This window comes from Tiliqua scincoides, chromosome 8 (assembly GCF_035046505.1).
Source record: "Tiliqua scincoides isolate rTilSci1 chromosome 8, rTilSci1.hap2, whole genome shotgun sequence".
NCBI classification, from domain to species: Eukaryota; Metazoa; Chordata; class Lepidosauria; order Squamata; family Scincidae; genus Tiliqua; species Tiliqua scincoides.
Genome location: NC_089828.1, coordinates 31,365,185 through 31,637,527, shown reverse-complemented (window position 1 = coordinate 31,637,527; position 272,343 = coordinate 31,365,185). Strand labels below are relative to the sequence as shown.

General features: G+C 45.8%; 8 protein-coding genes, 1 long non-coding RNA gene and 1 pseudogene across 14 annotated transcripts; 3 read left to right on the top strand and 7 right to left on the bottom strand.

The window, feature by feature from the left end:
* Positions 1-7,797: 7,797 nt before the first annotated feature.
* Positions 7,798-51,193, bottom strand: CRTC1 (CREB regulated transcription coactivator 1). 3 transcript variants are annotated; one of them, XM_066635631.1, is made up of 14 exons: positions 51,049-51,193; positions 23,605-23,721; positions 23,160-23,297; positions 22,183-22,244; positions 20,523-20,617; positions 19,973-20,058; positions 19,662-19,705; positions 18,237-18,457; positions 17,070-17,206; positions 16,150-16,401; positions 14,480-14,581; positions 10,335-10,421; positions 9,343-9,523; positions 7,798-8,372 (listed from the first exon to the last, which is right to left on the bottom strand). In XM_066635631.1, exons 1-14 carry the CDS (start codon positions 51,175-51,177, stop codon positions 8,161-8,163), a joined length of 1,863 nt encoding a protein of 620 aa, XP_066491728.1. In that variant the 5' UTR covers positions 51,178-51,193; the 3' UTR covers positions 7,798-8,160. The 3 variants fall into 3 exon arrangements, with proteins under 3 accessions (XP_066491728.1, XP_066491729.1, XP_066491730.1); XM_066635632.1 differs by having other exon boundaries at positions 17,109-17,206; XM_066635633.1 differs by lacking the exon at positions 14,480-14,581.
* A 4,683-nt stretch (positions 51,194-55,876) lies between these two features.
* KLHL26 (kelch like family member 26) lies at positions 55,877-70,193 on the bottom strand. 2 transcript variants are annotated; one of them, XM_066635930.1, is made up of 3 exons: positions 70,115-70,193; positions 63,331-63,513; positions 55,877-59,333 (listed from the first exon to the last, which is right to left on the bottom strand). In XM_066635930.1, exons 1-3 carry the CDS (start codon positions 70,174-70,176, stop codon positions 57,752-57,754), a joined length of 1,827 nt encoding a protein of 608 aa, XP_066492027.1. In that variant the 5' UTR covers positions 70,177-70,193; the 3' UTR covers positions 55,877-57,751. The 2 variants fall into 2 exon arrangements, with proteins under 2 accessions (XP_066492027.1, XP_066492028.1); XM_066635931.1 differs by lacking the exon at positions 63,331-63,513 and having other exon boundaries at positions 70,115-70,190.
* A 12,935-nt stretch (positions 70,194-83,128) lies between these two features.
* TMEM59L (transmembrane protein 59 like) lies at positions 83,129-101,968 on the bottom strand. 2 transcript variants are annotated; one of them, XM_066636013.1, is made up of 8 exons: positions 101,791-101,968; positions 97,015-97,120; positions 94,814-94,908; positions 91,590-91,736; positions 90,703-90,811; positions 89,228-89,345; positions 87,320-87,518; positions 83,129-86,387 (listed from the first exon to the last, which is right to left on the bottom strand). In XM_066636013.1, exons 1-8 carry the CDS (start codon positions 101,965-101,967, stop codon positions 86,226-86,228), a joined length of 1,113 nt encoding a protein of 370 aa, XP_066492110.1. In that variant the 5' UTR covers position 101,968; the 3' UTR covers positions 83,129-86,225. The 2 variants fall into 2 exon arrangements, with proteins under 2 accessions (XP_066492110.1, XP_066492111.1); XM_066636014.1 differs by having other exon boundaries at positions 87,320-87,437.
* On the top strand, positions 91,018-91,136 carry LOC136659712 (5S ribosomal RNA; annotated as a pseudogene).
* Positions 101,969-102,135: 167 nt separating the features above from the next.
* Positions 102,136-104,227, top strand: LOC136659254 (uncharacterized). The gene is made up of 3 exons (XR_010794834.1): positions 102,136-102,280; positions 103,346-103,504; positions 103,778-104,227. It is a non-coding gene; the product is annotated as an uncharacterized lncRNA (long non-coding RNA).
* Positions 104,228-121,988: 17,761 nt separating this feature from the next.
* Positions 121,989-155,412, top strand: CRLF1 (cytokine receptor like factor 1). 2 transcript variants are annotated; one of them, XM_066636002.1, is made up of 8 exons: positions 121,989-122,286; positions 140,126-140,407; positions 143,406-143,535; positions 144,292-144,461; positions 147,542-147,699; positions 148,363-148,531; positions 153,183-153,367; positions 154,820-155,412. In XM_066636002.1, the coding sequence occupies exons 1-8, from the start codon at positions 122,226-122,228 to the stop codon at positions 154,841-154,843; spliced, it is 1,179 nt and encodes a 392-aa protein (XP_066492099.1). In that variant the 5' UTR covers positions 121,989-122,225; the 3' UTR covers positions 154,844-155,412. The 2 variants fall into 2 exon arrangements, with proteins under 2 accessions (XP_066492099.1, XP_066492100.1); XM_066636003.1 differs by having other exon boundaries at positions 153,183-153,371.
* Positions 155,413-156,335: 923 nt separating this feature from the next.
* Positions 156,336-173,675, bottom strand: REX1BD (required for excision 1-B domain containing). Its single transcript, XM_066636334.1, has 5 exons — positions 173,577-173,675; positions 164,445-164,527; positions 159,884-160,088; positions 158,240-158,328; positions 156,336-156,755 (listed from the first exon to the last, which is right to left on the bottom strand). Exons 1-5 carry the CDS (start codon positions 173,577-173,579, stop codon positions 156,683-156,685), a joined length of 453 nt encoding a protein of 150 aa, XP_066492431.1. The 5' UTR covers positions 173,580-173,675; the 3' UTR covers positions 156,336-156,682.
* Positions 173,676-176,999: 3,324 nt separating this feature from the next.
* Positions 177,000-181,539, bottom strand: UBA52 (ubiquitin A-52 residue ribosomal protein fusion product 1). Its single transcript, XM_066635719.1, has 5 exons — positions 181,448-181,539; positions 179,842-179,963; positions 179,238-179,324; positions 178,276-178,378; positions 177,000-177,181 (listed from the first exon to the last, which is right to left on the bottom strand). The coding sequence occupies exons 2-5, from the start codon at positions 179,942-179,944 to the stop codon at positions 177,088-177,090; spliced, it is 387 nt and encodes a 128-aa protein (XP_066491816.1). The 5' UTR covers positions 179,945-179,963; positions 181,448-181,539; the 3' UTR covers positions 177,000-177,087.
* Positions 181,540-190,214: 8,675 nt separating this feature from the next.
* ARID3A (AT-rich interaction domain 3A) lies at positions 190,215-247,450 on the bottom strand. The gene is made up of 9 exons (XM_066635282.1): positions 247,323-247,450; positions 238,706-239,648; positions 236,364-236,688; positions 206,421-206,493; positions 199,548-199,731; positions 196,763-197,010; positions 195,969-196,280; positions 194,617-194,706; positions 190,215-193,666 (listed from the first exon to the last, which is right to left on the bottom strand). The coding sequence occupies exons 2-9, from the start codon at positions 239,074-239,076 to the stop codon at positions 193,473-193,475; spliced, it is 1,797 nt and encodes a 598-aa protein (XP_066491379.1). The 5' UTR covers positions 239,077-239,648; positions 247,323-247,450; the 3' UTR covers positions 190,215-193,472.
* An 8,829-nt stretch (positions 247,451-256,279) lies between these two features.
* On the bottom strand, positions 256,280-260,032 carry KISS1R (KISS1 receptor). The gene is made up of 5 exons (XM_066635541.1): positions 259,786-260,032; positions 258,003-258,127; positions 257,586-257,721; positions 257,045-257,283; positions 256,280-256,639 (listed from the first exon to the last, which is right to left on the bottom strand). Exons 1-5 carry the CDS (start codon positions 260,030-260,032, stop codon positions 256,280-256,282), a joined length of 1,107 nt encoding a protein of 368 aa, XP_066491638.1.
* Positions 260,033-272,343: the final 12,311 nt, after the last annotated feature.

The window sequence follows — 272,343 nt, the reverse complement described above, 5'->3', positions numbered from 1 at the left end:
CTGATTTATGTATGCTTTTACCCAGCTTACCAAACCATAAAAATCCCCCCCCCCAAAATCAATGCAAATTATAAGGTGTTCCACTACAATACAGCTTCTACATTTGCTGTTGGGGGGCGGGAACTACACTATTGTTTTATATCTATATGGAAGGGAAAAAGCAGTGGTTATACCCACTCCCCCCCAAAAAAATGGGGTGGGAGAGGCGGCAGACCTGGCACCCTATGATTCAAGGATCTACAAGCAGGTGGCAGTCATTACTTCTGTGCCCCCTTGTCTTTTAGTGATCACAGGATTGTCATTCTTGTGCTGGAGACTGTGTGTCAGAGTTGGGATACCAAAGGCCATGGCCAAACAAGAGGCCCTACGAGCCTCCTCCTTTACTTTAATAAATGGCGCATACACAACCTCTTAACTACACCGCTTGCGCTTTTTCACACACTGTTGCTGTGTGCATGTTGGGGGGGAGGTCCGCTGACACTGCAGCACCCTCCATTGCCTGGAAACCATAACAGAAGAAATCTGCAGCATGTCCTGTCCTGGAACTTGACTGTGGTGCAGTTAAAGGCCTGTGACATTTTCCAGGGTTCATTCATGCATCCCAGATTGAGTCAAGCAGAGGCAATATTCTGTGGATGCATCATTTCCCCGACCCCAAAACTGGCCTTCTATTTTGACATAATTTTAGCTGGACATCTAAAGGGCGTAACAAAAGAGCAGAATGCTGACATCTGGCTATTATACAGAGACAGAACTGGGGAATTTTGGAGGGAGGGGAGAGGAGAAGGAGGAAACAGGCAAGACAAACGCATTAATTACTTAACAATTGGCATACGTTCATCCTACAAGGCTCTATTTGCTCATGGGATGGGGAAAATGGCGCAGCATCTATACAGTCTCTGCTCAGCACGCATGCGAGATACCAACAGCTACAATACATTCCGTTTTCTTAAAGAAACGCAATAGCAAGCAGTTGCCTCTGAAGAGCCAATATACATCCACCACCCCCTTTCTTGAATAAGAAAAATTGGCCAAGCCGACATTAATTTTATATATTTATATATAAGGCAAATATACACCACAGTTAAAACACAACCCCCCTTTCTCCAAAGACGTAAAAGAAAATAAATAAACACAAGAAAAAACACAAACAGATTGGTAAGTTCCTTAATGTAGTGTTGGTTTATTGGCCCTCCCCCCCTTCCATATCTTGCAATATAGAAATTCCACATAAATAATCTTGGGTGGATTTTCTCCTTTCTTAAAAAGTAAAATAGTTCAGATAATACACTGACCACTGTCACCATGGTGCCTGTGTGTAGGGAGCTGAAATGCAGTCGTGCCCACCACATAATACACAAATTTAAAAAACGAAACAAAAAAAAAAACTTTTAACAATAATACAATTTGTTTCCTTTTCCTGCTTTTTTTTGTTTTTTTTTTAAAAAAGAAACACATAAACCTGCTCTTTCACAATGTTGTCACAGTGACAAGGGAAGTTTTATTCTTCCTTTTAAAATCACAAAGCACAGGCTTGAGGAGTTTTCTGGGAGTGGATACGTAGCCTCTTTTTTGACCGTGCTCCAAGGGGAGTTTCATAACCTTAGGACAAAGCTGGTCTTCAGATCCAAAGCAACAGTGTCTTCCTGATTTTCTACCATCGGGAAACTGTGTATCCCGTCTCCCACAGAGGAACTGCCGTGCTTTGCCAATTATTCCAGAGCAGGCACTCAATCCCACTTCACTGCAGCCCCGTGAATAAAGCATGCACTCCCCTGCAGCTGCACACTGTGGGGAAAAATTGAATACCGCACACAAGCTATCTTTCAAGAAAGCTTGTCCTCCACTGTTATCTTCTCAGGGAGAAATCCCACTTCTGAGAGGAGTTTGGGATTTCCACTAAAACTGCTGCCTTGAGGAATAATGGGGAAAGGAAAAAGAAAGAGCAATCTAGCAGGCTACAAGGCAGTCATTAAAATGTAAGTTAAAAAGAAAAAAAATATTGCCTGGGCATACGCCTGCACTTCCAGGTGCTGAGAAGTTTACCACCCCGAAAGAAAGAAAGAAAGAAAAAAAGAGAGAGGTTGATCTCTTGGAAGGCTGCTTTTTAAAAGAAAAATTTGTTTTAAAAAAAGAGAAAGGTTCTGCCTGTGCAAAAAGTTACTTCTGAGGAGCCAAACGAGAGCTAGCAAAACAGTTGCTAACATGCAGAAAGCTGTAACAGACACGGTTGACATGGCCTGTGTTTCCCTGCGCATGCAGCATTCAGAGATGACCTCAGGAGGGGGAGTGAAGATTGTCACACTCCCTCCACCCTATAAGAACCACCCCACTGGATCAGACCCATGTGGGTCCATCTATCCTGGAACCTAATTTACAACAGTGGCCCAAACAGTTGCCCCAGAAAACCCACATGCAGGGCAAAAAGGCCACAGTCCTCCCAGCTCCGGGATGCAGAGGCAGGCTGCCCCTGGACAAAGGCTCCATCTAGCAATCATTCTTCCTAAAGGAGGCAGGAAGGCTGAGCAGCATTATATACACAAAAGAACTTCTCCCTCTCCTTCCTCACCCACCCACTTTAGATTTAAAACTTCTTGTAAAATCACAGTTTGGCTTAATACCCCCCCCCCAAAAGTCATTTTCTAGGTCATTCACTCTGGCTTGGGATATTAGTTTTTGGTTTGAAACTGGTCAGCTGTTCTGAAGTTTAACTGAACCGCCCCCTTGTTGCCTACTGCACTGCACCCCACCCACCCACCCCCAGATGGTTAGGAAAGTTAAAGGAGCAATATTAAAACACTGTTGGCACCCAATGTGGCCGCCATATGCATTTACCACTGGACCTGTCATTCCCTAATGAGTTCAAACATTTAGAAGAGCTGGGGCTTCCTGAAAGTCAGAAATATGGCAAGGAGGGGAATGGAGGGAGGGAGATGAGAGAAGGAGATTTGGCCATGAAAGTCAGAGTACTTCACCTTACTGCTTGCAAAGTTTGGAAATGGAGAGGGAGGGGTGCTCACTCATGATATGGGACCTCCCATTTTCAGTCCAACAACAGACATCTTGACAAATAAAGATCTGAATGCCCAGTATTACCGCTTCCATGACCACTTCCCAGAAGTGATTCTTTAGTAACAGGATAGCCTGATCCTGGAATGGGAGGTTGTTTGATGACCCACTAAGTTTGCTCTAAAACTTTTAAAGATCTCTGCTTACAGGATGGCTGTGGGGCACTGCTAAGGTAACACAAGACATCCACATTGCAACTTACACTAGTGTGTCAAGGAACTGTGGAATGAAAGTTGGGGGCAAGTAAGGATGCCAATAATTTGAATGGCTCAGTCCATGCAGTGTTCCTTCAACTGAGGAATGACACCAAAACTGGCATCTATATGAAGCCAGATGCAACCCAATGGCTCTTCAGATCACCTGATTCCTGCTGGGTTGAAAGATGATGTACCCACTTCCAGCCTGCTGCAGCAACACTGACACAGGCCTGCAAGGATCTGTACTTGCAAGTTAGGCGATTAGGCTCTGTTACCACAGCTCCCACTCTGACAATGCAATCCTATGCATGCCTACCTTGTAAGTTTTATTATGTTCAGTGGGGCTTACTCCCAGGAAAATCTGCATAATACTGCAGCCTGTAACACACACACACACACACACACCCCAGTGCCCTCTCATTTCTCACACTGTTATAGGACTGAGTGGCATTGTGATGATTTCCACACAACCAACATAACCTAAGAAGGGGCCCCTGCATGGAGCAATGGCATCAACCCTCCTTTTTTCTATGGCCATCAAACAGATCCAACCTATAAAGACTTGACATACCCCATCTGGCTGGAGTCTGAAACAGGTTCAGTACATGCTGGAGATGTAACTTTCTTCAAAGCGCAATCCTTGCAACAACTCTGCAAGGCAGGCTGTGTGTATTCCATTCTTAAAAGACCTATCCAAACTGGACAACTTTGCACAAAACCTCTTATCCTGCATTTACTTTGACGGATACCCAGGGGGTGGTGGAAGGAGGCAAAAAAATTCAGCACACCTAGAAGATGTGCTTTTTCACCTAGAAGCTCCGCAGGACATTGTGTCACTGCTCCAACCACTGGAATCTTCTCCAGCTGCCTCTCTGGTTTCTAAGACTTTCAGAAGACATCATTAGCAAGATCTTTGCATGCATAGGGGTCAGAAACTTACTTTAAAAATTTGAAAGGTGCAAGGTTAATTATGTGTCTAATTCTACACTGAACTTCTTCCACCCTTCTGCTGAATTGCAAAGCAGTCACAGAGCCCGAGCTAAGCAGCCTACACTCTCTCCAGGGCATATACTATGTTACCAAACTCCATTACAGCCAGGAGGTACTGAGTCTGAGGGAGAAGATGCATGCATTTGTTATCATGCTCAGCATATTGGGATGAAATCTCAACTTTAAAAAGTTCAAGTATTACAACACATGATTGTCCACTCTAACCTTATTTTCTGACTAATTTCCCCTTCCCCAAACACACTCGCATTTCTAAAAAGGAGATTTCTCAAAATCTAATTTTCTTTTTCTTTCCTAGCCTTAACGTAAGAAAAAAAATGTCCACTTCCATCAATAACCACCTGTATAGAAAAATAATGGGCGGGATCCAACCAATCATAGGCAGTTGGGGGTTTTCAAGCCCCTTTCCCAGATCATCTCCTGCCAAAAGGTCATTTTAGAAAGGTGGGGGACTTTCTTAGATGTACACCTTTAGAAAGAGAAATCTGGAGAGGCCTGGTGCATTGCACCCAAGCACGCTGACCTGGCCTTTATTAAAAAGACAGGGGGTGGGGAAGAGAAGAGAAAGACCCCATATGATTAAAAAGAGAGATGGGAAATAAGGTGCATAAGAAGAACAAGCTATTACAGTGGTTCCAAAATTACTGCCTGGATTCTCAAAACATTTTGTTAAACGCAACAATGCTGCCCCCTGCTGTAGAGAGAGAGAGAAAGAGAGAGAGTGTGTGTGTGTGCGAGAGGAAGGGAGGGAGAGAGGAAAAAGGGGAGAGAGTCAGAACTTCTCCCTGATCTAAAATTGCTCTGGGTACTATAATCCCACCATTTTTAAGTCCCATCCCTGAAAAAAAAGCCAGAAGTTTAAAAAAAAATGATCCAAATCAAGTGCTTCTTGAATTTCCACTTACCCCAAACAAATTGCATTTAGGTACAGTTTTGTTTTGTGTATCTACATATATTTTAAAATTAAGGCCATTTTGTAAAACGACTACTTACAAGTTATCAGTACATGAGCTCTCCTATGTACAGGTGTAGATGCCTTTGTAAGTGAAGAAAAGGAGTCACCATTAGCAAGATATTGCCACAAAATCATGTTTAGAATCATGAATCCTTCATCAAATAGGACACTGCCTCTTTAAGTTTTGGCTCAAACAATAGCAGATCAAAAACTGATTTTTTTTTAACGTGTAGAATTTGAGGGGACAAGAAAATGGATAGATGGGGATCAGAAAAAATTTAACAGTGCTGTTGAAAGTCATAAAAGCTGCCCTCTGCCCAGCTTGTACCTTTGGTCAGTACACAAAGCATTCATGTTTGTATTGAGAGTGTTCCTCTTATAAACTGAGGAAAGCCATCACAAGCTTGAAATAAACAGACCCATCAGGAATCCTCAGAGAAGGATCAGGATAAAATACTGACAGGAATTATCAAAATGGAGAGGGGATTTTTTTAGGAATTGAAGGAAGGAGACATTGCATCAAAGCATCACACAGAAAACCTACAAGAGTACACTTTTCAAAAAAAATTCCAGCTCTTTTTTTTTTAGTGCAAACACACAACAAGAACAAAAACACAAACCAATGGCACAAACAAAATCTGAGAGAACATGCATACTGAACAAAATTTCCCTTGTGACAAAAATGCTTTCTGGGAAAGAAAAATCCAGCTGTAACTCAGAGCTGGCAGCACCTGGGTGTATATGAGAGGGGTGGCAGTATTTGAGCCTGAGATCTAACAGACACTGTCCCTGCTAACTGGGCTAAGAGGCACCTTTATGTGGTGGTTCTCTTATATTTAGCGGGGGGGGGGAGCAACTATCGCTATTCACTCCAGCACAGGGTCTTTTCTAGAGGTCATTTGCAGGTGTCTTTTTTGCGTATTTTTTAGATTGTGAACCCTCAGTCAGGGTTTTAACATTTTAACATTTCTTTTGCCATGTAAACCACTTGGTGACTTTATTTTGGTTGAAAGGTGGCACAGAAATATTGTATTATAGGAAGATGACAGGGACTCAATCCAGATACTACCACACTGCCTCTGGCCAAACAGGTGAACTGTATGGAGACCAAGGAAGCCTCTTTGTATCACAAAGAGAACAGGGCAAACCTTCTCTAAAGGTTTATTAAATTAATTCCGTTCCAGGGTCCAAAAACCCAAGAAGTTTTAGGCCCCCAAACAAGCTGGGAATCAGCATCTGACAAACCAGCTACATCACAGTGAACTGCTAATGGAGATACATTTTAAAAGCAGTGCATGTGGTAAGGAGTGAGTCCTGTCTTAAGAATGTTAAATGAACACTTTTCACCAGGAGCACAACCCACAGGAGTTGTCTGGATTCCAGCTATGATCTAAGGAACCACACACACCCCTGGGGTACTCTGTACAACAATGAAGGCGTAAGTGTGGCAAACTGAAAGATTAAGCAGGACTGCTTATACTTGGCTCAGAATCTCCCTTCCTTTGCACCAGACATGTTGTGAGCAAATATTACCAATTGCTTTCTGGACTCAGGGAAAGAGGGAACAACAGTTAGGAAAACTTCAGCTGGAGGGGGGACAATTGCTTCCATACTTCAAGCCCCAATCCCTGCAGTAGGTGGAGTGGAATCTCCTTAAAGATTGTTGCCATTCAGCAGGTTGCCAGAACAGCCACCTGTCCTGTTTATTGGGTCGGTTCGGCCCACCACCCCTACATCCAAGGCTAACTGGATCTCACTTGTTTTCCCACTAGCTGGATACTTCATGCACATAAAAGACTTCATACAGGACAAGAATGACATCTTCCGTGCAAAAAAGGCTTGCATTTATAAAAATAACAGTTAGAAAGAACACAACACCCCACGAAGCTCAACTTGCATGAAACTGCCACTCTCATTCCTTCAGGTGACAAAATTATAAACTGGCAGGTTCCAGTCAGAAACATTTGCTCCTTCTCTTCCCCTGCCAGCTAACCTCTCCTTGAAAACAACCAAGGATTCCCCTCCACATGCACAGTTGCTTTTTTCAGAGGAATTGTGTAGCTTGCACAACTAAATCCTCAGTTATAAATTTCTTCTGTTAAGGGCACAGAATTGAAGAACAGGCAGTGGTGAGCATAAACGAAATGGACATGGGTAGAGGGCAAGGATATTGAGCCACTGGCCCCCCAACACACACATGCAAATCCCTCAAGGAGATAAGGCAGAGAGCCACACCTAAAAACACTCCACTTTCTCCTGCATTGTTGACTGAACTCACTTCCCTTTTCTGTAGGAAGGCAGGAATATCTACAAGGTAGCTTAAGAATTCATATGGAGGGGTTCATGTTAATCAACCTCTCCCCTATTCTTCCCAAAAGCCTATTGTTTCATGCTGAGGAAGCTGTTTCTGCCGCAGAAACCAAAGTATTCCATAGTTTATACATAGAAACTTAAAAAGAAAAGAAACTGAAATCTGTTTACCTTCTGACGACTCTGCCCTGCCCCAGGAAAGAAAGATCAACCTGCTCTCTCCCCTTGCCCACCCGCCCCCCACAAAAAAATAGTGCAAAGATGAAGAACCAAAAAATGCTGGAACTTTGGTGACAAGCGGAGGGAGGTAAGGAAGGGAGCAGGAAGGAGACAGGTCTTGCAAAATGTTCTCTCTCTCTTTCTGTCTCACAATGGCAAGGTGTGCACGCAGGGTTAGAAAAAGTGCCATGGGGAGATAGGGTGGGACGGCCATTCAGCAAGTGTAGAACAAGCATTGCTAATTGGACATGATGGAGCTGAGGCTCTTGGTAGCGCCCAATCTGATGCGACGGACCCAAGGCGGGGCGATCTTGTTCTCCCTCCAGATGCCAGAATGGCACAGACGTCCCAGGATTTGTGGTCTGCTCTCTCTCTCTCTGCAGCACCACCTCCTGTCCCCATCTACAGCCGATCCATCCGAAATGTGTCCTCTGTGGCAGGATCGGCCAGGACCATGTCAGGGTCGTTGAGCATGTGTAGCCCATCCAAGGTCAAGGGGTCGATTTTGAGTTCATCCAGAGGGAACTGGGAATCTGAATCGAAGCTGACATCCCCTACACCGGCCAAAGAGCTGGTCAGGTCCTTCGACAGGCTGGGGGGCGATTCCCCGGTCACTGGAAGGAGAACGGGGGAGAAAGTCAAAGCTTTGGTGAGGCTCATCTTACTTCTCTTTAAACCCAAAACCATTCATATCTGACTTGGCAAAAGCTAGTAAGTAAAAGCCACTATGCTGGAACAAGACCAACAGATAACAGAGCCCAGGAATCCGTCTTTCAATAGCTGCCAACCAATCAGAAAACTTTGGATACAAGTGGTGACAACAGCCATCTCTGATTAAGTCCTGGTGTCTGGGAGCCAGCCAGAGTCAAGATGCAGAGCCAAAGTTGATGATCCTTCAACTTACTAATTCTAAATATAGCCATGCCCTACTCTTCCACTCACTGAATGCTCAAAGTGGCTTACAGCAACACTATAATATATTAACACCATACATAGTAAAACAATTCAAGTTGGTCAGGCCAAAATACAGCCTGTCTTGCAAGACAGTTGCAGACCAGACTCAAACACTGGCAAAGAGTCCCACATACTGCCTATATGCATTCTGGAAAAAATGACTCCCGTATTTGTCTTTCAATCTTCAGCACAACCAGCCTGGGCCTGGTAGTTTATCTTAAACCATTTCTCCTCTGCAAATCTGTTTTTGGCCTGTATTCAAGAACGTAAAGCCCTACTGGATCAAAGCAAAGGTCCATTTTCTCCAGCATCCTGCTTCCCACAAGGGTCAACCGTATGTGTCTCCTGGAGTCGACGATTGGGGCAGGGAGGCAAAAGGGCAACCCCGCTTGCCCCCCAGCACCTAGTATACTGCCTTCAACAGAACTCTCCTCCTCCTCAGTGCATGTCTTATTCCCTTTTAAAGGTCATCTACTTACCATTTCTTGTGGCAGTTTTCTTCTTCCATCACCTTGCAATGTCAATATGCTCAATGGTTAAGAAAAAAGCCTCTGCCACTTGTCAAGGGTCTAATGGGAAGATGGCCCCTTTCCCACCTCCAAAAATAATCACATACTGTGATAAGCCCACCTGTTAGGATGATGTTGGGGATGTTCCCGTGACTGGCGTAGCTGAGTTGTTGGGAATCCTGCAGGCTTCCGTGGCTACCGGTGAGTCCCATCATGGCCGCCTGGGAGTAGTTGAGGGTGGAGCAAGGACTGTACAGGCTGTTTGAGCTGATGGCATTCTCAATCATGTTGAACTGCTCCAGCTGAAAGAAGGAGATGTCACTGGGGCTTCCCATCAGCTCAACCATCTCCACTCCCACCATCACTGGGCACAAGGTATATAATCCACATAAGGATCAGAGAAACGCAGGAAGCTGATTTCTGCAGACCATTGGTCCATCTAGTCTCTGTCTGACATCTGTAGATGTTGCTGGACACCTTTCTCAGACCTACTTGGAGATCATGCCAGGGTCTGAACCTGGGACTTCCTGCTTTGCTGGACTGCACAAGGGTGGTGCAGCAGACCTCCACAGGATACTGATCCTGTTCTGGGTGCCCAGACCCAGCAATTCATGCAGGGAGACAGAAGAGGCAACTTCCTCTTGAAGAAAGCAATTCTGCTGTGCCTTTGCCTTGGATGCAACTGAATCCTGCAATCCAACTTGACATAACAGAATTACTTGCTCCCAAGCAGAGACTGAACAAAAGGAGGCAAGGCTAGACAACAACCTGTGCAGGAGATGCAAAGAGCAACTTCCTCTGAAGACAGGTAGCTTCTCTGATAACCCAATCATATCCAATGCAGAAATGTTATAATTACCAGCAGCGACCAATTAAGAGAAAGAAGGCTAGAGCAGCAACTCTCACATAGCCACAGGGGGCAACTTCCTCTGCAGGCTTTTGGCTCAAATGTTTCATTAATTCTTCAAAGCACACCAGCAGCTCTTATGGGGCAAGGTGTGTGTGCATTTAGGGAATACCAGAATTACTTTGATGGGGGGGTGAAGAGGCCAAAATCCAGAATTTGGAAGTCATTTAGAAGAATTTGGTGGGGAAAACGCAGTATTTGCTCACCTGGTGGGATAAAGCGTTTGCTTGTCTGGTAGTCATCTGCTGATCATAACAAGAATCACCAAAGACACTTCCCAGAATGGACGTTTGCTGCAAGTAGAGAGACAGAACAACAAGCCTCAGCATGAAGGAAGCCCATGGTCTTCTTGGCCTTTGAGCAGCCCAACTGCAGTTCTGGCTTTATTCAAACAGATGGCTGACTATTTGACTATTCACGGAAAATGCTGGAAATTCCATTGACGAGAAGTTGCTGATTATGTTGAATGTAAGTGAGGTTACTAAATAAGGGGAGGGTTAGAGGAGGGGAAAAAGAAAGAATTGTAACTTTGCAGATTCTCTTCAGATGAAACTGACACCACCACTATAGCCAAAGTGTGAATTTAGAGAAAAGGAATCTGGATTGAATGCTCCTTTAGGAAAGAGAACTGGTTGATCATTCCTCTCCTTAGGAAAATGATTATGAGAATTTTTTTTGTTTAAAAGCAGTTTAAGAACATTCTGCAAGAAATAAAATACATCCTAAATATGCGATGAATTGTTTCTCGTGCTAAATTATGAGGAAGCATATAAAAAATACAGACCTCCCCAATTTACATACAACAGGCAGCGCAATCCTAACTTACGCTGGAACGGGGAGCCCAGTAGGCCTGCCTGCATCCAACATGAGTTTGGGGCTGTAAGCAACTCAGCCTGAGTCAAGGGAATTCATTCCCCTTACCCTAGGGAGAGCCGTTACAGTCCTTATGTGTTTACTTGGATCTGCCCCACCTAAAGAGATGGTGCAGCTGTCACGAGCTACCCAAGAATGGGGTCAGGATCCGGCACAATTGCTGGGTCCTGGCCCCAACCCCCCACAGGCCTGCCTGCCACCTGCCTTCCCCCCACCCTGGAATGCCTCCTTCCTGCCCTCCCCATGCCCCCCCCCCCGACTCCCGATCTAGTTGAAGATATGAAGGCATGGGAAAAAAACAGGAAAACAGTGCAGAATTATAAGTACACAGACACTCTCTCCTGTCCTCCCTCAAGAGTGCAAATGTTTCCCCTGGAAGAAGTCACTGAGGAAAAAATGGGAAAGAATGAAACACTTTCTTTTGAAACAATGAGTGAAAATTTTTAAAGCAGTGTGCCTGTTTTGAAACTATATTTATTATACTTTCATTCCATTCTTACAAAGGATTCCCAGTAGCCCCTTGTCCAAAGGGACAACTCAAGTCTGCACCTGCTCAGCTTCAGCAATGCTGCAGCCTCAGAAATGCTCAGTGAACTGGGCCACTGTTTCAAAATAATATTGTTATAGTCAATTTATGCTGCTGTTAAGCTTTTAGATCTGAGATTGGAAGGTAATAATTAAGATTTGTGATGATGGTGCTGTGACTGCATTTATTGAATTACTAAGCCAGCCATGCTTTCAGGATTTAGAACAGCTTCAGAGACTTGGTCCAGATTTTGGTGGTCTGCCAAGCACACTGATCTTGCAATATGGTGGGGAGGCCTGAATATCCTGATTTATTGCTACTCCTTAATTACAATACAGAACCCTTTAGTGTTGGTGCTATAGTTCCAATCGGCAACACTGCCTATATATTTAGTTATTTCAACAAAATGAAGCTGTCTGCACCTTTTCAGTGTAATAAACATATTTCCCCCAATCCCTCTCCTCCAATGGGATGTCACGACCAACAAGATAGAATCCCAGGCTGGTCCTTGAGTTGCTTTAAATCCTAAAACACCTGAAAGACAACCTCCTGTCCCATTCATGAAGGACACCTGCACAATTCCACCTATGTAACTTATGAAGCTGTTTTATACCAAGGCAGACTATGGATCCATCTAGTTCAGTACTGTCTACTGTGCAATGCTCCACTATCTTTGCCAGGGAGATATTAATTTCCCAGCCCTGCTACCTGAGAGCCATTTAACTCGACATTGAATCAGAGACCATCTACGTGCATTGTATGTCCACACTGATCTCATAAAAAAGAATTTGCTTTACAGAGGCCCACCTAGTTCAGTACTGTCCACCCAGCAGAACTCCGGAGTCCCAGGCAGAGAGGAGCTTTTCCTATCATCTACCTGATCCTTTTCGTAAAGATGCCAGGGGCTGAAGCTGGGGCCTTCTGCAAAGCCTGGGCTCACAGGTCCTCCCCAAGGGTGTATAGAGAGGGACACTTGGTTTACTGCAGACTCCTCAGTGTCCAAGCCCAAGCATACTTTGGAAGTACTCTAAAGGAACTACCTATTCTAGGGCTGGACTTTGGGTTAAAGTTAAAACTAAATATAGGTGATTAAAATATGCATTTTTAAATACCCTACATGTCTTCCAGCAGACAATTCTTTGGTGGGGAGGAGGGGGGGAAAGAACATACCCAACATTGTGAAAATTCTATAATTTCTTCCAGGTTTATGTCTTCTGGAGTGCAAAAAACACAGGGAGATGGTGACTGAGGAATAAGAATGTTCCCAAACTGGGAGAGGGACGTGGAGCACACCATCAAAATTAAGTATTCTTAATTCAGATTTCCACCACGATAACTGAATATTCCTTCAGGGAAGCCTATCCATAATTACCCATCATCTCATTAAAGAACCCCCACAATGAGCATCTAAGGAACCTCCAAGAACATGGACAGAAAACCCCTGGCCTCAGTTGCTGCAAAGTTGCTGATTATAAATCTCCTTCTGCTTCACAGCTGTTATAAAATGTTCTGCTTTCTAACTGCTGTTATGCTAGGCCACATGATCAGTACTCCAAACCAATGCTGTAGAATTTTGCAAATATATAAAGATGTTCCTCCTGGGAATTCAAAAATGCACTGCCTAATAACTTCTCCAGCAGTGAACTGCTACGAAGATATTAACTGGGAAGTTTTCACTGTTTCAGCACTTCAGGATCCAAGACTGGTCCCTCTGCTGGCTTTGCTATAAGCAGCTTCTTGCAGAATTACAGGAAGACTTGCATCGTCAACAGTTTGCCATCTTTCATTAATAAAAATAAAACTTGGCTGAACAGTGTTGTATGCAAGCCAAGAGAAGCTCTCCAGTGCCCAAAGTGATGCTCTGTTATGGGAAGGAATTGGAGCCAGTAGGTAAAACAGCCCATCACTTTAAAATAAGGATAGAGCATGGATGGTCTGTGGGTTGATTCTGGACCAACAGTTAAACTGGCCTCTGGCAAATACACACCTGTTTTAAAGTGGTAAAAGATTTGCTCACACTTTCAGTTTATGGTGACCACCTGTGAGGGAGTTTGTTTTGAAGCAAAAAAGAGACTCCTGATCCCTAAACAACTGTCTTGAGTAAGCTCCCTTTGGCCTGCCCTCCTCAAATACTGAAGCTGCCTTAGAAAAAACCAGCCACACCTTGAAACAATAAGGAATTTTGAGTTCCATTAAAAAACTATTGGTTCTGTTAGCCATAAGTTCCAAAAGCTATAAGTTCCATTAAAATTTGGTTCCTGCTCCCCTTTTCCCTCCCCCACTTACGATGCTTAAATATACAGTTAGAGACATTTTTAAAAAAATGAAGCCTCAGGATTTCAACCTAGACAACTGGTTCTCAATTATTGTCTATCCAGAATAACGGGAGCTCTCTAGAGGTCTTTCCCAGATCTGCTCTGTGAGATCCTTTTAACTAGATTCCAGGGAATGAACCTGGGGCCTTCCCCATGCAAAGCAGAAGCTCCAACACTGAGTAGAACATTCCCAGCAGTTGGTACAAAACACCCCAGTAATAGTAAATTACCTGTAGTTTATGAGTTCCAAAAGTATACATCCCCTAATGCAGCCCCAGGATATCAGATCCTGCAGCTTCATAAAGAGCTAGTCCACACGGGAGAAGACTGAACAGAACTACGTTTTCTTCTAGCTAAGGACAACTGAGAAATTAATAGAAGTATACAACTGGTGTATGTGTGCATTCACAAGAAACATGTGCCATAGAGAGACTTAGGTCCTCTCCAGAATAGCCTAGTTATTTCTATGTACTTCACCATTTTGTTCATATACATGATAAGCACACACAAAAAACAAACCAACCAGGGAGCCGAAGACATAAAAAGCAAATGATGGAAAATTAAGAGGAAAAAGAAATGAAACACAAAAAACAAGAAGCACAGAAGCCAAATGGCTTAGAAGTGTACAGTCCCTTACTTGAGGGGAGCTGCCAGGAGAAAAAGCTTGATTGGAGACAGGAGAGGTGGGAGACTGGTTGGCCGGGGAGCCGGCATTGCTGCGGTACTGCTGGAGTGAACCCTATAGAAGTACACAGAGTTAGAGGCCATGGAGCAGAATAAGGAGAAGGAGAGAAGTTTCAGGTGTCTTCCATGTGAGATGACGGGGGTGAGGAGAAAGTTCAGGGGTAAGGAGGAGGGGGAGAAAAAAGTCATTGACAAACCCAGCATGTTAGCTAGTACCGTTAACAATGCCCAGAGAGGTTGTGAACAAAAAGGGAAGGTGTACCAGCCCCCTGATAATTTTGGTTCCCCCTTCTCCAACTCTACATTAACCTTTTCAAGAGCAGTTTCAAGAACTGTACACATTATTCCACACAGTCACACCAGGAATCTGTACAAAGGAATGAGAGTTTTGACCTCAGAACAGGATTCTTTAAGTAAGAACCATCTCCTCCTTCATGAGCATGATTGGGTAGCACACTAAGATGGACATCAGAGGTCCTGCTCCATGTCCCCCACCATCTGAGGAATGGTAGATGGACACAAGGCTTTTCAAGTTGCAGTATCAAGGCCCAGAGGAGGTCTGCCCTACTTATTATTGCCAATATTTTTACCCTCTACTCTCTGTAAAAAGCATCAAGGCAGCTTCCTAATCAAATGACCCATAAAATAAAGACTTGCTTTGGGCAGTGAAAATGACTTTATTTCCACTGACTTTTGGCTCTTTGTGCTGAAACACTTTTAAGCACTGCGCTGTGCTAGACTGTCTGTTATATCTAGGGGCCTTGTTTTTTTTAAGCAGAAAACATGAGATAAAAATAATTGAAAATATGCAATTTTGTAATAAGTCTGCCCACTATTTTTAATCTTTTTTCTAGATGCCCTTTTCATTGCTCTTGCACACTGGGATGGCAGAGCAGCACCATTTTAATACAAAAGGAGGAGAAAGTAAGGCAAAGGAAGGTCTCTGGTTTAGATTCAAACACCCTGTTGCTTTCATACCTTCTCAGCCCATTGCATGAATCACTGCACACTTCTGTCCCTTAGGAACCAAAAGCCTTCTTCATGGAACTCATGCAGCCGGTAAGCAAAGCAGTTATCAACTCAGACATGTCTGCGGTGTTCCTAGTTTCTTGGATCTACATCTTGATTTGCTAAATCTGTGCCTGAATGAGATCTCCTTCCCCTCCCCTCTCTCACTGCCACTGTTTTGCCATCCCATGCTTTCTGCTCCCTGAACAGAAGGCAGGAAGAGATCTACTCCTGAGAGGATTGAGTAGCCTACTGCTTTCATGCTTTTTCTTCTTACTTTTTTCAAAAGACGGCTGAAAAGGCTTGTTTTATTCTGTTATACTATGTGGTTTTGCCTTCAAGAGAACTATGTTCTCCAATGCCCAACTGAGGAAGGCCATGTCCATTAAAACTGGTTTCAAGGAAGTTTCTATTTGAAACACCAATACATCCCAAGTTTTTAAGAGGAAGCTGCCTAGATTGGGTGGTGGCTAGATGCGGTATAACTGCTAGGATCCCAGTTGCTTTCTTTCTTCCTGCTCCTATAAATATGCAGGAGGTCTCTGGGGAATCTACAGGAACCCACCTCCACACCAGGAAGTTCTCTCTCCAGGGTTCCTTGCCTGTCAGGCTTACCGAACTGATGTCTATTCCCATCGAAGTCTGAGTCTGGATGCCTGGAGGAGACTGGGGAATTGTGGAAGGGATGGTGACTGAGAGCGGGGGGAGCTGCACTCCTCGCTGCAAGCCAGTGGTCTGCATCAGAGAGGCATTTGGTGGTAGAGCACTTGCCACTTGGGTCTGCTGTTGCTGCTGTGCGCTTGTTTGGGTGAAGAATGGGTAGGGCGGGAGCTGCTGTTCCATGGAAAGGGCATCCATCGCCACAGCCTAGAGAGGAAGGAAGGAAAAGGACACTGGAATTGTTTTGCTGACTCAGAATCAAGTTCAGCCAGTACCTTGGTATACCCTGAATCTTCAATTTGGACAATCTGTCCACAAGCAGTTTCCTGGCACTGGGAACAGACTAATCTTATCAGTACCCAACCAAAAGAATTTAAGGTGCTGGATTAGCCCAGAGGTCCATTTAGCCCTGCATTCTGTTTCAAAACATTAGCCAACAAGATGTCTCCAGAAAGCACAAAAACAGAGAGTGAAGGTAAAAGCCCAATTTACCCACCCACCCATTTGTCATCACCAATTTGTATTCAGTGACAAACTGCCTCTGCACATGGAGGTTCCATACAGCTCTCACAGCTGACAAACACCGAAGAATGCCAGCTACTGCCTTGTTGGATTACACCAAGGATCATCTTTTGCCTCAACATGTGGTTACGGTCACTACGTACAAATTCATGGAGGAAGAAGAGAGGTCTGTCAATGGTTACTGTCACAGTGACTACATAGATCCTTCAATGTCCAGAGGCAGTCTGCCCCAGTTGCTGGAGGTCAAATGACAGGGAAGGTCTGAGATCCTCATGCTGTCCTCATGGGCTCCCCAGACGTAACTGGTTGACCACTGCAGGAAACAGTGCTTATGTTCATTAACACCTTCATACCTGAGTTATTGGTGACAGAGGTGAGAGAGAGGGAGTAACCTGTTGGGACGGGGGTCTTCTGGAGTCTGTGTTCAATGAAAGGGGGCTGACAGCTGGCTGCCGGTGCTGCTGGGAAGAGGTCTGCGTCGTCGTCATTCCTGTCACCAAAGGAGAAAGACAAGATAGAAGTTTTCTACCAATCATCTGCACACTGGAAGTAATTCTGACACAGCTGATTTGGATCGTGTTTAACACTCACAGGCTCACTACACCTTAGAGTCTGTATGTTTCAATATTTAGAAGACCGAAAATTATACTATGGAGGGCAGGTTTTGCTCCCATGGAACGCTGATAATCTAAAACTTGACATTAAAATATTTCACGTTCCTTGTCTTTATGGTAGCAAAGGTTAGGGGGGCATAACTTACTTTTCCCCACTGTGCCAAGTACCCCTTGTAATCACCACTGCAATCCTTTGTCACCATAAGGCAGTGATTTTCAACCACTGTGCTGTGGCACATTGGTGTGCCTCAAATGGTCCACAGGTGTGCCATGGGATTTGGGGGGGGAGTAATTTATTAGGAGGGCTATTCGGGGTTATGAGCCCTGCACCAGCAGCACAGTGTGCCTTGTCAATTGTTAAAAAACAGATGGTGTGCCCTGACAATTTTAGTGCCACGTCAGTGTGCTGTGAGATTAAAAAGGTCAAAAATCACTGCCATAAGGGATAAGAATTTGAAATGTTTTACTGGGAAGCTGAGATATGACTGATATATGCACATTTATATTCAGTTGTGTATCTAATGTTTGCATGTTTTCACTATCTCTTTCATGCATGGGAAGGGGTATTAAATGGAAAAGGGGGTCATTTCAACTGGAGATCTACTAGTAGATGCGACATTTACAGTCTGACATTTGTGGTTTCTTGGCCTTGAAAATGGCGAAGTTGAGTGGAGGGCAGACAGACTGCCATGGGAGGCCTCAAGCTTTCTGCTCAACACTCCTGCCCTACATAACCGGCAGTTTATTTTCAAAGATGGAGGTGTCTTAAACCACTCTCCATCTAAAACAGTTGGAAAAAGCAAGTTTACAAACACAGGTAAGAGAGGAAGTGATGCAACAGCAGCAGCTTCCAAGAACAGGAAATTATATCAAAGCATCCTTCCTGGAACACCTGATTGGCCTTACCCTGATTGGCTGTGCTGATGCCCATGTGTGTCAGGTTGGCTGCAAGGTTCCCAGTGCTGTTAGAGCTGCTCAGGGATGGGAAGGTGGACTCTTCTGGGTCTAGCGGTGTGGGGAGGGGAGAAGGGAAGTGAATATTTGTCAGGTCTGGCAGGGAGCCGCCCGTATTATGAGTGGCAGGGATAAGCGTGGTAGTGTTTTCCTGGTCAGCTGACGGAAAGATGCTGCATTTGACAAACAAAACAAACAAAAGAAAACTGAACATTTTGGGCACACATATAATCCAAAACACCATGATTTGGCAGAAGTTCTTGTAACCAAACATTTCTATGTTTTGTATATGGAACTTGCAACGTGCTAATTATACATCTCACTAATTTCACCAAGGGTTGGGCAGGACCTCCTCTTTAATAGGCAGAGTTCTCTCAAAAAGAATGTTTCTTTGAAAAAAAAATAATCTGATAAACTACATACCTCCAACAGAGGCACAAGGGAAAATGCAGGCATCATCAGGCAAATCCTATTCTAGAGCTATGCAGTCTTCCACCTCCCAGCATTCCAGGGTACCATGCCTTCCTCAGGAGAAGCAATGATCTTAACTATAGTTTGTCAATTCAGATATCTTCCCAAACCATAGTTAACACAAGCTATAGTTTCCAAACCTGCTTCAGATCATAGTTTCAAACACTAAGGGTGCAATCCCGACCCGGGATTGCCATAAGGCACGTTTGCGCCTCCTCAAGAGGAAGCTGGGCCAGTGCTCCAAGAAGCACCAGCCTGCAGAGGCTGACATAAGCCTCTGTGCCGGCTTCCTCTCGGATGCTTGCATCAGTCCTGCCAAGCTAACACAAGCAGAAAAGGTAGGCGGGGGAGGGGGTGTTCCTGGGCTTGGGGAGGGCAGGCGGTCGGTGACCCCAGGGGTGGGCAGCGGAGCTGGGATCTGGCAGTTATGCCGCTTCAAGCCGCTCTCATCTCCTCAGACTTGTGCCACCTCAAGAGGGGCCAGCAGCCCTTACCTGGAGGAAACATTTCCCCTTACCTCTGGTTGAGCTGCTTATGGCCACTATCCTGCGCTGGATACAACACAAGCCTCCTGGACTTGTGCTATATCCTTAACCATGGTTCCTTAACCATGACTTCTTTAACCATGGTTTGGAATGATGTCTGATCTAAGTAATGAGAAGGTGGTCTCTCCTCTCCACTATTCTTGATCCCCTGATAAAGAGTACACCAGACGGACATTCTGCAGAATTTGGTGCATCCATTTAAATGATCTGCACTTTGCTGAACTTTCATGTTACTCATATTTGTTATACAAATTGCCTCAGCAACACAACATTTCCTGACAGAGGATCACGTCTTTGTTTTTAGATAACTGGAGCCTCCTGTTTATGCAGAAACAAAATGTGTTCTGCCCTTTGGACATACTTGATTCCTGGAACTTCACAAGACTTCGGCCTCGAGGATCCTGCCTGAAAGAGAAGAACAAGACTGAGTCAGGCACAGAACTGCAAAAGCAAGACTGTCAAGCCATCGTCACAAGAGGCTGGTGAAGCTGCTGACTACACCGCCATCTGGAGGGACACTGCCTTCAAGGGTTGTGAGTGTATAAGTTAAAAAAAACATGTAACCACTGCACACACTGCCTACCCAAGAAATCCCAACTTTCACTGGCAGTGAAAACCAGCTGAGAATGTGCGCCTCAACACCTGAAGCCTGAGTAGAATTAGTGCTGGTACCTTCTTAGTGTCCCAACCTTGCTTCGAAAGGTTTTTGTCTGTATCTGATGAGCCTTCCTCCATGCCAGGGACAGTCAATAGTAAGACTAGAAGAAGCAGAGGTGATATATCAATACAATATGTTCTGAACCAACAAGCAATGGAGGAGCTGCTTCCTTGGGCTGGACACTTTAACCGAGACCTCCAGCTCATCTGCAGCTAGACTCGCAAATACACTTCCACGTAAATACTGTATCCTTAAATTGTTATTTAAATGGAAAGTTGCTTTGGGAGCCAGGGAAGAAAGCAGTATATAATAAAAACAGCTTCTTTACATGGAGGTTCCATTTAGCACAACAGCTAATAATGATAAATGGTTCCTTCCCTACACCTCCATGGATCTGTCTAATGTCTTTTAACAAATGCTTTTAAAAAACCATTTTTGTTTTGCTTTCAGATGGTGACGTTTCACAGCCATTGCTTCAAGTCCTGAGTTCACCAGAGAAGCACTTCCTTTTTTAAATTCCTGTACTGTTACTGAAATTTGTTTTAAATATTTTTTAAACTTCACCTCTTTTTTGTTGCATATCTTGTGACCCTCCTGAGAAAGGCTCTGGCTGAGCAGGGTTCATCGTACTCTGGTGTAGGGCAGAATCTGAATTGGTCCTGGTAAGGAAGCAGAAGGAAGAGTTATGCTTTGATCAAGATGGAAAATGCACTTAAAACATGATTCCTCAACTTTTAATCAAGAGCAAAATTCAACCCTCCCTTTTTGAGGCCTTTTACTTCTTCAAAGCATACCTTGCCTTTCTGCTGAAACAGGCATTTAAAGGGCTGTAATGCTCCTATTTTGATTAAACAAGGCTAAATTATTAGCAGCAGGCAACACAATCATGCATGTGTATCTGTCTGATGCATTCCCACCCCTACCCTCACCCCCTGGACTTAACCACAGTTGCCTGTTCTATCAAGAGTACAGTTAACCATTTTTAGAGGTAGGCAGCCTCCTTGCTCAATGCAGGATTTGAAATTCCAGTTAAGAATGTAAGAGCAGCCCAGCTGGATCAGGCCAAAGGTTCAACTAGTCAGGGATGCCGTTTCCTGTTGTGGTCAAGAATGAAGGGAATTGTCTTCCCCTATTGATCCCCAGGAACCAGAGGTACACTGCCTCTATACATTGAGGACGCAATCCTAACCCCTTATGTCAGTGCTTTCCAGCACTGACATAAGGGCAATGCAGCTCTGTGTTAAGGGGACAAACATTCCCTTACTTTGAGGAGGCCTCCATGAGTGCCACCCAACTGCAACACGCAGCACATGTCCCATTGGCACCACTATGCCAGTGCTGGAAAGCACTGACATAAGGGGTTAGGATTGCACCCTGAAGCTCCAACTAGTGTTCATGATTAAGATGGGTCAATAGACTCATCTAAAAGCACAAGGAACTGCAGTGCTGCATTAGGCCAAAGGCCCACTAGTCCAGCATCCTCCTTCCCAGGATTAAACTCAATTTGTTTAAGAAACAACAAACTATTGTTTGAATTATATGTTATATATATAATATGAATTATATATTCCACCAGAAACTTTTTTAAAGCATTGTAGTATTATACCAAGACAACAATCTGTTGAAGCAGGATTAAGGACACACATTTCCTTTCCATCTTTGCTTCCTCTCTGTCCTCCATTATCTCTCCTGGGTCAACTTATAGATAGCAAGTCCCCCAGGGAGGAGTTATAGCTCAGTAGTAGATATTTGCTTTACATGCAGAAGGTCCCAATTACTGGCAGCATCTCCAAGTAGGACTGAGAAAGATCCTTGCCTGAAACCCTGGAAACCAGCTGCCAGTTGGTGTAGACCAGTGCTTTTCAACCAGTGTGCTGGGGTGAATGGTCTGCAGATGTGCTATGGGAGTTTGGGGGAGGGTCAGTAAGGTCATTGAGGAATGTGAGCCCCCCACCAGCAGTGCAGTGCATCTATTGTTAAAAAACTGATGTTGTGCCTTGACAATTTTAGCACCCTGTCAGTGTGCCACAAGATGAAAAAGGATGAAAATTGCTGGTATCGAGACAATACTAGCTCGTCTTTCTCAATGGACTGACTCAGTATAAGGTCTTTTTTTTGCAATCTAGTCTTCCTTTGAGACAGAAAACCATCCCTTTGTATTTTCTTGCCCCATGCATATTGATATAATTTTACAAATCCCATACAAAAATTGGCAGACACAGACCTTCTCCAGCTTGTATCTGAAGGAGGGGACAGATACACGGTACCATACGGACAGCTGTCCACGTTAGTCACACAGTCAAGGGAGAAGAACATTACAGAGTCTCCTGGAGATGTTCAGCAAGAAATAATGCTTCTCTCTTCTAAAGCATTTCTCATGTGCAGCAGTTACCAAACTGCACAAGAAACAGACATGGACCCAGCTGGGCCAGATTCAACCCAAGTACGCAGTTTTAAAGCAGCATGGAAAACCATCTATACCAGTGTTTCTCAAACTGTGGGTTGGGACCTACTAGGAGGGTCACGAGCCCATTTCAGGTGGGACCCCATTAATTTCAATATTTTATTTCTAATATATTAGACTTGATGCTACCATCGTATGTGACTGCATTTGAGGAAACGATACAGACCTGTACTTTTAACAAGATACTATTCCTTTAGCAATGACAGTAAATGGGACGTACTACTGGGGAAGTATGGGTAGGATTGCAGCCTAGGATAGTTAAAAATTTTCCTGCTTGATGATGTCCCTTCCGGACATCACTTCTGGTGGGTCCTGACAGATTCTCATTCTAAAAAGTGGGTCCCAGTGCTAAATGTCTGTACTACTTCAAGACCTGACCCAACTCTCCTAGACATTTAATGGGGGGGGGGAGGGAGAAGCATTACTAAACAGAAGAGGCAGTGCTTAAATGGGCACCCCTCCTTCTGCAATGCTCAGTCTTCTTCTTCTTGCTTTAGATTTGACCTTCACACCTCACCCTGCTTGGAAATTATCCAAATACTGGAAGTGCCCTTGTCCCTCCTGGGACAACCACTTATGCACCTCCAAATTGCCAACCTTGGCCCTATAATAAATCAAAATAAACAAACTGTATCCACCAAATCTGGTCATCCCAACCACCTTCCACACAAATTAGGATCTAGGTACATCCAGCCTCCTCCTTCATTCTCTTGTCATAATACCAAGACAAAGGATATTTGCCGGCCATGCTTATCTACAGAGAGTGGGCGCCGGTGCGGTGAACCAAGGCGATTCCGGTCACGGCACACTCTATCCACTAGCCCATGGTGCCGAGTTGTCCTACTAGTATCCAATCCTGATGACTGAAATGGAGTCTGAAATGAAACACAGGAGGGCATCAATGTGTGGGAGGGTGAAGGCAATGACACCGCATATATTATTTCCGTAAGGGGATGGGGCAGAAATCAGTGGTGCCTCCCATGCAGAACGCCCCAGGTTCAGTCTCAGACATCTCTAGGAAGGGCAAGGAAAGACCCATCTTTCTGTACCCCTGTAACCATGGAGCTTACACTGGAATTTACATTGCTTCCAGTCAGTGTAAACAATATTAAGTGAGATGGGTTAGGGTTACTGGTCTGACTCACAGTTTCTTCCTCTGTTCTCAAGGTAGAGGAACCTTACCTGGAAAGGCAGGTCCATGGCACCGCTCCCAATCTGATTGACATTTGGTAGGGAACCTCCATAGTACTGACCACGGCTCTGCCCCAGCTGCAGATACTGAGTTTTCTGCAGCTGCAACTAGAAAACAAAAGGAGAGACACACTTAGATAATGTGAACAGTGTAGAGTCCATGTGAAAAGGAACTAGGAAGCTCAGAAGACAGGTGGGCACGTTCATAAAGAAGCCTTGTAGAGAAGAGCATCCATCCCAAAAGCATCCAAGTGTCCAGAAGGCAGGTCCCTAGCTTAGGAAAAGGGGAGGGTGGACTACCAGCACTAACTGGACTACTCTGCAGATTCAGCAGCATTGCTCTGGAATCTCTTTGAGAAAATACATATATCTCTGCATGTCTCCAGTTTTAATCCAGAAAACACATACAGCACCCAAAGCCTAAAAAGGTTTAGGGAAACTCTGCTCTGCTTCATAAGTGACAACCAGCTGGTGTCAAGCAAGAGCTCAATGTCTAGATGCTGGGTCCTTGGAAGAGAAACAGCTGCAGTTGCTAAACAGCTGCAGTGTATATACAACAACATTCTCTGCATGAATCTCCCTGCCCAGACAGACTGCCACATGGGAAGAAAGCCACATTGAGTTTGTGAAGTTCTGAAGAAGAGTGGGATGGAGGAAGTCAGCTCTCTTTCAAATTATTCCAATATGGGCTTTTAATTTAATGTTTGTTTTTACAAAGTGCAAACCAATTATTTCTCAAACTACTGAACCACCACCACAGCACCTGGGGTTTCAAAGGTAACTATCTAATTAGTCCTTAATCCAAGATTAAAGTCTGACAGGTTACCCCCTGACCATGCTGCCAGAAGTCTGTATATTTGGGGGGGGGGGGTACTGCTAAGTGTTTTTATTTATTAACATATTTACACATTGCTTTTCCAAGCTTCAAAGCTGGGTAGCTGGAACAGGACAGGGATTCTGTTGATGCTCCTGCAATACTGCTGCCCAATAACCTCCCTCTCTAAGCTAGTCAGAGTAGTCTAAAGGTGCTGTTGGAATTCCCCAGGAACCTGGTGCTTGGGGACTTCAATGTACATGTCAAAGCCCCAACAATGGTGCAACTCAGGATTTCACAGCCACCATGCCAGTCATGGGTCTGTTCCACGTAATATCACATGTCATGCATTAGGCTGGGCATACTCAGGCAGGTTACTGGTGATCTGTTAATGTCATCAGACATCACTACCAGGTAGGGTTTGGGATCATCATAATTGGGAACCTATTATGAAAGTCTTTTCCCAGAGAATGATATATTCCTGATAACTTTGGGGAATTTTTTCTTTCACTTCTGCCAGCAAATTTAAGGCTGTGGAAGAACTCTGGAATGAGGAGATGACCAAGGATCTTGACACAATCAACGTGGAACACTCTCCGCCCCTCCGTGAAGCCAAATCAGTTCCCTAGGTTGCTAAGGGCAATGAAGCAGCAGGGCACATGACAAGAGCAACATTGGCAGAAATTCTGGCAAGGAATCTGACCAAGCTCCAGCTAGATTACATTTTAGGAACTACTCCATGGAGATAGTGGCAGTGAAGGAAGTTTACTTCTCTGCCACCACTGCATCCACAGTGTCAGTCAGCAGAGATTTTCATGTCTTGAAGCTAATTACATCTGGGCCTCTGCAATGACAAGCTGGATTCCTCCGCAATCCACTGTGACCAATTTGCAACACACTTTGTGGATAAAATCACTGGCATGCACCAAGACTTAGATGCCAGTTTCCTTGTTTCTGTCAATGCCACTGCAGCTGCCTGTCCTGCAATTATGGATTTTTTTCAGCCGGAGGATGCAGACAGGATTCTTGGAAGTGTGCAGTCATTCACACAACCATTGCCCATCCTGATTTATAAATGCTGCTAGAGCTAGCCAAGTGGGTAGGGAGGGTAATTCACTCTTCTTTAGCTGAGGAAAGTGCTCTAACCTGCCTGAAATTGGCAATAATCCTGTTCCTTCTGTAGAAGCCCTTCCTAAACCTTATCGTGGTGGATAACTACCAGTCAGTCTCCAGCTTGGGTAAGGTGCTCAAATATGCAGTGTTGACTCCAGGGATTTCCAGACAATAGACCCCTTTCAATCTGACTTTAAGTCAGGGTTTGAGACAGAAACAGCCTTGACAGCTTGGTGGATGACCTATGCTGGGAACTAAATAGGAGGAATGTGTCCCTGTTGGTATGGCTGGGCTTTGTAGGAGCTTCCAATAGCACAGAGGGTGGCATGCTTCTGAATTGTCTTGCAAGGGCTGCACTGTTTTACAGTGGCTCTGGTCCCTCTCTAAAGAGAACATTCTAAAAGGTGATGCTAGGTGACTCTGACACCTCGGTCACTGGTCTACGGTGTCCCTCAGAGTGCTATTCTGTTTCCCATGCTACAAATTTTACATGAAACTAATGGGACACAGGATCCAAAGTTGTTTTACTAATATGCAGATGACACTCAGGTCTATTTCTCATTTCCATCCTGAGTCAAAGAGGCTGTGGAAGTTCTGACTCAATGCATGGAGTTAGTGATGGGCTGGATGAGGATTAACAAGCTGCTGGAACTGAATCTGGTTAAGACAGAAGCATTATTAAATGAGAAAACATACAGCCTCAGAATTGGATTGTGAACTTGCGTTGGATGGAGTTCATTAGGTTTGCAATTTGTGGGTTCCCTTAAACCTGAATCTGAACCTGGATACCCAGGTGGTGGCTGTGACCCACAGCACCTTTAGCCAGTTAGACACAGCTAGCACCACAGCCTGTCTTGAATCAGTTTGATCTGCCTAAGATTACCCATGCATGTAATAATGGGGCTGCCTAAAAGATCACCCCAAAACTACAATAAAAAAAGATTGAATGTAGCCACTAAGCTGCTGACTAGACCTAGGGGTCATTACCATCTTCACTAGCTGCCAGTGTTCCTGGGCACAATTCAGAGTGCTGGCAATGACCTTAAAAGCCCTCAATGGTTTGGGATCTACTGAAAGGGCAATCTCTCCCTATGTGAACCCATTTGCCCCATGAGGTTTTTGAGGGAGGTCTCACTGCAGGTGCCATCATCTTTGCAGATACAGTTAGCAGTGACTTGTAACAGGGCCTTCTCTGTTGTGGCACCCACCTAACCTGACCTAAGTTAGAACTGCCTCTTTGTGCTGGCAGTTCAAAGAGGGATTAAAACTTTTTTGCTTGATCAATGCTTTGATTTTTTTTTAACACTCTGGGGGCTTTTATAATCATTATCATGCTGCTCTGTTTTTGATGTGTTTACCAGTTTTGCTATTTGCATTTGGATGGATGTTTTATTTGTTTTTAATTTAATGTTGCAAGCCACTTTACGTTGGACTGAGAAAGGCAGGGTAGAAATGTTTTAAAATAATTAAATAAGCAGTGAACAAAAAAAAAGAACACATAAAAACCATAGTTCAAGCCACAATATAATTGAAAGGAATAAAATTGCCCAGGAAAAATAAGTTATTCTTCCAACTTGATGAAAACAAAGAATTCTTGTAGGGTTTTTTGGATTTACAAAAAGGACATTCCAACTTCCATTTACAAATTTACCTATTCTCATAACTTTTTAATAGTTGCTCCCCAGTCTCCTGACCATTCCCCTTCTCCTCACCTCCTTGAAACCCAAAAAAGATTTGCAAGACCAGATCCTCAAACTCCTACTTTTGTGTAAGGACTTGCAACAAAACAGTGTTACAAAGTAATCTTAAGCAGGCAGTTGAGCCAATATAAATAGCAGATACATTAAGAAATTCAACAATTATACACAGGCTTAGAAATGTTCTGAGTGCTTTTAAGTTATTAATACTGCTTGGTTAAAAAAAGACAGCAGACAAGAACAGAAATCAATATACCCCGGCAGAGCCAGGATGAACAGATCCAGGACCAAGGCATTTTATCAATCAGCAGACATTGAGCTCTGCCAACATGACTCCTATACCAAATGAGGTAACTGCGGTGTGCTTTCCATCCCAAAGCAAACAGAAAGCTCCAGGCTTTCCATTGATTTACACTGCATGTCAGTCTTGCTAGGCTAAGATGTCAAAGAGGCCTTGTGGGTGGACAAGATTCAGAGCCCTGGTGGATCAGACTAAAGGTCCATTTAGTTCAGTATTCCATGTAAAGTAGCAAACAGCCTAACGTACTGTACATGGAAAACTCACCAGAGGGGCATGGGAGCCACTTCCTATTGCTGGGTTCTGACATTTGGTACTCGTAGATAAAATGCCTTTAAACAAGGACGCTCAGAGTGCCATGCACATTCTGTCTTTGGAAGATAATGGCGAACAAACACAGGGCCTTCTTCGTTGTAGTGCACAGATTGTGGAATGGTCTCTCAACAGGGAAGTAGATTTGGTTCCTTTGTTGCTGACTTTTAGGCAGTCACTTAAAACGGTTTCGTTTCTGTAGGCATTTAAAATAAAGTGCTAGATGCATTTTCTACCATACAGGTGCTTTTAAAACAGTCAATTCAATGGCTTTGAAATGCTTTATTGTTTTTATACATTTGTAAACAACTTTAAATTCAAATCAAAGTAGAAAAATGGGAACAAGTAATAAAAATTTGAATGTGCAGCAATTATAGGATAAGCTGGAAGACTGGACAGTAGTAGCTTAACATAGTCATCCCACTATAGTATTTTTACTTTTAAACTGTAAGCCTGAGGTCTTTGTGTGTAGAGCACTTGTAGTTTCAGGATCATAATAGTTTTGAATTTATCTATTTTTAAAAAAGACAGAACAAACATTAACATAAGTATTGTCTTTCCCCCTGTACAACCTCTTGGGCAATTTCTAAAGAAAAATAAAGATCTTTAGCACTTATATGGCACTAAGAATATTTGAACCACTTCACTATGGGCCCAATCCAATCCAACTTTCCAACACTGATGCCAATGGGGCGTGTGCTGCATCCTGCAGTGGTGAGGCAGTCATGGAGGCCTCCTCAAGGTAAGGGAATGTGTGTTCCCTTACTTTGTGGTTGCATTGCAGTGGCATCAGTGCTGGAAAGTTGGATAGGATTGGGCCCTATGTTACCTTTACCACAATCCTGTAAGGTAGGCCCAGTATTAGGCCCATACTGCAGGCAAGTGAGAATTGAGGCTGAGACACAGTGGCTCACATGAGGCCACACTGGTGAGTTTATGGCAGAGGTGACACCTGAGCAGGGCCATCCTGTTCAGTCTCTCAGTCCACATGGCTGCTATATAACCCTGCAAGGCAGGCCAATCCTTGTATACTCATAATGGAGATGGAATGACTGGGAGATAACTTGCTTAGGTCACATAGTGAGTTCATGATTGAGATGAGATTTGGAGGACCTCCTGATTCATAGCTCAGTTGTAGCCAGGACGCTACACAGTTAAAGGCAACAAATTATCCATTAAATAAAATACACATACCTGTTCCTATGCAAAAGTAACCAAAATATAGGCAAAACAAAAGAAAGCAGAGATGCCCACTGCTGAGCAAGACAAAAATAGCTTTTCTGTTCCCATTTTTATTTTTAGCCACAGAATGAATATGCAGTTATGTAACTGGGAATGGTTTTCATAAATCAAAAAGCAAACAGTAGAATGTTTACACTCCTCATAGCGTAGTGGCTGCTTGGCCAGTAAAACAACAGCATGTGCAGGTGGGGGGGTACAGGGGAGAGAGGACACCGTGCACACCCTCTGTCAATGACTGATGGGCAACACTTGCAAAACAAATAAGATCATTCAGGGACTGGGGAGTCCTGTATCAGGCCCGTGTGGAGCAGGAACATACTTCAACTATAAGTGGGACTGTCATACTGCCAAACCAAGAGATCAGAGTACCTGGAGGGGGGAGAAGAGGTCCCATTTCCTTCCCTTCAAAAAAAGTGTCCTAATCATGGCTTTTTAAAAAAAAAATAAAGTACTCCTTTCCCAGCCCAACAACAGTGCTGCTTGTTTCTTATTAAAACATGTTAATGTCATAACAAGTCATACTAGCAGGAGATCTGGTTGGCTACTCTCCAAGGTCTCAGGCAGAGAGAGGTCCTTTCCCAGCCCTGCTAACTAAGATACATTTAACTGGAGCTATCTAGACTTGAACCTGGGACTTACTGCACGCAAAGTAGATGCTCTATCACTGTACTATACTTCAGTAGGAAGGTCGCACGAGATGTGTGCACACAATCTTGCACAAAAATGTACCATCAGCCAACCCAAGTCTATGTGCAGCTCCTTCTGGATGCAAGAGCCTGGCATCTAAATCACCAACAATCAAGGGTCAGAAGAGACTGCCATACACACGTCAAGTTATTGCAGACTATTATACCTTGATTTGGATTTTTACTGTAAGCCACTGCGGGAACCAGTGTTGAGAGAGTGGGATATAAATACTGTATAATAAACAAAACAACTGTGAAGCTCTAAGGTCTGATTGGCACAGGAAGGTCTGGAAGGGGAGCGGGGAGACTATTCTTTCCAAGACTCTGCACAAGGACAGAGGAACATTGAGAAGTACTACTTAGCCAACCAAGAAATGCTCTTGAGAGAACCACATGAAGGGAAAAAACCCATCTACTTGTGTATACTTTGGTCTAGCCGAGGAAAAGCCAGCAATACTTTGTAGAAAGAGGAACCCTTTATACTCTCATGGGTAATTAACTTTTATGTCTGTTTGGGGAAAATGTACACTAAACACACCAAATAAGCAACATGCAGACCAATTACGACTGCCTGCTTAATTCTGTGGGTTTGTCCAAGAACAAAAACAGCTTCTTCAAAGTGCCAACCCTGCAACCAAAAGACACTGCTAGCTCTTGTTCAAGCAAAGTGACCCACCAAGACATCTGAAAGGACCATGATGACTAATAGCTTGATATTTCCATGAATTTGTCTAATTTTTTCTTTTAAAGCCATCTAACTTGTGACAGCACATCCCCAAAATTAACTGGGTGAAGTGCTCTCTTTTTCCTGTCTTCAATTTACTGCCCATCACTTTCATCGGGTGACCCCAAATTCCAGCATTATGACAAAAGGAGAAAAACCTTCTATCTGCTTTCTTTAAAGCTCCTGTAGTTTGGGAATGTTTATAGAAATAGACAACCATGCAACAGACTGCAGCAGTGCCTGTCTGCCAGCTGTAATGATCAATCTGGTCACAGACAGACGTTCCTGGACTTCAGGTAACAGAACACATACTTATCCAATTCAGTTTTGCTTTCTGTATTAACACATAAAATCCCACTAAACCCAATTAAAAGTAATGGGATAGAAAAGGGAGAGAGGAATGTTTTAAAACCCAGTGGTAGAAAACACTCCTCTAAGAACTCTGAGGAGGCCTCTTGCTCTGACCAAGCTGTCCTCTCCTGAGCAAAGCAACGCGGCAGGTTAAAAATGGCCATTTTAATGGAATGTATTAATAGCAGCTCTAGAATACGGAGCATGCTTTCCCTAGCTCAGCATGGTCCAACATGCAGCCCCCCAAAAGCCCTGCCACAGGACTTCCACCGCCTCTTCCCATTTTAGTGGCTTTTCAGTCTCCCTGTTGCACTTCTAGAAGCTGGAACAGTGCAACATGGAGATAGAAAAGCCCCACCACAGCTACTGCCGCTTCCCCCTCCTTCCAACTGACCCTGTCAAGTGACTTTGGTGGTTCAGAACCCAGAAGACTTGGCAGTGATGTCATCACGTCACTGCCAGTTACTTCCACATCTGTGCACACCAGGATTGTGCATAGCCCCCCCCCCCCCCCCCGCTGCCACAAGTTGGACCGCCCTGCCCTAGCAAGACATGAATGCTTGTGCTTTCCTATCATGGAGCGCTTGCAAGGCTGCAAGAGAGTGGAAAAGGGATAGTGATCTTAGGTCCTCAGTTCAAAAACCACAGTTCAACAACCAAAGGATGACACATTCTTTTAATGCTGTGGTCATGGAGCCATTTGTCAAGAAGAAACGAAACATCTACAAGGCAAATAGTTGCACTGATGAATTTAGTCAAGGAGGAAGCAGTCAGTGTGCTCAGAGAAAGTTGACCTGCACCTTGTCACTTTCTGGACTGTGTTCCAAACTCAGAATGTCAGCTCACAGGGACTTCACCTCCAGGTTTACATTACCCTCACCCCCACTGCCACTTTCAGGTATCAATGTAGGCCATAACTTAATTGAACACAGTCTGCAATGATGTAAGTTCTAACCGTGATCTTATTTGCATACAGTTAAAGTACATTTTGTTCTTCCCTGTTACAGACAATTACTTCTCTAAACGCACACACCTCTTTGGTGGAGATTCACCTGCCTTAAGAGTTTCATTTTCATCACCCACACGTCAAATGCTGCTTTCAATCCATCTGTGCCTCCACTCAAAAGAACTTTGGTTTTGTGCTACTGTTTTAAAATGATCTGGTAAAAAGCCAAGGTATACACTACGCAGCCTGTCTGGGACTGTAATGGCTTCAAAATTGCAGATGCAGAGATGTAAGTTAGAATACTACCCTCTTAGAAACAAATACCACAATCTCTTCATATGTAGAAAACTAACACATCACGGAAACTGAACCTACAAGCTAATAGCTGCATCCCTAAATACAAAAGTTACTAATACAATTGATTAGGACAGTTGCTCCCTTTTTCTAAGCCAAAAAATGAACAAGAAGAATCAGAAGGCACTGGCCCTCTGTGGACATTCCCTACTGAGTGAAAAATGGACAAGGAATCTATGCACCAGACAACTGAGAAGGAGGTGCAGCAAGACAGATGGATAAAAGAGTCAATGGAGGAACGTTTGGGTATTATATTTACAAAGGTTGCTTACAGTCAAATACCTTCTCACTTCAAAAGCATGAATACACGCACAAAGCATATAATACATACAGGCAAACAGATACCCCTCCCCTTTAATTTTATCTTGATTTTTTTTGGGGGGGGGGGAATGCGTAATGAAGTTCATGTTTTTAAAATCCACAAAGAAAAAATCCTCTCAAGACTATATAGGGGTTATAGCTAAATATTTAAAATAGTTGTGTCCTATCTCTCCTTGCACTCAAGGCAGCTTATGCCAATGATTAAAAGAATCCATTGATTTTTTTTTTTTTTTTGCAGTAATGGATTGTTTTAGGCACTGGTATAAGCTGCCTAGAACACATAGACAGGCAGGATATATAACCAGTTTCAATAAGATAAAAATGCATTTTGTATATAGAACACTGGATTGTAGAAAGGCCTAAGCCTTCCTATATCAGCACTGGGGCTAAGCTAGGAAGTTTATTTCCCTCTCCAATAAGGTCAAAAGTCCATACTTGAATGCTTAACCAGGGTTTTAGGCAGTTTGTTGCTAACTGGCAGGTCAGGACAGTGGATTGCATCATCAGGTGGACTGCGCCATCAGCACTGGCATTCTTTTCCTGCCTAAATATTTACATTTTTTTTCTTAAAAAGAAAAGATAGGGAGAGGCAAAGAGGAGGTGAAGGTAAAGAGGAACAGGGCAACAGCGTTTTAAAAAGAAGGCACATGAACATAAGAACAGCCCCACCGGATCAGGCCATAGGCCCATCTATTCCAGCTTCCTGTATCTCACAGCGGCCCACCAAATGCCCCAGGGAGCACACCAGATAACAAGAGACCTCATCCTGGTGCCCTCCCTTGCATCTGGCATTCTGACATAGCCCATTTCTAAAATCAGGAGGTTGCACATACACATCATGGCTTGTAACCCATAATGGATTTTTCCTCCAGAAACTTGTCCAATCCCCTTTTAAAGGCGTCCAGGCCAGATGCTGTCACCACATCCTGCAGCAAGGAGTTCCACAGACAGACCACACGCTGAGTAAAGAAATATTTTCTTCTGTCTGTCCTAACCCTCCCAACACTCAATTTTAGTGGATGTCCCCTGGTTCTAGTGTTATGTGAGAGTGTAAAGAGCATCTCTCTATCCACTTTATCCTTCCCATAAATAATTTTGTATGTCTCAGTCATGTCCCCGGGAGTCTCTTTTCTAGGCTGAAGAGGCCCAAATGCCGTAGCCTTTCCTCAAAAGGAAGGTGCCCCAGCCCAGTAATCATCTTAGTCGCTCTCTTTTGCACCTTTTCCATTTCCACTCTGTCCTTTTTGAGATGCGGCAACCAGAACTGGACACAATACTCCAGGTGTGGCCTTACCATCGATTTGTACAACAGTATTATAATATTAGCTGTTTTGTTCTCAATACCTTTTCTAATGATCCCAAGCATAGAATTGGCCTTCTTTACTGCCGCCGCACATTGGGTCAACACTTTCATCAACCTGTCCACCACCACCCCAAGATCTCTCTCCTGATCTGCCACAGACAGCTCAGAACCCATTAGCCTATATGTGTTGATTTTTTGCCCCATGTGCATGACTTTACACTTACTTACACTGAAACGCATCTGCTATTTTGCTGCCCATTCTGCCAGTTTGGAGAGATCCTACTGGAGCTCCTCACAATCACGTCTGGTCTTCACCACTCGGAAAAGTTTGGTGTCATCTGCAAACTTTGCCACCTCACTGCTCACCCCTGTCTCCAGGTCATTTATGAAGAGGTTGAAAAGCACCTGTCCCATGACAGATCCTTGGGGTACACCGCTTTTCACCTCTCTCCATTGTGAAAATTGCCCACTGACACCCACTCTCTGGTTCCTGGACTTCAACCAGGTCTCAATCCAGGAGAGGACCTGCTCTCTAATTTCCTGACTGCTGAGTTTTTTCAGTAGCCTTTGGTGAGGGACTGTGTCAAGTGCCTTCTGAAAGTCCAGATATATAATGTCCACGGGTTCTCCTGCATTCACATGCCTGTTGACCTTTTCAAATAATTCTAAAAGGTTTGTGAGACGAGACTTACCCTTATAGAAGCCATGCTGATTCTCCCTCAGCAAGGTTTGTTTGTCTATGTGTTTTGAGATCCTATCTTTGATGAGGCATTCCACCATCTTACCGGGTATAGATGTTAAGCTGACCGGCCTATAGTTTCCTGGGTCTCCCCTCTTTCCCTTTTTAAAGATTGGTATGACATTTGCTATCCTTCAATCCTCTGGCACCATGGCCGTTTTGAGGGACAAGTTCCATATTTTAGTCAAGAGATCTGCAACTTCATTCTTTAATTCCTTAATAACTCTTGGGCGGATGCCATCCGGGCCTGGTGACTTATTGATCTTTAATTTATCAATGAGGTCTGAAACATCTTCTCTTTCAATCTCCATCTGACCTAATTCCTTGGTCAGGAGGGGCCGTTCGGGCAGCGGTATTTCCCCGAGGTCTTCTGCCATGAAGACAGATGCAAAGAACTCATTTAATTTCTCTGCCATCTCTAAGTCTCCTTTTATCTCCCCTTTCCCTCCCTCACCATCCAAAGGGCCAACCACTTCTCTGGCGGGTTTCCTGCTTCTAACATATTTGAAGCAGCTTTTATTATTCCCCTTAATGCTGGCCATGCGATCCTCATAGTCTCACTTAGCCTCCCATATCACCTTCTTACATTTCTTCTGCCACAGTTCATCTTCCTTTTTTTTTTCTTCATTAGGGCAAGACTTCCATTTACGGAAGGAAGCTTCCTTGCCCTTTACAGTCTCTCTAACTTGGCTGGTTAGCCACGCGGGCACCCTCCTGGACTTAATGGAGCCCTTCTTCCTTTGCGGTATACACTTCCGCTGGGCCTCTATTACTGCTGTTTTAAGCAGCCTCCATGCACTCTGGAGAGATTGGACTCTTTTAACCTTCCCTTTCAACCTCCTTCTAACCAGCCTCCTCATTTGAGGGAAGTCCGCTCGTTGGAAGTCAAGGGTTTTTGTGAGAGATTTGCCCGCTATTCTTCCCCCGACGTGCATGTCAAAACAGATCACAGCATGATCACTGTTCCCCAATGGCTCCATAACATTGACATCTCTAACTAGGTCCTGAGTACCGCAAAATATTACATCCAGAGTCACCTCTCCTCTGATGCGCTCCATGACTAGCTGCTCTAAGGCACAGTCATTTAACATGTCAAGGAATCCGGTCTCCTTTCTGTGACCAGAACACAAATTGCCCCAGTCAATATGAGGATAATTGAAGTCCCCCATGATTACAACCCTGTCCCTCCTTGTCACTTCCCTGATCTGTTTCCTCATTTCAAGGTCCGGTTTCTGGTCTGGAGGACGATAGTATGCCCCCAGTATTACATCATTCCTCAGGCCTGGTAATTTAACCCACAGAGATTCTACTGTGGTCAAAGGTGGAGTCGGACCCACCTTCAATCTCTACTTTGCTGCATTCTATCCCTTCCTTCATGTAAACGGCCACCCCGCCTCCAGCACGCCCCTCCCTGTCCCTCCTGTAGAGTTTATAGCCCGGGATTGCGGTATCCCACTGATTTTCCGCATTCCGCCAGGTTTCCATTATGCCCACTATGTCAACATTTTCCCTTATCACCCGACATTCCAGTTCTCCCATCTTTGCTCAGAGACTTTGGGCATTTACATAAAAGCATTTGTACATGGAATGCCCCAGGACAGGCTGCTTATTAGCTCCTTTGTCCCTGCATCCTCTCACTGTGCCAAACCATCTATCACATCCCATCATGCTACCATTCCCAATTTCTTCTCCTACTCTGCCTTTACCTTGTTGTTCTCTAACCTCCCCATCCTCATCCCATAGGGATGAGGAGTCCCGAACCGGATGCCCCAAGGCTCCTGCCGGCCTTCACCCAGGGATCAGTTTAAAAGCTGCTCTGCCACCTTTTTAATATTATGCGCCAGCAGTCTGGTTCCATTCTGGTTCAAGTGAAGCCCGTCCCTCTTGTACAGGTCTTGCTTGTCCCAAAACTTTCCCCAGTGCCTAACAAATCTAAACCCCTCCTCCCTACACCACCGTCTCATCCACGCATTAAGACCCCTGATCTCCACCTGCCTAGCTGGCCCTGCATGTGGAACAGGTAGCGCTTCTGAGAACGCTACCTTTGAGGTCCTGGCTTTCAGCTTCCTACCCAATAGCCTATATTTGGCTTCCAGGACCTCCCGGCTACACTTGCCCACGTCGTTGGTGCCGACATGCACCACAACTGCTACCTCCTCCCCAGCACTGTCTACCAGCCTGTCTAGACAAGAAGTGATGTCCGCAACCTTCGCACCAGGCAGGCAAGTCACCATGCAGTCCTCACATCCGTCACAAACCCCCCATTTCAAATAATCGAATCCCCCACTACAAGAAGCCCCTGACCCCCCTCCCGCTGAGGAGTATGCTGTGCGTTTGGATATGTGCCCATCCCCTGGAGAAGGGGTCCCCCCAGGGGATTGTTTCCCTCCTCTCCAGGATGACGTCTTCCAGCCCCGAGACTTCCCAAAGGCAGCTGAGGAGCTGCACGCCTGAGGTTGGGACGAAGCCTGATCGTCCCTGGAAGTCTCCCCACGGTCCTTCTCTGCCTGCCTCTGCTTCTTCATGCTTGAAGGTTGAGGTCAAAGGTGGATATTGACTCAGGAAACAGAAGAGCACTCTACCTAGATTCATTCTCCCATCACCACCACCACCACCACCACTCAGGTGGTTGGTGCTATCATTGTAAGCCATCTGTTCAGCACTGCAACCAGCATAGAAGTAGTGGCTTGCCTGCAGATGTGCAACTTGAAACAAAGCAGCCATATCATTCAGTGTTTAGGGCATATGAGTTGCATGAAAAAGGTCCATAGTTCAATCCCTAGCAGCATCTTCATGTGGGTCTGGAAACATCCCCCTATCTGAAACCCAGGAGAGCTGCTGCCTGTCAGTGCAGACAAAAGCATATTTTTTTATTTGGTTTTTCTGCCATAGATTTTGTTCTTAATTGATATATGCAGTGTTTCTCAAATTTTGAAGGAGCTTTACCCCCTTAGTAAGTCTTTGTGGGGGAGGGGCCAGGGCAGTGATGCGATCCCCAGGATCACGTCACTAAGGGGGGTGCTTTCACTTTATGTAGGTAGGGCTGCAGCAGGCTGCCGGAGGTGCCAGGAGCTCTGTGCAGCCCTCAGCAGCACTCCCTGAGGCTTGGAACATTCACTAAAAACGGGCATAAGGCACTTCCTCCAAAACAGAAGTGCTTTGCACCTGCTGTTACTGACGATTCCAAGCCTCAGGGTGCGCTGCAGAGGGCTGCGCAGGACTCCCCGCACCTCCTGCAGCCTACTGCAACCATACCTACATAAAGCAAGTGAAAGCACCCCCCCTTCACACACCCCCAATAGGGAAACGGTCCTGGGGATCACTTCCCTGTCTCTCCCCTTTCCTCGCCCCTTAAAGGGACAGGGGAACCTTCACACAAACTGTGGGTCATGACCCACCAGTTTGAGAACCACTGGATTGATGTATAGCTTTTGTTTTAACTTTCTCTGGTTCATGCTTGATGCCTTAAGGGCTCCTGTCATCTAAAGGTTCTTAATATGTTTTTCATTATTTATGCCGCTGGATTTCTTGTATGTGCTGCTATTTTTGTACAGTTTTAAATTACTGTATCTTACAGTTGTTGTAAGGTGTTTTGGGTGCTCCATTATGGGGGGAATGGCAGGATAAAAATCTTTTTTTAAAAAAATAAGCTAGATCAGTGGTTCCCAAACCTTTTAGCACTGGGACCCATTTTTTAGAATGACAATCTGTCTGGACCCACCAGATGTGATTTCATAAACCTGAAAGTGAAATCATAGCTGGAAGTTACATCATCAAGCAGGAAAATTTTAACACCCCATATGACCAAACCAAATCAATTTCAGTAAGGACCCAAACTTATCCAACTTTCCAGCACCGGTGTAGCCGCAATGCAGCCCTGAGGTAAGGGAAAAAATATTCCCATACCTTGAGGAGGCCTCTGTGACTACCTCCCTACCGCAGGATGCAGTGCACACCCCATTGACACAACTACACCAGCACTGGAATATTGGATAGGATTGGACCCTGAGGCTGCAATCCTATCCACACTTTCCTTGGAGAAAGTCCTATTGAACACAATGGAACTTACTTCTGAGTAGATATGCATAGGCTTGTGCTCTTAGTAAGTTAAATGTTTACAATAAGTTTAAAAATTTATTTTAAGAAGAACCACCCTCCTAACCCTTCCAAGCAGTAGCTGACCTGTTTAAGGTTGCAATCCTATTCACACTTACCCGAGAGCAAGCCATATTGACTACCATTGTTAAAAGCATACACATGGTAACGTGTTAAAAGTTCAGATGTGTAACATTTCCCCAAATACAGTCACATACCATGGTAGCATCAAGTCTATTAAAAATAAAATATATATTGAAATGAACAGGGATCCACCTTAAAAAGGCTTGCAACCCACCTAATGGTCCCGACCCACAATCTGAGAAACACTGAGCTAGATGAACCAACAATCTGACTCACTATAAGGCAATTTCATACAAACCCAGTGTTTTGGATCTATATCCAAACCTTAATCTACTGGAACACTCCAGCTCTCATGTGTCTTCTGCAAGTTTTGATGTAATTCCTGAAGCAATAAACATGATGAAAAACAAATGAGGCAATGTTTAAGTTCTGCCACAGGTAAGCTGACACAGACACAGAAGGTTGGAAATGGAAATCCACTGGACCCCTCCCCAGTGCTAAGAAGAAAGATCAGAAGATACCCTTAAGCTTTCCTGCCTTAATTAACAATCCTGTTAACACTGAGTAAGATGAATTCCAGGCATTATCATGCCTGCATCGACCATGCCTGTAACTACGGCAACCAAAACATTTCTAAAAAACCATTTTGTGGCACCTTAAAAGACCAACTGACATCATGCAGAAGCTTCTGTATACTAGAACTTGTTCCATCATATGCCGAGTTCAAGAAAACTTCTATCACAACAAATTCATTTTCTTTAAAGTAGCCATAAGACTCAAGGTTATTTCTGCTGCCACACACACAACTTCCCCTCTGGAAATTTGTACAAACAGCGGTACATAATGGCACAGGACATTTCCATCACTGCATTGCCTGCGTTCAAGCAGCTCTCGCCTCTGACCACAGGTGTTTGAATTGTCTTATTTTACATTTTATTTGGAGAGGATGAGGCAGATTCCAGAAGAGGGAGCTCAAATACCTCTCTCTGGTCGAGAACCCTCCAAGAACCTACAGTCTAAAAACTGGGCCAGCCAGAATGAGAATCCTAGGAAGCATCTCCAACTGGAGTCAAACACTGGTTTGTTTTTGATTTTTACACAAAAGATCCATTTTGAATCTGAATGTGCAACCATTGCTCTCCACCCACTCGCTTTCCTGACCTCAGCTGCTTTTTGGGATCTATTCAAGGCACCAAACCTTATGCATTTGGCCTCTACCAACACAACAATAACTAGTGGTGAAGGGAAAACATTAAAAGGCCCTGGTTTAATCCCAGTTTAGTCACAAACTTTCTAGATGAACTTAGGCAAGCTACGCCTAGCCTCAGTTTCCCCTCTCAAACCTGTAATTTAAGGATAAAAATACTGGCCCTATCAACAGTAATTCTCACCTGGATAATTTTGTAGTTCAATTGTTTCATTTCTCATGTCAGTACTGATCTATCAGTACAGTGTCACATACCAAATCTTTTAGGAGTGGTCCAATCACTATGTTTATCTGGTAAATGACATATTTTCCACTTGCACTACAAATTCACCATTTGTTTTGTTATGCACACCAGTGTTTTGCATTTTCAATTTGTAAAATCAAAAACATTTCAACTACAAAGGCCCATAGGATAAGCAGCATCTCTGCCTAAAGCTGAGAAAGATCCCTGCCTGAAACCCTAGAGAGCTGCTGCCAGTCACTGCAACATAGAAAATACTGAGCCAGAGAGACCAATAGTCTGAAGTTACTATAAGGCAACTTCATACATTCATGCATATTCAACGGAAAATGCAACATTAGCTTTCCTTTGACAAGAAAAAGTTGGTTTGAAATCTGTGGAGGAGAGGGGACACTCACCTAGCACAGCTGGGATTGGAATTGAAAAGCTGATCTCTAGTGTAGAGGCCTGGGGTCATCCCCCCCTTCCCACTTTGCTAAAATTCTCACATATGGATAAACATACTATGACAAGAATGTCTGAGGAAGAGGGAAAGCTGAATGGAGAGGGGAGAAGCACAAGAGAAACTACAAAATGATGAGCAATCATCTCTTGTGAGGCAGGTCTGCTTGTAAAGCAAAAGCAAGGCAAGCAGGAAATGGGCAAGGAGGGAGAGGGAGTTCAGTGCCTCTCCCTCATCAGGGAGAGACCCATGAGTTAAAGGGAAGAATGCAAGCAAACCTCTTCCATCTGGATGAGGCAAAAGGCTTGTCCCCAGCCCCTTCCTTGCATTTTGTCTCTAGCCTAGCTGCAAAATGTATGGGAAAAGGACACAAACCCTCTTAAAAGCAGCCAACCCTTCCTTCTGACAAAAGGCCACTCCCCTACAGTTTAAAGTAAACATTGCCATTCCCTTATTGTGACAAGCTGGACTCCCACTCAATACATGCACAGAAGCAAACCCCCCCCCCTCCTCAGTGCAGCATGGTCTCCATCAGCCATCTACCTCCCACATTCTCTGCTCTGTAATACAGCAGAATGTCAGAAGACTCCCTTTCGGCCTCTCCCCCACCCCGCCCCCTCATTTGCTGACACTGCTTGGGGGGGGGGGGGAACCTGAAATAAGCATTCTAGTTTTTAATTCTTCACATTTAAAAAAAGATGAGAGAACAGAAAAAGATGATATAATGTACCAACAGCACAAGACTACACCAAACATTTGGGGAGGGAGAGAGAGCAAGAGAGAAAAATCAGAACAAAATGAGTGTTCCACATCAAAGTGGGGGCGTGCATGCCGGTGAGCCGTAGCACAGTAGTGGTTCACAGCCTCTGCTGTAACCAAGAACAAACGCCAGAGTGCTTAAATGATGGTAAACAGTGCCAAGGGGGGGAAAAAACCAGAGAGACTATTGCTAATAAGGCAAAAAGCTTGGGGAACAAATTTTGTTTCGCCTCCACAGAAGTGAATAATATCTTTTCAGAATCAAGAGCCAAGCATCTGGTTGCCAAGCAAGAAAAAAAACGGGAATGGGGAGAGCAAACATACCAGTACAGCAAGATGAACATTAATTCCTCTACTTTCACACACAACTAAGCAGAAGGGCCCTTCAAGGAAGTCGCAGCAAAATGGCTACATATATGTTAAAGATGTGCGTGACTTTCTGGAAAGACCTTGTGTGATACAACTATGCATGACCAAAGGATGTAGAAAGCGCTGTCCCAATACTGATACCATGGAAACATGAAAGTCAACTAGCTTGCATTATTTTGTTTGGAATAAAAAATTTACTGGAAGATAAATACCCATATTTCTACTGCCCAAATGGAAGTGCAGGACTCTTTTTGGAAGCTATTAGTGGCCAGAGGTGAGGGACACTTCATTTGCTACTCAGGTCCTATGCGAAAAGCAGCCTGAATATAGAATCTCATGCAGGGCAATTGAATTTAAATGAATCTGGAAGTAATATCACCTTTCCACTTCTAGAGATAAGTGCCTGAGCTGACACAAGTTAAAATACAAATAATAAAAACAACCTACAGAACAGCAAATCAGGGTAACAAATCAGGAAGCAGTGCAAGTAAACATAGGATCCAAACTGCACCATCTATACACATGGCACTTTACAGAGTGAAAAAACTGATAGGTACCTGTCCTTAGTGTGAAAGGTGGCAATCAAACCAATCACTTGCTGAAAAAGTAGAGTCTTTGGTCAACTGCAGAACAGTGGAAAATAGGCCATGTGAATCTTCTGTACACATTCTGGTTGTCACAGCAGAACAGGCCCTCTCGCACATTCCCACCAACAGTCCCTCAAAAGATGGCAAGACACATGACCAGATGATCTTAGCAAACAAATATTGGGGGGGGGGGGGGTTTGGAACCATAAACCTGAGCCATTCAGGGCTCTGAAGATACCCAGCACTTTGAATTGTGCTGAAACAGTGCAGCAAGAGCACCAAAAAAAACTGGCAGCTGGATTTTTTCTTCCCCACACTGACATCAGCAAGTTATCACTGGCCATACCATCTCAGGCCACCTAGGTTGCATGAACATACTGTGAAAGACATACCTGCATGGTTTATACAAGGGTGGTATATAAATATCATAACAAACAAACAAACTGGAGCCAAAATAACATAGTGGCTTAGAGCCCAATCCTATCCAATTTTCCAAGGCCAGTGCAGCTGCGACAATGGGGCGTGCGCTGCATCCTTTGGTGGGAAGACACAGAGGCCTCCTCAAGGTAAGGGAACACTTGTTCCTTTACATCCGGACTGCAGTGCAGCTGCACCGGTGCTGGAAAATTGGATAGGATTGGGCCCTTAGAGACTGAACTACAAATCAGAAAGTCCCTTGCTTAAATTTCATTTCTGCCACAAATTCACTATATGGCATTAGGTAAGCTACATTATTTCAGCTTCAATTCCATCTTGAACATGCAAATAATGGTACTAACCTTCCATCTGATATCCTTGTGTAAGATATGATGCACATGAAGTGCTACACAGTAATACTGAATTGAAACAAAAGCAGGGGGAAAGTAGCATATCCCAAGTATTACCATACTTTGCAATATACACATTACTTTTCATTTTATGCATCTTCTTGAAGCTAACCATACAAATGCTCCTGCTCCCCTCCAGGCACACACAGTCAGGGTAGACAATCACAAACCCCTACCCAGGTTATGCCTCAACTAGTGACATGCAAGTACACACAACTGCAGCTGGATCAAAATGGAAGTCTTGTTGTGAAGCACTGGTGGGCAATGAGGGCACAGTATGTCAGAATGCCCAGGAGCCTGGGTAACTGATACATTGCTACTACCTCATCCTAGAGCAAGAGCAACTGTAGGGCTTTGTTTGCCTTCAGTGATGTCATCACATGGCCAAGTGGTGCTGTGATGTCACTGTGCTCATGTTATTGCAGACTAGCTAGGAAAATGAGTCCTAAAACAGCACTTGAGCAGAAGCAGCAGATATGGGCTGCAAAGAGGTAACATGAAACCATTGAAAATCTGTTAAGGGTTTTGTACCCCTCAAAAGCCTACTTCCCCATGCTGAAAATCTTAATTCCAAAGATTTGGCATAGTACTACACTGAACACTCTTAAGGTGATATTATTGCCAATTATGATAATCCCATAAGAGGTTCCAGTTATTATCTTTGCCTCCTATGCAGATGAGTTTTCAGTGCAGAAATTTCATATCATGTTAAACTACCCTGTGTTTCCATCACAGGGCAACTCACACTTTGGTGTCCATTTTGGCTTTGATACACTTTTCAAAAGACATCTCAATAACTGATTGCCTCTAAATCGCTATCAGCTCCAAAACCTGTAAGACTGGGTGGATGGAAAAAGAAAGAGCATCTTTTTTGGCATTCAACTGATTGGTAAAGAAACCCATTGCTTCAGTAACTCAAAAGGTAGAGCTAATTTAACCTTACTTTGGTTATTATTCAAAGAGCACAATTTATGTGCATAGTACTTTACCAAATATGAGACAACAGGTTCTTGTTCTGAAGAGTTTACAGTTAAAAGCTGACATGCACAGACAACAGAGGAAGGGGGATGAACAAAAGGCAGATGCAAACTGGGCTAAGTACTTGGTACCAATTTCAGGAGTTTTAAAACACTATTAGGAGTTTACATACCAGTCATCACTAGCCATCCTGGACTGCAAACTGGTTTTTTGGCAAACAGATATGCCAATACTCCCTGCATCAGCCCTGCATATGTTTGCAAAACTCCCTAGCCTGCAAGAATTCATAGTAGTCTACTTGTCCATGTATACTGTGGTGGTATTTTGCAGCATACCCACACCTAAAGAAAAGGGTAAAAGAACCACTTCTCCCACTTACAAAGTTTATTTGGCTTGTCACTTGCAGGCGATACCAACTCATCACAGGTAAACAGATAAAGAGCTATTTGTAGGGCTGCCCTCAGTTCAAACAGACTGCTAAAATGTGCCAAGTACTCTAAATGGAAAGTAAGTTGCAAACATAGTATGTAATGCTTTCAGATGTATAAAGACAAAGACATCAGTTCCAAAAAGTGATCCTTTAACTCAGTGGTTTCCAAAATCACTCAGCCCACAACACCCTGATAGATATCTAGACCCAGAAGTGCCAAAGGCATGACAACAGACTGACGTGATTATGTCAGTGATGCTTACATCCGGGTCACAGCAAAAAAGCCTCAAAAATAGTGATAAACGGTCCAAGGAGGCTCCAAAGAGTTTCTACAGCTCTGCAGAGAGCTAGCCTGCCTCTCTGAATCTTCACACGGCACTCCAACACATTGCGTCACATTCACACTGCCAAGCAGCTCAACCAGTATGGGGCCCACAAAACCCCCGGAAATGCATCGCGACACCCCATATGGGAATCTCTGCGCTAACTGGAAGGCTCAAAGAATAAGCTCTGAATCTCTAAATGAGAAATCGGCAGCTTGCAGTCCAGAAGGTACCATCTTCCAGTTGTCAGCATAGACAGTGTCAGCTCCTGTGGCAATAGTCCTGGACAGTGAGCCTTTTCTTTCCAAACATCTGCCTGCCAACCTTCAGTTTACCAAATCTTCGAGAACAGGTTTTTTTTTTAAATTTACAAATAATGGTAAAAAGCCACATTAAATGTCCCTGCTAACAGGGCAGAGAGGCACCTTTTAAAGTGGTATCCTCTTACACTTAGCAGGGGGAGAACAACTTTCCCTCTTCAACCCAGCATGGCTTACAAGCAACAGCCACTGCATCTCCTCTGGTGTTCTTTCCCCCCCCCCCCCCTGAAAGATTATGAGCCTTTTGGAGACAGGGAACCATTTATTGATTTAATTTACTGTTTAAACTACTTTGTGAACTACTGTTGTTGAACAGAGGTATATATTCTTAATATTAAATACAAAAGTAAAACTCAGAATAACTCAACAAAAGCAGCAGAAATAGAAGAGAGCAATAAAACCAGTTTTCAAAAAATCAATTACAAGCAACTTCAGCCGTGTCCTAATAAATAAAAAGGTATTTGCCTGGCACCAAAAAGGTACCAGATGACCCTTCCTGCTTAGCATATTCCACAAACAGGGCACCATTATTAAAGAGGCCCTTCTCTCAGGTTAACACCCACCTCACTTCCAGAAACAGGGGAACGTGAAGGAGGGCTTCTGCTGAATATCATAGTACTCGAGCAAGTTCATGTGGAAAAGAAGTGGTCCTTGTGGCTGGAGAATGGCTTGGCAGCAGCATCTCTGGAATAACTGATTTCTGATTAGGATGCCTAAGCTCTGGAGAAAAACTGGTAACTAGAAAACTGCATCTGAAATAGATTTCCCGGGGTGCAAGAGAATAGCAAACCAAAAGAGAAGGGGTAGCCCACTTCTGGGATAGGACATACTCTACTGTGTATGTCATACACAAACACTATGTCAGTAAACAACTGAGTCCCACCGAAACATCATAACTCTACCAAGCATAATAACTCTACCAAGAATTCATCAATTAAAATCAAAACAAAATGTAGTATTTGTTTCTAATCTGATTTATCACAGATTTATCACAGACAGCAGCAAATATTGACACTCCTGACACAAGAGAAAACTCTCCCCCCAAATACAAATTTAAAAGTATGCTCAATTGTTCCTTGCTCCTTACAATATCAAGGCACTACATTTTGAAAACAGTTCAGATATGTTCATACACACATATGCAAGCAAGACCACAGGCAAAAGAGAAACACACACAAGCACACTCTCAAAGCTTCAGTAAAACCCAAACAAAGAAAACCATAGTTTTTAAACATGTGTGCGATAGTGCCCTGTTGAGGACCAAGTCACAGGCATAGTAGCTGCCATAATCATGCTGTAATTTGTAGTTATGTGTTTTGGCGAAACCCACAAGAGACTAGGAGGAGGTGCTCTCTTGTGCCCTGGATGCCAATTAAGGTGCAACAGGGGTAATATTATCTGTGCTGCGCTTGTCACAGCCACTACAATCATGCATCTGAATTTACCCAATGTATAGGAACAGTAACCAAGGTGTGCCCAGGAGCAAGAGACCCTTGCCACACAACAGTCCTACCAGAATGAAAGGATTTTATTCAACTTAGTTGGCAGGGGGTTGTCAGTGCAACAGAGCAGACTACAAACTCACAGATGCAAAGACTATATTTCTATGTATTTGCATGACGCTTAAAACAGCAGGGCATATGGAAATGAGATACATTTTCCTGTCATTCACCTGTGTTTTCCCTTGGAATGATCACCTTTAACTTTGTTCAATATATGCCCCTTGATCCCAGTACCTGTTCAGCCTTCAGAATTCACAGATCCATTCTCCTGCATAATAAAAGTGCCTGAACCTGAAAGCAACCAGGAAGAAAAGAGAGCCTATGCTGGTGCCAAGAGCTCCTTCTCTATAGCCCACCATCATTTCCTGCTGGATTCTACTGGGGACAAGGGATATCTCTCAGTCTGAATCCACCTGGTGAAACTTAGATAGGGATATGACATTTTTTCACAGTGGTGCAAAGTGGTGTCTGTTGGACTAAAAACAGTGGACTAAAAACCACACCTTGATTGCAGAACTTGACCAATGAAAAGGGATGTATAGAGAATATGTTAAATCAGTATTTCTCAATGATTGTTCCCCACTATACCACTTCGCATTGTCCACCTTTGGGAAGTACCACCAGAAGTAACTGGCAATAATGTCATCGCCAGTTACTTTCAGATTGGGAGGCCAGATGTGACATGCCAGACACCAGTAAAAGGCTCATGGCAGACAGGAAGACTATTCTGAGCACATGAAAAGCACATGCTAGAGCTCTGCCCACCAAACCAAGCCTCCTACCTCTGCCTGTAGCATTGTATTGCTGGTCTCATTGCCAGGTGGTGGGAGTTTGGGGTCCCATGAGTACCACCAGACAGTGCTACCGAGTGCTACCACCTCGAGTGCTACTGGTTGAGAAAATGCGTTAATCAAATGATTAACACAGCCCTGAGAGAAGCAACACATACCCCAGTTTACAGGATTATGTATAATAATGAAGCCCAACTACTGTCCTCCTCTTCTTGCCTCAACACCCAATACCACCCTTGATGCCTTATTCAGACAACTAACAGAATTGTCCCTATGGAAAAGGTCACACTCACAACATACCACCACAAAACCAAAGCCCACACATCTGCTCTACCAAACAAATGGTCCTGTGCTTGACAAAAAAAAGAAAAATGTAAAAATTCCATTCCTTGCTCCCAACATAAAAGATTCAGGAATCTTACTCCTCAAGGAAGGATGGGATGGCTCTCACAGAGACCTCGCAGATGGCCCTCCACAGAGGGAGAGTCCTCTATGTAGATTCATGTAGACAACTTTATTTCCAACAAGAAAAAAAGACTGCGACCTCAAGGAAAGGGGATCAACTGAGCTCTCCTTGCCAGTAAGGAGATTGCTTTATGAAAGCAAGGGGCTGACATTTGCATCTGCCTTACTTACATAATGTTAGCCATCTTCCTGCAAGTTGGGGGACACCAGCTCCCACCTTCCACCACCCCAATACATAGTTTTGCCACTCATAGGTAATGCACTTTTTGTTTGTGGGTCAAGAAAGTAAAATGGGATTGTAGATATCTTTTACATAGCAAAGGTTTCTATCCCAAAGATTACTTTACTCTCATCAAAGAAGCTGGCTCTGTGGAGTGGAAACAGATACAAACCTGTTTTCTAATAACTATGCACCAATGCAGCAGATTCATCTCCCCCACACCAAGAGGCAACAGTTAATGCTTTTTCTCAAAAAGACACACAAACAAAATGCAACTACTCTCCTCAAAGGAGAAGTTGTTTATACCTCTTTGGACAAAAAGGGGGCTATTAACAATATACTGTCCAAAGAAGCCAATTTCTTATCCCTCGCTGAGATAATTACTACTAATTGTAAAGTGCTAAGTCAGGTGTCATCAATAAGTTATGAAGTAGCCACAAAGTAACCCCCAAACCATCAGTTCAAACAGCCTCTTCCCCTACAATCTGATCCATACAAAGCTTGTGCTTATTAACTGTTTATAGAACCACTAAAAGGCTGTGTAACTACTCCCCTTCGGGCTTTGCAATTTGAAACTCACAAAAATGCATACCTGCGGGCATTGGGGATAAAATTCATTTCCCTTAAAATCCCCCCTGAGATATGAGCAAGCGCCCCCTCAAATATAAGAACCAACAGTAATAACTGCTCCATACTTTCTTAAACTCACATGATCCCCTCCCTTCTGGTCATATACAGTAACCTACACTCCATCACTACAGAAGAAGGATGATGCTTGCTATAAACAGATCCAGGCAATAAATTAATCCCAATCCCAACTTGCTTGTATGCTTTATAATAATTGGTCATAATAATACGCATACAACAGAAGGCCAACAATCCACTCAGCATCCTCCTCCTCCCCAGCTGTACACACATTAGCTACATCCTCCCCTTCACAATACATATGCAAACAGGAATAAAAGAACAATTTACTACTTCCTCCCCACACAAACAAAATGGGGGAGGGGCATGTTGCCCCCCCACAAGCAAGTGAGAATTAATGATACAGATAAAACAGAGATGGGTAATTAACCTCAGCCTTTCTCACAATTCCCCAACCTTCATGTCCATGAGATGTTAGTGCTACCTCACAATAATCACACACGTATGTATACGGGAAGATTTGTTCACTTCTCTTCCATCAATATATGTCTAAGTGTGCAGGGCAGGGAGGAGAAGACAGTCATTAACCTCAGCCTCTCTCGAAATTCCTCCTGAATTCCACTCCAAACATTCACATATAGGAGAATGTATTAATTTCCCCTCTCCATGAATAAACTGGGGTAGATTTATTAATGAACCCCACCTCTTCCTCTCAACTGCCCTTTCCACATACAAATAAAAGGAGTGGGGTCCTAAACTTCCCATTCCCTCAAAATTCTGGTGTGGGCTGTTAATTATCCACACCCACACACATAATGGGGTATTAAAATTCCCCTCCCTTTACCATAAGATTTATTAATTTCTACCTTCCAAGCCATAAACTGGGGGTGGGGGCAACTAATTCCTCCCACTTTCACAAACACAGATGGGGGGGCTAACAGCATCTTTACACCTCTCCATATACAGAAGGGAAGATTTGTTTATTCCCCTTGCCTTCCATATATACTGTACTGAGAATAAGAATGAGTCTTCTCCACAATCATGAGGGTCACTAACCCCTTCTCTACTCATTTCTCTTCCCCCCCCCCATTGTATTCATTTCTCACTCAAGCCATAAATTGGGGAGGAGATTATTTACACTTCCCTGGCATGCACATATTCAAGGTAAATGACAATGATTTTCTCCACCCAAACCAAACATCACCACCCCATAGGTGGTGTCCCCATAGGGGCACCCCCCATAGGGAAGGGACTTGACAATGCTCCCTGCACAACATTCTCATTATATGGGAATTCTCTCCTCATATTCCATCACTAATATGCATGTGAAATTTATTAATGCCTTTCCCCATTTGTTCCCTTTCAGAGGAGGGTTCTCATCCCTCTCACTCACCAGCTGAAAAGGAAAAAGGAAAGGGACATGTCAAACATGCTCCCTCCTCCCAAATAATTAAAGTTCCCACAAATGATGGGGGGATAAACTCCCTTTCTGAACAAAACAAAAAGGGGCTGGTCTATCCACACCCCCTTATCTGAGGGAGCCAGCCCCTCAGCCAGTCTATCCACACCCCCTTATCTGCTTTCCCCAATTTTGTTTCTTTCTCAAATCCCAGCAAGTGGGGAGGGGGGGTCATCTCACATTTCTGCCCACTTCTCTCAACCTCAATTAATCAATAGCTTGTATGGAACCTTTATTGGCAAAACCAATTAATCAATTCCCACCACTGAGAGGGAATGGGGGGAGGGAGGGGGCTATTTTTCATTTCCCTTGTTGAGGGGAGAGGGGCTGACAATGATAATTCCACAATTCTGCCCCTCCCCCTTTACTTCCCACCCCCTTTCCCATTCCCTTTGGGGGAGGGGGAGGTGGTGTCAGGCAGGCAGGCAGTCCACCCCCTCCCCTTACTCAAATGGGAGGACTTCTTCATTTTCCCTTCTTCCCCCCCAAGTTGTGGGGGGGAGTCAGCCAGCCCCCCAGCATCCTCCCCCTTTTATTTTCTCCTCTATCCAACTAAAGAAACCCCCCTAGACATGGGGGGGTTGTTGCCCCCCTCCTCTCCCTGAGATGGGGGGTTGTCAGTGGGTCCCCCACCCCACTCAGGTCACCCTCCACACCCCCTTCTGCCTCTCCCCCTCGCCCCACCTTGAAACCCCCCACACTCTGGGAGGGCTGTTTTCCCTGCCCCCTCCCCACCCCCCCCAGGAGGCGGTGGGGGAGCCAGCCCCTTAGACTCCCTGCCAGCCCCTCACCCGGTGGGCGCGCGTGAGGCTGAGGTCCTTCATGACCTCCTCGAAGGCTGCCGTCTCCTCGGCCTGCTTCTGGTTGTGCAGCGCGATCTTCTCGCTGAATTTCCGCGGGTTGTTCGACGAGGCCGCCATCTTCGCCCGTCCGCATCCCTCCTCCCCCTCCCCCCGCCCGCCGCGGAGCAACACCACCACCCCCCCTCCCACCGGGCTCCAGGCACAGCCGCCGCGACTGCGCACGCGCCGACAGATGGACAGAGGCGGGGGCAGGCGCAGAGGCTGCCAATACACAGGCGCCGAGAAGCGCGAGAGGGCGGGGACGCAGACTGAGAGGGGCAGGGAGAGGCTCTGCCGCGCCTGCGCGGGTGAGGGGGCGGTGGCGGCGGAGCCGACGAGGCCTTACTGCGCAGGCGTGAAATCAGGCAGACTAGTGGAGAAGGCGAGATGGGAGGGGGAGGAGCGTACTGCGCATGCGTCAGAGAAGGGCGACTGCGCAGGCTGAGAAAAGGGCAGGCTGATGGAGGAAAGGGAGGTGGGAGTGCGCGCCAGCAGTGCCCTCGTGCGCACGCGCGGTCTAAGCCTACCTGGAGCAAGAGATCCCCAAGGGCTGCTTTTGATCTTCCTGTTACCTGCCTCAAGCCCGAGGCTGTTCGAAAATTGGGTAGCTGCTCACTTGCCTGCAAAGAGCTCAGCTCCCCCAGTGTGCAAGGAAGGAGCCCAGCGAAGTAGGTAGGCTCAGGGCCCAGTCCTGTCCAGTTTTCCAGGGCCAGTGTAGCTGTGCCAGTGGGGCGTGCACTGCATCTTGTGGTGGAGAGGCAGTCACAGAGGTCCTCCAAGCATGGGAACATTTGTGCCCTTGCCTTGGGGCTGCACCCATGCTGGAAAGCTGGACAGGATTGGGCCCTCAGTGAGTTGTGGTTCCCCCTCTTCTCAAGAAGAGCCCTGCTGGATCAGGCCCAAGGCCCATCTAGTCCAGCTCCCTGTGCCTCACAGTGGCCCAGCAGATGCTTCTGGGAGCACACAAGGCAACCAGGTACCTGCATCCTGTTGCCATTCCCATGCACCTGGCATTCAGATATCACCTGCTTCTCAAACCAGGAGGTTTCACATACCCATCATGGTTTGTAACCTGTGATGGGCTTTTCCTCCATTAATCTGTCAAGTCCCCTTTTAAAGACATCTAGGCCAAGTGCTATCACTACACTCTGTGGCAAGGAGTTCCACAGATTAATTACTGCTGGATAATATTTTCTTTATGCATGGATTTGAAACGCTCATTAAACGTAACTTGCAACATGGATTTACTCCTTTACTGTACAGGTTGAGCCTCATTATTTGTGTGGGTTCCAAGCACTCATGTGGATGGCGAAAAACAAACTATAGCAAATCAATTTAAAAAACAGTATCTTTGCTCCGGTGATTTAAAAACAGCCTTGCTGACCTTTGTAATGTAAGATAAGTCATTAAGAAGACAATCCATCAATCAGTCCTCCTCCAAGAGCTTACAAAGAGCTGAGAGCTGACACTCGGGCCCTCCCTTCACCAATGCAAAGGAATCACCATTCTTTCACATGCTCAGGGGGAAGGGAGGGGTCAACTGGGGAGAGAAGGATTGTCAGCCAGCTGCCCTCTCTCTCTCTCTCTCTCTCTCTCTCTCTCTCTCTCTCTCTCATATTAAGGAAGCTATTGTTAAAGGACTGTTCAGTTTTTTAAACTGATTTTTAAAGGAGTGCATTCTTCCCCTTCTCCAGGGATCAGCACATTCCTTCTCATTTGCAGGGGCCATTCATGTTGAGTCAAATCCATGTATAAAAAATCCGTGTATAAATAGGCTGGACCTGTAGTTCCACATCTATTCAGGAGGTGAATCTATTTACTACAATAACTAAATGGAGCCTCTGTGGGCAGGAGCAGTCTCTGAATAACCAGCTAATGGGAGTACTGTTGCATTGTCACACTTATGGACTTTCCAGAGATATCTGGATAGCTACTATGGGAAACGATGCTGGATTCAATCGAGTTTTGGTACAGCAAAATCTAACACTCCTCCTGTTGGCAACCTTCAGTCTCGAAAGACTATGGTATCACGCTCTGGATGGTTGTTCTGGAACAGCGTCTAGTGTGGCTGCAAAGGCCGATTCCGGAGTGACAATCCCTTCCACACCGGGAGCAAATGCAGTCTGTCCCTGGTCTGTCTCCCTGGCTATGGGCCTTCCTTCTTTGCCTCTTTGCCTCAGACTGTTGGCCAAGTGTCTCTTCCAACTGGGAAAGGCCATGCTGCACAGCCTGCCTCCAAGCGGGCCGCTCAGAGGCCAGGGTTTCCCACTTGTTGAGGTTTACTCCTAAGGCCTTCAGATCCCTCTTGCAGATGTCCTTGTATCACAGCTGTGGTCTACCTGTAGGGCGCTTTCCTTGCACGAGTTCTCCATAGAGGAGATCCTTTGGGATCCGGCCATCATCCATTCTCACAACATGACCGAGCCAACGCAGGCGTCTCTCCTCCTCCTAACACTCCTATAAACATAATTTATAAACATGGTTTGTGCATGGTTACTAGGCATAGTCGCTACTTGGAACCTCCATATGAACAATCTATCTTTTAATACCAGATGTTGGCAACTACATGACAAACAGCATGTTGCCTTCATGTTCCCCAGAGGCATCTAGTTAACCTCTTCTTTTCAATTCTTCTTTTATTGGTGAATTCACAGCTCATAGCTTTATCTCTACTATTGATCATAGCTATTTGGAGCTTCTGTGTGGAAGAACAGTCTACCGAGAGATACTAGATTCTGTGGACAAGCGTCATGGCTTCTGGAAAATCTGTATGCCAACTGGCAGGGGGGCTTCCCCATCCCAGATACCTGGAACCAAATAATGATAGGGATTGAACCTGGGACCTTTGGTGTGCAAAGCATGATTATTCTGCCACTGATCTATAGGCCCACCTATAAGCATCTATGAAGCTCCCTTGGGCACACCATTAGTATATCTGGCCCAAGCAGCTCTCCAGGAGCCTTTCCAAGCTTCATTAGCTGAGATTCATTTAAATGGAGTTGTTGGGACCTTCTCCATGCAAAGAAGGTGCCCTACCATTTAACTATGAACCCTCCCCAGACTTGCCCACAGGTCTATCTGTCTGCCCTGATGTAGGCTGCTACCCCACAGCCCAGTCTCTCTCCACCCATCAACTCAGGCTTCCTCCCCTTCTGAGGTTTCACTGCCACACCTCTCCCCTGCTGGGTCCATGATGCATGATAGCCTTCACTCCTCCCACTTTGCAGGCCTATACAACAAAATTAGACACGCTGCCTTCCATCCTACCGCCCATTTAAAACAAAGCTAACCACATTCTGCTTCTGGTGTGCGGTGGTGGCAGCAGAGGAGGAGGTGGTACAGTGCTGGTTTTTGGATGTGCCATTAAATCCAATAGAGAGCATCCGTGCTCACTGCATCCTTCTGAATTCTGTCTCTGTACATGGAGTTTCCACTTATACACTATGGCTAACTGCACCTGCCAGCATTTGCCCTCTACAAAGTACCATCTGGATAATCTTCCAGAGTGAAATGTTCCCATTCTTTGGTGGAGTGTTAATATACACCCTGCCCTTTGATTGTTGGCCTCATAACTGTTCAGTGCTCTCAGGCTTACACTTCAAATTTCCTTTCAAAAAGACTAGGACCAGAAGCTGGAATATCAGGGCTGGGGTGATGATTGTCACCATCTTCTTACCCCTTGCCTCATACTTTCTGCTGCTTGCAGCCACTAATGAAGGAGAGAAAGCAACCAGCCAACAATTAAACCTGCAACCCATCAAGTCCTGCCTCCACTAGGTGCTCTTGGCAGTTATTTCCAAGGAAAGTTATTTACATGGGCAGTTGGCCACATCATTAATTATCAAGAGCCTTGATCTATTTTGGTGGTGTGAAGGCAAAGGCCATAGGTGGGGTTGATCATCCTTGGTGCATGTGTGCGACCTGCAAGTAATGTTTCAAGGGGAAAAAGAAGCAAAGCCTCTACTGGTAATCAGGAGGCAAATTCCACCTCGTTACAGGGCAAAAGTGGTAGGTCTAAAGAGGTGGATAGTGTTGTAGACCTAGCTATTCATCTGTAACCAGTTTCTGGGGTAGGTACACCTTAATGTTGCTACCAAGATAAACATTCCATTAAGAGAGACCATGTAATCATCTCTCAGCCAACTTGGAGCTCTCCTTATTCCTCTTAACTCACAAAAAGGGTATCAGGAATGTAAGCCTGAAGTGGGGGCTTGGCTGAGGTTGACAAAGCTGCAAAGGGCTTTATGCCTGCAAATAATGTTCTTCTTGGTGCACACTCTTATGAGCATAGCTTCTTCTAGGTAAAATAACATGCTCTGTATCAAGGCTCTATCCCAGAGATCAAGTACATAACAAGGGCATAATTAAATGATTAGGAGCTTCTTCTAGAATCTAGGTAATTGTGTACCATCCAGAAATTTGCTTTCCTGAATGTTGAAAGTTTTTTTTGCAACTTTTGTATTAATAGATTAAATATTTCCATTATTCAGAAGTTCAATAAACCCTCTCTCATGTCAAATGAAGCATCTCAGTGAGATTCTTTCTCCTTCCTTTGCCTTTCCATAGATCATCATCCCACTTCTACTTTATCTATGTAATAACATGCTGGCAGGGTGCCAGAGTGTACAGACAAAACAGTCCAACAGAAACAATGTCCATCATAAAGATTCTCCATTATCTCAATAATTTTTTCTGTGTGAATATGCAGAAACGTATCTAAATAATTGGAACATCAACAAATCAAAATGTATTTGGAAAAGTCTGTTTAATTTCACATCTTGAAAAATGCTCCATAGGTTCATGCTCTGATACAGAAAACAAAACCTCATCAGCAATATGCAAACAGCTAAACACGTCTCCCCTCCTGCTTGGAAATGTTGCAGTTCAGTAGTTTTCTATGTTAGCAGAATGTGCCTATTCCATTTTTTAGACCGTGGCTTGGGCCTATCTAACTGGTAGCTGCACACAAAAGGGAAGTGCACAACATTCACATGCAGAGGAGCTGTAAACATCCCATTCCCTGAGCTACAGTAATTGCTCTCTCGTGTGTGCTCTCTCTCTCTCTCTGCCCTGGGTTAACAAGAAGCTTCTCCAAAATGAATTGGTTCCCAAGCATCTCTTTTTGTCCCATCTATTTCAGGCCACCACTGTTGCAGGATAATTGGGGGCAAGACAAGCAAGGTGAGAAATGATTTGTACACCTTGAAAATGTCTTAAAAGAGATGCTGAGAGAAATAGCACAGTCACACCAAGTGGCTTGATACTGCGATCTGGTTAAGACAATGCAGGGTTATACGACCTTTTGGTCTAGCAGGGCAGCAGTTGCTGGACACGTAGTGGATACAGACTCCGCATCAAAGCGGCCACCTAACCAGTATGCTATTGTACTATTAACTCAATTTCAGTTGCTTCACCAGCGTATACTGACATATGCATGTAAGGCAGGATGACAGCAGATCCACCCCCCCTATTGTAATCCTAGTCAGTAAATACAAATGCCATTGTGTGCATATAGCTCCATGGGTCTGTATTTGTTATATCTAGTGGCAAAGACAATCTTGCCCCATCTTTGCTTGTCTGGATTTGCAAATGTATGGATTTTGCCTCCCCCTGGCCTAAGCAGGACAATAGTTCTCTGAAGTGGTTCTCTGTATTCACTCACCATGTCCAGTAAAATCCTGCAATGCAAAAAGCCTTCAAGTTGTCAGAAGAGAGAGTTGCCTGGGGCACACAAGAGGGTGGCAGAGGCCCAGGTTGGCCACTGCTGCTCCTTCACTAGAAGCATGACAAAAGACTTCCTTTTCCAGCCGCAGTGTCTGCCTGGATCGTTTTCTCTCTGGCTTATTTTTTGGTGTGTTCCCCCTACCTGGCACAACTCTTGGTCCTCAGCCTTAAAAAGGAGTCCCATGTGCCCTTCCCTGTGCCCCCTTCAAAAGATCACTGCTGTCAAAACATGTTTCATAAGTTATGGAAATGACACTCATTTCTGCGCAAGTAGGGTAAACGTTTTGTGGTCCAGTTTTAGGGACAAGAATCTGAGCAAGGAGTGATTATCTGGAAGGAAAGGGGGAAGAAACGGAGTTAAGCAGCAGCTTTCTATACATTTGGATGGGCAGAAGTTGCTGACAGAATCTCCAATTTCCCTCACAGTATGCATATGGTTGTTGTGTGCAAATGTGCTTTTCAAAAAAATAAAAGTGCACACACATCTGAGAGATCACACAGTTTTCATCTCCTTGGAACTGTCTCCCTACCACACCTGCCCTCTCTTATTGCTTATGAGAAGGTTAAGACGTTCTTGGTTTTGTATTTAATTGTTCAGATGTAACAACCCACACACAATGCGTTGGGGTGCATTAAAACCCTTCACAGTTTATAGACAAAATACATCTGCAAGACAGGACATTCTTAGGACAAGAGAAACAATGAGGACAGCACCACCCATCCATTCGCCTGAGAAATCCTAGGCCGGCCTCCTCATAGAAGCACTCTCTGATTGCACAATGGATGGGAAACACTGCGGGAAGGCAACAATGATAGGCAGGGATTGCCTGCCATGGACGTAACATTTTATTTGTTACAAAACAAGGAAATGAGGTGCAAACATCCCAACAACATGCAATGTTTCAAAACACCAGGCAACTGTTGATGGTCACCTCTGGGCTGTGGTCTGCGGTAGAATCACCGGTGCACAAGCAATGCCAGCAAAAGATTCTGGAAAATGCAAGTCCCTCTCCCACTCGTCCGTTTCTGTGTTGTATACCTGTACAATGCTGGTGACGTTATTCAGGTGCCAATTATAACCACCAACAATGTAAATCTTCTTCTCTAACAAGCAACAACCAGCCTCTGACTGTCCTGCCCGCATGGGGCTGACTGTTGTCCATTGGTTGGTCTCGGGCATGTAATATTCCACTGCCAAGACATCAAAGCAACGGTCAACATGGTCCATGCGGCCTCCAAGGGCATAAATCCGATTATTGGCGCTGATCATTGCATGCAGGACCCGGGGTTCATTCATAGAGGCTTTAAATTCCCACTGGTCCCCGGCAGGATCATAGCAATGCAATGCTTTCTTGTCTTCCACAGATATCCCATACCCACCCGATATATACAGTTTACCCCCGAGAGTGGCCCCAGCATGACCCCACGTCCTGCGTTTGAGGGAGCAAACATAGCTCCATTCATTGGTTTTGGGACAGTACTTCTCCACAGATGCCAAGCTGCCAGAGCGGTTCCGTCCCCCCGTAGCATAGACCATGCCATACAGGACGTTCAGCTGAAACTGGATCCTGCTCTCTTGCATGGCCTGGATGCGCAGCCACTGATTCAAGTGCGGGTCATAACGATAGCAAATATCCACTGCCCCCTCACCGCTGCGGTACTGCAGGTGCTGGCCCCCCACCACATAGACAAAGTTGTCCAACACAGCTACACAGGTATGGCTGCTCCCCACCTCCATTTCCGTCAGTTCCTTAAACTGGCGAGTGCTGCTGTCTGGTAGGTAATAGACCTTACCACTCACAGTCCTATCATTGTCTGTGTATGGGGTGCCACCAAATGTGATGAGGGAAAGGATGTCTGAACGAATGGCAGTGCGGGGTGACTGCATCTCATGCTGCCGGAAAGGCAAGATCTGATAATTGAAGGCTTCCAGGAGGTACTGCCTGCACAGGACATCCTCCACCATGATGTCCAAGGTCTGGACACTGTCCACCAGCTCAGAGGATTTCATGAGAGGGAAGCGGATGTGGCAGAGCACCTGACTAGCATTGCTGCGGCGTGATTGGTCGTATTGGAGCCAACGGATGGCAGCACGGAAGAGGTCGATCTCACTGCAGCTCTTGAGTTTGTTGCTCTGGAGGAAGAAGACGAGGCGCTCCAAGGGCAGGTGGAGGAAGTCTTCTTCCTCGGAAATCTGGAGGAAGTGCCGGAAGGTGAAAGCATCCACTGACTCCTTCAAGGAGGCCAGGCTGAAAGTGGTGGCCATCTGCCCAATGTTGAGGCAGGTCTCGACACTCATGGCAGACTTCAAGAACTCCTCACAGAGCTCCACTACCGGCACCATTTGCAAGAAGACAGCTGCTCCCAGCACATCTTGGATGCAGTCAAGGTCAAGGGTCACTTCAGCACTGTAAGCAAACTCTATGATGTGCTTCAGCCCTTTGGCAGAGACACCTTTCAGTTCAATGACATCCTGGTTGGCTTCTCTCATCCCACCAGTGAACATTGCCCTGAAGATGAAAGTGTGCAAAAGAAAATAGATGAGATTTACCATTATTAGCCAAGGACTTGTACCGTTTTCCCTATAGTGATCAACTAATTAAACAAGTTTTCACTGGCTAGTTATCTGCCTTTTGTCCAGCCTACCAACACAGACTTCAATGCAAATATTATGGGGAAAAAATACAAAATAATGTTTATTTTTAAATGGTAAATTTCTACAATAATATATTATTGAAACCAGAGGACTACTCCTTAAGTGAGGGCACAATCCTAACCTGGTCTACTCAGAAGTAAGTCCTATTTTGTTCAATGGGGCTTACTCTCAGGAAAGTGCAGCCTGAGTGTTTATTTCAGCTCTCAGAGTGGGCCTCTAACCAGCACTGAACACTACCCAAGACTATCAGTTTGATGCTCTCAGCCTTCTATCCACCTCCACTGTGCTTGGTTCATAGTCCTGACACCTCACTGTTATTGTAGACTCCCAACTTGCAACAGCATACTTGCTGCTTCTGCTGTGTCTTCAAACCTACCTATTGAGGGTAACTTCTAGAGCCCTACCCCATCACTGAGAGGCAGTAACTCCTTGCAACCTTGAACAGGAGGGGTATTTGGCAAAGAGTGCAGACAAGCAAGGCACAGTGTCCAAACACTGTATCTCAGGGAACCTGATGCAGTCACTTTGATAAGCAGTACTAGGCCAAGTTAGTGCCTGGATGGGAAATGGCCTGGGAACTGCATGAACACAGGTTGGGTTCTTTTATTTAGTGTCACCACCACTGGCCCATCTAGCTCAGTTCTGTTTACTCTGACTGTCTCTCTAAGAGCTCTCTAGGATTTCAGGCAGAGAAGGGTCTTTCCCACTCTTACCTAGAGATATAGGAATTGAACCTGGGACTTTCTGCATGTAAAACCTCTATCAATGAACTGAGACCTTCCCCATCCACTGTCTTGAGTACCATAAAAGACAAATGTAATCAATGACAAGAGATAGCAAGAGTGAGGCAAGCACAGATTAGCCAGAATCAACAGGATGATTCAGACCCATGCAAAAAAATTTGCCAAAAGGAATGTAAATGAGGGGGAAAAATAGGCTGTCATCTTTAATTAGGAGGGGGTTATATCTCAAACAGTTGAGCATCTGTTCTGCATGAAGAAGATCCCAGGTTCAATCTCCAGTTAAAAGAGATCACGGCTAGGAAAAATTCCCTCTTTGCCCAAGATCCTAGCAAGATGTTTGAGTAGACAACACTGAGGTAGATGAACCAAGATCTGGTGTGATATAAGATAGCTTCATAGATTAAAATACTATAAAGAGAGCAGAGTCACCAAAAACAAACTAACAAAACCAGTGAGGCCTGAGAGAAGAGAGGAGCAGTCATTCTTCCCCACCCCCACCCCCAGCTCTGCCCTGATCTAGATCTTTGTATGCTGGGAGATCCAGATGTTGAACTTCACTCCTTGTAGCCCAGTGACCAGCTAAGCTTCTAAATGGGTATTGTTCATGGAGACAGCAAATGGAAGCATTATCCACTTAAGCATTTAAGCTGTTTCATGGGTGGCAGGGAAGAAACCTGCTTCATATCAATGAGCAAGAGATGAAAGTCAGAAAGATGGGCAAGTCATCTCAGTTTAAAACTGCATTCTGAAATCCAGCTTAAAGAGATAGCTTCAAAGCAGTTTTTCAAATGCCTTTCCCTACCACTCTCAATCTATCAAAACCAGAGCATGTCCAAAAGGAAGATTATGCTTCTCACTGTTCCTCAGGATGGCCTGCCTCAACACTGCAGAAGTTATAAAAGAAACCCTCACAGCAGCCCAAGTAGGGTGTATAGATCCAAACAAAGCCATTAGCATCTGGTGGAGAATCATCTGCCTCTGTTAATGTTTGCCTGTTCGGGAGAGCAATAACCTTTGGGGCTTGATGTTACTAAGGAAACAAACACTAACTGAAAAAACACACACACACAACACAAATCTTAGAACTAAGGCACAAAATGAGGGGGGCGTCAACAGCTGCAAGGAGGTGGAGGAAAGGTTTAAGGTTTTATCCCTGCTGAGCTCAAGGCACCCAAGGTGTGAGGTGGGGATGCAGGAAACCACCTTGGGACCCTTCTGATGTTTCCAAGCCCCCAGCACCTTTGGTCATGTGGCCAGAACCTGACTAGTCAGGATTATCTGCTCTGGGATGTTTCACAGCCCACCTGAATTCACCACACATGAGGGCAGTGTAGGGGGGAAAGATACTGGCAAAGTTCTTTGGGGGGGCAAGAATTTAAAAAGTGGTAGAGCAGACACAAGAGCCCTATTGGATCAAAACAAAGGCTTATTTAACCCAGTGTCCATTTCTCACTACAGCCAACTGGATGCCTCAGGGGGAAGCCCATGAGCAAGGGCAACTAGGCCCCTGCTACTTGCTTCCCAGCAACTGGTATCCAGAGGTAGATCGCCTCTGGACATGGAAGTTCCACTATCATGGCCAATAGCTACTGACAGACCCCTCTTTCTTTCCTTCCATGAGTTTGTCTAATCCAGGGGTGTCCAAACATTTTGGCAGGAGGGCCACATCATCTCTCTGACACTGTGTTAGGGGCCGGGGGAAAAAGAATTAATTTACATTTAAAATTTGAATAAATTTACATAAATGAATTCATTAGAGATGGAATATGAATGAATGAAGGTCTTGCAATAGCTTAAGGCCTATAAAAGGTCTTGCACAAAGCAAGGCTGGCCTTTCCTTCGCTGCCACTGCTGCATTACAGATGTGAAACAGCAAGTACTTGAGGGAACCCTCGTCCCACAGCTCAGGTGAGAGGTCGAACAGTTGTCCTCATGCTGAAAGCAGTTGCGTCAGGCCGGAGACTTGTCTCTGGAGGGCCAGAGGCTCATTGGAGATTGGGGGCTCCCCGCAGGCCAGATTGGGAGCCCCCAAGGGCCACAAGTGGCCCCCGGGCTGGGGTTTGGGCACCCCTGGTCTAATCCACTTGTAAAAGCCATCTAAGCCAGTGGCCATTGGTGCATCATGTGGCAATGAGTTCTGTTAGTTTCATTCCACATTGTGTAGAAAGCATCATTTGGTATGTCCTGAATCTACAGAACATCAGTTTCATTGAAAACCCCCAAATTCTAGTATTACAGGAGAAAAACGTCTCCCTGTCCACTTTCTCAACACCACTAACCTTAAATTTTGGGGCTGATTTGAGCAAATCAGTAAGCAGATGCATGAAGGAAAGGAAGCGCAAGAGCTTTACAATGGTTTCAGCAGTATCATCCAGTGGGATAGGAGCTTGCTACAACAGAGAAGCTACAGTACTAACCCCACTCCTTGAGCTATAGCAGTTTCCCTAGTCACCAAAGGCTGCTTGCTCTCCGAAAAGCATCTTAGCTGGTTCTGTACTTTCCATCCCTTTAAATCATTTTTAGTCTCAACTGAGTTGAGGAGCTCAAGAAGTCATTAGACACTGCCAAATCAACTTCCTACTAACCCTGACAGCTCTCCCAGGTCCTGCATTACAGTACCCTAGTCTGACTGGCTTCTTGTGGCTGCATCCCACCTGTGCCAGTTTCACCAGACTTTGCATAATATCCCAGTGGGTTTTCAGACCACTTGGAACACAACAGGTGTCTGGCGTTGCTGCAGTATTTGAACTTCTAACTGATTGTAAGCTAGTTGGTACAATTTATACATTTATAACCAGCTCCTCAATGCAAAACATTTCCAGGGCAGCCGATGACAACATTCAAAATACCACTACCACATTACAACAGTTGGAACAACTGATTGTCAGTAAGAAAGAGGAGCTTCATGGTTTCTAAATTACAAATGGTTTTCTTCCTAATTGTCTGGAAAAGATCCCTCCACAGTGTTAATGATCAGCAGCTATTTACAAGTCTGTCTATATGTTTAGCAAAAGCTAATGAGGAATAATTGGCTAGTGTTTCTCTCCCACGCTGAGGAGTGGGGAGAAAGAAATTCACTGGAATTGGCTTCCCAACTCTAATCCTCACCTGAAATAGTCACTGCAGGCAGCCAGGACGACTTTGTGGACCTGAAACACTTCATTGTTGATGGTCAGAATGACGTCGAGCAATTGAGCCTGAGCCCGGAGAGAAGCTAGGCCATGCAGGAGAGTGGCACTATGGCCTGGAGCAGAGAAAGTGCATTTCAAGGTGCTGTTCTTGCCTGCCATGCTGGAACGAGAAAGACAGGAGGGAATCCTTGAATGGCTGATCAGCAATCAGCTGCCCGGGATTGGGAACAGCAAGCAGGTTTTGCTCCCACTTAAGCCTGCATACCAAGCAGGAGAGAAAGGCATATTGCTTTCCCACTGCTGCTATCCTGCAACTGGTATTTAGAAGCACACTGCCACTGAAAAATGGAGGTTATGCAGAGCCGTCATGAGTAGTAGCCATGATCTCCTCCGTGAATTTGTCCATGTCCCTTTCAAAGCCATCACCATATCTTACAGCAATTAATTCTACACCTCAATTTTGCCCTGAGCGAAGTACTTCCTTTTCCCTATAGTGAACAAATGAATTGGGACCACTTGTTCCCATACAAGTCTGCCTTCTTTCTGAGTGCCCCTGCCTTTGGAGATTAAATAGGTGGTGAGCAGAGACAGGACTTTGTCAGTGGTATCATTTCTCCCTTCTCTCTCATGTAATAGGGAATACCTCTTTTAAAATGAGGCATTCCCCATTCTCTCGCATGCATTTTAAGTTGAAGCAATACCCCTTCTGTCTCATATAGGAGGCACTACTCTTCTAAGATGGCACTTGTCACCTGCAATGGATGTATACAAAAACTGATCAAATCTGCTGCCTGATTAACTGGGGGCACTTTGTATTTAAATAAAATAATGTCTCTAATCTAATTGGTTAAATGTTGCAGCTCAACGTTTTTTACATTCTGTATTTCTAAATTAGAGACACCCCTCCAGGAGAAAACAAACAGGGAAGGAAATTATAGAGATGGGAGAATGGGGAGGGGGAGTTGCAATGAAATCTTACATTCAGATGACTGTGTTGCGTCTGTGTGTGGGGGTGGTAAATGGACACGAACCGAGTCAACTGCAGCATATGACAGAACAGTACAGGAGTGTCCTAATGTTTTTTTCTGGTTTTCCAATGCCATGCTTTGTGTTATTGTGTTGGGGGGAAAAAGCAGAGAGGAGAGGCATCTGCTGCTTGGCAGAGCCTCTGAAAGGCATAAAAGAAAGGCCTTGAAATGGTTCTTTGCCAATCCTGCACACACTGAATACAGAGATCTGCCTGTACTAGGTTTGCCCCAAGCTGTAGCAGTGAAAAAGCAGGTCAGGGAAGCAGTAATTCTGACTTTGGTACCCCAAAGCACCTTCCAATCAATTCAGAATTCACCTGCTCAACCAGAAAACACTGGCACTGAGTACTTGAGCTAGAAGATTTCCCTTCCCCCTTTATTCCCCAAACAAATCTTCTCTTTTAAACTGTTGCTTAAAGCTACTCCCCCCTGCCCCCACTTTTATCATGACTCCCTACCAAGTTTCCACACAAAAGCAAGCAAGGTTCCATTTGGTTTTACAGTCCAGCTTATCCTGCACGGTTGGGTCCCCAGAATCTCACCTATCAAGTTGGCCAGAGCGCCAGGCGTGGTGCCACTGGCCAAATGAAAGCAAGGTGCAGTACTGACCACTGTAAATGTTCTCCATGTGCTCCCTTCCTCTCCTTGGCTTAGGCTGAAATTGCTATTATGACAGCATTGGTGTGAGATAGCCCTGGTCACAAAAAAGGGTATTGCTGAGTTGGGAAAGCTCAACTGGCAAGATCAAGGCCTGGAATACAGAGGTGAACAGAACCCACAACAGTGGAAGGAGTAAAGAGTGGAAACTAATATTCTGGAGTTCTACCACACTCTAACGTTCAGCACTCTTCACATACATTGTTGTTGTTGTAATCCTTACAACAACTCTAACATAGATGGTATTATTAGCCATATGTTGCAGACAGGGAAGACAGGTTCAGAGAGAGTGGCTTGCCTAACAGCACTCTAGTTCATGGCAGAAGTGACATTTGAAGGGGGGGGGGCTTCCTGAATCTTAGCCATTATACTACAAATAAATCACATTTTAAGCATTCTGCATACACTACCTTTTCCAACAGCCATGTAAGGTAGGTCCAAATTATTATTACTTTGCAGCTGGGGAAAACAGGTTCAGAAAGCACAACTTGCCTAAGGCCATGTATTGAGTTCATGGCTGAGACAACATATGAACAAGGAACATTCTGATTCACAGCTCCGTCAGGTAGCCATGACACAACACTCACTTCTAAACTGCTATTTCATAAATTTGACACATGCATCCCTGGCCTTCCATGAGAATCCACACCTACTTTGACACGTAAAACAGTTGTGCTTTCAACATGGCCTGTCAGCCTAGCTTTACAAGTAAGCCCACCAAAAAAAATCACCAGTCCATAAACATGATTAATCCCTCACAGACTGAAAAGCAAGAGAATACTTTTGTAAAGCAACTCTGTCCAATTGGCCAGAGAGCAATTTTACTAAGTGTAGACAAGTGGCTATTTACAAGCTTGCATAAATCAATGTAATGGTCCTCTCAGAGCTTCCTCCTTTCCTATCAAATGCCTCTTTTGGGCATCTGGACTCAGGCAAGACTCTGATGGCAAAAACAAGAGAACTTACAGTACTTATACAAATCTATAGTGTAGCCACATTTGAAAGAATAAAGACAGTTCTAGTCACTCTGATCCCTAGTCACAAAAAGTCACAACCCTAGTCACAAAAAGGATATTGCTGAGTTTGAAAAGCTTCTCAGCATCACCAAGTGAAACTGATGAGCAGGAGATCCAGGAAGGACACAAGAAAGTACTTTTCACACAAGACAGAATTCATTTCTGAAACTCACTGCCACATGATGTGGTAACAACCACTAACTTAAATGGATTTAATAGAAGAGTAGATGAATTTATATGAGGAAAGGTCTCTAATAGTGATGACAGCTACAAAGATGACAGTCTAAACAAGCTTGGAGTTTAGAAGCAGAGTACTCCAGTACAGCAGAGAAGGACTGCTGCCTTCCAACAGTACTGGATTGGTCATTGTAGGAAGCAGGATGCTGGATTAAGATGATCCTTTGCTCTGTTCCAAAAGAGCTCTTATGCTCTTAAGCAGGAACCTTAAACTTTTTTTCACGCATAGCAATTATAATATAAAGAGAGAATATTAAGCGTACTCGAAAGGTTATGCTATTCTCTTTTAACACCAGTAATGTAATGCTTTCAGTTTCATGCCTACATGGAAGGTTTATTCACTGGTTCGTAAAACAGCAATCAGATACTTTTTTAAAAGTCAAAAACAATAGATTGGATGGCGAAGATGCTGGATCTTGTGGAGATGCCAAAGTTGACATCTTTAATTAGAGAAAACAAAATAGATTCATTTTTGACTGAGTGGAAGCCATTTGTGATTTTCCTGCAAAGCTTAGATTGTAATGAATTATATACCTGTGGGTTTGGAGACTGAATAGAAGAGATAGATATAAAAGAGATCTAATATTAAGTTTAATCTTTATTGTATCAAATATTATAAAGAGAGATATTATGTATGTTTGTAAGCCTGTAGTAGAGATAAGTGGAAGTCTTTTAAAATTTTGTGTTAGTTCCACATTGTAATGAAAATAATAAATAAGTTCTTAACAAAAAAATCAAAAACAATATATAGCGTCAGTCTCTTTTGGATAAATGAGAGGTAGCTATGATTACTGTTAATATTTTGAAGCTTTAAACTTTGCCATCACATGCCCAGGGAAAACAAGACCCTGACAACCTCATTTGGGTGAAAAAGCACAAACAAGAGATTCTAAAAACTCAGAAGGGACTGCAAAGGTGCTCTAGTCCAGGGGCAGGATGACTTTAGTCTTGCATGATCAACTCCGTGGGCGTTTGTTTTTTCCTAGGATCCTACAAAGCTGAATTGCCAAACTCAAGGTCTCTTAACAGTTAAGGTATACCTAATCTGTGCTCAGCAATCCTTGAGATTGCACTCTTGTGTTTAAGGACAAAAGAACAGCCCTGCAAGATCAGACCCTAAAGGTATATCTAGTCAGACAATTGCCTCTGGAAAGTTCACTCTTAGGACAAGAAGGTGATGGCCACCATTTACTGTTCATATAATCCATGGATCCAGACTACCTTAGTACATGGAAGTTCCATTTAGCTCTCATGGATAACAGGTGCTAATGGATCCAAGATCAAAACTAGTACCCTGTTGGATCCAACAAAATGTGCACCTATTTATTTATATATTCACATATAAAAGCACTTTTCAAAGAAAGAAGTCTGGTCACTGCCTCAACAGGCTTACGAACTAGATCTCAAAAGAAGGGAGATGACAGAGAAAGAGAAGAAAAATGGGGGTGGGGTAGAGAGGGGAACAATCTGCTAGCCCAGCATCCTTTGCAAGATCGTTAGCAAGCAATCAGTGGTCCACTGGTTTGGCCATCAGTATGACACTACCATTACTTTTGGATTTCCACCCCCACACCTATCCACATGGATCCTGTCATTTTTGCCTGTAATAATTAAGAATCCAGTTCAATGCACCAATCAATTGTCCAACATGGGGGGAGGGAAAGGAGGTGGGTGGGATTTCTTAGTCATCAGTTGAAAATCAATTAAAACACACTTAATCACATGCCTTCCTTTCCAAAGCAATGACCAGAGTTATTGTATCCAACAGAAACACCATTTTTGTCTCCAAACAAACAAGTAGATTCTTGTCATAGGAAAGGGGATTTCTCTATTTCTGACTTTAAAGTCTAATAGTTTCAGGGAGAAGGGACAGATAAGGAGTACAATACTCCAACATACAGGAAGTGAAAGGCAAGCTTAGTCAAGAGACACTAACAGTTATCTGAAAGTGGTGTCAGGACCAGGAAGGTGCCAAGAAATCAGGAAGGTGTAATGGAAGAGGAAAGAGAAGTATGTACATTAAGATGGGGGAACAAGCAAAAAAGTGGACAATAGGATAGGCAGGGGAACAGGCAGGATAGGTAGGGAAGCTGTGGACCCACATAAAGAAAAGTGGGAATGGGGCAACTAGGAGCTGAACACAATTAGGAATTGTGTTCCTTAGGAGAAAAGGAATGCAAATCAGGAGGAGCATCAGGAGGACTTTGGGTGGGAGGGGGCAATAAGTAGCCAACAGTGGGGTCTGTCAACAGCTATTAGTCACAATGGCTAAATGAAATGGGGCTATGTGCCCCAAATGGCTTACAGCACAATCCTATGCATGTCTCCTCAGAACTAAGTCCCACTTTGTTCAATGGGGCTTACTAGCAGGAAAGTGCATATAAGATTTCCACCTTAGAGAGGTATCTTACCAGCAGGTTAGCTACTGAAGCTTTTTAAAAGATGCCTGAAGTCATCACCTCAAGCCTGGAATGGTACTGAACCTTGATATAAGAGGGAGAAGTTTGAATCATATCCTGACGTAGGTTACTATCTCATAACGCCAGCACAGTTCAAGGAACTAAGGCTACAATCCTACACCACTTACACAGGAACATGTCCCATTGAACTGAATGGGATTTCCAAGTAAGCACTGCATAGGAATGGGGGAAACCCAGGAAACAACAGAGGTAGGTATAGCTATTTCTCTTACGTTCTTTGTAACCCACCCTGCTTCTTTGGCTCATAACGGATACAAATATCTTAATTCTTTTTCTTTTGTACGGGATGAAAAATAGACCCCATCTCAACTCAGCATCATAAATGTGCAAGTATTGGGGAATGAAACATAATTATCCAGTTACACGTGAGACAAATGGGGTACAAGGGAGGCAGTAAAGGGAAATATTTGACACATGGGAACAAGATAGGGAGCAAAGAACCGTGGAGGCACCCTCCTAAGTTATGCTATGTGGAAGCGGGGAAATGGGGGAACAACTCTTGGGAATATGGAGGAAGGCAGTTGGGGGATGATACATACTAGGAATAGACTGGGGGGAAAGAAGGAGCCAAGGAGGGCAAGTATGGGATATACAGGTGAGACTAGATGAGGATGCAAACCCCAGTTCTGTGGGATGATTATAGGGGATCAATTAACCAGAAGTAAAAAAAAGGACCAGACAGGTGCTATGGGAAACAATTACTTACGGAAGGGGACACAAGGGGGGACACACACCTGAGGATCAGATTTTGGGTAAGCAAGATGCAAGTGGGGGGAAGCAACTAGATCAAGTATGGGAAAGACTGTAAATGGGGGTGGGAGAGACTTCCTGGGAACAAATGAGTGACATGTGAGGAAGGGGGCAATAGCAGGGAAGAACTCAGGCACGCCCAGGGCAGATGGGGAGGGGGAAAGAGAGACAAGGAGAACATCTGTGGGGGGGGAGGATTACATTAGGGCAAAGAGAGGTCCTCTATCCAAGGGGGGGCAATTACATGGAGAGGGGGGGCAACTGGAAGAGGAGGGAGAGAGCCTGCAATGAGGGGGGTCGGTTATGAGGGGAGGGTCCTCTTGGGGCAGGAAGGAGAACCACCATGGAAGACAACTATGTGGAGAGAAAGCCCCCCTGGGGGCTTTCTGGGGGGCAGCCAGATCTGGGGGGGAGCCATGTAATGGGGGGCAGCTCTGCAGAGGGGGGACGCTCCTTGGGACAAACAAGTGCCATGGGGGTCGCATCCCCAGGGACAGGCGGGGTGGGCGGCAGGAGTCACTGGAGAGGGGAGGGGAGTGTGGGGCGGAGTTGCGAGAGCCCCCCGCAGAAAAGGGGGCCTCTCCCTCCCTCACCTGGAGCCGCTGCTGGGCGTGGGCGGCCGCTCGGAGGCTTCGGCCCCGCCGGACTCCGCCATCTTTCCCCCCCGCCTAGCCGGCCTCCTCCTCCTCCTCCCGCTTCGGCAGGCAGGCCAGGCTGGCTTCCTCCCTCCCTCCTTCGCGCCTTCCCAGGCCGCGGCCGCCGAAGCGGGCTGAGGGCGGGACGCTACGAAAGGACTGAGGAGGAGGCCTCAGCAGTCCTCCCCGCCCCCTCCTTGGTCCCACAACACGCACCCCTCTGCCCCATAGGTGGGAGAGACCCGCTAATGGAGGTCCCGCCCTCTGCAGGAGCGTTATAGTATCCCTCAGGGGTTGGGGGGCAGAAGCTGGCCTCAGAGGGTTTGGGGGAGTGGGTGCCCCCCATAGAAAGCCCAGCAGGGGATGTAGTTGAGAAGCTTCTAATCTCCTCCCCACATACATAGGGATGAATTGGGGGGCACATGTCCCAAAGAGAGTGTTTGGGGGGGGGGAGGCTTGCTTCTTCCCTCATTGGGGGGATAGTGGTTTTGTTGGAGAAAATGATGCAGGAGATGGATCGAGTGGGTCCCCAGCATGTACTTAGTCAGTGGAACTGCTTGCCACAGGATGTGGTGTCAGAGACAGTGGATTGGGGGGGTGTTCTTTACCCTCTCACACAACACCAGAACCAGGGGACATCCACTAAAATTGAGTGTTGGGAGAGTTAGAAGAAAATATTTCTTTACCCAGCTTGTAATTAGACTGTGGAACTCCTTGCCACAGGATGTGGTGTCGGAGATAGTGGCTAGGGGGGTGTTCTTTTCCCCCTCACACAACACCAAAACCAGGGGACATCCTTTAAAATTGAGTGTCAGGAAAGTTAGAACAGAAAACACTTCTTACCCAGCATAGTCTGTGGAACTTGTTGCCACAGGATGTGATGATAGCATCTGGCCTCAGTGCCTAAAAGGAGATTGGGCGAGTATCTAGAAGAAAAGTCCATCACAAGTTACAAGCCTGTGCAACCTGCTTTAGAAATAAGCTACCTCAGAAGGCCAGGTGCAAGGGATCAGCAACAGGATATACGTATCTTGTTGTTTTGAGTGCTTCAGGAAGCATCTGGTGGACCATTGCGAGATCCAGTAGGGAACTTCTTATGAGATCTCTGCCTCCAAAGCATGAATTCACACATGAATTGAGTGAATTCACCCCTCAGAAAAGGAGAACATAAGAACAGCCCCACTGGATCAGGCCATAGGCCCATCTAGTCCAGCTTCCTGTATCTCACAGCGGCCCACCAAATGCCCCAGGGAGCACACCAGATAACAAGAGACCTCATCCTGGTGCCCTCCCCTACATCTGGCATTCTGACTTAACCCATTTCTAAAATCAGGAGGTTTGTTGAGAAGATCAGGAGAAGTTTGGAGAGTGGCTACATTACAAGACAAACACTTTGGGAATTTCCTCCCGATACACAAACAAAAGGATGGATTGGAGGATCACTCTTGTCCTCCCAAGAGAGGGAAGCATTTACAGTGAACCCTCAGTTTAACACACCTTGATTTAACTTCAGAAACATTTTCTACTTCATTAAAAACTAGTCATATATGTTTTTGCACATGTGCACCTCCATTAACTTAAATACATCTAGATTTAACAGATGTTCAGCATAATGGACAATACTTTCCTTATTAGTCCACTAAATTGCAAGGACATGGAGTCAGAGCCTCACCTGACCTAACAAGGAAAGAAAAGGTGTTTTGCCTTTCCAGCCTTTCTTCTCCAGCAGTCAGTGAACAGAGTAGTGCACACCCATAGGAGGGAGCTATTAGCTGATTGCTTGCAATCGTGGCTGGCTTCAAGTGGAAATAAAGACAGGGCATCTGCATCAGCAACAGTTGGGGAGGCAGCAGGCAGAACTGCCTTAGCAGGTCAGATGGCAATCATGGATGGCTCCAATTAAAAAAAAAAAAAGGCTGGGTGCCTGCATCAGCAACCTCTGGGGAGGCAGCAGGCAGAGCTGCTTCAGGTCTGTTAGTAAGAAAACTATGAAAACAGTAGGGACCCTGTGTGAATGGACCTGGCTCTTCAAAGAAGCAGGGGAGGGTGTTGCTGAGCTCTACCTAATGGGTGAAAAACAGGTGAGTTTTAAAAAGTTTATTACCAGAGGGGGAGTGAGCTTCAACAAAAGTAAGATCCACCACAAGAGACTGAGTTTAAGGGGTGTGCGCATGTGAGTGTGCCTCCCTGAGCCTGGACCTCACCTCATGTCACTGCTAAGTCGAAGGTTTACCAAATCTGCGGATTCTGTCCCTATTGGGAAGTTCAGGATATACAGAGATTTCTCCCACACATATTCAATAGCCTGAATTGGGGGTCACAGTTGGATCACACACATTCACACAAAGAGCCAAATTTGGAGAGAGTGGCTTCAATGGGAGACTCCAGAACATAGGGATTTGTTCTTTCTACAATACATGGTCTCCCTCCTCAGAAAATTTGGGGAGCCTGGTCCTGTTGAAAGGTCCAGATAATATGGGTCCTTATCCCCCAAATACATGCACTTGGCTCCACAGAGAGGACCAAAGTTTGGGAAGACTGCTTCCTTTGGGAAATCAGATCTGGGTTCTTATGCTTAGATTGATCTTTTAGCACTTATTAGCCATGCTAATGGCTTATAGGTGCTCCCATAAGAAAGTCATGAGGCCATGGACCTATAGTTTTATTGCTATGTTGCTTATTCTTGCACATCTTTATTTATTAGCTGCCTTGTGAATTTTGTTCTCAAAGACAGGATATAAATCATCATCAAGGTTACAAAAATTGAGCCTCTGCATCGCAAGGCAGTCTACATCTGAGTCACAGTTAGCTAAGGCTAAGGGGAAGATAATCACTTTGATGTTTCCTGGATGTATCTGATTTGCCAGTGTGGAAAGTGCTGAACAGGATGGATCGAGCAAAGCAGTTCTTTAAGTTCTTAGATAGACACTTAATATAGACCAATTAGCTATAATAGCTAAATACACCATACTTAGCAGTAGCTTAACTCTGGATGCTGAATGCTGGGGACAAACAACAGGAAGGAGCATTGCCTTCATGCCTAGTTTGTGGGTTTCCCAAAGGTATTTGGTTGTCTGCAGTTGAAAACAGGATGCTAGTCCTTAGGACTGATACAGTAGGGTAATGTCTTATGTTCTTAGTCATACAAAACCTCCATATTCAGTGGTGGTCTACCAGATGCTGGAGATGAACAACAGGGGGGAGCTGTTTCCTTCCTGCCCTGCTCGAGCATCCCTGAGGCATCTGGTTGGCTATTCCTGTAGACAAGACAGTGGTATGGATGGGCTTTTAACTTGATCCAGCAGACACTTATTGTGTTCCATCACAATTATGGGTATTTTGATATTACTGTTAATAGTAATAGTAATAATAATGCAGTATGTGTGACTCTGCTGACAGAGAGCCACAAAACTGCTCCTTTTGCAAAACACTCTTGTTTTGTTGAATCCTGCCCTGTGTGGGTTTGTGGTCTGATTATTACACAAACCAGCATCACACTCCTAATCATATTCCTCCCACAGATGGCAAGCGCTGATGAAGCATGCTGTGTGCCAAGGATGCCACAACAGGCTTGGGGACACAGAAGGCGGCATTCCAAGGCAATATTTCTCTTGTTTCCAATATTCCTGTTGCTGGGGCAGGGGATGAGGGGGACAACAGGAGGGGCCTCTTGGCTTCCTGATCTATTTGTGTGGCTTTTGCTTTCTGGAAGCATCTGTTTGGCCATTGTTGGAAAGAGGATGAACCCGTATTAGTCTGACTTTAGTAGGGTTCTCTTTCCAGTCTTCTGTTTAGAAGAATGGTTGCTCTCCTGCCCTGCTTGTGAGCTTCCAAATAGAATCTGGTTTGTTGGACAAAAGATGGTAGATGAAATGGACTACCTAACCCAGCAGGTGTGTTCCTCTGAAGAAGATGCTGCAAATTGTATTGATTGTTCCTTTGTGCTTTCTTTTGTCTGTCCTAAATCTTTTGCTCCTCATTTTCCACTATGCAATGACCTCTAATTATAAGGGAAAAACTTCTCTCTTTTTGTACTGCACCACATATCATTCTATGCTCTTTCAACCCCCCCCCTTTTTTATTACAAAGTCAAACCAAAAAGCCCAAATGCTTAGTCTTTCCCTGTAGAGTTGATATACCAGCCCCCTTCTCCGATCATAGTTTCCCTTTTCTATACCTGATCTTTAAGGTCTGCTTTGGGCATTCTTCTCCAGGTTCCCATCTTCACAGATTAGGCGAGTTTCAGCTAAAACAGGCTCTTTTTGAGAGGTAGCCATTTTCAGAGGTAGCATCCCATGTAAGGAACACCCTCCCCAGATTTTGTTGTTTTCATACAGATATGTCTGGCAACAACAAAATATTATCCTTTAGACATCAGGTTAAGACCTTTTTATTCCGCAGGGCTCTTAATGGGTAATCTGCAGCTGTCATTTTGATTTGCTTTCTAATCTGATTTTTAGACCCTAACCAGCTGTCACTTTTGTGTCTTGTTGACTTTATGTGTATATAATTATTGATTGGGTGGGACGGATTTTTATGGTAAAACCTGAAAGAGTAGTATCAGAATATTCTATAAAATAAAAGATGATAATATTTAATCCGTAAACCTTCTGGCAGGGCCTATTTGTGAGCATGGATTTTAAATGTTTTTGGGCACTTCAGAAATTAATTCACCTACTCAGTTAATAATAAGTGATACCGTATTTCACGCCTATTTTTTTTTACTGTTTTTCTAGATAACATTGGATGGGTTCTAAGATGATGATAGAATGTGTGCACTCTTTGTTTTCCTGGACATATTCTGAGAGGGGGTAAGAAGTTTGGCCTCTCATAGAATTGCCTATAACTCCTTTTTATGGCCTCTGCTTTTAGAAAATATCTTTGCCAACCACCCTTCCACCTCACCTCAATGGGCTACTCTGAAACCACAGCAGCCTCCAAACCAGAGTTTTTCCAAGCACAAGAAATTCACACACACTCACAAAATCAACTCCAAATTTCTGCAATTCATTGTCTCCTTCACGCATATGGAGACTTCAGAAATGTTGGCAGGCCCAACTTTTAGTTTTCCAGAGAGTTTGTTGCTTTGCATTCTATGATATATACACACACTGCTGCTTACATTCTGCCACTGTCTTTTGTTCAGACCTCCTTTGGATCTTTCCATGGCCTGCCACCATCTCCTGCCAAACTGGTGTTCCAATTTACTCTCCAAAACTACAGCATCCACAAAAATGAGTAGAAGCTGTGTATGCCACTTTTCACCCCAACCCTCCAGCTGCCATTGTCCATTTTTACTCTCTTCCCTTAATCTCCCATAATCCTTTTATGTCTGTGTTTGTGTGCTTATGAGAGAGAGTGTGAGAGAGAACAAGAGCGTATATCCACAAATGAGAAAACAGATGAGGATGAACTACACCAATTATGAATTGTGTTGTCTTGTGCAGCATTCGATGTATGGATTTGGGTCTTTTACTAGCCCTGTTTGATATATGGAGACGAGCTAGGCTGCTTCCTATACACACTTTCCTAGGCATAAATCCCATTGAATTCAATGAAATGTACTTCTGAACATTTGCGCTGAGATTGCATTGTATGTTTAGGGCTGACATCACACGTACAGGCCAGGCTTACATGACTGGTAAAAGGAGGACTACCTGAGGTTTGGGTTAGCAGCACAAGATAACTAGGGGGTTGCATGGCTTTCCAAGTTAAAGGATGTCTTATCCAAGCTCCCCTGCACCTTATCCCTAAATCCTGGAACCAACAGTGGTTTGGTTTTTAGATTGGAATATCCACTCTTCTTCTACTACAAAATAGTTAGGATGCTCCTGGGAGTCTCATCAGCCAAGCTTCTTTTCAGATTTTGGAGTTCAGAATCACTTGGTTTTGTTTCCAAAGAGAAATCAATGCATTTAGGAATTAACAGTAAACGTCTGATACAAAATAGCACAGTGGCATGCAGCGCAATCCTAATCCCTGAGTAAGGCCAGCACAAGTCACTTGTGCCAACCCGGGGGTGTTGCAAACATACCATAAGGCATGTTTATGCGGACTTAGTTGTTGGGGTGTCTGACTCCCTATCCTGGATCTGCACCCAGTGGGGTAAGTTTGCGTCAGCCGAGCTTGGCTGACACAGGGGTCTGGGGGAGCGTGGGGGGAGCGGGAAGGAGGCATTTTGGGGTGGGGGAGGGTGGACGGCAGGTGATCCTGGAGGCGTGCGGGTGGGGAATGGGAGATGGGGCCAGAATCTGGCGGTTATGCCAGATCCTGACCCCATTCCTGTCTGATGCGGAGCAGCCTCTGGCTGCCCTGGGTCTACTCAAATTTGTGCCACTTCCTGAACTGGTGCAGATCTGAGTAGACCCACTGAGGCCAGTGCTGCAGCAATTCTGGCCCCAAACCTTCCTCAGGTCGCACCAATTTTGGCCCCAAACTTGAGCTGGGTGCAACGCAGCCCTGCTGGCCTGTCTACTCCAGCATAACTTAGGACTGTGCCCTAAGACACAGAGCGGTGAAACGGACTTTCTCGGTTTGCATCTTGCCTCGGCCGTGAACACCCTAGGTGGCCTTATGCAAGCCACTCTCTCTTAGCCTCAGCCACGACACGAGGAGAATAATACATACCCCACAGTGTTGTTGTAAGGAGAACATCACGTTAATAAATGTAACATGTGTCAGAAAGCACTATACAAATAACTATAATTAAACTGCTGTAATTATAATTAAACCTAAGTAGACAGAACTGAACTAAACACCCATTCTTCCCCGGTTTGGCCTTGCCTCCATTTTGGTCCTCATCCTCTGTTTACCCTGTGGTGAATTTTTAGATTAGACTCCTCAGGGCAGGAACTCCCTTCTCTTGTAAACTATATAGTCTTTCCCCTGTTCACCCCATGACTACAAGTCCCATTTCCCACTGTTGTCTCTCATGTTTTGAATTACAGATAGTAAACACCTCCATGTAGGGATCTGTCCTCAGGGGTTGGCCAGGTTGGATGCTCAGGGGTTGACCAGGTTCAGCTCACTGGGGGTGCACCTGGCTGGGATGACCTCTGAACTCTCAGTACTGGTGGTAGAAGTAGCAACGATTGCACAACAAGGGAGCAGGCCAGGGGGCACCATGGGTGCAAAGCTTTTCCCAGGGCTTCCAACAACCTGGAGTTGGCACCTCTTATACTCAAGTAAGGATATCTTTTTTTCTCTGCTTACCCTTGCCTCTACTTCCATTCCCTGTTGTATCAGAATATAGAATGTAATCTCTTTGGGACAGGGATCTGTCTTCTTATACTCTGTAAACAGTCCTACATTGAAAGTGCTATAGCAACCATTAATAATAACCGTATGGATTATTATTAGCATTATAGCCATGCACTCCGGTATTCTCAGCATCGAGTGCAATCTCCAGGTTCTGCATTCATGTTATGTGTCAAAACAGTGAGTTGGAGACACTGTACTCATAACATGCAGTTCTACCCAGAGCGAGAGTAAAAACAAGGGAATCACGTGAATTCCCATCTGACAGCAAACAAACAATGGGGGGGGGAGCGAGATCTGCATCAGTTGTTTTGTTTTGTTCTCCTCCATCACCGCTTACATTTGGCTAACATTTGCGTGTCTCCAGCTCACTCTGCCGCAGCTAACAGTCCCCACCTACTGGTGCAGAATTTCTCCCGGGCCTGCTTTCCAGTGCAGTGCAGAAAACCCACCCACATGCCCCGATACACACACAATTTTGCATCTGATGGGCTACATCCCAGATGCTGCAGCGGACAGAGGGGGTGGGCAGGAGAAAGTGAAACACATACACACGCATGGCAACAGCAACAAGTGAAAAGCAGTCCTCTTCGTAGCCGAGATCTGTCAAGGATATGATTCCACTGCAGAGCCATTTGCTGGTTTGGCTCTTTCTCAGTTGTAGCCACACATTGAGTAACATGCATACTCACACGCAAAATTGAAAACCCATGGGCAAGGTTATGTTATTCTTTTTAATTCTGTGGTTGATTATTTATGACGGTTTGTTTTCTTTTAGGTGCCAAAAAATAATATTATTTATCTTTTAGGTGCCAAAAAAAATGTTATTTAATTATTATTGAAAACTCTATGGGGGGAAATATGCTCTGTCCCTATTTTCTGTCTCCGGTTGCCAATAAATCACTGTCCTATTCTCATACTTTTTTTTTGTACATTAGGAGAAGGGCAGGGGGAGCCATAGATCAGTGGTAGAGTGTATGTTTTGCACACACAAGGCCCCAGCTTCTTTGGCCAGGCAGCATTTGTAGGTAGGGGTGGAAAAAGATTCCCCCCACCCCCCAGTCTAAAACCCTGAAAAGTTCCTGCCAGTCAGAGCAGGCAATACTGAGCTAGTAATGGAACAACAGTCTGACTCAAAAGACAGCAGCTTCCTATGTTCATTCTAATTTTCCCTATTGTTATTCACCCTGTGTTCATACCCTCTGACTGTCCCAAGTCACCTGGAACTGTCCCTCTTGCCTTGTTAAAATGTTGCACCAGGCAGCGGTGTTTGTTGTACTTCAGGATTCAGCCCCATCTCTGGGTTTCTCTCACAGTGCGAGGAATGGGGGCATCTTGGTTCTAGCGCATGTGCACAGATGTGAAGGCCTTGCACAGCATGACATTTTGCACTCCACCACTGTCCAGGTCTCATTTGAATTGTTGATACAGGTTGATTATCCATTATCCAGACTGCTTGAGGCGGGAAGGCGTCTGGATTTTGCATTTGTCTGGATTTCAGAATAATTGCATAAATATGAGAAATGCTTCCTTTTGTTCTTTTTACTGTTACCCATATGGGTGTCTGCTGGCCAAAAGAGTATACATTTTTCAACAGTGTATAGGTACACACCAAAGAGGAGAGAATAGAACTTGCAGCCTGTACCTGCACTGTACATAGAATGAGCACAAGTGTTCACACTACAGAAAGTTTAAAAAAAAGTCTTGAACAAAAATGTCTGGATTTTGGAATAGTCCAGATTTCAGATGTCTGGATAAGGGATGATTTATTTGTACCACCCAGTGTTTGGGTTCCTTGAGTGTGCTGGCAACATATAGAACAGCTGCCCCTCTTTGCTTTCAGTTTTGCCGAAGAATGTGGCATCCAGCCAAGGTGTTGATGGGGAGTTCTTGGCAGTGTGCAAGGGGCTGATCCTTGGAATGGGGGGGGGGCTGTAACAAACCTGACCCCTTGTTTTGTCTGAAAAAATGATGGGGGGCAAGGGTGGCTTCAGCTTTTGGGACAAAAAAAGTCACACAGGAGCATTCCTGTGGTACTCTTCCCGCATACTTTGGACGTGGGTGCACATTGCCAGTGGACCCCCCTGCCCATGTTCCCCAAGAACTAGGAGCAAATGGATGCCAATTCTCCTTCATGTGATTCCATAGCTCCAGCAGTGGCAGAGACAGAGAGGTTCCACCCATCCTCTGCCCAGGTCCCAGTTTTCCTGGCTGGGCACTGTCAATGGTGCCAACAGCCTGGAAGGCTAACTGGGCAGTGGTTGGTTACAGTCCTCCTTTACCTCTGTCACTGTCCAGAGTTATGACCTATTCCTCACTTCCTCCTCATGAGCCCCCCCCCCCACAGGACAGCTCACTGATGAGGCCCACTGAGGCCTACCACCTCTCCCAATTTGCCCAACTGCCACCACATCCTCTTCTTGCTTGGTCCAGCAAGCAAATGGAGGATAGGGTGGCATGGCTTACTTCCTCCTCTGGAGAGACTGCCCCAAATTGCAGTGGCACTGCTCCAGGGGGAAGGAAGAGTTGCTGCTGTGCAGTTTCCAATGACTCTCCCAGGAAAGGCATTGGCAAGAAGATCACTGCCTCCCTGTCTCCTCTGTCGCACAATGCTTCTTCAAAACATGAATGGAGGCTCTTGAGAACGTAGAGGAACCTCTTCTGCTCTGAGGATATGCTCCACCTGGGCAGTTTTGAAGAAGCATAGGCAGAGAAGGCTAGGAGGAAGTGGGGAAGGGCTCAGTTCCTGCAGGGGGAAGATGACCCATTGATGCAGTTGTTCCCCTACAGTCACCCAGGGAGTGTCTCCATGAGCCCCAATTGAAGAGCATGAAAAGATTCACCTTGTAAATCCCATTGTACAAATTCACCTTGTAAATCCCATGGAGGCCTGGTTAACATGTTTTAATTAGACTGCAGTTGTCGTCCCGCATTCTCTTCATTTTCTCCCTATTCCCCTCCTCTACCCATTCCTCTGCACATGTACCCCTTTATGTGCGCCACCCAGGATTATGCTGTTTTACATAATGTAACAGGTCCCTGCTCCAAGGAGCTTATAAATACAACATTCACTCCACAGGGAGGCAGTGGAGGGAAAACAGGGAGATGGGGGCACAGGGTGAGCAGACAAAGAGTATACAATTAAATAGAAGAGGACAGGTTCCTGCTCTTAGCTTCTTAAAGATATAATAAATATAATTAAATCACATATAGCCAGACTCTTTACTTTGACCCATCAGGCCCCAACCCGTTCCACTAGGCTCCACCCTCTAGCCCAGTGATTTTTAATTTTTTTCATCTCGCGGCACACTGACAAGGCACTAAAATGGTCAAGGCACACCATCAGCTTTTTGACAGTTGACAAGGCACACTTTGCTGTCATTGGGGGCTCACATCCCCTAGTGGTCCTATTGATAAATGACCCTCTCCCAAATTCCCATGGCACACCTGGGGACCATTCGTGGCACAACAGTGTGCCACGGCACAGTGGTTGAAAATGGCTGCTCTAGCCTATGAAACACTACCCCTTGTATCCCAAGTTCCGCCTCCTGAGCCATAGCAGACCTCACAGCCTGTATGCTGAATTGTCAAGTGTTGGGTTTAGAGCAGGGGTGTCCAAACTTTTTGGCAGGAGGGCCACATCATCTCTCACACTGGGTCGAGGTCTGGGGGAAAAAAGAATTAATTTACATTTCAAATTTGAACAAACTTACGTAAATGAATATCTTAGAGATGGAACTTCTATGAATGAATGAAGATCTTGCAATAGTTCAAGGCCTATAAAAGGCCTTGCACAAAGCAAGGCCGGCCTTTCTATTGCTGTTGCTGCTGCATCACAGATGTGAAACAGCAAGCAGTGGAGGAAGCCCTCTTCCCACAGCTCACGCGAGAGGTTGAACAGTTGCCTTCACGCTGAGAGCAGTTGTGTCGTGCCAGCATGGGCTCCAGCAAGTCTCCAGAGGGCCAGAGGCTTATTGGAGACTGGGGGCTCCCCACAGGCCAGATTGGGAGTCCCCGAGGGCCACAAGTGGCCCCCAGGCCAGGGTTTGGGCACCCCTGGTTTAGAGCAAGGTGACCTGCATTCAAATCCTGTCACCCACAAACCTTACTTGGTAAACTTGGGCCAGGTGCTATTTCTCAGCTTTAACCTACCTTGCAGGATTGTTGTGAGGATAAAACAGTGACTGGGGAGATATATATGCTGCCCTGAACTTCTTTAGGGTATGAGATAAAGTGCTGTTTTGCCTGGCTGGGTTTTTGTCTTTTCTTTTTTAAAGCAAATCCTTCTCTTCCCTATGAAACATTCCTTTTTGTCTTCTCTTTTGGAGCTTGAGTCAGAGGCAAAGCATCCATGCCGTAGGATGTTGCATTCCTCATTCTCAATGCATTTTTCTATCACTTTGCCCAGAGCTTCCGCTTCCAGCTGCAAGATTCCTTTCTAGGCCTTGGGCCTGAAGTGATGTTGTCCTGGGCTGACCTCCTTCCAAATCTGGCCAGACGAAAGCATCCAGAATGCAATTTGCTGCCTTAAGCTGCCGTTCCAAGCTGGCCAATTTGGGGGGAGTGGCAGAAGGCAAAATAGTAGCTTTCTCCAGAACCCAGAACACTTTTTGTGACCCCCAGAGAAGACTTTGAAGGGAATCATGAAGGGATGTATAACTGGCATTTAACTTTTGCGATGGGTAGCAAGAAGACTGGGATCTATGCACAATGAGATGGTAGAATTCTAAACTGCCTTGAAACTACAGCTACAATGGCATATTTTTAATATTTCTTGCACACATAGAAATCTAACAATGCAGTAATAATATTCTAGCCCAGCCATTTCCCTGCTCTGCTAACCTTTCAGGGAAAGAACTCTTTAGCTGCATTAGGGCCCAGTTCTATCCAACTTTCCAGAGCTGATGCAACCCCAATGTAAGGGAACAAACATTCCCTTACCTTGAAGAGGCCTCCATGATTGCCCCTCAACTGCAGGATGCAGTGCATGCTCCATTGTCACAGCTACACTAGTACTGGAAAATTGCATAGGATTGGACCCTTATATACCCAAGAGACCTTTCAAAAACATGACTATACTGTACTAGCTTTCTACTTGCAGAAGGGGAGTTGCCTGGCTTTTTACTCGCAAGTGGCATACAAAATTTTGATTCTGTTTTCTTTTTATTTGTATGGAGAGTTGAGCTAGAGCTGTTAATATAGGAAATCACATATATAAGGAATTTTATATATTATACAAAAAGAGTAATTCAAAACTGGGGCCTTGCTCTGCTAGCTTTCTAACTGCAGGGAAATGGTTTTGTTTTGTTTTTTAAACATACAAAGGAAAGCTGTTTGAGATGGTACAATCTATTTTACCACCTCAGGACTCTTCCATTTCATTATGCTTGCATATGTTGTATAGATCCAGTTATAATCCAGAGACAGAAAGATTTCAGATTGGATCACTTCAGGTAGCAGTAAGGGAAACTAACTGCCCTCATGTAGCAAACTAACACATTGAGGAGAGGCCTATGTGGTCTCCCAAATAAGACAACTAATTGCTCTAACTATACCGGAGATTATCTGACACTTCTTTTTTCCCAAAGGACCACACAGTTGTAAATAGTGATTGTCTCTCAGCAAACCCTTGATTTCCTCTCTGGACAAAAATCCATGCTGTTTCTTTTTATCAATTTTATTTTTAAATTAAAACAACAAACCATTTCTCTCCAACAACTTCCAGGACAGACAAAAGATTTATTAGAGATATAGATAGATAGATATAGATAGCTGCAGTGGACCTCCCAACTTGTCCCACCTCGGTTCAACCGAGGTCTTGTTCTTCTGTAGCCCTCCAAAAAAAGAGGCAGCAGCGGCCGGGGGGGGGGAGGCTTTAACGGAATTAAAACAGGCTCGTCAGAACGAAGGACGCACAAACGCAGCTTAGCTTTACATACAGGTAATCTGTTGCAAAAGCTCCAATGAAAAGACAGACAGATGAAACCCCCCCCCCCAAAGTACATAAAATATATTCCTCCAATTTGCACCCCTTCCCTCTGACTCTCTTCCCGCGCCAGAAATGTCAAAATGCATTTAAGAGGGAAGAGCTTTGAAAGATCATAAAAAGTTATCGAAAACAGACGAGCAGCCTTTCAGTCTCTTTACAGCGTTTTTTTTTCTACAGGAGGAGTGTCTACATCCAAGGTTTTTTAAAACAGATTTCTCCTTAACTAACTGAGAAAGTTACATAGTCGAAAGAGAGGGAAGAAAAGGGAATAAGTTAAACCTATGTACAGAGAATAGAGCATTAGGCGGAATGTACAAGCAATCAAAGTCAATGTTGTCCCGTTGGCATAGGAGGGTCTTTTCTAACATTACAAACATTGCAGACCAGGCTGGAAAAGAGGCGGTAAACTCATGGGCCGTCATTGCAAAAGTAAAAGTTACGTGGGTTCAAGTGATATGAAAAATGTCTGCAGTGATGGCATCCCTTGATCAAGACAAGATATGATGACAGAGTTGAAGAACAGATGGTTCCCACAGCCACTTGCTGTACAGTTCATGTTGCCACAGGCTGGGGTTGTGAAGTGCCCTGCCTCCATCAACGAGTATGTTGTGTAAAAGAACAAAGACTCCCCCAAGTGGGTTCAAGGGAAACTCTCATAACGGCTGATTCTAGAGATAAAATAATCCAGGGAATTGGGCAGAAGGGGCTACTGAGGGGAAATGTTCTTAAACAAATTCTCCTTTCTTAAAATTTGGGGGGGTGGGAGTGAATAAAAATTCTCCTAAATTTGAATCTTTCTTCAACATTCCCCAATTACATTAAACACATACAGGAGAGGCAGTGGAGCATCAAGGCTAAAGTATCAAACTGCCATTTCAGAGTTCTGGGTTCAAGTCCTAACAGCTCATACTGGGTAAGTCACAGCCTAATCTACCTCACATGGTTGTTGTGACTATCATGAACTGCCACTGCTTTCCTTGACATAGTTTAGATTTCTATATTAGGAAAACGTGAGACTTCGATCCATCAAAATGATTTGAATCAAATCTTTAATGGGGATCTTAAACCAGTTTCAGCCAATAATGTAGCTAGAGTTATCCCTCGTTATGTGCACCTAATGGGTTCCATGAAAACTGCTTGTAAATTGAAAACTTGTATAATAAACATTGTTTTGCATTGCATTGCCATCTACTGGCTGCTTTAAAAAATGTGTCTCCCAGCAGAGCTTTATAAGTTGAAATTTAAGTAGAAAATATGCTTGTACACTGAATCTGAAGGTATGAATATGCACTTCATGGTGAAATCTCAAAGCAATTGCTCCTATAGCAAGGGATATGCTCCTCAAAGCAATTGCTCCTATAGCAATATGCTCCTCAGATATGCTCCTCAAAGCAATTGCTCCTATAGCAAGGGATAACTGTACACATTGATCCTGAAGCACCATGGCTTCCTCCCAAGGAATCATGAGAAGTTGTCTGGGCCATGGCTGTAAACAGCTGTTCCCACGTCCAGATCTGGAGTATATGCATTCCAATCTAGGATCCTGGAGGCCAGTTGCCTCAGAAACCAGAGTAAGTTTTGTTGACAGGCAAACACTCTCAGTATTTATGCTAAGCTTGACCCATCTAGAGGCTTCATACTGCCAGCTAACTGCAGGGTCTGATGTTACACATTTGCATTTCCCTTCTTCATCTGAAGAGGGTGCTAAGGACTGAGCACATGATCCCAGGTAGACTGAAGTATCCTCACAGCAGAATCAAACACACTTGTGTTTTAAAAAATAGGATGATGCTTCCACATCATACTGTGGCCAGTTTGTGCCACCATTACTGAATGCTCATCACTAATAATGTGTGCCCCACCTTTAAAAAAATCCCTTTCAGAACGTGCCCTTTCTAATATAGGCTGTATCATGGGGATGTGCCATACACTGGCTACATTCCCGCCCCCATGCAGATAATTGGGGGAGGGCATGATTACAGAGCAATCCTATGCTTGTTTATTCAGAAGAAAGTCTTGCTGTATTCAGTGGGGCTAACTCCCAGGTAAGTGTATATATGATTTTGCTGACAGTCATAACAGCCTTGTCCCATTTCTCCATATGAAGCTGCTATCCTGACCCACTGGATCCAGCAAGACTAGTATCATCTGCTCTGACCTGACAATCATTCTTCAGGATCTCAGGTCAAAAAGAAACTTTCTCCATAAAAATAGATGCTCTACTGCTGAGCTATGAATGAACTTAGCTAATACATATCTGAAACTGCCTACTGAGTCAAGCCACCCAGGCCAGTATGGCTTCCTCAGCAGCATCTCTCAAGGGATCTTTCCCATCACCCGTGTCCTGATCCATTTGCATGCAAAGCATCATCTTTACCACTGCCCTGTGACAATCTTCACAGAAAAGTGGGGGAAGGGATAATAGGAACTAAGCACCCTTCTGCCACAAAAATGAATGAAGCCAAAAAGTGTCAATGACTCCTTCAAGAACCTTGTGTCAGAAAGGACCGAGTACTGTACAATTAATTCCAAAACACAGAGGTAACAATGGCATTTTAAAAAATAAACGTCTTGTCATCCCAATCCCCCCCCCAACCCAAGATGTTGTTGCTGGTGAAAATTGGGGATCCGGTGCAGCCCCCTCCCCAGGCAAGAGCGGGCTCCACAACGTCCTACCTGGATGAAAGAGCAGGTGATGGATGTGACATAATGGAGTGGGAAGGGTTCATAATGGAAATTCAAAGGAATTAAGGGGAAGACAAGAAGGAGGGAGAGACTGGTTGATAGGAAACAGGATGACTGTGTGTGTGGGAGGGGATCTTCTTAAAGAGTAGTCTTGTCCAAGTCTACTTTGACTGGCAGAAGACCTGCTTCCTCATTTTCATCAGCAGGGCAGATGGTGACGGCGATGACAGGGCGCAGGGAATATGGTGCTGGGCCATCAAGATCATCAAGGTACTCCTTATCTCCATTGATGCTCAGGGGCTAGACGGAAGAGATAGTTTTGACCTTTGCAATGAGAAACTTAAGGATTACCTCCCCAAAATGCCTTACTCATAGCTCAGACCTCTTTGTCCCCCTACCTCCACAGGCCCAAAAGAAGGTTCTTTTTAGTTGTGGCCCCTCAGCTTCAGAATGCTTTTGTTGGGGAGAACTTCCTGGTTCTCTTCCCACAGACAGGAGAGACAAAGCTCACAAAAGATGGGTGTGCACATAATAATAATAATAATAATAATAATAATACAGGTATTTATATACCACCTTTCTTGGTTGTCAGATTTCTCCTCAGACTTTATTCAAGGCGGTTTACTTAGGCAGGCTATTTAAATCTCCGTGGGGATTTTTACAATTGAAAGAAGGTTCTATCTTTCAAGAACCACAACATTCAGATGTTTCTTTCTGATCTGGTTTCACACTCTGGTCTCCACGCTCAGAGCAGGTGGAATAACTCGGCTCAGCTAGTCAGCTGCTTCAAGGTTGCACGGTGCCGGTGGCCTCGAACTGGCGACCTGTGGATGTTATCTTCAGGCAAACGGAGGTTCTACCCTCTAGACCAGACCTCCTGCCCAGACCAGACCTCCTGCCAGACCAGACATTCAAGCTAGAGTGGGGTGGCGGCCTAGAGACTGAACTACACCTCAATCACCTGTTCAAATGTTGCCTTAGCTGTAAATTCCCTATGTAGCCTTAGGCAAGCCACAATATCTCAGACTTCTGCATCTGCAGTGTGGGGATAATAACACCAACCTGCATTGCAAGATGGTCATAAGGATGACAACAACAAGATGATGGACTGTATCTAAAGAAGCTTAGTCATAATTAACTTGTCTCATTTATTTCAATGGGTGCTACTGAAAAGCTCCTACCAGATTGAGCAAGACCCCCCCCCCCCGCCAACTCTCCCTTTTCCCCAATACCTGGGTCTTGATGTGCTGATCTGGAGCAGTCACCAGGCTGGCACAGCTCAGCCACAGCATCACCATGATGGAGAGGAAGAGACAAGCAGCCAGGATCCAGCGGGGCAGCCCCGAACGCCTGTAACACCCGGATGCCCCCCGCCAAAGAGAGATGGCGAGATTATGGCTGGACATGGGGGCAGTTGAAGCTTCAAATTGGCTGATGGAAAGGCAGAGGGAAGGAGTGGGCCAGTGTGGGGGCAGGGAGGGAGGAGATGAATGTCAGCTCTTGGGAAGAGGGATGAATGGAAGGAGGTCGCCCAATCTCCAGATACCCCATTCCACCACACTGCCCGCTTCTCCCAGATAGTGATGTGGTTTTTGCAGAACATTCTGCACATGAAAACTGTACAGATAATTCCCTCCCCCCCCAAATTGATTATCAGACTGAGCAGGATTATTTGGCAGATTTTGCTTTAAAGTTTACTATAGGATGCCGTGTTAATTTAATGTGCTGTGATAAAACATCTCAAAACTTGTCTGGAGTAGCCAAAACTAATTTATATCTGAATATCGGATTAGGGGAAAGAGAAACCAGAAAAGCATGATTTTTCTCTCACTTTAAACATACTCAGGACCAAATCCGATCCAACTTTCTAGCACTGATGTAGCTGTGTCAATGAAGTATCCACTGCATCCTGCGGTGGGAGGGGGCAGACATGGAGGTCTCCTCAAGGTAAGGGAACATTTGTTTGCTTACTTCGGGGCTGCATTGTGACTGCATCAGAACTGGAAAGTTGGATAAAACTGGGCCCTAAGTAAGCCCAGCTGAGGTTTACTTCTGAGTAAACATGCAGAGGATTATTCTGTAAAGCCACAATCCCATGCACGCTTACCTGGGAGTAAGCCGCATTGAATACAGTGGGATTTATTTCCAAGCAACAGCCTAGGATAGTACTGTTGTTGTGAGCTGAACATTGCATCTATAAACAAATTCAAAGCTTGACTTGGACATGATTTTAAATGGAACTCTTGTAAATATTTTTATTTACAAGATGATATCCACGTCCCTTGATATACACTCCCCTCACATAGTTTAAATTTTACAGGGGATAAATGAGGCCACCAAAAATGGTTAACATACTTATATTTGCACAGCACCAAAGTGCTGTGCATAAATTATGTAGCTAACTCCTAGATACAGTCACCTGGGCAAAAAAGGTAACTACCACTTTGCAACTTCCCAATTTGGCGGGAGTTGTATTCACTAATGAAGTTCCTACTCAGTCCTATAAAACTGCAGTTTTTAGAACCAGAAATTTTACCTGCAGAAAAACATTTCGATGGGAAAATTCTGATAGAAAAAAAAAATTCCACCTCCAATCACTGCTTCAAAACAAGGCGTAAAGCCTTCTGTGTGAAAAGTTCACCCTACCACCCCTCAGTCTCCTAAGATTTCAACAGACATTGCCCATTCACTTCTCCATCATAGCCATGAAATCTTGAAACTTGATTTCGACCAACCATTTAAAAATCAGTCTTTTTTCCTTTGGGGATTTAAATCAGTTCACCCTACTAAATCCCCATTCTTAAATGCTAAAAATCTAATTCCACCACCTTGTCAGGCACCCAAGTTTCAGCGGCCATTGCCTGCACACTGTATCAATGGAACCATGAGGTCTAGAAACTTAAGCTTTCTTTTTAAAAAAATGAAAAGCACGGTTTTTAGGAAGTCTTCTGCAGAAGTGCCACATGCCTGTCTACGAAACTATGGATCCCTTGATCAGTTAACTGAGCTGGTTGGAGCTTTGTGGTCTTGGGTCCTTCCTATGCTCCCTTTTATCCCCAAATCCTCTCTCTCTCTCTCTCTCTCTCTCTCTCTCTCTCTCTCCTCCATTCAGTGACTGCCAAACTCCCCAGCTGTCTTACTTGGACATGCAGCCAAGGAAGTCGTGCTCAGGTGGTGGCTGAGTCTCTGCTGGGGGCTGTGTTTTGGCTCTGCTCTTTGGCTCCTCAACAGGAGGTTTCTCCAGCTTCTCACGAAGACCTGCAGAAGTATGCATTTACCAAAGACGTGAGTTAAAGATTAAGGAGCCCCCCCTTTTCATTGTGCAGTACTCATCAATAAAAAGGGAGCTTGAATCTCATCATCAATAAATAAGGAGCTTGAATCCCATCCCATTTCACAGATATGGCCTCCTTAAACCCCCCTCAGTAGGGAGCTACCCCCCCATGGGAGGAAGAGGCAGAAGTCACACATGCATAAGGCCTATTTTAAGAATTGCCTTCTTGGGTTAGACCCAAAGGCAACCTAGTCTGGTGCGCTGTTTACAGCTGTGGTCCACGACAAGGGCACACTACTCCAGCTGCAGCAGTACGTATTTCAGCCTTCAGTGAGCTTCTGAGCAGAGCCTAATTGCTCACTGCCCTCAGCCTTACATCCAGCTAGACCAGGCTCTGTCCGTGGTCCTGACACCTTCCTGCCATCCCAGGCTCCTCACTTGCACAACATCACACTTACCACGGTATGCCTGATCCCCCAAACCCACCTCTTGCTGGAACTGAAATTCTTTTACATCTCCCTTTCATTTATATCCCGCCTTTCTTTCACAATGCAACTCAAAGCAGGGTATATAGGGTTCCCAGGTGGACTCCCATCTAGGAACAGACCAGACCTGCTTAGCTTTAACAAAAGTGCCCTGCTGCATCAGACCAAGAAGTCCATCTAGCCCAGCAGCTTGTTTCCAGTGGTGGACAACCAGATGCTTCTAGGTAGCCCACAAACAGGAGATGAAGGCAACAGCACTCCCTTATTACTTGCTTGTCCTCAAGATCTGGTAATTCAGAAGTAGAGAGACTGTTGGAGATAGAGGTTGTTTGAAGTGGTCAAGACTAACAGACAATGATAGACTTCTCCTCCTCCATTAATTTGTCTGATAGCCTTTTAAGCCAGCGGCCATCACCACATCCTATGGCTGAGAGTTCCATGAATGAATTCTGTAAGAGTATTTTTTTCCTGAATCTCCTGCTAAGCAATTGCATTGGTTGACCTCAAGTTCTAACACTTAAAATCAGGAAGAGAAGGGGTAAAAAACCTCTCTGTCCATTTCCTCCAAACCATCCCTAATTTTAGAAACTTCTTTCAAGTTCCCCTCTTTCTTTCCTGAACAAAAAAAAACATCAGATGCTTTAGGCTTTCCTTGAAGCTCATATAGTTATGCTTGTCTCTCCTCTGCCCTCTTCCAACTCTACAATCTCTTTCTTGGAGATGCGATAATACCAAGAACCATACGCAGTATTCCAAATGCGTTGGGACCATTCATTTATAGAAGGATACTAATTCTACCAGCGGTTGTGTTTTCAGTCCTGTTCCTAAAGATCTGAGAGTCTCACCCCCCCTTTACCTGTATGGGGCTTCAGGGTGTTGGGGCTGGAAACTGTCCAAGCCTTCTCCGACACTTCCGATTTTGGTGCCTGTACCTCTGGAATGGGATACTCAATCTCAGGCTGTGACTGAAGATGAAAGGATGAATGAGTGAGACTGCAATCCTATACACACTTTCCTGGAAGTATGTCCCACTGAACATACACATAGACACGCATAGGATTGTGTTAATCTCATTTTCTAAAAGCACTCCTGACTCAAAAGGTGAATTTATGGGGAAGGGTTCTTAGAGCACAATCCTATTCGTATCTACTCAGAAGTAAGCCCCACTTTGTTCAGTGGGGCTGTTACCCTGCACATGCCCAATTTTGTCTGATCTTGGAAGCTAAGCAGGGTCAGGCCTGGTTAGTACTTGGATGGGAGACCGCCTGGGAATACCGGGTGCTGTAGGCTGATACCATAGTCTTTCAAGACTGAAGGTTGCCAACCAACCACTCCCAAGAAAGTGTGTATAAGTCTGCAGCCTTAGAAAATGTTTGATATTTGAAGATTGAAATCCTATAACATTTTCCTGGGAGTAAGCCCCATGGGAGGCAATGGACTTCCTTCTGAGTAGACATGTATAGGCTTGTGCTCTGGGTAGGTGGATTTTGGCCACGTTTTGTTTTGGCTCCTAATTTGCCCAGAGATGCTCAGTAACTTACTTCTGTGGGTTCTTCCCCCTGACACACATTAGTAACTCCAAGGCATGGCCCACCCTAATGCCACAAGAATGGGTTCTCCTGCATCTCCCAAATGCAGGGGTGTATTTCTGCCAACCAAGGAAACACTTGGAAGGAAGCCCCAGGAAACACTTTTTAAAATCTTTGCTCCCCATCCCATCTTCTCAAACATTGCCAACTCTACCTGGAAAACCACGACTTTTCCATCATCCGCTTGAAGGTAGAAGGTCCACGTAGAGGAGATGAAACTCTGGGCGGAGCTCACAATGTCATTGCAAAAATTGGAGACCAGGTCAAAAACGGAGAACGAGGCTGGTTTCTGATCTGGAATCTGTTCACAAAATTTTATTTTTTTTCAAGGTATTTGTGTGTCACTTTTTAGAACAACATTCTTCAAAGGTGGCTAACAATGAAATTCAGCCTGAACTACCAAAACAATACAAGCAGAACAGCAGGCTGACTTCAAAGCCTCTGCCAGTGAAAGCTATCAGTTAAAGCTCATTCAAGTTAACTAGCTTGTAATTTTTGCAATAACCCTGTATGGTAAGCAAATATTAGCCCCATATGGCAGATAGGGAAGACTGAGGCTGAGGGCACAATCCTAAGGCACCCTTGGGCCGGCGCAAATCCCTTGTGTCGGCCCAGGAGGGTTGCAAATGTGTCATAAGGCACATTTGCGCCTCCTTGGGAGTTGGCTGGGCTGGCACAGGGACACGCACTGGCCCATGAAGCCTCCGTGCCAACTTCATGGAGGAGACTTGAGCTCGGACAACGCAAGCCTCTGGGGAGGGCGGGGAGGAGACAGGAGGGAGGTGTTCCGGGGCAGGGGGAGGGCAGTCCTAGGGGCAGGGAGCAGAAGGTGGGTCTGGAACCCAGCAGTTATGCTGGATCCCAACCCCCATTCCTGAGCACTCTCCTCGGGCTTATGCCACTCCGTAGGTGGTGCAAGTTTGAGGAGACACATTGGGGCTGCGGTGGCTTACCTGGTGGTAAGGGGGAGAGTTTCTCCTTACCTCCGGCTGAGCCACTTTGGAGCCCTATCTTGCACTGGATACAGTGCAGGCCTCCAGGCCTGCCTGTTCCAGCACAAGATAGGATTGCTCTGCACGTGGCTTATCTAAAGCCACCTAGCAAGTTCATGGCAGAGATGAGATTTGAACAGGAGAATTCCTTATTTATAGCACTAACTAGTCACCTCTAATGTGTCGGGGAAGTAACTTACCCAGGAACACTTTTGAAAATTGGAAAAATGTTGGTTCACTGATGTGCCACAGTATGTGTAGCAAGCGAAGTAGTAAGGGAAAGATCAGCCAGGAACAAAACTGGACACAATTATAAGGCCACCCTGAATTTAGGGATGCTTCCAAAATGCTCCTCCTCTCAAATTTCTCCCCAGATTCTGGAATTTTCAATTATCTTCTCTTGTTTCCAGAGTGGAGCTGATTAGTTAGGAACTGATGATTGCACTTCCACGTTTTGTTTTGAGTGCTGATCATATGCTATTTACCACTGTTTTCAATCTGCATCTTTTTCCTTCCTCAGCACCACTGATGTACAAAGCACACCAATAAAACACTGCAACAAAGCAATCTTAGCGCGGTAATGCGTATGACTGCACCAAGATTTTGAGTCTGTCGTTTTGCTAAAATGCCACACAATAAGCCATCTCAAATCACGCCAAGATAGCTTTTCTGCAGTGTTTTATCAATCTTGATATTTTTTCTTTATAGTTCATAGAATTATAAAATCATAGAGTTGGAAGGAGCCTAACAGCTCATCTAGTCCAACCCCCTGCCTTAGGCAGGAAAATCCTCTTAGACAGACACATAGATTCTTTTTGTCAGTCTTACCAATGCACAATGTGTACATCAGGAAAACACTATACAAAAAGAATCTTGATACAATCACATTCAGGGTGGGGGGTGGGCGGTTAGCAGTGTTTTATCAGCAGTGTTTTATCAATGCTTGTGTGCATCAGTGACACAGAGAAGGGGGAAAAGATGCCAGTGAACTGGAGGAACTGTAAGCTATGGTGAATTCTTCTGATTCCAGAATTAATTTTAGAAATTCTTTCAATTAGACTGACATTGAAGAGGAGTGGAACACAGAGCAGAGCAAGCTCGTGAGACAACAAAGGAATGGAACAGAGGAAATCCATTCATCCCAGCCTTGGCACAAGGCAGCTTCATATTTTTCTTCCTGTGCAGTAACCACTGCTCCCTCTTCCCCATTCCTTTTCTAGATCCAGCCTCTGGGCTTGAATTATAACTCGAAAGGCTGCATCGATCCATGTGCCATTCCCACACACAAAATGCTTTGTCCACAGTAAACAGGTGCAAAATGAGTCACTGGTACACAGACTGTTCCCAATTTCAGTTGGAAGCTTGTTCCAGTCCTGCCCACGGGTACTTTGGAGAAGGCCAAAGGCACGAGGCCCAGACTCCTGGGGTGGACAAACCACGGCTGTCTAATCCTCTCCAGCATTTTCCTTTCTGATCGGATTACTAAAGCCTCCCACTCCTGCCAGCGATGACACCCTCTTGATGTGTTCAGAGCCTGATGCCAGACAGGTGCCAGCTTAATAGGTTGGTGACTGAATGACTAAGAATCACTAAATCTGTAGGCCCTGGCACCCCAAAAATGAGAAGGGCCTATGGGCTGTGTGCATATGCTTAAATGCCCTCCCAAGTGCCTAGACCTTACAGAGACAACCTTGAAGATATTATTATTTTTTTTTTTTACCCCGCCTTTCTCTCTGAAGGGACTCAAGGCGGCTTAAAAAACAAGGTTAAAAACAATTTAAAAACACAGTTTAAAACAGATTAAAAAATAACATATTGTAAAAACAGAAGTCTGATAAAAACTAGTCAGATAAGAGCATAGCGCAGCAAATTAAAAAAGGATCAGGCCTGTAAACAGATGTTAAAAATATTAAGAGATGTTAAAAGATGTTAAAAAGGCCAGGAACTCAGAAGGCTTGTCTAAACAGAAGGATCTTCAGGCCTCACCAAAAAGTTTCAAGAGAGGGAGCAGTTCTTAAGTCAAGGGGAAGGGAATTTCATAGTGTTGGTGCCACTACTGAGAAGGCCCTATTTCTTGCCGCCGCCCCATGTACCTCCCTAAGCGGCGGCACTTGTAAAAAGGCCTTCTCTGATGACCTAAGAAGATGGGCCGGATTGTACGGGAGTAGGCGGTCTCTAAGATACCCTGTCCCAGAGCAAAATCTAAAAAACTTATCTTAAAAGGCATCTCCTCCTCCTCCTCCTATTACCTATGTGGGAGAGAATGCCTCTTCTAAGATGCAGCACTCCCCTCTACTGGACAGGAAGGAATGCCTCTTCTCACTGAGCTACAAGTGGGCACTGGCCTATACATATACTCTTAAGAAAGTGGGCAAAAAATAGTTACCTTTTCACTTCTGCTCTCCACGTCAGGAAGCTGTGTCCTGCATCCGGTTGTGCAGCCAAACTGCTCCTCACCACCAGTGTATGCTTCCATACAAGCTAGAGAGAGAGTGAGAGAGAGGGAGGCATCAGAATGGGATCTGCTGCTTTGTGCAGTGCAATCCTATCTTGCGCTGTAACAGGCAGGCCAAGAGGCTTGTGCTGTATCTAGTGTGAGATAGGGCGCCAAAGTGGCTCAGCTGGAGGTAAGGGGAAAGTCTTCCCCTTACCCCAGGTAAGCCACTCCTGAGGTGGCACAAGTCCAAGGAGAGCAGAGTGGCTTGAAACCACTCCGTGTTGCTTAGGAATGGGGGTTGTGATCTGGCATAACTGCTGGGTCCTAGCCCTGCCTCCTGCTCCCCACACGCCCGCCCCCGGGACCACTCTCTGCCTGCCCTTCCCCTGCCCTGGAACGCCTCCTTCCCGCCTCCTCCCTGCCTACCCCAGAACCTTGCATCAGCCAAGCTCAGCCAACGCAAGCCTCCCTCCTGATGTCGGCATGGAGGCTGGATCCAGCCTCCACAGGCCAACACACATCCGTGCACCAACCCAGCCTACTCTTGAGGAGGCACAAACACATAAGGCATGGCACGTTTGTGACCCTCCTGGGCCGGCGCAAGTCACTTGCACCGGCCCAGGGTGCTGTTAGGATTGCGCCCTCAGTTGTTCATGAATTTACATCTGTAAGGGCACAATCCTAACCAACTTTCCAGCACCAAGGTCAGAGCAATGCAACTCCCAGGTAAGGGAACAAACATTGCCTTACTTTGAGGAGGACTCCATGACTGCCCCCCAACTGCAGGATGCAGTACATGCCCCACTGGTACAGCTACGTCAGTGCTGGAAAGTTGGTTAGGATTGCGCCCTAAGTGAGCTACTGCTCGGGCTTTGCTCCCTTCCCATCAGCCTCCACCAGGGAAGTGGGTAATGCCTCTTCATCTCTGTTCAGGCCTGACTGGATCAGTCATTCTTACAACACTAGAACCTTTTCAGTTGTAAGAGCTGAAACATGCTCCCTGTTCTAATGGAGAATTGGGGGGAAGCATCCATTTTTTCAGGGGGCTCTCTCAAAGGGAATGTGCTATGTTGAAACTTCCACATTCAGTAGCAGCCTACCTGTGAATACAAGTTGCTTAAGGGACAAATAACAGGAGAGGGCTGCTGTCCTTATGCCTTTCTTGTTAAGTTCTTGAAAGCCACTCACTGCTGAAGAAAAGGTTGCTGGACTTAACAGAACCTTGCTCTTATCCAGAAGAGATCTGGTGTTTTTACTGATAGCTAATTGTTCCTCCATGTTCAGGAGCAGGTTACCTCTGAATGTTATTTGCTGAGGAGCAACAGAAGGCGACAGCTATTGCCTTCACGATCTGCTTGTGGTCTTCCTGGAGACATCTGGCTGGCCATTCTTGGAAACAGGATGCTAGACTAGACGGATCTTGGGTTAGATCCAGCAAGGCAAGTTCTTATGTTGCGGTGTGTATTTAACAGTAACTATTAGCTATGATAGGTAAATTGAACTTCAAAATACAGGTGCAGTCTACTTTTGAGTATCCAATGCCAGGGACACATACAAGAGGAAGGCTTTCCTACCTTACTTGTTTTCTCACAGCCAACTATGCTATCCACTGTTTGAAACAAGATGTTGGATTAGAGAGCACTTTGGTTGCCTTATGAGGTACAATTTATTCCATTTGCAAATATAATATGCTGTTACTCTACAACATGCCCAGAGGACCTTGCAATAAATCAAAATAACTAACAGCACAATCCTATACAGGTATACAGACATACATGTCTACTCAGAAGTAAGACCAATTGTGTTCAGTGAGGCTTATTTCCAGGAAAGTGTGCATAGGATTGCAGCCAAAAATTTGCAAAGCAACTTTCTTTACAGAATTTCTGTTGGACATTTTTATACTTCTCTTGTTCCTGCCTTGTACTCATTTCCTGGGGTGTGGGGGGAGAGGTGGGCCTGTCCTGTTTTATCCCCACCTGCACTCTGCGTGATTCCTGCCTGTCGCTGGGAATCTTTTACAGAAGCTCAGAAAAAGCCAGGGAGATGACAGCTTTAAGTGGAGGAGAGATTCTGGATAATGTAACCAGGAGGAGATGAAGGCAGGGGGGAGGGGAGAAGATGGGAAGAGGGCTGCACAGGCGCTTTCTCACCCGATTCGCACTCGGCTCTGGTTGCATTCAGTTCTGCGGTGGGATCCACAAAATGACAGATGGAAAACAGCCGGCAGCCACGATAACAGGCATTGAGGACAGCATTCTGGGGGAGGCAAAGGAAGAAAGGGGGGAGACATTAGGACAGGCAGGATATGGGTGCATTTCCCTAAACTCTGCTAGTACAGAACAAGTGTATGTTATTTGCAGTTCTTTACACCATCTCTCTCTGTCAGTCACATTCTGGTGTGACCATGAAACTGAACCGAGGGATGAGCTATGCACAAAGGAACAGGACAAACTCTCAGAAACTATCAGCCTCAACCTTCACATCAGCAATATGGACATAATAATATTGACTGACATTAAAGTATGGTCAGAGAGACTGACTGCAATGTGATGCATTTTAAATGTGATGCACAGAGAGCAAAGTATTATTATTTCTTGTTTTCTCAAACTGGAACAATCAACTGCGCTAGAGTAGCCTGGTAGTGTAAGGAGCCAGTTTTGAATCCTGCTCCTTGCACATATTCAGTAGGTGGTCTAAATAAGGAGCTCACACTGAAGCATTACATTTGCCATAAAAGGATAATACAATTGGCCCACTTTACAAGGCTGTCGTAACAAATACTGAGATAAGATACGTGAACATGCTTTAAACGCGGTGCAGAAATGCCAAGGGTTATTTTAGAGGATTTTAGCCTGCAAAAATCCAAGGAACCAATCAGAGAGAATGAAGAGCTAAAGGAAAAATGAAACTCTTTCCAAATATATTTTCAGTATTATTATGGATGACATCCCCAAACAAGCCACGGTCTAGCAATTTTTGGAGAGACATCTCACACGCATAAAATGTACACATTATGGACAGGATAAAGATAGTTACCATGTATGGTCAGGAGACAGGATGATCCTCTCTTTTTTCCCCTTCCCTAGAATTCTAGGATTCCACAATGCTAAAACAGTTGGTTAAAACAGTATTTAATTCAAACACATACACATGCACACACCCACTCGCTTATTTTCTACAGCCATCCAATGCTATAGTAAGAGTTGTGTTTGTTTCACAGCTCAATCCTATGTTTGGGCTATGCGGTGGAATCCACGTTCTGCCGGTGCATGCTGTCACAAAAGTGCTATAACATAAAGAAACTGTAAGCTGTGTTGACAGCGCTACTAACTAGCACGCCGACAGGAAGGCTGGAGCCTTCCTGCGCCTGCTGGCGGAGCGAAGGATGTCTGCCGGACCAGGTAAGTTTGGTGCAGGGGCAGCGGGAGGGCGGGGCGGGAGAAGGGTGGGAAGATTGGGCCCAGGAGAGGGTGGGATTGGTGGCGCCACCATGCACTGAATCCTATCCCTCTTCCTGGGCCTGATCCACCTGCACAGATCAACTCAAACTTGCGCCAGCAATATCGCTGGAGCAGGTCCAAGTTGAAACATTGTGGCTGTTGGGGCTTACCCAGGAGCAAGAGGACAAATGTCCCCTTAACCCAAGAAGACCTCCAGCAGACAAAATTTCCACACAGGATAGTCTGTGCCGGTGCTGCTATATTGCAGCACGGGAATTTAGTTAGGTTTGAGCTGTTAATAAGAGATTAGTATGTTCTCACAACTAAGCCGAGACAGGTTACTAGTCCACAAGAATCTGAACTGTGGCACTATAAATTCATGAATTGCAGAGCTTAAATTAAAAAAAATAAAACCAGTTATCCTTTGGCTTAATACCACAGCCACTTCTCAACTCACCACAGGCAATCACGTGTAAACCTGGATTAGTAAAATGAGTAACCATAATTAGCAGTTAAATGGAAACTCCATATAGAGAGGCAGGCTACCTCTGAACATCAGTTGTAATTGTTTTTGTCCACCTACCAAACACTCATTGCCATTTATAGTAAGGTGACATTTATAGTCCAGACACTAGGATTTTGGTGTGTTTGGGAATGTTACAATTTAGCATTGTACATTGCTATTTACTTAATCTGGAATTCAGTTTGAATCTGACCATTAATTATGTTTAGTTTGATTTAGCCAACAAGGAATGGAGAGTGTTCCATAAGACATTACAATGTCTCTCACAGCTTAACGTGACATTTTCTTTTTCAGATGCCAAAACTTCAGATGCTTTTCTGAGTCACAGATTCAGGGTGCAATCCTAACCCTTTATGTCAGTGCTTTCCAGCACTGGCACAGCGGTGCCAATGGGACATGTGCTGCATACTGCAGTTGAGTGTCACTCACGGAGGCCTTCTCAAAGTAAGGGAATGTTTGTTCCCTTCCCTCAGAGCTGCATTGCCCTTACGTCAGTGCTGGAAAGCACTGACATAAGGGGTTAGGATTGTGCCCTCAATTATTTTGGGAAGAATGGTGGGGATATGTGACAGGGCCTTTTTGATGGTGGTCCCCAGACCATGCTATCCCTCCCCATGGAGGCTCAATTGGTCCCCTTAACAGTATCCTTCCACCACTTGGCGATGATTGTTTTGCTTACACAAGTTTTGATTGAGCTTCCCCTCTTAAAAAACATGAACTATAAAGACCAGTCACAGCCCCAAGGAGCTTGCAGTCTAAGTTTTGATAACAGAATAGAGAAAACAGAGGGAAGGGAAAGAAAATAAATTCTATCCATACCTCCTGGATACATCTATCATTACCTCTGAATACTCATTGCTATGGAGGGCTATTGGCTTCATGTCCTGCTTGCGGGCCTCCCAGAAGCATCCAGCTGTCCACAGTTGGAAAAAAGATGCTGGTCTAGCCATTTTCAACCACTGTGCCGTGGCACACTGGTGTGCCATGGATAGTCTGCAGGTGCACCGTGAGAATTAGGGGGAGGGTCATTTGTTAGTACGGCCACTGGGGGATGTGAGTCCCTGATGTCAATGGGGTGTGCCTTGATGATTTTGGTGCCTTGTCAGTGTGCCATGAGATGAAAAAGATTGAAAATTGCTGGACTAGATGGACCTTTGGTCTGATCCAGCAAAGCAATTTCTCATGTTCTTAAATAGGTCTATTGGCACTTATTAACAATAATGGAATCTCCGTACACAGAAGAAAGCTTCCTCTGAGTGCCAGACGCTGGAGATAAGCAAGTGGGTAGGGCTGTTACCTTCCTGCCCTGTTTGGAGGTGTGCAGTTGACCTCTGGGAGAAGCAGGATGCTGGTCAAGATAGACATTTTGTCTAGTGTAGGAAAGTGATTTCTTATGCTTAATAAACTAAATGGAATGTTCAAAGGCAGACTGTCTCTAAATAGCTGGGGGCCCACAATGGAGGAGGGCTACTGCCTTGAACCCCTATTTCAGGGCTTGCTGGAGGCACTAGGTTGCGCAGTGTTAGAAACAAGATGTTGGACTAGAGGCCCCTTCAGTCTGGTCCAGCAAGGCAATCCTTACGATGGCCTATCAATAGTCCATCCAGGTAAAATCAGCCAGTTTCAGCTGCAATCCTATCCACACTTATCTGGGAGTAAGCTCCACTGACAATAACGGGGCTTAGAAGTAAGCCTATGCATGAGTAGGCATGCATAGGCTTGGGTCTCAAACGACAGCACAGTGTACAAGCCTGGCCACTTGATATTTTCAGAATGCACACCTCTCAATTTATGAATGCCACAAGACAGCATTGTGAGCTGTGCCCTCTGGGTGAGATGTGGGGAGGAAATGTCTCCCATGCACTGTGATGGATACATGTACTGTATTCTGTTTGAAATTGGGTTTCTTTTTCATATATAGCTTCGGGGCACAAAACCCACTTCTGATTCATTGGGGAACAGTGTGCCATTTACAAAGAAAAATTCTCTCTCTCTCTCTCTCTCTCTCTCTCTCTCTCTCTCTCTCTGTGTCTGTGTCGGGTTTAAGCAGCCTGCCTTGCACAGCTTCACACATCCAGACAGGCCAGCTTGCCTTTTTTGTGCTGTGGATTCCTCTTGCTGCCCTCAGCCACCTTTGGATGCTTGTTGCAAGGTGAACAACAGGATGACAACCATCCATCCTCCAAACAAACAAATGCCCTGGGGGAGAAGGGGCGGCCCAAAGGACCAAGTGAAATTCTCTTTACAAAATGGGCTATCTTGGGAAGCTAGGAAGGGGTGGGGAGACTGACACTTGCACAAAGCCTGGGGAGGGCTTTGCACTTGCACGGGGAGGGAGAAACCCAGATCTTATGTAAAGGCGCTGGAAATAGCCGGAAGAGTCGGCAACCAGCTGTACCAGAAAGAAAATCACATTTCCACAAAGGATGTCACAGCGACATTGGACAGCTCCAGATGCCTAGCAAAGAGAAGGCGCCGCAATGTGCAATGCTTTTTGCCTCCCGTTGGTGTGTCATCTTCTCACTCCTCTTCCAGCCAGGGAAGATGGACGCTTTCTGGTTCTGAAGGCTGTGGCTTGGAGGAGAGGCAAACCAGCCCCCGCATGGATGGATGGATGAATGAATGGGGTGCACAGAGATCCTCTGGTCTGCTTTATGGAGGTGCCTGCGCCAGAGGGAGGCTCCTGCTCCGCTCTGCCCGTCCTTGGCACTACGCAAGCGTGCTGGCCATGCAGGGAGATGATGCCTATGGAGATGCCGATAGAGGTCTGGGCAGAGCACAAGCATCCTTTATGACCATGAATGGGGGGGGGGCTGGGTGGAAGGCATGCCAAGGAAAATGCCCCGATGGAGCCCGGCTCTCCCTCTGGCTGCACTGCAGCTGCTTTCCGAGAGCCCAAGGGGGACCCTGAAGGGGCTCCATCCGTGCCTCCCTCCCTGCCCCCCTCCCGCTGCCTCGGGTACCTTGGCGGCCGCGCCGGGCGCAGGAAGGCTGTGGGCGCAGCGCGCCTGGCAGGCGGAGATGTCGCCCAGCTGGGCTGCGAAGGGGTCGTCGTCCGGAGGCGACTGCGAGGCGCCCGCCAGGGCCAGGGCGAAGGCCACCCGGGGCAGCAGCAGCAGCAGCGCGCAGCTCCCAGCCATCGTGCCCGCTGCGGTGCGTCGGGCCTGCTCGCTCCGCCTGGGGGCTGCAGCAGCGGAGGAGGAGGAGAGCACCGACGGCGGCAGGAGGAGGAGCGGCGGCGGCAGCTGAGCACCCTGGGAGGGAGGGAGGCAGGCAGGCAGGCGGGGGAAAGAGGTGCCGGGGCTCAAGGCGAGGGAGGAGGGGGCTCCTCTCGGGAGATGCCCAGGCGCGGGGGAGTCCGCAGGCAAGCTGGGAGAAAGGTGCCGGGGCTCCAGGAAGGGAATGAATGGATGCAGAAGATCCCAGCTGCCCAGGCTGAGCTGAGAGAGAGAGGTTGGTTTTGGTTGGCAACCTTCAGTCTCGAAAGACTATGGTATCAGCCTACAGCACCAGGCGGTCTCCCATCCAAGTACTAACCAGGCCTGACCCTGCTTAGCTTCCAAGATCAGGCATGGTTGGAGGAGTGGAGGAAACCAGGCCTACGGGGCTCAGGCCCAGGGCTCTCACCCCAAGCCAGCCATTGGGAAACAGAACCAGGTTGGGGTGGTCCCAAGGGTGTCTCAAGAGGCACACTAGGGTCAAATAGCTGCTGGCAGGACCTAGGGGGGGGGGGGCAAAGGGGATAATTTGTACCCGGGCCCAGGGTCAAAAGAGGGGCCCTGGAGCCCAAGGAGGAGGCCCAGAAATTTCCCGGGATCTCCTATTTTCCTATCTACTCAGACGTGTTGCCTGCTGGGGACACTATCATGACTGGGGATGCTGGAGACACTACTGATGCCACATGGGTTGGTAGACCTGGGCTTCAAAGACTTTTCCAGCTGTCTCTACCCTGCTTCGCTCGTCCTTGCCCCTATTCTGCTTGCCTGTCACCATCCTCTCCCGCTCTGTTTCACCCCTCCCTCTTTGCGAAGGGGCCCAAAAGAAACTGTACCCCCTGATAAATTTCCTCTCAGAGGCCCTGGCTGCTGGAGTTCGAGACTGGGAAGAAATCACACCCTCGATTTGGAAATCTTGAAGCACCATCCTAAACATGCTTACTCAAGAAGTAAACCCTGTTAGGTGAAACGGACTCCCTCGCAAGGGTGTTTGAGGCCAGAGTGTGAGTGGATGAGCTGTTTTTCTCAGCAGAAACAAAAGCAAGACAAAGGTCTCTGCATGTGCTTAAAGACCTTCACCACCATGTGCACCATGGGTGCACCTTTTGTCCTGAGGATCAGAGCCTTCATCTTGCCTTGTAGGAGGCCTGGCTGGCTGTGTTTTAACAGAACAAGTTTTTATTTCTTTTTAACCCACTGTGACCTAACCCAAAAATGTATGGTGATATAATCCTGACCTGCTCCAAATAGCTTAATCGATCCCGACTTAATGCAACATTTTCCTTTGTTCTGGTGGGTTTAGATTTTGAGGGCAAACCTTCAATGACACCAGAAATTGGTGCTGTCCCTAGGGTGCCACCGTCCGTGGATTAAAGTCTATATTTTTATGATGAATTTTGGAAGAAGACACTGTAATTACCTGAGGCACACTTTATTACAGAACAGGTTTAATGCACTTCTGGTGAGTAGGTTCTTTAACTCATTCATTGTCCAAGTTTTGATTAATTGGATGATAGTTCCTTTCCTGTCCTTGTGTGGTTTGGGGTTGGGCTATAGGCATATCTGTAAGGTTTCATTAAGAGGAAAGAACTGTCATTAGTTCGCAGCAGATAGATAACTGCAAAGATAGGAACAGCCACATTTCTCAAAATCTAAATTAACTGATTTGTTTTAGATGAAGAATGTGGGATATTATGTGTTGTTGTGGCTAATTATTATCATTATTTTCATCCAGACCGTCCTCCAAAAAACTGAAGAAAGAAGAAGGTGGGCAAGGAATGGATTCGGCCAAGCTGAGGATCATTCAGGAAGATATGCTGGAGACATGGAAGGCAGCAAGGAAAGAAGGGTCAAATTAGAACGGCGACAGAAACAGTGAAAAGAAAAAGACTGAAAGTTAACGAGCTAGAGGAAATATGACTTCTCCCTTATCCTCACAACAACCCTGTGAAGTAGACTAGGCAGGGTGCAAGGTGGCGGGATTTGGATCCAGAGCTTCCTGGCTTGAGTCCCAACACGCTAATCCCAAGTTATGTATCCTGTGGAATTTAGAGGTTCCTAAGACCTCTAAATCAGTGTTTCTCAAACTATGGGTCGGGACTCACTAGGTGGGTCATGAGCCAATTTCAAGTGGGTCCCCATTCATTTCAATATTGTATTTTTTAATATATCAGACTTAATATTACCATGGTATGTGACTGCATTTGGGGAAATATTACAGATCTGTTCTTATAACAGGCTATTACGTATATGCTTTTAACAATGATAATCAATGGGACTTACTCCTGGGTAAGTGTGGGTTGGATTGCAGCTTAGGATTGCTAAAAATTTTCTTGCTTGATGATGTCACTTCCATCATGACATCACTTCCAGTGGGTTTTGACAGATTCTCATTCAAAAAAGTGGGTCCCAGTGCTAAAAGTGTGAGAACCACTGCTCTAAATTCTAAATCTGGTTCACCTAAGAGCCAGAACAAGCATTAACTTATCCATGTGGTTTTTATATTTTCAGGTGGGGTTTCCAGTTGTCTAGTGCAATTGCCCTTAGATATTTTCATCTGCAATTAATTTTTTTTCCATGCAGCTGACAGGATTTCTCCCAACCCCCCAAAAAAACTATGATGAGAGTCTTTTCCACGTTGTTCACATAATGTTTGGTAGACAATTCCTATGGGACTGTGTTGTACGTGCACTCAGATGTAGCTTGAATATCTCTGCCAGTTGATTGACATAGATGGGGCGGGACCTGACTAGATTTCCCATGGGTGGACAATTCCATTCTCTGCACATGTGATTGCATTTTTCACATGGAAAATAAGCACGGAACAAATCCCAATGAAGTTTGCTCTGTTATGACTGAAGTTTGTTCTGCCTCTTTAGTAATTGGGATGGTTTAATCCAATCACTCCCGCTTCCAAAGTGGGGAGGAGGGGCTAGAACCCACTGCCCTACCTCCATCCCATTTCTAAGTTCAATGTTGACAGCCCAGCAATCTTTGACTGACACACACAGGAAAGCTCAGACACCCGAGGGATTCTGCAACTCTTTCCAATTGGCCGCCAGTGATGTAATGGCTGTGTCAGCACTTAAGGGCAGGTGCTTTGTTTTCCTGCCCCATTGGCCAATGTTGATGTCATGGTGACCCCCTCTGGTCTGGCTTCTCCTCTCTTTCCTGCCAGTTGCCAGCCTTGGGGTGTCTCATCCGTCTTAAGAGGTGGCGAAAGGAGGTCGTGGAGAGCGTGGCATAATCGCCCAGGAATGCCTGGGACTCTCCTTTCTGGCGGCAAACATCTGTTCAATTCACCAACGGTCTTCACACCACATGCGGGAAACAGCGGGTGCCTAGTCTTTGCCATGAGGGTCCCCAGCAGGCAACTGGCCTGCCAAAGCACCACCCGGTGGGGGGTAACATCAGCCTCCCACACTCTGGGGCCACCCTGGTGCCTTCACTTCCATCTATGAAAGTGCCAAATAAGTGCAACCCCCCAACAGACTCTGTCTGTACTCATATCCTAGATCCATTTATGGAGGATACCCCCTTTAATTGCCCAAGAAGGGGAACTGACAGTAGAATAATGCTGAGACTGAACGAAGGACAACTAACAATGTTATAATGCCTCTATACAAGCCGGTGGTGTGGACTCATGTGATGAAAATCTCTGATCTGCTCTTTTTTGTGGGCCTATTTTTTATCTCTTTTTGACCTTCCTAATGCCTAGGGTGGCTCCAGTATGAATTCACCATTGTGAAGGGGCTGCTGAGTCAGTTCAAGATGCTCTGTTGTTGATGGTCGTGGTGGTGGTAGTGGTGGTTTGTCTTCTCCTTCCCAAACAGAAGGCTTGGCTTTGAGCAAACTGGACTGTTAAGACTCCCCTGAGTCCCAAGAGTGGGAACTTCAAGAAGCTCAGGTGGCCCCAAGGGACCCATCCAAGAGGCAAGACCTGGCTAACACAGCTTACAAAAAGAGGACTTGTGCACCCCCGTTGTTTGCCCTGGTTTCTCATCCAAGCGTCGGATTTATAGACAACGGTTATCTTCCTGCCCAGCTAGGTGTGGATGTCAGGAGCAAGATCCTGAAGTAGCAGGATTGCTTAGGATACCCAGGAAAGATGCGTTCTTCTAATTTTTCCCCCTTTCTTTTTAACCAGGGCAGACTTAGACAAATGCCCCCGTCACCTAGTGATGCACCAGCCTTGTTCCCCCACTCTCCAATGCTCTAAGTAAAATAATGGATGCTAAGCTTGATGGATTTAAAGGGGGTTCAACAAACATATGGAGATTGTGTCTATCAGTGGCAACTACTGGCCTTGTTGAGGGTTATACAAACCCCCTGGGTGCGTGCTGGCACCTGAAGACCAGTCATTGAGCAGCAACAGTGGCAGAGGACTAATTGCCTGGACATCTGGGCTTCCTGGAGCTGGCCTATGGACCCCCAATAGCAGATCAGGAGAGTGGACTGCTACCCATGCTTAAGTGATGGTGGCAGTAGCATGGTGATGATGCAGCTGCTGCTGTCCCCCTCTTCCCGGCGGCTTCCACTTGAAAAGGCAGAGGGCAGGGAGGAAGGAAGTGGGGAGAGGCTGCACTAGGTCGCCAGTCTCCTCTCCCACTTCTCTTCCTCCTCCCTGTCCTGCTCCGCAAATTGCAGAGGGAGGAAAGGAGGAGAGTGGCAGGACAGTGGTGTCACTGGGCTTGGTGTCTCCATGCTCCAGCTGTGTCACCTAAATGATCCCACCCCTTCCAGTCTCACCGCAGCCCCATTTTCTCACAAACGGGGACGGCTTGCAGACCACCCACCCATCCATTTCAGTGCCTCTGGATGAACCAGTTTGACACCGAGTCATTTGGTGTTACCCCCTCTGGTGTCACCCAGTGCGGTCCACACCCCCAGTTATGTCACTGTGGCAGAAGGAAGGGGAGGTAAGTCAAACAATCCAAAGCAGGGGGTAACCTGGCGGCAGAGGTGGCAATTCAGGGGCTGGCTGTAGTGGAGAAGTACGATTGAGGCAGTGAACTGGGAGCTGATAGGGGGACGGTGTGATGAGAGGGTGGGAGTAGGGGAATGGGATGATCACCTGGGGATGAGCAATCCAGGGGCAAGAACATTTGTGAGAGGGAAGACAGTACCAGACCTTGATCCCGGGAGCCGGGGAAGCTTGGACTGGGTCTGTTGATTGGCATAGCCTTTGTCTAGCTGCAAGAGATATATTGCCTCTATACATCTAGGTATAATTATAGACAGAAGCGCCCTGCTGGGTTAGATTCAAAATCCATCAAGTCTAGCAGCCTGTTTCCAATACTGACAACCAGATGCCTAGGAGAAGTCAAAAGAAGGTCATGAAGGTAATAACACCCCCCTCAGCTGTTTACCCTCCCATCAATTGCTATTCATTGATACACTACCCCTGAACAAGGAGGTTCCACACAGCCATGACTAATAGCCTGTGAGACACCTTGACTGTTTATTGAACAAATACTGGAGGGAAGGGAACACATCTGTGCCAGAAACCCAACATTTGGCAGTCCCCGGTTTTTTGCAGCTGTCTCCTGCTTCATCCTGGCTTATGAAGATTTAACAACCCCTATCCCTGTCCTTTTAACAACATCCTCATTAACTTTTATGTCCGGCTGAGCAAAAGTCATTAACCTTAATTGAACAATGCCGGAGCCCTCAAGCGCTGACCATTGCAGCACGCCCAGCAGGGAGAGGAAAGGAAGTGAGATGCAGTTGTTTATTTGGGGGGGGGGGGCGGAGAAATTATTTAGGAATAATTGGCTGTGATGTCAAGTTTCTCCTCTGCATGTAAGGCAATAGTTCCCAAACTTTTTTGACTGCCGGGTCCCTTGACCTACTGGGCCATGGCTACTCATTAGTGCTACAATATTATACATTGTATAGGGCGGTGGGTTTTTCACAAGGATCCCAAGGTTCCCCTGTCTGGTTTCCATAATTCTCCAGGAAGCTAGGGCTCACAGTTTGGGAAAACTGATGTAAGGGATTAGGTTCACAAAAGAGTAAGAATGACCAAAGGAGTCTACTTTCTGTACCTCTGTGTGAGTTCCTGATCTGAGCTTGCCTCCCAATTTGGAAAAGATGAGCCAGAAAAGTGAGTCTCGTTCTGAGATGCCACAGACAGGATCTTTCCAGAGTGGTACATTATGTGGAGTCCCCTAAAAGTCAGGTTATTCACGCCTCTGACCACGACGTGATCAAATGATCCCAGAGATGTGGCAGAATTACTCTGCTCCCAACCCACAGAGACAGATACGAAGGAGGCAAACCTAGAGCAGGGATATGTCACAGTGTAGGCTAAGAGGCTAAGTCATGAATTAGGAAGCCCTGTGTACAAATCTTGCCTTTGCTGTGAATTTAGTGGCACAGGTTTGAAGGGCTACAGGTGGCCCATCCAGCATGTTCAGAACCTGTGTGTATTCAAATCCATGGGTACCCAACCCGCAGATAGCGAGAGCCGCCTGTACATTCACCCTTTAATAAGGGGTGTACATATTTATAATTGCATTGGGCTCAATTGGCCAGTCAAAATGGCTTTGAAAATTCAGGCCACCAAGGAAAAGAAGTCAAACCTCATGGTGAGAATCCAGGGGATTTTCCACTTGGCTTGTGTTTTTGCTTTCACCCCTTGAGTTCCAAGAGACATGGTGACCCTACTAAAATCAAGAGTTAAGAATGGCAGTTGCAGGCCCACATCCAATCCCTTTGGCCATCCATTAAGGATGAGCAGATGTCTCCCAGTTCTGTTGTTACTGTTTTGGAATTTTGCTTGCACTGTGTTTCATTTCTCCAGTTCAACTAGGAATTCTAGAAGTGAAACATGTGCAGTTTGATGCCACTTCCAGTTAACTGGCACTTTCAGCTTGTTGTTTTGTGTTACTGAGGAGCACATGAGCATTGTAAAACATGGCAAAAAAGCAACTCTGATACAACTGTCTGATTGCATCAAGATTCTTCTTGTGTTGTGTTTTGCTGATGGGTTTGTGCTCCGGCAATTGTGTGTCCTTTTGTTTCAGGGAATGTTCATTTATTTGATTTGCTCTGTAAAGAGCTTTGTACATTTTTTTGTTGAAAAACAGTATATGAACAACAACAAAAATAATCCTACTATCACCTTCACAGTGTTTTTTTGTTTTGATTTTACAGCGTTTCATCAACCCGCATTGGTGGATCATAAATGTAAGGAAGGCGGGGACGACGACAAGATTTGAATCAAGTTGAACAGAAGGATTCTGTTCTAATTCTAATTCAACAGAAGTTGAATTAAAGGTTGGAAGCGAAATTCTGCACTTTGTATGAAATTCAGATTTTAAAACTGGTACAAAGGAGGCTTCCAAATGTTTTGGTTCCACTTTGAATACCAGATAAATCGGATCCAGGGAGAAATTTAGAAGGGGAGAATTTTGGAAGTGTCCTAACCACTTCTCCTTTTAACCAACTTCTCAGAAACGGGACCAGCCACAAAGTTTTGGGGGGCTCCCCAAGCAAGAGATTGTCTTTCTCAGGCCATTCCCCAAATGTGTGAGATTTATGGTCCTGATTTTTGCTGCACATGCTTGAAAGTCTCACTGAACGAGAAACAAACCCATCTCTCTTCCCACCTGCACCAGCCCTTCTCCCCCCTGCTCCCTGCTCAACCCTGCTTTCCCTTTCATCTCCCCCCTGTGGTGGATACCGACCTTTCTGCACCAACGCTCATTAATGTAATTTATTGCTGTGCCCCCAAAGTGTGCTGACGGCTTAATGGGGAACACATGGGGTTTGGAAAAAATAATCGGAGGTTGAAGCTGGTGCAATGCCTGGGGAGGGGGAACAAGGGAGAGCTCCTGGAATCTGGCCCTGAAGGTGGAGTGGGGAAATGAGGTGGGGACTTTGCAAGATTAGGAAGATATATCTCCATGATAAAGGGGAGTGGAAGAATGCTCCCAAGCATTTCTAATACAGATTTTGCATGTTCAGAAATATGCAACAAACCTGGCAAAAGAAATGAGTAATTCATCATGTACTTTTGAACATATTTCCATATGAATAAAAAACAAACTTACTGGTTTCCTTTACTGTGATGATGCATGGAAGTGACACAATAGGCATACTCTTAGAAGAGGCATTCCGTCTGGTGTGAGAGAAAAAGGGGAGAAAGCCTAATGTTAGAAGAGGCATTCCTTGCTATTTGAGAGAGGCATACTCAGAGAGAGTCTCACCCATTTATGAAGGAAGGGGGAATGGCTCAGAAGAGGCATTCCCTCTCATGTGAGAATATGGGGAATGCCTCATCTTAGTGGTGGCGTTTCCTTCAGAGTGAAAGAAAAGGGGTAATGCCTCTTCTAAGACAAAATGTTCCATCTGCAGCTTTTGTAAATATTTGTATTAAAAATATTTTTTTCATCTGCTACCCTCTTCATAAGGGCACCTTTGTAGTCAATCAAAAGTGTTCTTTGTAAAACTAATCAATTAGTCAAATTGATTGCATGGATTAATTATTGCAGCCCTACCTAATTTATATTTTCGCAGTAAATAAAGTAGAAGCATCCCACTCCTCCCCTGCCATTTGCCTTCCTCTGTTGTCCTCCATTTCTTCTGTCAAACTTTAGAAGATTATAGGCAATTCAAAGCACGGAATCTGCTTGTTTTGCTTATGGCGCTCTGTAAAGAACCACACAGGGCCTCTGAGAGGAATTTTATCAGGGGGTACAAGACTTTTGGGGGGGCCCTTCCCAAAGGGGCAGGGGGGCAATGGGAGCAGGCAGAATGGGAGACGGAATAAGGCAAAGGGAGGGTGCAGACAGCTAGAATAGTCTTTGAAACCCAGGTCTACCAGGCTTCTTGATGTGGAGCCCAGGTCTACCCAACAATGCGGCATTGGCAGTTAGATAAAGTAATATGGAAAACCAAACACAGTCTCTGTAAAATCTTTGAAGTATAGCAAACCATTGCAGAAAATTAGCACAGTTGTAGTCAGTCACACTAGAAAGGACAGTGTCCTGTGTGCACCAAAATAAACTTCTGCAATAGCTGTAGCCCCGCAGCTGGGTCCCTGAGCTCCTATACAATCCTTCATGGTTATTGGAACCACAAGCCAAAGAGCTACTATAGCAGGCCAGTTTCCTCCCAGATGTGATACAGTGTTAAGGAAAGTCACAGATGCATTCCTGGGCCCAGTGTGCATGGCTTGCAGCAGCAGTTGCCATTGCATGCCCACAGTTGTGCCCCCAACATCACGCACAGGCAGCAAGTTCAGGTAAGATAGGAAAATGTCAGAACCCAGGAACTTCCTGGGCCCCCTCCTTTGACTCCTGGGCCCCCTTTCTGACCCTGGGCCCAGGTACAAATTACCCCCTTTACCCCTCTCTCCTAGGCCCTGGAACCACATGCCTTAATGGCACTGCATTCATGACTTGTACAATGGCCCTGCAAAGAAGGCCCATTTTGTTATTCATCCATTTACTGATGGAGGGGAGGACAGAAGCTTAAAAATGCACAATTATTATAGTAACAAGGCTATACCTAGACCCATGATAGACTAGGGGTGTGTGCAAAGGCCAAAATCTGAGAGGTGTGGCATAGAAGGAGGGAAAGTGAAGGGCAAAGAGGGAGGGGACAAGCAGTCACTGAAATAATCACCCACTACCATCCCTCTGCCTCCCCTTGCCTATTGTGTCCATATGTAGATTGTAAGCTTCTTGGAGCAGAGACCTGCAGAACAGAGTTAACAAGCCCCCAGAGGTGGAGGAATCCAGGCCAGATACCAATATTTTTGCCTTATGTTGGAGGAACAGTATTGCAGAATGATTCATTCTGAGATATTTTAGTTCTCCAGACCTCAGCGAGGAACTTGTTGCGCTCATCTACGTGATTGGCGTAAAGTGAGTGCTCTGCCAGTTGAACCGTTTGTAGATCGGCTAATTGCTTGCCTTCCAACCAATTAATTGATTTATGAAATTGATGGAGGGTCCATATCATGGCTGGATGAATAAGTGAAAGATTGTAGGCCTAAACGAACTGACTAGAATGGTTCAGTAACTCTCCATCTGAATTGCAACTGGCTTGTCTAGTTTTGTCTCCAGTAAAGAAATAATCTGAACATCCTGGAAAATGAAAGGAGCAGAAGAGGGAGTGTAGGCCATGACAAATCACCACTGGCAAAGTAAACAAGATCTATGCGATAAGAACTTTTTGTGAGCTAGAAGCAGAATCAAGAGGCAGCTGCACAGAGGAGCACCCTCTGTGAAGATGGTTGGTGGCGTGTGACTAGGGTTGTCAACTTAATCATGGCCCCTTTTCTTAGAACTTTTCTTCCAAGTTTCTAGAGAACTTCATCTCTTGTCATTAGCAGATGGACCGTGCGCCAGTGGCATAGCTAATGATCATGTAACCCAGTGCCAAGCTCAAAATGATGCCCTGGAAATGATGTCACAACCAGAAGTGATGTCATGCCTGGACTTTTAAACAAAATGAAAATTGGGGAAACCCCTGCCTCCTCCCCCCAGAAGCTCACCACCCACTTGCTCTGCTGCCTCCCCCCAGCCAGTGGCATTGCATATCTGTGCCTGGGGTCAAAGAAGATTTTGTAGCCCCACCACAACAAAATCAAATTTAATTAAATAAGTAAATAAATAAAAAGTGTGCCCCTTACTGGTTAGAGATATTGCACTGGGGTGAAGCGGGACAGTTATTCTCCCACTACTAAGTATAAGAGGTGCACCACTTGAAAGTGCCTCTTTACCCAGTTCACAGGGGTAACTGTATTACGATACATGGAAATGAGAACTGGATACATATTAACACCTTATTGATTCTATGCTGTATCATAACAACATCTCATTGGCTCTCAGAACAATCAGTCTCATAGTTAACAACTATGTTGTTAACATAGTTAACAACTCAGTCTTTGAGTTAAGAAAATCCACTTTTTCCATAAGGCAGTGTTTTCATTTTCTGGTTTGTTGGCCATAACTTTTGATAGAATACAGATATTCCAGTGCGGGTTGTTTCATTACATTCTGCATTAAATTATCTTTCCATTGATATATAACACGATGGTATTATCCATACATACCAATTTTTTCACAATTTTGGCCACTAGTGTCAAGATCAGCTTGTTGCCCCCCTAAAGTTTGTTGCCCGGTACAACTGCTACCCCCTGCACCTCCTTAGCTATGCCACTGCCGTGCACTTTTCATGCCACAAAAACTCCGCTTGTTGATTTCTGTAGGTTAGGCTACTGTTAAAGCCATGGGACCATGCCAGGATATTTTGCCTGGTCAGTTGGCACCCCTCAGGAATTGACTGCAGAATACTTTCATGTGGGGAGAGCCCAAGTTGAGACGATCAAAGAGGGAAGAGAAAGAATATAAATGGGCTGCAGATTTATACAAGCTGGCAGAATCCTCTGCCATGCACCTGCTTACAATATGTATGGCTCTCAGGCCTGTGCTATCCGCTTCTTAAATCCAAGAGTACTAAATTCACTTGGCCTTTTACAAGAAAAATTTCTCCCTCTTGTTGTAGCAGACCTTTGCATGGGAATATTTACAACCTGATCTGCTCAGTCTCTCCCCCACTTTTCCTTCCGTGCAACCAGGCTGGTTGTATCTCTTGTGTGTTCACATTTGGGTAACATTCTGTGTAGGGAATGGGATGCTTCTGACATCCTCCAAATTTTCCCCCTGATTCCAAATGTGGAATTGATGCATCAGTCATCTTCCATTGTTCCATTCTTGAATTGCTTAATTTTGTACAGGTTTGCCAGTGCCTTCAGTTCCTTCAGTGTTGCCAATGCACACATGTGTATTGATAAAACACTGCAACAAAGCAATCTTGATTTGATGATAGGTATGATTACATCATAGTTCTTCCTGTGTGGTGTTTTGCTAATAAGCAAGAGTACTGTGTCCTGCTTTGGCACATATTCTTCAAGTAGCACTGCGCTGGGTCAGGCAGTCCAGTTCAACATTCTGTTTCCAACAGTCCTCAGTAAGATGCCTCCAGAAAGCCTATGAGCATACCATTGACAGCCCTTCTGAGTTGTTTGTCACCAGGATCTGGTGCTTGCAGGTATATTGCCCCTGCACATGGAGTCTTTATTTTGCAGAAAATTACCATTGATAGACCTGCCCTCTATGAACCTGCTGCCTTCTTGTGGACCATTGCCACCAGAGGTTGAAACAAACGTATGTAAGGACTGGTCTACTTCTTAGGAATTATTAGCCACAAAATCTGATAATCTGATAAAATTATCAGATAAATCTGATAAATTATCAGCCACAAAGCTGGAGCCTTCATGTGCAGCAGGAGTCTACCTCTGAATAACAAATACTGGGGATGAACAATAGAGGGAAGAGTTGTGACCTTCATGTTCTGTAAGCACTTGACTGACTGCTGTTGGAAGCAGGATACTGAATTCAGGATACTGGATTCAGGATACTGAATCATTGATCTGATTCAGAAGGGCTGTTACATTAGCTGAATGGAACCTCCATGTTCAGAGGCAGTCTGTCTGTAAAGTTCAGGGGAAAAACAGCATTGCAAGCAGCAAAAATGCTGTTAATGTTTACTCCAGCAAGTCAAGCTTTAAAATAATATATATATATATATATAATTTATAAATGCCAAGGGGTGTGGCTATAATGGTGATTGGGCAGCAGTGCTCCTCCCCACATAGCAGCTTGTTTAACCCTTGATGCACAGAGCCTAATCTGCCCTGTCAGTTTCACGAACCACCAAAAACTGGGTCATGACCCACAGTTTGAGAACTGATGGTATATATTATTTATATTTAATTTGTCATCTAAAAATGTTTCATATAACATTTTTATGTATATCCTATTATATATGTGTGTGTGTGTGTGTGTGTGTGTGTGTGTATCCCCTATAAAAAGAACCCAAATTTAGGAGGGCTTTTACCCAAACCTGCAGACAAATGTGTCAGGAACTGTCTGGGTTGTCTTTGGTTTGCTGTTGTTCCTCTGGTTAATTGGTAATTTCACTCCCTTGCATGAGCCAAAGTTGTCCTGGATGGATTTCAAGCATTAAAATGATGGGGGGGGGGGGACCTCCATCACACCTACACTTCAGGTATGTGTCTCTCTGGGCTCATCTCCAAACCCTGCCCTGCCGCCAGAGGCAATTTTAAGTTCAGTGGCGCGTCACAAGTACTTTCGTCTGCAAAAGCTAACAGACAAAGACAAAAAGAGGGGAAGGAAAGGGGAAAAAAAACAACCAATGTATGTACTGTTCTTGAAACTCCTTAAAATGTGCAAGATAGTTTCCAACACCCTGGCCTTGAGATTAGCAAACAAACTCCAGCTGCTCCTCTACCAACTGTGCCAGGCCATTCAAGGCCAATTTAATACGTATTTTGTTTCTTTTTTTTCTTTTTTTTTTTCCAAAGTACTTGTTTCTCTTTTTAAAATAAACATCCCAAATCAACTTCTTGGCAAGGATTGGGTTGCTAGCAACCTTTACCTAGACCATAAGGTTTTTAGGTTATGTTGCTGGTTTTCCAAAGGAAGGTGTAAAATCTCAGTGTGGGGCTGTAAGAACAGCTTTGGTTTGGTACACCAAACCAAAAAAGATTATCTAGGCCAGTATAGCATCTCACAAGCAGAGCAGGAGGCCCTCCTCCTTACTGAGTCCTTGCTCTGACCCTCCACCCCAGCATTTCATACCCAGAGCTAGACTCCCTCTGCACATAAAAGTTTCAGTTAGCTACCTACCACTAAGAACTTTGCTGAACCAGACTAAAAGATCCATCTAACCCAGCATCCTGTTTCCAACAGTGGCCAGCCAGAATGGGATGCCCAAAGCCAGGTATGAAAGCAGCAACATTCCCTTGTGGCTTGTGGCTTGTCCTAGAAGAGGACATCCATACAGACTCCCTCAGAACATGGAGGCTCCATATAGCTGTAGCTTTTTGGTAGGCTTCTGTGCTGTAAGGTGTACCCTACTGGGTCTGACCAAAGGTCCACCTACAGTACAAACCTAGGCATGTCTAGTTTTCTAGGGCAATTGTCTGTACTAACAAATGGTCTGTCTCTCTTCCTCCAGAGCTGGCAGAGGAAGGAGAGGCAATTTGTTGTCCTAAAAACAGAGCCACAGAACCCAGAGGAGTCTCCCGAAAGCTGGAAGTGACATCACAAGAGGAGAAGACCATAGAGGTCATTGGCCTTGAGAAGAAAAACATTGAAAACTGCTGTTCTAGGTGCTGGACAGGAGCTTCCTTGACCATAGTTTCCATGCAGCCCAGTATTGTCCACTGAACCGGCAGTGGTTCTCCTGGGACTCCAAGCACAGATGAACATTAATAGGAGATAGTGGAGTTTGAACCCAAGACCTTCTCTAGGCAAAGCCTGTGCTCTAACCACCCTTGCAGAAAAGACTACTGTACATGTTACACTGGGGCTGGGGATTGTATCTTTAGCACTCAGGCTTAACATCGGAACTGAGTTAGCAAGAAATTCCCCTTTTTGATTGTGTTTCTGATGCAGACTTCATTGGGGAGAAAGGAGTTAAAGGGTGTAGGGGACTGGGAAGAGGTTAATAAATTACCCATTAATCTGGTCGTGTAGTGAGCCCAGATTTCAAGTGGGAAAGACCTGGTTGTGTGGGATTCTTTGCATTTCTAGCCTGCTTTTATTTTCCCCAGAAGTGCTTTTAAAAAATAAGGATGCAGACTGCAGCAGGCAAAGAGCCTAGCCAGGCCTTGACGCTGCAGTCAGACACTGTTTCGGTCCAAGTGGCTCAGGCAATAGGGCGTAAGAATCTTACACCCTGTAAGATGGGTTCGGGGGAATAGGGGGTCATGGGGCTTCCTTTTGAGTAACTATGCCTTGGATCACGCTGCAGCTCAGGAAGAAAAGGAGAGACAAACTGAGAAGCTTCCACATCAATTGACTAGAGGCAATGCAACCAACATAGAAGCATAAAATGCCAAATGGTATGGCAAGATAGAAACATTCTCTCCCATAAAATCATGGGCTTACATACCCCATAGGTGTCAGGATAGAAAAAGAGATTGATTTCTAGACATGATGTGTAAGTATCTTGTCAGATTTGTTGCCACAAGATAGTGTGATGGCCACCAGCTTAGCTGGCACAAATAAATTCAGGCAGTAGAGCTTGATCAATGGGTCCTCCTCATTTAGAGGCAGTCTACCTCTGTATGTCAGATACTGCCAAAGGATAATAAGGAAGGGGCATTATCTATGTGCTGTGTTTGCCATCTTCTAAGAGGCATATCCCTACATAACAGAACAGGGCTTTGTCCTCTGCTTGTGGGATTCCCAGAGTTCTTCCACGTGGCCAATATTGGAAACAAGATGCTGGACTATAGAATAGATTCAGCAGGGCAGTTTCTTAAACAGCACTGTAACATGGACTTCATGTACCTCTCACTAAGGATAAAGAAAGGGGCAGGGGAGCTGTTGCCTTCATGCCTTGTTAGAAGCATCTGGCTATCCATTTTGAAAATAGTGGGCCTTTGTTGAAATACAGAAAAGCAATCTGAACATTCTTATAGCTACAGTATATATTCACAGTGGACGTTTTTGCTAAATGGAACCTTCTTGTTCTGTGGCAGTCTACCTCTAAATACTTGTTGCTGCAAATACACAAGTGGGGGAAAAACTGTTGCCTTGCTGTCCTGCTTTTGGGTTTCCTGGAGATAAAAGGTTGGCCACTGTTGGAAAGAGGACACTGGACTGGATTGACTTTTTTGTAGTCAGATCCAGCTAGATTATTGTTAGTTTTTTACTTACAGCTAAAATTTGAACCTCCATATGCAAAGGTAGTTTAACTTTAAATAATATGTACCAGGGAAAATGAAAGAGGCCTGTTGCCTTTGTGCCTTGCTTTCTGGAGGCATCTGGGTGGTTCTTAGAAATGGAGACATGGACCTTAGATCTGTTCCAGAAAGTACATGGTATGTTTTTGACATGGTCTCTCCATGGAAAGGGACAGCTCATTCCAAGAGTGAAAATGCCAACCTAGTGAAACAACTGTTAAAAAAATAAAACTGATGCCCAGAGAAGCAGTTTGGCAGTTGGGGACCCTCTCTGAGGTCTGTTGCAAGAGAGACTATGGTTTAACACCCCCCTCTTGGGACTGCCTTCCCTTCAAGACTTTTCTTTGCCTCTTTTCTAAAACCGCTAAACTGGCCCTTGTGTGAGCCGGCTTTGCTTGTGGGCTGTGTGAGTCATCTTGCAAAAGGCCAGTGTCAAAGGTCAAAGAAAATAGCCACCTCGTCGGATTCCCAGCAGCCTCGGTGACTCAGCAAATGCAACGGACAAACTGCCCCCCCCTTTGTGTATTCTGCATGTGTCTGGGGTTGTAGAGGTCCTAATCTTGCAAACAATTGCCTTCCTCTCTACCGGCAATCTTTTCATCGTTTCTGAAAATTTGCCCATGGATCATTTTTTCCTCCCAAAAGACGTGCCAGTATCGACTTTAATCTGGGCATTGTGCCCTCTAGACAGAAACTCTGTCTCCCTAACTCACTGAGATGACTCAGTAGCGAAGAAGTGGAATTCTATACATGCTCAAAAGCAGTGAAAACCAGTGTAAGATCAGGTTAATTAAATCTATTTGTGATCAGCTTTTCAACCAGGCCTTTCTGTCATAGGGATTCAGAGTGACCAAATCATTAAAGTGCCCTAAAAATAATCCATTCTTCATTAATTGCGTGGACAGTGGAATTGTTGATTTGTTCTTTAAAAAATGAATTAATTTAACAAGAACAATTTTTATGTAATGTTGTTTATATCCTGCTTTCTGTGATAGAATCAAAGGGAGATGCAAAAATTAAATCATTAAAAAAAACAATTAGAAACAAATGGTCAGTCAAAACACAGCACTAAAAAACAGCTTGTGGCAATAAAACCAGTGTAAAGCCATATATAACACTTCTTAAAACAGCAAATGCTTTTTTAAAGATAAATGTATCAAACCAATAATCAAGGCTCATGTTACATGGTAAGTAACTGAGAGCCCAATCCTGAGCTCATTGCACTGGCCTGATGCTAGTGCTGAGTGTTGCAAACATGCCGTAAAGCACGCCCACAACACTCAGCGCTGGGTCAGCACCAGCACCAGCCCAGCTCCAGTTCACGCTGAGCCCAGTGCTAGCCGCAAGCCAGTAGCACACTGTTCGGATCAAGGGACGAGATCTGGGTGGCAAAGAGGTTTGTTGGGGTGGGGAGAATGTGTTCCAGGGTGGGGGGAAGACAGGGGGAAGGTGGAGGAGGGAGTGGGGCAGGAAGGGAGCAGGGCTGGCAGAGCTATTGAGAAGCAGTCTTAAGAAGCCCCACTGTGGGGTTTGGAGCTTTCCCTGGGCGAAGCGGATGAGAGTCCCCTTCCAAGGAGACCTTCAGCTTCTTCCTAGTGCCCGCTGGATGCCACTGCTCCATCAGGCACCAGGAAGCTTAGGATCAGGCTATGAGTTGCAAATTAGGAAACCTCAAGTGTAATCCCCCCCACTATGAGTTCTCTAGAACACTTTGTGAGTCTTTCTCTCTTAGCCTCAGTCTTCCCCATCTGCAATATGGAGATAAATATATTTAGCCTATCTTATAAGGCTGTTGTAAGGATTACTTGCATATTCTTATTAAGAACCAGTGCCGTACAGAGTGCACGGAGTGCACTAAAAACAGTGCTGTACCTAGGGCAGGTTCCCCAGTCTAACCCTTCCCCCCTTGAAACGGGCACTGGGGAAAATTAAGAAGGGCTGTGGGTGTGACCATCCAGAAAACTGCTGCTGGAATGCCAAGTTCTCACTGGTCAGATAGACTGTTCCTGTTGAAAGTTGTTGGTGCCCCCGAAAGAAAAAAAAAAAAACCCAAACCAAACCCTGTTGACTACTGCTGGACATTATCACCTGCCTCCAATTTTTTCTCCCCCTCTGCCAGCAATATTTAATGGCCTCATGTGCTATACTGAATTAGGCTATGGGCACACACAACGCTCTGCCCAGCATGAACCTCTGAGAAAAAAGGGGTTTTTCTTTCTTGAAAACGTGCTTTATTCCTATATACTGGAGAAAAAAAACAAATCAGGGATAAGCCAGGTTGGTCACTGGCTGAGGGTTCACAGACATCAGGCCAACCCCTGAACCTTCAATGCCAGTGAAGGTGGTTGCCCTCAATGTACTGACAGGGGGTGCATGGAGAGTGTCATAGAGGCCTGGAGTGGCTCATTTCTTCAATGCTTCCAGCAACCTAGCACCGACACTGGACTGACAGACAGAGATATGGAGAGAAGAATGGAAGGAGACGGACAGCTATTCCTTTATCAATACTGTATCTGTTTTCTGACACCCATTTCCTAATTTGCTGTGTACCCTGCTCCTCAAAAAGAATCACCTATCCTCAGACAAGACTGCCTTTTGCCTCCCTGTGTGAGTGACCGCCTTCAAATCAAGTGGTATTCTCAGAACTGAGACTCAAGCACAAACACAGAGCGTGGGCTCCTCTGAGGACGGCTAATTCTTAATTTTGCACCCTCTGAAATGAAACCTTTCTTAGTATACTGTACTTACAGAGTGTGCCTCTATTTTTGATTTCAGGGGAAAAAAATCTGTCCGCTAGCAAAGGTCTGGAAAACTCAATCTTAATCTTAACTCAATCCACGGAAAATTCACTCCTCTGTTTTAATCAGCAAGGATGAAAATGTCTGTTTTTTTTAACCAGGCTTGACTGAGCAAAGGAATAATTTAGTAGCTGAATTTTGTTTCAAATCATTTTGATTTCACTTTAAAAATAAATAAACCTACTATATATGATTAAATGGGAGAATTTAACCCATTTTTGCCTGGCCCACAGGTGTACACAGGTCCCTGTATATGCAGCGTTGGGCAGATATGGCTTTTAAGGCATCTAAGTGGCTTGAGTGCTAAAAATTACTATATAAATATTAATGATTAATACACATTATTATTATTATTACAGTTATCCATATTATCATTATTATTATTATTCCCAGTTCAATCCTGGAAGGTGCCTTTTAAGAATCTGTATGTTTTGTGATGGCTTTATGGATGCTCATCACCACATAGGTCCTAGAAGTTAAGAAGAGGTATGGTAGTAAGAATTTGCAGGACAAAACAAAAATTAAAATTAAAACCGGATCCACCTGCATGCTTTCAGCTCACACAGGATGCTTCAGAGCTTGTTGAGGAGCTTTGTGCAACCCTAAGGCTGGTGCCAGTGGTTGAAAGATTTGGAGTGAAACAGTTATAGTGCTTATAAGGTGGCTTTGAACTGAACTGGCTCAAGACAGCCAAAGGTAAGGATCACCTGTCTGCTTGGGGTGGTGGAGTTGAGAGAAGTGTCACACTGGGTTGAGATCCCTTTTATTAAATACTTCAGAGAACAGAAAGGTGGGCTAAAAGACCCTTCCCTTGGTTTAAAAAGCATCATGCCAACGGCCTAAGAAATGCACTCATCCAAGTGGGGGAAAATTAAGAGAAGGAAAAAGGGAAAAAATTGAGAAAGAAAGAAAGAAAGAAAGAAAGAAAGAAAGAAAGAAAGAAAGAAAGAAAGAAAGAAAGAAAGAATCATACACTCACAAAAGAATCCACCCTCCAACAAAAGAGCCAAATAGTTGAGTAGGTATTTACTACCCTGAGTCAGAAGTGATCTTTTCAGAATGGTGATTGAGTAACAGGGGAAAAGGTCGGGGGGGGGGGGGAGATCAGTAGGGAAAAGCATATTTGGGGGGCTGGCCTCTGAGCCCCAGACTCTCCTCCCTTGAGCCAAGAGGAGCAGGATGGCTCCAAAGCCAGGGGGATGGGTAGGTGTCTCATTTGAGCAAGGGCTTGTTAATTTCAACCTCACCCGCCCCCCCCCCCGTACTAAAGCCCAGAGGGGCGGGGAAGGGCTGGGTGGGGCGGAGAGTAAAAGGCACATTAAGGAACTTGTCAAGTTTGAACTGCTCAGACTTGCTTAGGAAATCCCTTGTTTGTCTCTTTATGTTTGGACGTGGGGGGGGTGGGGTGGTGAAGCTTTGGGGGCAGAAGAAAAAAAAGAGGTCCAGACCCCCACCACCCAGATACTTAGGAGGACCATCTCCAAAGGAGCCTCTGGTGAAGGTGCAGAGAGGAATCACTTGGAGGGGGGCAAAGAAGAAGAGAAGACTTTTTTTGCCCCCCTTTTTGCAACCCCCCCCTTTTTCTTTCCAATATGATGAAAGTCTTTTTCCTTTGGCTTTGGCTGTCTCTGCTGCGGGTGGATTCTCGGATGTGTAAGTAAACCAAGAGCCCCCTCCCCTTTGGAATCCCTGCTCAGCCTAGAATGTGGGTCTCGATGAAGTGGGGAAAGGTGGTAGGCAGATGGCAACGCGTGGAAAGCGCTAATAGCGAGTGATGGTGAGAACGGAGGCTGGCTGGGGGTGGGAGAAGGAGCTGGAGGGATGGAGAGAGGGAGCCAGGCGTGCAGAGGCGATGGTGATGGGAGTTTTATGGGGATTTTCAAAGGTGCCAAGAGAGGAAGCCCTTTAAAAACCAGTAACAGAATTAACCTCTTCCCCCCCCCAAAAAAAAAAAATCTGGGGGACACACACACCAAAGATGGTTTGATTCTTAACATTTTTATTTATTTACTTTCAATAAAGAGACCATGATCAATAAAGAAGGGCAAAACTCAGTGTTGGCAGGTTGGGGTTAAAAGAATAAGAATTCTAAATAGTCATCATAAGGGGAAAAGTTTTGCAAAGAGAAGAGAGAGAGGATGGGGAAGGATCCCCCACAAAATCAAAGAGAGGCAGCCCAGCCAGGGGCAAAATTCACTCTGTTTCTAAAAAGGGGGATTTTTCCTTCCCTCTCTCTGAACAGAATACCCCCACCCCCAAGCTAAGTGGTGATCTTTTTTCTTTTCCTTTTTAAATGCCTCTAGGGATTAATTTCAGCCTCCCCCACCCTGGCTCCAAATCTGTTTAGGAAAAAAAATAAAATCCGAATTAAAACCACCTCCAAGGATGATCAGGGAGGGGGGGGGTGGTGTTAAAAATGTTTGGGAAAGGATTTTGCACCTCAAGGCACACTGGGGTGTGTCCCATTTTTAGGGGGCCAAAGACCAATGGTTTGACTAGCAACCCATCTCCAAAATTCACCGACTCCAGAACCCTCATTAAGAAGGGGACGGGTGGAAAGAATGGAATTTTAGGTTGGTTTGGGGGGGGGGGGAGAGACACTAATTCAGGATGCCTCCTACCTCTTGTCATGTCCCCCCCTTCCTGCTCAAGATTTAGATTTTCTTTTCATCCGCAGAGATTTCACACTTCCGAAGTTGTATGTTTAGTAGCAAATTTTCTTTACTATTTATTTATTTATTTATTTGGGTTCTGCTTTCTTTCTTAACTGGATGGCCCAACCGATTTGCAGTCCGCCACTGTAAACCTCCCCTCCCCCCCAACACCTAAGCATGCCAGGGGTAGCAGAAAATAGTGTATGTGCAGGAAAAGCAAATGTGTTAAAAAAAATTGGAACCTTCCTGTTCCTTTTTCTCACCCCTCCCAATTAGAAAATTAACTTGGAGCCCAAGCCTATGCATGTCTATTCAGAAGTAAGTCCCACTGTGTTCAATGGGGCTTACTCCTAAGAAAATGTGTATAAGGATTGCAGCCTTATAGCCCAATCTTATGCATGTCTACTCAGAAGTAAATCCTTTATGGTCAATGGGTCCTACTCCCAGGAAAGTGTGGATAGAATTGGGCTCTTAGGTTCCAATCCTATTCATACTTTCCTGGGAGTAAGCCCCACTGACTATAACGGGATGTACTTCTGAGTCGACATGCACAGGATTGGGCTCTTAGTCTCCAGTCAAATGTTAAGAGGAAGGGCAATGCCCCTTCCCTTAAACCAGCACTGAGTAGGATGGAGGAGTATATGTTGGCTGTTAAGTTTTTGAAAGAGGAGTAGCTCATGATCTCCTGCTCCTAAAGTTAAATTGCCTGCTTTAATTTTAGAAAGGTATTTGTAGTCATGTTCATGTTTTATTGAAAGTCAATTCTATTTCTTCCTTGTGTGAGTGTGGTGTGTGGTTTTTGTTTTTGGGTGGGCTCTAATCCCAGCCCATTACTACCCAGATCTATTTAATCCAAATCCTGGCAAGGGTTTGTACACGGTCATTTTCTTTGTGTCAGTAAGTTCTTCTTAAATCATTTCTTTTCAAGCAACCTCCTTGCATGTTTGATATTTTGGAAAATTCATCTTAATCCCCCACCCACACCTCACCCTTTCCAAATGTTATACCTTGTAAGGCTTCCATCAGCCCTGCCACCTTTCCCAAATGGACATTCTAGAACCTGTTCTTCACCGCCCCCCCAAAGGACTGAAAGAGGATATTGAATCCCTTTCGCTCATAGCAGTCCACGCAAATATTGGGGTTCTTGCTGTGTGGTAGGGTGAGGGTTATCTCTCACTGGCTGAGCACATACATTTTCCCTTCTCTTTACAACCCCACAAGTAGCGAGGTAAAAATACCTCTCCCGTTTTAAAGAAGAGGAGAACAGAAAATGATTCCTCCAAGAAAACAGAGACTGCCCGAAGTTACAATAAGAAATCCACATTTAACCCCAGGCCCGTTAAAAATCTCACTACCTTTCCCACTCTGCAAGTAAGAAATCTACACTTATGTCCAAGGAAGATGATTGCTGATCAGTTTTTCCACGGGGCACATCAGGAACAGACTTGGAGGACAAGAAATGGTTGTCTCCTGCTGCTATCCGACAGAGAACCCAGACACATTTTTGCACGTAAAGCAACAGAGAATCTACTGATTCCTTCTGTGTTCTTGATCTCTTTCATTTATATGTGAACATTGTTATAAAGTGTATTTAAAGGGGAGGAGAGGAAGATCTGTAAGCCCCCTTGTATAACCTTTAAGGCAGGCCAAGAAGCAGGATAAAAATATTTTAATAAATACATAATAAAGGACAATAGAGAACTCATAATGCTTCTAGATGAAAGATGGCAGAGAACCAGACATCTTACCCCATAAAGGAAAACCCGTACCACCCTATTCTGAATAAAAGCTGTCAGAGTCATTCCAATTTTAGCTCATGGAGTGCAATAGATAATCCATCCCCCAAGACCTTTCTGGACAAAGGATAGCAAAGAATAACTTGTCCTACCCTATAAAGGCCAATGGTAAATCCACCCCACACACTTCCTATGAATCATAATTGAGAACAGAGTATTCTTCATCACAATGGATCATGTAGTTTCTCCCCTGGACTCATGTTTCTAGAAATGGGGGGGGGGGAGGAAATACTGTACCATCAACACTCCTGGTACTCTGCAGCTGTAGTAAAAGTGACAGGTCTCTGCCCCAGGAGTTTGCAATGTGAGAGAGGAAAAGTCTCATGGAAAGGAAAACACGTGTGTGCATGTGTGTGTGCAAATTGTTCCGCCTTGGAGGTGTCGCGGTATTGCAGCATATTGAAAACCATTTCAAATCTCAACCCCCCCCCCCCCCGACGATGTACACTGTTCTTTTGTCTGGAAAACAAAAGAAAATCCTTCATCAGAGTTTTGGGAGGAAAAGGTCTCTGGCATGTAAAGATTATTGGATGTGCTGGGATGAAAAGAAGGGATGTCTTCCTTTTATCCTCCACTCCCCATCAAGGCCCAGGCCTTTGTGAAGTAACTTTCCACCCCAGGGAATATTGTAGCAGGAGAAATTCGAACAAGGGTATTGGCCCTTCATGGGCCTAATTGGTTTTATGGCAGCCCCAGTTTAATCAAGAGGCATGCTGCCAAGGGGGCCTGCAATCATTCGGCGCGTCTCGGGCCCGACTTATTTTCTGGAGAGGAACATCTTGTGGAGAAAGTGAACACATGCGTGAGTGGAGCCTTTCCCAGCGAGGAGCGAGCACTCCCGAGTGTTGTAAACACAAATTAGGCATTCATTCCTGCAGCGAATTGTGTCTATCCCCAGGAGACAGGAGGTGATGGTGGTGGAGAAGCTACTCCCCTGACACACGCACACACTGCTGCTGGAACAGGAAGTTTAGACTTCCGCTTGAGGGTGAGAAATTTGTCCGAGGCAATGTTTTTGGAGAGCGTGCGATGTGCCGGCAGGCCAAGAAAAACTCCTATCGCCTTTGGGATGGCCGGACACCTCCAGGCTGAACAGTTTGTCCTGGGAACATGTTTGCCTAACACTTAGCAGCAGGGATATGGCATGAAACCTAACTCCAGGGCAGGGTCGGCTCCAAAACAGCACCTGTGTCCAAGGAAAAGTTCCATGTGCAAATGGACCCCACCCCGGGGAATGTAGACAAAAGTTGCTCTCAGCCCCCAAGTGAAGCAGTTTGATTTGTTTCTTTTCCTCCAGAGGAACATCAGGGAAATGAGCGAAACATGCCTTAAAAATATACAGGACTTCATGATGATGGTGATTTTAAAAGAGCATCACTAACTGTGGTTCCTGACACTGTCACAGCGCTGAGAGGAAAATAATGGCGTCTCTGCCCCAAGGAACTTACAATATATGTCAGACTATAGAAAAGCAGAATATACATAAGTTACATGTGCTTACTTGTCAAGATATAACTTCATTCCTGGGCGTTAGGGATGGCAGTAAAATTCCCTGTGCCAAACTGGAAGCAACAGAAATTGTAAAAGAAAAAAAGGACAGCAACTTCTGTACTGCCAACCAGCAATAAGGGGTTCTTGCAGAAATATTTATGCCCCCCACCCATTTGCCTAAAGGTGGTCCCATTTTTGGGACTGGGAATAAGGTGGAGAAAATGAGTGGTGGTGGTGCCTTTTCAGATCATCCTGAGGCATGAATGAGACCCAAGGAACTAAGCTTTCAAGCATTCAGAGTGCTTCCCCTCCATTAACCCAACAAGTCTGACAACAGCCCTGTCAGGTAGGCCAGTAGCACTGTTTGCGTATAATTGCAGCTGCTTTGATTGTTGTGGATAGAAAAGCACAGGCACACACATCTTCCAAATGCATACAGCAATATCCAGAGTCATAGCCTTGATGCAAATTCCAGAAAGACAGAGTGGTGTGGTAGTTAAGCATGTCAGACCAACACTGCAAACCTATACACACCTGGGGAGTAAGAGCCCAATCCTATGCATGTCTACTCAGAAGTAAGTCCCATTACAGTCAATGGGGCTTACTCCCAGAAAAGTGTGGATAGGATTGTAGCCTAAGTCCTATTGACTACAGTGGGATCTACTTTTGATTAGACATGTATAGTATGTGTAGACTGAGGAGAACCTGTTTGGACACAAAGCTTTCTGGGTGACATCAGGGTAGTCACTCTCAGGCTTGGCCTAACCTATCTTGGAGGATTGTTGTGAGGAGATGAATTCAGTATTATATTGCTAAGTCTTAGGGATGGGAACCCGAGTCATGTGACTCGAGTTCAAGTCAAGAAAATCAGCATATTTTGCTGAATTGTGGACACTCGAGTCACCTGCACCAATGACTCAGGCATTATTCAAGTCTGAGGCCACTTGACTCAGTACTGATTCTCCAGGCATGTGCACTGGAAACTGTGTCTGGGTGTGCTTGCTTACCTTTTTCATGGAGTGAAAGAACTGGTGGAGCCATCATTCAGACCAGGCAAGCAGCAGGGAAGTTCCAGCCAGGAGGCAGGGAGGGGTTAATGTTTTGCTTTTGCATCAGGCAGGAGTTGGGAGCAGGCTCTCTCACCCATCTGAAAAGGAACCAGTGGTCATTGGGCAAAGGATGGGCAGTCTGATTTTTCTCTTTGGATGAGGTAGGGCAGCAGGAGGAGCCCAAGGGGGTTCTTGCCTTGGAATTAGCTGGAGAAGCCCAAGGAGGGGGAGGAGATGGTTCATAGTGATCACACTTTCCAACCACATGGCTGGCTCCTGTGCGTTCCAGTAGCTAGAAGTTTTGCAGGGAGCCTCACCTTGGCTTGCAAAGTGCTATGAGTTGCATGGAGCCTCATGGCAGGAGTTCAAGCGGGACCCCTCCCCTTCAGAGTGGGGGCGGCAGGTGAGGCAGAACTGCCTGATCATAGTCCATGGGAAAGCACCACAGCTTACACCTGAGGAGGCTCTCCTTACACCTGAGAAAGTGGGTTTAAGGAGAGCCTCCTCAAGTGTAAGGAGAACTGCCTTGGGTTTAAGCAGGCAGGGCAGCTGTGGTGCTTTTCCATGGACAATGAGGAGGGGCAGTTAGGCTCCATGCAACATGTAGTGCTTTCCAAGCTTAGGTGAGGCTCCCTACAAAACTTAGTGAATTGCACCCTCTCTAGCTATGCTACTGGTGGTCTCCATTGTTAGTTGGGAGGCAGGTTCCTCACTGAATGACCTGTGCAAACGGGACTACTTCTGAGTAGAGCTGCAAAGGATTGGGTTGTCCAAGTAAGCCTCACAGCTGCTGCGTTTGACCCTCCTCCCTCTTGCTGCTTCTGTCCCCACTCTCTTGCAGTCTGTTCCACCCCTTCCCACCTTGTTTACAAATGGGATGGGAACATTAGGGGAGTGTTTAAAAAGAACACACACACACCCCTGCAGCAGCCTTGTTTTTAATCACAGCTGGCTTTTTACAGGGAACAACTTGAGTCTTTTTGAGTCCCAAAAAAATAATAATAAACTTTATATCCCGCCCTTCTCCCCAAAGGGACCCAGGGCGGCTTACAACATGTTAAAAACAGATTAAAAAACATAATTTAACAGCAAATAAAAACGTATTAAAACACATTAACGGATACCATAAAAACAGTAGTCAGATAAAAAGTCAGATAAAAAGAGCAAAATGCAGCAAATCATAGAGGAATCAGGCCTGTAAAAATACTAAAAGATGTAGAAAAGATGTTAAAAAGGTCATGAACTCAGAAGGCTTGTTTAAACAAAAGGGTCTTCAGGCCTCGCCAAAAAGTCTCAAGAGAGGGAGCCATTCTCAAGTCAAGGGGAAGGGAGTTCCATAATGTTGGTGCCACTACTGAGAAGGTCCTATTTCTAGCCGCGGCCCCACGTACCTCCTTAGGCAGCGGCACTTGTACAAAGGCCATCTCTGATGACCTAAGAGGACGAGCTGGATTGTACGGAAGTAGGCGATCTCTAAGATACCCTGGTCCAGAGCAGTATAGGGCTTTAAAGGTCAAAACCAGCACCTTGAATTGGGCCCGGAAACAAATGGGCAGCCAATGCAGCCCCCGGAGAAGCGGGCTGACAGAGTCAAACCACCTACCTCCAGTGACCACACGGGCCGCCGCATTCTGCACTAACTGCAGTTTCTGAACCGTCTTCATGGGCAGCCCCACATAAAGCGCGTTACAATAATCTAACCTCGATGTCACCGTGGCATGGATCACCGTGGCCAGGTCTGCACGATCCAAGTACGGCCGCAGCTGGCACACCAGCCGAAGCTGTGCGAAGCCGCCCCTAGCCACAACCGACACCTGGGAATCCAGGAGCAGCTGCGAATCCAGGTGGACCCCCAAGCTGCAGACCTGCTCCTTCAGAGGGAGTGCAACCCCATTCAGAGCAAGCCGATAGTCCTTGCAGAGACGACAAAAACCCTCCGGATGACTCAGAAAATGCCCCTATGACTCATTTTTGAGTCGAGTTGTGGGGGACTGAGACTCGAGACTAGACTCAAGTCAAACCACATTTGACTTGCCTAAAACTGCTAAGTCTACATGAGTAACATTACAAATGGTAGTTGCTTGGGAACTATTGCTGAGGAAATGGCAGTTTGATAAAGACAGAGATGAGATTTGACTGCGGAGGGGGGGGGAACATGCCCCCGCTTAACCAAAGCTGGTCCATCCATGCGGTTGACTGAAGTGATTGCCCAGGCAGAGGTGTTGGGGGAAGGCACTGTTCTTCCCCCTCCTGCTTCCTGGATTCAGAAAGAAAGCAGGAAATGGACCCCTTTTTCTCTCCTTCGCGCTTCGTCTTCCCCTCCATTCCAAGCAGCAAAAGTGATGGCTGGTGGAATACGGGGGTGGAGGGAGACCCTAGTATTTGGGGTACAGCCTCAGGTATCAGGCAACCTTGGGCCAGCTCACCTCTTGGCTACGATGCAGCAGCAGTCAGAGGCAAACACAGTGAAGCAGATACACCATCCAGTTCTAAGGTAGCCAATTTGAGAGTCGTAATCTTTGGCACACTTACTTGGGAGTAAGCAGCACAGGAACAGATGGGACTGCCTAAGATTGGGCAGCAAATCAAGTTCAGATGGAAGCATTGGCGCATCCCCCTCATCCCAAAGGCCCAAAACACATTTGCCAATTGGGTCTTGGTGACCAACTTTGCAAAGCACGAATAGAATGAATAACAAGATGTATCCTATTTTTTGTTGTTGTTGTTGTTGTTGTAGTATGCAATCATGAGGTTGTGGGTTGACCAATAGGTAGATATTTCTGCCCAGGACTGTGTACACAGAAGTACAGCAAAGTAGGGTCCTATATGCATAGGGGTGGGGCTGGGGCTGAAGCACAGTAGGGGCATAGGTGCCTTGCACAGAGACAGTCCTGGTTTGGTGAATGGTTTGTAGGTAGTTCAGCTCCAGTCTTTGAGCTTCCACGTGATATTGTGTTTGTATAATTGTCTTCACAGCGATGAAGACTAGGGAGTTGGGTTTTCTTTTAACGCGTACTTCTTCAGGTTTCTGAGGCATTCTAGGTTGCTGAGGGTCTTTGGAGCTATCATGACCAAGCTAGCTTAGAATTCCCCAGGGTCTTTGGTGAGAAGGTTGTTAGTACATGATAGCTGTTCACTGTGGGAGAAGCATTTTGAACTCTGAGAAAAACAGGATAAGCTTTGCAAGAGTCCACTTGCCAGTTTCAACCAAATGTTTCTTCTGAAATTTGAAGCAGATCAGAAACTTGGTGGTAATCCATTTTACATGCAAAAGGTTCCAAATAAAATGTCTAGGACTAGATAAATGGATCTCAGTTAGCAAGGCTGAGAAAAGTCTTTGGAAAGCTGTTTCCAATCAGACTATCTGTCCATTTTGTTTGCCCCATATCAAAAAGAACATTGAAAAGCAAGAAAAGATGCAGAAAATGGCATCCTTTCCTAAGATCCTCCTTTTCCCCTTCTCCCCTATATAGTGGGGCGGTGTTTCTCAAAATGTGGGTCAGGACCCAATTTCAGGTGGGTCCCATTTATTTCAAAATATTATTTTAATATATTGGACTTGACGCTACCATGTATGTGGCTGCATTTGGGGAAATGTTACAGATCTGAACTTTTTACAGGCTATTACGTATTTACTTTTAACAATGATGGTACTTACTCCTGGGTAAGTGTGGCTAGAATTGCAGCATAGGATTGTTAAAAATTTTCCTGCTTGATGATGTCACTTTCAGTGGCATCACTTCTGGTGGGTCCTGAGAGATTCTCAGTCTAAAAAGTGGGTTCTGGTGTGAAAAGTTTGAGAACCGCTGTAGTTGGGAATATACTTCTTTGCTTACATACAAGAAGGAATGCCTTTTCTAAAAGTGATTGGATCACTCCCAATCTAAGGGCATGGCAGCATTATCCAACACTGGATGAGGCTCACTGTCACATCTCTGAATGAGTCACCATTCCAGATTGAAGGGCAGGCTCAAATCAGTGACTCATTCAGATGTACAGGAAAAAATGGGCCTTTCTCAAGGTGGGGCATTCTTACATATGTGAAATGTTTTCCATTCTGTTCCAGATTTAATTTTAGTTTTTGTGTCATTCTGATAAGTGCTGTGGAGTTGTTTTAAGAGCTTCCTTGAGTGTACAGTAATTGTTTACACAAAGACATAATATAAATCAAAGTAAATTTCTTTTACATTGCTCAGAATTTTAATTCAGTGGGGGCAAGAGCATGCTTCCATCATCAGAAGCTTGCAAATCAATGCTATGACAAGCTCTTTAGGATTCAGACTAGCTCTGTGGGGCAGGCAAAGCTGAAAGATTGTGACTTTGGGCCAGGCAGTAGCTATTCCTTCAGAGTCTTGTGGCCAAGCAGGGATTTGGCTAACTCCAAATTGAATATAATTCATTGAGCCACACTGACTCTTGGGCACTGCATCTTCCATCCCTCTACCTCTTGTCATTTATGAGCAAGACTTTAAATGAACTTTTATGGGGATTAGGTGTTTGTGATTGCTGTAATTCACTCCCTATCCACGTTGCAATTTGTCCATGGATGGGAAACAGGGAATCAAAGGGTTTGTTTGTTTTCTAATTCCAGGGAATTGCTAAAAGAGGGGTCTGGTGTTGCAATCTGGAAACCAATCTCCAAACACCTGGGCAGGTCAGGGAAAATTCCTTCTACTTACTAAGGTCAAAAGGCCCCAATTAACTAACTGGGAGAACTCCCTAGCTAAATCAAGTTGACTGAAATGCAGGCCCTTTGCAGGGTCCAAGAGAAAAATGCAATTGCCATGATGTGTGTGTATAGGATGGAGGGTTTTTTTAAGGGGAGGGTTGTGCTTTTAGAATTTTGCTGATTCTAACCATATTTAAACAACATTAGCTGCAGCTTTCTCACAATCCCAGGTCTCATAATCAGATGGTTTCCTGGAAGATCTACAGCTGGAGGTTTCAGATGGAAACCTGGGATTTTAAGAGGCATCCAATATTGTCTAAATCAAATTTATTTGGGAGAAGTAAGAATTTGCTTAGCTGGAGCCTTTCTTAAGATCATCCATTTCCCCTTCTTTCCCATATAGTAGGGAATGCCTCTTCTAAAAAGAGGTATCCTCCTTTGGATACGCACAAGAAGGAATGTCATTTCTAAAAGTGATTGGATCACCCAATCACTCCCAATCCTAAGGGCATGGCAGATCATCATTTCCATCTAAAACCAATATTCTGTTTCCAATGACAAACAGCCAGATGCCCCTAGGAAGCCCACTGGCAGAGCAGGAGGGGAATGAACATCCCCTGTTGTTTGTCCCCTGATGGCATCTGGTACCTACAAGTGAAGGTTCCATATAGTCCACACCTCAGTTCTGCATTGTGTGGACTTGCTTTTGTCCCAAATCTCCTGCCAGTCAGTTTTTCTGGGTGACCCTGAGTTCAAGTATTATGGGGAGTGGTAAGAGAGAGTGAGGGGGGCCTCTCTTATTTGCACTGTGAAAAATGTTGTAATGTAACCTATAGGTGTTCATAAATACACCAAAGATTTAAGGTTTTCTTTTTAAATATCCAAACAGCCAACTCATATAGTTTCAAACTAATTGCAATTTTTATTCTTCCCACCCACTTAGTTCATTATTTTTTTTCCCTAAAGGATATGTTTGCTGAATCTCATTTTGGTGGATGCTTTGTTTGTTTGTTGTTTAAGACTTTAAATGAGGATTCATCCAGCGGAGCAAGGCTTGTAACTAGAAGGAATGCCCTTTATCTTCAGAGAACTGTAAATGTTCAGTAATTAGAGATGGTCCTTTTACATAAACACAGATCTAAATGGATATTTTTTTATAGCTGGGATTGATTGAAAACGCATTGGCCACTCATGCACTCATTAGAAGGGTTTCTTTCTTTCATGCCTCATCTATAACATTTGCAACCGTTTCCAATTGATAAAAATGTATGACAGCAGCCTTGCTTTTCTGCAAGGAAGACACATAAAGAGTTTGAAAGCAGAGAAAAAAACCAGCTCTGAAAAAGTGTTTACAAAATTTGTCAATTATGCGGTTGGATGGAAAACCTTTGGCTCAACAAAAAGGATGCTACCACCTTAATGCAAGCACTACTTTATTTTTAAACAGAGCTATAAATTGTTTTTATCCAAAGTTTATTTAAATGTTATGGGTGACAGTTGCCCTTCAGGAAGAGGTATTCCCCCTTCTCTTACACACGGGGGAGAATGCCTCTTTTAATGCTCCCTCTGTGACACTAAGGCATCAAGAAAACAAAGGAAGTAGTATGCTTTTATCTTCAAAACTATTGTTTTAGTCCTATGCATGTTTAATTTTTCTGCCATCTGGTTAAGACTTTTTTAAAGACTTTTTGCTGAGCTGATGTCCCTGTACTGATTTTTTCTCTGTGCTCTTCATAATTTTAGTTTCCTTTAGTTGCTGTCATTCAATTGGGGCTTTATGGGGGTATGTTTTTCGATTTACTGTGGGGATTTAAAAATGATTTTATTGAGTGCATTTTTTTAAACATTGTGTGAGTCACCCTGTGTGAAGGCCACTTTGGAAGTGGGAAGGAAGAATAAAAATTCCCAACTAGATAGATGGATAAATAAACCACATAAGTGGATGGAAAGTTGGGTAGAAATATCACAAATAAATAAAACAAGCTGAACCATGCAAAACGTCTTTGATGGATTGGCTAAGGTTGTTTTAAGTGGATCAGAACCCTAGGCACGTCTACTCAGAAGTAAGTCCCATTGTGTGCAATGGAGCTTAATTTCAGGAAAATGTGCATAAGATTGCATTGATTTTTGTATGCTGCTTTATAAAAAAAAAAAAATGAAAAAGATGCAATGAGGTCTGCTTTCCAGTCATTGAGGTGATGGCAATCCATCGGTTGTCAAGTTTAGCTCCCTAACCTCTTTGTCTGGACTCCTTCAGACAGTGTTTATAAAACGAGAACTTCACAAGAGGAGAAAAACATAGCTTTCCATTTCAATAGCTTTTCTCAGACTTTCCTCTCCCCCCTACCTCTTCCAGCTGTTTAAAACACCAATAACAAAAAAAAGAGCAATAACAGCGGACCATTTTTTTTTAAAAAAAATAAGTATTTCTGACACCTTGGAAATGTGGTTTCACTTTCCAGTATTACTTAACACCTGATCAGTAAATTTAAAAAAATCCACAAGAAAATCAGAAAGCAATAAAGCTTCTTGCAGGTATAGTGGGACCAGGGAATGAATTTCACATCCTGGCTCCCCCCCCCCTGTATTCACACACATGCACACACCCCAGCCAGTTTTCCCTCTCCAGTGTGAAAACTTCACACCTTTCTCTTTTAAAACACGTTTGCATCTTTGTCAGTGGTGGGGTTGTGGGGCAGACAAACACAAGAAGGATTCATGTTGTTTGAAAAACAATCAGCCCCTCTTTGCGCCAAGGAGGCAAACTAGGATTGTTTGCTCGACCCTCGAAAGAGTGGGGTTTGCAGGATTGTCCAGACAATGCCTTTGGTGAAGCTTGAGGGTCCATCGTGAAAGGCTGCGGAACTCTGCTTCTGAAACCCCCCCCCCCCCCCAAGAGCCAACCTTGGGGATTTGGCCTGCTGAGCAGAGGTTCAGTTTCCAGGTTTTGGGGGGCCCCATCATAGGGCAGAGTCAGACGCGGCCTCCCACTGGTACGGTAATTGTGGGGTTGGCCGTTCCAAGCGGCAATGATTCCAGGTCTGGTTCCAGGCCCCACGGCAGCTGGAATGCTCCTCTATTTGTTTTTCTTTATTTTGCAAAAAAGGATTCCGATGCGAGGGCGTTTGGCTGGAGAGAGTGTTTTTTTTCTTTTTTCTCCCCAGATTGCTGAAAGTGGTTGGAAAGAGGTTTTGCTTCCCATAGTATACAAACAAACCCATTCTCTCTCCCCCCCCCCCCACACAGTCCAGTCTGATCAAACAGGTTCTGCAGATTTGGGGGAACAGGCTTGGCTCAAGTCTCTCAGTGCTTGAATTTGTGTGCCAAGTATAGTCCTTCCTTACCTGATGGTCTGCAGACCGTGGTCCCGAACTCCCTTAATTTAAAAAAGAAGCCTGGAAAGGAGCGGAAGTCTCTTTCACAGTTTCTCTTAATTCCCCACTTTCTTTCAAATGCAGAGTGGAGAAGGGGTGGCAGTGGGTCACCCTGGGTCACATATACAGCCTGGGGGGACCCTTGTGGCTGGGCCCACTTGGTTTTGAAGGCCAAACTGGACCTTACCGCATTGTTATTATTGATTGAAATCCCGCTCCTCCTCCAAAGGACTTGGGGTAGGATATGTCATTTTTTCTCTTTGTATCATTACAACACTTACTGTGACAGAGTGTGGTGTACTAGTTTGGGTGTCTGACTAGGAATGGGGAGAATCAGGTTCAGGTTCCCACTCAGCCATGAAGCTGTCATTGGCTAAGAGAAAATGTGGGTGGCCCAGGATCACTCAGTGAGAGCTTTATGGCCCAATGGGAATCTGAACCTGATTCTCCCCATTCCTAGTCAGACACCCAAACCAGTGCACCACATGCTGTCATCTCAGCCCGCCCCCCCCCCCAAATTGAACATACATCATGTCCTGAGATTGGGACATTCATTTGTCATCATTAAAGCATGGAGATTAATCATGGCGGAGGAGAGGGCTATCCAGTCATTAGCCAGGATGGTTAAATAGAACCTCCATGTTTAGAGGCAGTCTACCTGTCAATACAATTTGCTGGGGGACAGCAGCACGGCAGAGCTGTTACCTTCTTGCCCTACTTGTGGGTTTCCCAATGCATCTGATTGGCAACTGTTGAAAGCAGGATGCTGGGCTAGATGGACCTTCAGTGATCTAATGGGGCTGTTCTTACATTTTTATGCCCTTTTGCTCTCTGAAAAATATTTGTCTTCCTCTCTCTCTCTCTCTCTGTGCATGCGTGCATGAGTGTGTTTGCCAGGACTGGCAAGATAACTCATAAAAAGAAAGGACTCGCCCTCTGTTCCCTTGACAATCTGCCTCAAGGGAATACCAAGCAGAATTAATTTCAGGCTTTGGTCCTTGGCTATCCCAGCAGACCAAACGAATTACCTTCACATTTGGTTGGCTTTTGACTGAGTGGGACCAGATGTCCAAGACCTTGTTTCTCAGAGGCATCCCCACCAGAGGAGCAATTAGTGTTCCAGGGACTGGAGTTTATTCTGAGAAAAAAGGGACTCCTTGGCTGACCGGTCGGAGGCGGAGAACCAAGATGGCCACCTCTAGCAGTTGCTGGTTGAATCCCAGAGGAGGGGATTTCTTCAAAACAACTGAGCTAGGTGGATCACGGGCTTGATCAGTGAGGGGGCTGTTACATGCAAGTGCCTGGCTCGTGAGCAAGGTCAGCAAACTGGATTAAGGGACATTTTTCACCAGCATACGAAGCTGCCCTTCTACTGAGTCGGATTACCCTTGATGAAGAGCTCTGTGTAGCTTGGGAAATGTCACATTTCCAGGTGTTACAATCAATTAACTTCTGAACTCAATTACTCTGACCAGCCCAATATGTCAAAGACTCCACTTAGACTTGGACCACTTCTGTCCAGTACCAACATCTGACCTGCCCCAAAGAGAAATAGTGTGGAACAGTGCCACCTGGTGGCACTGATGCAAAGGACAGTGTTGATGCCTAAAGTCGCCAGAGAAGGGATGTTCCATTGCCGTCAGTGACTGAGGTTCAGTCCTCCGTGACTCCAGTTCAGAGCTTTGAAGGGCCTATAGGCAAGAGAGTGGACCAGGCTGCTTTTCTGCTTTCCCCCAGAAACCATGCACTGTTCATTCACCCCTTGGATCCTAAATCTTTATTCTTTATTGGTTGCCTAAGCACTGGAAAAGCAGCAAGTAGGGTCTATCAATATATATGCGCCCTGAAAACCCAAATGGACCCTCCATGACTAGAGGGAGTCTACCTCTTATTGGTAGGCACTGAATGAGGTTGAGTTCTCAGTGGCATTCAGCTAGCTGCTGTTAAAAACATGGTGCTGATCTATAAGGACAATATTTCTGATCCAGCAGTACTCCTCTTGTGTTCTTTTGGCAACTAAATGGAACCTCCATCTTCAGAGGAAGTATACCCCTGAATAAAGATGCTGGTTTGTCTTATGTTCTTAGAGCTGGATTGTGTTCTTTTGGCAACTAAATGGAACCTCCATCTTCAGAGGAAGTATACCCCTGAATATAGATGCTGGCTTGTCTCACGTTCTTAGAGCTGGATTGTGCTGGTTTGGGGGTTTGTCACAATGAGCAAGAGCCATCCACAAACCCAAAGAGCTGAACAGATGCTGGCACCTGCAAGCAATATGTAAAGATAGTCATATGTACGGATAGTCATAGAAAACAGTATTTAAAGAGTACCAGGCAGGAATGGGAACTCGAGTCAGGTGACTTGAGTGCAAGTCACGAAAATCAGTGTTTTTGCTGACTCATGGAGAGCTGCAACGATGACTCGGGCATTGACTCGAGTTTGAAGCCACTTGACTTGGCGCTGATTCTTCACACATGCACACTGGAATATGTCTGTGTCTGGGTGTGCTTGCTTACTTTTTTTTGCAGCGTGAGACATCTCATAGAGCCATAATTCAGACCAGGCAAGTAGCAGGGAAGTTCCATCCTGGAGGCAGGGAAGGGTTAATGTTTTGCTTTTGCATTGGGTGGGAGGAAGGAGCAGGCTCTCTTACCCATCTCTGAAAGCAACCAATAGTCATTGAATGAAGGATGGGCAGTCTGGTTTTTTCTTTGGGTGAGGTAGGGCAGAAGGAGGAGCCCAAGGGGATTATTGATTTGGAATTGACTGGAGACACCCAGGGAGGGGGAGGAGGCAGGGAAGCAGGGGGGAGGCGGGAGGAGGAAGCCTCATTGAATGACCTGTGCAAATGGGACTCCTTCTGAGTAGAGCTGCAAAGGATTGGGTCATCCTGGTAAGCCTCACAGCAGCTACACATGACCCTCCTCCCTCTTGCCACTTCTGTCCCTGCTCTCACACAGTCTGTCCCATCCCCTCCTGCCTTGTTTATAGATGGGATGGGGGCAGCAGGGGAATGTTTAAAGATAACTCTGACACAAACACACACACACACACACCTCCCAGCAGCAGCCACTTTTTCCATGGCTCATTTCCCACAGTATCCAGTCGGATGCATCTGGGAAGTTAACATCAACCATCAGGCAACAAACATCCCCTTGCAACTAGTATTCAGAGGTTGACTGCTTCTGAAGATGGAGATTCTATTTAGAAATCCTGACTAATAATAGCCATTGACTCTCCTGCATGAATTTTTCAAATCTCCTTTAGAGCCATCAAAACTAATGGCTATCACCCTAACTTAGGGCGAGTGGATTCTCTTTTAATTGTGAATTTCTGACAATTCACAGTTATCAGGGAACCCACTTCAAAAAGTGTCCTTTCTTTTGTCTATCCCAGGGGTGTCCAAAATTTTTGGCAGGAGGGCCACATCGTCAATTTACATACGTTTACATAAATGAATATATTAAAGATGAACTTATATGAATGAATGAAGGTCTTGCAATAACTCAAGGCCTATAAAAGGCCTTGCACAAAGCAAGGCTGGCCTTTCCTTTGCTGCTGCTACTGCATCACAGATGTGAAACAACAAACAGTGGAGGGAGCTCTTATCCCACAACTCACGCAAGAGGTCAAACAGTCACCCTCATGCTGAGAGCAGTTGCGTCCGGTCAGCATGGGCTCCAACAAATCTCCAGAGGGCCAGAGGCTCATTGGAGACTGGGAGCTCCCTGAGGGCCGCATTGAGAGGCCTCGAGGGCTGCAAGTGGCCCCAGGGCCGGGGTTTGGGCACCGCTGGTCTATCCTGTCTCTCCTGCGCAGTCATTGACACTCCTGAATTTGAGGGTCAGGTGAGAGGATTTGAGTGTCCCTGTCCATTTCAGTCACTGCTAAACATTTTAGTCACACCTTAGTTGTCCTTTTTTCCTAAACTATGAAGTACCAAATGCTTTTGCCTGTCCTTGTCCCTGCCTTTCCAGTTCTACAATCTCTGTTCTTATCAGATGGGGCCGCTAGAACAGCACACAGTATTCCACATTCAGCTGACTCTACAGAGAATGAAAATGATTCACAGCCCAGTCCTGATCAGCTTTACAGCGCTGATGCAGCTGTACTAACCCGTGAGCGCTGCAGTCTGTGGTGGTGGTGGGGACAGTCATGGAGGCCTCCTCAAACTAAGGGAACATTTGCCCCTTTATCTTAGGACTACATTGAGGCGGCATCTGTGCCGGATAATTGGTTAGGATTGGGCTGTGAGCCTATTTAACATTCTTTAAAAAGAAGGCCATGTCTTATACAAGTGTGTGATCCCTCACCCTGAAAAAAAAAAGAGTCTACTTAAACCAACATGGATCCCAGTTGGACAAATCACCCCCCATTGCGGTGTTGTTCTTGGGTGTAACCAATGAGCAAAGAGAGGGATTGACTTTCCATCTCTTTTTTCTTTTTCTTTTTGCTGCAGACCCAGCCATCATATCCCCCCAAGACCCAACCCTCCTCATCGGCTCCTCGCTCGCAGCCAACTGTTCAGTCAGCGCCGATTCAGGCTTCAGGGCTGAGGACCTTTACTGGACTCTGAATGGCCGGCCACTCCCGGTGGAGACCTACAAGGTCCTCAGTGCCACCACCTTGAGTGTCACCCTCACCAATCTGAATGGATCCCAGCAGCAGTCGGGGGATAATTTGGTCTGCCACAGCAAGGAAAGAGGTGGCATCTTGGCCGGGTCGTGTCTCTACATAGGACGTATGTTCAGTCTCTTGCTTTGATGTGAGGGAAAGAAAATAGGGGGCATGACAAGCTTAAACTGCTAGTCCAATTGGCCCATGATCCCCCCCACACACACACACACAACTGGCAGTGGCTTGCCATAGCTTTAGGCTGAGAAAGGCTTTCCCCGACCTTTGCTAACTGAGATCTTTCTTAAACTAGAGATGGCAGGGATCAAACCTGGGATCTTCTGCTTGTAGTGTGTTATGACTGGGGTCTGGTCAGTTTCAGGTGTCATTACATTAGCTGAGGAATCATTTCTCTTGCGGAGATGCTTTAATACAGTCTAGCACAGTGTTTCTCGAACTGTGGGTCCGGACCCACTAGGTGGGTTGCGAGCCAATTTCAAGTTGATTCCCATTCATTTCAATATTTTGTTTTTTAATATATCAGACTTGATGCTGCCATGGTATGTGACTGCATTTGGGGAAATATTACAGATCTGTACTTATAACAGTCTACAATGTATATGCTTTTAACAGTGATAATCAGTGGGACTTACTCCTGGGTAAAAGTGAGTAAGATTGCAGCCTAGGATTGCTAAAATTTTCTTGCTTGATGATGTCATTTCCATCATGACATCACTTCTGGTGGGTCCTGACAGATTCTCATTCAAAAAAAGTGGGTCCCAGTGCTAAAAGTGTGAGAACCACTGGTCTAGCAGGTGGATTCTTGGAAAGCTTATTCTGTTTTCCTCAGAAGCCAGGACATGGGAGGTCAACATGCTGCTTCCATAGCATCCTGCTTTTGAGCCTAGCAACAACTTCATCAAATATTGTTGTATTAAGAATACTTATATACAACTTTTCATAGTGATGTTATGATAGTGAGGTTATGCTCCAATTGACCATGGTTTCCTAAGCCCTCACTACCATCTCAGAATCTGTTGCATCCTTCGAATCTTGAAGAACTTTGAATTTTTTTATTTTTAAAGCCCCAAACCAAGCTTCTAGTCCTCATGCTTGTGAAGAGAACTGTGTATACACAAACAGTATCCCATGATGGGTCAAAGACTGGAGGCCACCTGCACATTATTGATTGTATCCATGTGATTTGGGACTTCCCCAGTCCTTGTTATACCCATGTGGAACCTAGGTCTTTCCCTCAAAATACTTATAACCTGTCACGTGTGCTGTGTGCATCCTGCAGTTCTTTGCAGGAGCAAAAAATAGGAGAGGGGAAATGTGGTACTGAGTACAAGATGCTGCTTCCTGCTAGTCTCTCAGGCCGCAATCCTGAGCGCCCCTTCGGCGCAAGTCATTTGCGCTGGCCAAAGTGTGTTGTGAAAGTGCCATAAAGCACTTTCATGCCACTGTTCAGGGAGATAGGCTGATGCATGGACGTGTGCTGGTCTCCCCACACCAACACAGGTCTCAGGCCGGGTGAGTTTGCATCAGCCGAGCTAGGCTGGCACAGGGGTTGGGGGGGCGAGGAGGAGGTTAGAGGGAGGCACTTCAGGGCAGGGCAGGGGGAGGGCAGGCGGCAGACATTCCTGGAGGCGGGCAGGGAGCAGGAGGTGGGGCCAGGATCTGGCAGTTATGCCGGATCCTAGCCCCATTCCCAGGCAGCCCGTGGCAGTCCTGGGCTGCTCTGATTTGCGCCAACTCTTTGGATGGCGTAGATCTGAGTAGACCCATTGGGGCTGCTGTGGCTTTCCCCAGGGTAAGGAGAAAAGTTTCCTCTTGCCTCAGGCCAAACATCAGACAGCCTGAAACTTGCACAGGATACAATACAAGCCTGCTGGCCTGCCTGTTCCAGAGCAAGTTAGAATTGGGCTGCCAAGGAATTTTTTAACCCATTTTGCCCAGCCTACAGGGGTACATATTTGGTCCCTGTTGCATATATGCAACATTGGGCAGAATTGGCTTAAGTGCCAAGGTTCTAGCCCTCATGATTTCAATGACAGACTTGGAAGGTGGTGAGAAGAACTTGTGATTAAATAAGATTTCCAGTAGTTGGGGGCATGTTGGGAGACTTTGAGCAGCATAATGAGACTTCTTGCAACATGAGACTTTGTGCTACCCCATGATGAACAGAAGCAGAATGATTTATACAACATAGTACAACGCATGCAAATAGGGTGGGTTCATTGCATGCATTGCATCATATTGCAATAATCTCTGTAGCTGCGGTATACAGCGAGTGGAATTTCACTTTTCTTGGTGTGGACATAATATGGCACATCCATCTCAGAAAAGGAACTTGCCAGAGACTTGCACAAAAGCTCATGCGCTTTGACGGATGATGTGGCAATTCCTAGAGTGGCTGATGCAGAAACACATGGCCACATGATTTAAATTGTTCTCTTTTGGAGCATAGAGTAATTGCTGGTAAAACACCTCCTTGAGAGGTGTGCAAAGTCACACTTATGGTACCTACTGAGCCATTGCCAGCAGTTGATCCCCTTGCGGTGACAGCACCTGCTTAGAGCAGTCTGTCCTATATCGCTGCCTTGTAGGCATGTAGGCTCTGCTTTACTGCTTCTTCGCTGTGACCCTTAATGCAAAACAGTCATTTGTACTTTTAACATCTCTGTCTTTCCATCTCTTCTGCCAACCTCCAAGACCTTTCACCGATAAACATTTTGGGCCTCTGGAGAGGGTTTTTTTTGTTTTTTTTAAGGAGGCATGCCGTTGTAGTCAACAAGAGCTTATTTTCCAAGCAAAAAGCTATTTTGGCTATGTTCTACAAAATTACAGTTGTCCAAATCAATATTCGTAAGATTTTTATCGCAGGCTATTTTTAAGATTCTCTCCGCCAGTTTCTCAGAAGATGGAAACTTGGGCTGGGAACGGCAAACTTCTCTCCCATCCCTCGGTCCCGATAGTTGTTACCCAAAGGGCAGCATTTAAACATCTCCTTGCCAAAAGAAGCTATTTTAGAAACCAAACTGTTTGATTCATGGGTTGGGTATTCGTGTTCCCTTGTCAGCGGCACGCTCTGATTACTTCTGCTTTATATTTACATCCTCTAGTCCCCCCAGAGAAACCCACCAACATCTCTTGCTGGTCCAAGAACCTGAAGGATCTCACCTGCAGATGGGCACCTGGCACAGAGGGCGAGACATACCTACACACCAATTATACTCTCAAGTACAAACTGAGGTAAGGCCTTACGGGGGCAAGCTGAGGAGTAGTGTCACTTGGTGAGATCTCCCCCCCCACCCCCAAGATATGTGGTTGTTTGTGGAAAGAGCCTTAGCAGTGTTCAGAGGAAGCCCATAGGTAGGGCATGAAGGCAGCAAACCTCTCCTGTTGTTTGCCACCACCAACCCAGCACCTGGTATTCAGAAGCACGCGGCCTCTAAACTTAGAGGTTCCTTTTAGCCAAGTGGTGCTGGCATCTAGCCTGGACGCCTTTAAAAAGGGATTGGACAAGTTTCTGGAGGAAAAATCCATTACGGGGTACAAGCCATGATGTGTATGCGCAACCTCCTGATTTTAGAAATGGGTTATGTCAGAATGCCAGATGCAAGGGAGGGCACCAGGATGAGGTCTCTTGTTATCTGGTGTGCTCCCTGGGGCATTTGGTGGGCCGCTGTGAGATACAGGAACGACTACGTAAATGAGCCTATGGCCTGATCCAGTGGGGCTGTTCTTATGTTCTAAGTGGCTGAGGGTCCCTAATATTTTCTTATCTTTGCTCTGTTTCCCTGGAGTTGGATTTTCAGGATAGTTTCTCTCTGTGATAGATGGACTGGCCATAAACTAGGCTCCAACTAGGGAAGGAAAAGTGGGGAGTTCCTTTTGAAGGACTTGGTGATCCCCTGAGGATCCAGGCCAGTTTGGAACCCTGGAAGATGGGCAGCAGCATCCCAAATTGGATGGGTTGTGGGGCTAATCCTAGCGTTTGCTTTCTAGGTGGTACGGGCGTGACAACACGTGCCGGGAATATCACACTGCTGGACCATATTCCTGCCACATTCCCAAAGACCTGGCACTTTTCACCCCCTATGAGATCTGGGTCGAGGCTTCCAACCGGCTTGGAGTGGCTGTGTCTGATGTGGTCATGCTAGACATTGTTGATGTGGGTAAGGCTCAATTCCCACTTCTCTCCACTTTCCACTGCAAATTTGTAAGCTCTGATTCATCACCTGCCCCTTCATCACTTAATGAAGCATGATCCATCGTCAGTGATGTGCCTGTGTGAATGGGACATCACAGGTCCAAATTTTGCAGAAAGAATTTTCATGAGACAGAACCCATTTACATTTGAGCCTGAGCACATGCAGCAGAAGCAGGTGTTAGAAAAGACTTCCAGGCTGCAAGTCAGGGAAGCCAGTGAACATAGGAAGCTGCACTCTATCCAAGTAAGACCATCAGACTGTCTGGCTTAGTATTGTCTGATGGACAATGGCTCTCCACATTTCAAACAGCATTTTTTCCTGCCCTGTTACCTGAGATCCTTTAGATATCCTGAGGATTGAACTTGCAAGCTTCTGCATCCAGCTCCTATGCTCTAGCACCAACCTATGGGCCTTACTCTGCATTTTGAAATACTTCCTATATTAGAAAAAATAACCTCCTAGAAAACTAAAAAAAGTGAGGGAGAGAGTTCAAGATCTGCTTATTTCCTGCTGTGCTAACTTTCTACTTGCAGGGAGTTCCCCACTTGGGGGAACACTAAAATATGTGATTCCTCCACCCATGGTCTGAAGTTGCACAGTCCTTTCTATTGCCCCAGAACACTATCACCTCACTGTAAAGCATTTATGAGCCCATTATCCGTCTATAGCTGCACATGTGAACTGTCCCAACCAAATTTTCATTCAGTATCTGTTGCTGCTCCAATTTTTGCTTAAAGAATCAGGCAGGGGAAGAGACAACATCAGCCACAGGACAACAAACAGTTCTGATGCAGCATTTCACGGATGAAAATGGGGATGTTGTTCTGTGCTTGTAGCATTCACTTCTGACACCAAAGAGAACATCTCTAGCCTCTCCCTCATTGTTTCAATTTGCTGAAGTTGCTTTTCCATCTGCTGTACATTTATGCTGCAATAGCCTCTCCTTCACTGGCTTCCAAAGTTGAGTCTGTTCCCACACGGACCATAACAGTTTCCTTATTTAAATTAAATGTATGAAAGTTTAATTCAGAATCCTGATCCTAGACCCGGGGAAATGCGTATTTTTATAAGGCACTCCCCACCCTCCCTGTGCAAGGCATAATGGATACAGCATTTTATCAAGGGCGTGACTCAGAAAAAAAAGGGACTATCACTGATCAACAGAGGGGACGATTGGAGCATATTCCAACCAAAGAAGAGGAGACCTTCTGGGGAAAGTAAGAATCAGAACTGAAAATTGAACCAGCTCTAAGTTGCGATGAGCTTGATGCAAGACAGAAGATCACACCAGAAGGCATCAGAAGCAGGAATGCAATGAGTGACATGCAAAGCCCCAGTGAACACTTTTAGAATCACACTAAACAATGCATTGCAACACTAACCTCATCCAGAGGCTTGAAGGTCAAACAATTGGGTTGGTACCAGTGCTTACCAGCCAAATGAATTCAGGTCAGCTTCTTTTGCGTTCCCTAGCCTTCCTGCTCTCTGAGCATATGCAGCCACACACTGAACTCTCCTGGTCTTGTGAACTCTCATGAAGGCCATAACCCAGTATTGTTTGTCCCCAGTATCTACCAGAGGCTGACTGTCTCTGAAAATGGAGGTTCCATGCAGCTTTAAGGGCAAATAGCCACAGAAAGACCTATCAATGAATTTGAGCACAATCCTAACCAGGTCTGATCAGAAGTAACTCCTATATTGTTCAATGGGGCTTAGTCTCAGGAAAGTGTGGTTTGGATTGCAGCCTTTGTCTATCAAAAGGAAGCCAGCTTCTGCTCTTTATTGACTTGTTACAAATGGCCACAATTCTACAGCACATGAATGAAGTCCCCCCCCCCCGGTGTTGTTAAGCATCTTAAAAAAATGAATGCATCAACATCTTATGGAAAATAAGATGGAAAAACACTGAAAAGTAAAAACATTCAGTTTGGGGCCCCCACCCCTGGTTTTTTATGTTCCAGCTATTTTACTGCAAATCTCAGGCTGTGATGTCACCGCCAGTCATCTGTGACATCACACACAGGGGATCCAACAACCTCATCTGCAGAGCCAGGAAACATGCATGAGAGGTCTGGAAAGGAACAGGGATGTTTGTTGCATCCCAGAGAGGAGGGAGAAAGCAGGAAATGGATTATATGTGAGCAGAATTGCTCTTAATCTAATTAGGATAGTTCTCCTAGACTTTTCTTTTTTTGTTTTTTTGCTTGTTCCTTCCAGACATCTGCTCCTTCTTAACCCTTTCCCTTTCTGCTTGGCCTGCTACCAAGGTCAAATCTCTCTTACACTAGCTGAGAGGGGCTGGTGGATGGAGGGGTGGGATGGGAAAGGGGTACCCCATAGGCAGATTAATAGATGGAGATGGATAGATGGGTCCCATGCCTGGAGAAGGAAGATCACTCCCATATAAGGCAAGGAAGCCACACCACAATAATCTGCCTTTTTCATCTGTGATGGAAACCCTGTAGCCAAGACTACAGCTTTCTGAACCAGTAATTCCCTAACTGTGGCTGGAGCATTGTGAGGGGGAGAAATCATTAAAGACCAAAGCCCCCACTCAGAGAAAAGACTGTCTGCAGAGTGTTTGCATAATTTACTGGCCAGGCCTCGCCTTCTTTCCATCAGCATGGGTGGTGAATGGGTCGGTCTTTCTCTTGCTGCACCAGGTGTGATTCAATGATTTCTGATGCAGAGACCCTGCAGAACTCTGTTGCAACTCTGTGACAATTCTCAGAAGGCAAATGGATAAGGTGCATGCATGGGGGGCTAGCACAGCAGCCAGGAGAGAACCTTGAGAAAACTTTTTTATTCCCGAATGGATACTGAGGAAGCTTATCATTATTGAGCCAATTCTGAATCAAGCCAGGGAAAATTTGCCCATTACTACTGGTTGGTCATGATATCAAACAATGATTTGCATATATAAATGCTGATTTTGCTTGCTGGTTATTTTTAATAACTGTTTCTCTGAGTTAATACTGAAGCAGTGCACTCCCTCCTTGGCCCCATTTAACTCCCTCCTTGGCCCCCATTCATTTACCAAACAGTCACAACGGACCCACCCCTGGATGTCCATGTAAGCCGTGTTGGAGACCTGGAGGACCAACTGAGTGTCCGGTGGAGTGCGCCTCCTGCCCTTAAGGACTTTCTCTTCCAGGCCAAATATCAGATCCAGTACCGAGTGGAGGACAGCTCAGAGTGGAAGGTGAGTCCTCCTTCGTTCGTGTGTCCGATGGGGAGGGAACATGCATGTGATATGAGGGCTAAGGAACCTCGATGGGAACCTTGTGGGCAACTCTACCATGCCGAAGTTTAAGGGAACCCAAGACAGCCAATTGTTTATCCTATTTGGGCTGCCGTTTTGGATTTTTGTCTTCAGGATTGGATTCCCAGCCCCAGGAGGATTCTGGGTTAGAATGTTAGAGTTGGAAGGGACTTTGGAGGCCTTCTGATCCACCACCACTCTACTCAGTACAGGCAACTGCTACAGCTTCCCTGAGAAGTGATCATTCACCCTCTGCTTGGAAACCTCCAATGAGCCCACAGGCTCATGAGGCAGACTGTTCCAGCGCTGGACAGCTCTTACACTCCTCCTCAAGTCTAGCTTAAATCTCCTTCCCTGTCATTTTAATTCACTGGTCCTAGTTCTGCCCTCAGGAGCCAGAGAGGAAGTCCTTCTTGTGCATGACCACCCTACAGAAGCCTGACAAAGGCTACCATTTCTCTCAGCCTCCTCTTCTCCAGGCTAAGCATATTTGACTCTATTAAGGGTGTGGCACTGGCATCCTGCAGCCACCTTCTGCAACAGTCTCAGGGGTACGTAGCACATGGAGGACCTTGATTCAAGTTCTCTTTTCCCCCTCAAAAGGTTGTTGACAACGTGGGCAATCAGACATCCTGTCGACTGGCAGGGCTGAGGCCTGGCACCGTCTATTTTGTCCAAGTGAGGTGCAACCCATTTGGCATCTATGGCTCCAAGAAGGCTGGCATTTGGAGTGACTGGAGCAACCCCACAGCAGCTTCCACACCTCGGAATGGTGAGTGTGATGTATATACGTGGTCCCTCCCATGATGAAAAGAAAGGGTCATTGATCAACCAAATGGGGTTTCATCAATTCAATATGCATGAGTTTGCTTATGACTAAAGTAATAATTGCAAAGAGAGAAAGAAGAGCCAACTGTTTTTCAATGGTGTGTGGATATGCTGTCTTGTAGAAGAGGCATTCCGTCCAATGTGAAAGAGAAGCAGGACTGCCTCTTCTAAGATGGCACCAGTCACACACAGTTGCCATATTAAAATAATGAATGTGTTTTTTTTTTAATTACAAAAAGTAGACTGTGCAATTAGTAAGGAATGTCTTTTAATTAATTTTTTAAAGAGCTTTAATTGGTTCATCTTGCCAATATCCTTGATATATGGAGATAATGACATGGAGACAAATTGCAAGAATGTGGAAAGGTGTCAGAAGTCGAGGGAGTCTTAGAAACCCAATGTGGGGAAATGGCCCATTTATGACTTCCGAGGACCCAGCCCGTGGTGCGTTCCTCAGCTGTCCGGGCTCTGCGAGGAGCGCCAAAGATCCAACAGCGGGGCCTGTGCTCCCTCCACCAGGTGTGCGGGCTGGCTGTTCTCTTGGCGTTCTTTTTTTGGGCGTCCTTCCAGCTTGCTGTTTGGGGCCGCTGCCTCCCCTCACTCCAGAAATCTGAGCAGACCTCAGACCTCAGAAACTGATTCAGACCTGCACTGCCTTCGGGGAAGGAAGAAAAAGGCCCTGGGAGACATCCTAACCTCTTTGTATGCCCGGCACCTGGATTTCTTGCTCTGGAGCTAGGCTGGAGGTCTTATTTCCCAGCTGGAAGGGCCCTGATATCTGCGCCAGCTCTCTCTTGACCCCCCCCCCCTCGAGCCAGTCTGTGTATAACATCATCCATCTCCACCCTGGCTTTTGGAACCCACAAGGGGGGAAATAGGGAATGGGTGGTGTTGATTTGCCACCTTTTCTAAAGAAAACACATTTAACGGTACATTTAAAAATGCAGATGACCTTAATATCAGCCCGTTGGCTTAGCAACTGGGTTGAGGCAGGAAAGTAACCCAGCTGGTTTAGTAGGGGAAAAAATGAAGTGAAAGCAGATAAACTACGTGTTTTTGTATTTTAAAAAATGATCAACAAGCAAACCAAGAAGGGATTTTTTCTTTTCTTTTCTGAAAAGATAAAAGCTTTTAGGGTTTGGCCATTTTTTAGCAGACTACTTCTCCTCCTGGAGAAGACCAAAGCTTCATCTACCCAGCATTCTGTTTCTATCACAGGCCAAACAGGCAATTCAGGAAGCCCACAAGAAGTCCACAAGCAGGGCATAAATCCAAAAGCTTTCCCCTCATTTGCCCTTCCCTGCAGCATTTACCATTTAGAGGTATGCTTCTCCTGACTATGGAGGTTCAATAGTTAGCTGTCATAGATGGTTCCTACTGAAAGACCTAACATACAAGCTGCCTTGCTGGATGAGGCCACAGGTACCCTGAGCCCAGCAATCTGCTTCCAACGATAATGCCATTTCAAATTATGCAGGGATCGGGGAAAAGGACATGGTTTATATAATTGTGAACTATGGGGAAGGACTAAATACAGAAACATTTTTCACCCTCTTGCCTAATACTAGAACCTGGGTGGGGTGCAGGGGTCACATACTGTATTGGAATTGCGGAAGAACTGTCGAGGAGGTAGATGTGGTGTCAGCAGTGGCCCCTTTAAGGGTAAGGCCTGGGCATCCAGCAGAGTGTGCTGCACAGCTGCAGCCACTGGAAGGTAATAAGGCCCTCAGGGATATAAGGAGCACCTGAGGCAGAAAGGGTTGGTGGGTTTTGAAGGAGTGCAGGTTGGAGGTAGGAGAGGAGACTGACTGACTTCGTTTATGGAATTGGGAATCAGACTGTGGATTGTGACTGGACTTTGGCTTTGGACTTTGATTTGGATAACCTGACGGATTGGACTGACCTACCTGGAACCTGACTTTGGACTGTAACTTGGCTTATTGGCAACTCTGATTGATTGGACAGGTTTACAAGGCCCAGTGGATTGGGATTTGGCAAAACAATTGGTGCCAGAAGTGGGGTACAAGCCCAAGGCAATTAGTATCCCCTTGTGTAACAAGAGAGCAAAGCAAATGGATCTCTGGCGGATCTGGGAGGCCCTGGACCTTGCTGTATGGAAAGCAAATGCTCCTGCCCTATTATGGAATGTCTGGGCTACTTTGAGCATTCTTTGGACCATTTTCCAGACGGTGCAGTATATGGGAGAACTCATTAAATATGGCATCCTTTCCCTGAAAAGGCTCAGGGGGTCAGGTGGGGAGGATGTGGAGAAGAGAATTCTGAGAGAGAAAGTTGCCAAGTTAAAAGGGCTAATTTTCATTGAAAGAGAGAAAAATCTCACATATGTGAAGGCCTTTGCAAATGCCCACAAAGATATTAAGGCTGCAGAGAGCCTGTATAAGGCACAGGCAGGACGCCTGGTTGAATGGAAGTGCCGGTCTGGACTGGAGATAAAGGGGTGGGGCTGCAGGAGCAGCAAAGAGGGCCTCTTTGACTCTTTTCAGGCTGGCAGATTGGGAAGCACTGTGTTTGTTGCCAATTTGAAGTACAAAGTTGGCTGGAAGAAACTGAAGGATGTGTTCAGCATGGCTGATGTGGTTGTCCGTGCAGACATTTTTAAAGATAAAGATGGCAGAAGTCGAGGGATTGGCACTGTCACTTTTGAGCAAGTAATTGAAGCTGTCCAGGCCATCTCCATGTTCAATGGACAGTTGCTGTTTGGTAGACAGATGCACGTGAAGATGGATGTACGAGCCTTACCAAACAGAGACTGCTCCCCTCCAGAGCAACCCCAGCAGCTTCCTCATGGACTTGGGGGCATTGGTATAGGGCTGGGACCAAGAGGGAGACCTATTAATGCAAACCACTTGACCAAGGGCCTGGGGATAGGCAACTTGGGACCTGGAACAAAAGGTATGGAAGGCTTGGATTTTAGGATGAACAAAATGGGAGGAATGGAAGGACCTTTCCATGGCATGGAGAGTTTGGGCCATTATCCTCCTACAATGGAGCTTGGCAGGATGAATAAAATGGGCTTTGCCGCTGGAGGGGGGTTTGAAAGAGACTGCCCAAGAAATGGAATGGGAATGCCTCATAGTTTTGGGGATGCCCTAGAGAGGGGAACAGATGGAGGTGGAGGAGCCAGCATGCCTGCAATTAATAGGATGGCCTCTGGACTTAACTGCAGGACCACTGGAATTGATAAGCTCCCCTCTGGGATGGGGCATGACATGGACAGATTGAGATCAGAGATGGATAGAATGGGACTTGACTGTATGGGAGCTTCAGCAACCAGCATGGAAAACCAGCATGAGGCAGACCAAGGGGTGGATGGCCCAAGAAAGAAAACAATGGACAATTGATAAAGGGGACCACTGTGACACCAAGGGGTGGAATGTATTGGAATTGCGGAAGAATTGTCGAGGAGGTAGATGTGGTGTCAGCAGTGGCCCCTTTAAGGGTAAGGCCTGGGCATCCAGCAGAGTGTGCTGCACAGCTGCAGCCACTGGAAGGTAATAAGGCCCTCAGGGATATAAGGAGCACCTGAGGCAGAAAGGGTTGGTGGGTTTTGAAGGAGTGCAGGTTGGAGGTAGGAGAGGAGACTGACTGACTTCGTTTATGGAATTGGGAATCAGACTGTGGATTGTGACTGGACTTTGGCTTTGGACTTTGATTTCGATACCCTGACGGATTGGACTGACCTACCTGGAACCTGACTTTGGACTGTAACTTGGCTTATTGGCAACTCTGATTGATTGGACTGGTTTACAAGGCCCAGTGGATTGGGATTTGGCAAAACACATACTGAAAGTGATAAATGCTTGATTCAGATCAAGGAAAAGCAAGTCCTTCACAACGGATAATTAGCACAACAGACTCACTGTCAAATGAGGGGGTGATAGCCACAAGCTTAACGGTCCCCATAAAGAACTAGATCCGTGTTTCTCCAAGTGTGCTCCCAGGAGCTCTGGGGCTCCCCGAAACCCCTTCAGGGGCTCTACAAGCATACCCTAAGTGGATGCCATCTGTCCCCTGCCCAACTTGCTCATCTTCCCCACCTCTCCTGTTCATGGCTCTCCTTCATTCCCCTCCTATTCTGGCTCTTCACTGGTGTTTGGCATTGGGCTTGGTGCTGCACCACCTCATGCATGCACTGGCACTCTGGGATTTCCCAAGACACCACACATGAGCCAGCTGGGTATGTCTGGGGCTCCCCAAGACTCCTTTTAGGAGTGTAAAAGGCTCCGGAGACTGAAAAGTTTGAGTACTGCTGAACTAGACAAATCCATGAGGGAGGCCAGATCTATCAACAACTTGGTTATGATAACTAAACAGCAGCGAGCTGCAGAAGATTCTACTTTGCCGGAGGATGCTGGCCCAAATGGGTCACTGGTGTGATCCAGCAGAGCTTTGCTTACATTTCTGTGTTCCTAAATGCACCAGCAGAACACAAAGGGAACTGCAGTCCAGTGGCCTTCATCTCCAGCACCTATTCAGAAAGCAACTGCCTTTCTACATGGAGGTTCTCACAGAAACACTCCTTATACAAGGGATATTCTTTACCCTGAACTGTCTCTCTTCTCCCCGCTCCCCAGGACGATCACACGGAGTCTGTGAGCCCAAGAGCGGAGAACACAACAACACATTGCGCCGGGAGCTCAAACAGTTCTTTGGGTGGATGCGGAAACATGGTTGCTCCTACGGCTGTGCCAATTTGAGCATCAAAATGTACGACCAGTGGCGGGTCTCGCTGCAGAAGTCACACAAAACACGGAACCAGGTAGGTAAGGACTTCCAACTTCTCCTCCTGGGAAGGAGGGAGGGCAATCCTGCAGGAACAGTTAGTATAGGATTGTAAGCAGCTACTCACCTATGGCGAGCAGATAGTGTGTGTGCAGGCAATCGCTTGTTGCAGAAAGGTGCAGAAGTTTGGCTAAATTCGAAAAGAGAGTTGGTTCTTTTCCTCTTTCAGGTTTTTGAAGTAGTAAAAATGACAGCTCTGTAGGTAGGTAGGTGAGCCTAATCAGAATGCTGAGAACTAGTAACTTGTTTTTTAAGGGAGCAATCCTATCCTGCGCTGGAACAGGCAAGCCAAGTGGCTTGTGTTGTATCCAGCGCAGGATAGGTGCCCAAAGCGGCTCAGCCAGAGGTAAGGGAAAACTTCCCCTTACCTCCAGGTAAGCCACCCTTGCACCTATGGGTCTCCTTGGACTTGCGTCACCTGCTGAGGTGGCACAAGTCCAAGGAGAGCGGAACGGCTTGAAGTCGCTCTGAACTCCCCGGGAATGGGGGTTGGGATCTGGCATAACTGCCGGATCCCAGACCCACCTCCTGCTCCCCACTTGCACGCCCCCAGGGCCACTCACCGCCTGCCCCAGAATGCCTCCCTCCCACCTCCCCCCCATCCCAGAGTCTTGCGTTGGCCGATGCAAGACTCAGAGCCTCCATCAGCAAGGAGGCTTATACCAGCCTCTCCAGTTCAGTGCAACTCTGTGTGCTGGCCTAGCTGACACATGACACATGGCACATTTGCAACCCTCCTGGGCTGGCACAAGGGACTTGCACTGGCCCAAGTGCAGCTCAGGATTGGGCTGTGTGATATTTTTCCCCACATTATAGCACAATAATATAATTTGTGCTATATTTATAGATAGTGTTATCTGAGACTAGGTTCAAATTCATGCCAAATCTGTTGCAGCCAGACTACAAAGGGTGGGAGAGGTCCTGATGCAAGAGGGCACACATTTTGAGGGATGTTAGAATCTGAACCTTTCATCGCATGGTTGCAACTTGGAGCCTAAGCAAGCTAGATGGGCTCGGGATCTGGAGCCCTCTTCAGGCACAAAAGGGAATTGCAGTGAGCAACAGCACCTGCGATTGGCTTGCAGTACAAAGACAAAGGGTTGGCCAGGCCTGGAATAAATTGGGAAGCAGACAGTGAAAGGGAGAGTCTGTGGAAGGGAATACAAGGCTATGTGCTGCTGTGGGAAAGACCCAGGTCCACATCTCTGCCAGCTGAGCCTCTGGGGGAGGTGGGTGTCAGGGAAGCCACCCAACTGAGGATGTTAGCATATGGGCAGAATTCAGCTGGGAAAAAAATGGTCCTTGGGATATGCTGATCCTAAACCATATAAGAATCCTAAATTCTGATCTAGCTCAAGGGCCATTGGAAAATCTTCATGTGTCTGTCGAGAGGATAGTCTTGTACATCTGACATACTTGCTTTTCTCAGGTCCTATCCGGTGATAAATCATAGCGAAATTCAACAACGGAACAAGGAGCCGCCCAACAGCCAATGTGGACTCTGTTGCCAATTTTCCGTGATGACATGTTGGGGACACAACCGAAGCAGACTTTTTGCAAGCAGCAAGAGGAATGGGCTGCCTTGTTGTGCACTTTGTCTTGAGAAACAGACCTGAGACCTTACGTCTCCTGATCCTGTGAAGGCACTATCCCCCATTTGCAACTGGGAAGAAATCAGGGTGCTATCTGCCATCCCTCCCACTCCGCCTCTGAACGAATCCTAGCGCAGACGTTCCCTTTCCCTTCTGGGCCCCAGGAGGAAGCGAGCTGTAAACAGCTCCGTCTCTCTGCTCTGTTTGTCTTTATACGTGCCACAAGAGATTTTAGTTCTTGCTGGGGCATATGCTCTCCCCCACACCCCCTTGCCATGCCAAAAGTGGAGCTGGTGTCCCGCTGAAAAAAAGAAACAACACCATCCAATGAAAAATGAAGTTCAACTCTGAAGTTTTCAGCAGGGAGAACAGTCACATGTTTTGAGATAATTTTGTATATATAAATTAAAATGTTCTGCTTTCCCCCCCGCCCCCGACATCAACCTTTGATTCTATGCATTCACATTTTCTGGGTCTGAATTCTTCACGGACACTATTGCTTTTACATATTATATCTTCTGGTATTAAAGCCTCCCACCCTGCTCCAAGCTGTGGCTGGGCTTAATTCCCTGTGTGCTTGAGTCTACAACACTCTTCTCCCCATCTTGAAAAGAGAAAACAGGGAATATTGCTTTAAGAATCAAGCCCAAGGTCCCTCTAGTGCAGTACCGTGTCTTTCTTACAGCATCAAGCACCTAAACCCCAATGAAGGCAATAGCTCTCCTCTGTTCAGAGGGATGCTGTCATAAAAGAACATGAGCAGCACAGCTGCAGCAGGCCAGTCACGGTTAAGAAGACACGTCGGAAATATACACAAGTAGGGCATGAAGGTGACAGCCATTCCCTTTTTGTTTCCAGCATCTGGCGATCACAGGTAGACTGCCTCTGAACTTGGAGGTTCCTATTATCTATGATGAACAGAACCCTGCTGGATCAGATCAGGGAGGGTACGGTTTGCTCAGCAGCCTTTTCTCATCAAGAGTCCAGCCAGGTGCTTCCAGTAAGCCCACAGGCAGGCTATGAAGATAAGAACAAGGGACCAGTTTTCCAAGGAAGACTTAGCAGTTTAGGGGATGGCCCTGGGAGCTCAGGATTATACCCAGCAATGGATGGAGACATCTGAGTGAATCTGACACAGCGTTATCATCTGGGCAGAGTTCTTTCTGCTTTGGGGCTGGGTGACTGAGCTACATGAAAAATTAAATCCATGCTGACACTCCCCCTCTCACACACAGATATTCCCCCATCCCTGCAAATCCCTTGCATCCCAGCAAAATGGATTGGGCTTGGGACTAAGGGAAAAGGATCAAGCGTGCGATCGACACAGCCAAGAAAATAACTTATAAAAGGAGTGTCTGCCTTTTTTATTGAAGGGGAAAGAAAACAAATAGCTTCAGCCTAGAATATTAGCACGCACTGTTTCCGCACCAGCATGTCAACCCCCAGTTTAGACCCAGGAACAAGAGGGAAGGCTTCTGCTAGGCTGGTCAGGACGGGTCTTGCCATCGCTACATTCAAACACTAATCAGTTGAATCCATCATCGCGGCATCAGGTCTGCTTAAGGCTTTATTGTGGGACAGCATGAAATAACCCATGAGGGGCTAGAAGGGGGCATGGGAGAGTTGGGGGCCAGGTGGGCAGCTCCCCCACTCTACCTCCCTCCCTTGCCTTGCTGTAGCCACTCTCCTGGGACATCCCGTCAAGTGCTCTCTTCCGAATCGTACTTGAAATCCTGGAGAATTTCGCTGATTGCCTCAATGGTTTGAATTAGCCTGCGTGAGCCGAATGGAAACGATAAATAAAGCAGCATATGGAGCCGATTAGCCGCGCTCAGCCCTCCCCCTCTGCCCATCCCACCTCCCGTGCAGACCCCGCCACTTGTTTATGAAACGCGAAGAGAGGCAACCGCAGCGGTGGGATTTGGGGGCAGGGTGGGGGGAAACACCAACACTGAACAATCTGGGGAGAAGCGAGTGGGCACGAAGACCCCTTCATGAGGCCCCCATCTTTAAAAAGTGAGTTCTCATTCCAAGATCCTTGTTCCAAATTTGCATACACCCTACCTTCCCAATGGTGGGGGAGCTACTACTGAATCTTGGAGATGTCTGCCTGGTTTCCATGGAGTCCCCCCACACCCCCACAAAGACATACTCCTGTTGCCTGGTTTACGAATGGCACCAGAGCTCTTCCCAAGATGCCCTTTAATGCACAGCATTGTGGGGGATTCAGCGATGCTGTCAGGAGGATCATAAGAGAGTTTGGTCCTTGACATTCTGGACCTTCCTCACAGGGATGAAAGAGGGATATTGAATTGTTCCCTTTGCCCACAGAGATTTGGTTGTGTGCTTTTTTGGTGGTGATGATGGGAATAAGAAATGTATGCAAGTGGGCCAGGTGGCCCCATCTTAAAGCACAGCCATCTTTTCAAAAATCACTCAGCACCTTCTTGTTAAAGTCCAATTTCATCCCCGGTCATCTCTCTCCACCCTTCTTTCCCTCACAGACCCTACAGGATCCAGCATGCTCCTTCCATCAACCATGTTAGAATGCCTCTTTAAGGTCCAGTTGTCACTCTGATCTTCCCAGGTGAATCCAGCCTTGTTCGCTTCCTTCTTTCTCCAACTTCCTTTTGTTTTCCCTTGCTACTATCTTTTCTTTTAAAGTTTATTTCTTACATTGATATGAGAGGGATCGTACTTAACCCCCACCACAAGGACACTCCCGAGTGCAGCCCCTAACTTTCTGCCAGTCACTCAGAAAGGTTCGAGGGAAAATGAGGCAACTGGGGTGAATGGCAACTCCTCTAAAGTACGGAATGGGGAGGGCTGGCCTGGACTCAACCAAGAAGAACATGGAAGTTGCCATATGTGAGTCAGACCACTGATCCATCTAATTCAGTACTGCAGGCTGCAGTACTGGCAGCAGCTATTCAGGTTTTAGGCATGTTCAGATGCCTCGTTCATCTTCATGTTCAGATGCAGAGACAAGTTGCCTGCAGCCATGTGCCTATTTTTCACGGGTTAATTTTGGAAGGGACTGCCACACAAGGCAGAAAGTTTGGTATCAAGTTATCCAATGTATCTATGTGCTGAAAACAAGTGTCTAGTCCTCCCATCACTCTGTTGGACCCCCGCCCTGCCCTGAGCAGTATGCTCTTTGGTGTACTGATCCAACCCCATGCTCAGCAATGCGACAGAGGTGATTGGAGTGGCCCCCACTCTGCCAAAAGCCACATTACATCCACAGCTTCACTCACTTGTGTTTCAGTTGCCGGACTTCTTGTTCGTGGGCTTCCACTCCAGGATGGTCTTGTGCGTTTTGCTTGGCGAGTTGGAGCTGGGCAGTCTGGGAGGGAAAAGACAAAACTAAGAAGGCGAATCCTTCCCCAATCTCCTTGCAACGTGGCTGGAACAGCTACTTATCCTGCACCTGTACAGGATATCCACACTAAACAGCATCCTAAACATGTATATATATGTTGGCAACCTTCAGTCTCGAAAGACTATGGTATCGCGCTCTGAAAGGTGGTTCTGGCACAGCGTCTAGTGTGGCTGAAAAGGCCAATCCGGGAGTGACAATCCCTTCCACACTGGGAGCAAGTGCAGTCTGTCCCTGGTCTGTCTCCCTGGCTATGGGCCTTCCTTCTTTGCCTCTTAGCCTCAGACTGTTGGCCAAGTGTCTCTTCAAACTGGGAAAGGCCATGCTGCACAGCCTGCTTCCATCCAAAAAGTGAGTGAGACAGGCTTAAGCATTCCGATATGTGCCTTTGTTTTCAAAATGGACACAACAGAGAAGGAACAAAAGGGGATGCTGTCAGGCCCCAAAGCAAGGAAGTGGCTGTGCAATGAAGTTCCTGCTAAACATTATCGTAGCAAGTAAAGAATAGACTGTGGCACAATCCTAACCCCTTATGTCAGTTCTTTCCAGCACTGGCATAGAGGTGCCAATGGGGCATTTGCTGCATCCTGCAGTTGGGTGTCACTCACAGAGGCCTTCTCAAAGGAAGGGGATGTTTGTTCCCTCATCTCAGAGCTGCACTGCCCTTATGTCAGTGCTGGAAAGCACTGACATAAGGGGTTAGGATTGCGCCCTGTATTTCTCACTCGTTTGCTAATAGGCTCATCTACACTTTTGATGGGCCTTCCACACCAGACCAAAAGTATACAAGCAATATACAAAAACTAGGAAAAAAAGGGATTCTTTTTTAAAAGACCTTTTGCTCAAAACTTGGGACATAAAATTTACCCCATAAAAGCAGCCAGAGCGCCGGCAGAGTGTGAGCCAAACCAAAGGTGCGGGGGCCAATTCACGCACTTCAACCAGGCAGTGTGCAGCAGCCAAGTACATTCCTAAGGCTTGCAGGCATGCAGTCTTTTTACTGAGATACCAACAATCCATGTTGAGATTTTACAGACCCCCAATGAGACAAGGGAAACTTTCCTCTTCAGGATGGGGGGAGTGGAATTATCAGCGCTTATAAACATATTCTCAATGACAGACAGAATGGTGTAGTGGTTAGAGTGCTGGTTTTTGACTGGGAAGATCTGGGTTCAGATTCTTGGCTAAAGCATATTGTGTGATTTTACTGCAAGGCTAGTTGTGTTTTCTCTCTGCCTTGGAAAGACTCAGAGGATTGAGCTTTCTGAAATAAGTGTTGGACAAAAATGCAAGAATCACTCAATTATTACCAATACACAATAATGGCTTTTCTCACCATAGGAACCCTAGAAATCCCAGCACTATGCTGGGTTTAGCGATCAATCAGAATCCTCTCCACCCTCTTGGTCAGCATCCCAGTTTCCATATAAGAAGCCAGGACACTAAAACAGGAGTCAAACTAGTTCACAACTGTAACAAAGAAACAGGCTCAGATAACAGAAGACCCCTTTCTTCTCCTCACCTGCTCAAGTTTCTCCTTTTCCTTCTCCTGGATCCGTCCCAGGTGTTGGGCGAGGTCCCCACGCTCGCAGGGCCCCTCCAGCTGGCTTTTGATTTGCAAGATCTCCTGTGAGATGCCGTTGAAGGCCAACGTGATCTCGTGCACCAGCTGGCGGTATCGGACAAAGTCGTAGTTGGGGCCGCTCCTCAGATATGCTTGATGGCCCCTGCAAAAGGGAAAGCTTTCAAGGGAGAACTGCAGAGAAGAATGTCACCCTGCAGTGGCTGCATTGGAGTCCATTTGTCCAAGGGGGAGTAACAGCGGGATTGCTGGGGGTGACAGCACCCAGTGTGGAGTTCAGCAACCCAGATACTTGCCGGTGACATGATGATGTGACATCATCATGTCACTTCCAGGTGAACTTTCTCTGCTGGAGGAAGGAGAAGCTAGCCATGGTGTGCTGGGTGCACACATACTGGCTCCAGCCATGGCGAGAGCACCCGCTTCTCTTCAGTGACAACTGAGGACCCAATTCTAAAGTTGCCCAGTGCCAGGTACCATAAACATGCCATAAAGCACGCTTATGGCTCCTGATGCGTAAGGAGTGCTGGCGTTGGGCTTGCACCAGTCAGGCACCAGGCCAAGTGCTGGCAGGAAGAGGATGTGCTGCTTCTAGGAGTAAGTGCAACTGCCAGACAGCAGTGCAGCTTCTGGGGGGCAGGGGAGGCGGAACAAGGGTGGGGTGGGGCGGGATGGACAAAACTCTGCTCCGCCGTAACCTGGTACCAAAGTGGCTCAGCCAGAGGTAAGGGGAAACTCTTCCCCTTACCCCCGGGGTAAACCACTGCAGCCCCTATGGGTCTCCTCAGACTTGCATCACCTCAGGAGGTGGGAAAAGTCTTAGGTGGCACCACAGGAGGTGGCACAAGTCTGAGGTGAGCAGAGTGGCTTGAAGTCGCTCCGTGCTGCTTGGGAATGGGGGTTGGGATCTGGCATAACATCCAGATCCCAGCCCCACCTCCCGCTCGCCCACCCTCGGGACTGCCCTCTGCCCGCCCTCCCCACCCCAGAACGACTGCCACCTGCCTCCTCCCCACCCACCCCAGAGCCTTGAGTTGGCCGAGCTCGGCTGACACAAGGCTTGCCCTGCAAGCCACCACAGAGGCTGGATGCAGCCTCCATGTGCCAGTGCACCTCTGTGGGCTGCTGCTGCTTGCTCCAGAGAAGGCATAAACGTGCTTTACGACATGTTTGCGACCCTCCTAGGCTAGCGCAATTGACTTGCACCAGTTGAACTCATAGTTAGGATTGCGCCCCTAGTCTTTCAAGTCTGTGGCATCAAAATAGCCACTGTAGACTTGAGAAGCCCCAGGGAAACCTCCTTCTTAGCACCCGCTGGGTACAGCGGCAGCCACTTTTGCGCCACTGCTCCTGTGTGCGCCAGGAAGCTCAGGATTAGGCTGTCTGCCTCTTGCCGGCCAGGCTGCAGCATGTCTGAGCTTGCACAGCCAGGGTGAGAGCGACGCTGGAACTCACTAGCACCCTCTTGTGGCTGGTACCAGGGATGGGCCACTCTTCCACTGCCCGCTTGCTATGCCACTGGGGAGCAATGAGTTCCACATGTTAATCAGGCACTGCTCAGATCTGTAGGTTTGAAGGGAGAACAGACTAAATGGCCTTTTCAGCTACTCTTCCCAACTTTTAAACCATTACGAATTTACCTACAAATACCAGCCGTCGCACTGACGTAACATGCAGGAAGGAACATCGTAAACATTGGTTGCCGACAGCTTCAGACTCTCATTAAGGTCAGCAAGCTGCTCATTATGCAGGTAAAAAGGAAGGGGCCTCCCCCCTGCATGACCTCGGCCAGGATCTTTTCAAGCTGGGTTTTCCAAAGGCATTATTGAATTAGTGATGGTTTCCCCTCCCGGAGATGCACTAGGCCCGAGAGGGGCCCTCACCCACATCCCCTGCAGCGTGAAAAGGCCGGCTCAGTCGGAGTTGGGGGGGGACTGCTGAGGTTGGGCATTTGATTCTCGATCCCCAGAAGTAAATTATTCTCTCCCCCACCCAAGGCATGGTTGCTTTGCAAATAGAAGACAGGTGTTCAGGGCAGTGTATTCCCCCCTTACTCATCTGGAGTTCATCAGGCACCCGGAGTGAAGGCCCAGAGTGGGGAGGAGAAGGCGGAGAAACCCCTGCTGAGTCCCTCTCCCAGTAGAACAGAGGGGCACAAAAATTAATTGGGCGCTAGGATGGGGGGGGGGTCCAACTAGGCTTGCAAATGCATCCATTGGCTCCTTGTTGGTACAATTCTTCATCTGCAAATCAGTCGGTAGTAACCACCTTACTGAAACACACAATGGTCTAATCATTGGTATGTCAGATGCTGCCTTGATGCTGCCTTATACTGAGTCAGAAGTATTGGTCCATCTTCCTCATTACTGTTGGCACTGACTGGCAGCAATTTGTTGGCATCCTTCAGTCTCGGAAGACTATAGTATTGCTCTCTGAATAGTGTTCTGGAACAGAGTGTCCTCTCCGGTGCGCGAAGCCTGGGTAAAGTAGATATGGGGAATAGGCTGTTACCCATGCAGCAAATCCCCCCTCTCCATGTCGCTGAAATGGTCCAATGGAAAGGCAGAAGCTAATATGGTTGGTTCCAGCGGTGTCGCAGGAGTTGCCAGAACATGACTGTGTTCAGCCACGAACTGCCTCAGGGGCTCCGGCTCCGGATTTTGCCTCGAGGTTGACTGCTGAAGCCTTTTCCATAACTGGATGTAGCCACAAGGCAGTGGAGGTTTGGGATCAGAGTTTTCCTTCTCTCAGATGAGCTGCCTTCCCAGGCTGATGAGTCCCATCTACCCGGTGGCTGTTTAGTCGCCTCTTACGACAAGCACAGCCAAACTGAGGGCCTATTCTTATACCCAGCCCCCCAGCTGCTGACTGGCAGCAGCTCTCCAGGATCCCTGATAGGAATTTTAATCTGGCAAAACCGGAGGTGCCAGGGATTGATGCTGGCACCTTCTGCATGCAAAGCAGTTGCTCTACCCCCGAATGATGGGCACTCCCTTCTTTCTGCTTTCATAAACAGCGTTTGGATGATGGCTCTAAGCCTACAGACCCAGCAGACCGGACCTCTAATAAATAAAAATGTTTGCTAACTTTCATCTCTTCTTAATGTTCTGGGAGGAGCCACTTGTGAAAATACCAGACATGTGCAGGGTCCCACCATTTGGGTCCACTTGGAGGGGGGACACTTCACCTTCCCCTTCTGGATGTGGAAAGAGAGACTACATATGCCAATGAAGGTGAATGAATGATAGGGACTATACTAATATATCCAGGACCAACAGATTAGAGCAGGGCAATCCAACATTGGGCAGCTGGTGGGGGGACGGGACACATGATCCTTGCACGACCCCTGGCTGTGCCAACCCAGAAGTAATTGGCATTGACGTCATGACATCACAGCCAATTACTTCCATGTTCTGAACCACTGAAGTCATTCAGCAGGCTCAGGACACAAACAGCAGAAACAGAGGTATGTGTGGCAGACTCACAGGCAAGCCCAATCCTGAGCTGCCCGGCGTGTGGAGCTGCAGCGGCGCTGAAAATGTGGTGTACAGGGCTGCCTGGCTGCATGTTTCTGGCTTCTCCTTCTCCAAAGAGCTGGAACAGCACAGCAGGGAGAGCAAAAAGTCAGTGAAGTGGAAGGAAGGGGGCTGTGGCAGGCTTACAGGGGCTGCCAAAAAGGACCTCACAGGCCACATGTGGCTGACAGGCTGTGCACAGGACCACCATAGTTTAGATCAGGGGTGTCCAAAGTTTTTGGCAGGAGGGTCACATCATCTCCCTGACACTGTGTTGGGGGCTGGGGGGGGAAGAATTAATTCACATTTAAAATTTGAATAAATTTACATAAGTTTACATAAATGAATATATTAAAGATGAACTTAAATGAATGAATGAAGGTCTTGCAACAGCTCGAGACCTATAAAAGGCCTTGCACAAAGCAAGACTGGCCTTTCCTTTGCTGCTGCTACTGCACCATGGATGTGAAACAGCAAGCAGTGGAGGGAGCCCTCATCCCACAGCTCATGCAAGAGGTCAAATAGTCGCCCTCACGCTGAGAGCAGTTGCGTCTGGCCAGTGTGGGCTCCAACAAATCTCCAGAGCGCCAGAGGCTCATTGGAGACTGAGGGCTCCCTGAGGGCCACATTGAGAGTCATCGAGGGCTGCAAGTGGCCCCAGGGCTGGGGTTTGGGCACCCCTGGTTTAGATCAACCCAGGGTTAATACCGGGCAGATTAAGGTAGTCCCAAACAGATTAGGTTAGTCGCAGGCTAATCTGAAACAGATTTGTTCAATCTCAAACAAATTAGGTTTTCCCTTGGGTTAATTCCAAACAGATTAAGTGAATCCCAATCAGATTAGACTGCCCTGAGTTAGTGCTGAGCAAACTGAGTCCCAGGTGAGTCCTAAACAGGTTTTGACTGGAGTGCTTTGCATCATCCAGCTGCAAAAGGACAAGACTGTGATGGATTGCAAGGCAAACTCCACCCAACGTGGATACTCACTCCTCAAAGAGACGGTAGGCTTCCACACGCTCACTCTGGAGGGCATAGAACCGGCACACCAAGGCCTGAACATCATTATCTGGCTGAAAACAGGAAGCAAATGTGAGATGTTATAGAACACAAGGGGCATTTCTGCCGAGTTGTTGCATCCATAGGGTGGGGCTTTTATGGGTGGGTGGGGCTCAGGTGCTGTGGATCTCTTTGCCCTTCTCATGATCAGAAGGCGCATCAAAGACAAGACCCAAAATTCAGTTTTCCTTGGCATAGAAATTGGTGACAACTTGAAGAACATTTACTATCTCTTCCCCCCCCCCCCAAAAAAAAACACAGCTGCCACAAGCATCACAGGGTATATATCGAGTAAAAATGATGGTAGAAAAATACAGCTTATTGTATTGATTCATGCACCACAGCAAGTTACCAACTTGATGCACAACCGTTGATGTTTATTCACAGTTGGCTTAAAAACTGAAACAATTAACAGAAGAAATTTCTCCTAATAATGGTTAAACGGGCGGGGAGCTGCAATGGAACCTCCATGTTTCAGAGTAATCAACCTCACATTGCCAGATGGTGGAGGCAAACAATAAGGCCTGCTTCCTACAAGTGCTGCGTATGGGTTTTCTAGAACAGTGTTTCTCAAACTGTGGGTTGGGACCCACTGGGTGGGTTGCTAGCCAATTTTACATGGGTCCTCATTCATTTCAATGTGTCTTTTACTTTTAATATATCAGCCATGGTATGTGACTGCGTTTGAGGAAATTACAGATCTGTACTTTTAACAGGCTACTATGTACATGCTTTTAACAATGATAGTCAATGGGGCTTACTCCTGGGTATGTGTAGATAGGATGTTTGGGGAATTTTTAAAAAACAATCAGCAACTGCTTGGGAGGGTTAGGAGGGTTCTTTTTTATTATATGCTTATTGTAAACTTTTAATTTACTGACTTTCTTAATTTGATGTGATTTTGTCGTATTAGGGGGTGTTAAAAATTTTCCTGCTCGATGATGTCACTTCCAGTCATGACATCATTTCCAGGTTAATGACATCACTTCTGCTAGGTCCTGACAGATTGCCATTCTAAAAAGTGGGTCCTGGTGCTAAAATGTTTGAGAACCACTATCCGAGAAGCATCTCACCAACTGCTGCCAGAAACCAGATGTCAAATGCTAGATGGACACTAACAGGACAGTCTTATGCAAGTCTACTCAGAAGCATGTTTCACTAAGTTCAAGGAGATTTACTCCCAGAGAAGCATGTATAGGATTGCAGCCAAACAAGAGGCAAGATGGAACTTTAGTCTAATCCAGGGGTCTTCAAACCCTGGCCCGGGGGCCAGATAGCAAGGCCCATAGCAAGCCTCTCTCCAGCCCGCAGCCAGCCTCTTGTCCCCTGAAAGCTCTGGCCCACTCGACTGAACATGACCAGAGCTTTGCTCTGATTGCATCTGGAGGGTGTTCTGAGGGCTGGAGAGGCTGAGTGAATGAGCCCACTCATTCATTTATTCATTCATCTAAGTTCCATCTCTAATATATTTATTTAAATTTTATATTTAAATTTTTTTCCAGCCCTCAGCACTGTGCCAGATATTTCATGCAGTCCTCAGACCAAAAAGTTTGGAGGCCCCTAGTCTAATCCACCAAAGCAGATATATACAGTACACTGTTTTTCATTTTCTGGGAACTACAATTTTTCTTCAGACCTGACAATTATCTTGTATATCTGAGCATCTTTTGTGAAACAACAATGTGAATTTTGGAAGCATTTATTTTTTTTTTGCAATTAAGAACATAAGAACAGCCCCACTGGATCAGGCCATAGGCCCATCTAGTCCAGCTTCCTGTATCTCACAGCGGCCCACCAAATGCCCCAGGGAGCACACCAGATAACAAGAGACCTCATCCTGGTGCCCTCCCTTGCATCTGGCATTCTGACATAACCCATTTCTAAAATCAGGAGGTTGCGCATACACATCATGGCTTGTACCCCGTAATGGATTTTTCCTTCAGAAACTTGTCCAATCCCCTTTTAAAGGCATCCAGGCCAGATGCCAGCACCACATCCTGCGGCAAGGAGTTCCACAGACCAACCACACGCTGAGTAAAGAAATATTTTCTTTTGTCTGTCCTAACCCTCCCAACACTCAATTTTAGTGGATGTCCCCTGGTTCTGGTATTATGTGAGAGTGTAAAAAGCATCTCCCTATCCACTCTGTCCATCCCCTGCATAATTTTGTATGTCTCAATCATGTCCCCCCTCAGGCGTCTCTTTTCTAGGCTGAAGAGGCCCAAACGCCGTAGCCTTTCCTCATAAGGAAGGTGCCCCAGCCCCGTAATCATCTTAGTCGCTCTCTTTTGCACCTTTTCCATTTCCACTATGTCTTTTTTGAGATGTCCAGGATGAGAGTAGAGCAGAAGGTGGGTTTATTTTCTGCCATGGTTCACTTCAAGATGAGTGTGTGTGTATTTTTTATACACACACACACACATATATTCACAACTTTGAAGAAGGGGAAGCGCATTTCAAAGCCCCCAGAGCTGGCAACTCCACAGTCCCCTCCTCTCCCCACTCCGAAACTCCAACTCCGCTTGGAACGGACAGCGTCCGCTTTGGCTCCCTTCACCACAATCCTTGCCAAGTTCCGACTTCTCTCACACTCCATAAGAAATTTCCACTGGGCCTTTGAAGCCGTGGCTGGTCTGGAATCGAAAAACCTTTGGCAGTGCCATGGCGCAGCATGCTGGCTGCCTGCCTAGCTTGAGCCAACTTTTTGTGGTTCGAACCATGACGGGGATGAGCGAAGAACAGCCAGCCTTGCTACGCACATTTACAAAAGCAACAGCTGCATTGTCTAACTTGGCAACTCAGGATGAAATCCTGGGATGAGAATCTGGGATGAAAATTGGTTCAAAAACAACCCACCTCTAGCCCACACCCTCACTGGCTGGTGATGCAGAAGGGCTAAATCTCAACAGAATGCCCTCGCCCCTGCAACCTTGAGTCCCGCCACCCTGCGATGGAGGAATTCTCCTCTCCACTGACATGGTGAACCTCTGACCTCTCAGCAGACGGCATCTTTTCCAAGACACCTCCAGAGCACAATTTTGGCACACGCTCTTCATCCTGTTCCAAAGTGGGAATGGAGGCGGAGGGAGGAGACCCCTACCATAACAACAGCCAGCACTAAACCCTTTCCTGGGGGTGGGCGGTTGAGGGTTTTTCTATATTTCACCCAATTAAAACTGACAATATCCATGTGGTGTCCAGGCTTCTCTGATGTTCTGCTCTTTCATGGCAGGGATCCCAGTTCTCCTGCTGGCATTTGTGTGTCTACAACACCGAAAGGTAAGCAGTTTAATTACAGGTTACAAACCCTTCCAACCCACTTGGGACATAAGAAGTCCCAGACAGAAAGAGTTGCCGTGAACTTGAACCCAAAAATGGGTTCCGAAAGAGCTTTTGGGTGAACCAGAACTGAAATGGGGGGGGGGGGAATCTTTTGGTTGCCTTGAAACAGAACTAAATCCCTAACCACACAAAGCAGCAACCAGTTCACATGGTTGAAGAATCAGGCATTTGGCGTGTAGCTGTATGAGTCATGTTCTTTTGTTCTGTTTTTTATCCTGTTAAGTATTTCGTTTATAAAAACCTTTAAAAAAAAAAAGCAAACTTCTTTCTGGAAACCTGAGAGACACATTTTTCCCCCTCATGTAACAGTTTGCATTTCACAAAGTGAAAGTCAAAAGTGCTCAATGTTATTCTGAATGAAGTGGACCTAAATTGGTCCTGTGTGTCTGAACCAGTTACAGAGCCAACTTGCATAGCGAGTGCCTGAACTGGGACTGATCGGAGTGTTAAGAAACACTATGAACGCTTTCCAAATGCGCTGCCTCCGATGCATCCTCGGCATCACCTGGCAGGACAAAGTTCCAAACAACACAGTCCTGGAACGTGCTGGAATCCCTAGCATGCATGCACTGCTGAAACAAAGGGGCCTGCGTTGGCTCGGTCATGTCGTGAGAATGGATGATGGCTGGATCCCAAAGGATCTCCTCTATGGAGAACTCGTGCAAGGAAAGCACCCTACAGGTAGACCACAGCTGCGATACAAGGACATCTGCAAGAGGTCTGAAGGCCTTAGGAGTGGACCTCAACAAGTGGGAAACCCTGGCCTCTGAGCGGCCCGCTTGGAAGCAGGCTGTGCAGCATGGCCTTTCCCAGTTTGAAGAGACACTTGGCCAACAGTCTGAGGCTAAGAGGCAAAGAAGGAAGGCCCATAGCCAGGGAGACAGACCAGGGACAGACTGCACTTGCTCCCAGTGTGGAAGGGATTGTCACTCCCGAATTGGCCTTTTCAGCCACACTAGATGCTGTTCCAGAACCACCATTCAGAGCGCGATACCATAGTCTTTCGGGACTGAAGGTTGCCAACTGTCAATCAACAGAAATTTTATGATGAACAGAAAATCAATTATTGATTTTCTGCATGAGAGAATAATGACTGAAGGTGCTGTGGATTTGAAGATTAGATTAAAAGGAATGGAGAACATTAATCTGAAATAATCTGAAATGGAAAATAATGAGTAAATAAAACAGGCCGTTGGAGATATAAAACGTATATATGGGTTGAAATTTAGAATAGTAAGATATAAAGTGGCAATTAGAATATTTGACTAAGTCCATTCTACATTATTAGAAGTATTCTTCATATTTTTAAAATATTTTTATGTATCTTTAATGTTGCTGTTTGTTTTTTCTCTTTTACTATGTTTTTCTTTTCTTTTTCCTTTATTACTACAAATAAATGAAACAAAAAGGGAAGTCCTCAAGCAGGAACACCAAAGTGATAGCTATCTCCTGTTCTCTGTCCCCATTACCTAGTTTTTCAGAGAGATAGACTGTCTCTGCATGTGGAGGTTCTGTTGAGACATCATGGCTCAAATTGATAGTTCTATCTATGAATTTAAGAATCCAGTTCAACACGCAAATAACTGAAGTTTCCAAAGAAGTCCAACTCAGACATAGTTGAATTCAAAAGAAGGGACTTCTTTAAAATGGGGATGATGATGACGAGAAAATAGGAAGCTGACACGGAACATTAAGAGGGTCAAATTCCCGCAGGATGCATGGAGGGTATTTAAAACCACAACAGATGCTTAACTAGAATATATACCACTAAGGCTGCAATCCTAGCCTCACTTTCCTGGGAGTAAGTCCTATTGAACACAATAGGACTTACTTTTGAGTAGACCTGCTTAGGATTGTGATCTAATGTAGAAGAGGCACCAGCAGGTCCAGGAAGATGCCAGCCTACCTCACAAGCTGAGTTACAGAAACTTTAAAAAGCAAGAAGGCTTCCTTGAGAAAATGGCCCAACTAAGGAGAACAAAAAGGAAAAAGAAATGTAAGCAAACAATAAGGGTTGAGAAGAACATAAGGAGCACATCACTAAAAACATCAAGGCCAACAATAGAATCTTCTTTAAATACATCAAGAGCAGGAAACCTGCCAGGAAAACAGTTGGACCATGAGATGGGAGAATAAAAGGGACACTTAAGTGGCAGAGAGGCTTAAGTGGCAGATGGCAGAGAGGCTCAGCCCATTCTTTGCATCTGTCTTCACTACAGAAGACAATCGGGCAGATATAAGCAACTGAACTGATCTTCTCAGGCAGGGACTCTGAAGAACTGAGCCAAAGAGAAGCGACAGGGGATGAGACTCTGGAGCGTATTGACAAATTAGAAATTAACAAATCACTGAGTCCAGATGGCATTAGCTGAGATTTCTTAAGACAAACAAATGGGAAATGGCCACTCTTCTTACAAAAATATATTAGAATCAAATTTGCCTTCATGTCAAAGGACTGGAAGGTTGCTGATGTTACACAGATAGTTAAAAAGGAAGTTAAAGGCTGATCAGCTCAACGTAAGTTCTGAGTGAACAGGGGGAATGCATAATTAGATTAGAGACCTTTATTGGCATTAACTCATGTTCCAACAAATGAGTCGATAAAGTAAAAAAAAAAAGAAGAAAAAATGAATTAAAAAATAAAGAGAAGACAAAATAAGATTAAGCTCACACAAATTTTAAGGTATGCATAATTAAAGATCCAATTACAAAGCATACAAGAACAAACCTTGCCGAAGGAGAACCAGCATAGTTGCTGCCAAGGTAAGTACAGTACTGCCTCACTACCTTTCAACAATTCTTTGAGAGTGTCAACAGGCATGTGGAAAGAGGTGATCCAGGTGACACTGTACACTATTTATGGACTTTGAAAGAACTTGACAAAGTAGCTCACCAAAGGCTCCAGTAAACTGAGCGGTCCTGGAATATGAGGGCAGATCTTTTTATGGTTTGGTAACGGGTTAAAGAAGAGGCAGCAGAACATCAGACAAAATAGACAACTTTCACAGAGAAGTGATATAAAGAACGGGGTCCCCCAAACAATCTATATTAGGACCAGTGTTTTCATTTGTTCATCAATTATCTGGAATTAGGAGTAAGAAGCAAAGTGGCCAAGTTTGCAGATGACACCAAATTATTCAGAGGGGTTATAACCAAAGCAGATTGCAAAGTGATCCAAAAGAACCTCTTTAAAGCTGGGTGACTGAACAACCAAATAATGCTCCTTCACAAATCAATTGTGCGGCCACATTTAGAACGCCGGGTATAGTTCTGGTCACTTCCAGAATAATGTAGGGCTGGAAAAGGCACAGAAGGTGGCAACCAAAACCGTTGGAGGGCTGGAGCATGAAGAAAGGCTAGAATGTTTGGGCTTTTTTAAGCTTGGAAGAAAAAAGGTTATTAAGTGGGGGGGATGTGATCAAGTTGCATAAAATTAAGCATGGTGAGCACAGAGAGAGAATTTTTTTCTGCCTCTCTCACAATCCTAGAACCCAGGGTCATCTAATGAAGCTGGCTAGTGGAAGATTTAGGACAGACTAAGGGCGCAATCGTAACCCCTTATGTCAGTGCTTTCCAACACTGGCATAGCGGTGCCAATGGGACAAGTGCTGCATCCTGCAGTTGGGTGAAACTCACGGAGGCCTCCTCAAAGCAAGGGAATGTTTGTTCCCTTACTTCAGAGCTGCATTGCCCTTATGTCAGTGCTGGAAAGCACTGACGTAAAGGGTTAGGATTGCGCCCTAAAGGAGATACTTCTTCACACAGCATAACATTAGTCTGTGGAATTCATTGCCACAAGATGTGTGATGGCCACCAGCCTGGATGGCTTTAAAAGGTGATCAGACAAATTAGTGGAACACAGGTCTATCAATAACCGCCAGGCATGAGGGCAATTGTTCTGCCTCCAGGTTCAGCAGCAGTCTGCCTCCGAATACTAGCTGCAAGAGGGAGAGAAGTCTGCCTTTCTCTTCTGCTTGTGGGCTTCCTACCCAAAGGCAGCTGGTGGGCCACCGCAGGAAACAGTACAGGACTAGATGGGCCTCTGGCCTGATCCAGCGGGGCCTATATTCTTAACTAGAGCCCTACTGGACCAGATCCTGTTTCTAACAGGGTTTCACAGTTTCTCCCAATGGGAAGCCCAGAAATAGGATACAAAGGGAACAGCAGTGGCTTGGTGTTTGTCTCCAGTGCCTGGTATTCAGAAGCACCCTGCCCCTGAAAGGGAGGTCCCATTCATCTACCATAGTTAACAGAACCTAAGCTTCTGACAACAGTCACCCAGATATCTCTGGGTAACCTACTAGGAATAAAGACAGCAGCTCAGATCAGTTTCAGCGTCCTGAGTTACTCTTCAGGAACCAATGCTGGAGACCTCCCATATTGCTGCTCCTAGCACCTGCCTTACTCAGTGATACACAGGTGGAGGACATGGGTATGTGGCCCCTCCCAAACTGTTATACCAGCAGGGAGCAAAGTCAGAAGCCAGGGGAACACCCTCTGGGCAGGGTATTAATGGCCAATGGAGAAGAGTTGGAATGAGAGCCTAAGTCTACCAGGCAGGTAGATCTGGGCTCCATGTCCAGATGGGAGCCCTGGTCTACCCGCTCAGCAAATGGTCAGAGAGGCCACAAGCTCAACTGGGAACCTAGGTCTACCCAGCAGTTAGATCTGGGCTCTAAATCCAGGCGGGAGCCCAGGTCTACCCACCCAGCAAATGGCCACGAAGGTCATAAGCTCACCTGGGAGCCTAGGTCTACCCCACTGATAGATCTGGGCTCCAGGTCCAGGCTGGAGCCAGGTCTACCTGCCCAGCAAACGGCCACAAAGGCCATGTCAACCAAAGGCCCAGGTCTACCCTGCTGGAGCCCAGGTCTACCCAGCTGGTTGCCCTGGGCTCTGGAGTTAAAGGAGTGCTCATGGCCTCCTCCCCTCCCAAACACAAACACTGGATCCTCCCCTGTTGCACAAGGAGGCTCTATTAGCCATCATGGCTATGAAAACAAGCAGAGTCCTGCTGGGGAAAACCAAAAACACCACCTTCAGTCCAGTATCCCATTACCAACACAACCAGGGTCAATCAAATGCCTTTGGGATGCCCACAAGCCAGGCACACAGCCCCCCACTCAAAATACAGAGGACATGGACCAAAAATGTTAAATACTATCAGTGGTTCTCAGACTTTTAGCACTGGGACCCACTTTTTAGAATGAGAATCTGTCAGGACCCACCAGAAGTGATGTCATGACCAGAAGAGACATCACCAAGCAGAAAAATTTTTAACAATCCCAGGCTGCAATCCCACCTGCACTTACCCAGGAGTAAGTCCCATTTACTATCATTGTTAAAAGCATATACATAGTAGCCTATTAAAAGTACAGAGCTGTAACATTTCCCCAAATGCAGTCACATTCCATGGTAGCATCAAGTCTAATATATTAAAAATAAAATATTGAAATGAACAGGGACCCACCTGAAATTGGCTCGCGGCCCACCTAGTGGGTCCCGACCCACAGTTTGAGAAACAGTACTGATAATGGTTATTAAGTACCCCTCGGCTAGGAAAGCTGCCTGCGCGCGCGCGCCCTCTAGCGGCCACTGCCGGTTCTGCAGGCCCTGCGTCAAGAGCCGCAGACAAACAGAGACGCTTCTGTTTCCTTCCCAGCCGCCTCCCTGCGCCCTTTTCCCTCCGAGGCGAACCAGAGAGGGCCCCGCGCTGCTCACCATTGCAACGGCCACGCAGGCGGATCGAACTCCCTCTCCAGGCTCTCCAGCCCCAACAGCGCCTCGTGGAGCCTCCTGCTCGCTCCGCTCGGCCCCAAGGCTCCCTGGAGCAGGACCCTCTGCCGCCACCTGCAGGCCGGACAGGCGCACTGCAGCATCCCCCAACTGCAGCACATCTTGCCCTCACTTCCCCACAGCCCAGTCCTATGCACACCAGCTCAGAAGTCCCATTGAACTCCATGAGACTTACTCCCAGGAAAGTGTGCACAGGATTGCAGCCTGTGCCTGCTCCTGAGAACACAGAAGAGCCCCACTGGATCAGGCCCAAGGCCAACTAGTCCAGCTTCCTGTATCTCACAGGGACCGACCAGGTGCCCCAGGGAGCAGGCAACAAGAGACCTGCATCCTGGTGCCCTCCCTTGCATCTGGCATCCTGAGGTAGCACACTTCTAAAATCAGGAGGTTGCACATATCCATCACAGCTTGTAACCATGATGGTCTTTTCCTCCAGAAATCTGTCCAACCCCCTTTTAAAGTCATCCAGGCCTGATGCCATCACCCCATCCTGTGGCAAGGAGTTCCGCAGAGTAACTACACACTGAGGAAAGTTAGTCCACAGATTAACTACATGCTAACTTGGTAGTTTTCAACTTTTTTTGTCTCACTGCTCAGACAAGGTGCTAAAATTGTCAAGGCACACCGTCAGTTTTTTGACAATTGACAAGACACACCATGCTGTTGGTGGGGGGCTCATATTCCCCAATGGCTCTACTAATAAATGACGTTCCCCAAACCTCTGCAGCACACCTGTTGACCAGTCATGGCACACTGGTTGAAAATGGTTGAGCTAACTACACACTGCTCAGATGAAGACAGACACAATTCACTTTACTATTAATTATTATTATTATACCGCCCTTCCTCGAAGGAGCTCAGGGTGGTGTACCGTATGTAGTTCCTCCCCTCCTTTTGTCCTCACAACAACCCTGTGAGATGGGTGAGCCTCAGAGATAAGTGACTGGCCCAAGGTCACCCAGGGAAGCTTTCCAACCACTGGCCTGTATTTCCAACCACTTCTCCATCCACCTCTCCTGCCTCTAAAGTACGTAATTTTGCTTCTCCCTCCTTTGTCCCATTTCTTCTCTTCTTTCCTCACCCATTCAACAGAAACAATCATATCTGTCTCTTCCACTCTGACACCCACTTCAACCCATCCAGCCTTTTTTCCCCACCACCCAGCTCCCCCATTTTCTCTCTCTATTACGCACCTATCTTTCATCTTCTTCTCTTTTCCTCTCTCCCTTTTCAATTTCCATCTTTTAAAATTATATTTATTCATTTCCTTGAAAGCAACAGCATCCATGAACTATATCATACATGTTATGCATCACATTAGAACAGAGGTTCTCAAACTTTTTAGCACCAGGACCCACTTTTTAGAATGACAATGTCAGAACTCACCAGAAATATTGTCATTAACCAGGAAGTGACATCATGGCCAGATGTGATATCATTAAGCAGGAAAATTTTAACACCCCTCCACACAACAAAATCAAGTAAGTAAATTTACAGTAAGTTTAAAAAATTTTAAAATAAAGAACCTTTGTAACCCTCCCAATCATTTGCTGATTTGTTTAAAAAAAATTCCCCAAACATCCTATCCACACTTACCCAGGAGTACGCTCCATTGTCTATCATTGTTAAAAGTACTCGTACACAGTAGCCTGTTAAAAGTACAGATCTGTAACATTTCCTCAAATGCAGTCACGTACCATGGTAGCATCAAGTCTAATATATTAAAAATAAAGTACATATTGAAATGAATGGGGCTCAACCTGAAATTGGCTTGTAACCCACCTAGTGGGTCCCAATCCAGTTTGGGAAACACTGCATTAGAGAATAAGTTTTCATAGGATTCTTTTTCTTCATCCTCTTTTTTCCATTCTTTTCAGACTGTCACACTGATCTCACTTCTTCCTTCCCTCCCAATCTCAACCCCCCAGTTAAGCCATTACTATGCAATGTTGCATATATGCAATATGGACCAAATGCGTACATCTGTGGGCTGGGCAAAAATGGGTAAATTCTCCTCCTATTCTCCTATCAGCATAATTTATCAGATATGCTGCATATTGATCTGGCCAGATTTCATTTTTTATACTTCTGCCATTGCATACTAGGTGATTCTGAGCACAAGGAAAACTGAATTTTTAAAAACCTAAGGGGAAAAAAGACCTCAGCTCATGAAGAGCTATTTGCAAAGAGAGCAATAGTCATAGCACTTTGAGTCACATGCCGAGTGCACTACAGTGCAAGATACAACCATCTCCACTTCAAATGCTAACTCGGTGGTATTTATTTGGGCTTGACAGAAAAGCCAAAGACAGACCAAAAATACCAAAATTTGATATTTGGTAGTACAGACTAAGTATTGGTAGCATTACCAATATTGGTAATACAGACCAAGTACCAAAAATAATTAACAATACTCAGCTTGCTGCTTATGTTTTTTAAGCAATGCAGGTGGTACGGTCCGGGGTTTGAACTGTCACCTTGCCTGAAAAAACTAAGCAGGATCAGTTGCTTGAGTGGGAAACTGAGGCTGCTGTCTGTGCAGAGTGTGGAGAAGTCAGCTGGCCCAATAAACACTCCAAAGTTGTGGTAGAGACTGAAGAGCAGTGGAATGATTTAAATCAAAGGTAATTTACATCATTCAACATAAAAAACTAGACTGTCAAAAGGAATGTAGCCTAGGCAGGTAAGACAATTGTATATTAACATCTTTAGACAAATGATCAAAACCTCACTCTGAAGGGCAGTGACAAATCTTGCGTTTGCACATTTCTTTATATTAGCCATCCCTAAGTAAATGAAGATCCCTTAAAGACCACCCATCAGCCTAACTCACTGATCACAACGTACTGTGACAGTTATAATCTCTTCAGTCTTTCACAGCCCTGCTACCCAAGATCCTTTTATCCAGAGTTGCTGGGGATTGAAACATGAGATTCTCTGCATGCAAATCAGGTGCTCCACAATTGAGCTACAGCCCCTCTCCATGCTGCTCTTTCTTCTCTTCAATGCACCCACTGCTGCTACACATACACCTCCCAACCACTTTCCTTTTATCTAGAAGAGAACAAAGTTCTTGAGGTACCTAAACTGAAGCTTTTAGAAACCAACAAATGATAATTTAACCTGCTTTTGAGCAGAGTCAATTATCAACTAGCAAGTCTTCCAAGTGAAGGAGGATACAAAAAATCTAGATGCCTCTCTTATAACTGTAACATGGCATGCATTTACAGTCCTTTTCTGTCACTGCGAAAATCCCACTGTGAACCTCCTCTCCCCACACACATTATCTGCCCCCTCTTAAGTAGGCTGTGATAGCACACGCATAAATTAAGAGCCAAAGACAAGATGCATGGTGCACTGAGAGTTTTATTCTAACAGGCAGAAACGGCTATGCGCCAGGAGAGTGCGCCAAGCCAGCTGGAAAAAGGCATGCCCTTTATTTGACCTTCTTCTTGGGGCGCAAGTTGTTGGTGTGGCCGCACTTCTTCTTACGGCAGTTCACAGCGCGGGGGTGCAGGCGGGCATAGCATCTGGAAAAGAGGCACCAAGGATGAGGTCTAGGATTGGTTTTTCCATACTCTTAAAAAACCATAGGATAAAAAAACCATTAAAAAACCAAGGATTGGTTTTTCCATACTCTTGCCTATTGCGCAATGCTTTTCCCATTGCTTAGTGCTGGGAAAAAGAACTAGGGCCTTGCAAAATATTCTAGGGGCATATTTTGCATTCAAGCTTTCTGGCCTCAGAGGAAAGACACCCCTGAAGATCCAAGTCTGTTGCTGGAAAGGCTATGAAATATTCTTGGACATTTATGTTCACGCAGGACACTGGCATCTCATTCTCGTCCTACCTGAACAGAGTGCACCTAAAATACATTCAGTTCTCATCCAGTTTTCCCAGTTACTCCCAGGGAAAAACCAGTTAAGAGTACCTTAAGCAAGTCAATCATGTGCTCTGCTATGCATAAGATCCTTCAGTGTAACCTGCATTATACAGAGCACTGGTCCATCTAGTCTAGCACTCTCTGCTCTAACCAGGGAGACCACATGTCCTCTATTTTCACAATATGTCCTCTTTTTAAGATTCATAAATGTCCCAGAAAAGAACTTAAATGTCCTTTTCCCTGTGAGCAAGTCCCTGCAGGTAGCACATAGCCTTCTTGTAATTAATACATTATATGTAATATAGTTTTAAATTTAATAAGTAATATAGTGTTTAACCACATGAAATCAAAATATGAGTGTTTTTAGCTTTTATTTTGTCATGCCCTACATTTTTCTTGATGTCCTATATTTTGGGATGCCTTGTTCTCTTTTGCAGTTATGACATCTGGGCATTCTGGCTGCAACTGGAAACGGCTCTGAAAGGTCTCAGAGATGTCCTTCCCAGTCTTTAATACCCAAGATCCTTTTAACTAGACTCGGAACCTGGGATATTCCTCCAGAAGACCACATGCGCCTCCATGACAGCAGTTATGAGGTCCTTGTTGTAAACCTAACTGTTTCAAGCAATTGTTTTTGCCAGTGTTAGATCACTACAGGGGTTCAGCTGCCTCATCTAGGATGGTGACTCCTCTTCATCAAAATCCTCCCCCTTCCAGCTCAGAGGCTACTGCAACACATACTTGCGGCAGATCATCTTGTCACAGTTGTACTTCTGTGCAAGCTGGCGAAGAGAAGGCTCAATGATTCCTCCACGGAGACGCAGCACCAAGTGAAGGGTGGACTCTGGGAAAAAGAAAAACAAGGAAACCAGCGTTTCAACATGCCCTGGGCTTTTGAAATACTGCAAGAAGTCCCGGGGGCAGGCAGCCTAGCAATGCAACTCCATAGGACTCCAAGCCCCTGAGAAACCAAAAGTGCAACATACCACCTAGGAAGGTGAAACAGAAAAGGCTTCTTGTGTCAAGAATTCAGCTGAGATGCAAATGTACCATCTCACAAACTCAAGTGCATCATGAAACTCCTTTGGCTTGGGCTCTCTTCTCCCTCTCTAACCCATAATACAGTTGGCCCTTGGTATCCACAGGGGATATCCATGGATAATGAAATCTGTGAGAAGGGTCTCACAAGACCTCCTGGACACAACCAAAGTGCCTTCCAGTCATGTCCCGGTTTACTGAGGTGCAGGGAGGCCACCTGCAGCCTCCCCAGGCCTCAAAACACCTCCCAGACATGACTCAAGACGTTTCCAGTAGTGCCCAGGAGGCCCTTAAGGCCCTTCAGATGTGGGGCTGGCACCTGTTTTGTGTCAAATCTGCAGATGAGAAGGGTTCACTGTACTCCACAGCAAACTTCAAAGGTATCACAGTCATCCTTATGACAACTTAAGACAGGATTATTTCCACCAACTGCATGTAGCAAGGCCAAGAGAATAATGGCTTGCTTAGGGCCCCAGCAGGATTTGAAATCTGTGTGTTGGAGTGGGAGCCTTGTGGGCAACAGGACCCACAGCATCCCCCTTGTCATGGTTCATATACATTCCCATCGTATAAAGACAGTACTTCACACAAATATGACCGATGATCAATCTGGCTTTCACACCTACAACAGGAGGATTCTGTACACAAGTAAGCAGAAGCATTACCTTTCTGGATGTTGTAGTCTGAGAGCGTGCGCCCATCTTCCAGTTGCTTCCCTGCAAAGATCAGACGCTGCTGGTCGGGAGGGATACCTGTAAAGTAACAGTTATAATTAAAAACTCCCAGGATACACCTCAGGGAGGGCTCCCCCCACCCTCTACAGAACTCCCCAAGGCTTAAGTTCAGTTCATAAGATGTTGCTCAAATTCCTATTTATGTAAAGGCCAAGCAGCCCCAGAGGTTTCTTACATCTTGACATAAGCTGGCTGTTGTCTGTCCATCTATCCGTTTTCAGTGACAGCCAAGACTCATGAAACCAGTTCTGACCCAGTTCTTCTGGAAATTAGCCCTTCTGAATATAGGGTTGTTTGTAACCTCAATTGTTCAATATTTTGATGGTTTCACTGGGGTGCTGTGGATATTTCTGGCAGTCCACTGCTTCAGGAGTTTGAACTGAAGTCTACTTTACAAAACCTTGTGAAGAAAGGACCGTCCATGTTGTTCCAACTCAAGTTTTTGCCAGTGCTTCTAGCCTTCCCCACACTCACCCACCCATATGTGCCCAGGTCTCTTGGCATGGCAGTACTGACAGCATATTCAACTCCTTACCTTCTTTATCCTGAATTTTGGCCTTGACATTTTCAATTGTATCACTAGGCTCCACCTCAAGGGTGATGGTTTTGCCTGTCAAGGTCTTCACAAAAATCTGCATGGTGGCAGTTGAGTGTCACCTGGAGGGTGGGGAAGGAGGCACAAGTCAGAACAAGGGTGAAACAGACAGGAAGGAAGCCTGAGTTACACAGTGACTGCAAGGCCAACGTGCTACAATAAGGAACACTCCTCAACATGAATGAGTTCAAATCCTGAACTGAGGACTTTGTAGTTCAAGTCCTTTAGCCACTAGTCTATGTTCAACTGGTGGATAGGCACACACACATATCTATAAATTTATGACTTCTCTGTCTATGCACACACTGCTTCAGGTGTACATATATAAGCATGGCCCCATGCCAAATCAAACCTCTCAAAATGAATTAAATCTGTCAAAGAACGAGTGGAAGTCCCTAGCTTCCAATACTCCCCCTTCACACTGCTATATCGTTACAACCCTCTTCCTTCTCCACAGCCTTTCACAGCAAGTGTGTGTGTTCAAACACAATAGGCAATCAGTTCTTTAGAGAACCAAGAAAGGGCAGGAGGGTCAAGGGGAGAAAAGACAAGTCAAAACACTGATACAGTGACATGAAACACCCCCCTCCATAGCCAATAAAAAGGTGGCCAGGATAAATCCAATGCAGCTCAAAAAAGGGCTAGCCAACTTGATATGACTACTAGAATCCATTCCCGCTTCTAAAAACACTTCCCCCACCATCCAATTATAATTAAGACTCCTCCCCAGCAGAGGTGTGTGCATATGCCAGGGGTGGCCTAACTGCGGCTGGCGGGCCACATGCAGCTCTTTCACATATAATCTGCAGCTTTCCCTGCATCACAATTAATAACTTTTGCATCACGATTAATATAAAAGGCCAATAAGAAATTTGCAAGCTTTCTAATTCTTTTACCAGGTATACACTGAGAATCCACAGATTAAAAACATAAGCTAAATGTTCATGGTGGGTATGAACACTGAGCATTTAGATGCTTGTTAAACAGTGTGTCTCTGGAGTTTTACCATATGTGGCTCTTATGTTAAGCAAGTCTGGCCACCCCTGGAATAGACAGCGTGCTTCAAATACCTCCCTCCATACATAAAAGCACGTGTATATTAAATACATGCCTATATTTCCATAAACAGATATTAAGTATGTAAAATACATTGCTTAGAGGACAAGGAAGAGGCTGGGAAGCAGAGAAGATACATAAACAAAGGAAATGCATTTAAAGATGGACAAAGACATATATATCAGGGATATGCGGTGGGTGGGAAGGCAGGTGAGGCAGTGCCTCCCCACTGGAGTCCTTCAAAAGCGCCGCCACCGTGGGAGGTGCTCAAGCACTGACAACCCAGGCACCTACCACGGTGGCAGCGCTTTCAAAGGACTCCAGCGGGGAGGCACTGCCTCACCTGCCTCCCCACCCACCGCATGGCCCATGCACGCACACACATACATGTACATACACAAACATGTATATGCATGCACACAAACACACACACGAGAGAGAGAGGCCCCAGCAGAGCCCTGGAGAAGGCCCCGAGCCCGCCGCCACCCACCCTCCACGCGCTCCCGGCGGTCTGCGATCGCTAAGCGGAAAGAGAGCGCGCCCAGCCCGGAAACGGAAATTCAACCCCGCTTCCGCCGCTCGCCCCCTCCTTCTCTGCAAGCCCCACCCACCGCCCGACGTCACAGACGTCGCTCGGGTGACGACGCCTATGTTCGTTCCCGCCCCCGCTGGCTCCGGCGGCCAATCAGCGCGCTCGGCGTCCTCGCGCCCTCTACAGGTGAAGGGCGGAGGCGCGTGGCGGGAGCGCTCCTACCCGCTAGTGGCGCGGAGTCGTTGCCAGCCCCCGCTCGTTCCCCAGGCGACAGTGCTGCAGACGCTTTCCTGGGAGGAGGCCCCATTGAACACCATGCAGCTTACTTCTGAGTAGACCTGCACAGGGCTGGGCTGTGAGGCTGGATTGCCAGGCCTGGGCTGTCCCCTGAGGCACGCTGACAGCCCCGTCCTGTGGGGGTCTACTCAGAAGTAAGTCCCACTGACTTCAATGGGGCTTACTCCCAGGTAAGTGTGGACAGCAGTGCAGCCTCAGAGCCCTATGCACGTCTACTTAGAAGTAAGTCCCATCCTAGTCAGTGGGGCTTGCTCCCAGGTAAGTGAGTAGGATTGCAGCCTTAGAGTCCAATCCCATGCACGTCTACTTAGAAATCAGTCCCATTGACTTCAATAAGGCTTACTCCCGCGTAAGTGTGGCCTTAGAGCCCAATCCGATGAACGTGTCCCCAACGCTGCTGCTGATGGATATCAGTGCTCCACGTGCTGAGATGCTGACTTTAAAAAGGTCACTCACACCATCCCCACTAAGGAGATGCTGCCATGATATTTAGGAGGGCAAAGGGCACAAGTTGACTGGAACCTGAGACTTGAAAATTACAGTATATTAATTTTTGGCTCAAAGCTACATCTCATGTTGCCCAACAACGAATGAAACCGCCCCCCCCCCCCAACTCAGGTTGCCAGTTCTCCATGATGGTGGTGGAATCCACAGGAATCTGTGTCAGTCTCCAGCCACCTACCAAAGCAATCCTGCCCGACTCAACAGGGCCTTCGGAACTTTCTCACAGTAGTTCACATGGGGAAGTACACGTGGGGGGAGGGCAGAATCTTCAGAAATAACTTCAGGGCATTGGTGGCTCTAGTAAATGTGCTGTTACAGAAGGCAGTGATCTCCACAGAGATCCTTTTAAGCAGAAAAACCAAGCCCAGGACCTTCAGCAAGCAAAACGTGTGCTCTACCACTGAACTATGGATCCTGTTGTCTTGTGGGCTCCCTGAAGCAAGAAGGTGGATTTTGAATTCAAAAGAAGGAAATCGAAAGTGCGAGAATACAGGTACAGCCCACATATACTCCTGGCTGCTATGGGACATTGCTTCTTCCCCATGCCAGATGCAAGGGAAGGCACCAGGATGCAAGTTTCTTGCCGTCTTGTGTGCTCACTGAGGCATCTGGTGGGTCACTGTGAGATACAGGAAGCAGGACCAGATGGGCCTTTGGCCTGATCCAGCAGGGCTCTTCTTATCCTATACCTATGAAGCTGCCTTACCCAGTTTCAGGCCATGATGGGGTCTGTCCAACAAGACAGAGGAGGGAGAGATCAAAATCAGGAGTGGTTAGTCACAGGTGTGACCACATACCTTGATGGAATCCATAAGTGATGTGCACGACCTGACGGAGGGGAGAAAAGAGGTTTGAAGGCAGCACATGGAGTTCCAGCAGGGGGTTAAACGTGTGTCCGTGGACAAACCTCAGAAACAGCAGAGGGCGTCTGAGCCCAAGAACACAGATGCAGCTATGTGCATTAGGAACATATCTGACTTTCTGGAAATAAAGCTTTCAAAACACATCTTCACAGGGCTATTGTGAAACTAAAACCAGGTGAAGAAATATATATGCCACTTAGGGCACAATCCTAACCAGGTCTACTCAGAGCTAAGTCCTATTTTGTTCAATGGGCTGCCTAAGACCTCTGAGGAGGGAAGCAGAATATTTATATAATTCGGTTATGCTCCTAAGGTTGCAATCCTAACCACACTTTCCTGAGAGTAAGCCCCATTGAACAAAATAGGACTTACTTCTGAGTAGATCTGGTTAGGATTATGCCCTGTATCCCCTGTTCCACAGCCTTCTAAAAAGGAAAGGTTCATACAAATTACCGGCCATCATTCAGAGCTTTTTAACTTTTTATGTCTCGTGCACCCCCAGGAGAATTTCAAACATACTTTCGCCATTTTAAAACCATTTCCCCCCCTCATTCGTTTGCTATTTTCCTGAAATTGCACTGAACACAAGTGGAACTTTGCAATGCAATTAAAATTACAGAAACATGTTTGCTTGATAAAACCTGAAAACCTAAGAAAAAACCAGTGCTGCCCTAAACAGCTAATTATGCAGCCAATTTAAAAATTATTGGAATCAGGACCAAATTCAAAATTTTTAAAAAATTATCCTTGGATAGTCAAGTATATTGGCAGAATTCCTTAATTCTGGGCCCCGCTCTGCACACCCTCTAAAAAATGCAAGCCCCAGAATTTAACTACTGTTTATAACTTTTCCCCAGTTGCAGTTTCTTACAAGTGTGCAAAAAGCCCTCTGCAGAAGCTCAGAGGAACTTGATGTACACCAAGGGTGTTACACCATGTACCCAAGACGAAGCTGGAGGAAACCCCTTCCACAGGATCACTTGTTTAGGGCTGGGGCTTGCCTGCAGGAGATCTCAGATTACAGATCAACTTGGTAGGCTGAGAAACCGGAAAATGGAGAACTTCAGGCCTGAAAGCCAGCTGCAAGACATGCCGTGCTGTGTGGCAGAAGCACAAGTCTCTCCCTTCCCTTTAAAAACCAAAACATCAAACTGAATTTTGCCCGCGTAAGTAGGTCAATGTGGTGAGCTGTTCAGCTACCTTCTCTCTCTACAAAAATATCACTTGTGTACCCCCCCCCCCCACACATATGGAAATATTTCACCATTGACATATGAGAAGTGGGACTCTATGGACCACACATTCCTCCCCCAGATACTGGAAGCTACTTCTCTTACCATCTTCAGATCCCTCCTAAGAAAGCCATCTTCTCTGCCAAGGCTTTGGCTCAATCGCTTAGGGCCAAAGTATTGATATTTGCCAAGGTCTTTTAACAAAAACGCTTTAAAATGTACACCTTTCCCTTAAAAACACTCCAGGCATTTGACACCAGCATAGGACCACCATGCAGGAGTAGGGATTATTTAATACCTTTTCATGTCATTTCACGCATTGAAAAATGTCCCCTGGGCTGCTGTGGGGCCATAAAGGTTCCATTGCACCTTTGTGCCACACTTTAACCCAGTTCAAGTTTGTGAAATTGATATAATCGCATAGCCTTCCCTTGTCCATTTGCCTCCACTTCTCTCTTCCCCCTCTTGTCTGCCTTGTGTCAATGCCTAGCCCAGGGGTGTCAAACTTATTTTATACAGTGGGCAGAACCACATTCATGGTGCCTGCTGAGGTCCAGAAGTGATGTCATTAAGTAAGTGATGACCAGAAAAAAGCACTTTTTCCTCACTTAGGAACTCATTAGCTGTAAACAATAGAAAATATGCAAATCTTGATCATAGTTTCAAGATTTGGGATAACCCTTTTAGCAGCGCTGCTTCTGAGAGGTGCTCTGTAAAGTGACACCTTGGCAGAAGTGACACTACAGAAAGGGCAGACTGTGTGATAATTGGGTTTGCCCAGCGCCTTGGCAGTTTCTGCCTTCCTTATCCCTCTTGGCATGCCTCTTCCCCCATATTGTTCTTTACCTTCCAAGGCCTCCTGTCTCTCCCTTCCAGCATCTTGGCAGAAGCAGCTCTGCTGAAAGGGAGGCCCAGATGATAATTGTCCCTGCTGAGTAGAGGCACTTTTTCCAAGTGGTGATCCTCTTAGATTTAGCAGGGGAAGAACAACTGTCCCTTTCACCCCAGCACAGTGTCTTCTCTAGTGGCTGGTTCTGATGTTCTTCTGCAGCTTTTTAGATTGTGAGCCTTTTTGGGATAGGAAGTCATTTCATTTGCTCTGTAAATTGCTTATATGAACTTTGTTGAAAAGCGGTAAAGGGTGAAAAGGGCTCTCCAAGCATAATAGGGCTCTCTGCTTTGCAGAGCATTTCTCAATTGCTGAGAACGCTGATGGTGGTGCTGGGAGAACCCAATTATCACAGGGCGGGGGGAGACCTGGAAAAAGATTCTGTGGACCATATCAAAGCAATCTAGGAGTAACACTCTGCACAGGGGCTGGAAAAAGGGTTCCGAATGCATCTTCCAGGATCATGGCATTTGAGTTAAAATGAGTTTCAAGTGTGGGATCACAGGCTGGTGGAGAGGTGACAAATTCTTAAGGACAGAAGTCAGTTATGGCAGAAGTCATATGGTAATGTGTATTGATTTTTCAAAAATCTATTATTTCCTAGCTTCCTGTCCCAAGACATGGAACTTCCCACCATCCTCGACATGGCTACGATGATCTTCTCCGAGTCCGTCACCTCCAGGCCTGTTTCCATTGCAGCTCTAACACCTTAACTTTCAAACTCACAGACGCACATCAAACCACTTTGTAGAGCCATCTCCTTTTAATATTTCTCCAACTTTACAAGGTTACAATTGTCTTAAATATTTCTGAAGTTTAAATACAATTTGTTTAATAATGTTATAAAATGTAAACTTTTCAGTGTTTATTTTTTCTCTCTTAATAAGTCACGAAGGTTAATACCTGAATGCTTTTTTTTTGCAAAAAAGTGAAATATTTCTCAAAAACAAAACAAAAACAAAAACGCACAACGCAACAGAGGCCCCGAGACAAAAAGGCAGCCCAAGGGCCTGCTGTTTTCAGAGGTAGAATGTGGTTTCTTTTACATTTTAATTTCATTTTTTACCTGAGTCAAAACTACACACGCTGTACAGATTGCATAAAGCTTGCCGTGTTCCATTTTCCTTCCAAATCCCCCTCCCCAGGAAACTGAAATTCCATCTTTTGCTCTAAAGTTGATATGCAGAAAAAAATCTCCAAAAGAAAAAAGAAAATCAGAAACACACTTCAAACAGTGTTTGTACAAATGCACCAACAACAAAAAGGAAGCTTTACTACTAGTTAAAAATATGCTCATCCCTCTTCACAAGAATAAAAGAAAGCCAACACACACATGCACACAAATTTAATTATGGTTTGACTCCACCCGAAAGTCTAGTTCCGACTCCGTTTAAAAAAAAATTGTGGCAGGTTTGAACACATTTGAAGGTGGTGGAATAAAGTTGGGAGAACAATTTCAGGGTGCTGGCATGTGCTATTAAGCAGGAGGGACATGGGTAAAGAGAAGTCGTTCCTCCAAAAGGGGCTCCAGGACCACCATAACATGGACCTCCTCTCCATTTGCCCCAACACCTTGGGGCTTGGAAAGACTCTGATGATACCAAGTAAAGCTGACAGTGGGGGGGATTTTGGAGAATCGGTTTTATCTCCTGTGAGGACCCCTCCATCCAGTTCTATACAAATCCCCTTTCGTTGACAACATTCCATTTATTAAATTGCCCCGGAGAGTGGAAGGTTCCTCCTCGGTGGTTATTTTGTAATTAATTGTGAAACCCCCACGAAACGTCTACAAAAGCCGCTTCATCTCCTCCAACATTTAAGTGTGCAAAGGTCTGCTCCCCGCTACTTTTTAGCAAAAAAGTGTTGCCCTCCTGTTATTGGAAATAACGAAAGCTTAGTGTAATGGACAAGTGAAGGATTGTTTTTAAAGAAGGAAGTAACAAAAACACAATTCTGAGTCTTCTTCTTCCCCCCCCGCCCCAAGCCACAGCAATTAAATCCAAGTTGTTTTTTTTAAACCTTTGTTCCTAAGACACCCCCGTTCAAAATACAATCAAAATCCAGACAGCAGGTTTGATTCCCCTGAGTTACAATCCAACCCTTATTCAAGCTTGGACCAGAAATAAAAGTTTTATATAGACAGACACACCCACCCACGCTAAAACACCTCACAAACACACACGCTCATATATATTTATATAAATTTTGATATAGAATCTCTCTTCTCCACCCACTCACTAAACACATCTTTTAGGTATCACAAACACACCCAAAGAGGATAGCCACACGCGATACAGATAAGATGTCCCATTTCAGCCACTGGCTACATGCGAGTCCGGACAGCGGGTGAGAACTGTATCTCGTCCAAGACGGATGGAGAATTATGATTTAGACTGACACCGGCAGATTTTAGGCAAATGAACTGTCAAAGTGAGCAAGATGGCACCATGCATCCAACGGGGCCAAGGCTTGGTGATGATGAATACAGAGCAGCAAAAGGGAAGAAGCCACTTTGTGTCCGCATCAACAAAAGGCATTCAGAGAAGGAGAAATTTTTGGTTTAAGCTGAACGCTATGCAAAATCTGGATTCCACCCAAGAAGCTTGTTCCAACACCTCTTCAGTAAGACACATGAGTTTGAAGCAGGTTTTCTGGAAACCAGGTTGACGACACTGTAGTAGAAAGCTGGTTATTGTCTATCCAATGGGATAGGGTTAGAAATTATGTCCCCACTCCCATCACTTCTTGGCTGGAGGGCATCCAATGTATTGGTTACCTCTGCTGGAATACCTTATCTTCTGGGAGGAGATGGATCAACTACAACAACCTGGTTATCATTTTTCCAAGTTGATACAAAAGAAACTGGATTGTTATGGCTGCCATCAAGACCAAGGTGGACAAGCTAATCTGGATTAGCTTGTCAAGGACAAGCTAATCTGGAGTGTGGGCCAAGTGGTCACATTCTGACAATTTTGGGGGGGACATAGGAAGAGGAGGGTGACTGGCAAAGGAGCAGTTGCTCCACCACAATTGGCTGAACTGTGTCAGTGTGGAGGTTCCTTTATCTGTTTTATAGCCCACACACACCTTGTTCACAAGTGTTCAACATACCCGTATGATCAGATTAGGGATAATCCATTTGAGAAACAGGAGGATAGTTTTTAACTATTCCAAAAGGTGGCAACATTTTGCAAGATAAAAATTCTAAGTCTATTTATGGGTTAGTTTGGGTTATGGGTTAGATCAACTTTGGGTCAGATTCAGGTAACCCTTTTGAAGTAAATTTTTTTTTTACATTGAAAAAAAGCGTGCACACACAAACATAGAACACACATAATAGCTTTCTAAGACTGAAGCACAACCTTTAGGGGACTTTGGAAGCCATTGATGGAACAGGAAGAGAAGCATTTTGGCCAACAAGGTGGGCTAACATAGATGTCACTTGGAGGTCTTTGCTAAGGGAGAGAAAGAAGATTCTGCAATTGTTTCTGTTTCAGATGTGGGCCATGTACAATGGCTTCCATCTTAGCTCAATTGAATCCTATGACAAGATACAGATTGCCAAGATAAAAATGAAGGGCTTGAGGGCATCTTGTCAGCAATCAATGCTCAAAAATGGCGAGGCAAAAGGCACATCAATATGATTAGATTTACAGATGACTTGAGGGATGCTATCATCCCAGACACGACTATATTGCAAGCTTAGTGGCCAGAGGCATTCTGCAAATGGCAATGGCCAGGCTCCACATGTCTACTATATACTAGCCAAGCTGTATTCAGAGCAGACCAAATATAAGAATGAGGAGCAGGGAATGAAAATGAGATTTCCCAAGTGGTTTGTGAGTTTTCCTACTTTTGGAAAGACTAAACGATATACAGCTTCAACAAACACATTCTTTAAAGGGGGAGGGGGTTGTGGGGATAAAGACCAAACCCCTTCCACTGAACATCTCAAAGGCTTCCGTTAGAGGTGAAAATAAGGAAACAGGAAAATAATTAACCAAATTAAGAGAGAAGGAACAGGGTGACCAAGCTCCAAGGGCTCACCAAAATCCTCTTGGAAGCCCGAACAGACCAAGAAACTGAGGAATGCAAAGCTGGGCTGAAGCCTCCGCAGCAACACTCAAGATCACTTCACACATACACTTACTACCACCACCATGAGAGAACAAGACCCAACACCTGAGAAGCCGATCCCAACCTTTCTATGAGTTGATATTAGGAACTTGGAGATTGCGTGAGAGGGTGGGGCTCTATGATTAGTTGCGTTTAGGTTTCGTGTTCTTGTCTGAATGGGGGAATGTCCAAGTTCAGCTGCAAGGTGTGCTGCTGCACCCATGCTTGGTTCCCTAGACATCCCATGTGCAAACCCACGACAATCACAGCCTTGTCCCATCCTCAGTCGAATGGGTGGCATCTAAATATAGACTGGGAGACTTCCTTGAACACATACCTCCCAACAGGCCTCTCTCCTGTCCCCTCCATCTGTCTCTTTCTCCTTCCTTGCTCCCCCCAACCTTGCTCTGTTTAAATGGAGAATAGTTGGCCCTTATGACGAAGGGAGAGCCAGCTTTGCTCATCTGAAGAAGATTAGATCTAGCAATTCCAGTCTCTTCCCCCTTCAGAAGTACTTTTCCCTTTTCCTCCTCCTCCTGATGGTTAAGCCACTTACAGTTCTTTCCCTCTCATCACCAGCCAATTTTCTCTCTGTCCGTCTCTCCCTCTCTCTCTGGAGCATTCCACACACCATATTCTGCGAGGCTGAAGACAGAAAATGCCCATCAGTCTAATCTCCCCACCTACAATTTGCCATGGCCACAGTTAATGTGTTAAGCTCCTATCAGACAGCTGAACCATATTTGGTGTCCACCAGTTCTTGGTAGAGATCCTGTAGTTTAACCTTACTTCCCCCCCCCCACCCCTTGCTCAACTCAAGTTTGGGTGACATTGGGTTCTAGCTTTATGAAATACTGAACCATTGGGGACAGGAGCAAAACCAGATTTTAAATCCAGTCATAGCAACTTTAGGGAATGTTGCAATATAGCCAGAAGGCTCTGATTTCAGAGATCAAAACAAGAGATTTGATGAGAGATTCAGAACTGCCAATAACCAGAGGGATGGGCCAGGATGTCAATATAATTCAATTCAACCCACACTGGTTTGTCACATCGCTCAAAAAGGGTGTGGATCTTTCATAAGTGGTTACATCATGCCCTTAAGAGAGGGTATTTAAATTGACCTCTGGTTCAAAGCTGCTATGCCATAAGCTTAAGGCAGCTTCTGTTTTCAACTCTAGCAGTTTGCCATGGGCGTGTGTGTGATATTTTGTTGTGCGACACTTGCGCCAAGTGCAAGTATAGGATACTTTCTGCAAGATAGAGAAAAAAATGATCCAAGGCCTCATTGCAAGAACCCCAGCTGCTCTCTGAACACAGTCCAAGAAGGGATGGCAACAGCCAATAAGCATATAGCATTGCTCATCAAAGACTAACCAACAGAAGAGATAAAGGAACGTACACCTGTTCCAGAGCCTGCAAAATTCCCCAAGTCCACTTCAGCTAACTGTGACAAAGCTAACATGCCAGAAGGGAAGGCCTTGACTCCAAGGTGTATTCCTCTGGAGAGAGCAGTTAATACATTTCCAAGGTAATCTTTTTTTCAGGGAGACTTTGAGGGGCTACATCATGAGAGGATGAATCCCAAAATGACACTGCTCTTCCAGAACACTCTCGGCCGAAATAAATTACGCTTCAGAAGGGTGTGTAAGCAAGAGGCTCTCCCCGAGGGGCACAGACAGGAGAGTTCAGCACACAACCAATGTTCGTCCCCCCCCCATGAGAAATTAAAAGCAGAACTGAGGAGGAAAAACAAGGCAATTTAAACAAGCACAAATCCCTTGCAACCAAAAACAGAAAGAACTTTGCTACCATTTTGGAGTTTAATTTGCCTTTCATGTGCTCCTTTGAAGTTCACAGTGGAGGAAATTTGAGGGGTGCATGGGTTTTAAAGACAAGAAAATTGGATTTTCTCTGAAGCATTCACTAAACAGTTTTCCCTAAAATAGGAGTCTGAGGAAAGATGGTGGCAGTGCAAACATTTGTTCCTGAAATGCACTGGATTCAAGAGCTATTGATGACCCTAGTGATCTTTCCACACAAGAGATCACACAACCCTATTTTTACTGTCTTTCCTGCTGGAAGTGGTAGAGGAGCAAAGATGCCCCAGAAGAAGCCTGTCAAGGCCAAACGGATACTCCTTCCCAAACAAATACAAGATTCTCTTGAAATTAGAAGTGAGTGATGGAGACTCTGAAGTGTTCTTAGCTGTGGTCATTTCCAGAGGAGTCTTTGAAAGTAGAAGGTTCCGGAGAATATCAGCTCCTCATACCCTTTGACTCCTTTAAATTAGGTACAGTGAGGTTATGGGGTAAAGGAGAAGGTGACGTGAGAGGCCACAGGGGCCTGAAAAAAGAAATGGCAGGAGAAAACACATAGAAAATGGGTTCTTAGCAAGGTCTGAAGAACCGGTAATGCCTAACTGCCTCAATATTTTGCATCAAAAGTTTTACTTGGTTCCCGTTTGGAGATCTGAAACTGTACTAAATGCCCACGAGGGCACTTCTTAACGCTAAAAAAATGGTTTCAAAACGAGTCCCACTTCCACCCCAAAAGAGGCCATGGGAACTGTAGCTTTGAAGAGGGGGCTGAGGATTTTCTTGTCCGAGATCCCAAGCATGACCACACAACTCCATGGTTCCTTAAGTGGGAGGGAGCCAGCTATACAACAGAGTGACTGGTTATGCAACCTTCCAGCAGTTTCTGCCAGTGTTGCGGTGTGAGGAATAGAACCTTTGTGGTTAAAGAGTGAGGATCAAATGTGGAGCAGAAGAATTACTAACTGGCAAATTGCCCCTCCCAAATGCTCCCTTCTTCCAAATGGTCAAGCCAATTAGAGGTGACTTCATACAAAAATATCTTCCTATGAAATGCTAAAACTAGCCCCACCCTGGCAGTTGATTAGCCCTGCCTACCCCACATATAAAACCACCTGAGCTCATTCAGAGAGACGTGATCACCCTCCAGTGTCAACTTTTGGAGGGGGGAGAATAAAAGGAGAAAAAAGCTCCCCCCTGCAACACAGAGACATCAACAAGCAAACAATGCAACATATTTCAGAGGATTCTTCCCTGAATTAATGCATATATATATATATAGAATTTTTGTTTTAAGGTCTGATTTTTTTTGTTGCCTTTTGAGAACAAGAAAGAGAAAAAAGTTATGTACAAAAAAAAATCCCCTCTTATACTTCCTTATATACTTTGAGAGCAGTCTAAAAACAAAAAATGAATAAACTTCCCCCCCATCCCCGGTCTGCAAATTCAGTTGATTGAATATATCAAAATCTATAGCTAAAAAAGGAGGCTGGGGATTTCAATCAGACTCAGGCCTGCAGGGCCCCCCTTCTGCCTATCTGAAGATATAAAAAAAAAATTAAAAAATAAATTCAAAAGACACACAGTGCAAAGTGTGGACTTGCATGAGGTAAGAGTTGTGGGTCTACATTGCATCATGTCAATAGCTAAACTGCACAGTGTCTGTCTGGCTCAGAGTTTTAAACAGCACTCCCTCCCCCATACATACCCCCAATTAAAAGATTTTTTTTTCTCCTTTCAATATGTTCATTTAAAAATAAAAGTTGATGGAAGAGGGAGGAGAGCAGGTAGAACTTCAGCACCTGATCCCTCCCCCTTGCCAGAAAACAGGAGTAGAGTTTGGTTCAGTATTTTGGTGTCAGCTGCAACAGAAGCCACAGGTTTTGAATAGTTCTCCCTGGCCAAGTTCAGAAATACCATCCCTCACCCGCTCCCAACGGGGGGGGGGGGAGAGACCATGCCTTCCTGGACTGCCTGCCCATCTTCCGACACCCCAGGCATCTCGTATGAATGCCACATTCAACTAGGCTGCACATGCATAAAATCCAACTCACATAGGCCCACATTGCATGGTCAATTCTTCCCCCGTCCCAAAGCACTACTAAAAACCAACACCCATGCATGGATCCCTAGAGGTGTCAGAGGTGGGGCAGGTTCGGTCTTGGCATCCCCCAATGGTGCATAAGGAGCACTAAGAAGCAGTAGTATCTGAACTGGGCCTTTGCTTTGGTGGGATGACGGAAGAGGAGGAGGAGGATGTGGAATTTAAGGCGAAGAAGAGTTGGCTGAGGTAGAAGTTGGTGCAGCAGGCAAGCTAGATGGTGGGCCCCCTGCTGCTGCCGCCGTTGCCACCCCACTGCTCATGGTAGTGCTGCCACCACTGCTGGAACTACGCCCACTGTTGGCGTTGCCTTTATTGAGAGATGATGATGCTCCTGGTGTTTGGGCAAACAGAACGCCTGGAGAGGGAGGAACGAGGAAGCAAAGATCTGTGTTAAGTCTCACTTCTGAATGTCTCACTCACCAATGTTAAACCCACTACAGATTTCTGGTCACAACTCTCCAGACTCCCACCCACTTCCTTCACTTCTCTGCCACTCTCAACAGCGAAGGATGCTGCAGTCCTAGTGGTTAGGCCATCTGATCATCCAAGCTAGACGGTTTAAACAATTAAACATTTAAAGTCCTTTTAAGCAAACCAAAGCATTCCCATGAAATTAAGCAATACAGATTTTTTTAAAAAAATTTAAATCATAAAATAGTTCTTAAAAAACTGCCAGTGGTGGGCACAATTTAAGATCACACATGACAAAATGCATCTAAGATGAAGCATTCCCCCTTCTCTGTCATATTGTCAGGAATGCCTCTACTTAGGTGGCACCTGCTACAACATACACACACCACCTAAAAACAACAAGGAATGAGATTTTTCCATCAGAGATGATTGTTTATTTATCTGCAAGGTTATGCAGATTTTATCCATTCAGATTCACCTGATTGGCTAGGATTTAATAGGGCAGCTCTTCTCAACCATCAGCCAAGCTATTCAGATAGAAGGCAGTCAGATCCAACCCGATGCCACTGGACCAAGAAGTGCCTTGGCTGAGGACAGAGTCTGTCCAGTCCTAGACTGAATGATCTGGAAGCAAGAGGTTGTGCCAGAAACATGTACATCAGCTCATGGGGTAACCTCACATCCTCACCCAAAGGGATGACAGAGGTCCAGATGTGGCCAGGAACCAGGACTCAGACATCCCTGTTCTAAGAGTAATATGGCAATCATTTCTTTATATGGTTCTGTTGCACTCCTCCCATCCTACCACCAGTGAACCCCCTGCTGTTTGGAAGGGGTGAGCATCCCAGAAAGGAACATCCTCCCCCTGGTGCCACAGCCATATTTCTCCAATACCTGTATAAACGATGCCATTGATCTCCACTGACATGCTGATGCTATTCGTGCCATTGGTGGCTGGGTTCACAGTGGAATCTTGGCGGTTTTCTGTGAGGCAACCAATGAGAATTAAACATAGATACTCTTTTCCGATTGCAGAAAAACACTTTGCCTTATTAACTTGTACACTGAAGTAGCAGGGAATATAAATCACTTCTGCCACAATATGCTTCCATGTCCAGTGTTACAAAATCCAAGGCACAGGTGTCTCTCCCCAGCTTCCGGATGTGTTATTAGAGCAAAACTTGGGTCATTTGCCAGAAAAATGCAATGCTGGTTCTTGGGAAGGGAAGAAAGCGAACTTGGCACCCTTATCTATGCCCCCACCAACTGTTTTTGGAAGCATGGGGGAGACACCATGATTTAGCTAACACTAATGAAAGTCAGGAGGCATCTTTAGAGATCCTCTAAAGCAGTTCTCAATTTTTTTGGTGTCTGGAGCCCTTTACACTCCTAAGAGGAGTCCTGGGGAACCCTAGAGGACCAGTGCAAACCAGGCAGACAGCAGCCACTTGTGGTGAGTTGAAGGGGTCTCAGGGAGCCCCATGGCTCCTAGGAGTACACTTTGAGAAACACTGCTCTAAAGCATTCCCCCCAATAATTACAACATGGGGGGGCAATGGCTCCAAATGTAGCCAATGTCGCATTGGTAGTCACGACATCTCACTAGAACCTTCTAATGAGCTGCATACAAAGGATTGCAGTGTTTGATATCCATGCCAGTAATTCCATTCCATTTGAGTTTTGAGATGGGTTCACAGGTTGTCAAGGTGCAACTGTGCATGCACTTCTGCCACTGCATTTTAAGATTTTTTTTCCTAGAATACCAAGCTATGGCTTATGGCCAAGGCAAATGCCCTCAGGTTGAACTAGTATGGAAGAGGTCAAAGGAAAAAGCACACACAACTCTGGGGATCACAGCAAGGAGAGCCTCCTGAACATCCCCTGAATTTACCAGAAGGAAGCCCATATCCTTTAGGCTCTCTAGCACAAGAATTGGCAAGAGCTTAAACAAATGTTTCTGAGACTGCAGGAAAGCCACAGAATATGGAATTGGGGGAGGGAGGAAGGAATCCAGCTTCCCGAGATGTCTGTTTTGGGTGTGTTTTTTGAAAATGGTTCTAGTCCTTAAGACAAACAATATGTGAGAAGGTACATGGGAAATGCTTGCCGAGATCTCAGGAGTCAGATGGCCAGATATGATTTTTAGGGCTTGGGGTTGGCTATTTATGGTGTCCTTCACAGCTCCTGGCCTTTCCCCACCACCTCCAAACCTTCGAGGAGAAAAGGACAACCAATCACAGACAGACCTGGCAAACGTGTCCCTTGGCTGTTGATACGGATGCTCATGGGGAGCTGGGCTGTCATGGCGAGCAAGTTCTGCTGGATGGCTCTCTGCATCAGCCGCTGCTGTTCGTCCGACACCAGGGCCATCTTCTTCTCCGGGGGTTCCCCCGACTCTAGCTTTTCCCGCAGCTGCTCGAGCGCAGCTGCCTGGGCTGCAACAGCAGCCTGGGCCGCTGCTGCTTGCACAGCCGCGGCCTGAGCGGCAACAACCGAGTGGCCTGCCAGCGAGACAGGGAGGCGACTGGGCACGGCAATGGGGATGGAAGAATCTTCCTCTAGAGGGACAGGAGGGAAGCAGGACAAGTGATCACAAGCATGTAAGAAAGTGCCACCCGGAAAAATCAACACCGCCTCTTGACAGGTAGCCTTGCCCCCATCTCTGGTGAGTAGGTATTTAGGCCTGGGCATTGTGGCACACTCCCAGGAGTTCCGTGGGATGTCCCTGGGGGCCCCTCTTATCTGTTCCTCCAGGCACCATCATCTTGGATCTCGCAAGAACCAAGATGGCAGCGCCTGGCTGAGCTGGGGGAGGGAACGTCATGACCCAGGTAAATCTGGAAAACACTGGTTTAAGTAAAGCGTGCCACTCACTGACAGTGACAGAGATAAGCCACTGCAGTTCAATGCACTTTAGCGTTGCTCATTTAACTCTACAGTACTTGGAACCTGGCCATGGAGGATTATTCATGTCCTCCGCAGGCATTCTAAGGAAATATTATGGGGTTCATTGGTTGAGATGGACAAGGCAGGCGCTCACCTTTCTTGATTTTGGGAACAGGAGTGATGGGGCTGCCGTTGGTAGCTGAAGCCAGGCCCAGGGTAGGTACCTGGAGCTTGGGTGAGGAGAGCATATTGTGTGTGCCGCTTGGCGAATAAGTGAAGATCGAACCACTGAAGCCTTGCCGGCGACCCTCCCGCCGGTTGCTGTCTATTGCAGCCTGCAACTCGTTGGGGTTGCTCAGACCTCTCTTCTCACACTCATAAGGGTATAAGTACTTCATATACCTTTCCAAAAAGAGAGAGGCACACACACACAAAAATGGCCATCTGAGTCAAAGCCACAACATGACAGGAAAGAGTGGAGGCCCCCCCCCCCAAAACCCCCAATAGCTTCATGTTCTGTTTGGGCAATAGCAGCAGCAGTAGCCTTTAACCGAAAAGCCTGTGTTCAGGCAATAGCTACTTCAAAAATGATAATAATGAGCACTCTCTGAATAAGCTGGAGTGCACATTCAGGACATAAATTCTACAATTCAAGTTGGAAAGCCCAGCTTTGATCTCTGCACCAGATTTCAAGGCTTCACATTTGGAGAATCTCTCAGCCCTTACAACCACACAGTAGAGGAGTCTGATCAGATTACCCCCGTTATAGTTTTTTTGGTGGGGGTGCACGGGGGAGGGAAGAATGGGTATAGCGGAGGGTCAAGAACAGAGTGTACACTTGCCTAAAGCCAGCTAAGAGAGCTAGAAGAATACGAACAGTGGGGTGACCATCCAGGATTGTTGCAAGAGCTATATAAATGCTTAAATATTCCACTTCTTTAAATCTAATAGTGCTAATTATTCTAAGAACTAATATTCCCATCTTTCAAGCCTCACTCAGTGTAAAATTGAAACACAAGACCCCACATGTTGTGTCTGAATTCAAGTCAAAGCCTCATACACCCCAATTATGTACAATTACACATATCTGCATGCCATGATTATTCTGGTTGCAGCCTTTGAAGTCTACTTGGTTTTTTTTTTAAGGTAGCAGACAGGAGTTTAACTGTCTTGTGAGTATTAAGGAGTTAAAAAGAAGTTCAATCTCTCTCCTCCCATCCACCCCGCTTAAATTCTCCACACACACCCACCCCCATCCCCTTCCGCCACCTGGTCTTCTGAATGCCAGACTAATTAACTTTAGCCTTGATTAGGATGGATGTAAGAGGGGGAAGGGAAGTGAAAGAACTCAGAAAGAGAGAGGGAGGGTGAGATGGAGAGGTTTTTTTTTTTGCACAAGTGCAATCCTCTTTTTTCAGAATACACACACACACACACACACACACACACATATATATATATATATATATATATATATATATATATATATATATATATATATATATATAAATAAATAAATAAATAAATATAATTTTATAGTAGGGGGGTTATAAGGATATTTTCTCCCCCCAATCTCTCTTCAGCTATCCTCCAACATCTCTCAAATCTAAAAGAAATGTCACAGTTTACATAAAAGCAAGCACATGTAGTTATATGCACGTATAGGAGATGAGAACAAAATGACTCATTTCAGAATTTAGATTGGCCACACAAGATTAATCTGGACCAATTTTAAAAAAAATGAATTAAGTTACCTTTGTTTCCCTTTTATCAGGTAGATCAGGGAAACCTCCCCCAATGGTTTTCAAAGATACAAGGAACATCTACCACTTTTGGGTCTTTAAACATTTGAATTTTAGACTTTATGATCCCATGGGACTTGTGGGCACATATGCCCACTTGTTGTAAAATCTAAGGGTCTGGGCAAGCAGAGAAGGGATGAAATCTATTCCAGGTTACAGGTCCTTCACTGTCCATTGAATTTATAATTGGAGTTCAGTAGAGCCACCATATTTAGAGGAAGCATACCTCCAAATACCAGTTGCTGGGGACCAAACAATGGAAGAGGGAACTGCTGCCTCTAGGAAGCTCACAGCCAGGGCATGCTCTGGTTGGCCATGGTGGGAATACTTGGCTATTCATCCAGGAGGGTAGATACTACCCCAGTGATGGATAGGACTTGTCAAAGATCATTTCCAGTTCGGTTTATCTTAAATTTTGTCAGCGAGACTTGCTAAGCAAATACAACAAGATAAGCCAGAATACTTTTTTTTTGCACAATGTCCCAGCAGGTTTTGTAGCAGGATGTCTGGGCAGACACAACTGCCCAGAGTGTCCCTGTGCCCAGATTGGGTGAAGAATGAAGTGGCAACACCACAGCATAGTAAGCAATGCTCACAGTGTGGGGGAGGGCTCTCGTCAAATACCAGATCCAGTCTGCAGGCCTTTGTTTGGCAAGAGCTGATCTAAACTGAAAAGCCCCCAAAATGTTAACCACTCTTTCTTGGGAAGGTGCTCCACCCCCTGATCAGCTGGGTTGCTCTTTTCTGCACCTTTCCCAGCTCTGTTATATTCTTTGCAATGAGACACAACCTTCCAAATGAAGTTGTGCCATAGACAGAAAGGAAGGCATCCGTATATTGGTGGTTTAATTTTTCAATCCCTTTCTGAAAAATCATCCCTGCCACAAAATTGGACTCCTTGAACAAACTGAAAACCAAACTGACAGCCACAGTTCATCTTGTCCCTACGCCTACTTCTAACCATTAGATAGATATTAAACACATAATGCTTACCTAATTCTGCCTCCTTAACTTGCTAAACACAGTTGCAAAATGCCATAGCCTGTCCTTGCTGAAAGGCTGCTTTACCCCCCCATACCTTTTTGCTGCCCCTTTCCTAGATCTGTCCTAGCACCCTTCTCTCCTTTCATGACTTACTGCGTGCGTAGCGTGAAGGCCGCACTGGTGATGGAGGTGGGCAGGTTGAGGCCCTTGGTGATCTCCCGCCAGAGTTTCTTGTTGATCACCTCCACCAGACCACCCTTCTCAGTCACGAGGACATACAGCATGTAGAGGTCCAGCACCTGTTTGGCCATGATGGGGATTCGGTTCACAGGAGTGCCTGAAAAAGAACAGAATAAGATGAAGCCTATGTGCTTTGTGATCTTGAGAAAACTATAGTCTCAGGTCTTCCATTTGGTATCCAGAATTCAGCTGACAATCCCAACTTTTTGTTTAAGTTTCTGGTCCTCAGTTTTTTTTTCCTTTTAAACTACAAGAGGTGTGCCTGCTCATGCTATCTGAAAACAACAGCTATACCTAAACTCAGACAGATTTCTAGTCCACGTGACTGCAAAAGTAGATGGGCACAGCCAGCTGAAGGTGCCAATTTAATTTATTAATGTGTTTTCTCTGCCACCAAAACTAAGCCTTTGGATCTATTTGCTCCTTCAATGAAGGGAAGTTATCACTGAGCTAAATAATGATGTTTTTGTAATTAGTTACTGAAATGTGGGTAAGGTGGCAATTCTTATGTTTATGATACAAATTGTTGGAATGCTGGTCTACTGGTGCACAAAAGCAGCTTGTTTTTGTTTATTTTGTGATCTGTTTTCTATAAACTATATTGCTTTATTTAGTTATGCTACATCACAGTATATATTGTGCTTTGCTCTACTAGTTGCTGTGTTTAGTGTTTTGCCTTTCTTAGCGGGGGAGAACCCAATCTACAATATGGAGCAGAAATAACAAACTAGCACAATCCAGTGCATGTCTAGTTAAAGTAATCCCCACCAAGTACAGTGGGATTTACTTTCAGGTCAGTTTGTACAGGATTTCAACCTATGACTTAAAAGCCAGAAATACGCAGCTATTCTGAACACAACATAGCTTTGATGCTGCGATACTGCTAATGCACATTAGACACTTTTTGAAGTCAGTTTAACAGTCACAGCTTTCCCCAAAGAACAGAGGAAATGGATGCTTTTCAGAGACTTCTTTTTAGTAAAGATCTCAAGCGCCAACCATGAAATTGTGAAAAGGAGCCCCCTGACTGCAAGCAGAGGCATAGCTAGGTCATTTGACACCCAGGGCCTAAAAATTTTTGTCACCCCATATGACTTAATTAATTAAATTAATTAATAATTATTAATTGTATATTAATTAATTCACTTTTATACCACCCTTCCTCTAAGCAGCTCAGGGTGGTGTACATGGTTCCTCCCCTTATTTTGTCCTCACAACAACCCTGTGAGGTAGGTGAGACAGAGATAGTAATAGCCATGACATGGAATGAATAATAATAATGGCCAGAAAAATAAATGCAGCGAATATTTTCCCACAAGCAATGGACGAAATTCTGCATCAAATGGTATATAGCATGATGGTATTATTCATAAGACACGATTTCCAGAATTTTGGTCACTAGGGTGTCTCTGTAGCCTGCCTGCAATAACACCCCCCCCCCACACACACACACAGATAAAGCAGTGAGATAAAGCAGCCCTCCCCAGTGCCCACCTTACCAGCTCAAGCCTCTGGTTTATTCTTTGAGGGGGGGCTGCCTTCTGGAGCATTTGTTGAGCTCTAGTTTCATCAGATGGGGACCATGCAGCTAGTCTTGCATTCGTCTTTGCCTGACTTGACCAGGAGTCAAGGCACATTTGCTTACTCGTGAGTAAATGCGGCTTACTTTCGCTTTCCATAGGGCTCAATACATTTGTCTGCTGGGAGGAAGGGACTTCCTTCTTGGGTGTTTTTTTGGGGGCTGCTTTCATTGGATAGGAACTATTCTGGTGTCATTGGATTCCTTTCAGCCTGCCCTTTCCGATGAACTATGGCAAGTTCGCCAACTCGCGAGTAAACGCATGATATGGCTCAGTTTCATTTTCCATAGGGTTCAATGCATTTTTTGGTTTCTGTTTTTTTGGCCATAACTTTTGATGGAAAGGAGATATTTCAATCTGGGTTTTTGCACTGCATTCCGCTGGAAATTCCGCACCCAATGGTATATAACATGATGGGGTTACTCATAACCTCTGCGATGTTAGCGATGTTGGGGCATTTGTGGTGTTACACCCCCCCAGGGTGGTACCCAGGGCAGACTGCCCCCCGCTAGCTACGCCACTGGTTGGAAGCCATGACCACTGAGAGTAAGGTTTGGGTTATTTTTGGAGCACTGAAACCCAGAGTTTGTGACAATCTGGGAGCCTCAGGGTGAGAGGGGAAGCCAGGGTGGTGTAGTGGTTTGGGAGGTGAACTTAGACCTGGAAGATCCAGGTTCAAATCCCCCCTCAACCGCAAAGTTTCCTGGGTGACCTTGGGCCTTGGGCTCTCAGTCTCACCTACCTCATAGGGTTGTTGGGAAGGCAAAAGGAGGAAAGGAACTACACACACCACTCTGAGCTCCTTGGAGGAAGGAGCATGGCATATAACACTGGCTGCTGCAGTTGGCTGGCAGGCAGTAGGAGACCTCTGGATTGGCAGATCTGGAACAAACACCCCCAACATCTGGAGCTGAAGCATTAGCAATGTGCCATGAATAGTCAGCAAGAGCACAGAAGGAGTTTGGGGTGGGTCATTAATTTGTAGGGCCACTGGGGGATGTGAGCTCCAGTGCTGTGTACCTTGTCAACTGCCTTGACAATTTTAGCACCTTGTCAGTGTGCTATGAGATTAAAAAAAAGCTGAAAATTGCTGCTCTGCATACAAGTACTAGGTTGGCTTGGACAGCTGTAGGAAGGCACACTGATGGACAGCATGGGAAAAGAAAAAACAGCCTAGCTTGTCCATGGCTTCTTAGCAGTGGACCAAAGTGTCATATGAACACCCAGTGCCAAAAATCACAGCAGGATTCCCTGTGTACTCCAGAAAGCAACATAACTTCAATTTCCGCAACACTTTTGGCCTGGAGCTCAGAGGACATTTGATTTGCATTGAGCTATTTTTAAAAGGCCGTGCCATTCAAATCTCCTCTTCCCCTTCGTTTGGGCAGAAGCAAGTTGCCCAAAAAGGGAGCGGCCTCCCAGTTTAGTGCTTTGAACATTCTGATATACGAGCATGCACAGCCGCTACCAGCTCAAAATTTCCCCAAAGCAAAAACTGTCCCAATTTCAAGATAGAGCCTGATGCATTTACCTTTCCTTTCCTCTGCACTTAGAAAAGAATCTACCAAGCCTCACAAATGGAATCCAAGCCTAGCAACCAAGATAGCCAAATCCTGCAGATTTGTATTAGTTATACAAATCGTGCCATTTGTTTAATAGTGCACACAGTTTAGCAACAGCCAAAGAGGCTTCCTGACGTCCTGCCTGCCACTCTTTATGCCTTGGAAATGAGCATTCCAGAAACATCTGGTTAGCCACCGATAGATACAGGATACTGGGCTAGGTGAACTTGAGGTCGGATCCAGTAAGCTCTTCTTAGCCACGCTGGTTAAATGACACCTCTGTGGTCAGAGGCAGTCTATCCTCTGAAGACTATTTGCCAACAGCAGGGGAAGGCTGTTTTCATACCCTCCTGGGGTTCCCAGACTTTCCACTGTTGGAAATAGGATGCTGGACTAGATGAGCCTTCATTCTGATCCAAAATGGCCATTTCTGATGTTAGGTGGGACTATCAGCACCTATTAGGCAGGCTCTCTCAGTGGAGCTTCTATGGACAGAGGCAGTCTAGCTCTGAGCACCAACTGCTAGGAACAAAAGGGAGGGCTATCCATGCCCTGCTTCCCAGAGACTTCTGTGTCTATCCACTATTAAAGGCAGGATGCTGGGATAGACAAACCCTTGGACTGCTCCAGCAAGGCTCTTCTTACATTTTTAAGCCTTATCTTGCCCACTTATCAGGCAACACATTCAGGCATGAGGTCTAGAAACTTAAAACTATAATGATAGGTGACAGTCTCAGGAGTTGAATTTTGAGCTACAAACAATATGGACATCTCAAAAAAGCAAATGTGTTCACAGAATTGTTCACAGAATTGTTCACACATCCCAACACCCATGGAGCTGGATTGCTCAGCACAGCTGCTTAGGGGTGGGATTAGATTTGCCTCATCCTCACCGCAGCCTCCTTCCCCAGTTTGGGGTGATGGACAAGTCTCACCCCCCTTCCCTATTTTGTCATCACAACAGTTACTGCAGCCAAGTGGGGATTGGAACTCAGAACCCCCCATGCTATCTCAGCATTGAGGTGAGGCCCTTCTCGGGCTAATTGTCCAGACAAAGGAGTGGGTCTTTGCTTTACTGGTGGTGGGGGACAGCAGGGAGAGAGAAGCCCCTCCCCACCTCCAAACTCCAACCAGTGTGACTACAGGCAAAGGTTGGGAAGGGGCAGAAAAACACAACCGTTACTTTGCCTCTCCCGACTGCCCCCTTTCCCTTTTATTGATTTATTGCTTCCTTCAAACCAAAAAGGAACACACACAAGAAAACCACCCTATTGTGACAGGAGCTGTTTTATTGCAGGAAGACATGGTATGTTTCCTGGGATTAAAACACGCAGCGGGACGCAGTGTGGCTAAGACTCCAGGTCTGGCCTGCAGGACTGATGGCGGCAGACAGGAGAAAGTTCTAGGACAAGCAAGGCCGGTCCAAGTCCTTGGTGCAAGAGGTGGTGAGCCAAATGCTGCCTCCACCTTACTGGAGGACTCCCCTCCTTCCATTGCTTGGATTGGACAAGGAAGGAGGAGGAGCAACAGAGAGGAAGGGGGAGAAAAAAGACCCCACCACTTCTTTCTTTTCCAATCCAGGCAGTTGGAGGAGAGGCAGCAGTGGAGGAAAGTGGGTAGACCAAGGTGGGCACCCCACACCAATCTGCTGTCTGAGGCAACACCTCAGTCCATCTCATGGACAGGCTGGCCTTGAGGCCAAGAGAGCTCCTTCCAGGCTCAGATGCTCTCCCTGCAAAACAGCACCAGCATGCTCTCCATTCATGCCAGAGAACAAGTTGGTGTACTGAGAGTGGTACCCTACCGTTTCTCTCATGGAAAGTGGCCTATGGAGCCAATTCCCATGCCTGTGTGGGGGCCCACCGTTAACATTAAAGTACCACTAGCATTCAAGCACTCCGTTCTTATCTGTGATCTTCTCCAATCGCTTTAGGGTAGTGGCTCCCAACCTTTAGGAGACCGCAGACCACCGAGGCAAAAATTGGAATTTGCGTGGATCACATGCAAACCCCTCTATTCCCACTACACAAAAAATTACAATTCAATTTGGTAGCCCATGGGGGAGCGCTCGGCAAAACAATGGAAGTGCCAGCTGCAGGGGGAGGGGGTTCATTCTCCACCCTCCCTGGTGGTCAATGGGGAAGCACCTCATTGAGTGAGCACTCCTCCTCAGAATAGCAGCAAGGGTGGAAAATGGACCCTTCCACAGCTGGCTCTTCAGTAAGTGCTGGACCACCAGAGAAAGCAGTGGTCCAGAACTACCTACAGCCACAGCAACACTTCAGTGGTCTCTGGGGGAGCACTAACTTGGAGAGACACTGGAAATGATCACCTTCAATCTCCCCCCCCCCCGAGACCTCGCAGACCACTTCTCCGTCTCATGGACCACCTGTGGTCCCAGGTTGGGAACCACTGCCTTAGGGCGTGCATGTCATATTGTTGGCAATCAGGTGTATACTGTCAGTTTTGTTTCTCCCCCTTCTGTGCTTATGAGTAGAAAGGCAATGCTTCAAAATCAGCAGCCACCATCATCTTCATTTCAAGATTGCAAACCCCTTTGGGCAGGGACCTGCCCTGGCATAGTTTAACTTTTTTTTTAAACACAAAGCTCCAAGCGTACACTCATGAAGCATGGGAGGAAATGGCACAGATATCCATGGCATGCTTGCCATTGTGCTCTAGTGCTTCCTCCAGAGGTAACCAGGAGAAAAACACCACATGCCCTTGGACTGCGGGAACAATTTTTCTCATCGCTTGGACTCCAAAAGCATCACAGGCGTATCCTCCAGGAATTCCAGCTACTTAGCGGAAGACCATGACCCCCTTCCTGTTTCAAAAACATGTTGATAGCTCTTTTCATCCCTCTTCCCTACTGCAGTTGGGTGTGCCCCCTGTTTTCCCTTCTCTTCCAAAGGGGGCTGGAGATGACAAACTCCTCATCCCTGCATTGTTTGCTTAAGTGCACTGGGTGGGGAAGTCTCTCAGAGAATATAAAACCCACAAAAAAAGTCACCAGCAAGTTCCTCTCCCCCCACCTCCTGGTTTCCTAGACATGCATTCTGCTATGCAAGCAGGCAAATCCAGTCATTCCAGGCTGCTGAAGCCATCTGCTTCCCCCCTCCCCACCTTCCCAGCAATCGGATTCCTTGTCTTAAGGCAAATCTCTTTTCTCTTTGCCCTTGTAAACAATTAGAGCCCTTCAACTGAAGTTGCCAGCCAGCTGGCATTGGATTGATACGACCTGGTAACCAGTTACCACCCACAAAATGGTAAAAGCCAGAGCTGGCACAGACCCTGGGACCCTATGCCTTGTGTGGCAATTGTTTTCTGAACTCCTGAGCAGTTGAGATGTTCATAAATATTCCAAAATGCCCAAGCTGCGGCTTTCAGGCCAACTGCCAAGGCAGGAGCTCTTACAACCAATCACTGAAGATTTCAAAGACTGCAGGTGACATTTAAATATGCTCTCCTCTGTTGAGGTTACCTGATATTGTGTGTCGCAACACCGCATGGCTGCTTTGTTTCTACAGGCCAATTTGTAGCAACCGCCCTAAAAAATCTCTCCAAAGCTGGCTTTGCAATAGGCATCAAAGGAAAGATGTGCCAGATAACATCTAAATCAAATAATAATAAAACATGCTCACCTCGCTTCTGCATGAAACTGAAAAGGTCATCCAGAAATTCTTTCCTTTTGGGATCCCCATCAAGTTCATACAACTTCAGGAAGACATAAGTGGGGGGGGGGGGGAGAGAAGAAGAAACAGGTCATTTTAAAAGCAGGCAAGAAGTTTCCAAAACAGCAATATATTATACCGTGTCCATTTAGAATACCTAGAAAGCCAATTCTTCCCACTGACTCAGACCCCGGATAGCAGCTCACCAGGTTGAGGAACCTTCCCAGTTGTGCTTGGAGATGCTCTAGGGACTGAATGTGGGATGCTATGTTTGCAAAGCAGGTGTCCCATCATTGAGTTACAACCTTTCCCTGATTTGAGAAGCAACCAATTTTCAAATCAGGGCAGCACGTAAAGTCTGATTCTGAGGGACGTGGAAGCTCATGCAATCTACAATGCTTTGTTAACAAAGCGCAGAAAAGTCTGAATACTCGCTGTAATATAGTCTCCCCCAGCTCAACTCTAAATCCCTTCCTTTCTAGTCCCTTCTGCCTCTCCACAAAAAAGTCATCCATTCTATCTCCAGCTAACAGTGAATGTTACATTTTAAGAACGCCAAGAGGATAATATTATGATGTAGAATAGATGTATTAAAATAGATAAGTGAAAAGAAAAGCAGCCACCCTCATACAGCCTCCAGTCAGTCTCAATCATTCATAAGAATTTCTGCTTTCATTCAGGAAAAAAGAGAACTGCCAAGTTTCTAGCCCTCAAGGTGAAGGCGATCTGCTTGAAAGTAGGCAAGGGCTGGCCTCTTGGGTTGCGTTGCACCAGCCTGCTCTATGGCAGCACCACTGCAGAGCAACTGGTTCTAGAAACCCTCCAAGGTTGGAGGTTTAACCCAGACCTTTCATTTTCAAGAATTAGACCTACCCAGCCCATCCCTTGTTGAAATCCAATGTGCCATGGCAAATAGGGAACGGCAGTTTTTAAGCAACCAAGTCACAGGGAGGATGACAGACACTAGAGAGGCTGGGAATAGAGCCAAACTTCCACCCCACCTTCTGATGCATCATCTTGGCTCTCTGCCTCTCTCCTCCTGATGGATTGTCAAAGAGAAAGCTGCCCTTTCAAGGCACAGCTGAATCAACATGCGCAAGCCTTTCTAGGCGGCCAGATCCCCAAAATTCAAGGCCAGCTAGTATCAGAGCTGGATGATTAAGTTGAATATTGTAGAGTTTGGAGAGGGGCAACTAAAGATGACAACCAAAATGATCAGGAGGTTGGAGCATCTTCCTCAGAAGGAAAGGCTACAACATTTGGAACTTTTTTAGCTGGGGAAAAATGCAACAGGGATGGGGATGAAGGTTTATAAAGTTATGCATGCTGTGGAGAAAAAAGTTATTTTCACTCTCAGATTATTCAAAACCTGGGATCACTCAATTGGTGGAAGAGGAAGGATCCCTTCACACTGTGCACAGTCAGTCTATGGAATTCACTGCCACGAGATGCAACAAAGGCCACTAACCTACATGGCTTTAAAAGGGGAATCAGAAACATTCATGGAGGACAGATAAGTCTATCAACGGCAACGGCTCATGACAGCTACATGGGACCTCCAGGCTCAGAGGCAGTATGTGGGGGAGTGACAGTCAGTGAGGAGTATGCCTTTCAACTCCTGGCTGCAGATTTCCCAGGTGCGTCTGCAGGAAACAGGATGCTGGACTTAGGTGGGCCTTTGGTCTGGTCCAGCGGGCTCTTCTCAGTCAAGTGGCTCCTTTCATCAATTGAAGACTCGTTAGCAACTGAGGGAGAAGGATTCTTAAAATGATATCTGCAGCTGGGGGAAGCACTGGTGTCATAGGTTGGAGGAAAAGGGTTGCCAAGCACACAGCATCTGTCGCTCCTCATTATTAACACTCTGACTTTGCCTGCAAAGTAGGAACCAAGAGCGTGCCATCACTGTGTAGGAGAAAAAAGCTCCGCCCCAAGGTGCTTACAATTGATAATTAAACACAAGAGGGAGATGGCTGTAAAGCAGGAAAGCAGATGTACTTATTTCTCTTACATGTTCTTAGTACCCATCTCCCAAGCCACTAAGCTTAAGGGGTTGTTTACAAAAGATTTACGGGAAAAGGTTGGTTTGGAGGAGAGATCTGAAAGGAGAGAAATGAAGAATCACATAGGTCAGGGATCTCCAAACTTTTCAGTAAGAGGGCCGCATTGTATTTTTTTTACGCATTTTTACGGATTAAAAAAAAATCCGTTTTATATAGGGTAGTGACACTGCCTCTGTCCAACACACTGTGAAACCCAGTTTGTTTTGATTTGTTTGTACATGTGCAGAAATGATGCCATTTCCTCACTGCGATCATTTTACAGTGTTAAACAGTCAACATGCGGAAACCCGATTTGTTTTATCAGCAGGGGTGAGGTTAATATTGAAAAATTATGATTTGAGATTCTTAAAGCAGATGGCCCACATAGCTGAAAATGAGGGTGAGCCAGGCTGACATCACTCTGGCCATATGGGAAGGAGTGCAATGGACTGCATATGTTAACTGTCCGACTGCATGGTTGGGGAAAAATATTTTAAGTTGCTGAGGGCTGGATAAAATCTTGTGGTGGGGTAGACGTGGCCCCCGGGTTGTAGTTTGAACATCCCTGACACAGGTGATCTGGGAGGGGGTTCCAGGCTTAAGGGGCAGTAAGGGAGAAACAGCAGGCACATCTGAGGCAGGATGACAGCTTCGATGGCTGAGGATAATGGAACTGGATGCTGAACGTGACAGGCGGGGTTGGGATAAGAGCAGGGGAAGCCAGGGAGGGGTTTGAAGGCGAGAAGAAATGTGTGTAAGGATTCAAGGACAGACAGGGAGCCAAGTTCAGGGACTGAACAAAGGGTGTCATGTCCTCAGGGCAGACAACAGAAGAATATTGGTCAATATCTTGTTTTTTTAAAAAAAAATTGCAATGCTAAATGGAGGGTGGGGAAGAAGAAAACTGTATTTGAATCTGAATTCCGTCCACCTAGCAAATCCTCTTACTTTCTGTACGCACATTTTCTTAACCCATTTTTACCCAGCCCACAGGTGTACACGTTTAGTTCCTGTTGCGTAAATGCAACGTTGGGCAGAAATGGCTTAATATGTTAACTGAGCTGGACAAGCAATCATCTTTTGCTTGGCACAGAGAGGTGACTCTTTCCACAGCCCTATCTTTTGCAAATAGGGGAGACTGTGTGTGGGGGGGGGGGGGCTGTGAAATCCTCTATGTTCAGTCAGGCTCCAGTGTGCGGAAGACGAGTGCCCCACTGATCTCCATTTCCAGCTATTAATAGCCTCCTGTCAGAAAGAATGCTATTTGCTCAAACCAGCTGCTGATCTTTGACAGCACAGGCGTCCCTGGCCCCCACCAGAAATTCAGAGACTCCATGCTGCCCAGAGGTACTGGCATCTTGCTTTGCTGTCACTGTCACTAGTTCCCCTCCCCCTTTTCTAAAGTGATCAGAATCTGGAGGCATGATTTCATGGCTGAACTGACAAACTCTGGGAAACTTGGGAGGTCTAGAAGACACAGGGTATAGAAGACACAGAGTTAGCAAGGATCCCACATCTGGTGGAAGGAAGTAATCTCCAAATGTGCAGTAAGAACAGGTTGAAGATAAGTTCATCTTTCTCAGATTAGAACCCGAGTTGCCCCTCCAAGGAAAACCAGTAAAGCATAAAGAAAGCAATTTGACATGAGACAGAATTAACTTGTGGAACTCCCCAACACAAGGTGCCAGCTCAGATTAAAAAAAAAAAAAAAGGAGTCAGACTGGGCACATTCACGAAGGAAGCAAAATACTACAAGTATGAGCCATGGTAGTGAACCTCCATGTTCTAAGGCAGTCCACTTCTGTGGACAAAATGCTGGGGTCAAACCAAAGTGGAAGGCCACCACTTTCATGAATGGCTCATAAGTTTCTCCAGGGCATCTGAGCTGGTATCCACCAGAAATGGAATGCTACACAGGTGAATCCTTGTTCTAATCCAGTGGTTTCATTCTTCTGGGACAGGGGTACTTTTTCCATTGTAGCATGACTGGCTTACTCACTTGAGTCATCTGGCTATACTCTGTTCAGCAGAACCCTTTCTGCAATACCGTACACTTTTTTTGCACTCAGTGAGATTTAGCAGATAGAACGATAGACTTAAACTGTAAATCCAGCTAGAAAGTTCTCCCTGTAACCATCTCCCAGGGGAGAAGGATAGGTTACAAGTCTCACATGTGACTTGTAACCACATATTTAGTGTGGGAAGGGGCTTGGAGGGATAGGATACAGGCAGCCTTCCTCTTAAGATGGTCAAGAAAAATGCACTCTGCACATGGAAAGAGACCAGGTTCTAGATCTGAATCTACCAGTTACAACACAAAGAAGAACTGCAGGGATGGTTGCAGACTGCATGGTTGTTCTTTCCCTCAATCCGAACCTTACATGCACCCAATTACAAAGCGGCAGTGTTGGGGGGGGAGAGAGAGAGGATGGGTAACCAAAAAAGGACAGCAAGATGGCGCTGCAAGGGGCACAGAAGTTCAGAAAACCCACAGGCACGAGGCCACACACCAAGTCGGACAGAGCACTGCATTCCAAACATAATTTACAGCCAGCTCCCTTGGGGCAGGAAGGGAGAGGGGTGCACGTATGGAAAGAATGCAACTATAGCTCTGTGGTAGAGCACCTGACTTACATTCAGAAGGTTCCGTGTCCAATCCCTGCCATCTTCAGTTAAAAGGACCCCTGGCAAAGGTAAGGCACCAATCTCTTCCTGCTCCAAGCCCTTGGAGAGCAGCTGCTGGTCAGAACCACAACACTGAACTCAATGGACCAATGGTATGCCTCCACAAGGCGGCTTCGGACGTCTCCCAGAAGTAGACAGAAGACAGCAAAACTTTTCCCAGTTATCGCTTGTGACCATGTACATTTGTGTGCAGGAGGCTGTCCATGCAGACACTGCTCACAAATCTGCAAAGGACAGCAGGAGAAGGGACAGGGAGCTGAAGCTGCAACACATCCAAGACGTGCCAGAAAAGCCCTGCTGCATCAGGCCAAAGGTCCACCTATCTCAGAAGCTATGGCTGGTAGTACACCTCTCCCCCGCCACTGCTCCCTGGCAACATGTTTTCAGAGGCATGTTGCCACTGAATCTGAAGGCAAGTGCATACCCATCTTGGCTAGTAGCCATGAATTTGACTGATTGCATTTTAAAAACAATCACCCTCTCCTGTGGCAATGAATTCCACAGGCTAAACTACACACTGTTGGAAGAAGCATCTCCTTTTGTCCTTTTCAAGTCTCCTGCCTGCCGGTTTCATTGGATGACCTCTGGTTCTAGAGCGTGTAAGAGATAAAAACCTCCCCCCCCCCACACACACACCATGCATCATTTTTTACATCTCAATCAAGTCCTCAAGAGCCTTTTTCCCTCCAAGATGATAAGCCCCCAAACCTTGTAGCCATTCTGCATAAGGAAGATGTTCCAGCTCTCAGATCATTTCGATTAGCCTTTTTGGCACCTTTTCCTGCTCTACAATATCCTTCTGCGCACTGGACTGGTCACAGTATTCTAAATGTGGCTACTCTGTAGACTTGCAAAGGGGCATTATAGGATTAGCAGTCCTTTTCTCCATCTCTTTCCTAATGACCCCTAGCAAGGAATTTACCTTCTTCACCACTCCTGCCCGCTGGACCCACATTTTCACAGAGCTCTTTACAATGCCTCCAAGAGCTTTTCTGCTTTGTCACCCATAGCTCCGGCTTCCTTACCGACTATGTGAAGCTGGAATTTTTTTTTTTTTTTGCCCCAATGTGGTTCATTGCCATTAAGCGTAAGGTGATGCACCTTTGCCATTCGGTGCCAAACTTTCACCTAGTTCAAGCTCCAGAATGACCAAAAAGGCAAAAAAAAAAAAAAAAGCTACTAGAACTGACATTTCTAATGCCTTAGAACAGGGGTGGTAAACATAAGGCCCAGGGGCCAGATGCGGCCTGCGGAAACTTTTTATGTGGCCCTTAGGCTCTCAGCTGCTGAGCAGTGCTGAGGTGTTACTGCTGAAAAGGCAGCCCACATGAAAATTGGCCTCTCCTATATCTTAAACGATTATCAAAACTTTTGTATTTTCTCTTCTGTCATTTGCAACTAATGAGTTCCTAAGTGAGAAAAAGTGACGCATATTTTTAGTGATGACCAGTTTAATGACATCACTTCTTGCCTAATGACATAACTTCTGGCCCTCAGAAGGCATCATGAATTCTATTCGGCCCTCTGCATGAAAGGAGTTTGACACCCCTGCCTTAGAAGGCATTGGGAAGCCTGGGGAAGTCTCCCAAAGCCTTATAAGGCATTAAAAACATCACTTCCGGAAGCAGAAGCAGCATTTTTGTGGCCTTTTCTGCCATCCTGAAGCTGCAGAGGTTGCAGGAGGACATGCACAGCCTCTGCAGGCTTCAGAAAACCCTCTGCAGGCTTCAGAAAACCCAGAGCACAGCTCCGGTCACCTCCAGAGTGTTGGGGGGGCCCAGGTCTGGTTCAACACGAGTCCAGGGAATCCATGATGAGCCAGACCACTGGATATAAAATCTGTGGATAAACAGGCTCCACTGTACTCTGTATCTTGGAATAAGGGATGCCCAATTTGTAATATCAATCCTTATCTTTGGTAACCCTACTGCTTTCTTCCCATCTGCCGCGAAAACTGTCCATCTCTATATCTCTTTGTCTGATTCCTATGCTTTAACTAGTTAATTCAGTGGTTCCCAGACAAAAGTCCACTCATGGGTCATGATCTGATTTTTGGTGGGCTTGGCAGAGCCTCCAATATAAATGCAGGTAATGTAGAAATCAGATAACTAATTGCCTTAAAGCCCCGAGGCTATTCAAAAACCAAATAGCTGCTAATGACCCTAGAAACAGCTCAGCTTCTGGAGTTTGCAAGATAGCTGCTAATTGTCCTGCAAAGAGCTCAGCTCCTGCTGTTTGCAAGGACCTGCAGTTTGTAAGCATGTGTAAATACAGGGAGATAAGTGTGTCTTAGCAGATCAAGAATTTAAAAAAAAGTCAGAAGATTTTATGTTTTTTCATTTTTCTGGGGAGAAGTGTGGGAAAGGAAGAAGAACATTCATTAAAGCTCATAAAGGCTACTTCATGACGAGAAATGGATCAAGCTTTTTCTAACAAAATATTATTAGATTCAAAAACTCACCCACTAAGTATTTCAAAAATATATCCAGAAAGAGAAGTTACAGGTCAGTGTTACCTAGACTTTGACAGCAAAGGCTCACTTGATTTGGGCACCTATTTACTTCCAGAACATGTCAGTTCAAAGAACTGCCCAACCTTAGAGGAGCACCCCAGCCTCTAGCATGATGCTACATGCAGACCCTAAAGTCAGTGATGCTTTTTTCCCATGGAAGGAACAAATCCCAGAACAGTCTCATGCAGAGATGTTGACATGCAGCCTCCGAAAGCAGGCAATTCTGCTTGAGTTTAAATAATCCAGTTGTACATAAAGCAAAAAATATATATAAAAAGCAGCTATGTTTCCACCAGCCCAGCAGAGACTGACTGAATGAGGGTAGCAGATCATACAGAGGTGTAACGGAACAACCTCCTGGAGCTCACAGGATCTTTTGCTTAGCTGATTTTATTTGTCACACACTGGCAGTTTTCCATATAGTTCTGGAATGACTGATCTAAATGTACCACTTAAAAGGGGTTGGGGGAAAGTGTGGTACAAGCAAAGGCCGCAATTCACATGCAGCTGTGGCTTCTTTCTTTGGCCAGGGGCAACAACTGAAACCTTGAAGCATTTATTGCTCAAAAGCTCAGATATCGGTGGGGGCGGGGAAAGAGAAGAGAGATAATAAAATTGAGGAACCGAAAAGCTATTTGTGTCCCAAGCTGCCTCTGAAACCAAGAAGCCAGTTAGCAAGCTGCCGTTTCAAGGTTCGCTTCCTGTTACGCCAGTGGACTGAAATGAGCAGGTGCACCTAGAGCTACGGTAGACTCATCTCTCTCCCCTCACGCCAGCAAAACTGCATTCCTCATTTGCACACGATAAAACATACGGTTAAGAAGTTAGTTCACTGCAAAGGTCAATGCTGAACAGATTCATAAAAGAGCTTCTCCACTGCACAGTCAATGAGCATGGCTGCTTGACTGCTTCAATCTGCTGTGGGAGGGACTATCCTTGGACACTTTGACCTGCACAGATCACAGCAGTCCTTCTTTCAACACAATGAGTTACACTTTGCATTCATTTGAAAGTGGCTGCACTGTGTTCAGTGGAAAGCTGAGGTCCCCAAGATGCTTCTAGAATCTTATCAGGGGTTCTTTGATGAGAAGATCTGCAATGGTGGATCAGCCTCTTAAAGTTGGCCCATCTTCTACTACTCACCCAATGGAATGCAAGGTGATGAGGAGCATTGGGCTGAATTTTACCATGTCCTGTTCCTGTGGGAGGGCAGCGCAGTTCAGAACTCCTGCCTGGTGCTAGGTATTAAACTGAGAATAACCCTAATATGGTGGTTCCCAAACTTACCTGGATCATGACACCCCTACAGCCTCTTTTTCCTTACTCAGCTGGGCACTGCCATTTTCAATCTTGCAAAATCCAAAATGACAGTGCCCAAAACTTAAAAATTTTTTCCAGATCCAAGTTGGCAGCTCTGGGGGGGGGAGCAGGGACAGATAGAAGAGGTGACCGGGAAAATCCCGCAGTGAGTGTGCCACGACACCCTAAAGCATCACAAGGCATATTTTGACAACCTCTGCCCTAATGCCCCCTAAATTCTCCAACACATCAAGGAAACGGGAAGCCCCTATCATTGGTTTATGATACAAGGGCCCAAATCCTAACCAACTTTCCAGCACAGGCATAGCAGTGCCATCGGGACATGTGCTGCATCCTGCAGTTGGGGGGGGGGGCGCTCACAGAGGCCTCCTCAAAGTAAAGGAATGCCTGTTCCCTTGCCTCGGAGCTGCATTACCCTTATGTCGGTGCTGGAAAGTGAGTTAGGACTGCACCCAAGGTTGCTCTAAGTTTGTTACAGTTTTACTTTCCTCCAAGGCCAGTATACTGGGGCCATTTTATCTCTCACTCACACAGATGAACAACATAGGTGCAACACAGGGAGAGGAGGAAAAGACAGATCCACCAACACTAAGCCATCTAGTGAGCGCCAAGGTTGAATAGGGACTCAAAATCCAGAACTCTACAGTCCTTGTTTGATACTCTAACAGCCACACTAAGGATTAGTGCATGCTTACCAAATGCTGGAAAGGCTTCTATATCCACACCTTATTGCTATGATCATGAAAGGGAGATACTTTTTGACATGCTACTGCATCTCAATCAATGAGGACTAGGAACTTTTAAAAGGACAGCTGGATAAAAGTCCCCTGCCAGAGGGTGGGGGAAAACCAGCCACTCCCTATATTCCTTGTAAGGCAGTGGTTCCCAAACGGTGCACCATGGCAAACTCACAGGGGCCCATGGGATGACTTTGGCAGCCTCGTCTTCTTGATCCTCCCAAGAGGATTGTGATCTCCTCACAATCTTGGATTGTGTGAGATCTCAAGAGGTCCCAGATGGCAGTGCCTGCGATAAAGAGGAAGAGGCCACCACGAAAGGGTGCCATGACCACAGCACTGCTCTAAGGGGTCTGAACAGGTGCACATACCCCTTCCCTTCCAACACAGTGACACGACTGTGTCACGATGCCACCTCTGGATGCTTGGCGATGTCATCACACCAATCTCTGTGCTGCATGCAGCTCAGCTTTGAGATGCAGGACTGTGTAGCTCAGGGGGAACACTTGCCACTCCCCCCAGCAGATTTCAGCTCCCCCCTTGTGTACCCCAGGTACATTCCTAAGCCATTAGTGAATTAGTGCAATTAGGTCCCTCAAGCCTGATCTGCTTGCCTGTAAATGGAATTACTGCATTGCTTCAACCCTCCCAGAAATGTGAAGAATGCTGGAGAAAGTCATCCTTATATTAATAAATATGTTTAGACTCGCTGGAAATCCTCTCCCACAGAGTTTCCCTCCCTGTAAACCCCACACCTCCAAAAAGAAAGGAACCCAATATAGCTCTCACCATTTTCCCACCCAAGGTTTTTCCCTGTGTTGATTTCTTGTTTAGCTGCCATGTGGTATTGGTTTATTGTAATCTTTTTGCACAAAGGCAATTCAGCTCATTGTATCAAAAATGCTACTGGGAAAAACAAGATAAAACTAGGAAAGCCTGAAAGTACTCCCCCCTCCCCCCCCCCAAAATCTCCCAGAAAGGGATTGGTGGGGCTGGGAAGGAGAGAATTGAAGGCAGGAAACAAAATTCACCAACACCTAATGAAGCCAACACAACCACGGGGCTCAGAACTGACAAAGGGAAGCCCTTCTCTTTGCATCGGCACCTGAAAGTGACAACCTCTAGCTAATGTCATTTAACAAAAAAAAGGCTATTAGATTAAAAATCCATGGAGGCGGATAGGTCTAATCAATGGCTGTTTGCCCTAACAACTAAACAGAACATCTACATGCAGGGGCAGGCCCACCTCCAAGTACTAGATGCAAGGGACAAACAAAAGTAGGGCTGTTGACCTCAGACCCTGCTTGTAGGCGTCCTAAGCATTTATCAGGAAACTGCTGGGCAGAGGATATGGACTAGATGGGCATTGGCCTAATTCTTGAGAACCACCAAAGAGCCCTATTGGGTCATGCATCCTATTTCCAACCGTGCCTCTGGGAAGCTCATATGGCAAAGCATCCTCTCCTGTGCATCTTCCAGTAACTAGTCTTCAGAGGTAGACTGCCCCTGTGCCTGGAGGTTACACTTCGTCACCATGGTTAATAACTTACAGGGGACTGGATGATCGGCAGTTGTCAACCACGGTGACCAAATGTAACCTCCAGGCATCTGAGGTATTTCTAAAGATTTATTTGAGGACCCACAGTGTGGAGGGCTGTTGTCTTCGGACCTGGCTTATCAACGTCCAAGAGGGACCTGGCTGGCCCCTGGACTGATCCAGTCCAGTCAATTTTTCATCTTTGCTTCCTCTTAGGTAAAAAAGAAACAGAGGGGGATAAAGGGAGAGGAAGAAGAGGGTGGGCAAACAGAAGAGGACTATTAAACCATGAGAGCTAAAGTGGAACCTCCACGGACAAAGGGAAATGCAAAATGCTGTGGGACAGAACGAGCAACTGACTTCCTGTCCCACAGGCTGCCCATGAAAGATCCTCCCTCCTTGCCCTGTTGCAAAGCCAACAGTATTCATATAGAATTCATATTCAAAACTGGGCTGATAAGAGACACATGCAGCTAATGAAACCGATGTCAGTTTGTATGATGCACTCCCAGCCCTGCTCTCCTAGGGGGTAGGGGGAGAACGACACATTAATCTCACCTCCGCCATCCCCAGCTGTCTTCTCTGGAGACAGGAAGCACTAAACACGTAAAGAGACCCAATGTGCTGCACCAGGTCACTGGCTAACAAGGCCCTGGAGAGAGTGCTGAGGGAGCACGTCAAGCAGGAACACCTCTACCATATTAAAAGGGGCATTCTCCCTTTTGCTGGGTCCATGACAAGGCAGCCTTGCAAAAATGGGGATGCCTTTGGCCAGGGTGCACCACTAGTGCCACCCGGGTGGGATAAGAGGGCAGGGTTTATCGGGTGTGATAAGGCCTCCAGACCATTGAGTGAGGAGGAGGAGAAGGAGTGATGGATGACAGTAAGTGGACAGTAAGACAGGGCCATGTGAGAAAAAGAGGAAATCAGCAGAGGTGGGGAGGGAGAGAAAAGGAAGCCCAATCCCTCAGCAAGAAAAGCAGAAGGTCACCAATGAAGAACAGAGAGAAGGGGGGGAAAAGGGACTAGCAAGCAAGACTGCAGTTAAAAATAAGAACAAGTGACTTTGTAAAACATTAGTCAGTCAACCAGGGTTTGGGGGAAAGAACAAGAAAGAGTCTAGGTAGAGGGACAGCATCCCCATCTTCCATGTTGTTCACTAAGCTTCACTGCCACAACATGATGCTCTTTGCACTCCCAACTGCTTCTAGGTTGGCAGCCCTGGGCAGGCTGCATTTGCCACAGAGACGGTGCAGTTACCTACCCTCATTATTTAATCTCGTCTTCTCTCTAAAGAGCTCAAGACAAGGCACATGATTCTTCCCCACAACTGCCCTGTAGTGTAGGCTGAGCCAAAAGCAACTGGCTCAAAGTGAGCCCATGAGCTTTGTGGGCTTGACGGGGATTTGAACCCAGGTCCAACCTTCACTTAGAACCAGCTTGATGGGACATTCGAATCAAACTTACACACATGCTTGTGAGGGCAATGGAAGCATCCGGACACCATACAAAGATTTCTAGACTGGGTTATTCTTATTTGTATAGGTCTGTCAACATGTGAGATGCTTACAAGAGAACAGGTAGGTCTCTCCTCTGAAAGGCGTACAATCGGGTATTAGATAAAGGGAGACCGAAAGAGGCAGGAGTAAAAATGGGAGAATTGCAGCAACTCACACTAGCAAATACATGTTTTAAGGGATATCTACACAATCTTTCCAAAATCAAGGAACAGCAAGAATGTCCTCTACTAGGGGGCAGTGAGAAAACCGAGAGCACCTCACAAATTACTCCCATTTATCTCCCCTCCACTCCAGCTACTCATTCACAAAACACCAGCTACTCCTCCCACAAGCGGTAATGCAACCCACCATCAGAATGGGGGTATCCATGACAGCAGGCAGGCCCACAGCTGTTAATTTGTCACACGATGCTGAAAACTCAACTGTGTGCCTGCCCTTTGTGGGGGGGACACAACTGACACATAAGATCCCCCAACCCTGCTTCGCCTCCCCCCTCAAAAAGCTGCCCATCGGGTCCACATAAAGCTGGCTGCAGTAATCGGGTAATTAAGAGCATGTCATAAAACAGAAGGTTGCTGAATGGGGGTGGGGAGATATGCCACCACTGACACCCTCCCCTCTCGCTCGGTGCAATTATCTGCTCTTTGTTCAGCAGCCAGTGGTTTCCCTTTGTAAGTCAGAGGCCCGGCAGGGATCAGGCTTCTTCCAAGGGATTTTTGACACAAGGATTGGGACCTGCTGGATAAAGCTGCTCCTTGCCTGCCTCATTCAATCATAATGTCAACCACTAAAAATTTTTTTGTGAACTCAGCTCAACTCCTCAGGCTCCAATCCTACATACATTTCCTGGTAATAAATCACATTGGACACAATGGGGCTTACTTTGGAGCATACATGGATAGGATTGTGTTAGCCTCTCATAGTCTGCTCTAGCTCAGACTATGTACATTCTAACCTCAGAATGTGTACATGAAATAATTGTGTATCCTTCTCTCCACTTCCACTCCTTTCTCCTGTGACAATTTCTGGATGATGAGGGAACTCACATTTAACAACAGTATTTATTTATATACCGCTTTTCAACAAAAAGTTCACAAAGCGGTTTACAGAGAAAAATCAAATAACTAATTTTTGAAAAATGCCACACACACAGACCATGCTATATAAACAACCTCTGGCCATCATCATCATCATCATCATCTGTGGGACTCCACCTACCTACTCTCAATTTATCACTGCAACAACTCTATAAGGTAGGTTAGCGCTTTGAGGAAGCAACCAGTTTGCTGATCAGACCGATCACATTGCCGTTTCATGATGCAATGGTGGCCCAACTATCTGTTCACAGTGAGCCAATTTCACTGAACTTTTACATGGATGCACCTTGGACTGGCTATTCATAATAGGAAATTATGGACTCTCTTGGAGCCTAACAAGTCCAACCCAGTTTCTACTTGCAGCAGTTCAGGTTTAGCAAAGCTATCCTTGGTGCATTTGCAATAGAGGTCTGCTTTGACCTAGCAACGGAGGTCTTGGCATGAACTCTTCTTTCCATAACCAGTCTTTAAAAGGGGTGTGCGTGTGTGCTCGTTCAACTCTTAGTGATGATCAACAGTGATGATCTGTATACAGTTTGGAGAACTGCTTATGAGTTGCCCAAACTTCTGAGAGGTCACTTTTTCCTGGTTTGGGACATAGTTCACTTTTCAATCCAAAATAAACCAATCATTCCTGATGCAGAGCTGCAGGAGATGTACTCACTCTGGGAAAGGGAGCTCCATGGGACTTTTGACTGTATGAAAGAATAATTGCTATCTGACCTTATAGCAATCAATCCCTCTGTTTAAATCACTGTTCTAAGAAGCAACTCATGCAGACACAAAATAGCCCCCCCCCCGGCGAGATCCATACCTGGAGAGTGATCCAATCATGACCAGTGCTGAAATATAGCTAGATCACTTGTCTCAAGCAAAGGCTTCCTTCCAGTTAGCATAAGCAGAACATTAACTCATTCAGAGATGCAGTACGGGCAGCTTCGCCTTTGGGTGGAAACTATAGACATGCATAGATTTAAGCCATTTCAGCCTGTTATATATGCAACAGGAACCAAATGTGTATACCGGTGGGCCAGGCAAAAATGGGTTAAATAGACTTATTTCTTAATGCAGTAGCAGTTCTACAGCATATACTTTGGATTCTATTGGCCTGGATTCTATTGGGGATCCAGACTTTCTCTTCACTGGCATGTGAAGGGGAAGGTGTTGGGGAATCTACAGGCTTCAGGCCTCACTCTCTCCACGGCTCTGAATTAAGCCCTAACCAGCCCCATCCTCTTGGAGCCTCTTTACCCGACATCAATTTAATTAGAGTAAGTTTCTCACAGGGTAGCCAGCTCTGTAATCTGCTAAATGCCATAAGCGAACAACTCCAGGGCAATAATCCTTCAGACATATCACCCTGAAAGGTTTCCGCAGAGAAAGACAACAGCTCGCCCGAGGATTGCCCCAAAGCTCACAGTCTTGCTTTGACAGCCAAGTTTTTAACTAGTCAATTCAGACCCAATTTCCCAGCCAAGATCAGCTCCCACAGTAGTGCACAATTAAAATGCACTCAAGAGAGACTGTTACAGAGTGGAGAAAGTGATGAACATTTTGATTAATTGCTATATCACCTCCAGGCCAAGAAAGGCAGAACATTTTGGACCAATTTGGATTTCAAATGCGGGAGGGGAAGCTTTCGGTTTATACAGAGGAGTAACTGTCTAAGGCTTGTGGACCAGATACGGCCCATGGAAGCTCTTTATCCGTCCCACATGATAACTGGGCTGGAAAATATCATCAAGATTTGCACATTCTCTCATCTGTCATGCACAGCTAATGAGTTCCTCTGTGAGAACAAAGTCATGTCTGTCCCTAGTCTGCTTAATGACATCACTTCCTGCTTAAAGACATCACTCTGGGCCTCAGCAGGCACCATGAATGCTGTTCAGCCCACTGTGTGAAATGAGTTTGGCACCCATGATCTATGTCAGTGTCCGATTGGATCAATGACTCAACTAGGCAGGTATTTTGAATTTTGTGGCAGTGAATTCCACAAATCAATTCCATGTTGTCTGAAGCAACATTAATTTTTGCCCGTCCTGAATCTAATGCCCATTTATTTAATGGAGGAGCTGCTTCTCCCTCCACCTACTTAAGTTTTAATATTATGGAAGGGAAAAAAAAAATCTTCTCCTACCATGAATAAATTTAACCTGTCTTTTCCCCAAAGCACCAAGTGCTCCACTACAGGACAAAAAGGGAACGATTTGGTACATCTGTGCAACCTGATGGTTTCAACTGAAATCTTGTTAGTCTTTCCACAGACATTGCAAGTGCCCCCAAATATGACCCCTCTCTGGCTTAGATTGTGCAAATTGCCATTTTATATTGAACATGCAAGAGCTCTTTACATGCAGTCCAAAGCTGCAGTCTCACACACAGTTACCTAGGAGTAAGTACACTGAACACTGTGGAACTTAACTTTGAGTAAACACGCCTAGGACTGCATGTACTGTGCTGTACAATGCACAATTACCTTATATGGAGCCAACACACTGGCCCCATCTACAAACAGAGGAGTGCAATTAGGCCTTCGGGTGTATGAGGGGTCTGGGAGTCACTTCTGCTTACAAGTTTCAATCTCAACCAATTTGCTGCTCTTGCCTTGCACCAAGGAGATATGGTCTTGCAAAGCATTCAGCTTTTCCAAACAGAATCTCAGGTTCTGCAAAGCTCACCTTAAGAGGCTTCTTGTACAACTAAACCAAATAAAACAAAATGCACTACCACTTTGGCTGCCACCAAAGCTATTTTAGAATGCACCCAAAGTAGCAAGGGATGTAGATATAAAATGCATTCCACTCTTGGGAAAGGGGTATCTAAGCAGGACAGCTATCGGGCGGTGGGGAGGGGGGAGAAGCACGATTTGTTTTCAGACAGCTGCAAGGGAGAGATTATCTGCTCAGCTAGCTAATGCAGAGAAAGCACTAATCAATATTTTAAAAGAAAGTAAATTGACCCTCGTGCAGTCATTAAGAGAGGCATGCAATCCCTTACAGCCAAGGACCAACGGATACCTTGCCTCTGCCAGGCTCAGGCACGCCCCTTCTTCTTCTTGGACATGCTTTTTTAGAAGTCATTTCAGCCCAAATTAGATGCAAGGTACTGCAAGCCTTTGGTAAAGTAACATTTCAAACAGTTTCCAGAGCAGGTCCCCCACCTCAGAAGGAGCCCAACTTGAAAGGTTAAAAGATAAGCCCTGCTGGGTCAGGAGAAAGGAACAGCATGCTGGACCTAAGAGTGGCCAACTTCATGCCTCCAGGAAACAGGGCACAAAAATAACAGCTCTCATGAGTTAGTCCCTAGCACCTCATTATTCAGAGGTAGACTACTCCTGTAGAGGGAGGCTCCTTTTAGCAAGCATGCAAGAAAAACCCTGCTAGCATTAGACCAAAGTGGCCAATACAGTTCAGCATTTTCTTTTCTACTGTGGCCAGCCACATAGGTCACTCCAGGAAGTCACAAGCAGGGCAAGAAGGCAACAGAAATCTTCCTTGGTTGTTTGCCCTCAGCATTTTGATGTCAGGTATTCTTCCCCTGCACATGGAAGTTCCATTTAGCTGCCACAGCCAACAACTACTGACAGACCATTCCACCAGTCTGACCAGCTCCCTCTTAATAAGAACACATTCCACTTGTGGACTCCTTGGAGGCCTCTGGCTGGCCACTGTTGGAAACAGATGGTGGACCAGATGGGTCTGCCACGGTGCAAGCCTAAGGGGCTCTTCTTGTGTCCACCTGTTTTGCTGCAAATCAATGTGGTATAGTTGATATATCGCTGGACCAACAAGGAACACTGAAGTTCCAAGTCCTGCTCAGCTATAAAGCTGGTTAGGTGTCCTTGGGCCAGCCTAACCTACCTTGCAGGGTTCTTATGAGGATAAAAGTAAGGGAAGAAGTCATGTACACTGCCCAGAGCTCCTTGGATAAAGGCGATACATAAATAGGAAACAATTGCCTCTCTGGTGATCCTCACAGGAACCTTGTAAGACAAGCCAATATTAATCAAGCCAGCATTGCCGTTGAGGGAACCAAGGGTTTGAGAGAACACAAACACAGCTTGCTTAAGGCAACTGACTGAATTCATGATAGACGGGAAGTTCCCAGTTCAAACTGCACAATCCAGCACTCCATCTCTTAGCCACTAAGTATTCAAAAAACAAACACACCCTAAAATCTCCACTTTTTGGAAATCTATGTCAATTTCACACCTCTATCCTAGCTAGACTGGGAGGGGTGGCCGGGTGAGACAGGAAAAAGAGAGAAGGCTGCCAATTTCTGGGCATTTTGTTCTGCCTATCCCACTCCCACTTTCCCAACCCCCTTCATCCATTCTTCCCTCCTTGGTAATTGCCAGACTCATGAAAAACACAAGAGCTATTTATGGCAGCCTGGGCCCAAGGGCAGGGTGACCTGTGAGACAGTTTCTCCGAAAGAAAGAAAGACAGAAAGACAGAAAGAAAGACAGACGGGGTGGGAGGGGAAGAGTCTATAATACTGGTTGGTGCCATTAGACACACAGTGAAGCTTCTGAGAACTCTTGATCAAGTTAACATCATCCCCCCCCCCCCAAGCAATCACACCCTATTCCTAAGGGAGACAGTGCAGGATCGCCCATGGAACAGACAGAGGAGACACACACACACACACACACACACACACACTCTTATTTTGCAGATCAGGCACAGCTGGGCCAACATTATGGCCCCATCATTTGGGGGACTGCCCCATCATTAAGGGGGCAAATGAAAAGAAGAGTTGTTGCCACTTGCCCCAAGACAAGACATCTCTTGTTGTTCCCGAAAGGTGATAGGAGCCAGCGATAAACAGAGTCTAGACGCTTCCATAAAAACTAGAAAGACAAGGAAGGTGGGCGGGACAGAAAGTTAGTTTCTCAGGCACCCACCCCTCTGGCCACAAAGATGGAAATGCGGGGTTTGTTGGTTTTTACAAAGAAAAGGAGAAGCAGCACACAAGAGGCAGTAACAGGCAAGCTGGATTGGCTCCCAGGCCCCAAGCCTTACAAGCACAAAGTCGGACTCCTTGGACACCCAGCCCAGTCTTTCTGCTCTGGTGGGCCAGTCTCCTCCCCCCCCCCCCAACCAGGATCTCTGGTCAAGACTCCTTCTCCATGCCCAAGTTCCAAAAGGGTTGCTTGCAATTGTTATTCCAAGTGGAATGTACCTACTGTTGCGCTTCTAGCTTTTGGACTTTGCTTTTGTTTTTTAAAGACCCAGACCTAGAGACAAGAAAGGCTCAGCTAGGGGTTCCAAGCCCATATGAGGAATCCAGCCCCTTTCCTCAAACTCTGTTGCCCAAGAATACTAACAGTGCCCAGCCCAGCCCGTTCCCTGAAGCCATTCTCTTCCCCAACTTAACACAGCCCCTGTGGTTCCCAGGAGCTGCACAACCTTCCACCAAACCAATCCTCCCAGCAGCTGCACTGTCTGTCAACATTCTATGACTGGTACTTCCTCCTCTTCTACAAGTAGCCCTGAGGGATCCGTTCATGGTGTGTTTGTCTAATCCAGCATATGGTTGCCAAGAGCAGCCAAGCAGAAGCCACTGGGGTGCATCACAAGGAAGGCATGTTGGGAATGGCCTTTCCAGCACCTGGGGATCACCCAATGGAACATTTCTTTATTCAATGCATAGTCACTCACTATGCAGATCACTCACATTCCCCTGGAGGCTGGGGATAAGAATAGGCCCTCAGTTTGGCTGTACTTGTTGTAAGAGGCGACTAAACAGCCACCGGGTAGATGGGACTCCTTAGCCTGGGAAGGCAGCTCATCTGAGAGAAGGAAAACTCTGATCCCAAACCTCCACTGCCTTGTGGCTACATCCAGTTGTGGAAAAGGCTTCAGGAGTCAACCTCGAGGCAAAATCCGGAGCCAGAGTCCCTGAGGCAGTTCGTGGCTGAACACAGTCATGTTCTGGCAACTCCTGTGACGCCACTGGAACCAACCGTATTGGCCTCTGCCTTTCCATTGGACCATTTCAGCGACGTGGAGAGGGGGGATTTGCTGCATGGGTAACAGCCTATCCTCCATACCTACTTTACCCAGGCTTCGCGCACTGGAGAGGACACTCTGTTCCAGAACCACCATTCAGAGCGTGACACCATAGTCTTCCGAGACTGAAGGATGCCAACAAAAGTCACTCACTACCACAAGATGTGGTGACAAATGGCCACCAGCTTCAATGACTTTTAATAGGATAAGTCAATGTTTACTGAGGAGGAGAGATCTAATTGGTGGCTATTAACCACGATTGCTCGGCGAAGCTTCCACACACAAAGGCAGTCTGCTTCGGGGGACAAATAATAGAAGGCCACGTGCCTTCAGAACAAGCTTGTGGGACTCTCATTTGGCAGACCCATTGTTGGAAAACAGGATGCTGGACTAGGTGTACCTTTAGCCTGATCAGAAAGACTTGATGTCCTTTAGCATCTTGACCCACTTAGCTAAGGCAAGGATTTGAATCCAGACCTCCAAGCCCAGGGCTTTAACCCACCGCACTGCACCCTCCTTGCGGCTGCCTCAATTGCTCCAAAACTTCCTTCCCTGCCTTTGCAACAAGGCAGGCGGCAGCTTTTCCAAATCGCCCCTCAAGAGCGCGTATGGCTTGCTAATTTTTCTTTCCAGACACAAGCTCTTTTCTTTCAGGTTATGTCTTCTGTTGAACCCGGCAGACACCCGACAAGCTGGAATAATGGTCCATCCGTCCTGGCACTTTGTCCGCCCGGCCTTTGTTCCACTGGCGAGCATGGTTAAGCGGAGGAGAGGTCACCCTTCGCCTCTGACCTCTGCTCGTTCAGTAGCAGCCTCCCAGGAGAGAGGGGAGCAGGCTCCACAGCTTGGCTTCCTAACCTCACTCATTCTTGCTCATGCCCCAGGTTCCAAGCAAGTCTCCCCCCCTCCACCTCTCATTTTAAAGAACGACCAGATCTCCAACATGAAAGGCCTGGAAAGGCAGCGTTGGCTCTCTGGGAAGCCAAATGACGGAAACCCGATGCTGCCCCGGAAGAACCAGAGGTTAGAACATCACCCCTCCGAGGCGTTTGAAGTGCCTGGAGATTGGCACGCTTTCCAGATGTGGGCTCCCACAAAGCAGGCCTGGAACTAGCCCGCTCAGTGGTTTTCAACATACAAAGCTGTCTTCTATGGCACCAGACCATTGGGCCATCCAACTCAGCACTGCCTATACCGACCGGGCAATGGCTCTCTAGGGTTTTGTGCTGAAAAAAGGCTTTCCCATTGCTTGCTATCCAAGATCCTTTGAAGGCAATGGTTCCCAAACTGTGCTCCACGGCAAACTCAACAGGGGCTCTGTGAGATGTCCCCGGTGACCTCTTCTTGCCAGCTCTCCCAGGTACAACCATTTTGAACTGCGCAAGGTTCAAGATGGCAGCACTCAGGAGGGTGGGGTGATGGCATTGCTGCTACTGAACTCCTTGACCGCAGGGCACCATGACCACCTTAAGTTTGGGAACTACTGTTTAATAGCGATGAACCTAGCACACTCTCCATACAAAGCATATGTTCTACCACAGTTCCTAGCTTGCTGGAATGTGGTATGAAGGCAAGAGCCATCTCATGTGATTGCATCCTCCCAACTGGAATATGGAGGTAGACTGCTTCAGTATACAGGAGGTTCCATACTTCTATTGTGGCCAATGCATGTTGATAATTGTGGCCAATGCATGTTGATAACCCCTGCTAATTGGGTAAGAGGCACTTTTTCAAGTGGGTGCTCCTTTTTTTAGCAGGGGGAGAGTAACTGGCCCACCTCACCCCAGCACTGTCTGTTCTGGTGGCTGTCTGCTGGTATTCCTTGGCATCTTTTTAGATTGTGAGCCCTTTTGGGACAGGGAGCCATTTAGTTATTTGATTTTTTTTTCTGTAAACCACTTTGTGAACTTTTAGTTGAAAAGCGGTATATAAATACTGTTAATAATAATTAATAATAATCTCTGTTCTTATGTTCTCTCCCGCTCCCCCCCCCCCCCCGGCATTAGAGCAACCCTGCTGGCTCAAAAATCTCTTTAGTCCATTATCTTGCTTCCACCAGTGACTGAGGAGCTTAATTTGCAGGACACAAAAGCTACAACTTCCCCAAGGTTTGCTCCCAGCATGCAGCACTCTGAGACAAACCATCTCTGGACATGAGGTTTCTATTTGGCTATCATGACTAACGGCCACCTACAGGTCTTATTTTTTTCCTCTTCCAGAAACCAAATCCCCATTTTAATATCTCCTAAACCAGTGACCACCCCCCACAACCTGTGGCAGTGAGTTCCAAAGCCAATGATGCATTGTGCGACAGTGTCCATCCTGGATCTGCCAATTGCACTGGGCAAAACAGAGTTGTAGTATTACAGGCGAAGGAGTTAAAAAAACTTCCCCACACTTGCCACATCCTTGAAAAACATTATAAAAAGAATCATCTCCATTTCATCAATAACTCCTTCTCCTAAACCAGGGGTCTCCAAACCCCACCCCGGGAGCCAGATGTGGCCCATAGCAAGCCTCTTTCTGGCCTGCGGCCAACCTCTTGTCCCCCGAAAGCCTCTGGCCCCCTCAACTGAACATGACCAGAACTGTGCTCTGATTGTGTCTGGAGGGTGTTCCGAGGGCCAGAGAGGTTGCATGAATGAGCCCATTCATTCATTCATTCATTCATTCATTCACTCATCTAAGTTCCATCTCTAATTTATTTATTTAAATTTTTTTCCGGCCCTCCACACCACACCAGATACTTGACGCGGCCCTCTGGCCAAGAAGTTTGGAGACCCCTGTCCTAAACCAAACACAGCTCAGAGTACAAGTGCCTTAATTATTGCCCTTTTATTGCTTCAAAGTCAAGGGTTCAGTGCCATTTAATGCAAAGCCAAGGAGTCCCCAGGAGACAAGAGGTGAAGAGGCTCAAACACAGCAAGAGAGGAGCCCCATCCTGTTGAGTCCATCCATTAGTACTAATACAGCCAAAAGATTCTTCAGGCTGACAATCAGCCTGAAGAAAACACAGGTCATGGTTCAGGATGTGGACTCACCTCCCTGCATTACAATCTCTGCACATGAACTGGAGGTTGTCCATGACTTTGTGTACCTTGGCTCAACGATCTCCGACACTCTTTCTCTCGATACCGAGCTAAACAAACGCATTGGTAAAGCAGCTACCACGTTTTCCAGACTCACAAAGAGAGTCTGGTCCAACAAGAAGCTGACAGAACATACCAAGATCCAGGTCTACAGAGCTTGCGTCCTGAGTACACTTCTGTACTGCAGCGAGTCATGGACTCTTCACTCACAACAGGAGAGGAAACTGAATGCTTTCCACATGCGCTGCCTCCGACGTATTCTCGGCATCACCTGGCAGGACAAAGTTCCTAACACAGTCCTGGAACGTGCTGGAATCCCTAGCATGTATGCACTACTGAAACAGAGACGCCTGCGTTGGCTCGGTCATGTCATGAGAATGGATGATGGCCGGATCCCAAAGGATCTCCTCTATGGAGAACTCGTGCAAGGAAAGCGCCCTACAGGTAGACCACAGCTGCGATACAAGGACATCTGCAAGAGGGATCTGAAGGCCTTAGGAGTGGACCTCAACAAGTGGGAAACCCTGGCCTCTGAGCGGCCCGCTTGGAGGCAGGCTGTGCAACATGGCCTTTCCCAGTTTGAAGAGACACTTGGCCAACAGTCTGAGGCTAAGAGGCAAAGAAGGCCAGGGAGACAGGCCAGGGACAGACTGCACTTGCTCCCAGTGTGGAAGGGATTGTCACTCCCGAATCGGCCTTTTCAGCCACACTAGACGCTGTTCCAGAAACCACCTTTCAGAGCGCAATACCATAGTCTTTCGAGACTGAAGGTTGCCAACTAGCCAAAAGATTTCACTGCCTGTATTGCAGCCATTCTAAAGCAACACAATCTCTAATTTTCATTTTTTTTCCCTTTCCACTTTTGAAAGATGAGGAAGGAAATTGCGACAGAAAGAGGCGGGGGCCACAACTCAAATTGCTTAGTCAGGCTTGCTAAACACACCCGATGCAATCGCATTTTTGCAGGTTTTGGCTGAAACTTGCATAACAGAGGAGGAGGGGAGAGAGTGCACCCCATACAGAAGCCAACACATTAAGTGGGGGGGGGAGAATAGCTGTCATGGGAACCCCGATTTCTTGGAGGGGAATGGAAAAACATCACTCAGAAGTCAACTGTTGGAAGTTTTCCATTAAAACATTCACGTCTAACAAAAAGGGACACCAACTTGGAAAGAAAAAAAATCCAGGCACGATAAGACTGATGTCTGAATTGCGCATGCCATTGCAAAACTGTCTGCAACCAGCAATGAGCTTCACTGGAATACCGCAAAGAAAGACCATGTATGTTGCCAGCATTCTGTATGAACTAAGTGTGCACCTAGGAACTGCCCTGAGAATCATTGGTCAATGTGCAAGGCTTTCACCAAGCTGGCATGGAAAATAGCACACAGAACAGCAAAGGAGTCCATGGCTCAGTTGCAGAACACCCAATTTGTACACAGAAGGTTCAATCCTTGGCATCTCCAGTTTACAGCTCTCGGGTAGGAAGAATGGGAAAAGCCTCTCTTTGCCTAACACCCGGGAAAGCTGCCACCAGCCAACAGAGATATAGTTCCAGATGGATTAAGGAAGGCAGCACCATACAGTCAATTTGGAGTACCAAGCTGACAAAACAACAAATGGAGAGCATCTTGGCTCTGTGGGTGAGCAGTCAGCTACACGCTGCAGCCATCAAGCAAGAAGAAGAGAGCCTCCAGCCCGCCAGGTTCGAAGAAAGTCTTTCCCAACATATGTCAGAGAGAGAGAGAGAGAGAGAGAGAGAGAGAGAGAGAGAGAGAGAGGCAGCATGTTCACCTTTGGATCTCCGCCAAGGGTTTGCTCAGTTAAGCATCTGGCAGGGAGCTCTGTTTGGCCACCCTCCAGCAGCCCTTTGCTGAATACTCTCTAAGCTCAGCTGATTGGCCGCAGTCTCAGCAAGGAGATGTCTGGGAAAAGGAACGCAGGAATGTAAACAAGACGAGGCTAACAGGATACACGAGACGGGACTTGCCAAGCTACCACAGGGGCTGTCCCGGGAGGAGGCCTTGGCACAGATGCTGAGTGACTTCTCAACCCTGCACAGCACTGTCTGGCTTACGTTTCTAGGAGTTGTGGTTTTGGCTTGGGAGCTGGCTGAAACAGAGACATGGACTACCGGAATTTTTAAAAAATGCAAATTAAGGTCCCACGCCACACTGCAGATAAGTTATGCTCAAAATTAAGTCAATGACCTAGGTGCCAATTTGAGATTTTTTCTAGCCATTGGTAGAAACTCTGTGATGTCATGATATATTCACCAGGAGTCAGACTGCTTGGGGAAGAAAATGCCAGAATTTGCAGGCAGCACCAGTTCTGAGACCAAAGTGAAAGGGCAGCTTGCCAGGGAGGAAAAAATGTGGACAGGGCATCCCAAGGCTACGAAAGGAGAAAGCCTTGTAGAGGGGGTCGAATTAGCAATGAGGCCAGAGAGGTGACGTGAATAGGATCAACCAATCCATTTGCTGGAAGAGAACCACGCATGGAAACTGGCACACTTAGAGAAGCCAGTCTCTATTTAATGTGATTCCAGTGTGTAACTGGTATGCTTTGTTTTTGGAACACACTCTGCGTATGGTTTATCTTACAACTTGCAAATGCAGGGACAGACTGTACAGCCTCACAGTCTCTTGCTTATATTCAGAAGGACTGCATGGCATGCACACAAGTTTAAGTATATTCACCCCTTATCTTTGCCACACCCCATCGCTCTGTTTGTCCTCCCTCACTCCCATCTCAACGTCTAGATTTTAAGCTCTAAAAGACAGAGACTTCTATGCACCTTATATACACCAGGTGCATACCCCAAACTTATAAATTTTTCTGAGTTACTAAATAAAAATCAGACATGTACTGCCACATGTATGCCAGAAAGTTCCTGCACCCCACCCCATCCCAGAGTATAGAGAAGCAAGAAACCCTCTGCAGTCCTGGGCAACACTGACCTAAGTTTACTTCTCTGTAGGAAGCAAGCAAGACCAGAACAGTAACTCAAGAAGGGATACAGCAGGCAGCCTCCTCCAAGGGCAGGTAATCTTCCTGGGTGCCCAAGTTGGCAACAATTTAACATTCCATTCACATTTGCAACACCCAGCAGACAACTTGGCTTCACTTCCTTCCAGAGCAGTGATTCATGCAGAGGTACAGCAGCTCAGAGGAACCAGCCGACAAATGACATAAAATTGTTTCCTTGCAAGAGTGCCCCATGAGCATGGCTTGAGGTTGAGTACAATCAGATTGAAAAAGTGGTGTTTGCAGTGTGTGATGAGGGTTCCAAAGTAAAAGAAGAATCTAAAACTAAACAGATCTTTGCAACTTCAATAACTTTCAAAACACAGATGCAAGGATTTCAAAAGAAGCAACATACAGACCCCCGCAATATACATACAGAAATGCACAGATATTTTTGCTGTCTCAGGAAAAGCCACCCCTTTCTCTCCATCTGGATTCCATCTGCTGTCATTTGGACAAAAAGAAAGAAGGGGGAAGGCACCCCCCATTTGGAAAAAAAAAAAATCCCAGTGTATTTACAACCCGTACATCAAAGGCTCCTCTGCCTCTGGGGAGCAGAAAGCCATTTCCTTCTATTACTCCAAGGCTTTTTTTCCTTATTCAATACCCAGTCCAAACTGATCAAACAGGAGAATGAGGAGGGAGGCCAACAGGAAAGAAGGGAAAAGGTTTTTAAAGATTTTGGGGTGGGGGGGAGAAGGGGATGATGGTGTTAAATTAACTCTTTCAGGTTCCGCTCCCAATTAGGTGTGTAGATAATCTTTTTTTTTCCTCCTTTGAAAGAGACATTTCAAAACACGGTTCTCCCTACATGGATTGACATTGCGACATACGTGGCGCAGGTCTGTCGCCATAGGTGACAGTTGTCGGTCAATTACACTGCTGGAGAATATTTCACAACAGGCAAACTTGGTGAAGAGATGCAGGCTCCACTGCTATAAGCGACAACCTACCCGCCATCTGCATGCTTTGCATCAGAATGTGATTGGTGAAAGGAAGGGGATGGATAGATGGTGCCAAAAGGAACCTGAAACAGCATCCCAAAAGCAGGGTAAAAAGGAAAATTCATCAGAGGCTGTCATTAAATCACTCAAAAATTCTCAACCCATAAGCGTCTTCCAGCATCTTAGAACAGTGTTTCTAACTGTGGGTAAGGACCTACTAAGTGGGTTGTGAGCCAATTTCAGGTGGGTCCCCATTCATTTCAATATTTTATTTTAAATATATTAGACTTTATGCTACTAAGTATGTGACTGTATCTGGAGAAATGTTACAGATCTGTACTATTAACAGGCTATTACGTATATGCTTTTAACAAAGATAGTAAACAGGACTAACTCCTGGGTAAGTGTAGGTAGGATTGTAATCTAGGATTGTTAAAAATTTTCCTACTTGATGATGTGACTTCTGGTCATGACATCACTTCTGGTGGGTCCTGATAGATTCTTAATCTAAAAAGAGGCTCCCAGTGCGAAAATTTTGAGAACCACTGTCTTAGAAGACTGCAGTGTCATTTTAGACACAACACTTTTGCCTTGGCAACTACGGAATAGCAATATACAGAGCAAACTTCCAAGTCACACAGAACTCTTTGTACCTACAGATGTTTGTATCCAGAGCCAAAGAGAAAAAGTTATCACAACGCAAAAGTAGATGTCTGCTGGCTGAAAGAGGGCATATCAACAATAATAATGTAATGAGAGTGCTCTTAGCATCAACAAGTTATCACCTACCACAATGAGCTACCTAACCTGAAGAACTCTGTGTAGCTCAAAGGGTGCAAAGCAGGAGAATTTTCATTTCTATACCCTCATCTATGCACATAGCACTGGACTAAAGGATGAGATGACAGTTCCTTGCCACAAAGGGCTCACAATCCACCTAGCAACACCAGGGGCAGAAAGTAGATACAGGGAAAACAAGAACATGCAATATTATAAATATGTTCAAATTTCATTATGTGCAAGAATAAAGATTGAATCCTTTCAAAAGTCTTAATTTCTCTTTCTCCCAAGATTTTAAGTGACATTGCTCACATGTAGCCATGAAGGACTAGAACCTTGGTTTTCACTTTTAAGAGAAGGTAGCTAAGAATGCCAAACTCACAGACAGTAATAATCTTCACTTGGCCAGAACCAAGCTTTATACATACACGCTGCACTCTGCCTATATCTTGCTCACTCTCTTTTCTCTCACCCAAGGGAGTCGGTCTCCCCCAGCTCACACCCCTCTCCCACTCTGCCTCCCTGCAAGATACCCATATGCAAATCTGGCTTGGTGAATCCAAGTGAGAATCTCTCTGCCGCTGCCACCCCCATCACCACCCCACCAGATTCCTTGCAGATCTATTTAAATCTCAGCATACAAAGAAGCAAGCCAGGAGGGAACAGAAGCCTGAAAGAGCTTGTTCCAAACAGGCTGACTTTTATTGCTGCTTCCAGAAAGCCCCAGCCAACTCTGGCCGGTTTTGCCTGGGGACAAATATTTCCTGCTGAAGGAGATTCTTTGCGAGGCTGCCACGGCTGAATTCAAAGGGGAAAAATTTGGACTCGAGCCCCTCCCCACAGTCATGAAGATAGCACCACAGAGAAAACAGTAAAAGGACCAAAAGGAGAGACAGACAGAAGCACACACACCTTTCCAGCATTCCCCTATTTTGGAGTTTTCATTTGAACCCCAGAACAAATAAAGACTTCTGTGCAAGTACAAAGTCCTATCCCATTCACCCTCCCTCCCCCCAGTCACAAATTCCTACTATTATGTATAGGAAATCCATGATCGAAATGAACACACACACATATATATACACACACCCCACCCCCAAAGCCTTACATGTTCATAAAACCTTTCACAGGATTCAAAACACACTTTGTAGAGTTGCCCTGCAAGCTGAAGCGCAACATTCTGCTGCTTCTCTAGGCTAGATAAGGCGGTGCTAAGAAGTGCAGTGTGGCCTGATACAAGGTACAAGCATTTTGTTTTGGTTAATGGAGCATGGGGGAGACAAGAAACCAGTGAAACTACTGCAAGGGGTACTGCAGGGGCTTTACTACTTTGGCCCCACTACAGGGTTGTGCTCAATCACACATGCGCCATGGCACACTTTTTGTAACTTAAGCCAGCCAGCTGGATCAAATTTCTAAAGCCCCTTACCTCCCTGCCATGGTTTCCCTTGATTTTATGCCCCCCCCCCCCCGTCACACTGCACATGTCTAGTTTGGCTCTAGATTGGCTCAAAAGTGGTTATGAAAACACTTTCCAAAAAGTGTGCCTCAGATCCAAAGAGTTAAAATGTGGATGAATCTGATTTATTATGATTCAGCTCCACAACAGAGCCTGCCCTTCTCTAGCTTTGCCCCCCACCCCCAACTTTCACTGCTGGACAGAAAGCAAATCATCAAGAGCTACACAATTCTGAGATGCTGGAGGACAGCTATGAATGGACACACACAAACACACGTGAAACCAGATGAATGAAGCTGGTTTCATCCTTGCCTAGGCTTCCTGTAAGGAACACCAACACAGGCTCCTTTTGTTACAAGATCCTGCAGTTCCAAAGGGTTCGACCCTGCAATAATTTAGCAGGGTTGAAAGCAGATCTGAACTGGCAGCATAAGCCAGTTTGAGTACTATAACCAAAGCTTCGAGTTATTCAGAATTCTGCGGAAACAGAATGGAATACAAATCATACTTCAAAAAGTATCTACAGTAAAATCAAAGTACTAGTCCTTGTAATTATGGTGTCAAGATCTGCCCAGATCTCACCACCAAAACAACTGCGGAATAAGAGAAAGAGGTAGTGTCTCCACATTTGCACCATGGAATGAAAATATAGACACGATCCTGCAAAATTAGTTGTGAAATATGCAGATCGCACTAAAAACTCAAAGATTTTGGATTGTCCTAGGACAACAATTTTCAGCCAGTGTGCAATGACACATTGGTGGTTTGCAAATGATTTGCAGGTTTGCCACAGGAGTTAGGGGAGGGTCATTTATTAGTAGGGCCATTGGGGGATGGAAGTCCGCCCACCCCCCCACCCCCGTTGGCAGCGCAGTGTGCCTTGTCAATTGTCAAAAAACTGATGGCGTGCCTTGACAATTTTAGCTCCTTACGAGGGTACCATGAGATGGAAAAAATTGAAAAAAAATCACTGTTCTAGTGTGTACTATAAAAAGGAAAGAGTTTTGAGGACAATCTTTTATGTCAGCGACAAGACACCATTAGGAGGTCCTGCTCAACTCAGTGGGTTTGCTCCCCAGACAAAATCTGCAGTTGGCACAAGTGCTTCAGAGAAGGCACCAGCAAAACTCAAAGTTGCACAGCCACTTACTTGCTTGAACTGCTCCTCGTAAGTCCATTCTGCATGGTCCAGAGGCTGGGGCTGAAGCTGCGAGAGGCCTTGGTGGGATATCCCAGAAACAAGTCGTTCTTGGCTCCCCGGGAGCCGCAAAGGCTCACCTCTGTACTGCTGGGGTGTTTGCTGTTTCCGGAGAAGCAAGGTGCCCGGGCTCGACCGGGTCACTTCCCCAGAGCTTAGTCCTTCCTCTGCCATTTCTTCATCATCCTCTTCATAGTCTTCCTCTCCCTCCTCGTCTTCCTCTTCTTCCTCCTCCCCCAGGTCATCTTCAAAACCCTCATTGCCCCACTTGCCCTTCCTGGAATGGTTACAAGGAAAATAAAAATTTAAAAAAAAGAATGTGAAAGCCTGATGTCAAGACCAACATGGACTACATTTTCCACCCCACCATCACAAGCAAACCAGAGCAAAACACCTTTCATCTCTTGGCTTGTTGTTGGCCATGGAGACTTGCAAAGGATCTTGAGGCACATTCTGGCACATGCTTAAAATGCAGTTCTCCACAGTGCTCTGCTCGAAGAGAAGGCGGGCTGAGGAACACCCAACACTCACCTACACAGTGCCAACTGGCAGCAGGCAGACCGCACTGTCCACTTTCTCTGATCTCTTAGAAAGGATGCTGCTCTAAAAGATCATCAGCAGAGAGAGGCCTTTCCTACCCAAGATCCTTTTATCTGGAGACGCCAAAGATTGGACCTGGAACTTTCTGAGTAAAAGAAGCGACTTAGCCAGTAGTAGAGGACCTGCTATGCAAGCAGAAGATCCCAGGTGCAGTCCCTGGCAGAATCTCCAGACAAGGCTGGGAAAGATCCCCGGTCTGACACTCTGGAGAGCTGCTACTGAGGTAGATGGACCAATGGTCTAACTTGGTATAAAGCACTTCCAACAACCCTGTTCAAAGCTGGTGCTCCACTGCTGAGCTAAGAACTCCTCCATGCAAGTAAAAGCCTCCAGTTCAAATCCTGCCTCTGCCTCAAGGAGCTGAGGCATTCATCCCTGCGACAGAGGCATAGCACTGCTGTTCTACCTTACAAAACTGTTGGGAAGACATCAAGAGCATGCTCTATGAAGGACTTCAGATGTATTTTAAAATGTCTAGAATAATTTAATGGGCTTTATGAAGTCACTTGAGGGCCTTCAACCTGCCACTACCTTTCCATCCCTCCCTCCACCCAAGTCGGCAACACTTGCTAGCCATTCTTAGGGGTCATTTCTGGAGCAGAATGTCTCACACCTTCTGCTCTAGAGGGGACCCCCAAGAGAGGCTAACGAACAAATGCAGACCAGTGAAACACCTATGTCCTTACAGCAACCGCACAGATTTCCAACCCCTCCACCAACATTTGGACTAAAACTGGTCTGTGTCACAGCATGGTGAGCCTCAGAGAGCACACAAATGACAGGCTTCTTGCACAACTGAGTACATAAAAACGTATCTGAGCATGTTTTATATAAACATAAATAACATTTTTATATATAAATATCTGAGGCATTCACATGCACAATTAAAAAGACAGAGAGCAAAAAGAGGAACTGGGGGATCAAAAGGTTTACTTCTTAGAATCAGGGAGCGTCTACTTTGAGGATTGCTTGGCCAAAGGAATCACACAGGTGTTCATTATTATTAAGAGATTACAAAGTTGGAAAATTTCAAAATGAGACCAGGGACATCATTTAAAAGCCCCAGTTTCCTTCTGCAGGCACTGGCATTAAGAACTTGCCAGACTGGTTTGGAGTCACCAGTCCTGTTTTATTGTCTCCTGACCCCAACGACATTGGGGAGGGGCAAGAAAACCTGACAAGAGACGCAGGCTGGGGAAGGGAGCAGGAGGCCGGGTGAAGGAGAGGAGCAAGCCTGCTCAGATATGCTTTTCTAAGAAAAAAAAATCTGCATCTATGGGGAGAAAAACAGGACACAGTTGAGGATACAGCAGTCGGGTGGGCAAAAAACAACCATCCATTCAACACTGGGCAGCCTGGCTTATTTTAGGGTCCTGCCTTGCCCTTCTTCCAAGGAGCACAGGGAAGTATATGTGGCTCTCACTGCCCATTTCATGACACAACCATCCTGCAAAGTTGGCCACAGTTTTCTCTGTATGCCTGCCCCAAACTCACCCAGCATGTTTCGTGGCTAAGCTTGGCTCTCCCCAGTCCTAGAATCCAACCAAAATAGGCCACTGTGAAGGAAGAGGCAATGTGCTTCTGGATGCAGAGACAGGCATTGCAAGCCTCTCCAGACATCTTTGCAACACAGGTGCCTCCTTTCACACCCCAGTCCTAGAGATGGCACTAGGCTAGGATCTGCAGATACTCACAGCTCCTCCTCTTCCTCAGAGGCCATCTCCTGCGGATACTCATCATCATCCTCTTCCTGCTCTGGCTCTTCCTCTTCCCCCTCCGAGGACCGACTTTCTTCCGATGCAACCGGGCTGGAGGACTGGCTGAGACTGGCAGCAGCAGCCTGCATTGCTGCTAAAGCCGCCATCTGGATTCGGGCACTCTCAGGGTCTCCTGACTCCTCAGAGGGGGGAGGGTCCTGGCTGCGACTGTGGCACGATGGCGGAGCCCCAGAGGCAGTCTGGTTAGGTGCAGGGGGCTGCTCCTGTCGCTGCCGAGCCTCCATCTCCTGCTGTAGCCGGGCCCGTTGCTGGCGCTGCAAGTTCTCCATCACTGCCTGCAGTTTCATGGCTCTGCCTGCAGGGGGCAGCACCCTGGCAGCAGGGGGTGATGCGCCAGGGGCAGAGCAATGCTCTGAAGGGGAAGGGGCTACGTGTTGCAAGGGAGGGGAAGGGCCCAGGGGCCGGCGTCCAGTCGGGTGCAACGCCGTGGGGGATGCCAGGAAGGGGCCCTCCGCCCCACGGAGGGCAATGATTGTGGAAGGAGTGACAATAACAATGTCTTGGAGGGCAAGGAGTGGCCCAGCACAGCACAGTGCGCTAAAATGGCAGCAAGGCTAGGCAAGCGGGATGGCCGCATAAACAAGGAGTCTCCTCTTTGACAGATGGAACTTCCTTTGTCCAAAGACAAAATGTAACGAGTGCCACAAGCAGAGAATATTGCTTCAAAGATCAGCCACAAACTTGCTGACCACAGTGCCACGCTCTACACGGCAACTGCCCCACTTGCTGCAACCCCACACTGAAGCTGCAGCCCGAACCTCTGCCAAGTTCTTCCCATTCAAGGGGGCTGTGAGGGTGACCCGAGTGCTGCAGATTCTCCACCTCTCCTGCTTCATCTAGGCATCAATGAACACCCTGTCTGGAAGACACAAAAAAAATAATGAGAGAAACTGGCACAGTGAAGACTGGAAATTTAACTTTCAAAAACATTCAATTCCCAGACTGCCAGGGGTTGTCCAAGGCTCTGACGACAGGTTATAAGTTGCACATATCGAAAAGGAGATGACGATGGCTGCTATGAGGGAATGCTGGAAACAGGGAGAGCAAGAAAAGGTGAAGAGAAAAGATGCAAAGAAGTTATGAGAAACCTACAGGACTAGAAGCTTGAGTTTGGAACATCTTAGCCAAGATGGCAGAAGAAAGGCCTTGAATCCAGAGCGAGCCTTGTCTATCCCAAACAGGCAAAACTTCATGAAGGTTTGGGGCCACCCAGACAAAGAGGAAGGAGAAAGAGAAAAAAGGGGAAGAACTTTTTACAAAGAGGAAGGATGCGGGGTGAGGGGAGGCTCTACTGCCTTTGCCAGGAAGGAAAGAGCAAAAGCTTTGGTCAGAAGGGAGTGGTGGTTTGGAGGTTTGTGGCTGCATGCCCCTTGTTATAGTTAAAAGGCAAGGCCACAATTATACAAGCTTAGGGTCAAACATTCACTGTTCTGCTGATCCAGCTGGTAAAACAGCCTTAGAAAAATCAAGTTGCCAGACCTCAAGAATTTTTATTTGTCTATCTGAGCTACTTTAAGCAGGCAAGCCATAGTCTAAGGCAAGGAAGAATCGGGGGGGGAGGGGGAGAGAAGCGCAGCATCTATCAACAGCCATTACAGCTAAACGATACCTCCATATTCAGAGGCAGTCTACATCTCTAGACCAGATGCCAAGAACGAAACCAAAAAATGGTGGAGGATGTTGCCTTCAAGGTAGGCTTCCAAAGGCACCTGGCCATTATTTTTAGAAACAATATGCTCGACCTTTTATCTCATTCAGTAAGGCTCATTATGTTTCTAGCTGTCAAAGGTTACATGCTACCAAAAAAAAAAAAAACCTAACAAGAACAGATCCTATTGTTTGGACTGATCAACTCTTGGGAAATCCTGAAAAGTTGAAAGGTGGTATATAAATATTTATCTCTCTCACGCACACTAATGCAGTGGTTCCCAAACCGATCTGTGGCTCCCCAGGGAGCTGCTGAAACCAGGCAGAGGACTTGCGAAAAAATCTACCACCCTATACAATGTATAGCATTGTAGCTCTAATGGGGAGCAGTGGCCAAGGGCCCAGTAGGTCAAGAGAGCCACCAGTCAAAAAAAACTTGGGAACCATTGCACTAATTGATTGCAGTATAGAAGTTACTACTAATTCAAGCAGCCAGGTCAGAGGCTGTAGCCCCCCGCCCACCCATCAATCACACTGAAGTTTATATCGTCATATTATCTCTAATATTTTACCCAATCCAGTTGACGCAGTCATACATTGCAGATAGACAAGCCACCCTTTTTCCCCAACTGCCATGGAACTCTCCCAAACTCAGAGTCACAGGTAAGCATTGGAATAGACACCTTCTGATCTCAGAGGAAACCAGAGCCAATCAGAAGCCATTCTTCCATAAGTGCATGTGCATGCTATCATCTCATTGGCTGCGGTGCCCAAAGAGGAAGGAGGGGAAAGTGTGTCTTCTGCTTTCACTGGTGGAACCACTCACAGCACACTTCAAGGAACATGTTTCAGGGATGGACAAAATGCTGGGCTTGTAAGCTGAATGCGTGCACATGACTGCCACTTTGAGCCTGCCTTGCTGGTAACTCAACACTGGTTAAGGACATCCCCGGAATAGCCTTTATGCTACTCTCTGTCACCATGGATAGAGCTGGGCAAATGTTTCTATACAGCAATCACATTTGGAAGCCTTTGAATGATTCCGCCTGACCTGTCTCCAGAAATATATTGGAGAGCAGAAAAAGGCGCAGAAGAGGGCAACCCAAAAGATCAGGGTGAGGGATGAGAACACTTCCTAAAAGGGGGGGGGGAATAACACCACAAACCTGCCTACAAAGAAGTTAGTCCTACTGAGTTCAGTAGAAATTACTCCCAGGTGAATGGGTATAAGACTGTAGCTTAAGCAGGGGGTGGGTGGAGGCTTACAAACCTATGCATGGTGTGGTGAAGATAAGAGGGAGAAGACTCCTCGTATGTAACAATAATAGAACCAGCGTTACCCCATTAAATTGATTGGCAAGCTCATACACAGACAAAAAGAAATACTTCTCCACATAACACAGTGTTAGTGTATGGGATTTGTTGCCATAATTGTATGCCCTTAGGGGCACGGACCTGCCTTTTTCATTCTGTGTGAAATACCACATACACTGATATGTGTACACATACACAACCTAAAATAATATCGTCATGGTCACTAGAACAGATGACTTTTTTAAAAAAAGGATCAGAAACATACATGGAAGAGGAGGAGTTCATCAACAGCTAGTATCCATGATAGAGCTCCCATATACAGAGGAAGTCTGCCACTGGATATCAGGTGCTGGGTAAAAACAGAATTGCCAGACCAGATGGTGCTCTGCTGTAATTCAGGGCTCTTGCAAAGTTCCCCAGTTCTAAGGGTCAGCCCTACATAGCGAGCTCTACATAGCGTTACAGCACACTACCATTTCTAAGAACCAAAACAAAGCCAAAATTGTTACAAGAATGGAAACGGGAGTGGCAGTGGTTGTTCTGGATTCACACACAAGATCTCAGCATCTAACTGGGTGTATCTGGCATCTCGAATGCGTAATTAATTGACTCTGAATAAATGCATACTGTATGTCAAATGTATACTCAGCTTTACGACTGCATACGACATACCCAAAGAGGTTTACAGAGACAGTACGCAACAGCCAACGTCATGAGAAAAGACACAAGACAGACTTGGACACACATGATGACAAGAAGACAGCCTCATGTTTCACTCTGTGCCCAAGTTCCAGAATCTAACTACCTGGAACATATGAATGACTAATAAACATGGGACTGCTGTAGAGCATGTGCAAAGTGCTTTCTCCTCGCCATCATGAACTACAGGTAGCGTATTCCCAGTTTCTAGAAACTGAAGACCTGCAGTATTTCTGCCTTCATCCCATATTCCTCTTCTCCAAAGAGCAACTTGCCACCCCGAGTGGACACAGGGTGTCCCAAAAGCTCCTTCTGCCCCTAGTCTATGCCAATCCCAGCCAGGCAGCTGCCAAGAGGTACAACAGCTGCCAGCTTGCAGGTCTGTGAAAAGAGGACTACAACAGCGAAATGCCTGCGCTGACATCCTGGGAGGGAAGCATTTCTCAGCCCCTTGTGCAGGAGACATTAAATCTTTAACGATCTTGTAGGCGGCAGAAAAGGAGACAGAGGGCAAGTTTACAGGAACCCCCTTATTAGCCTCTGAAGACGCTAGGGCGGGCTGTTTCTAGCTGACTCCAGATGTAAGCCTCTGGGGAGCGGGAGAAGTAGCAAGGCAGCTGGGGCAGGCTGTCCAGCTACTGGGGCCTTTAGGAAGAAAAATGCCTATCAACACATTTGCGCAGCTTAACTGATCAATTTAACTGGTTCAATTCCTCCCTATGCAGAAAGAAGGGTGCCAGATTAGTGCACTGCTAGGGGCATGATGTGCTGCAAACTGAAGCGCACTGTGCAAGGCCTTCTATGAGGGCTGCGTGGAGGACTGCATGCATCCCATTTTGTTTTCCTGCCCCCACTCCCAGTATGGAAAGTTCAGATTGTGCAAGTTCTCAGGGCAGGGACCTGACATAAGCGCTGGTTATCTTACAAGACACAAATTAATGGTGCAACGCAAACAATGCCGGTTTTCTGGATTTCTGGATCCTCAGCCTACATGGGCACCTTTTACCAGATTTAGAGCAGGAGATGAAATTGAGGCACATGTGCCAAGGCACTGCCACACAAGCCAGCTCAGGGCGAATTGTGTGTTATACCTACTTGCGTGGTAAACTTTAAATACTTGGAAAGAGGAACCAGTAATGCCAAAAATGACAACAGATGCTAGCAAGAGTGTCCACTGACTGCATGGGTTGTAAAGAAGTCTATGTGTTAAAAGTGGCAAGTAGTTAAAGAGCTCTCAAACCATTTAATATCTTTTGGATGTAGATCTGGAACAGACATCTCCAAACTATGGCCCGTAGGCCAGATCTGTAATTCGAAGATATCTGTCCCTGGTGTTTACACCAGAGCTTACTAGAACAGAGCTCTGTAGCTTACTGCTCTGCCGTGCTGCTCCTTATCTTGTGCCCCAATCTTCTTACAAAGTTGCACCAGGCAGCTGCTTCTGCTACCCGTCACTCCAGCAGGCTCTGCAACCCAATTTTGGGGCAGAAGCAGCTGGCCTGCGCTACCTTGCAAGAAGATCAGGGGCTGCAAGATAAGGAGCAGTACGGCAGAACGGTAAGTCCCCGTTCACACAGGGCACTGCTTTCCTGGTGTGCAGCGTTCTCCAGTTTGGAGACTGCTGACCTGGAAAGTTCAAATCCCTGCCCTGCCATGAAGCTTCCTAGGTGATCCTGGGCCAATCACTATCTCACCTACACCTACCTTACAGGGCTCAGCCTCACTGAATCCTCACAGAACTCAGCCTCACCTACCTCATTGGACTGCTGTGGGGATAAAAGGAGGGAACTATATACATCGCCCTGAACTCCTTAGAGGCAGGACAGTATAAAAATGTAAAAAATAAATAAAGGGGATCGGTAGGCATTTTGCATCACCTTCAAACAGATAAGCAACTTTTTTCATAAAATGTGCCTCCCAACTGGAAGTCTCCAGTCAGGACACATCCCAGCACAACACAGCATACTCCTGCAGTAATCCATGGATTACATGAATCTAGTCTATGGGGGGGGGGGGGAAGAGATGTGCCAAATGGGGGCGTGTGTGAATAGCCTCCTGAAATCATAGATTACAGCTCCCCTCCATTAAACTTTGGGCCCCAAACTCTGCCAATTCAATCTAAATACAAGGATGAGTGAAAGAGTTTAAAAACTCCTCCCTAGTTTATCCCTTCCTTTCTTGTCTCCCTTGCACAACCAGCAGATTGTGAGCCCCCTGGGGCAGGGACTTGGCTTCTTCTTTGAGAAATGCTGTGTACATGGATGGTGCTATATAAATGAAGCTACAATGGTTTACCATACAAGGTAAATGTTATTTGCATGTATAGACTTTCTCCTTAATGTCACTGAGAGAATGTGGAGTGGGGCTACATGGATGAAAGGATGGGGTTATGCAAATATGAGGGGTCTGAACCTCAATAGCCTAGCTCAGGGGTCTCCAAACCCCGGCCCAGGGGCCAGATGTAGCTTGCAGCAAGCCTCTATCCGGCCCGCGGCCAGCCTCTGATCTCCTGAGAGCATGTGGCCCAGTTGACCAACACAACCAGAGTTGTGCTTGTGGGGTGGTGGAATGAGGGTCCATTTAAATGTGTGCTTTATTTCTTGGGCTGTGTTCATGCTTGGAGAAGTCCTGGACATTTCAGCCCATTCATTTATTCATTCATCCAAGTTCCATCTCTAATGTATTTATTTAAAAGTTATATTTAATTTTTTTCTGGTCCTCGACCCTGTGCCAGATATTTGATGCGGCCCTTCAGCCAAAAAGTTTAGAGACTCCTGGACTAGCTCATCTGAACTGAAGATCCCCTACCCTAATAGTGTTCTCTTTAATTTTTCCATATCAGGAAACAGCTGTCACCCACTCCTTCAGGAAAAGGATAATGTGAGCTCAGGTTCTGCCTTTACCCTCCGACACCTCCGTGATTCTACGGGTGCGCTTGCTTATGCAACGTGTCCCTGTGAGAGACATGCTGCCTCCCTCCAGGGGCATCTGTGCTCTCCACTCCCACACACAACCAACCACCATCTAATTACAGGCTTCTTTCTTGTTAGCAACCTATTCTAGGTTCCCAAATTATCTCTCAGTTTTCCAAGAAAAGCCTGGAAAATTAGGTACCCAAGGAAAACAATATGCCTCATTCCTCCTTGGTATTGATTTTATTGGCAAACAGTTTTTTATAAAGAATCAATAAACCCTACACAGTCCAACTGGAGAGTCAGCTCAGGTGGGAGGGCGGGGGGAGGATAGCCACATACAAGACAGATAACAGTAAATCCATACTAAAGTTGAAGGCTGCCATTCAACAAGCTCCCTCCCCCCATTTAATGCAGCAATTCCCGAACTGTGCTGCAAGGAACAAGATACACAATCCACCATACAGAAAGAGCTGTCTGGTGCACCTCTGTGTGATTTACTGTTCCTGCCTCACCTTCCTCCCTCCAAACAAGGTCACTATGTCAAGGACAACCAGATCCTTCCAGAGACTCCACATGAAGGGGGTTGCCCATTGCATCTTTGGGGAGACCATTTTTCCAGTGAGGAAGCATATCCAGAAGAGCAACTCACGCAGAACACACTATTAAATGCAGACACCCCTCCCTTTTCAGGCCATAAGGGAGCAGTGTTCCTCCAAATTAAATTTAAAAAAAAGAAAAGATACTATTCCTCAGTTAGCAAAACCAGTCATTTCTAGAGTCAGCTGGTTAGATCTGAAATTTAAAAGGGAAGGGCGTTAAATAAAGTGATCTGGGGAGAATTGTGGAGTAGGGAGGCACTGGAATAAGGGAGAATTTGCATTTTTTTTCAGAGCCCAGCTATAGATACACAAGCAAACCAGATCCAAAGAAAATACTCTTCCAGAGCTAATTGGGTGTGTGAATAAACCTAGATTGTGCCTAGAACAATTTAGTAATTTCTCTTCCTCCACACATACCCCCAGTTAAAATCACTTTACCAGAGGGGGAAAGGGGGGGGGGAAGTCACCAGCCAATTTATACAAATTCTAGGAAAATGTACACAGAACCTTTTGCAAACAGGTTTAGAACATAAACACCCATCAACCCAAGTATATCTATCTGGGTATATACACACACACACACACAGTGCATTTAACCCTACAAGAGCACAACAAAGTTAATCGAAGGAGCCTCCCTGATCTCAGATCAATCCAGGAAGAGAAGGGGGGGGCTTGCCTCCCAAAATGATCGCCCCCAGGAGAAAGTGAACTCAAAATGCAGTACGTGACAAATGAGATAGCACAAGGCAGCTCCACTCCCCAAACATCTCTGCAGCTCCCGGTGGCTTGGAAACCAAAAGATCTGAAGTGTGGCTTTGTTGTTTAAGGAGAATTGCGGAGATTCTGTAAGGGGGAGAATAGGAAAGGGGGGGGGGAGATGGAAGGAATTGGAAGAATGGAAAGGGGAGATATGGAAGGAGATTGTAAAGGGAGAGTAGGGGGGGAAGAGGAAACAACACCAATGCTGGATCCACATGCCTTGCCCCCCTCCAGGGTCTCACTAAAGGAAGCAAAATACACTATGTCGAGAAATCCTACACCAGCACCCCTTTTCTCCCACCGAGACCCCCCCCGTCTGTAAAAATGCAACATCCACACACATACACAGAGGGTGTTGTTGGAGTTTGTTTGTTTGTTGTTGTTGTTTTTGCAAAACCTGCCGGCCAGGAGAGTTGCAAGGCAGCCATCAAGCCAGCCTGGGTCATTGCTACAAGTTTGCAACTCACCCCAGCAAACCCCCCCCCCCGCCAGGAGAGTTGCAAGCAAGCGAGCCAGCCAGCCTAAGCCATTGCTACAAGTTTGCAAGCCAGTGGAGAAGGGGGCTGGGGTGGGGACAGAGACACGAGGAAAGGTGCTTACCTTGCAGAGACTGAGCGCAGGGAGGCTCATTTTCTGCCTCTGCCTGCCTGCTTCCTCCCCCCTTCCCGGAGCACCTGATCCAGAGAGCTACAAAGCCCTTTCCCAAGGCGCTCCTCCTTTCCCCTTGATGTCCCCGATAAGACTGACTGACTTCCTTCCTCTTCCTCCCCGCCTGCCTTCCTCCTGCCGCTGCTTACATGGCCCTGGCTTGGCTGGCGGAGTTTCTCTGTGCAAGCTCTGGCAGGGCCTCCTCACTCCTCTCCTGCCGCCCCCTCCCTGCCCGGCTGCCTAAGGCGCACTAGATAGACAAATCATAGGATGACAAATAGCAATCAGATGCAAATTCCTAACCTCTGAATCAGGGCCCGGCCAGAGGAGAGAGGGCTGGGTCCAGCCGCGGGGAGCGTCGCGCAATTGCGCAGTGCCGGGCAAAAGCGTGGAGCGAGCCAGGTACAGGCAGAGACTCGGCCTCAGTGTCTGGTTTCAGAGGCAGTCCCTTCTATTTTAACAAGACTTTCTCCCAAGTGAGTATTGTTGGGAGAGTTAGGACAGACCAAATAAAATACTGCTTGATCCAGCGTGTAATGAGTCTGTGGAACGCCTTGCCACAGGATGTGGTGGCATCTGCTCTCTCTCATAAGAATATTTGGTAACAGTGATGGGAGGGCGGGGTGGGGAGTGGGCAGATAGGGTCCCAGGAGGGGGGGTTGACTACCGGTGGGTCCCCAGTCTCATACTTATAATTTATTTCATATTTATTCTTGTAAGGGTAATGATTTTCTGGAGGAAAAGTCCATCACCGGTTACAAGCCATGATGGGCATGCACAACCTCCTGGCTACCTCAGAATGCCAGAAGCAGGGAGGACACTAGGGTGCAGTCTCTTATTGTCTTGTGTGCTCCCCGACACATCTGGTGGGCCACAGTGAGATACAGGAAGCTGGACTAGATATGCTTTTGGCCTGATCCAGCGGGGTTCTTCTTATGTTCTTATGTAAGAGTGCAGCCCTTCTCCTTGCAGCATTTTGCAGTCAAAACAACACAGAGCCTTGCAGCTGCTTGAAGAAGAAGAAGAAGAAGACGACGACGTGTATTTCAGTGTATGGTTTGCTGAACTATGGGCCATCAGACGCACAGGGCTGGCCCAAGACCTCCTGATGCCTGAGGAGGCATGTCAAGTGTTGCCCTCCTCCTTACCCATGAATGTGCCAGCCTCTGCTCCTCCCACTCTCCAACAACAGCACTCTCCTCCCCTCCACATTTCCTCTTCCTCTCTGTCCCCTTTCTTCCTTTTCCAATCCAGGGACTAGATAGAAGAAGCAGTGGAGGCAAGTGGGGCTGACAGAGATTAGCACCCCCCATCAATATACTGCCTGAGGCAACCAGCTCAGTTGACACACAAAATATTGCCTTCAGTCCACATGTATGTATATTTGCATGTATGTGTGTACACACACAGATGCACACGGGGCTAAAGAAAGAGAGAAAAAATGGTCAAAAGTGGGGTTAAGCAGTTATGGAATGGAAGAGGCATACAGCACAATCCTATGCTGGTCTGTGCAGAAATTAGTCCTACTAAGTGAATGATAGTGAGCTCTTAGGGGACAGGGCATCATTTATTGTATTTATGTAGGTAAGTAAACTGCTTTATGACTTGTTTTTGGTTGAAAAGCACTATACTGTATAAATATTCTGAATGATAATAATAAATATACTGAATCCTGATAGCATTGCTCAGAACATGAGCTGGGACCCAGAAGAGGGAGACAGTAGCATAGCCAGGGGTGGGGGTAAATACTGCAGGCACTGTAACATGGCACTTCCCAGTCACTGTTGGAGCCATCAGGGCCAGAATGGCTCTGATGGTGAGTGGGAGGGGCTGCTCACATGGCACATTGTGGCATCTGCAGTACTTACTCTGGCTGCACTACTGGTGAATATAAGAACATAAAAAGAGCCCCACTGGATCAGGCCCAAGGCCCATCTAGTTCAGCTTCATGTATCTCACAGTGGCCCCCCAAATTTGAGCACATGTCATAGACCACACTATTCTTGGCCTGGACTAGGGGTGCCCAAACCCCAGTCCTGGGGCCACTTGCAGCCCTCAAGGCCACTCAATGCAGCCCTCAGGGAGCCCCCAATCTCCAATGAGCCTCTGGCGCTTTGGAGATCTATTGGACACCGCACTGGCCTGATGCAACTGCTCTCAGCTTGAGGGTGACTGTTCAACCTCTTGCATGAGCTATGGGCCAAGGGCTCCCTCCACTGCTTGCTGTTTCACGTCTGTGATGCAGTAGTGACAGCAAAGTAAAAGCCAGCCTTGCTTTGTGCAAGGCCTTTTATAGGCCTTGAGCTATTTCAAGACCTTCATTCATTCATATAAGTTCATCTTTAATATATTCATATATGTAAATTTATTCAAATTTTAAATGTAGATTAATTCTTTTTTTTCCCCAGGCCCCCAACACAGTGTCTGAGAGAGGATGTGGCCCTCCTGCCAAAAATTTTGGACACCCCTGGCCTGGACAAATAAAGAGGCAGAAGGTCAAGGGAGCCAGGCACTCTGACTGGCTGCAACCTGATGGAACAAGAAGACAGAAGAGGCTTGGTCTCATGCATGGAGGGATGGCAACTTGGAAGCATATGGAAGAGCTACAGACCTTCAGCTCATTTTCTCTGTGGCTTCTGCCCCTTTGCTGCTGAGCTCCATCCTTTTAATGCTGAGCCTTAGCCAATGGGCTCTGGAAGGGAACTCTCAGGTTGCAGGTTGGAGCTCTGGAGAAGTTGGAAGGGTTGATGGCGTTATTGGATGCTGGAATGCCTTGCCTGGGTAGATACCTGCACAAAGCTGGCCTCAGAGTTCATTTGCAGGATCTGGTCCCTACTAGAGGCATATGCCTCTGCATCTTTACTCAGAAGTAAACACCTCTGATTTCCAAGGGCTTACTTCTAAGCAAGTGTGCACTGAAGCTGCAGCCTCTCTCTCTCTCTCTCTCTCTCTCTGGCTGCAGTGATCTACATACCTATCCAGGAGGGACCCCCAGACTGTATTTAGGGTTGCCAGCCCCCCAAGATAGCCTTGGAGCCTCTAGAAACCAGCCTCAATGTCATGGTGGCTACTGGAAGCCGGCTCCTGCGCCTTTAACAGTTGCATGACATGCAGGAGGAGTGAAAGAGACGTGCCAGCCAGTTCCAGGTGACATTCTCGGCTCTTTGGAGACACTCCCTTAAGCCAAACGCCTAGTAAAGTCAGTTCCGCTTGTGTTCTCTGCTCTCTCTTTAGAGCTCTCTCTTGATTTAAAGGAGCCGCGTCTCTTTTCCCTTCCTGGAGAAGCAGAACTTTTGAGAATCGCCTGGTCCACTAATGAGTCATAATGGACTGACATCTGGAGAGGAGGAGAAACAGGAAGAAAGGAAGTAGATGGAGAGATGAGATGCATTTTTTAAAAAAAAGATAAGATAAACATTATTTATCTTTAATTATACTCTGCAGGTTCCTCCCATCAGGAAAATGCTCAAGGCGGTTTCCAGTAAAGACTAACAACACAATAAAAGAGAATTATAATACATTACAAGCAAGAGCAAACCATGTCTCTGGTTTTGTTTTTTGTGATTGATTGATTGACATACACAGGCCATGATGTGATGCAACCTCCTGATTTTAGAAATGGGCTATGTCAGAATGCCAGATGCAAGGGAGGGCACCAGGATGCAGGTCTCTTGTTGTCTGGTGTGCTCCCTGGGGCATTTGGTGGGCCGCTGTGAGATACAGGAAGCTGGACTAGATGGGCCTATGGCCTGATCCAGGCTGGTTCTTATGTTTGATTGATTGCAAAAAACTCAAACACAAAAATCCCCAAAGGTGATTAATTCAGCAGCTCAACAGAAGTCAGAGGCTGAACACATTAGAAAAGCCTTAAGCTGGCATTGAAAGGACAGCAATAATGGTGCTGACCTTGCCTCCTGGGACAGGGAAGTTTCACAACTTGGGCACCATCACAGAAAAGACCCTGTTTCCACATTATCACCAGGCATCCCTTTGTCAGCCAGGGAATACGCAGAAGGGCACTCTCAGATGATAGAAGGGAATGGGCTGTTTCAAGGAGCCTTGAAGATGCCTTGAATTGCAAAAACACTGGCAACACAAGCATCTGACCATCACACCTTCATTCTGCACAAGCTGAGAGTTCTGAATGATCTTTAATGGTAGCCCTACATAGATGGCATGCAACTGGTGCACTGATCAAAGCTTAGCAAAAGGACCCCAAAGGGACCCTGAGCCACAGCCAACTGCACCCAATGAGAGATCCAGAAGAACTCCCAACCTGTGAACCTGATCCTTGGAACCCACCTCTCTACAGAGCAGGGTGACCATCCATTAAGGCCTGTCCCACAGATCTCCTAACAGCACCCCCATTTTGTAATTTCAACTTGTAGTTTCAACTCATGTCCTTATCCAACCTATTGCTGTCTCCTGACAATAGTTCAGGACCTCCATGGCCTCCCAAGTATCAGAGGGAATAGAAATAAAGAGCTGGGTGTCACCTGCGTGTTGATGACATCATGTTCCCTGATTCCAAGGGTTTTCATATAGATCAGGGTGGTCCAACACATGGCGTTTTTTGGCAGTCTGTGAAAAGCCCTGCCACACCCACCACCTCCACCTGCTTCACCTTCCACCTCTCCCTGCAAGTGATTTTGGTGGCTCAGAACCCGGAAGTTATTGATGGTTATGTCATCACATCACCACCAATTATGTCCACATCTGCCTACTCAGGGGTTGATGCCAGGGTCTTGTGGTCCCTTGGTATTAAGAGTCAGACCATCCTGATATAGATGATCAATCACATGGACATGGATGTCCAAGGAAGAAATGAAGGCTGGTGAAAGAACCTGGAAGACAAGAAAAAGAAAAAAAAATGTACCAAGAGGCAGGAAAGAAAATAGCTAAATAGAGAAAGGGAAAAAAGTAAAAGCATTTTTCTTGCTTTCATTCCTTCTCTGTACATGTTTCTCTCATTTCTCCTTCCTGACTTCCTTATGTATCTCTGTGCTACTTAAATTTGGGGCTGCACCTATATCTTGTGGCATTGAGTTCCATCTGCTAGCCTCATGTGAAGAGCCATCATGTGAAGAGCCCCATCTGTCCTGAACAATGAATGTCAACTGTGGAAAGATGAAGCGGAGAACAGGATGGGGCGGAGTTTTGGTCAAATTCTACAGCAGCAATTATGCATGTTATGGCAAAGGTGACCCTCAGAGTTTGTGCTGCAGGCAGGAGCCAGCCGTCTTCTCTGCGCAAGAGAGGTGGAATTTTCCACCATCACAAAAAAAGCCAGCTATTCTGTTTAGTTAATTTGTTTTATTGGTACTATTTACAAGATTTGAAAAAGATGTACCCAAAGCAAAAGACAGACAGAAAGATATATTTTTAAAACATCCAATAAAAACAAATGGCAAAGTTTGCGGAAAGCCTTGCTTTCAGTATCTGACAATCTGTTTTCCATCTTTCTTCCTTTAAAAAAAGGGTGCAGGACATGTGTACATTCAAAACCTGAATAACTGGTTAAATGACCAACATCCAGCTCAATATTTCAGTTTTCAAGGAGATATGCTGTGACAGTGGATTTTCCTATTAATTTCTTTCTGTAGCACTTTATAAATTATAAGAAGTCAGATTCCAAGGGGCTTGCAGTCTAAAATGTGATACAAGGAAGCAATGGAATAAGGAGATGGAGAGGTGAACTAGGAAAGAACAAGTGTTTATTTCAATCTGATAGGACAGATTCTTAGCCAAAGAGACATGTCACAATTCTGTGCATATCTACCAGAGATGTGTTCGAGTCACTGAGCCCAGGTCCTGAGTTGAGTCCTGAGTCGGTGACTCAACTCGCGAGTCATAGCATGTGGGGCTTGTGATTCACCCCGCACAAAATTTAGAGTCTTTCAAACTGAGTGAGGAGTCATTTCAAGAAACGAGTTCAGTTGTGAGTCAAGGACTTCCCTGAGCAAAACTTCACAGCCAGAAAAAAAACCTTAAGCCTTCCTCGTTTCCTCAAACCCCCAGCCCTGCATCCTGGAGCAAAAACCTACACTTCCCAGCATGCTGCTGTTGATTTGAATGCTGGCTTCTGGATCACCCACATGATTTGCCACATGTTGTGGAAGTGGCAAAAAAAGTAAGCCACACACCCACATACACAAGATAGGGACTCATGATAGGACTCTAGTCATTTTGAGTCCTGACTCTTTTTTAGAATCACTGGGCCTGAGTCATGAGTCAAATCAGGGTCAGCCATGACTTGAAACAATTTGTGTGTTCAAAAAATGTGTGTTTGTGCGACTGAAGTCCTGTCATCCTGAGTGCCCATCCCTGATGTCTACCCAGAAGTAAGTCCCAATCTGATCAATGGGACTTACTCTGCGGAAAGTGTGTATAAAATTGCAGCCTTACAATCTAGAAGCACAAGGAAAGTAACAAAGGGAGGGAAATTGAAACAAGGGAAGATTTTTGTATCAACAGGTGCAGGGGTTGAGCTTCTGTCTTCCCAGGAAGGATTAGGGCATAAATTTACAAACCAAGTTTCCATGTAATCTTTGAAGGCTCCAGGAGGATATTTCTCGACAGGGTGATTTGTTTAATTTCTGCCTTGCTGGCAAATAAGTGCAGGTATTGAGCCAGAGCATGAAATAGAAATGTGAAATTATGTTCTGAAAGTGTGTGCCACAGTCTACTCTGCAATCTCCACATTCAGGATGTTATGCTGTAAATCAGACACTTAATGTTGGGATGAAATGCCGCAGTTTGCTCAGGCCACCAGCACAGGTGTGTCAGTGAAGGTCATTAAAACTGCAGCAGCCAGGTGCAAATCGATGGGAAAAAAGTGGAGAAATTAACATTGAATTGATGCTGCTTTGCTTGTGTGTGTGTGTGATCGGAAGCCTCTGCATGTGATCCCCTGGGTGTAGGAGTGCATACTGCAGGTAGCTGTGCTGCTGAAGCTTAGGTGTGCCAAAGAATCAAGGGATGAGACTGGCCTTGAGAAGGAAAGATTTTCTTGGGATGGGGCCACCATGATATCAGAGGGGAGGGGACGACAGAAGTTCATAAAGTGGTGCTTATGGTTTGAGGTGGAATGTGCTGCCAAATGGGTGCACGTTGTGTGTTTTTTATATGTTTGATATTTGATTCTTTAAAAGGAGATGTATAAACCGATGCATGGTGCAAAGGAGGTGGATAGTGAGAAGTCCTCCTTCCCATACTACTAGCACCCAGGCATTGAGGGAAATTGATGAGCAGCAGCAGGACTAAGAAAAAGGGATGTGGGCTTTAATCATATGCAAATTTAATATAATTAATCAGTAGAAACTTGGTTGATTACGATTCCTTTCTTTTTTCCGACTGATAGGAATTAGGGTTATTGGTTAAATATTGGGTACATCCTGGTACCAGTACCGTTCCTCCCCTCTGCCTACAAGTCCTTCTCCCACCTGTGAGACCTCATTTACTATACTGCCTGTTAGTGAATCCCCCCTAAAAAACTCAAAACTTCTCCAGTTAATGTGTTTCAAACCTGAATTTTTAATTTGCTTTGGAAATAGTGACATCTAGTGGAGAAGAACATCATGACAGAACATGTCTCTTGGTTATGGTGGGTGCTGAGGAATGTTTGGGAAGCCTCAAGCTTGCTAATTTACTCTTGACATCCAGCTTCCCCATGCCTTAAAAAATGGAAATCATGACAGGGAGAAATTCTACAGACTGTGCCATTACTAGTGTGGAAATGCAGAGATGGGCAAAGCTGTGGCCTGTTTAACAAGCTGAACAATAGGCAGACATTGCAGAAAATGTAAACATTGACGCAATGAATCTATCACATTTTTATCCCACATTTTCTGCAGAGACTTCATACCCTTTTCCTGCTCCATTCTGCAGTCAGGAAAGATGTGGTTGCACAGACCTGGAATCTCCTAACAGACAAATATGCAAAGTCTGGTTTCACTGTTGTTGTGTGGCTGGCTTCAGTGCTAGAAAGGCAGCTAAAAGATGGTTTGAATTCTACTACTACTACTACTGCTACCACCACCACCACCACCAAATAACCCATAGGCCACCACTGGCCACCTGTTCTCTCTTCAAGGCATTCTTTGTAAACCTAGTTGCAAGCCAAGGACAGACACAGTCCCTGCCATTAGCACAGAGCAGACATTAGGCCAAAAATGAGGCAACTCAAGTGAGTGAGCCAAGCTGCACACAGCAAAGGAAAAACCCATCCCATCAACATTGTTTCTCTCCCCCTGACATTCTGTGTGTGCTCACACTTACAGCCCAATACAATGTTAATCCCTGCACAGCAATGCAGGGGAGCCGGCATAAGCTACATTGCATCTCACAGGGGATTTTTGGCTGCTGGAGATCTCGTCAAAGTAAGGGGACATTTGTTCTCTTACCATGGGGTAAGCCCCAGTAGCCACAATGGACCAATTCAGACCTGTGCCAGTGATATCACTGGTGCAAGTTCGCATTGATCCCTGCAGGTAGATCAGGCCTGGGATGGGGGTTTGGATATTGTGCATGCTGGCTCAATTCCAGGCCCAATATGCCAACTTCCCTGCCCCCTGTTGCTACCCTATTCCACCCTCTATCCTATTCAATCCCTCCCCACCCTTCCCCCACCCCTGCACTTGGCATACTTGCTCTGGTAGGCCTCCTGACTATTGCCAGCTCCAACAGGAGGCCTCAGGCCTTCCTGCCAGTGCATCTGGGCCATGTGCTGTTGCAAGTGTTTTATAGCACTTTTGTGACAGCAAGTACTGGTGGAATAAACATTCTGCTGGCGCAGGCCCTTGCTACAAGTGGGCCATTAATGAATGTTGAAAGACCATTGCGCCACCCTCCTCCAGCAGGAGAGGAACAACTGAAAGCTGGTCACATTTTGGGAAAGAAGCTTCTTGGGGCTACATCCCTGACGAAATGAACTGCATCTCTGTGTTGATGTTGGCACGGCCAGCAACATCAGAGCTGCCCACTCTTGGCTTGAAAAAGAATGGGAAGACTTTCTTGAAGGCCTTCCGGAAATTGGCACCCATGAAAGCATAGACCACAGGGTTGACAAAGGAGTTGGTGTAGGACATGCAGTGGGCCCAGATCTTGATTTTATAGGTATAATAGTTGCGCTGGATACTTGGGACGAAGGCCTGGAGAAGAATGAGGAACTGCATGGGGCCCCAGCAGATGGTGAAGAGGATCACAATGGTGGTCACCATGTGGGAGATCTTGACCCGTGTGACTTCAGACCGTTCTGCTAGCTGTTGCCCCTGGAAATGGGAAGCAAAGAGGGAGCTGTTGCATGTACTCCAACTATTCCTGGTAAACCGCTGTTGCTAGAGTTGCCTTTGGGGATGACTATTTAAAACTCTGATATAGTATCATTTATGTACATGGCACCTTACAAAGATGACAGGTCTCTGCCCTGAGGAGCTCACTATCTAGATGTCAGCAAGATGGAGACAAGTCACTCTGTGACTTCTTGGGCTCTAGGGAGGGAATGCTTCTCAATGATTCTGAGCCCCCTTGTGGTATATTGGGGCTATGGCAGGGGGAAGGAGGAGCAGCATACACTGTTGGAAGGGGTCTCTAAAGCCATCCAGCCCACTGCTTCCCATGTCATGTCTAGTTTGGCTCTGCCCAAGCATCAGAGATGCAATGTGTGGCATGCCTACCTGGTAATGGTTGTCAGCCGGTTCCACAGTGGGACGTGCCATCTGATGCAGCATGGCTGTGTAGCAAAGCAGGATGGTCAAGAGGGGGAGGAGGTACACCACCAAAAAGTTATAAAGGATGAAGGCCCTCTCATGGAAAATGGAAGGGAAAGACTCGCTGCAGTACGTCTGTGGACCAAACCAGTAGCCTTCGGTCAGCTGATTGTATACCAGTACTGGGGTGGAGATGATGAAGGAACCTGCAAGGCAAGCAGAAGTCAGGACTTATATGGATGCTCTTGAAATTCTTCCCCTCCAAATTTCTCCCTCTACAGTTTTGGAGATGTGAATTTCTCAGTTGTGTTTTCAAAGCAGAACTGATGACATTGTTTTTTAAATGGATTTGCTTTAATGCGTTTTTTCCATCCACATGAGTTCTGGGGACAGAATCCTCATGAGACTCAATCAGTACAACTACTCCAATCTGGATTAGGTCAGAGCAGTTAGATCTATGGAATCCAGATTCTGAACGGCAAGGTTTTGATGCTGTCTCTCTGCTCACCAATCCAGATGCTGATGCTGACAGCAGCGGCGACTCGAGGAGTACGCTGGCGCAGGGATCGAAGTGGGAACACGGTCACATACCACCGGTCCACACTCATGGCCGTCAGGGTGATGCATGTGGCTTGAACGGAGACCTACAAGGCAAAACAAAGAGATATTCATTAGAAGTGCAGCAATCGAAGTCCGGCTCCAATGTGCCTCTTTGAATGGGTTAGCTTTTCTAAAGGAAAAACATGCAATTCCTGCATCTTTTCATAGCTCACCACATTGTTGGTTACGGTGCATCCACTACACATAGACGGACAGCTTCTGTAAATAGAGGTTCTATTTACCTATCTCATGGTGCAATCCTATAGGTGCATTATGCCAACAGCTTCAGTTCCAGTGGAACTGGTGCATGAAGAGACAGCCTCACCTGCTGGATATAGTTGACAAATTTACACATAAACTCCCCAAAAATCCAGCCCGGAAGCGGATAGAGCGTGGCGGTGAATGGAACGCAACAGATCAAGAAGATGATGTCAGTAGTGGCCAAGTTGGCTGTTGGGAAGAAAACAGAAACCGCTTCTGAATTTGCTTTGATTCTTTGGAATCCTTGCATCCCACCTTCCCAAATCAGCTTAGAACAGTGGTTCTCACACTTTTAGCACCGGGACCCACTTTTTAGAATGAGAATCTATCAGGACCCACTGGAAGTGATGTCATGACCGAAAGTGACATCAACAAGCAGGAAATTTTTTAATAATCCTAGGTTACAATCCTACCCACACTCACTCAGGAGTAAGTTCCTTTTACTATCATTGTTAAAAGCATATACGTAATAGCCTGTTAATAGTACAGATCTGTAACATTTCTCCAAAGGCAGTCACATACCATGATAGCATCAAGTCTAATATATTAAAATTAAAATATTGAAACAAATGGGGACCCACCTGAAATTGATTCGTGACCCACTCATAGGTCCTGACCCACAGTTTGAGAAACACTGGCTTAGGACAAATTTTTTAAAAGAAGTACAAATAGCTGGTTCGGAGCCTTATGTTCTTGCTGGCTATGGGATCCATCCAACCAGAGATCAGGAAGACAATATGGCATCAATCAAGAGTTGGCAACACAAAAATGCCCCAAAGTTAAATCTGCCCACGTTCGAAATGCATGAATACTTTTACACCTTTTTGCCACCCCACAATCAAAATGGGCAGATGTGTTTCACTGGAGGTGAAATTTTGGCAGAAGATACATTCCACCAAAGGCTGGCTCAGCCATGAAGTAGGCTGCTTCAGCAGCAGCAAATCAGGGCATGTGGGGGTGACAGATTTGGGGTGCCCTTCACCATTGATCTGCTTCTACCTCTGACTAGCCTGCATGCTAAGTATCTACTGATTCTTACTGATTATACCATGAAGCACCAACAAATGCATGCTGTAAGCGAAAAAACCCTCTTCTTCTATACGCTATACTTATGGTATAGACTTTTATATGCTATACAGAAAAAAAAAATTCAATCCATTCAATACAGCCTGATCTGGGTTGGAGAAAAATTTGGGAACGAGTTGTTTTTAGTGGTAGACAACCTGCTTTGCATCCAAAAGATCCTGGATTTGATCCGGCAGCATATAATCTTGGGAAGGACCCCCATGTGAAGCTCTGGACAGATACTGCTGGTCAGTGCTGCCAATACTGAACTAGATGGACCAATGGAATGACTCAATAGAAGTCAGCTTCATATGTTCAACCATCTGAATGAACCAATATTGTTGTGAGTTTGAATTCAGCCGGTGGTGGAGAGGACCACTCTAAAATCCATTGTTTGGATCAGTGTTTGCAGAAGAAGCAGGTGTAGGTAGTGCTAAATTTCTTTTTAAAAAGTGCTGGGGCCTGGGGGGACTGGGCTTTATTATTTCTTGTGGAAGGAATCCATTCTCCTTCTATCAAAATAGATGGGAAATACAGGGTATAGCTGCTCAATACTGAGGGAAAAACACTCTGTATATGCTCAGAAGTATTGTCTTTTACTATCTATCATTGCTTGATATCTGTTTCTTTAACGAAAGGCATGTCCAATAGTGGGTCAGGGGGGAGTGCTACATTAGCCTGGAAGGATCTAATTCAGCCACTCATCAGTGGATTCTTGACTGCCCCCTTTTAATGATTTCTTCAGCCACCCTCCCCCAGAAAATGCCCCATGATCATCTTACCAATGTAGAAGTTGGTGACAGTCCTCATTTGCTTGTGTTTGCTGATGACGTAGATAACCAAGGAATTACCTGCTAACCCCACAACCATCAGCACAACAAAGAAAAGGGGCACCAGCCAGGCATCCACCAGTTGTGGGGGGCCTTGGGGCTCTGAGATGTTGATGCACAAATGCCCTTTGGCACAAGCTGAACCATTGAGGAGCCAGAGCGACTCATTGAAATCAGAGATGGCAGACCCTTCTAGCATAGTCCTACTTGTCTGCCTAACCAAATCACTTGCACCTCAATTTTATTTGTTCCCAAATTCCTTTGGGCTGAGCTTGCAAATGCCCACCAGTGATGTTCAAGCTGTGAGCTTGTGAGGTTTTAACAAAGATCTGGAAAAGATGAGCTTATGCGGATGTCCAGCAGTGAAGGCTTCAGTACCTTGGACAGCTCCTGAAGGTAGGTGTTGCTCCAACAGCATGCAATGCTCAGCTGGTTGCTTGTATGCCCAAGCAGGGCCTTTTGTCTAGCGGAGCTGATCAAGTAAAGTTGTAGGGAATTCAAAGGCAGCACTGCGGTGCTGAGCTTGTGTCCCGTCCTCCAACAGCCTTAGTGGTTGCTAGACCATGTTAGATGCCTCACAAGTTATCTTCCTGGAGTAGTCTGGTTTCTAATCTTTAGAGATGGTTATTCAGGAATTCTGCAGAGGGAATTATTTCTTGAGCAGATGATCCTGACTTGGGGCCAGCATCAGAAGAGTTTATCAGTGGGGTCAATCTGGCTTAACAACTCTCAGATTCACCTTCACTCTGTCCCTGAGCATGTACCTTGTAGAGACAGTCATCCACCGTTATCTGTGTATCTCACAAGAAACGTGCTCCATCCGCAGCATCATGGACAACACGCAGGATGCAGAATCCAGTCCTCAGCCACTACGAGAATAAGCAACCATATTGTTCAGGTATCATTTTCTGGCAGCAAGGTGGCATTCTGTGAAGGTGCAAGCTGACAAAAAATGTGCAAGCAATCCTCGATATCCTGGAAAGGAGTTCCAATCTCAAGCAACCAAAGGGGGGAAAAATATGTTTGCAATCAGCTGCAAACGTGTGTCGTTATTCCAGATGTAATTCAATGCTGAGGAGTCCTATGTGGGCACCACTGAATCTTATGCTCTTGGATCAGGGTGAAATCAAATCATGAAACTGCAGAAGAACTCAAGCATCCTATGAGTTGGCAAAGGACCGGAGATGGGCTGAAATGGCAGAGGAAAAGTGAACTTCTCCTCTCTTCTCTGAGAATGAACTGACAGTGTAATTGTTTTCCTCTCTGTGTCTGTCTGCCTCTCCTCGAGCCAGACTGTGCTTCCAAGCAACCTTTGGTGGGCTACACGTTGTCAAATTAGTCAGCGGGTAGGGGAGGCGTGGTACTAAAGTGCAGGGAGGGAGGCTTGTTGTGGCAACTTTCAGGGCAATGCCAGGAAGGACCATGTTCCCCTCAGGGGCCTCTGGTGCTTCTCCCCACCTGGGATCATGTCACAAGCACACGTACAGTCATGCCCTGGCTTTACATGTGGGGTAGGTTCCAGCTGCCACCAGAAACACAAGATCACCATTCACATTTCCACCCCTTCATCCAGCTGGTGGTCTGTCTGTAAATCAACAGCCCTCCCGTTGAGTTACCTAAGGAGGCAGAAGACAAAGAGCATCTTCATCACCCTCCTTTCTTTGTTTCTCTCCCTCTCTTCCCCACACCACCCCCATACACACACTCACACACACACACTTGCAGCCCTTCTCTGGGTAGGGTGCAAGGCTGTGCAAGGCATCACAGATGGATGATCAATTGTACTGTGGGTAAAATTTACAGACAGGTTGGTTTTATTCAAATCAAAGAAAATATTTATTGAGGATTAAAATGGAACAAGGAAAATAAAAAGCAGACAATTATGTTCTGTCCTTGAGATCTAGAGACAAAGTTCAAAATAAAGTAAAAACAGAGCCTGAGACATCCCAAGCAGGGATGAGACACACGAGCAGGGCATAAAAGTGATAGCCTTTCGCTTGTTCCCAAGATCAGTCTACAGAAGTAGACTGCTTCTGTGTATGGAGGGTCCATTAAGTGACATGACTCATAGCTGTTGATACATCTGTTCTCATAGATATATCTCGTCCTTTACCAGGATTCAAGAAGAGCCCTGCTAGATTTGACTCAAGGTCTATCAAATCCAGCATCCTGGTTCCTGCAGGTGTCAACCAGATGCCCCCAGGAAGTTCAGGCGCAGAGCATGAAGATGATTTCAAAGTACCAGTTGCTGGGGGGGGGGGCAGTAGGAGAGGACTTATAAACCTCCTGGAAGCATCTAGTGGCCCCTATGAGAAGTAGGTTCAATTATGCCGGACTTTCCTTCTCTGCCGCTGCTGCATCACAGACGTAAACAGCAAGCAGTGGAGGGAGCCCTCGTCCCACAGCTCACACAAGAGGTTGAACAGTTGGCCGTCATGCTGAGAGCAGTTGTGTCGGGCCAGCGTGGGCTCCAGCAAGTCTTCGGAGGGCCAGAGGTTTATTGGAGACTGGGGGCCCCCTGTGGGCTGGATTGGGAGTCCTTGAGGACCGGAAGTGGCCCCAGAGCCGGGGTTTGGGCTCCCCTGCTATAGAGGATGGATCACTGAATGGTTAAATGGAACTTCCATGCACAGAGACAGTCTATCTCTTTTTAATTTTTATTTTAATTTATTAATGGTAAATAGTGATAATTAAGGGTAAATAGTGATAATTAAGGGTAAATAGTGAAGGGTAAAGGGGGAGGGTCAAGGAAAAAATGGGGAGGAAAGACAAAACAGATAAAACACAGATACAAAATATATAAAAGGGGGGAAGGGGTGATAGTAAAGGGGGAGGGAAGGATACATCTCTTAGTTATACAGAAATGAATGAATACATCTCTTAATTGTACAATATAGCTCTCATTCATATCCAATTAACTTTGCGTCCATGTATAAAGCATTCTCCAACTGTCTTTAACATAAGTTCTCGGATTGTCCCGTAAAACTTCTGATAGACTGTCCATTTCTACGATATCCAACAGTTTCTTAATCACTCCATCCATTTTTGGGATTTCTCTGTCTTTCCATCTTTGAGCCCACACTATTCTTGCCTCTGTTACCATATACGTCACAATATATTTCACCTTTTTATCTAGAATACCTGGCATTATATTCAATAAAAACAATTCTGGTTTAAATAATATTGTCTTTTGAGTTATTTTTGAAACTAACTCATATACTTTACTCCAGAAACTTTTAGCTTTATCACAGCTCCACCATAAATGGTAAAAAGTACCAACATGATTCTGACATTTCCAACATTGACTACTTAGTTCTGGATACATGTTGCCATTTTAATTGGTGTCAAATGCCACCTGTGAAACATCTTATATATATTTTCTTTTGAATTTACTGGTTTAATCAACTTAGCACTGTCCTTCCACATTTGTGTCCAGTAATCAATATTTATATTATAGCCAAAATTTTGGGCCCATTTGACCATGGTAGTTTTGATCCTTTCATCCTCCATCTTATATTCCAACAGATAAGTATATATTTTCTTTATAATCTTATCATCTGTATAAATCCATCAACCCTTCCCTTCCCTAAATACTACCCAATTGTTTTATCTTTTTTATATATAGATTCCAATTTTGTCCTTGTCCACCAATCTAATGGTAACCCTATCTTATTCATATCTTCCTTATTTTTCAATTCCAAATCTTTAGTTAACAAATCTTTATAAGTTATACGCATTGCTTCGATCATTAACCACGGTTCTGTAAAAGCTTCTAATGGCGCTACCCATATCGGTATTTTTTTATATATCTCCACCTGGAATCTCTGCCATACCATGTATAATGCTTTCCTGACAATATGCTCATTAAAATGTATTTGTTCCTTAACCTTTGCATACCATACATACGCATGCCACCCAAATCTCAAATCATGACCCTCTAACTTTAATAAACATATATTTTCCAATGTAACCCATTCTTTAATCCAGACTAAGGAGCATGCCTTATAATATAGAAGCCAATCCGGTAAGCCTATACCTCCTCTACCTTTAGTTTTATCCTTGGTTTCTTATCTTGCCACACATATCCTGAGGGACAGTCTATCTCTGAGTATCAGTTGCTGAGGACTCCATAAACATGGAGGACTTACTGCCTTCAACTGCAGGCTTCCTAGAGCTGCTTGGTTGGCTGGAATTGGCAGCACTTTGCTGAACCAGATGGAATTTTGGTCTGGTCCAGCATGGATTTTCTTGCATTCTGATGTCCTTTGCCCAGGGAGTTTCCAATCAATGGGTTAGTTTGCAGTTTAATGCAACAATTATATTCACAGAAGACGCTTAGCTGGAAGTTCAAAGGAAAACGCACATCTCACAGCACAAAGGGAAACATGAGAGACACCTGCCTGCCACAGCACCCCTGGCAGGTCTCTGCTGCATAAAGATGCAAGTTGTGCCTCTTTGTGCTTTGTGTGTTTACAGCGGCAAATACTGAATAAACAGCAGAGCTCCCCTGCCAGCACAACTGCCACAACACTTTGTGAATTGGTGCGGACAAATAAAACTCTTGACAAAGGACTCGAAAGCAGGCTGGCCTTCCTTTTCCATACAGGCTGACCCCCAAATGGAAGTTGTGGTGAAGAATTGGCACCCATGCAGCACAACAGAATGAACTTGCCAAATTTGCCCTCAAGGCCTTCTACTGCGGTTTGTTTTAATATTGGCATGCCTGGAAAAGGCTTCATTTTGGAGAAAAATCCTTTCTCGCTGCTGTTGGAGAGTATTTTTCACACGTGAGTCAAAATGGAGGTGTGAAATCCAAGTGTAACTCTGTTCAGAAGGCAGGAAAGTAAGAGCCTGAGCAGGCAGTGGCACAGCTAAGAGGGGACGGAAGGGTACATTTGGGTACCACTAAATACCAGAAGTACCTTTTGGAGGGCTCTAAGACACCCCCTCAAGGTGTGGTCCCTAGTGCCTCAGAAGGTATCCAGTACCCCCACCCTCCCGGGCCACAGAAGACCTCCTGGAGGCCACTGAAAGACACTTCCAGTTTTCACCAAAACTGGAAGTGCCTTTCAGACGCCTGTAAAATGTCGTATGGGGGTGTTAAAAATTTCAGGAGGTGTTATGGAGGGTATGGGATATGTGGGTGTTGAGAATTTTTGTTGCTCCGGATGCCAGATGCCTTAGCTACACCACTGGGAGCATAACTGCCTGGAGAGAAGAAGGAGCAGCCCCTAATTGAGCATCTACATTTCAACATGCACAAAACCAGAAGCCACTACATTCCCCCTGCCTAAACAAAAGACTGACATTTCCTGTTCTCAGAGCACTAATAAAGCACTCTATTCATTATTGTGGCCTCTCTGCAAGAAGGCTGGAGAGAGGGCGGCCCCTGGGAAAAAACAGCCACTACACAGACCCAAAGCAAAGGAGACCATAATAGCTAGAATGTTAGTCTTTCTGGAAAGCAGCTACTCAGAGGCAGATGCAATTAACATTCAATCCCACTAAATGGTTTTTCAATTAACAATTGACTCATGAGTATGCTTTCAGCACTAGGAGGGAGTGTCATGGCCCTGATCAAAACATTTGTAAAAGCTCTTGTCTGAGAGCTTTTAGCAGCTATCAGAAACATCAGTTCCCCTTATCAAAAACACTGCCAGTAATTTACTGCCAGATTCTTCTGCTGACTCATCAGGTGCTTAAAAACAAGGTTGCCCAGACATTAAGGGCCCAGTCTGAAACCTTGCTCAGTTGCATCTGCATGAGCATTTTGCAAAACACTGCCATAAAAAAAAGCAGTCTCAATGGGATTGTATGTATGATTGCATCAAGCTTGTGTTTCGTGCTGTGTTTTACTGGTGTGCATGTGCCCTCCCATGCGTTGTTAAGACACCACACCAAAAGAATCTTTGGTGCTGTTCTCCCAAGCATGGATAGAATACTATACAGGCAAAAAGACGGATGCAATCATCTGTGCGATCACACTAAGGTACTTTTTTCTGCAGTTTTGCACAGGTGTAAGAGTTGATCCACATGTTGGCCACATGTTGGAGGGGAACTCTGTAGCACGCTGAGCATGCACAGCACTGCGTGCCAATTTATGAACTCAACATTAAAAAAAATGAAACAATGGAGGATTTTTAATAGATTGGTTCTGAAATGAGATCAGGAGATTCAGAATTCTGAAACAGAAGGAGAAATGGTTGAGGATTTTGGAAGCATTTCTACAGTCCAATCCTAATTAAATACCTGCACAGCAGTGCAATGGAGCCAGCGTGGGCTATGCTGCATTCTGAGTCAGATTTTTGGCTGCTAGAGGTTCCTTGCCCCAGAAGCTGCTATGGGTCAACTCGGATCTGCACCAGCAATATTGCTGGTGCAAGTCCACATTGACCTGTGCAGGCAGATTAGTCCTGGAAAGGAGGTTGGGATTTGCTATGTGCTACTGCCACCAAACCTGCCTCCCATCCAGGTCCAATCTGCCCACTCTCCACCCCATCTCCTTCCCATTCTGCCCTCCTCCTGCCCCATTCAACTTCCTGTGCCAGGTTTACCTACTCTGGCATGTCTCCAGTCACTTCACTGGCATATGTGGGAAAGCTCCAGCCTTCCTGCCAGCACACCAGCTCCCTGCACTCCCACAAAGCACTTTATAAGCTTTTGCAGCACCCAGAAGTAGTGGAACATGCGTTCTACCTGCACTTCCTTTCCATATGATTGGGCTACTAGTCCCAGAATCCTTTGCAATGCGCAGAGTTTCCTGAGCAAATCAGTCAGTGTGGAGAGGACACACTGTAGACTGGACATTTGGGAGCACACAGAATCAATGATGTTTGCTTTCCTGTGCAAAAATCATGGCTGGCTAAGAGCAGAGCAGAAATGCAATCACAGAGTCTGTGTGTTTTGGCTTACCATGGGGGACCTTCTGAGGCTTCCCAGGTGAGCTGCACAGCATCAATAAAATTGCATTTGTGCATCGGAGCTGGTGAAAACATATTGCAGTCTTCCAGTGAAAAATGAAAGCGTTTCAAAATGACATGGTATCTGGTGCTCCACAGGCTTCCATAAAGGTCAACTGTATCAAAAGCTCAGCCCAGTCTTTGCCCTTTTATGTTCTGTGGTACTGGAGAAATCCCTCTTTAATGAAGCTGCCTTTAAGAGAATTTTCTGATTTATGGACATAAATAAGGTATTCGTGTCCCCTGAGAATCCTTATTTAATTTATAGGATATAGTCCCAATCTGCCAGGTGCAGAGCAAGCAGTCTTGGAGGGGCATCAATTAAGGTGCTAGATAAGGTTTGCACAACTCCTCGGATGCAAGGCATCCCAGTGGCCACTCTTCTTTAAGGGATCATGGGTCTAGCACCTGATTCCAATGCTCCACTACAGGTGGAATAAACTGTTTCAGAGGGGAGTTAATTCAGGCATTCTCTTTGCCAGATGCAGACTCCATTGTGGCCATGGCAATATTCTGTGATTCCTGGGGCCTCCAGATGATGTCTGACGCACCTGAAGCCAGGAATGAGAAGGAAGGTCTCAGCTCCCTGCACATCTGGAGGGCAGAACCAGGGATCTATCACCTGATCACTATCCTAGAGGGGCAAAACCCCTCAGCTGCCTGGGGACCTGCTCCATTATAGCCGTGGGGAATTTCGACTGTCTTTGGGGCCTCTGGGTGAGGTCTGGCACACCAGAACCCATGAAGGGCTCGGGCCCTAGATGACTCAAGGTCCAAACTGCAGAGTAGGCCAAGTTCACCTGTGACCAGGCAGATGTGCGTGCCTGAGCAAATTCTGCCTGCAGCAAAGAGTCCAGAGCTAAAAAGAGCCAGGATGGTGTAGTAGAGGTTTGTTAGCTGGATTTAGATCTGGAAGATCCAGGTTCACATCCTCACTCTGCCATGAAGCTACCTAGATGTCACTGGGTCAGTCACTATTTCTCAGCTGCACCTACCTCACAGGATTGTTGTTAGGACAAAAGGCGGGGAGGAACCATGTACACCACCTTGAGCTCCTTCGAGGAAGGGTGACATAAAATGTGAAAAATAAATAATTTCAGTCACCCACTCTCTGGGCTTAATATCCTTGGTTGATTCACAAAGGATATTTTTTAACAAATATTTTTGTGCTTTCAGAGCAAGGTAGGTGTTTTACTGATTGACATTCTTCTCACTTTGGAAATCCATGGCAAATGTAGGGTATTTAGGATACAATCCTAACCAGGTCTACTCAGAAGTAAGCTCTATTTTGGGGCTTGCTCTCAGGCAAGTGTGGTTAGGATTGTAGCCTTATTTGCACAAGTGTGTGCATTATTCACTATTCCCCCTTCCTCCCCACTGTGCATGAAAGCAGCTCCATGTGCGATCAAAGTCACTGCTTCTACAAGGTGAAAACTAAAGTGTTTGGTAGGTTTTCATTGACAACAAATAGATAAAGACATGATAGAGGTTTATAATAATAGGGAGGGCATAGTAAAGATTATACTTTCACAAGAAAGTTAGGATTGTCCATTGAAACTGGTCATCAAGAGATTCAGAATATCAACTGGACAAAAGGTCTTTCTTGCACAATACTTTTCACCTGTGAAACTCAAGGCTACCAGACAGAAAGGTACAGATGCGGTACCAACGAAGGATGGACGTTGTGCCAACTATGGCAGTCTTTTGTAATTCAGCTGGTGTTATTGCTGGGGCATCCAGTTGTGCAAAATACTCGTTAAATTGCATCGATATTACATGCTTGATCCAAATTTGTGTCCATTCTATGCACAGGTCACGGTATTTGGATCTTTTCTCCTGTTCTTTCTCCAAAATTCATGAGTCAATGGGAATGGCAACATCTAAAATTAATGTGTGCCTGGCTTCTATGATGGTAATATCCGGAGTATTGGCCTCCACGTGTCTTTCAGTCTGAATCATTATTATTATTATTATTATTATTATTGAGGTGGGTTTTCTGTGATAATGAAATTAAAACACATAACACCACTTTCTGCACTTCTTGTTTTTGTAAAACGAAAAAAAAAAAACCAAATCTGCAAAAAATCAAACAATTCTTTAGTACCTCTACATATTCTCTAACACCTCTAGAGGCATGTGGCTACGTCTGCTGACACTGTACCACCTATATCACCCACCTAGTACACTTTTAAAGCAATTATAATTTATAATTTATAGAAATACACCCTTGGAATAAAAACACATAACACTGCTTTCTGCACTTCTCACTTTGGGAAAACTCTGAAATCCATGAAAAAAATAAACCCGATTTCACCCACCTCTATTTTTTTGTTCACTCCGTGGCTTCAGTCTGCTTGCCAATCACAAAGGCCATTGTTGCATATTCTGAGGCCTGGGTACCCACAATTCTAGATGATTCCTGAAGCTCAGTTCTAGCTTCAGTTCAGGGCCACGAGGCCAACTGAAGCGGTTGCCTCAGGCGGCAGATTTGGTATGGGAGCATCCATGTCTGCCTGCCTGCTTGCGCAGCTCCTCTGTCTCCTTTCATTCTCCAAATTCGAAGAGGAAGAGGAGATGTGGTGGGGATGCAGAGCTAGAAGAATGCTGGAAGGTGAGAGGAGCAGAGGCTACTACAAGGGGCAGCAGTATTTGGCAAGCCACCTTGGGTGTCAGGAGCTCTTGGGCCAGTTTGTGAGGCTACGGCTTCAAGACTCAAGAGATTAACCTACAACAGCTTTCCTATGTAGTATTATTATTATTAACAACAAACAACAACAGTATTTACAGTGTACCCCTATGTATAACAGTGTACCCCTACAACAACAACAACAACAACAACAACAGTATTTACAGTGTACCCCTATGTATAACAGTGTACCCCTATGTACATGTGTTATTGACTTGGCTAAACATGATTCGGCTGTATTCCCCTGGCACTCTCAATTCGAGTGTACCTCTGCTCTCCCTGCTTCTGGAGTTCTATGGGCGGCTGGTTTGCAGCCAAGCAAGCACGTACTTGGCACTCCAGGCTGAATGCCTCTCTGCACCTATTCATTTCAGAGACTCATTATCTCTGGAGTGCCCTGTACAGCGTGCACCTCTCACATTGTCTCTACACTGCTCTTCCTCTGCATTTGCCCTGGGATCGCTGCAACCCAAAATTGCGAGCAGGCAGAGACTGAGAAAACAAAAGAGTGGGCTTGTTTTTCCTCAGAGCATTTAAAGGCAACAACCTTCATCGCCTTTTTCAATTTTTTTTTTCTACCAGTCAAAGGCAAGAAGAACAGCTTGTACAAATCCAAGGCAACAATTGAAAATGCATTTAATAAGTATCATTAGACCTTCACTATGTTTGCGTTGTTCCAAGTGCGCACCAAGAAGCACGTTAGCGCATGAGAGACGGGGAGTCAATTCAGCGTTAAGTGGAATTAGCTCAGCAGTTCCCAAAGTTCTGACTTTCACAACCCACTGTCATGCACAGGAGGTCCTGGACCCATCACAACCAGGAAGCTGGAAAGCAATACGGGGCATAAACTGGAAGCTGCTTCCAGGTTGCGCCAGTCTGCAATCTGGCCATGTCATGTCCCAGAATGCCTTGCAGGCAACTTCCACAAAGCATTCTGGGGCATGATGCGGAGCAACGTGGCCAGTAAGGCAATTTGCAGGCCACTGTGACCCAGATGCAGCTTCCGGTTGCAGCAGTCCTGCGATGCACCAAGGATCAGGTCGTAATCCACTAGTAGGGCGCACCTGCAATTTGGGAGACACTGAATTAGCTAATTGGGAGTGCCTGCAGCATGGGAACAAGTGTTTGAAGTAGTATAAGTCTATCGGCATCCATTAGCTATGAAAGCTAAACAGCACCTCTGTGTAAAAAGGCAGCCTACCTCTGAACATCAGATTATGGTGTCAGCCAGGAGAACCATTGCCTTCCTGTCCTGTTTATGCATTTCCTGGAGGCATCTGGTCTGCCGCTGTTGAAAACAGGATGCTGGACTAGATAATCAACCAGGGCTCTTCTCAGAAAGGAGAACTTAAACAAGAGCAGTTTACCATGTGCAGAACATGAGCAGACCTTCATGTTCAGAGACAGTCTACCTCTGGATGTCAGCTACTTAGGGGAGTAAGACCCCTAGCTGGTGAGCTTGCTGGCGACATCTGGGCAATTACTGTAGGAGGCAGGATTAGATCAGGCTAGTTGCACAGATTCAACCATCTATTACTAGAATCTACTACTAGATGCAAGATACAGAAGCTTAGACCAGTTTTCAACAGTCGAGGAAGAGCCTCATACTCTTCTTAATAATAAGGTTTCCTTTAAAATGACTTTTTGTTTGTGGTATTACCGTTGCCGTGTGCTGTTAATACTGGGGCCCAGTCCCTGGAACAGGTAATCTTCCTACATCTTTCCTGTTCTACATTTGGACAGGGGAAAATATCAGCAACTATGTTCTCATAAGCAGAGCAAACACAGATAGCAGTGCCAGATTCCTTGCAGAGCAGAAAAGGGGAAGCAAGAGAATTTTTCTGTCTCTTAGGCTGGAATAGCCAGTTCCTGGGATCAGGCACAGGGATACTTCTGAAATTCTCTCTATCCAAATTCTTCCCAGATTTGGAGAGTCCTGACACATTAAGTCTTTTTTTCCAAAGTGGATTGGGTGCAATAGGAATCTTCCATTGTTTCATTGTTGAATGTACAATACTATTTAGCGTTTATATAGTATCAAATGTGCAGAGTGTTTCACATGTGTTATGTTGGTGCTGTTTTTACAAGAACCCTAAGAATCCTGTTGTTATCCCTTTCACAGGCTTACTGAGGGAAGTAGGGCCTAGTGGTTAGCACTCAGCATACCCCTTCCTGCTCTCTGCTTCCCAAATTTACTGTGGCAGCAGTTGAACTGAATGGAAACTGGTACTCCCACCATCTCTACTCCCACCGTCCCAGGCAAAAGAAATCAGGGAGATGGGGCCATCTACCACCCCTCTCAAGAGAGTACAGAACTGTGTGGTTCTTGTTTAAAATCAAACCACAATACTGTGATACCCACAAGTGATCAGACATGATAATTCACTGAGTTGCCTACAGACCTGGATTAGGCAGACAGAGTCAAAATAGAATTAAGATTATTAAAAACCCCAAACATGGTGAAGGATTAAATAAAATGATGAAAAAAGTAGAAATACAGAAGTAGGCAGGTGAAAAATGCCTGAACTTGGCTGGCTTGGCCCCACTATGGAACTCCACTTCTTAAGTTTGCTGGTTGACTTGGAGTGAAAAGAGTGAACAAGCAAAACTAATTCCCTACACAGGTCTAGCTTGAAATATAGCCCCTATTACTAACCACTTCTTTTGTTCCAGGAATCCTGCCCTCCTGGAGAGGAAATGGGTATATTTTCTGCAGACTAGCAGCTGGTTCCAGTGGCAGCAAAACACCCGCATCCTTGTGCTTGGTTTGAAGAAACCTGGGTTTGATGATGCCATGGGGTTATCTGATTGGATGAGTGGGCATTATTTGGCCACTACATCCCATCCCTTAAGACAGGCGAGCTT

Coding starts and splice junctions, on each gene's coding strand:
- TMEM59L (XM_066636013.1), bottom strand. CDS start 101,967: ATGGCTGGGAGCTGCGCGCTGCTGCTGCTGCTGCCCCGGGTGGCCTTC. Junction 87,519..89,227: donor TTCCTTGGCTGCATGTCCAA/GTAAGACAGCTG, acceptor CCTTTCCATCAG/CCAATTTGAAGCTTCAACTG. Junction 86,388..87,319: donor ATCAGCACATCAAGACCCAG/GTATTGGGGAAA, acceptor TCTTCCGTCTAG/CCCCTGAGCATCAATGGAGA.
- REX1BD (XM_066636334.1), bottom strand. Junction 160,089..164,444: donor GCCTACCGTCTCTTTGAGGA/GTGAGTATCCAC, acceptor TCCCTTTTGCAG/GGGCCATCAAGCATATCTGA. Junction 158,329..159,883: donor AAAAGGAGAAACTTGAGCAG/GTGAGGAGAAGA, acceptor TTTCCCTCCCAG/ACTGCCCAGCTCCAACTCGC.
- CRTC1 (XM_066635631.1), bottom strand. CDS start 51,177: ATGGCGGCCTCGTCGAACAACCCGCGGAAATTCAGCGAGAAGATCGCG. Junction 18,458..19,661: donor TGTGAAGTTCCAGGAATCAA/GTATGTCCAAAG, acceptor TGTCAAATGCAG/CATCTTTCCGTCAGCTGACC. Junction 9,524..10,334: donor CAAACGCTTTATCCCACCAG/GTGAGCAAATAC, acceptor TCCTTCTTTCAG/CTGGAGCAGTTCAACATGAT.
- CRLF1 (XM_066636002.1), top strand. CDS start 122,226: ATGATGAAAGTCTTTTTCCTTTGGCTTTGGCTGTCTCTGCTGCGGGTG. Junction 122,287..140,125: donor GCGGGTGGATTCTCGGATGT/GTAAGTAAACCA, acceptor TTTTTGCTGCAG/ACCCAGCCATCATATCCCCC. Junction 148,532..153,182: donor AGCTTCCACACCTCGGAATG/GTGAGTGTGATG, acceptor CCCGCTCCCCAG/GACGATCACACGGAGTCTGT.
- KLHL26 (XM_066635930.1), bottom strand. CDS start 70,176: ATGGCGGAGTCCGGCGGGGCCGAAGCCTCCGAGCGGCCGCCCACGCCC. Junction 63,514..70,114: donor ACGCCCAGCAGCGGCTCCAG/GTGAGGGAGGGA, acceptor TTCTCGTTCCAG/CATGGCAGGCAAGAACAGCA. Junction 59,334..63,330: donor GCCTGCAGTGACTATTTCAG/GTGAGGATTAGA, acceptor TTTCATCTTCAG/GGCAATGTTCACTGGTGGGA.
- ARID3A (XM_066635282.1), bottom strand. CDS start 239,076: ATGAAACTGCAGGCAGTGATGGAGAACTTGCAGCGCCAGCAACGGGCC. Junction 199,732..206,420: donor CAGTTTCATGCAGAAGCGAG/GTGAGCATGTTT, acceptor GTTCTTTTTCAG/GCACTCCTGTGAACCGAATC. Junction 197,011..199,547: donor GCCTTCACGCTACGCACGCA/GTAAGTCATGAA, acceptor CTTTTTGGAAAG/GTATATGAAGTACTTATACC.
- KISS1R (XM_066635541.1), bottom strand. CDS start 260,032: ATGCTAGAAGGGTCTGCCATCTCTGATTTCAATGAGTCGCTCTGGCTC. Junction 257,722..258,002: donor TTGTCAACTATATCCAGCAG/GTGAGGCTGTCT, acceptor TTTGCCTTGTAG/GTCTCCGTTCAAGCCACATG. Junction 256,640..257,044: donor CGGCTGACAACCATTACCAG/GTAGGCATGCCA, acceptor TCCCATTTCCAG/GGGCAACAGCTAGCAGAACG.
- UBA52 (XM_066635719.1), bottom strand. CDS start 179,944: ATGCAGATTTTTGTGAAGACCTTGACAGGCAAAACCATCACCCTTGAG. Junction 179,325..179,841: donor CAAAATTCAGGATAAAGAAG/GTAAGGAGTTGA, acceptor GTTACTTTACAG/GTATCCCTCCCGACCAGCAG. Junction 177,182..178,275: donor GACAAGATGATCTGCCGCAA/GTATGTGTTGCA, acceptor CCTCTTTTCCAG/ATGCTATGCCCGCCTGCACC.